Raw genomic sequence first — 208845 nt, forward strand, 5'->3', positions numbered from 1 at the left:
CATGTTTCTCCATTTTGTCCTCGTAATACAGACAGGAGTCTTTTTGAACTGCCTCATATGATAGAATATCTTTTATTTATATTAATTCTTGGTTCATGGGTGTCGCTGGCAAAGATGGCATTGATTGCCCATCCCTGGTTGGCTTCAAGAAGGTGGTGATGAGCCGCCTTCTTGAATCGCTGCAATCCATATGGCTTGGGTATTCCCACAACGATGTTTGGGAGTTCCTAGATTTTGACCTAGTGACAACTAAGGAATGATATATGTCCAAGTCGAGATTGTGTGCGGCGAAGGGGAATTTGGAGGTGACAGTGTTCCCATGCACCTGTTGCCCTTGTCTTCAATGGTGGAGGTCACAGGTTTGATAGGTGCTGTCAAAGAAGCTTGGTAATAGTACACGGTGGACGTGTAATGTTGTAGATGGGTTGCCAATCAAGCAAAGTGCTTTGTCCTGGATGGTGTTGAGTTTCTTGAGTGTTGTTGCAGCTGCGCCCATTCCAGGCAAATGGAGAATATTCCATCACGCTCCTGACTTGTGTCTTGTAGATGTGGAGAGGCTTTGGAAGGCAGATGAGTCACTTGCCGTAGAATATCCAACCTCAGATTTGGTCTGGTAATTAAGGCGTTTATGTGACTGCTCCAGTTGAACTTGCTGCCGCTAGTGACCACCATGATGTTGATGGGTGGGGGATTTGGCAAATGGAATCTCAAAGGGAGTTTTTTTTTAATTCTTTCATGGGATGTGGGTGTCACTCGCAAGGCCAGCATTTGTTTTTTTTAATTTCCAAAATATACTTCATTCATAAAATTCTGTAAAAAATACATTACAAAACAGCTCCAAAAAGCACCAAGTCAAACAATACAAAGAGTGCAAAGGAGATTAGTGTCCTTTAATACAGGAGTGAGTTGCCTCACAACTCTTCCATTTCATTTTACATGCCATGTACATTTTACAGCAAACAATTGTTGCCAATCCCTAATTGCCATTTACAACTGAGTGGCTTGCTGGGCCATTTAAGAGTCAGCCACATTGCTGTGGGTCTGGAGTCACATGTAGGTAAGGACGACAGATTTCCTTCCTTAAAGGACATTAGTGAACCAGATGGGTTTTTACAACAATTGATGATAGTTTCATGGCACCATTACTGAGACTAACTTTCAACTTGATTTTTAAAAATTAATTGAATTGATTAATTGTATTTAAATTCCACCAGCTGCCATGGTGGGATTTGAACCTGTGTCCCCAGGGGATTAGCCTGGGCCTCTGGATTACTAGTTCAGTGATATTACCACTACACCACCTTCTCTCTCATGTTGGAGATGGCCATTGTCTGGCACATGTGTGGTGCAAATGTTACTTGCCACTTATCAGCCCAAGGCTGGATGTTGTCCAGGTTTTGGTGCATGCGGGCATGGACTGCTTCGGTATCTGTGAAATTGCGAATGGAGCTGAACATTGTGCAATCCATCAGTAAAAAGCTCCACTTCTGATCTTTTGATGGAAGTAAGGTGTTATTGATGAAGCAGCTGAATATAGTTGGTCATAGAAGGCTGCACTGAGGAACTCTTGCAATGATGTCCTTGGGTTCTACTAACTGGCTTCCAACAACCACAGCCATGCTCCAAATTGCTGACTTTTCTTGTTGACCTGTTTGAAAGGCTCCTCATTGCCACACTTGGTCAAATGCTACCCTGATGTTAAGGGAAGTCACTCTCACTTCACCTCTGGAATTCAGTCTTGTGTCCATGTTTGAACCAAGGCTGTAATTAATTCTGGAGCCAAATAGTCCAAACTGTGCATCAGTGAGCTGGTTACTGGTGAGCAAGTGCTCCTTGATAGCACTATTGATAAATCCATCCATCTCTTTGCTACTGATTGAGACTACACTGGGCAGGATGAATTTTTCCTTATTGTGAACTGTACATACTTGGACAATGTTCCCCATTGTTGGGTAGATGTCAGTGTTGTAGCTGTACTCGAACGGCTTGGTTTAGAGGTGTGACTAGATTTGGAGCAAAGATCATCAGTATTGTAGCTGGGATGTCGGTAGGGCTCACAGCCTAAGCTGTGACCAGTGCTCTCAGCTGTTTCCTGATATCATGTGGAGTGAATGAACAATTAAAAGTGGACACAGTAATTAACAGTGTAGTCTGACTATCTGTAGTGATTGTATATGTTGAGCGCTTAGTTATTTCAACATCACTGATGATGCAAGTTGCTCTTCTCTCATGTGCACTGTCCTTATTAAATTTCATCTACCTTTGTTCCACTCATTTGAATATTTTGTCCAACTCATCTTGTAATCCTGTGTTGCCTCTCAGAATTAGCTATTACTCCTGGTTTGCTATCATCTGCAAATTTGATCAATTTGCATTTAGTTTCTGAGTCTAAGTCAATAGAAATCAATAATGTTCTCAGTACTGATCTCTGGGGCTCACCACTCAGCACTTCTCCCCAGTGTAACTCCTCCAACAAGTACCCACTGTTTTTATCCCTCGAACCAATTTCTTATCCATTCCTTGAACCTCCAGAGCTTTGAGCTAATTTAATAGCCTCTCACAATTTTAATGCTTTTTACAAATCTTTGTCCATTTCACTTGATACATCATTTCCTCAAAAAAAGTCAAGTGGGTTAATCAGGTAGCATCTTTTGCTTTGGAGACTGAAATAAGATTAATGGGCCAGTCGTTGACAACATCTGTTTGTCATCCCTATTGAAAATAGCCACTATATTAGCCTGTTTCCAGTGAATTGGTATCTCCCCACCGTTCACCAACCTCATAAATCTCTCCAGTGTCTCTTAGAATGTTGGGCTAAATACTATTTATCTCTTTTAGACAGTCTACCACTTCCAGCTTACTGATATCAATCACTAATTTGATTTGGGCCATCGCTACTTAGATTGGGCATGCTGTTCATGTCCTCTCTTGTAAATACTTGAAGTTATCATTCAGAACCCTAATTACCATGTATTCATCCTTTTTCAGCCTCCCTGACTGTCCTCTGAAATCTTATACTCAGCAGACAAGACAACAAAAAAGCTGCATTTTACCATACCATACAATAGAATAGCTATGTCATGTGCATTGCAGACAAAAACAAAATTGAGACTTGGTAACAACTTAATTACAGGACGTGGGCAGGAATCTGCTCATATAACACTTGCATTTGTATTTTAGTGACTCTATGGATTTTGAGAATAAACTGGGGAACATTAAAATCTCTCTAGATGGATAACGTAAGACGGGCAAAATATCCTTTCTTACCTGTAATGGTCTTGTGATCCTTGTGAAAACTTTCATCTAGTTTTCTGTTTTTTATAACAAACTCAATGGGGTACTTATACAAATTGCCTACAGTGGCTTTATTTACCAAATTAATAATGTTTTTACTGTTGATTATAAATACTATGAAACAATTGCTAACTTTCTGACTATGCTTAATCTATACTTGTTTGTCTCCATAAAACAATTGTTGCAATTTAAAGTCTGATATTTGTTTAGTATCAGCTTGTAACAGATTTACGTTACAGTACGCAATGAAAAAGGCTTTGTTTTATTCCTCATGTTTGCCAGTACAAACAGCAACATACAGCAGTCCTTCAATTTAAATTTGCTGACTCAAATCTTGCCTTGCAATCTTTTTGTGGCATCCTTGGCGGTGGTCACCTGAGTCAGAAGTCGATTTCAAGTTCCACTTCAGAAACATGAGCACAAAATCTAGCTGACACTATTGAACTATTAAACTGATGCCCCGTCATACCCTCTCAGATAGGCATAAAAGATCTCATGGCACTATTCCAAAAGCAACAAGGAGCTTCCCCCTGCTGTCCTGAGCAGTATCTATCCCTCAACCAACATCATGCAAACAGATTATGTGGTCACTATCTCATTGCTGTTTGAGAAACCTTGCTAAACAAAAATTGTCTGCCACTTTTCCTACAATAGTATATTTCAAAAGGAAGTCATTGGTTGTAAAGCTCTTCTTTCTTTCTGCAGTTTCTACACTGTGACATAGACAATTACGAAAAAAATGTTACAATTAGCAATCTGGAAAATATAATATATAAAATAAAAACAAGAAATGCTGGAACCACTCAGCAGGTCTGGCAGCATCTGTGGAAAGAGAAGCAGAGTTAACGTTAACTCTGCTTCTCTTTTCACAGATGCTGCCAGACCTGCTGAGTGGTTCCAGCATTTCTTGTTTTTATTTCAGATTTCCAGCATCCGCAGTATTTTGCTTTTATTTTAGTGGGAAATATAATTACTGAATGTTAGACTACCACCCTTTTTTAAGCCAGATAAAATTAACACGGCCGTAGTTTTGGTTTAGAAACCAAAGTAGAATACTTAATTGTCAAATGATTCATAAGTAACAAATAAATAACATTTAACAATCTCATTCACAATATGTTACCATAATTATGTTTCTTTCATTTAATGGTTAAGCAAATAACATGAAGAGATCTACTTTGAGACAATTTCTCCAGTTTTTGGCTATTTTCGGATTTTGATGGAAAAAATGTGGGATACTGCAACTGTAAAGATCAGCTGGTTTCACTGTTGGTCACTGAGTTGCTGGAAGAATAGAATGTATGATGTTAAAATTACATCAGTGCGTCCTGGCCCAACTAACTTCTGGGTTCTAACCCTGCTTCACCAAAGACTACACTTGGTCATGACTCCCAGTATACATGGCCTAAGAAAAGAATGTTGGGATTGCACACATGGTAGGTCAGCACTGCAGGTAGAACCCTTGTATTTCCTCAACTCTTTTTGTCATTGCTGAATTCCCCCACAATCAACATCATGGGGGTCATCATTGGCTAGAAAATTAACTGGACCAGCCACATAAACACCCTGACTGTGGAGACAAGAGAAGGTCTGAGGCTGAGTATTCTGCAGCGAGTAATTTGCCTCCTGAATCCCCAAAGCCTTTCCACCATCTACAATGTGCAAGCCAGAGGTGTGTTGGAATACTCCCCAGTTGCCTGGATGACTGAAGCTCGAACAGCACCCGCGGTGTGTCTGTTTGCACCCTGCAGGCACAGTAAGGCAATTCAGTGGAGTCTGCATCGCGAAGGCGAAATCAGGCAGTTCAGCGGTGAGTCTGTTTGTGCCGCGCAGACGCAGTGAGGCAGTTCAGCAGCGAGTCTGCACCATGCAGGCGCAGTGAGGCAATTCACCACTGAGTCTGCACCGCGCAGGCGCAGTGAGACAATTCAGCACTGAGTCTGCACCGCGCAGGCGCAGTGAGGCAGTTCAGCAGCGAGTCTGCACCGTGCAGGCGCAGTGAGGCAATTCGCCACTGAGTCTGCACCGCGCAGGCGCAGTGAGACAGTTCAGCACTGAGTCTGCACCGCGCAGGCGCAGTAAGGCAGATCAGCACTGAGCCTGCACCGCGCAGGCGTAGTGAGGCAGATCAGCACTGAGTCTGCACCGCGCAGGCGCAGTGAGGCAGATCAGCACTGAGTCTGCACCGCGCAGGCGCAGTGAGGCAGTTCAGCACTGAGTCTGCACCGCGCAGGCGCAGTGAGGCAGTTCAGCACTGAGTCTGCACCGCGCAGGCGCAGTGTGACAATTCACCACTGAGTCTGCACCGCGCAGGCGCGGTGAGGCAGTTCAGCGGCGAGTCTGCACCGCGCAGGTGCAGTGAGACAATTCAGCGACGGGTCTGCACCATGCAGGCGCAGTGAGGCAGTTCAGCACTGAGTCTGCACCGCGCAGGCGCAGTGAGACAATTCAGCGACGGGTCTGCACCGCGCAGGCGCAGTGAGGCAGTTCAGCACTGAGTCTGCACCGCGCAGGCGCAGTGAGGCAGTTCAGCACTGAGTCTGCACCACGCAGGTGCAGTGAGACATTTCAGCACTGAGTCTGCACCACGCAGGTGCAGTGAGACAGTTCAGCGACGGGTCTGCACCGCGCAGGCGCAGTGAGGCAGTTCAGCACTGAGTCTGCACCGCGCAGGCGCAGTGAGGCAGTTCAGCGACGGGTCTGCACCGCGCAGGCGCAGTGAGACAATTCAGCACTGAGTCTGCACCTTGCAGGCGCAGTGAGGCAGTTCAGCACTGAGTCTGCACCGCGCAGGCGCAGTGAGGCAATTCAGTGATGGGTCTGCACCGCGCAGGCGCAGTGAGGAAGAATTCTGCTCCCCTCACTCACTCTGATCTGAACTTGCTGTACTCCATTGTCTCAAGTCTAATCCTGACATTGTGATTAAACCAGCTGACAAGGGTGGTGCTGTTGTCTGGCGTACCAACCTCTACCTTGTAGAGGCTGAGCATCAACTCACAGACACTTCTTCCTACCTTACCCTGGACAATGACCCCCACCACTGAACATCAAGCCACTGTCTCCAGGGCTGTCATTGACCTCATTTCCTCTGGAACTCTTCCCTCTACAGCTTTTCACCTCATAGTCCCGCAACTCTGAACAGCCCGCTTCTACCTCCTTCCCAAAATCCACAAACAGGACTGTCCTGGTAGACTCATCGTTTTAGCCCATTCCTGTCCTGCTGAACTTATTTCTTCCTATCTTGACACTATTTTTTCTCCCTTTGTCCAGTCTCTTCCCACCTACATCTGTGACTCTTCAGATGCCCTGCGTAATTTTGACAATTTCCAGTTTCCTGGCCCTAACCGCCTCCTCTTCACTATGGACGTCCAATCTCTCGACACCTCCATCCCCCACCTGGACAGTTTGAGGACTCTCCACTTCTTCCTTGAACAGAGGCCCAACCAGTCTCCATCCACCACCACCCTCCTCTGCCTGGCTGAACTTGTTCTCACATTGAACAACTTCTCCTTCAACCCCACTCACTTCCTCTAAATAAAAGGTGTTGCTATGGGTAACTACATAGGTCCTAGTTATGCCTGTCTTTTTGTGTGGTGTGTCAAACATTCCTACTCAGGCCCCCTCCCCCAACTAATTTTCCAGTACCGTTTCCTGCTCTCACTCAGAACTGAAGAAACTTCATCAACTTTGCTTCCAATTTCCACCTTTCTCTCACCTTCACATGGTCCATCTCTGACATTTCCCTTCCCTTCCTCGACTTCTCTGTCTCCATTTCAGGGGATAGGCTGTCTACTAATATTCATTATAAGCCCACCGACTCCCACAGCCACCTTGATTACACTTCCTCACACCCTGCCTCCTGTAAAGACTCCATTCCATTCTCCCAGTTTCTCCATCTCCATTGCATCTGTTCTGATGATGCAATCTTCCACAACAGTGCTTCTGATATGTCTTCCTTTTTCCTCAACCAAGGATTTCCCCCCCACTGTGGTTGACAGGATGCTTGACAGTGTCTGATCCATTTCCCACACTCTGTTCTCACCCCTTCCCCTCCCTCCCAGAACCCAACTGGGTTCCCATTGTTCTCACTTTCCACCCCACCAGGCTTCAAATCCAAAGGATCATCCTCCGGCATATCTACCACCTCCAGCATGATGCCACCACCAAACATTTTTTTTATTCTTTCATGGAATGTGGGTGTCGCTGGCAAGGCCAGCATTTGTTGCCCATCCCTAATTGCCCTTGACAACTGAGTGGCTTGCTAGGCCATTTCAGAAGCCAGTTAAGAGTCAACCACATTGCTGTGGGTCTGGAGTTGCATGGAGGCTGTAGCGAGACCAGGTAAGGATGGCAGATTTCCTTCCCTAAAGGATAGATGGGCTTTTACGACAATCAATGATAGTTTCGTGGTACCAATACTGAGCCGAGCTTTCAATTCCAGATTTTTTGATTCATTAATTGAATTTATTTTAATTTGTTGAATTTAAATTCCACCAGCTGCCATGGTGGGATGTGAACATCTGTCCCAGGGCATTAGTCTGGGCCTCTGGATTACTAGTCCAGCGACATTACTCTCCCACCTCTCCATTTCATGCCACCTCTCCCCTCCCCTCTCAGCATTCTGAAGAGACTGTTCCCTCTGCGACACCCTGGTCCACTTCTCCATCACCCCCAACACCTCTTCCCCTTCCCAAAGCATCTTCCCATGCAATCACAGGAGGTATAACACCTGCCCTTCTACCTCCTCTGCTCACCATCCAAGGCCCCAAACACTCCTTCCAGGTGAAGCTGCGATTTACTTGCGCTTCTTTCAATTTAGTATACTGTGTTCAGTGTTCACTGCTCACTATGCGGTCGCCTCTACATTGGGAGACCAACTGTAGATTGGAGGACTGCTTTGCAGAACATCTCTGCTCAGCCTGCAGGCATGACTCTGAGCTTCCGGTTGATTGCCATTTTAATTCACCACCTTGCTCTCACGCTCGCATTTCTGTCCTTGACTTATTGCAGTGTTCCAGTGAAGCTCATTGAAAGCTCGAGAAACTGCATCTCATCTTCCGATTAGGCACTTTATAGCCTTCTGGACTCAACATTGAGTTCAACAATTTCAGACCATGACTGTCATTTTTTTAATCATGTTACAGTCTTAAAATTAGAACCATAGAATGGTTATAGCACAGAAGGCGGCCATTAAGCCCGTCATACCTGTGCCAACTCTCTGCAAGAGCAACTTACTTGGTCCCACGTGTTATTCATGTTTTTGCTTTCGGACAGAGCTGTTCATTATTCTGTCACAAACACTCTCTCTGGACTAATGCTTTGTCATTTACTACAAATATTACCGCTCCCTTTGCCTTTTTTTCCATGACATCTTTGTCATTTAATCTCTCCTACCCTCCACCCCGTGACAGACCTAGTCCTTTTGTTCTTCTTCCCCCTTTCACTTGTTCAAAACCTATTGCATTTCCAACCTTTGCCAGTTCTGATGAAAGGTCATCAACCTGAAATGTTAATTCTGTTTCTCTCGCCACAGATGCTGCCTGACCTGCTGACCATTCCAGCACTTTCTATCTTTATTTCAGATTTCCAGCATCCGCAGTATTTTATTTTTAGCTCAGGGGCGAGTATTGTTGCAGTGCGCAGGCGCGGTGAGGCAGTTCAGGGGCGGCTGTTTGCGGTGCGCAGGCGCAGTGAGGCAGCACAGCGGCGGGTCTGTTTGCGGCGCGCAGGCGCAGTTCGGAGCTCCACAGTTCACATACCCCCCCAGCGCCTGCGCACTGAGCACCTGGTGTTCGCGTCACGCAACGGCCCCTTTGGTGGGGGTGGAAAAAAACAGCGAGCGGTTTTGGAGAGGGAATGGGGCCGAAAACCGGCCTCTGCTACCGGTACAGAAAATCTCCCGCTCCCCTGGATCATTTAACACCGCGCGGCAAATAACAGAAGCTGGGTGCGGGCCAGGCGGTGAAGTGAGGGCTTTGCTGGGACCGCTGAGGTAAGAGGCGGCGGTGCTAGTCCGGAGAGTCCGGGGATCCCGGCCAGGCGGAGTGACCCTGCCCGCCGGGATCAGCTTCCCCCGGGATTATAAATCAATCCACCCCTCCAACTGGATGCACTGTTCACTCCCATCACAGACTGGGGGGGGGGGGAGGGGGGGAGACCGGCTGCTTCTGTTGGTGGAAGGAGCTGCTGATTGACTCTGAGCACTGGCAACTGATTCAGAGGGAAAGGGAGGCTGTGCCCGTCTGTCTGAGCCTCTGTGCCCGTCTGTCTGTTTGACGCGCTGTGCCCATCTCTGAGACTGTTCTGATGACGGGTCACTGATCTGAAACGTTAACTCTGCTTCTCTCTCCGCAGATGGTGCCAGACCTGCTGAGTATTTCCAGCATTTCTTGTTTGTGTTTCAGATTTCCAGCATCTGCAGTATTTTGCTTTTATTATCTGAGGCTGTGCCCGTCTGTCTCTGTCTGAGGCTGTGCCTGTCTGTCTCTGTCTGAGGTTGTGCCCGTCTGTCTCTGAGGCTGTGCCCGTCTGTCTCTGAGGCTGTGCCCGTCTGTCTCTGAGGCTGTGCCCATCTGTCTCTGAGGCTGTGCCCATCTGTCTCTGAGGCTGTGCCCATCTGTCTCTGAGGCTGTGCCTGTCTGACTGAGACTCTGTCTGCCTGTCTGTCTGTCTGAGGCTGTGTCCGTCTGAGGCTCTGCCCGTCTGTCTGTCCGTCTGAGGCTCTGCCCGTCTGACTGTCCGCCTGAGACTCTGCCTGCCCGTCTTTCCGTCTGAGGCTCTGCCCATCTTTCTGTCAGAGGCTGTGCCCGTCTGTCTTTCTGTCAGGCTGTGCCCGTCTGTCTTTCTGTCGGAGGCTGTGCCCGTCTGTCTTTCCATCTGAGGCGTTGTGCCCGCCTGTCTATCTGACGCTGTGTGCCCATCAGTCTGCCTGTATGAGGCTCTCTGCCCGTCTGTCTAAGGCTGTGCCCGTCTGTCTCTGTCTGAGGCTGTGCCCGTCTGTTTAGTTTAGAGATACAGCACTGAAACAGGCCCTTCGGCCCACCGAGTCTGTGCCGACCATCAACCACCCATTTATACTAATCCTACACTAATTCCATATTCCTACCACATCCCCACCTGTCCCTATATTTCCCTACCACCTACCTATACTAGGGGCAATTTATAATGGCCAATTAACCTATCAACCTGCAAGTCTTTGGCATGTGGGAGGAAACCGGAGCACCCGGAGGAAACCCACGCAGACACAGGGAGAACTTGCAAACTCCACACAGGCAGTACCCAGAATTGAACCCGGGTCGCTGGAGCTGTGAGGCTGCAGTGCTAACCACTGCGCTGCTGTGTCTGTCTCTGTCTGAGGCTGTGCCCGTCTGTCTGAGACTCTGCCCGTCTGTCTGAGACTCTGCCCGTCTGTCTGAGACTCTGCCTGTCTGTCTGTCTGAGGCTCTGCCCGCCTGACTCTGTTTGAGGCTCTGCCCGCCTGTCTTTCCATCTGAGGCTCTGCCCGCCTGTATTTCCGTCTGAGGCACTGTGCCCGTCTGTCCGTCTGAGGCTCTGCCCGTCTGTCTTTCCGTCTGAGGCTGTGCCCGTCTGTCTTTCCGTCTGAGGTGTTGTGCCTGTCTGTCTGAGGCTCTGTGCCCATCTGTCTGTATGAGGCTCTCTGCCCGTCTGTCTGTCTGAGGCTGTGCCCGTCTGTCTTTCTATCTGAGGCACTGTCTGAGGAGATAGGTCAACTAAGCTTAGAGAAATTAATGCATGGCTCAAAGACTTGTGTGGTAGAAGTGGGTTCTGGTTCGTGGGGTACTGGCAGCAGCATTGGGGAAAGTGGTGGCTGTACCGTTGGGACGGTCTACGCCTGTACTGTGCTGGGGCCGGTGTTCTAATGAGCCGCATAACTAGGGAAGTAGAGAGGGTTTTAAACTGAATAGTGGGAACAAGGGATCAAATTTGGGAAGATGTGGTAAATCAAGGAGTAGAGACAAGGGAAATGATAGACTGTGACAGGAAGGGACAGAGCATACAAATCTAAGAGTAAATCAATGGGTAAGGCTAGAAGTTACAAAAATAATAAAAGGACAAAACTTAAGGCTCTGTATCCGAATGCACGTAGCATTGGAAACAAAATTGATGAATTAAGAGCGCAAATAGAAATAAATAAGTACAATCTGACAGCCATTACAGAGGCATGGCTACAGGATGACATAGATTGGGGCTTGAATATTGAAGGGTACATGGCATTTAGGAAGGACTGGAAGCTAGGAAAAGGTGGAGGGGTAGCTCTGTTAATTAATGATGGTATGAGCGCAATAGAGAGGGATGACCTAAGTTCAGGAGACCAGGATGTAGAAGCAGTTTGGGTAGAGATGAGAAATCATAAAGGCAAGAAGTCACTTGTAGGAGTGGCGTACCCGCCACATAACATTAACCACACTATAGAATGGGATATAAAGGAAGAAATAATGGCAGCTTGTCAGAAAGGTACCAGCGATAATTATGGGGGATTTTAACCTACATATAGACTGGAAAAATCAGTTGGGCAGAGGTAGCCTAGATAAGGAGTACATAGAATATTTTCGGGATAATTTCTTGGAACAATACGTTCTGAAGCCAACCAGAGAGTAGGCTATACCAGACCTGGTATTGTGCAAGCAGATAGGATTAACTAATGATCTCATAGTTAAGGCACCCCTAGGTAGCAGCGATCATAATCTGAATTTTACATTCAGTTTGAGGGAGAGAAGAGTGGATCGAAGACTAGTATTTTAAACTTAAATAAGGGCAATTATGAGGGCATGAAAGCAGAGCTAGCTAAAGTGAACTGGCAAATTAGGTTAAGGGATAGATCAATAGAGATACAGTGGCAGACATTTAAGGGGATATTTCAGAGTAGATACATTTCAACGAGAAAGAAAAATTCCAAGGGTGGGACCTGCCATCCGTGGTTAACTGAAGCAGTTGAAGATAGTATCATACTTAAAGAAAAAGCCTATAATTGCGCAAAGATGGGAGCCAGGTCAGAAGATTGGACAGAATATAAAAAACAGCATAGAATGACTAAAAGATTGATATGGAGGGTAAAATTAGAGTACAAGAGAAAGCTAGCTAGAAATATAAAGACAGATAGTAAGAGTTTCTATAAATATTTAAAAAAGAAAAGAGTTAACAAAGTGAGTGTTGGTCTTATAGAAAGTAAGTCTGGGGAATTAATAATGGATATTAAGGAGATGGCAGATGAATTGAACAGATATTTTGCATCAGTCTTCTCTATTGAGGATACAAGTAACATCCCAGTATTAGTTGTAAGTCAGGAAATGGAAGGGAGGGAGGAATTTAAGAAAGTTACAATCACCGGGGAAGTGGTACTGAACAAATTGTTGGAGCTGAGAGCTGACAAGTCCCTGAGTCCTGATGGACTTCATCCTAGGGTGTTAAAAGAAGTGGCTAGTGAGATAGTTGATGCATTAGTTTTAATTTTCCAAAATTCCCTAGATTTGGGGAAGGTTATGTTAGATTGGAAAATAGCAAATGTAACTCCTTTATTCAAAAATGGAGGGAGACAGAAAGAAGGAAACTACAGGCCAATTAACTTAACATCGGTCTTAGGGAAAATGTTAGAAGCTGTTATTAAAGACGTTATAGCAGAGCATTTAGAAAAATTCAAGGTAATAAGGCAGAGTCAACATGGTTTTGTGAAAGAGAAATCATGTTGAACCAATTTATTGGAGTTCTTTGAGGGAGTTACATGTGCTGTGGATAAAGGGGGACTGGTGGATGTACTGTACTTAGATTTCCAGAAGGCATTTGATAAGGTGTCACATCAAAGTTTATTGTAGAAAATAAAAACTCATGATGTTGGGGGTAACATTGGCATGGATAGAAGATTGGTTAACTATCAGGAAACAGAGAGTAGGCATAAATGGGTCATCCTCTGGTTGGCAAGATGTAACGAGTGGTGTGCCACAAGGATCTATGCTGGAGCCTCAACTTTTTACAATTTATATATAAATGACTTAGATGAAGGGACCGAAGGTATGTTTGTTAAATTTGCTGATAATGCAAAGATAGGTAGGGAAGTAACTTGTGAAGAGGACATAAGGAGGCTACAAAGTGGTATAGATAGGTTAAGTGAGTGGGCAAAGACCTGTTCTTCTTTGGCCTCCTTGTCTTGAGAGACAATGGGTAAACGCCTAGAGGTGGTCAGTGGTTTGTGAAGCAGCGCCTGGAGTGGCTACAGTTGGCAAATGGAGTATAATGTGGGAAAGTGGGAAATTGTCCACTTTGGCAGAAAGAATAAAAAAGAAGCATATTATCTAAATGGTGAGAGATTGCAGTACTCTGAGATGCAGAGGGATCTGGGTGTCCTAATGCATGAATCGCAAAAGGTTAGTATGCATGTACAGCACTTAATTAGGAAAACTAATAGAATGTTATCATTTATCTTGAGGGGAATTGAATACACAAGTAGGGAGGTTATGCTTCAGCTATACAGGGCATTGGTGAGACCACATCTGGAGTACTGTGTACAGTAATGGTCTTATTTAAGGAAGGATGTAAATGCAATGGAGGCAGTACAGAGAAGGCATACTAGACTAATACCTGGAAAGGGCGGACTGTCTTACGAGGAAAGATTGGACAGGCTAGGCTTGTATTTGCTGGAATTTAGAAGAGTAAGAGGCGACTTGATTGAAACATACAAGATCCTGTGGGGTCTTGACAGGGTGGATGTGGAAAGGATGTTTCCCCTTGTGGGAGAATCTAGAACTAGGGGTCATTGTTTAAAAACAAGGGGTCTCCCATTTAAGACAGAGATAAGGAGAAATATTTTTCCCCCAGAGGGTCGTGAGTCTTTGGAATTCTCTTCCTCAAAAGGCAGTGGAAGCAGAATCTTTGAATATTTTTAAGGCAGGGATAGATAGATTCTTGATAAACAAGTGGGTGGAAGGTTATTGGGGGTAGGTAGACATGTGGAGTAATCAGTTCAGCCATGAGCTTATTAAATGGCGGTGCAGGGCAGAGTGGCCTACTCCTGCTCCTAATTCATATGTGCTGGTCTGTGTGGTGTTGTGCCCCTCTGTCTGTCTGTCTGAGGCGCTGTGCACATCTGTTTCTCTGTGGTTCTGTACCCATCTGTCCGTCTGAGACTGTACGCCCGTCAGTCTTTCTGAGGTTGTGTGCCCGTCTGTCTGTGTGACTGAGGATTTGCACCTGTCTGTCTGAATGTGTGTGTATGTGACTGTACAGGTGTAGCAACGTGTTCCTTGGCTGGATGTACCTGCGGGCTGTGAAACAGTGTCCCTCTCTCTGCTGTACACTCGTATGGAAGTAGAAGTCTATCTGTGAGTGAAAGGCTGCCTGCTTGAAATCTTGTTTGTGTGTGATATAAAACAGATTGCGCAGTAGTCCACATGTGAGTTTGAGGCTCCACTTGTATGTGAGGCTATGGGCTGAATTTTAGGTCCAGGGTCCCATTTCCATAGCTAGGCTGAATTCCCGGTCAGGCACTGGAACGTGGCCAAGTGGGACCCTGGAGGAGATTTCGAGGAGTGGCCAATTAACAGGTTGCCTCAGGGAGTCCCGGCCAGTTATGAATGGTGGGCAGGCTCTGCAGCTGGGAGGGCCGCTGGGAACCCCGAGGCTTTGGGTTGCCAGGTGACCCACTGTGAGAGGTAGACGCTGCTGCCAGAGGTGGGGCACCGAGAGGGCGCCTCAAGATATAAGTGCCCTCAAGACTTGCAAATGTTTCAAAATATACTGTGGCCACAGCTGTCCGAACATCATAGCAGAGAGGGAACTGCTCCACACGATGGCCTGGGGCTGCACCTGTGGACCTCTCAGCCCAGCAGATCCATGTTAGGATGCATTGCAGAATGCACCTCTGGCCCACACTCTGCCTGCCACTGGATTGCCACCACTGTGTTGTCTACGGGCTCCAGCCACATCAGGGTCCAGTCTGTCATCTGTAAAGAGTGCCCACAATTGGTGCTTTAATTGGCCTATTTGGCTGTCTCCTGCTAGCAGGTGGGTAGGCCTTATCCAACAGAAGCTGCCTCCTTGAAAATATGGCGAAGGCAGCAATATGCCAGCCGGCATCACGAAATTGCTGGTACACCTGCCTCCGCTATGGAATGAAAATCTAGCCCTATCTGTCTGTCCGGTGATTTGTCTGTGTGTGTGATGTTGTGCATCTGCTTGTGTGTGAGAGAGACTATGTGTGTGCAAGAGAGGCTTCGCACTGATCTGCACACTTAGCTGCATGAAAGAGATTATGTACCTGTCAGTCTCTAAATGAGACTATATACCTGATTGTGTGCATGCACTTGCTTGTTTCCACATGAAAAGTGTGAAACTATGTACCTGTCTGTGCCCACCTGACACTATGCAGGAGTGAGACAATGTTCCTGTCTTTGTTTACATGCCCATTTGTGAGAATGATACTGTGGATGAAAGAGAAAATTTGCATGTCTGTCTGAAACTCTGTGCACCTTTGCGTTTCCTTGCTTTTGTTTACAAAGGTAAAATTGCATCTGCCTGAGAGGGAGTATGTATATGAAGCTGCTCACCTTTGCAAGAAAATGATATTGTATTCTTGGCTGCATGTGAGAGAGTGAGGTAGGGAACCTGTTTTGCTGCCTTTTTATGAATGCAAATGAGATTATAAGCATGGATTTTGTGTGTGTGCAAGTGCCTATGCACTTTGCAAGAGACGTTATGAGTAAATGTGATTTGCTGGCCTGACCTCATTTTGATTATTGTGTTGTTTTGCAAGCTTCACGTTAAGGCTGGTATTTGGGCTATAAAGGTTTATGTCCTGCACAATCCACCGGATGACACTTGAGATGAGGGACTGTGTAAACAATATATTCTGTGGTGCTGAAAGATTGAGGGCTGATTTAGTTGAGGTGTTCCAAGTAGTAAAAGGAATTGAGTAAGTAGGGAATGGCTCTCTAATTGGGGAACAGGGGAGGGTGTATATAATATTTCAACTAAACCAGTTAGAAGCATATCGGGGGGAAAGTTCTTCATGCTAAGGGTTGTAGGAATGTGAAATGCACTGTTGTAGAAGATTGTGGATGCAGAATCTATCAACACTTTTAAAAAAGAGGAAGCTACTTGGGATTGAGGCGATTAAAGGATATGGAAGAAATGTGGAGCCGAACAAAATGACAGAGCTGGCTAAACAGGCTATTTCTGTACTTATGTTCTTCATCTTTCTTGAAAGAACAAATTCCTCTTTTCTTTGATTTCCCTTGGTTTTCTCAGGTTCTAAACTGATTACAACAGGAGGTAATGCTGCCTTGGCTTCACTATTATGGTGCAAAGGCTCAGTTTGTGGAAAGAATGAGCAAAGTGCTACTATCCCTCTCTTTACCTGCACCCCCCCCCCCCCCCCCTACTCATTTGGGAGGAGACATGACATCTTGGCTTGGGCCTTCCATATGTTAGAGTTTGGAGGGAGAGGCCACATTTTCATTTCATTGCTCCTGGGTGTTCAAGTCCACTGTGCCACCAGACCACCTGGATTCCTGAGATTCATTTGATCTCTTAGTAATTCTGGCCGAGAAGAATAGAAAATTCTGAAACAGAATAGAATCCTGGTGTATTTTACAACTTTTGTCGCAGGCTAAATTCTCCTTTGTATCTACCCATAACCTAATGTTCATATATATTCTACTTTGGAACATCCTTATTATCCAGATATTCAGTATCACCATGTAAATTTGGATAAACCAATTTTGTATAGAAATTTTATATTTAAGGCTTTTTCAGTGTAAGGGATAAAGTATTTGTGAAATGACACTATTGAAGCACATTAGTTGTTATCATATGCCTGAGTTTAATGAAGGTTTTGTGCAAACACACTGGTTAACATTCCACCCACAGCCTGTGTGAGGCTGTTGCAGCACTATACAGAGGCTCTCGCTCTGGTCTGCTCTTGTGTGTGGATTTGAATTTTTTAAATGTAATGTGATACTTTTGTGCTTTATGGATGAATTCTATAACAGATATTGATATCTATTGTAAAACTTCATTCTAAAATGCGCAATGTTTTGAATACATTTTAGCTTCTTGCATAAATAATCATAGAATATGACAAGACAGAAACAGGCCATTTGGTTCATCATGCCTTTGCTGGTGATTTCTCCATGAGCCACTGAGTTGAAATCTGCCTTCTCCTTGTTCCCTAAAAACTTTAATATTTCTCTTTGAATGCAAATTGGATTGTTGCTTGACAAAGTGTTTATGAACATTGCTTCTACAACTTGGTGGAGAACTCCACATTCTCAGCACGATCTGTGTAAAGCCATTAAAAAAAAAATCTTAGATTTTTTTGTGACCATAAATTTGTACCCTCTCGTTGTCAATCACTCAAAATAATCTATTGTCACTAGTCATAACTCACCCGAATCTTGAAGACCTCTATCAGATCATCTCTTAACCTTCACAATATTTGTGAAAAAAGTTCTAACTTCTCAATTCTCTTCATAATTGCAACCCATCACCCTTGGTAACAGTGGCAGTCGTGGCTCAGTGGGGTAGCATTCTCACCTCTGAGACAGAAGGTTGTGGATTTAAGTACCACTCCAGGGACTTGAGCACAAAATCTATGCTGACACTCTAGTGCAGTACCAAGAGAGTGTTGCACTGTCGGAGTTGCTATCTTTTAGATGAGTTGTTAAATCATGGCCCCGTCTGCCCTCTCAGGTGGACAGAAAAGATCCCATGGCACAATTTCAGAGAAGAGCCCTGGGTGCCCTGGCCAAAATATAACCCTCAACCAACCACCATTCTCGCATTGTTGTTTATGGGACCTTGCTGTGCACAAATAGAGTGCCACCTTTCCTACATTACAACGGTGACGACGCTTCAAAAGTACTTAATTGACTGTAAAGCTCTTTGGAATGCCCTGAGGTCATGAAAGGCACTATAAAAATGCAAGTCTTTCTTTCATATAAGTGAATCCACTCAGCATCTTTTATATCCTTTCTATGACGTGGCATTCCAAACACTGTACAATATTCTAGTTATGTTACATGATACTTCAAATACTATAGCTGAATAAACCTCCACATGTTCAAATTACAAGTTTGGACTAATGCTTGTGTTAGCTGTCCAGCTCATATGCTGTAGACAGGAAATGCATTGAAAGTATTTTGAGACCTGTATCCCAAAACGAGCAGTATTTCTACAATGTGTACACAGCAAGTGTCAGTTGGGCTCCATTAGTAGCAGTTTCACTCTGAATTAGAAGTATGTGTGTTTTAGCTCATGATTTAGGCTGACATTTTAGTGCAGCACTGAGGGAATGCTGCATTGATGAAGTTCCCTTTCTTTAGTTGATACAGTAAACTGAGATCCCTGTGTGCATGTTTCAGTTAGATTAACTGGTCATTAATCTCACTGACTAGAATTTTGCTAATGTAGAATGGCTACTTCATTTGTACACATAACAGTTGCTGCACTTCAAACAGTTTCATTGTGTGAAGCTTTGAGAAATATTTCAATTTGATAAATGCAAGTATGATTACAGTAGTATAGCAAAGGTGTTGTCCTTGGTTGAATAGCCTGCACATACAGCTGTCAAGGCTCATCTCTAACTAAGCAGTTTGATGGGGTACCAGAGAGTAAATAGCTCCCATGAAAACAAATTTCATCAAGGAATCAATTCCTTCAGAAGAGTAGAGGGGATAAATTAGTGGAGAAAAATAAATGATTTGCAAACCTGATTAGAGGAAGCAACCAGCAGTTTAATTGCAACAGGGCTCTCAAGTTTGGGAGCAGAACATCTACTAAGAAATGTCTGCTATGATTCGGGACCTATTCATCGACGTTGCCTTTACTGGCAATTAGAAATTGGATTGTGTGGTGAAATTTAGAGCCCTCTATATATGCCAGTGTGAATTGGGAATTATTGGTCAGACAGGAATATTTCAAATACTTCCTTGAAAAGGATCCTTTTCTTCAGCCGGTATCTCTTATTAGTGCCCATTTCTAAAAGATTTGCATTTGTTCAATTGAAATCAACAGGCTTGTTTTGTTATACATTTTTTGATCTGTTGAAACCTGCAGTGCATGATGCAGTCTTTGGAATTCAAAGGTTTGAAGTTTAGAAGTGATTTCTGAAATATTTGACAAAATTCAGAATCATTTTATTAGAATTATAGTGATTAATTTTTGATTCTGGAAGTCATGGGCTTGATTTTACACCTATTGTCTTGAACTCTAAACTGTGCTGCTATTGCTGGTGGTGTGACAAAGTAACCTCGTGAAAGCGAAAAGTAATTTTCTAGTTATGTTTTGGAATGTAATGATGTGATGGGGAACTTCTGCACAACCAAATCCAATGGGGCTTGGACAATTTATTTTGTATGGCAACAGTTGTGTCAAATCCAGTTTAGCAGAATTTAATTAAATACAAGTTGACCACATTAAAGGATCATGATGTATTTGGAGCATTTCCGATTGAATTCAAATTGTGCTTCATTCTTGTTATAATGCAGTCCGTGAGAATCAAGAATTCTGAACATTATGACCAGGTGTGGTATGGTGAAGCTCACATATGACTAGTTTACGAACCTGAAAAAGATGGAACTCCAAGTGTAGATGCTGTTAAAACAGATTGGTATACACATGCATTGTAAACAATCTTGCAAGTTACTGGACAACGATCGTAAAATTTCAGTCTTTGTATGAACCCATTACATTTTCTGCTTCAGAGTGTAGTTGCTGTACTTGAGAAGGAAAACGTTGCAGGACTGTTGGGTAAAGAGCAGGAGAGTGGGACTAACTGGATAGCATTTTCAAAATAACGGCAGAAGCAAGATGGGCCAAATGGCTTCCTGTGCTGTACAATTCTGTGATTTAATTCAAAATACCTGATTGACCTTTCATGGTGCTGTATGTGGACAATTAAAAAATCTTTCCTGTCTCTCACTGCTTCTCTCCTCCTGCGTGATTTTTTTCTGTCATTCTGTTTTTCTCTTCGTATCTCCTTTCTTTATTCTTTATCTCTTGTACACTTGCTTTGAATCCAGAATTACCCATAGTATCATTCCACTTTTTTTTGAGAACTTTTAAAACTGAAGAGCAACAATGAGTTGTCTGCCCCAATTAAGCAGGACTGCAGACATTTGAAGAAGTGGCTAGCTGAAACTCAGGTCAATCAATGTCCACTACTTTTATTGTACAAAGAACTTTCTGTTGGCTGTGAGGCACAGTTTGAGGGTTGCAGAAATTTTTTCCCTCCATTATGAGATAGTTCATTTTGTGGCTTGGGTGAAAAACAGTACAGATCTCCCTTTCCTCCCCTGCTGTACCCTCAAGAATAATCACGTTCAACTGCTATTCCAGATCCTTGGAGTGGGAAGCCAACACTTTACTTACTGGGTTTCTCAAATTGCTTCATTTTAATATCAAAAGTTGTAACGTATTTAACAGTGAAACTGACTTTCAAACTGAAACATAAGGAACACAGTTCACTTTATCACCTTTCCTCACTTAATTTCCTGTGAACTTTTATAATTTCTCTTCAGTGACAACATTAATTACTTTATGGAACTGTATCAATTGAAGTAACCAGTGACAAGGAAGTCAGTTTGTTAGATGTAAATAGTACTATTACCATACATTGCCAAAAACTAGCAAGAGTTCTAATTTTAATACATATATTTATAACGAGTTAATAGCTTGCGTTAAAGAATGGTTCTTGGAGTTATACTTACCTCATTACCTTCTTGATGTATCTTTTTTCATATCTGGGTAACCTGTTTTTGGTAAGTAGTTTCGGCCTTTGATATCCAATTGTGGCTTTTTCCCTTTTTTGGACCTAAACAGTTCAGTTTGATTAAATATGATAGGATGTTTATACGTAAATTTTATTGGGCATCTGTCATTAAGAAGTAGCAAACATGTATCAATTTGTTCCCATGGGGCGGCACAGAGGCGCAGTGGTTAGCACCGCAGCCTCACAGCTCCAGTAACCCGGATTCAGTTCTGGGTACTGCCTGTGCGGAGTTTGCAAGTTCTCCCTGTGGCTGCGTGGGTTTTTGCCGGGTGCTCCTGTTTCCTCCCACAGCCAAAGACTTGCAGGTTGATAGGTAAATTGGCCATTGTAAATTGCCCCTAGTGTAGGTCGGTGGTAGGAGAATTGAGGGAAGGTGGGGATGTGGTAGGGAATTTGGGAATTATGTAGGATTAGTATAAATGGGTGGCTGATGGCCGGCACAGACTCAGTGGGCCGAAGGGCCTGTTTCAGTGCTGTATCTCTCTATGAATAAGATGGTGTTTTTAATTGTACGTGAATTATCTGTGGTAGTTGTGTTGCTCAAGGAGTTGTAATTCTATTTTTATGCTACACCTTTTAGAGTTTGAACACAAATAACTTGGTTAGAAGCAATTAATGTGCAATGCAACTGAAGTTTGTGTGACATCAAATCAATAGATTGTCTACTGTTCTCGTATATCTTACAGGAAACATTGATGTTTTAAGATAACCTTTTTATCTTATCAATTAGTCCTCTATAGGCACAAAGCATTCAAAATTGTTTGTAGATCATGAGTTGACAGAGTTGTTTGTGAATGTTTTACCCTTTGGAACAATATTGATGCTTTGCATGAGCACAGTACAAATGAAATTTGTGTTCAGTAAAGTGTTTAGCAACTTAATGTATTTTGAAAAGGGTGCAAGAATCCTCAATAGAGAGATTGTGATTTTTAAGGAAAGTTAAAGTAAGTTTAAAAAATGAGAATATTTCTGATGATGCAAACTCTGGTTGTGTCCATTTCTTTCTTTGACTATTTCTGGTGTAAAATAGCAGGTGAATATCATAACAAATATGTCTCTGATATTTCAGTATCATTAAGGCATTTAATATTTCTAACTATATTACAACATTGGCTGAACTGGTACTATGTTTTGGCTGCAATGGGATTGCAATGTTTTTTATTCTGCTCCCCCAACCCCCACCTCACAAAGTCCCTCAGTAAAAAGTAAAAGTTCCTGGACTACCAGAGAGCAATCCCTCCAGAATCTGCAAATAAATGTGTAACTTTGGACAGTTTGGTTGGAAGAAGAGCATATTTGTAAAAAGCAAAGTACTGTTATCTTTGTTGATTATTTAGAAAAGCAATAAAATATAATGTTAGAAATGATCATGTTAGCCAAATGGCCTAACCTTTTTAATATATACATAAAGCATTGACTTCAAATTCTGAAAGATTCAATAAAATTCCAACCCACACATTAAAAAAAACTAAATAGAAACAGACTAATAAAGGGGGAACGAAGAAAATTAAATAAAACAAACTGACATAAATAGTTTTTTCTTGGTTTTGTTCAGTCTACCCTTTCCTTTTCTGCAGCTGCTCTAACAAATAGACACAATTTTTTGTATTTTTCTCGATCAATATCTCTCCATCTCTTTAAATATGAACACATTTCTCCACTTTTTACATGAATAGTTATGCCAAATTAAATTTTTGCACATTTTTTCCCATTGTGAAGCATATGCCATTAATTTAGCTTTCCACGCCAATTTGATGAGTCGCTTTGCTTTTATCCACTAGAACTTAGTTTTCTCCACAACTTGCTCATTTGTGCTGGTTACAATTCCACACTTGCTGGCAACCCTCTCGTAGTTGGCCAAGTGGTCATTCTTCATTTGTGAGGTCAGCAGGCAAGTCAGTCACGCAGTGCATCACAGCCAAGTTGAATTTTGTTCTTGCCAAAGTCCACATATGTGCACTTTCCAGCAGAAATCAATAGTAATTGAATGCAGAAATCATGGTGTTTTTTTTCTCTCTGTCTGCCCTCAGAGCACTGTGACTAAATGTAGCATCCCGTGCACAAAGGCTCATTGTCGCACCCATACTGTTACCCAGGCTGAGATTGGTTAACTCAGCATAGACAGAGGGTTAAACCTTATGGTCTATATGGCTTATTGTATTGCACCATGTGTGGAGTTGGAAATAACATTCCCCAATCACATGCTAGTGCCATAACATTATACATGTGGCAAAGATGATGTAAATCCATATCTATCCTTACTTGGTTACCCTGTGAAATTATCTATACCACTGCTGTACAAAGGGAAAAAAATCCCCCGAGAGTGCCAAAATACTACATCACCCGCATCACATCTCCAGTTTTCAGAAGCCTAATTTTGCTGGAGTACATGGGGCACAATGATACAGGTGCATTAATTGTTCTCTCACTACTGGATGCTAAATTTAAAAAAAGTCCTCCTGTAATTCTAATGTCAAATCTTTACACATTTGCTGAGCTACTCCCAACACATAATAGTCGCTGTACTTAAAGGTAACTAATTTGCAGTTAACGTGCTTTGGATGTTCTGACAGGCATGATGATGTGCAATATAAATGCAAGTCTTTAACATGTCATCTTTATCCTTTTGTTATAGAATGTGATTTGCCTGCCTTATGAAATGTTCCAATGCTCTGAAATCCAAGAGCTACCTGCCTGCTTCAAGTCATTTGGCAGATTGTGGTGAAATTGTAACATCATTTGAAACCTTTCAAGTGTTGCCATTCTTCATGTTAAGCGTGCTCTGTTGCTGGCACATATAGAGGCATTCAGGTGCATTTCTGGGGCAATTTCTGCCCTGCTCCGGTAGTTTTATAAGTGCTCTTGAAAGTTTGTGTTTTTCAGTTGCAGACCATTTCTTTTCGATAGTGGGCCATACCTTCAGTGGCCTATTCCCTACTTCATCTGCCATTGTGATTGATACATGAAGCGAGTGGGGGGAGAGAAAGGTGGAAAAGCAAAAGGAAAAAACAGAGAAAGGGCAAAACATACAGACTGGAAATGGGATAAAGAAGAAAGCAGAATGAGGGGAAAGAGAGAGGTTTATTTGCTACCATCAATTCAAGATCGATATGGTAAATTAAGTGTTTAGAGAACTTGGAATGAAGATAGGGTTTGTTTCGAATTACTACATTGATCCAGTGGCAAGTGGGAGCAAAATCATTGTGCGCTCCCTCCCCCCTATCAGCCACTCCCATTTACTCTTAGAAATGAAGGATGAATAGACTAAATACTATTCAAGAAGTTGTATACACATTGAACTTCAACAATCTTATAAACTGAAATTGACACAAATCTCTTGATAAAAGGCTCAAATAATGGTTACAATGACACAACATCCATTGTATAAGTTTTGTTGTCGAAATTGCAGCCTTATATTATTGCTTCTGTTTCAGTTTAAAAAAAAAACTAACCAAGTATGACTTAGCTATGTAGGACTCAGTGCTCTGTATTAACTTTCCTAAGCAAGATCATGAGAATCTCATATTGACAGTAATTTCAGTTTGCAATTAGCCAATTCAAAACTTTTAACATTGAGAACTTATCAAATTAGTAAACGTTGATTTAATTTCAGTGTTCCCAAACTAACAGGGGTTCTATACTTTCCAGAAACAAACAGTGCTTAAATTTCACATTTAAAAGAAAAACAAAAAATTGTCAAATTCTTGTTTGGCGTCATCATTAAACGTCCTAGGATCACAATCGAATACCATGAGGGATCGATAATGTGTTTTGGATATGATTAATATATTGCATCTATTTGACATTAGCAAGCTATGAGCAGTTTCATTTTTTAAATGCATTTTACTGTTTCACATGTGAATGTGTGCAGGAAAATGATGAAGTACTTGTTTGATGGGGGCCAGATAGGAAACTACAGAATAAATGGGAACATTCTGATTGTGTTTGGGAGAACTTGCATAAGATTTAGAGACAAAAACAAGAAATACTGGAACCACTCAGCAGGTCTGGCAGCATCTGTGAAAAGAGAAGCAGAGTTAACGTTTCGGGTCAGTGACCCTTCTTCGGAACGTTAACTCTGTTTCTCTTTTCACAGATGCTGCCAAACCTGCTGAGTGGTTCCAGCATTTCTTGTTTTTATTTCAGATTTCCAGCATCCGCAATATTTTGCTTTTATATAAGATTTAGAGATGCAGTTTGTTGAATTTGTATAGTACAGGTTAAGCATAGCTGGAATGTGTTAGATTGTTAACACAATGAATAACTGGCCAGGCAATTTATGGTTTGGATGAGTTGATCTCAGCCAGAGCAATGGTAGGGGTTTTAGAATTTGTCTCAATATCCCTGGTTAAAGATGGGAAAGTAAGTGAGTTCTGCTTCTGCTTGTCATTCAGTAGGACCACTGTGTCTGGCTGTTGGATGAAGACAGGATCGTGCGCTATTGTGAAGGCATCTACAGTTGAGTAGCTTGCTGACGTGTACACATTAGGAATGGCTACTTAAGTGAAGTAGCAGGGAGGGACTTCCATGTGTGGAACCATACCTGATTTGCCAACTTGTGTTCAGTGAAACATGAGGTTCTTCTAAAATTGGCATGCTGAACCTATTTTGCATTATATTTCTTTGTGTGTAAATGCTGTTATACTTAAAGGACTTGCATTTATATAGTTTTTTCATCTTCAGATATCCTGAAGTGCTTCAGAGCCAATGAAGTACTTTTGAAGCAAGTTACTGTTGGAATGTAAGGAAATGCTGCTGGATCTTCTTTAGCTGTATTGGTTGAATCATAAATTTGACCAGGACATTGGGAGAATTCCCCCCCAGCCCCGCCCCCCCCCCCCCGCCTCAATTTTGAACAGGGCCATGGGATCTTTTACATGCATCTGAGAGGGCACTCGGGGCCTTGGATTAATATCTCATCTGAAAGACAGTACCTGTTACAGTAGGGCACTCCATAAGTACTGCATTGAAGTGTCAGCCCAGATTATGTGCTCAAATCGGTGGAGTGGGCCTTGAACGCACAACCTTCTGATTCAGGCGAGAGTGCTACCATTGAATCAAGACTGACAAGTTTAGATTCTCTGCATGTACAGAAAAATTGTTTTCCATTGCTACTGGAGTACTGTTATTTTACATGGATCTTAAACCTCAATGGTTGAGCTATTTTACAAATAACTAATCTGCCAAAAATCAGTATTTTAAGTTGAAAATGAAATACCACTGCTTTACAGGTTAGTTCTCTATGAGTTCAGGCATGTTTCAAGTTGTAGGAGTATTGTTATTGTGTTTAATGAATATTCTACAATTTAAAACTGCATTATGACCAGGAGTTATCAGCCATTAAACCCACTGACAACATGACGCCTTCCTTTCTTAATAAATAACAAGAAATCAGAGCACAATTATAAAACACGAGTTTGGCTGTATTTTGAAAGTTGCGTAAGTAATTCCTGAACTATTGTTGATACTATAGAATTATTACAGCACAGAAAGAGGCCATTCGGCCCGCTGTGTGCACGCCGACTTTCTGCAAGTACATCTCAGCTATTTCTGAACCCCTGCTATTTTACTGTAGCCTGCAAATTTTTTCTGTTCAGATAATTATCCAATTCACTTATGAAAGCCATGATTGAATCTGTCTGCACCACATTCACAGGCATTGTGTTCCAGCTGCTAAACTATTCGCTGCGTAAAATAAGTTTTTTTCTCATGTTGATTTTGGTTCTTTTGCTATTCACCTTAAATCAGGGTCCTCTGGTTCTCCTTCCACCAATGGGAACAGCTTCTCTTTATCTACTCTGTCTAGACCCCTCATGATTTTGAACAGCTTTATCAAATCTTCTCAACCTTCCCTTTAAGGAGAACAGTCCCAGCTTCTCCAACCTATTTATGTAATCAGTCCTTCATCTCTGGAACCATTCTTAAAAACCTTTTCTGCACCCTCTCTAGGCATTCACATCCTTCCAAAAGTGTGGTGTCCAGAATTAATACTCCAATTGAGGCCGAATTAATGTTTTATAAAGGTTCACGATGATCTGCTTGCTTTTGTACTCTGTGCCTCTATTTATAAATCCCAAGTTCCCATATGCCTTATTAACCGCTTTCTCAAGCTGCCTTGCCACCTTCAATGATTTGTGCACATATACCCCCAGGTTTCTCTGCTCCTGTACCCCTTTAGAATAGTATCCTTTATTTTATATTGCCGCTCCTCTTTTGTCCTACCAAAATGTATCACTTCACACTTCTCTGCATTAAATTTCATCTGTTACGTGTCTGCCCATTCCACCAACCTGTCTATGTTCTCTTGAAGTCTATCACTATCCTCCTCAGAGTTCACGATATTTCCAAGTTTTGTGTCATCCGCAAATTTTGAAATTGTGCCCTGCTCAACCATGTCTCGGTTATCAATATAGATCAAGAAAAGCAATGGTCCTAATACCGAACCTTGGGGAACCCCACTATGTACCATCATCCAGTCCGGAAAATAACCATTCATCACTGCTGTGTTTCCTGTCGCTCAGCCAACCTCGTATCCATGCCACCACTGTGCCTTTTATTCTGTGGGCTTTAACTTAGCTGACAAGCTTGTTATGTGGCACATTATCAGATGTCTTTCGGAAGTCTATGTATACCACATCAACCGCATTATTCTCATCAACTCTCTGTTAACTCATCAGAAAACGTAAATTGGGTAAATATGGCTTTCCCACCACCGAGGTTAAACTGACTGCCTTGTAGTTGCCTGGATATTCTTAAACCCTTTTTTGAACAAGGGTGTAAAATTTACAATTCTCCAGTCCTCTGGCACCACCCTGATATCTAAGAAGGATAGGAAGATTACTGCCAGTGCCTCCACAATATCCACCCTTACTTCCCTCTGTATCTTCGGATGCGTCTGATTCGCTCCTGGTTACTTATCAACTTTAAGTGCAGCCAGCCTTTCTAGTATCTCCTCCTTTATCAATTCTTAGACCACCCAGTGCCTCAACTACCCCCTCTTTCACTGTGATGTTGGCAGCATCATTTTGGTAAAGACAGATGCAAAGTTGCAAAGTACTCATTTAGTACCTCAGCCATGCCCTCTGCCTCCATGTGTAAATCCCCTTTTTGGTCCCTAATTGGCCCCATTCCTCCTCTTACTACCCTTTTATTATTTAAATGCCCATAGAAGAATTTTGGATTCCCTTTTATGGTAGCTGCCAGTCTCTTCTCATGCTATCTCTGTGCCTCTCATTTCTTTTTTCACTTCCCCTCTAAACTTTCTGTATTCAGCCTGGTTCTCACTTGCGTTATCAACCTGACATCTATCATATGCACCCTTTTTCTGCTTCATTGTACTCTCTATCTATTTTGACATTCAGTGAGCTCTGGCTTTGTTTGTCCTACTTTTCCCCTTTTTCAATATACCTTGAATGTACCTGAACTATCTCCTCTTTAAAAGCAACTCATTATTCCGTTACAGTATTGGCTGCCAATCTTTGATTCCAATTTTCCTGGGACAGATCTGTTCTCGCCCCGTTGAAATTGGCTCTCCCACAATTAATTATTTTTGCTCTGGATTGTTCCTTGTTCTTTTCCGTAGCTAACCTGACCTTTTATGATCCTATGATCACTGTCCCCTAAATGTTCCCCCACTATCACTTGGTTCACTTGACCCACCTCATTCCCCAGAACTAACAATATCTCTTTCCTTGTTGGGCTGGAAACATGCTGATCTAGAAAATTCTCCTGAACACATTTCAGAAACACTTGCCCCCTTTCTGCCCTTTGCACTATTATAATCCCAGTGTATATCAGGATAATTAAATTCTCCCATTGTAAGTACTGTATAGTTTTTGCACCTCATATTTTTCTCCTCTCCCCCTCCCAAACTGATTTCTTGGGTAAGATCACACAAATGTTGTAGCAATTCAGTGACTAATAGCAGATAGAATTACAATGCTACTTGTCTCCAAATGAAGGAGAAGGATTCAGGCCTGCCGAGAGCTTCTCCTGTCTGGAGAAGAATGTATTTTTCACTTTTTTTTGACATCTATAGCTTCCAATTTCTTTGAGAGTATGAGATAACTCAAGAATGTGATTTTTCTCAACACGAGCACAGGTTTTTAAATGGTTAGCACAATCTTTACAGTCTTGGTGAATTATTTTTGTGACTGTAATCCTTTGGTTTGTGACATAAACCACTATACAATAGAGGTTATTAAACAATCATAAGCTGGAAATGTTTAGGGCTTGTTGCAATAACCCATTTTAAAAAAAAGTGAAGAATATTTAACTAAAATTACCACTAACTGGCCACATATTACCCTGGCAACAACTTGCTGTTCTTCACTCTGTATTGTTGCACCAGCTCTGATCAATATGGCTAACAGGTTCTTAAACTGGTTGTTTACATTTCCAGCAACTAATGTAAGGTGATCTTGCAGAATTTACATTTGAAATCATTTGTGTGTGGAGTTTAACAAGCATGCCTCTCATTACAACCAGATCATACTGTAAGTGGAGAATTCTTTTGTACTGATATTAATTTATAATACTGCTCGGAAAGGTACTCTGGAATGTTTTTAGCTGATGAACCCAAAAATTACTTCTGTTTATTGCAGTAACACTAATCACAGCACTGTATTTGCCTTGCCTATAGTTGAACTTGTGTAGATTTGAAGAAGGATACTGTATTTACATGAGTGATTGGGGAGGTCAGAGTAAGGGCTATGGATAGAATGTGATTGAAACCTTCCCACAAAGGAGGAAGGATTCTGATTGTAAATGGTTTTCATTTTGGGAAAAAGTTTTATTTTTCCACCCTGCTGTTTAATATTTCAACCTAACCAAGTTGATGTACTACATTTTCAAATGAAGAACTCTACTGTTTCACTTTTGAGCTGGGTTTTGCAAAATGTCACAATTTTCTACAAAATGGGATACTAGGGAATTCATTTTTTAATAGGTTCTTTAAAAAGCTGTGTTAGAAGTTGATTAAAATGATCAAAACTGTAGCGAAGTGAGAAAGTTTTTCATTATTGTGAACTAGGTTGGGTCAGATGCCCCTTTGCAGCTGAGAATAGTACTGAACTAATTGCAGAAAGCTGCAGGGATCCATCTTTTGTCTTTGGTTAAAGACTCGATGCATATTGCAAATGGACAAATTATGCAATGGAAATGAATGCCAAATTGTCCACTCAAGTGTACTGAGTGGGTTTAACTGTTGGAACTGAAACATAGGTACTATACAGTACACTAACAAAACATCGATTGTCTTAAAAATATATTAAAGGGCTCAATCCAGCCCTTTCTGATGCTGTCAGACAAGCCAAGTCATTGATCCAGATGCTTAGCAGTAAGCAACATTGCTTTTCAGGTTTGGCATTATTCATTTTGAACCAGGAGATATTAATGGAACTTTTTTTTTAAATACTTGGATTACCAGATTGCTTTTTTGTGTTTCAGTCTGTGACAATAGAAGCTGAAACATGATTATTATGCCTTTGGCACCTGCTAAAGTTATAACACCAGGTATCACTTGATTTATGTCATACTCTATGACATCACATTTTGTAACAAATACACCTGAATTTTGTGTTTTCATCTGCCTTCAGGCTCTTAGACCGTAGTCTCCTGAGAAGTACATTACAAAGAGTTTCTTCAATAAAACACAATTGATGTGCTATATTACAATATTCAGCATGATTTTTTCAGCAGTTCCTTACCCTTGTTACAGTTTAATAATAGAGAACGATATTCTTATAAAATGATTCCATAATCTTTAATGTTATAAGGGGGTATACCTTATTTACGCCTCGTCCAAACCTGGAATCCACAATAAAGATTGATGTAAAGTCTCTTTCCCCTTCCTTACCTTTTACAGTGAAGCCACTCTGGGATGCATGGGACAGTTTCCCTGTTATTGAAAGAAAGACTTGCATTTATATAGTGCCTTTCAGGACCTCAAGACATCCCAAAGTACCTTTATAGCCAAATTCAAGGCAGTCTGAAAATGTAGTCATGGTTGTACTGTAGGAAATGCAGCAGCCAATTTGTAGACAAGAAGGTCCCACAAAAAGCAATGAAATAAATGATCAGATAGTCTGTTTCAGGTTACGGGATAAATGACCAGAACTGCTCCTCTTCGAATAGTGCCATGGGATATTTTGCATCCACCTGCGATTGCAGGCACAGTCTTGGTTTAATACGCATCCAAAAGATGCATCACCGACAATGCAGTACTCCACTAAAGTGGCAGCCTAGATTATGTGCTGGAGTGGGGCTTTTGACTCGAGGGCGTGAGTGCTACTTGGCAATTGGAAGGAACCAGTTATAGCTATCTTAAACAGAAGCCTGTAATAGCTGTCTTAAACGACTGTCTGTTATAGCTGCCTTAAGCTCATGTGAAGCTTGCAGATCTGTGTTATACTGTGTTTTTTATTTCAGTTTGGGAAAATGTCCTGTGTAACCCAGAAAGATGGGGGAAATTGGAGGACCAGTCATCTCAACCATCTTTCTGTTCCTGCTAACTGGGTACAAAGCAGAATGGATAGATTCCTGAGATCAGATTACCTGGGTTCTGAAATGATATATAGGTAGAGAGCTCAACAGAGAAAAATGGAAGTAAATAAAATTTGATATAGCTGTAGTTGTGAGATGCGGGAGACTTGCAAATATACTTAACATGTAGAAAATGTCATAGTGACTTGGAGATAGTTTTCAGTTAAAGAAGTACCGAATTGTTTACGTATTTACAGCCTAAGCTCCAAGCTGAGAAAGTCAAGCCAATTTTAAGGACACCATGCATTATCTTGGACATGATATATGAAGAGTATTGGTCCATACCTTGTTTAGGACCTCTATACCTCAGAATTGCTAAATGTGGGTAATGTATTACTGGCCCTTAAATGATGAATTAGCAGCTTAAACAGTGTGGTCTGTTTTCTCATATACAGCCTCAGTTGGTGGTCTCATGAGGAAAGACAGTTTCCATTTTAAAGCTATTTCAAAATCATTTGCATTTTCATGTTCCATTGCACTCACTGCCAACAAATCTAATTGGACTCAGAATGAAGACAGCCTGGTTTGATATCAGGTTGGGAATTTTGCAACATTGTTTTGATCTAATTAAATATGGAGCGTTTGAATTACTAACCAATAAAAATGGAAAAAACATTTTTGGCAGTAGTCCCAGTGCAGTCCCTCATCATGGGAAGTGTACATGGTGTGATTACAGTTAAGATGATGTGTTTTTTTGTAAAGCATGTCACTCTGAGGGTATGTTATTCCTGATTTTGGGTTCAGTAAACTTTTGCCAATATAAATTTCAGGAATTTATAATCGCTACATTTATACATCGCTTCATTACGTCTCAACGTCTCAAAGCCCACACAACAAATTATATTTTAGGGGCAGTAATTTGGAATTGCATCCTTTAGTATTTGACTGTCCTTACAAACTACTTCCATCTTCAACATCCCATTCTACTCCAAATTCATTGACACAAATTAGTGCCTGTCTTTTCACAGCTCCATGTTTGGACCTGTTGAATCAGGTTTCGCCCCATGCCTCAGCACTGAAAGACCCTAACTAGAGTCACAATGGACATTTTCTGTGATGTGCTCATAGTGCACTATACCTCCACATATTTCTCAACCTTTCTGGAGGTTCAACCACTTCCTCCAAGACCTCGCTTCCATTGTCCAGCTGAGTGGATTGCCCACTGTTACCAATCCAGTTGTTGCCAGTGAATCACCTGCAATGGCTGCTGTTCCCACTCCTGCATACTTATCTCTGGTGTTCCCAAGGATCTATCCTTGCACCCTCGTAGTTCTCATCTACATGCTGCTCCTTGGCGACATCACCTGAAGACATGACGTCAAGTTCTGCATGTACACTGATGGCACCCAGCTCTACCTGACCACCACCTTCCATTGCCTTTGTGCTGTCAGACTACATGTCTGACATCCAGTCCTGGATGAACTGCAATTTATTCCAATTAAACTTTGGTAACCCTGAAGCCATTGTCTTTGGCCCCTGCCACAAACTCTGTTCCCTTACCACCACTTCCATCCCTTTTCCCGGCCACTGTCTCAGGCTGAAATGCTGGTTCACAACCTCAGCATCCCATTTGACTTTGAGCTGAGCTTCCGGTCCCATATTCTCTTCATCACAAAGACTGTCTAATTCCACTTTCGGAACAATGCCTGTCTCCTTGCGTCAGCCTATATAGTGCTGCAACTGTCATCCATGCCTCAAGACTCAATAATTCCAAATCCTTCTGGCCAGCCTCCCATCTTCCTTCCTCCATAAAACTGAACTCGTGCAAAACTCTTGTATCCTAATCTGCACCAACTTTGCTCGTCCTTCAATTGCATGTTCACCTATTACCCTCATGCTCACGGACCTATATTGGCTCCTGGTTTGCTAATTCCTCAAATTCAAAAGTACTTCATTGGCTGTTAGGCAGCATGGACTGTCACGAGGTCATGAAAGGCGCCAAATAAATACAAGGTCTTCTATGGCCGCTTTGGCTGGCTATCGGATTTTGTTTGGTTATGCTCGTTATGAAGTGCGGAGGGATATTTCCTATGTTAAAGATGCTAAAGCCCTTTTCAGCTTTCTAAAAAAATCTTCTAGATTGGTTAATGGAGGTAAAAGAACTAATTGGTCAGAAAAAAAGGATCCTGCAATAGATGGAACTGTAGGGTCCTGCTGGATGGAGGAGCAATGATGGGCCTAATTAATTTCCTCCTTGATTTTTGTAACTTGTAAACTGATAGTCAAAAGAGCACAAGGTGCGATCATTTTGAAATGGGAATTAATTTTCCTGGCAGTGATCAACTATGGTTTGAACCTTGTAACCAATTTTTTTTTGTTGTACCAGTTTGTTTTCCTTTTTTTCTGTCTGTTCTACACCATAATCAGTTCCCTTCATGTTTTTAATAAAAGCAAAATACTGCAGATACTGGAAATCCAAAATAAAAACAAAAAATGCTGGAAATAGCAGGTCTGGCAGCATCTATGGAGAGAGAAGCAGAGTTAACGTTTCAGGTCAGTGACCTTTCATCAGAACTTTAATGTGTTTGTAAGGATTTTTCATACTAGTGTTTAGCTATAGTCTCGAACAAAAAATGGCTAAAGTCTTCAAGAAATTTAGGCATGTACAGTTTGTGCTGTGTAATTCTCACCTGCCAGTGTGTTTACCTTGTACAGTAACTTCATTTTATTCTATTTTTTGACAAATTGCTGTATCATTGCCATGTTTGTGATGGATGTGTACTAGACACTTTTCTGTGTGCTAGTGAATATTCCACAATGCTGCTTGTGGTAAGTGAGAGGATGTGTTGTATAAAACAGGAGCAATAGAATGTAATTGTGTGGTTCTTTAAACCTGAAAGGTGTGATTACTTAGTTCTGGGTTGTTGAAATGATTGGTGGCTTCACCTATGAATCAAGTTGCAGATGAAGAACTCTGTTTGTTCAGTTAACATGTCAGTTAAGTTGAAGACGGTGGAACCTGCATGTTTTTGGAGAGAAGCTTTGTTTTTCATCTATGAGAAAGATAGCTTAGTGCATGTATCAAATCTTAATATTCTAATTGTAAGACTCATTGTTTAAAAAGTTTAAACTGTCCTACCTAGCTTGGAGCTACTCTTTCTGTTTGCTTATTTGTACTTCTGCCTGTAGCCAACTGCAATTCTTCAGAAGGTGGAAGCCAAGTTTGGGCGTCATTCATGTAGGAAGAATAATGCAATCAGTTCTGGTAGAATTTTTTTTGCCTAGATTGGAATAAATTTGTCATGATAGAAAAGCACTACATTGAAAAATGACACGTAAGACTTTTAATATAATGGTATTGCTAGTGATGAGTCAGGGATATGCTGCTTTATCCAATCTAACACTGAATATATTATTGGGGGCCACTGATCTATAATGTTTGACTACGTGAAATTGTATTTTATTTCCAAGTATTTGGGAGTATTTGTATTTTAAGGATCAGACTAATTAAGTCCACATTTTTATGGGAATTATTAATCAGTAGCCTGATTATTCTGTGTTTACTTACAGAGTAAAGAAAGAAAGACTTGCATTTATATAGTGCCTTTCATGACCACCGGACATCTCAAATTGCTTTACACCCAGTGAACTACTTTTCAAGTGTAGTCACTGTTGTAGGACGTGTGACAGCCTGTATGCACACAGTAGGTTTCAACAAACAGCAACATGATAAAGACTAGATAATCTGTTTTTGTGATGCTGATTGAGGGATAAATATTGGCCAGAACTCTGGGGATAACTCCCCTGCTCTTCTTTGAAATAGTGCCTTGGGGTCCTTTACATCCAACTGAGCAAGTAGATGAGGTCTCAGTTTAACGCCTCATCTGAAGGATGGCACCTCCGACAGTGCAGTGCTCCCTCAGAACTGCACTGGAGAGTTGGCCTTGATTTTTTTGTGCTCAAGCTCTGGAGTGGGACTTAAACCCAGCATCTTGTGACTCGGAGGCGAAAGTGCCAGCAACTGAGCCACAGCTGGCACAATACAGAATTTTAAATATTTTTTTCGAGGACAATATAGACAAAGGTGATGGAGTAGATGTTCCATGTTGGGGGATGCGGGAGGAGGCAGCGGTGGAGTATGGAAGCAAGTTTTGCAAAATGGCTTCCCTATCAGTGAGCTGTGAATGTCTTTCATTCAAAGTACATGCAGGGTCCTTACTTTAATTGCTGACTGTGGCCTAGAATTTCCTATGTATTTGCACCCAGTTACCCATACAAATCAAATAAATGGGCTAAAAGATCACAGTAATTTGGGTGCAAGTGAGTTCTGCATGTAAGTACAATGTGCCCAGATCTTCTCAATCTTTTACGATCATCTGTAGATCCTTCTGCCCAAAATATATACATTTTAAGTAACAGAGGCTTCCCCAATTCAGTATTGTGGTTCCACTTTTGGGAGCTCTGCCCCTGTAAAGAAATCATAAAAGCCACTTTCCCAATAAAGGAATACATCATTAATGAGCGAATACTGAGAGGTTTAGAGGAAGTGAGGGACCTTGGAGTGAATGCCCACAGATCCCTGAAGGTAGCAGGACAGGTCGATAAGGTCGTTAAGAAGGCATATGAATCCTTTCCTTTATTAGCCAAGGTGTAGAATACAAGAGCCAGGGAGTTTATGCTGGAACTGTATAAATCATTGGATGGGCCATAACTTGAGTGCTGTTTGCAATTCTGGTCACCTCATTACAGAAAGGATATAATTGCACTAGAGAGGGTACAGAGGACATTTACGAGGATGTTGCCGGGACTGGAAAAATGCAGCTATGAGGAAAGATTGGATAGGCTGGGGTTGTTCTGCTTGGAACAGATAAGGCTGAGGGGAGATTTGATTGAAATGTACAAAATTGTGAGGGGTCTGGATAGAGTGGATGTGAAGGGCCTGTTTACCTTAGCAGAGAGCTCAGTGACTAGATTTCAAGTGATTGGTAGAAAGATTAGAGGGGAGATGAGGAAAAAAAATTTCACCCAGAGGATGATAGAAGTCTGGAACTCACTACCCAAAGGGGTAGTAGAGGCAGAAACCCTCAACTCATTTAAAAGGTGTCTGGATATGCATCTCAAATGTCGTAACCTGCAGGGCAATGGACCAAATGCTGGAAGGTAGGATTAGGCTGGGTGGCCCATTTTTTGGCCAGCACAGACACAATGAGCTAAGTGGCCTCTTTCAGTGCTGTAAACTTTCTATGATTCTACCTGTGACTAGTAACTGCCTTGAAGTTGTTAAGTACTTATTTCCACAATGCAGAGTTAAGTGTTTGGAAGGGGGATGACTTTTATAGACTTCAAATTAGATTGGAGCAGCACAACCCTGCCTTTGGAGGTTTTGCTGGGAGTCAGTTCTGAGGGGCCTTTTTTTTTAATCAAGGGAGAAGTTTAAGTGCAACAGATAAATGAAATACTGGTTGTAAGTGTGATACTTGCAGGAAAGACATAGATAGATAAGAGATGCATATATAATGTACATCATCCCAGTTCTGTTTAGTTTAGTTTAGAGATACAGCACTGAAACAGGCCCTTCGGCTCACCGAGTCTGTGCCGACCAACAACCACCTATTTATACTAATCCTACATTAATCGCATATTCCCTAGTACATCCCCACCATTCTCCTACCACCTACACTAGGGACAATTTACAATGGCTAATTTACCTATCAACCTGCAAGTCTTTGGCTGTGGGAGGAAACCGGAGGACCCGGCGGAAACCCACGCGGTCACAGGGAGAACTTGCAAACTCCGCACAGGCAGTACCCAGAACTGAACCCGGGTCGCTGGAGCTGTGAGGCTGCAGTGCTAACCACTGTGCCGCTCTGATGAAAAGTCATCAACTTGAAGGATTAAATTTGTCTCTTTCTTCATAGATGCTGTCTGACTTGTGAATATTTCCAGCATTTTCTGTTTTTATTTAATATACAAAATAGATGTAATTCCAAATTGAACTAAGTCGCATTCTTATCTTTTTAATCTAACAAATCTTTAATGTGCCTCTTCCTTTACTCTAAAGGCACATACAGTTCCCAAGCCTTAGCGATATTGCAGAGAGGTTCATTGAGACTGATGCCTTATTATGATGGGGTGGAGCTATGAAGAATGATAAACCAGAGCTTTGCCGTCTTGAAAACATATCTTGAAGTAGACTGCCTAGATCTGTAGAATATTTAACGGGACAGGGAAAGTAATTGTGAAAAATATTTATGGATGCATCCAGGCAGCAGGTTAAGTAGTGAAGGACAAAAATAAGACGGGCATCAGGAGAAATTCTTTATATGAAGGGTGACAAACAGCTGAATGAATTTTGTGGGTTGGTGATGAGGTGAGTGCATTGAATTTATTAAAGCGACATTTTGAGGTTTCAAATATTTCATCCTTCATTAAAAATGCATTTGCTTTTTGTCTGTTCTGAGTTTTGTAAAATTGATTATAGTTTATCAAACATAACTGTCTATATTGAGCTTTGTTAGAATTGTTATACTTTGTCATGGAAGTGTTTTTTTTATGTTTAAAAACTAAGGAGGGTCTGTGTGCCTTTAAGACTGAGAGAAATTTTCTGCGGCAGTGGCCCAGTGGTTAGCACCGCAGCCTCACAGCTCCAGCGACCCGGGTTTGGTTCTAGGTACTGCCTGTACAGAGTTTGCAAGTTCTCCCTGTGATGGTGTGGGTTTCCTCCGGGTGCTCCGGTTTCCTCCCACATGCCAAAGACTTGCAGGTTGATAGGTGAATTGGCCATTGTAAAAATTGCCCCTAGTGTAGGTAGGTGGTAGGAGAATTGAGGGAAGGTGCAGATGTGAGAGGGAAAATTGGATTAATGTAGGATTAGTATAAATGGGTGGTTGATGGTCGTCGCAGACTCAGTGGGCCGAAGGGCCTATTTCGGTGCTGTATCTCTCTATGACTCTGTTTTTCTCTGGGAACAGTGTGTGCGAGCTGCAAGCCTGTTTCCTAGGCAACAGCAAGAGAGATGCAGTCACATGCTGTATTATATCAGTTTGACTGTGTGTAAGACTGACTAGAACCAGTTTGATCTGGCAGACCAGCGAAGCATGCTCTCTCCTGAAGGGATTTGTGTCTCAGCAGAAAATCTACATTGGCCTACAGGCTGTGCTTCGCCTAAAGAGGAAAAGACCCCTGAAAAGGAATCTGCATTGTTGGAGGTAGCAAATTCCTTTTTACTCCTGCCTCTAAGAAGTCTCTGCCTCAGGAGTGATTTTCTATTGCTTATCGTGTTTCTGGGAGTTCTGGAATCCTCAGTAAAGTTTCTATGGTTAGAGTGCGAATTCAAAATCTAAATAGACCTGTTGTTATAGTCCTTGTTGAAAGACCTGTGTGACTTCAAGAGGCATCTGACTATTCGACTCTGGGACACCTCACCAAACCGGGAACGTAACCCACCAAGACTTAGAACCCAATTGTTTTATTATTCCTAAGAAACACCCCTAATTTAAAGCATCATTTTAGAACCGGTTAACTGTTGGTTTTTGAATGTATGTGTGTGTGCATGAGGGTTAGGAGGAATATGAAGTTGTGAAGTCTTTTCAGACATAGATTTATCTCAGTATTGTTTAAGATTTAGTTTATTAGTAAATAGTTAATTTGTTGTTTAAAGATACCTGGTTTGGTGCGTTTTATTCTGGGGGTGAATGAAGTGTTTAATTTGGCTACGTTCTGGTAGGTGGGAAACTTTTTAATAATATGCTGTGATCTGTGGAGTAATGGGATTGAATTGACAGTGCATTGCCCCCCCCCCCCCCCCCCCCCCCCCCTCGGTCAGAACAACTTGCAATTTAGTTGCAAATCATTTATGATGTTTAGTATAAATAGGCAAGATGCTAAGTTGCGAAACTGGAATTTTAATGCGGAGATGAAGTAGGATAACACCCCCCCCCCCCCCACCCCCAATACCTGCTGTGAAGGACCAAAAGCAGTAGACTTAATTTACATGTTCATCATCTTTCTTATCTTGGGCTGGGAATAGACAAACGAAACTACTCTTTAAAGGCTAGATACTAATTTAAATACTAAATTAATGAAATGTTGATATAAAAATCTTTTCATGTTTATTAAATTATTGATATGCAATTTTTATGAGAAGTATATGCCTTACAGGAGTTATATATAGGTTTAATATATAGAGAATCTGTCATTTAGTAAATCATTTTTATTTTAAAAGTTTTAAAGTAGAGTGTATTTTTTCATGTATAAACAGCCAGCTGAGTGCCAGAGATTGATAGGATTCATATTCCCATCAGGTTTAATGTCTGCCCATAGGTTTTGCTACTAGTATATAACAGCATGCCGATTTATTTCCAGTGTTTCTATTCCCAAAGATTGAAAGTTTAAATTTCAGCAACTTTCAGCTCTTGCACAAAGTTTCAGCTGTGGAGATGAGGGATTGAAACTATTATCAACCCCAGACAGTTTAAAATACAGATTCCTCCAGCCTCACTTAAAAGGAGCCTAGCGTCAGCAGTGTTTATTTGTAGGGGGAAAGTGATTGGTTTGTGATTTTTTTTCAGCAAAAAGTTCTGTGTAGGTGGTCGCACTGAACTATGATAAAATATATAAAATGTGAGCTTAGCTATATGCGAAACAGTTCAGGCTCCACACGCCCCATCAGAACGTTGTAATTCTACACCAGTTTGTTAATTGCTAGCTAAGGTCGTAGTGAGTGTCTGTTGCTTCACAGGATTGCTCTATAGTAGTGGGCTAACTGGTTCCACCACTGGAGAAATGGAAGGGCTGGCCAGGAACAACAGACCTTTGTTTAAACTTGGCTGTCCGAAGTGCACTCGGGGGTTGAGTGGACTGTTGACAAATTACCCAGGGCCCGAAAATTGGAAAGTGCATCATTAAATGGTTAATGGGGAGAAAAAATTGGGAAATATGCCATTTTAGGTTTTCTTATGTTAACTGATTGTAAAATTGAGTGACCATATTTATAGTTGTTAATGGTGCTATAGATATAGGAATTCTGGTATTCTGATCATTTACTGAAAGTATCCTTAATTTCTGTGTTTTCCATGTCTGGTAATGTGATAACTATTTATCGTATACTTGGAATACAAATTTTATTCCATGTTGGTGAGATAATAACTTGACTGACATTGCACTGCTGTGAGTCACGGGAAGAAGTGGGAGAAGAAATCAAACCTTTGTGCACTTGCTCACTACACCATCCAGTGGCAGCAATAACCATGGTAACTCAAGCCTAATTACTCTGTGTGATTTCTGTGGTGCTAGTACTGCAATAAAAACGTGTTCAGTGCAGCTGACATATCAATTGAGTACCCTCATGGTTGCTTCACATCCCACCTGTCACCATGGCAACTGACTGTACAACATATTGCTATACAATCCAAAGTACAATATTAACACTTAAAATACATGTGTACAAAAATATAGTGAAAACTGCCCAGAATGGATATTGACACAAAAATAACAGTTAAGAATGGTCTTTTTTTTTAAGTACTTGTGGTTATTCAAATCTGGTACCATTGCTGGAGTACAGAAATGTTTTTGATTTGGGCAGCTAGAGTCAGCATCAAGCACCTCCAGACCAGATGTAACATGGCCCAGTACAGAATATAACACCACCCACTCTGGCTTAACAGTAATCTTAAAATTACGCTTTGTGAATATTAGCATCCAGAAGCTTTGCTCATTTTCTTAATGGAGACAAGAGCCTTTCATATGACATAAATCAATGCCTCGGTTCCAGTAGTGAGCAAAGGCATTTTATATGAGTTTATAAAGTTTGTGCACTGATATTGTCCTTAAAATTAAGCTGAGAATATACCGTAAAGAACAGGGAAAGACTGGAGAAATACTTTTTGTAGCTTTGCTTCTGGTCACCTTAACCTTGCAACAAACTTTAAAACTTTAGTACTAGCAACATAGGATGAAAACATGAATTGTAAGCAGTCATGCCCTTGAGCAATTTTAGTAACTGCTGGGATACTCCATCCTTGATTTTTTTCCCCCTCAGATGTAGAATCTCTTTAATAGTGTATTTTTCACCTCCTTTTCTCCAAATCTCATTATAAGGTAGTGATTCTTGCTGGAGTGCAGTTCCACTGGCACCTGTAACTTGTCCAAATGGCCCTTCTTAAACAACAACAATTTGCACTTCTGTTGCATTTGTTTTGGGGTGAAGGAACATCTCATCTTCCTTTGTGCTCGGTATGACTCCAGACAGTGGAAAGTTTTCCCCTGATCCCTGCTGACTTCAATTTTACTGGGTTCCTTGATGCCACACTCGGTCAAATACTGCCTTTATATGCAGGGCAGTCACTTTCACCTCACCTCTGGAATTCAGTTCTTTTGTCTTTGTTTGGACCAAGGCTATAATGAGATTTAGACTGGAGCAGTCCTGACGGAACTCAAACTGAGCTTTGGTGAGCAGGTTATTGGTGAGTAAGTGCTACTTGATAGCACTGTCGGTGACACCTTCCATCACTTTGCTGATGATTGAGAGTAGGCTGATTGGGTGATAATTGGCCAGGATTTGTCCTGCTTTTTTGCAGACGGGACCTACCTGGGCAGTTTTACACGTCATCAGGTGTTGCAGCTACAGTGGAACAGCTTGGCTAGAAAGGCAGCTAATTCGAGAGCACAGATCTTCAAATGAGATGTTGTTTGGTCCCCCAGCCTTTGCGCTCAACCATGTCTTGATATCATGTGGAGTGAATTGAATTGGTTGAAGACTGGCATTTGTGATGGTGGGGACCTGAAGAGGAGACTGAAATGCATCATCCACTTGGCACATCTGGCTGAAAGTGATTGTAAGCACTTCAGCCTTTACTTTTGGATCATGTGGTGGATTCTGCCATCATTGAGGATGGGCATGTTCATGGAGCCGCCTCCTCCTTCCATTAGTTGCTTATTTGGTCTGCCACCTTTCACGACTGGATGTGATAGGTCTGCAGAGCTTTGGATATGATCTATTGGTTGTGGGATCAACTAGCCCTGTCTATAGCATGCAGCTTCCACTATTTAGCATGCATGTAGTCCTGTGTGATAGCTTCACCAGGGTGGCGTCGTATTTTCAGGTATGCCTGGTGCTGCTCTTCTACACACCACATAGGGTATCATCTCCAATTCTGGGCACCACACATTCGGAAGGACGTCAAGCCCTTGAAGAGGGAGCAGAGGAGATTTACTAGAATGGTATCAAGAATGACAAACTTCACTTATGTGGAGAACTGTAAGCAGCTGGACGTATTCTTGCAGTGGAGAGGTTAAGGGGAGATTTAATATAGGTGTTGAAAATTGTGAGATTTGATTAAAGTAAATAGGAAGAAATTGTTGCCACTCGCAGGAGGGGAGGGTTGGTAACCAGAGGGCCCAGATTTAAGATAATTGGCAAAAAAGGACCAAGGGGAGATGAGGAAAAATATTTTTATGCAGCGAGTTACAATGATCTGGAATACACTGCCTGAAAGGATGACTGAATGTTGGAAGCAGAGTCAATAGTAACTTTGAAGAGGGACTTGGATTTTTGCTGGAAATTGAGAAATTTGAGGGGCTGTGGGGAAAGAGCTGGGTGGTGGGACTAATTGGATAGCTCGTTAAAGAGCTGGCGCAGACCCAGTAGGCCAAATGGTCTCCTCCTGTGCTTTATGATTCTGTGATTTCTTCTCAGCTGTCACATTCTGAAGTAGTTCCAAAGTGTAAAGTGTGTTTTAATGATATGCTATATTCACTTGTCCTACTTCAGTCCTAACATTTCTGCTTCTATCAGAATCCATATTGTGAAGTGTTTGATTTAATCAGTAGATTTTGGTTTAGTGTAGTTTTGTGAAGATATTAAGACTCCCTTTTGCAAAAATTCACATGTTCACTTGAACACTTGTCTTTTTTTAAATTTAAATTTTATTTTTATTTAGAGATACAGCACTGAAACAGGCCCTTCGGCCCACCGAGTCTGTGCCGACCAACAACCACCCATTTATACAAATCCTACATTAATCTCATATTCCCTACTACATCCCCACCATTCTCCTACCACCTACCTACACTAGGGGCAATTTACAATGGCCAATTTTCCTACCAACCTGCAAGTCTTTGGCTTTGGGAGGAAACCGGAGCACCCGGCGGAAACCCACGCGGTCACAGGGAGAACTTGCAAACTCCGCACAGGCAGTACCCAGAACTGAACCCAGGTCGCTGGAGCTGTGAGGCTGCGGTGCTAACCACTGCGCCACTGTGCCGCCCAAAGTTTGTGTCTTACAAACTTATCTTGATTAAGGTATGGAAAAACTAATGGTTAGTCATAGTAGAGTGAGCTAATTAAGTTGCTGTCGCACATTTAGTTTTTTAGTGTGCTATTGGTCCTCCTATCAACTGGCTGCATTGTGGTGCCCAATGTTTTGCAAACGCACAGGCCAGCCTCAATATTTTGAGCAATGTGCATGCACAGAGTAGTCGTGCCATTACGTTGCATTACGCAATCAAAAAAAATGATCAATGCAGCACAAAAAAGCTCCTTCCAGTAGAAGCAATTCAATTACAATCTTGGCAAATAAGATTGTTCAGAGGCAAGTTCATGAATAAAATGAGGAAAGAAATAAGGTAGAAAAATGTTCTTGTTGCCAAAATTAAAATATACTGGAATGGCTGAAAATGCAGCCAAAACAAGAGATTAAAAATATAGTTATGTTCCTTGATTATTCCACCTGGCAATATGATGGATTCTGGTCAATATGGTCTTTAGACAACAAGGGGAAATAATTTATCTGCAATTAAATGATGTCAAATAATGAAAACTGAAAAGGTATGAAGGTCAATAAATAGAGTCCAAGGTACACACTGAAAACCAAACAGTGGAAGCCATTCACTCTTGGCAACCAACAGCTGGGAGCACAAACCAAACTGAATACTTACTTAATGTAGTTGCTGCTTTTCTTTGTCTGATGCACCTTTGTAGATTAATAATTTTGTGGGGGCACAGGTTGTTTATCTTTTGTTGCAATTATTTTAGAAATCCACAAAGTACATTAAAATACATAAACAAGGTGGTTTTAGCTAGCTGTTTTACAAGGAACTGGAGTTTTTGTCATTGTATTGTGGTCTCCTTGTGTGTACCTAATAACCCTCTTCCTGTAAGAATGGACTGTGGTGAACTATGTCTTCCACCCACATAACCTTCCTGTGGTTAACACTAGTGCTTCTGATAGAAGTTGTGGGCAGATTGAGTCAGATTTAATACTTTTAAAGATATTTTGCTTGAGTTGAGATGGGAAGAACTGGCAGAAAGATAAAACATTTTTGTCATTTGCAGGAAGTTTACAGTATTGCACTTTGAATAGAACTTCTTTCCACATGTGACAAACTGCACATTAAAAAAAAAGTATTTGCTCCCAGGCATTTGTCTATAAATTTATGTAATCTCGTAGAGGTATTCAGATTAAATGCAAGAGTGGAAATTGAGCCACTTCTATTTGTCATCTTTATCTGAGCTGAGATTTCAGTTTGCAATCATTGCTGTGTTTTGTTATTTTGTGTATATTATATATGCATACACTGTAGTAGTTTTGAGGTTCTTTTTGTAACAATGGGTATTATGGCAGACATATGACAAATGTATACTAGGTTTCAGATTGGTCATAAACTTTTCATGTTCATCTCTAATTGGTGGAACTAGTATCAACACTTGCTGCTGAGAAGACGATTGATGTGTTCTCAGTCTACGTTGCTGTCAGCTAGGCCTTTAAAGACTACCAAAAGCAGGCTTGATCAGTGACTGCAGCACTGGGTATGATTGTATTGAACTTGAACTGTTAGAAGCATTATTTTTCTGTGTTCATAGATAAATAATTGTAAAAAGAATGAATGTTTTTCTATTTCTTTTGTTATGCTTTGAGTTGGGGGTGTAAGGACTGATAGAGTTTTGCACTTGTATAATCCACATCAGAACTTGCATGTCATGCGACTTCAAATGTTGCATTTGGAACTTGCAGCCTACTTGAATGATGTAGATCATTGTGAAATAAAACCCTTGTTTATTCACTGTTAGCATTTAAACAAATTGTGTGGATAAATTTAAGTTTTACATGCTTTTATTTGCCTAAGTTATTCAGGTGTTGGGACTCAAATTACTTTCCTACCGGCTGTAAGTTTGATAATTTATCAATTAGGTGCTTTAAAGTAAGCATTTGGTTCAATGGCTCATGGAGCCATTAATATCAGAGGATTTGCAAGTGTTCATTTTTTCTCTTCCACTTACATTAAGGTGTTCTCCAATTTGCCACAGTCCTGGGTAACAAAAAAAATTATAGAAGCTATTTTTTATTTTCTCCTCAAGTCTTCCTATGAAGAAGTTGGCTAGGTGTCCTAGCCCCAGTCCTCTTCTAGAGGTGCTGTCTTACAATTCACAAGGACGTATGTAGTAATTGCTCAGGATGATTGTAACAGGAGCCCTTGATTTCATCCTCTTGTTTGGAAAAAGTATTACAATTAATCAAATTATTTCAACCAATTTATTAAATATTTCTATGATATCTCCTAATCAGATTGTTAATTGTTGCACTTCTGGTATGACCACCCAAACCCTATAATACCCAATACTGTAACTTCAGGAAATGTTGTAAAAACTGTTACTTCTTCTTACATTCGCACAACCATGTGATGAGTCCCATTACAATATATTTTAAACTGGTAATTTGGCTCCTTAAATGTCCCAATTTGTTGTAAATCACTTTTTAATAAATAAGTAGATTTTCTGTAATCTAGTAATGAAGTAGTTTCATTTTATTTGCTTTCACTATATATTTGTAGGCAGTTTTTAACGTAACAACATTGTATTTGATTCTGTTACAGGAAGAAGCATGAATGACACAACTGTTATACTAAGAAATTGGAAAGTTGCAACCTGAATCTCCCCAGACCAAAGCAGAATGTGGTAAAAGCAGCATGGCTGAGGATTGCGTTGGTGAGTGCTGTTTCTTGTTCATGCTTTGATTGTTGTTAAGTTCAGCTGCAATAGGCTTAAAACAGCATAGATAACTTATCGCAAGGCTATGTTTAAATGATGCAATTCATACTGTAAATATTAATTGACATGTCTGTCTGCTGATATGTTGAAATATTTAAATAAATATTATTTCAGTTTTAAAGGTTACAATCCAAATTCAATGCTGGAAATTCTTTTATTTGTTCCCAGAAAGGGGGTAATACTGGCAAGGCTGTTGGCAGCACCTCAGTTTTAAAATTCACACCATTTTCAAATTCCTCCATGACCATGCCCCTCCTTATCTCTGTAATCTCCTTCAGCCCCACAACCCTCCAAGATATCTGCACTTCTCTAATTTTGGCCTGTTGAGCATCCCTGATTTTAATCGCTCCTGCATTGGTGGCCATGCCTTCAGCTGCTTGGGCACTAAGCTCTGGAATTCCTCCCCCTTCCCCAAACTTCTCCGCGTCTCTATCTCACTTTCTGCTTTTAAGACTCCTTAAAACCTACCTCTTTGACCAAACTTTTGGTCTTGTGCTCTAATATCTCCTTCTATGGCTTGGTGTCATATGTTATTTTATAATGCTCCTGTGAATGGTGCTATATAAATACAAGTTTTGTTGTTTATTGTACAACTGTGTGGCTTGCTCGGCTGCAAGTACATTTAGAAGCAAGTGATGCAAGCACATTTGGAACTAAATCTGTATGTAGTGCAGAAGGCTCACTTCCCTGAGGAAGATTAATGAACCAACTGGGATTTTATGACCATTCTGAAGCTTGTATTGTCATTTTTTCTGGTTTAGCCCATGAATGATCAAATTTTATTGAATTCAGTTTCACAGCTTTCCTTGGTGAACTCATGATCCTTAGGTTATTAACACTATGCACTGTGCTCCCCTTGATATGCTGAGCAAATAAAACTATTTTGTTCCCTTAAGCACCCACCTCTTGTTCAGGATATAGTTCAAATAGAAAATTTGAAAGTTTTGGTCCTTCTCTAACTGGAAAAAATGGTTAGCATAGTTTGTGTTGAAAACATAACAGTGAAGTTAATTATGCGGATAAATAAGATTAATAATTTGGTGAATACTGATAGATCACCTTTATGTGTTTGTCCATTTTATACACAATTACAGTGTTAGTCATTTATTAACAGAGTTAGGAAGCAGTGGGCAAGCCTGATTGTATACAATGAAATGCAATGTTCTAACTTGGTTCGTTTGTCTGAATGAAGTGCAGCTTATTCTATGGAGTCATGTTTCGACGATTTCTAGTTTGCTAATTAGTCAGGAGATTTTTTTTTCCAAAATATACTTTATTCATAAAAATCTGTTAAAAAAAAATACATTACCAAACAGCTTCAAACAGCACCAAGTCAAAAATTACAAACAGTGCAAAGGAGGTCCGTTTACTTCAATACAATCATGAGTTGCCTCACAACCCTTCCATTTCACATTTGTCGTGCCAGATACATTTTTACATTTTACAGCAGACAAAATTTTCCTGATACAGTTGGAGGGGTTTCCCATGGATCCAGCCCCTCAGTTCAGCTTGGTGGGGGGACCTTACACAGTGGTCTTTCCCCATTGAGCCTTTGCTGCGGCTGCTCCAAGCTTCAGTGCGTCCCTCAGCACGTAGTCCTGGACCTTGGAATGTGCCAATTAGTCAAGAGATCTATGGGTAAATATACTGCACGCAGTGGTGCCTTCATGGTCTGCTAGAAGGAACAAGGACTTGCATTTATATAGTGCTGTTTACATCCTCAGGATATTCCAAAGCACTTCGCAGTCAATGTATTATTATTGAAGTTAGGGACATGTGACAGCCAATTTGTACACAGCCAAGTCCCACAAACAGAAATGTGATAAATGAACAGATGATCTTTTTAGTGGTATTGGTCAAGGAATAAATATTGGCTAGGACACTGAGAGAACCCTGATGCTTTATTTCAAATAGTGTCATGGGATCTTTTATGTTTACCTGTGAGGGTGGGTAAGGCCTCAGTTGCACCTGAAAGGCGGTACCTGCAGCACTCCCTCAATACTGCACTGAAGTGTCAGCCTAAATTATGCACTCAACTCTCTGGAGTGAGGTTTGAACATACGATCTTCTAATGGAGTGCAGAGAATGCAACCACTGTGCCAAAACAGGTAATGGAAAGGACTGCCCTAATACAGATAATAGTGGCCACATAAGCAAATATTTCTAGATTTTGGCCTTACTTCTGGGTATCAAATTATCCAGGCACAGAAATTGAGAGCAATACAATCCAAATAACACATACATTGTAATTCATCTTGCTGGGTCTGTGCAGTCAATTTTTTTTCCAGATTGAGGATAAGTTATTAGTAATTATTCATTGTAAGTACTGGATCTACAGTAACCGAATGCTAATGTTGGTTGAAGCCCTGGCTTAAACTCTGCTACACGCATGCACAGAGTTTAACTACTCTCCCAAGTAGTTAAAATTGAGACATTTAGAGAGCTAAAATGACAACATCTACATGATTTAAGCATTTACATTTCATGTACAAAGTATCCAGCACCTTCAAGGGACTCATTAGGTACTTATTAACCCTGTTTTGACCCAATGCTCAAGTTACGCTCCATACAGTGTCAAACTTAAGAGTCTATGACACTAGTTGTCACAGGGAGACTCTTGAGTCAATTAGACCCTGATTCCAGATTGAGACCACACCTTTAGTGATGTTGCAAAATGGAAGCTGTTGTAATCAACACTGAATTTGTAGTGTAAACATATCCAAAGTTACAACATAAGCTAACCTTTATGTTTGCATGATATTTGAACACAACTGCACGTTGCTAATGACACCAGGCCGTGTGATTAGATGCGCAGTTTAGAAATAGAAAATAAATGATCCAGAGAAATTGTAAAGCTGGCTCGGCAAATGGGAAATAGTATTTAATGTGGGGAACTGTAAGATAATTAATATTGTTACAGGGGACCAGGACTCTGTGTATATAGAGGATGAGTTTCCATTGATCAAAATGGAAAGGAGAAAGATTTGTGAATTGGGTAAATCAGGTCAAGGGGTGCATCTCTAGTGCATTTAATGATAAATCAAAGGAATTTATTTTAAATCTCTCGAATTATTGCTGAGGTTGCATTTGGGACACTGTCCCTTATCTTCAAAAAGCCATGGATTAATTGGAGACATTACAGTAAAGAATTATTAGGATGATTTTAAAACTCCTAATTATAAGAACAGTTTGAAAAATTAAGCTGGTATTTACTGAAGATGATGAATAGATGTGATTCAAAATCGTGAGAGGAATGTATGATGTAGATGAAGGTAGTTTAAAAAAAATTTCAGTTGTGTTTGTGAGACTGAAAGCCATAGATCAAGATGGTCAAAACTTGTGTGAGGTTTTGCTCACAGTGATTGTTCTGTGAAATAGATTTTTGACAAGAGTTAGTTATGGAGGCCTCTTGGGTAATGTCAGTACATCCATCCATCAAAGACTCTGAAATCCCAAATTACAGGATCCAATTGATTCTTGAATTATTCCAGGGCTTTCACTTTCACTACTATATCTGACAGCTCATTCTTTTTATGTAAAGACAAACTTCTTGCCATCGCCCCAAATTTGCATTTTGCTGTTTTAAATCTGTTGCTCCAGGTTTTATTCAAAAATAATTTGCCAAATTTATTGGTTCCATACTGTAGACAATCTTAAATACCTCTAGGATCACCCCTCATGGCTGAAGGGCTCAGGTTTCTCCAGTGTTTCCTTAAAATGGAGACCTCTAACATTAGGGATCAGCTTTGTGGCTCTTCAGTATGCTGTCTCGAGTGCTTTAATGTCTCCATTATGTCTTGGACACAGAGAAAAAAAAGACTTGCATTTAAATAGTGCCTTTCACGACCATCAGATGTCTCAAAACACTATACAGCCTGTGAAGTACTTCTGCAGTGTAGTCACCGTTGTAATGTAGGAAACACCACAGCCAATTTGCACACAGCAAGCTTCCACAAACAGCAATGTGATAATGACTAGATAATTTGCTTTTGTGATGTTGATTGAGGGATAAATATTGGCCAAGACAGCAGGGGATAACTGTCCAGATCTTCAAAATAGTGCTGTGGGATCTTTTACGTCCACCTGAAAGGGCAGATGTGGCCTCGGTTTAACATCTCATCCACAAGACATCACTTCTGACAGTGCAGCACTCCCTCAGTAATACACTCGAGTGGGACTTGAACACACAACCTTCTGACTCAGGGGTGAGAGTACCACAGACTGAGCCATGGCTGACATGCAAACATGCCCCAGTTGATAGTGCTCAAGGTGTGGTCTGCACAGGGCACTGTACATTTTGATCATGACTTCTAATCTACTGTTTTAGCTTTGCATAGGTTGGACATCTTTAATGCTGAGTTTCCTAAGATTCCGAGATCTTTTTCAGCTCGATTCCTAGCTATTTCAGCACCATTCATGGAATATATGTTTTAACTTTTTTTTTCCCCAACATATGTAGTGCTTTACATTTGTCGCTATTGATTCATCTACCTTTGTTCTGGCCACTTACATATTTTGTCCAGCTTATTCCGTATTTTCTGCGTTGTCCTTAAGCTGCACTTATCTGCACTCCCTGCCCCAACCTCCAGTCTTCCACCTAGTTTGGTATCATTTGCAAATTTGACCAGTTTACATTGGTTTTTGTCAGTTCAAATTATTGAATAAATTTGAAACAGGTGTGGTCCCATCTCTATTCCCCACGGCACCCCACCCAGCACGCTCAACTGCTTTCCCTTCACAATGTAACACCTGGAACAAATACTGTGTTTTTTAACTCCGCAGCCAATTTCTTATTCATATCCAAGATTTGCTATGAATCCCCTCAGCTTTGCACCTACGTAACCTTTCATGTGAAACTGTCACAAGCCTCTGGAAACCTGGCTGCGACATGTCATAAGGGTTACCACAGTTCACTTGAGTGTTATTTACTCAAGTCAAGGAAGTTTGTCAGGCAGAATCTTCCTCTGCTGAATCCAATTAAGTTATTTTATTGCGGATAATCTGCAAGGTTACACCTTATCAGTTCCATTTCATACTGCACTGAAGTAAGACTAATGGGTTTTCAGTTGCTTGCAGCTGATTTGTTGCTCTTTTTGAATATTATCCATGGTGTTGACCATTTTTCACTTTGCTGGCACCTCAATGTCCGGTAACTCGCTGGTAATATCTATGCCTCACAAATCTCTTGCTCTTCCTCGTTTCCTCCATTAATCTGGGCTGGATAGAGTCTATCCTGGTAATTTGTTATTTTCAAATCTTTTTACCTTGTCGACATCTTTGATCTAATTGCATTGAAGTCATTCATTTTTCCTGTGGTGACTTTTAGTAGCGCACGTTACTTGTGTCTTTACTCAGAATGTTTGCTATTTTGCACTCATTCTCTGTATTGAACCTGTCTACACCTTTTATCTTATCATTTTTCTGACTGACTACCTTCTTGCCTCCTGAAAACTGAAAGAATTTCTCATTGTTAACACTTTGCATCTGTGCTTTTTGTTCTCTGTCTCTATGCTCTTCTGATCATCTTATTAACATGTGCTGCTATTCATCCTCATGAACCCCATCCCTTGTTTTCCTTTTGGGAGCTGTAGAGGTCTTTTTTTTCTCATTATTTTGCTTTTGATATGTTTGTTAATTCATTTACACTCCTGTTTTATCGGGGCTTGCTGATTCCAGGTATTTATGTATTCTGCATTCCTAACATTGGGTCTGAAAAGGTATTTTATTTATCCTCTACTGAAGTGTTACTGAACAACCTCCACAACTACTTTGCTTAAATTATCCACTCATTTCTTTGAAATTCATGAACTTATGATAGTTCACTACTGGAGGTGTAGAGGTAAAAGTAAGGGCTTTCTGAAGGTACTTAGTTGTGGAGTGAAGGAGCCTGCAATTAGTTGGTCTTGCTTCTGGTGATCCAAATGCAAAGCATTCCATTCCCAAACACTTAACGCTCCTCATCTTGATGAATATGAATTTCACAACAAAAGTTTAACATAATATTGAAGATTTTTAACTTAGATTATAGAAATGCAACGTTAAATAATCTGTGAAACACTGTGGACTCAGATCTTTTGGGCCACCAGAATACAATTGGTCAGGGCTAAACAATGAATTCTTGTCTTGTAGATTCATGCCTTTGATTGAAATCCGAGAATTACCTTGCATCATATTGGAAGTTATAGTTATTCACTTTTAAAGATTTTTAGTTGTCAGAAGTCATACAGTCATGATTATGAAGGCAAACGTGGTAATCAATTTCCACTTAGGAAATGTAGGGAGTAGTGTTCTTCACATGAAGATTGATCATCTTATGCAGCGAGTTGTTGTGATCTAGAATGCATTGCCTGAAAGGATGGTGGAAGCAGATTCAATAGTAACAATCAAAAGAGAATTAGATAAATACTTGAAAGGGAAAGAGGAGGGGAATGGGATTAATTGGATAGCTCTACCAAAGAGATGGCACCATGGGCTGAATGGTCTCCTTCTATGCTGTATCATTCTATGATTCTAAATAATACATGATGTATTGGAAAGAATGGGGTTAATGCACTGAATATGTTTTTCTCATTGTGTGCTTTGTTTACATGAAATTATGGTCACTTAATTTTGGCTTTTTCTATTAAATAGAATAAAAAGGAAATAAAAAAATGCAACTTTTGGGGGGAGGTGGAAGGGCTGGAAATAAAATTAAAATCTAAGACTAAAACAACACACTTCAAATTAAATAAAGTGGGATTTTGTATTGATAAAGATGCAAGACTAGCAATATAGTGTTATATTTGCAGCAGATCATCGAATAATTCATTTGGATGAAATACTTTCTTGCTAGCTCGTGACAGTTTTCTGACCTTGTAGCCATGTTACTCCAGTTTTTGATGCCAAGCAATGTTCCTGCTACATACACTAATGGATCAGTGCATATAAAGGATAGCTTTTGGCTAATGCCGTTTTATTTAGATCAGGGCTGAATAATAGCATGAAGCATAGTCACTGAGTTTGAATAAGCTTATGTGTCTACTTCCTGTCTGTCTGATTCTTTGGTGTACCAACCTAAAGTATATCAAGAATGTGATAGTAATAGGGTACTCTATAATTAGGGAGATAGATAACGTCCTCTACAACCAAGGACGAGACTAAGGTGTGTTGCCTGCCTGGTGCCAAGGTAAGGGATAGCTCTCAGTGGCTGGAGAGGAACTTGGAAAGGGAAGGGGTAAATCCAGTTGCTGTGGCTCATGTTGGATCAAACAACATAGGTAGGAACAGAGAGGAGGTCCTGCTGAAAGTGTATCAGGAGATAGGCTGTAAATTAAAAAAGCAGGCCCTCGATGGTAATGATCTCTGGATTATTGCCCCAAGCCATGTGCAAATTGGCATAGGAGCAGACAGATCAGGCGAATTAACACATGGCTAAAGGGCTGGTATGGGAAAGAGGGGCTCTTTTTCATGTGGCACTAGCCACCAGTTCCTGAACAGGAAGGACCTGCACTGATCCCATTATGATTTTCTAAGTATCCTGCTATAACCACCATAATAATGGATTCTTGAAATTTCCCTATGACAGATGTTAAGGTAACTGGCCACAGTTTCCTGCTTTCTATCTCCCTCCTTTCCTGAATAAAGGTGTTACATTTGTATTTTGCAATCTGCTGGGACTCTTAAAGAAGCTAAGCAATTTTGGAAGATTATAATCAATGCCTCTACTATCTCTGCAGCCACTTCTTTTAAGACCCTAGGATCCACCCAGTCTAATCCCACCTTCCAGCATTTGGTCCGTAGCCCTGCAGATTACGACACTTGAGGTGCATCTCGGGACTCCTTTTGAATGAGTTGAGGGTTTCTACCTCTACTGCCCTTTCAGGCAGTGAGTTACAGATCCCCACCACCCTCTGGGTAAAAAACGTTTTCTCATCTACCCTCTAAATCTATTCCCCCTAGTCACTGACCTCTCTGCTAAGGTGAACATGCCCTTCATCTCCACTCTATCCAGGCCTCTCAAAATTTTGTATATTTCAATCAGATCTCCCCTCAGCCTTTTCCAAGGAGAACGACCCCAGCCTATCCAATCTTTCCTCATAGCTGCATTTTTCTAGTCCTGGCAACATCCTCGTAAATCTCCTCTGTACCCTCTCTAGTGCAATTACATCTTTTCTGTAATGAGGGGACCAGAACTGCGCACAATACTCAAGGTGTGGTCCAACAATAATTTATACAGTTCCAGCATAGCATCCCTGCCCTTATATTCTATACCTCCACTAATAAAGGAAAGGATTCCATGTCCCTTCTTAACCACCTTACTGACCTGTTCTACCTTCAGGGATCTGTGGACATTCACTCCAAGGTCCCTCACTTCCCCTACACTAAGTATTTTCCTATTAATCTTGTATTCCTTTGCCTTGTTTGACCTCCCCAAATGCATCGCCTCACACTTCTCCGGGTTGAATGCCATTTGCCACTTTTCTGCCCATCTGACCAGTCCATTGATATCTTTCTGCAGCCTACAGCTATCCTCCTCGCTATCTACCACATGACCAATCTTTTTGTCACCTGCAAACTTCTTGATCATGCCCCCCACATTTACATCCAAATCATTAATATATACCACTAAAAGCAAGGGACCCGGTACTGAGCCCTGCGGTACGCTGCTGGAAACAGTCCTCCAGTCACAAAAACACCCATCAGCCATTACCCTTTGTTTCCTGCCACTGAGCCAATTTCGTATCCACCTTGGTACATTTCCCTGGATCCCATGGGCTTTTTTTTTTAACCAGTCTGCCATGTGGGACCTTGTCGAAAGCCTTGCTAAAATCCATGTAGACCACACCAACTGTACCACCCTCATCTATCCTCGATAGTACTTCAAAGTCTCTCAGAATAGATTCCAATAATTTGCCCACGACTGTGGTTAGACTGACTGGCCTATAATTATTCAGTCTATTTGTCACTGCCTTTTAAGCAGAGGTACCTGTTGGCAGTTCTCCAATCCTCTGGCACCACACCTATATCCATTGAGGACTGGAAAATGATGGTCAGACCTTCCACTAGTTCTTGCTTTTAACAGCCTGGGGTACATTTTATCCGGCCCTGTTGATTTATCAACTTTCAAGGATGCTAATCCCATTAATACTTCATCTCTCCCTATGTTTGGGCAGAAAAATGGCAGATGGAGTTCAATCAGGGCAAATGCGAGGTGATGCATTTTGGAAGATCCAATTCAAGAGTGAACTATACAGTAAATGGAAAAGTCCTGGGGAAAATTAATGTACAGAGAGATTTGGGTGTTCAGGTCCATTGTTCCCTGAAGGTGGCAACACAGGTCAATAGGGTGGTCAAGAAGGCATACGGCATGCTTTCCTTCATCGGACGGGGTATTGAGTACAAGAGTTGGCAGGTCATGTTACAGTTGTATAAGACTTTGGTTCGGCCACATTTGGAATACTGCGTGCAGTTCTGGTCGCCACATTACCAAAAGGATGTAGATGCTTTGGAGAGGGTGCAGAGGAGGTTCACCAGGATGTTGCCTGGTATGGAGGGCGCTAGCTATGAAGAGAGGTTGAGCAGATTAGGATTATTTTCATTAGAAAGACGGAGGTTGAGGGGGGACCTGATTGAGGTGTACAAAATCATGAGAGGTATAGACAGGGTGGATAGCAAGAAGCTTTTTCCCAGAGTGGGGGATTCAATTACTAGGGGTCACGAGTTCAAAGTGCGAGGGGAAAAGTTTAGGGGGGATATGCGTGGAAAGTTCTTTACGCAGAGGGTGGTGGGTGCATGGAACGCGTTGCCAGCGGAGGTGGTAGATGCGGGCACGATAGCGTCTTTTAAGATGTATCTGGACAGATACATGAATGGGCAGGAAGCAAAGAGATACAGACCCTAAGAAAATAGGCGACATGTTTAGATAGAGGGTCTGGATCGGCGCAGGCTTGGAGGGCCAAAGGGGCTGTTCCTGTGCTGTAATTTTCTTTGTTCTTTGTTCAATGGGACAGGCTCCACCTGAACTGATGTGGGAAGGGTAAATAGGGAGGTGGAGGGAGGAATCTACAAGAAATGTAAGCAGCTTAAATGTAAAGAAAGCAGGGAAAGAAAGTAAGGGAGGACATTGATGACAAGGGAATAAATAATTATAGACAGGAGTCTAAAAAGATGGTTAAACATAATGTGAGAGGAAATCCTATTAAAAATAAGTTTAAAATTTCTGTACAGCAATGCACAGTGTCCATAATAAAACAGGGGAACTGGAGGCAATCATGCATTAGGAGGAACCAGACGTAGTAGGGATTACTGAAACATGGCGACAGAAAAATCAGGACTGGGAATTAAACATTGCAGGGTATAACATATTTAGAAAAGATAGAAAGGGAAAAAGGGGAGGTGGAGGAGCTGTACTTATTAGGGATAACATAATGGCAGTAGAAAAAAGGGACTCAGTTGTCAGCAAGACAAAAATAGAATGCATATGGATAGAGGTAAAAGATCATAAAGGATCAATCACACTAGGTGTAGTCTACAGGCGGCCGAAAAGGGGAAGGGAGATGGAGGAAGAAATATGCAGACAAATTAGGGAATTGAGTAAAAAACAAAGGATAATAATCATGGGGTATTTCAACTCCCCTGATATTAATTGAACTGAAGCGGTAGGTAAAGGGGATAAGGCAGTGGAGTTCTTACTATGTGTACAAGACTTCTTTCAAAACCAATATGTAAAAATCCCAACAAGGGAAGATTCGCTATTGAATCTATTAATAGGGAATAAACTGGAGCAGATAAGAGAAGTAAAGTAGAGGAACATCTAAGCAATAATGACCAGAATATACAGTTTAAGATGATAATAGTGAAGGACATAGGTATAATGAAAACCAGGTGAATAGATTGGAGAAAAGCTGGTTTTGAGGGGCTGAGAATAAAACTTAGGAATGTAAAATGGGCTACAATATGGGCAAACAATGATGTGGAACAACAATGGGAAACATTTAAAATGGTGTTCAACAGAGTGCAGGAAAATATATTTGCTAAAAGGAGGGAACAAACTCAACACTGGTGAGACTTCATGGATGAATAAAGATATAAAGGAACAATTGAGGGTTAGGAAAGAGGCATGCATTAAGTACATAGATAGCAGAGGAGTGCATGATAGGAGAGAATACAAAGAGATTAGGAGAGAAGTCAAAAAAACAATTAGGAAGGCAAAAATGAACTGTAAAATGAAATCAAGCAACATAAAACATAATAGTAAAATATTTTACAGGCATATCAATAAAAAAGGAAGGTTGGGATGGGAACAGTACCATTAAGGGATTGACAGGATAATACCACAGGTAACAATAGAGATGGCAGAAATATTAAATGTTTACTAGGGAGATGGAAGAGGTAGACATGACATTAAATAATGAGATGAGTAGTGAGATAAGTGCATTTAAAATAAAAAGAGGGGATGTATTAAATAAACTAATCAGGCTCAAAAGAGAATAAAGCCCCTGATCAGATGGATTGCATTTACACATTTTAGAAGAACCTAGGGAAAAGCAGAGACATTACTACACATACTTGATAATTTGTTAGAAAAAGGTGTGGTGCCAGAGCACTGGCAGATAGCTAACCTAATTCTGATATTTAAGGGAATAGAACATGCTCAGGGAATTATGGACCAGTCAGCTTAACGTAGGTGGTAGGAAAAATAATGGAATGCCTACTAAAGGAGACAATAGAAGAACATCTAGAAAATTAAAATATAATAATTAACAGTCAGCATGGATTTCAAAAGGGAAAATCTTGCTTTACCAACCTTACTGAATTTTTTGAGGCGGTAACAGAGAGAGTAGACAATGGTAATGCAGTAGATGTCATTTATCTGGATTTTCAAAAAGCATTTGATAAGGTGCCCCATAATAGACGAATGAATGAGGTCCAAGAATGCGGTGTCAGGGGACAAGTGGCAGAATGGATTGTGAGCTGGCTTCAAGACAGAAAGCAGAGAGTAGGTGTAATTGGTAGTTATTCAGAGTGGCAGAAGGTAGAAAGTGGTGTTCCACAAGAATCAGTGCTAGGACTACTGCTGTTCACAATTTCCAGTAACGATTTGGGCTTTGGAATCAAAAACACAATTTTTAAATTGGAGGATGATACCAAATTGGAGGGATGGTCAATACTGAAGAAATCTGCAACAAATTACAGGAGAACATAAATAAACTTGCAGAATGGGCAAATAATTGGCAAATGAAGTTCAACACAAATAAGTGAGGTAGTACATTTTGTTAGGAAGAATAAGGAGGTCACTTATTACTTGGAAGGTGGGAGTCCAGGTGGCGTAGAGGAACAAGGGGATCTCTGAGTACAAAATGCACCAATTAGTAAAAGTTGAGCCTTTGGTTTGCTTTTTTAAATGACCTTGCTAACCTATCACCTAGGCTTTATTTATGGAGGGATAGAATTGAAAAATAGGGAAGTTATGTTAAACCTGTATCAAACCTTGGTGACATCACATTTAGAGTACTGCGTGCAGTTCCGGTCACAATATTATGAAAAGGATATAGAGACACTGGTGAGGATGCAGAGAAGATATAAAAGGATGATACCAGAAATGCATGGGTATGCATATCAAGAAAAGATGAACAGGTTGGGTCTCTTTTCTCTTAAAAAAGAAGGCTGAGGGGTGACTTAATTGAGGTCTTTATAATTATGAAAGGTTTTGGTAGAATGGGTACAAAGAGAATGTTTCCACTTCTGGGGAAGAATATAACTAGATGCCATCAATATGAGTCACCAAAAAATCCAATAGGGAATTCAGAAGAAACTCTTTTACCCAAAGAGTGGTAAGAATGTGGAACTGGCTACCAGAGGGAATGGTTGAAGTGAGTAGTATAGATGCATTTAAAAGAAAGCTAGACAAGCATATGAAGGAGAAGGGAGTGGAGGGTTACGATGATCATTTTAAATGAGAAAAATGGGAGGAGGCTTGAATGGAGCATGAACACCAACATGGACTAGTTGGGCCGAATGGCCTGTTTTTGCGCTGTATATCCTATGTAATCCTTTGTAATGGTCTCCAACAGCCAGATGAATGTGAAACATTTGAATTTTGTTGGACAGGTAACCAGAAAGAGCCATTTTTCCCCATGTAATTTTAGTATTTTGCAGCATATAGGGCTGCTACTCGCCTATTTTTTCTCTGTCGGTCTTTGCTAGGGCAATCAAAAACCAATTCTGTTAGCCTGCTCACTCCTCATAGTCATTTATCTTCCTATGCTTCAAATATTTATCCACTTTCCCTCAAAAGTTGCAATGGTCTTTGCCTCATCTACTCTCTTTGGCAAAGTATTCAATGCTTTAATAATCATGGTCTTTCTGCCAATTGTTGGTCTCACAGTTATTCAGTAAAAGTGCTGAACTGGACTGGTGTGATCTTTGTGCATTTTAACCGTGCTTCCCCATATCATTATAGTGCAACAGCCTGTACCTACCTGTCTTTTAACGATGTCAAGATGTAACTGGCTGATGATATAATATGTTACTTTGCACATACAGAATGGACAGTTGATTATGCTTGCTCTGAATGCTTGCATCTCCTGGAACACACTTTGCAGTCAGTTTACAAGAGACTGGCAACGTGACTTGCATTTAGATGAGCAGTGCTGTTCAGCCACTCGCACATGATGAAACCTGTCGTATAAATAGCCCTTCTAAATACCTACATTTTTGTTTCTCCACTGCTTGCAAAATTCTTATCCTTAGCAGGTTCCTCTCTGGGGAACTGGGTGTATTCTGCGTAGGTGGGAGATTGGACAAGTCAAATCCTGAATTAAAAAGTGTCAATAACTGCATATCATGGGCCGGAATTTCACGTTGGGCTGGAGGCCCTGCGCACTGGCCTGGAAGCCATGCTATGATTTTATGTAGCCCAAACCCTTAATTGGCCTCAGGTGGGACTTCAGCCCCTCTGAGACAGTAGGTCTCTCCTCCGAGCTGCCGGCCAATCAGCCGGCCAGCAGCTCTCAGTCCGAGCAGTGGCACCGGGAGCTGAGGCCACTGCTGGGACTGCACCCAGCTAGAAGAGCAAGAAGGACACCGGTCCCCGAATGAAGGTAAATGTGCGGGGCATTGCTGGGGACAATTGGCCAGGCCCTGGTAAGGCAAGGGGGGTGGGGGTTGAGGGTCGGTTGCCGGGGGTTGGGGTTGCGAATATAGTGCATTGGGGCAGCTTGTGTTTTTCTTTGGGGGGGTCCCTCCATGGGGCACAGGGTGCCCGATCAGGAGGGTGCCCCCCCCCCCAGCCCCCAAGGAGGCTGCCAGGTTTTAGTGGGCGGCCTCCTAAGATGCTGAGCAACAGTAGGAGGAGACCCTTAAGTGACAGTTAATTGGCCATTTAAGGGCCTTAGTTGGCCTGGGGTGGGCAGGCCACTTATCGGTGCCACCACCACTTGTAAAATTGCAGCAGGGGCGGGAAGGCGACGGGAATGGCAACCCCTGCCTCCCACTCAGTTTTATGCACTCCCACCCTCTCCCGCCTCCAGCTCGCTCCTGTGGGGAGCGTAAACATCCGGTCATGTAGTGTACTGTAAGCAAGTTCTGCATGAACTGGAAGCACTTGACCAAATACAAGTTTTTACTTCTGCAGACTTCCTGTTTGCATCTGTGTTAAAATCAGATAGTGATTCCTGTGTTAATTGTTTATATAGTTTATTCTTGAAATCATGTAAGGTTATTTCACTGATTGGATCACCCTTCAAGCATGTTTATGTGAATTCAATTATTTCTATAGTTATTTATAGTGGTATGACCTCATTGGTTCCTTGCTCCTGTAAATCTGATGTACTGTCAAAGCTTGATTTTTTAAAATATCTTTTTACAATTAAAATTTGTTGATGCTTCTATGACCAACTATCCTATTGTTGAATAATGCAAAAATCTTGATGTAAGATTGCTTTGACTGTCTAGTTCAGGGGTCTTTAGATTTGGAATTTCTGCCTTGGAGTTAAATTCCTTTGTAAATCAGACAATGCAGGAATATCTGCAACAATGGTGGCCATGATTCCGCTGCATTTTCACAGCCATATGTACACTTAAAAGTTGCTATAAACCTACACTTAGCATCTTTTAAATTCAGACTACCTGCAGTTCACCTTCAGAGTTTTACTGATTCCAAAACGTTTCCATGCCTTTTTATCTTTGAATCATGGTTTACTTTAAGAGTGAAGCATATACTGACCTTTCAGTTTTGTTACAGCAAGACTTTGTTTTCTGCATAGAAATCAAAGTGACAAAAATCTGTTAGAGGGTAGCAGTCAGAAAGGCATAAACATTGTGTTTTTCAGATTTGAATGTCCACTGTGCAAAAATGTAGAAACTCATAGTTTATGTGGAATTGTGGAAAGCCCTACAATGTGCTGAATCCAGGCTTCTAAAAAGCATTTGACTACAACAACAGCAAAATACATTTATATGGCACCTTTAACTTAGTAAAATGCCCCAAGTTGCTTCACTGGAGCATTATCAAATAAAATTTGACACTGAGCCCCATTAGGAGATAGCAGGAGGGGTGAGCAAAAGCTTGCTCAAGGAGGTCGATTTTAAGTTCCAATTCTAAGGTTACTAGCTAAATTTAAATCACTGGAGATTGTGTAAAACCTGGGAATAAATAAAACATGGGCTGAATACTCCAACACCGATGATCCCAAACACTAGGAGAGTACGTTATGGCCACTGGGGCCATGGCTGATGTTCCTGCTCTCTGATGTCCTCTTCCTTTTCCAAATCCATCACTATGTTTAGCAATGTGGTTACTGCAAAGGAAGCAGCTGCTGCCAGTGACTGTCCTGTCAAAGTTTCTGCAAATAGAACCTGCCAGTGAAAAAATTGCAGCAGCAGAAATTAATGATCCAAAGAAGATGCAGAAACTGCAGCATGAAAGGTCTAAATTTATAAATTGTAATGACATGTACCTTTCACTAGCATCTTTAAGAATCCAAGTGCTGAAAACCAGAATCGGGAAGCCCTGGATTGCTGATTTATTTAGTTGGTTGCTAAAGATGCCAGAGTGAGTGGGGGAAGACAATATACTTAAAATTGACTAGAAGTCAAAGGTTCAAAGAGGTCCATTCATGCTTTTCACACATCTTCCAAATTCAGTGAGTCATGCTTTTGAATTCTGGGTGCGCTGTGTGAGAGCACCATTTCAAAATCGGCTATATATATTTATTTTGTGCCATTTGTAGTTTATACCCTCATAGCTGTCAAAGTCTTTGATGTTTTGTAAAATGCTGGACAGTGGGGTTTCTGAAGTACATTAAAAGTTGTTAACACAGAATTTGAGTTCTGTTCCTCTCGCCTGCATGCCATAGATGTCTTGGATATGCATGTGTGGTTCGTGCCAGAAATTCTACAGTCAAAACTAAGATGGCAAAGGAAATTAGGACAGCCTTATGATCTAGTGCCTTGTTGGAGAGGTGTATGTCAACGAACAAGGCAGTTGATGGTAATTAATGCTGAAATATACATTTCTAAGCAAAAATCTATTCTGTTGACTGCAGCTGTGGACTGTAGCCTTGAGGGGGTTAGATGATTTGATTTAAAGTTACAGTCTTTACAGCACCAGAACTTGTAAATTACAATCTTGACTATATCCTTTCAAAAGGCTGTCGGCTTAAGTCCCACTCCAAAACTTGAGCACAAAAATCAAAGCTGACACTCCAGAGTAGTACAGAGGGAGTGCTGTGCTGTTGGAGGTGCCATGTTTCGGATGAGATGTTAAACCGTGATCCCGTCTGCCCTCTCAGGTGGACGAGAAAGATCCCATGGCAGTATTTTGAGGAAGAGCAGGGGAGTTATCCCTGGTTTCCTGGCCAATATTTATCCCTCAATCAACATCACAAAAAATAGATATCTGGTTAGTATGGTATCACTGTGGGAGCTTGTTATGCGTAAATTGGCTGCTGCGTTTCCTACATTAAAATAGTGACTACACTTCAAATGTAATTCATTGGCAGAAACGCACTTTGGTATGTCCTGTGATCATGAAAAGTGCTATATAAATGCAAGTCTGTCTTTTTCCCCCACCGGTGGTGTTTCCTCAGCGAGTCCAATCTTCCATGTCTGTCTCCTTGTATAATATACCCAAAACTGCAAATAGTTCTCCAGCTATGGCCTAACCATTGTCTTGTACAGATTCATTATCACTTTCTTGCATTTGTGTTCTGTCTTCCATATTTAAAACCCAGAATCTCAATTGCCCCTCCTTTGTCTTTGCTTATGGGGCACGTTTGCAAATAGTAGCATAAATGTTTGGTGGACATGCATATTGTTTCGGTTTCGACCAGACAAGGAATGTGGCGGTGATCTGAAATCTTGATCACGTTAACAAACAAGTAGCAAAAAGAATATTTTTGCATTGAAGTGTTTTTTAATTTCCCACTCTTGGACGTGAATCATCAATTTAATGGATAATATGGCTAACGTTAATTCTGACCCCCATGGTGACATAGTTGTGACAATGTCTTCCCTCCTTCCCTCCCTCCTTCCATCCATCCCTCCTTCCATCCATCCCTCCATCCTTCCAACCATCCCTTCCTCCCTCCATCCATCCCTCCCTCTATACCTCCCTCCCTCCCTCCCTCCATCCATCCATCCATCCTCCCTCCCTCCTTCCTTCCATCCATCCTCCCTCCCTCCTTCCATCCATCCTCCCTCCCTCCTTCCATCCATCCTCCCTCCCTCCTTCCATCCATCCTCCCTCCCTCCTTCCATCCATCCTCCCTCCCTCCTTCCATCCATCCTCCCTCCTTCCATCCATCCTCCCTCCCTCCTTCCATCCTCCTTCCCTCCTTCCATCCTCCCTCCTTCCTTCCCTCCTTCCTTCCCTCCTTCCTTCCCTCCTTCCATCCCTCCTTCCATCCATCCCTCCATCCATCCTCCCTCCCTCCTTCCATCCATCCTCCCTCCCTCCTTCCATCCTCCTTCCCTCCTTCCATCCTCCCTCCTTCCTTCCCTCCTTCCTTCCCTCCTTCCTTCCCTCCTTCCATCCCTCCTTCCATCCCTCCTTCCATCCCTCCTTCCATCCCTCCTTCCATCCCTCCTTCCATCCCTCCTTCCATCCCTCCATCCATCCCTCCTTCCATCCATCCCTCCTTCCATCCATCCCTCCTTCCCTCCTTCCTTCCATCCTCCCTCCCTCCTTCCGTCCATCCTCCCTCCCTCCTTCCGTCCATCCTCCCTCCCTCCTTCCGTCCATCCTCCCTCCCTCCTTCCGTCCATCCTCCCTCCCTCCCTCCGTCCATCCTCCCTCCCTCCCTCCGTCCTCCTTCCCTCCCTCCTTCCATCCGTCCTCCCTCCCTCCCTCCTTCCATCCGTCCTCCCTCCCTCCCTCCCTCCCTCCATCCTCCCTCCCTCCCTCCATCCATCCACCCTCCCTCCCTCCCTCCCTCCATCCATCCATCCTTCCATCCTCCCTCCCTCCTTCCTTCCATCCTCCCTCCCTCCTTCCGTCCATCCTCCCTCCCTCCTTCCGTCCATCCTCCCTCCCTCCTTCCGTCCATCCTCCCTCCCTCCTTCCGTCCATCCTCCCTCCCTCCTTCCGTCCATCCTCCCTCCCTCCTTCCGTCCATCCTCCCTCCCTCCCTCCCTCCTCCCTCCCTCCGTCCTCCTTCCCTCCCTCCCTCCTCCTTCCCTCCCTCCCTCCCTCCATCCGTCCTCCCTCCCTCCTTCCATCCACCCTCCCTCCCTCCATCCATCCTCCCTCCCTCCTTCCTTCCATCCTCCCTCCCTCCTTCCTTCCATCCTCCCTCCCTCCCTCCTTCCATCCATCCTCCCTCCCTCCTTCCATCCATCCTCCCTCCCTCCTTCCATCCATCCATCCTCCCTCCCTCCTTCCATCCATCCTCCCTCCCTCCTTCCATCCATCCTCCCTCCCTCCTTCCATCCATCCTCCCTCCCTCCTTCCATCCATCCTCCCTCCCTCCTTCCATCCATCCTCCCTCCCTCCTTCCATCCATCCTCCCTCCCTCCTTCCATCCATCCTCACTCCCTCCTTCCATCCATCCTCCCTCCCTCCTTCCATCCATCCATCCTCCCTCCCTCCTTCCATCCATCCTCCCTCCCTCCTTCCATCCATCCTCCCTCCCTCCTTCCATCCATCCTCCCTCCCTCCTTCCATCCATCCTCCCTCCCTCCTTCCATCCATCCATCCTCCCTCCCTCCTTCCATCCATCCATCCTCCCTCCCTCCTTCCATCCATCCATCCTCCCTCCCTCCTTCCATCCATCCATCCTCCCTCCCTCCTTCCATCCATCCATCCTCCCTCCCTCCTTCCATCCATCCATCCTCCCTCCCTCCTTCCATCCTCCCTCCCTCCTTCCATCCTCCCTCCCTCCTTCCATCCTCCCTCCCTCCTTCCATCCATCCTCCCTCCTTCCATCCATCCATCTCTCCTTCCATCCATCCATCCCTCCTTCTATCCCTCCCTCCTTCCAACCCTTTCCACTGCTCTAGGGGAAGACATTGGTGAGTAACCGGTAAGTTACTGTGCTTCCCATTGTAATAAAAAGTTGTTAAAGTTACAATAAGGCAGGTCAGCCCGGCCACGTGGAATGTACGTCCTGCAGTTTTGGGAAATCATGGACACACCATGTGTCCTAGACGACCACATCTGCAGGAAGTGTCACCGGCTGCAGAAGCTTGAGCTCCAGGTTTCGGAACTCGAGTGGCGGCTGGAGTCATTGTTCTGCATCTACGAGGCACAGGACTATGTGGATAGCACATTTAGAGAGGTGGTCACACCACAGGTTAGGCGCATGCAGGCAGAGAGGAAATGGGCGACTGCCAGGCAGTGCAGGAGTCCCCTGAGTCTATCTTGCTTGCTAATCAGTTTTCCGTTTTGGATACTGGTGAGAGCAATGGTTCCTCGGGGCAGTGCAGCTAGAGCAAAGTCCGTGGCACCACAGCTATACAGGAGGGGAGGAAGAAGAGTGGAAGAGCAATAGTGATAGGGGATTTGATAGTCAGGGGATTAGACAGGCATTTCTGCAGCAGTAAACGTGACTCCAGGATGATGTGTTGCCTCCCTGGTGCCAAGGTCAAGGATGTCATGGAATGGCTTCAGGACATCCTTCTGGGGGAGGGCGAACAGCCAGAGGTCGTGTCCACATTGGTACCAATGATATAGGTAGGAAGAGGGATGAGGTCCTGAAAGCAGATTTTAGGGAGTTAGGAAGGAAATTAAAAAGCAGGACCTCCAAAGCAGTAATCTCAGGATTACTCCCAGTGCCACATGCTAGTGAGCATAAGAATAGGAGGATTGATCGATCACGTGGCTGGAGAATTGGTGTAGAAGGGAGGGCATCAGATTATTGTGGCACTGGGACCGGTTCTGGGGCAGGTGGGACCTGTACAAGATGGACGGGCTACACCTTAACAGGACCGAAATTAATATCCTCGCAGGGAGATTTGCTCATGCTGTTGGGGATGGTTTAAACTAGCTTGTCAGGGGATGGGAACCTGAGGGGTGGCTCAAATTGGAAAGAAGTGAAGCTGGTAACAGGAGGTAGAAAAGTAGCAAGTGACATTAGAAGGCAGGCAAAACAAAGGCTTAGAATGCAGAATGTCAAGAAGACAAGGTTAAGGGCACTCTATCTGAATGCATGCAGCATTCGCAACAAGGTAGATGACTTAAAGGCCCAAATAGAGGTAAATGGGTATGATCTAATTGCCATAACAGAATGACTAGGTGATTAGATGACTAAGACTGGGAAATGGATATTCAACATTTCGGAAGGACTCGCAAAAAGGAAAAGGAGGTGGTGTTGCGCTGATAATAAGGGTTGGGATCAGTACATTAGTAAGGGATGATCTCAATTCGGAAGAACAAAATGTGGAATCTGTTTGGGTGGAACTAAGAAACAGCAAGGGGCAGCAAACATTGGTAGTTGTTGTTTATAGGCCACCAAACAGTAGTGGAAGTGTGGGGCATGGTATTAATCAGGAGATTAGAGAAACATGTAACATGGGTAATACAGTAATCATGGGTGACTTCAATCTGCATATAGACTGGATAAACCTAATGAGCACTAATGCTATGGAGGCCAAGTTTCTGGAGTGTGTTAGGGATGGTTTTCTAGAGTGTGAGGGATGGTTTTCTAGAGCAGCATGTTGAAGAAGGGCTAATTACTAATCTTGATGTAAAAGAACCTTTAGGGATGAGTGACCATAACATGATAGAATTGTGCATTATATTTGAAAGTGAGGTAGTTCAATCTGAAGCCAGGGCGTTAAATTTGAACAAATTGGCTGAGGTGGATTGGGCGGCACAGTGGCGCAGTGGTTAGCACTGCAGCCTCACAGCTCCAGCGACCCGGGTTCAATTCTGGGTCCTGCCTGTGTGGAGTTTGCAAGTTCTCCCTGTGTCTGCGTGGGTTTCCTCCGGGTGCTCCGGTTTCCTCCCACAGCCAAAAGACTTGCAGGTTGATAGGTGAATTGGCCATTATAAATTGCCACTAGTATAGGTAGGTGGTAGGGGAATATAGGGACAGGTGAGGATGTGGTAGAAATATGGGATTAGTGTAGGATTAGTATAAATGGGTGGTTAATGGTCGGCACAGACTCGGTGGGCCGAAGGGCCTGTTTTCAGTGCTGTATTTCTAAATCTAAATCATTAAAAGGTATGTCAGTACATCGGCAATGGATAGTCTTTAAAGAAATATTACATAGTTTACAGCAACTATACATTCCTTCAAGGCACAAAAACCCCAAAAGTAAAGGCAGTGGATAAGAAAGGAAGTTAAGGATTGTATAAGATTAAAAGAAAAGGCCTATAAAGTTGCCAGAAATAGTAGTAAACCTGAGGATTGAGAGGATTTTAGAATGCAGCAAAGGAGGACGAAGAAACTGATAAAGGGGAAATAGAATATGAATGTAAGCTAGCAAAAAATATAAAAGCGGACTGTAAAAGCTTCTCTAGGTACATAAAATGGCAAAGTTTGGCTAAGTCAAATGTAGGTCTATTACAGGCAGAGTCAGGAAAATTTATATGGGGAACAGAGAAATGACTGAGAAGCTAAATGATTACTTTTGTGTCTGTCTTCATTGAGGAAGATACAAGAAATCTCCCAGAATTAGAGATCCAAGGGATTAGGGGGAATGAGGAATTGAAGGAAATTACTATTAGTAAGAAGGTTGTATTGGAGAAATTAATGGGGTTGAAGGTTGATAAGTCCCCAGGACCTGATATACTACATCCCAAAGTGTTGAAAGAGGTAGCAATGGCGATATTGGATGCATTGGTGATCATCTTCCAAAATTCTATAGATTCTGGAGCGGTTCCTGCAGATTGGAAGGTCGCAAATGTCACTCCACTATTTAAGAAGGGAGGGAAAGAGAAAACAGGGAATTACAGACCTATTAGCCTTATATCAGTCATTAGGAAACTGCTAGAATCTATTCTAAAGGATGTGATAAATGGACACTTGGATAATAATGATCTGATTGGGCATATTCAACATGGATTTATGAATGGGAAATCATGTTTAACGAATCTGTTGGAGTATTTTGAGATGTTACTAACAGAATTGATAAAGGGGAGTCGGTGGATGTGGTATACTTGGATTTTCAGAAGGCCTCTGATAAAGTCCCCCATAGGAGGTTGGTTAGCAAAATTAAAGCCCTTGGGATCGGAGGTCATATACTGGCATGGATTAAGGATTGGTTAACAGGTGGATAACAGAGAGTAGGAATAAATGGGTCATTCTCATGTTGGCAGACTGTGACTAGTGGGGTACCGCAGGGATCAGTGCTTGGGCTCCAGCTGTTCACAATATATATCAAAGATTTGGATGTGGGGACCAAATGTAGTATTTCCAAGTTCACGGATGACACAAAACTAGGTGGGAATGTGTGTAGTGAGGAAGATGCAAAGCGGCTTCAAGGGGATTTGGAAAGACTTAGTGAGTGGGCAAGAACATGGCGGATGGAATATAATGTGGAAAAATGTGAGGTTATCCACTTTGGCAGGAGGAACAGATGTGCAGAGTATTTCTTAAATGGTAAGAGATTAGAAAGTGTAGATGTACAAAGGGACTTGACTGTGCTTGTCAGTAAGTCACTGAAAGCTAACATCCAGGTGCAGCAAGCAATTAAGAAGGCTAATGGCATGTTAGCCTTTATCGCCAGAGGATTTGAGTACAGGAGTAGTGAAGTTTTGCTTCATTGTATACCTGCACCTGGAGTACTGTGTGCAGTTTTGGTCCCCTTACCTTAGGAAGGATATTATTGCCATAGAGGGAGTGCAACGAAGGTTCACCAGACTTGTTCCTGGGATGGCGGGACTGTCCTATGAAGAGTGATTGGGGAAACGGTGCCTGAATTCGCTAGAGTTTTGAAGAATGAGAGGTGATCTCATTGAAACCTACAAAAATACTTAATGGGATAGACAGGGTAGATGCAGGTAAGATGTTTCCCCTGGTTGGGGAGTCTAGAACCAGGGGACACAATTTCAAAATAAGGGGGAAGCCACTTAGGACAGAGATGAGGAGAAATTTCTTTACTCAGAGGGTTGTAAATCTTTGGAATTCTTTACCCCAGAGGGCTGTAGAAGCTCAGTAATTTAGTATGTTTACAGCAGAGATTGGCAGATTTCTAAATACAAATGACATAAGGGGATATGAGGATAGTGTGGGAAAAAAGCATTGAAGTGGATGATCAGCCATGATTATATTGAATGGCGTGAAACAGGCTCGATGGGCTGAATGGCCTACTCCTGCTGCTATGTTACTATTTGAACGACGATAAAACTACTGGTTTACTGCTTATTATATAGTTTCCATTGCAGTTGAAAACTCCAGAACTGTTGCTAAGTGTGGGCAATATATGTTGATTTTTTAAAAATCAAATCAGTATTATTTTTATGCTATGACTGGAAAAATAATTGATTTAACTGAACTAACACGCAGCCTGATAGTTCCCTTGAGTCATGCATTTCGATAATATGTGGAGTTTTTCTAGTTACCATTATAATTGCAGTCCTGAGTACACAATGCTAAGCCACTGAATACTCCAGAAGTTCTAGAGCTTTAGCTTACTGTTCCTACAGCATGAACATAAGCTTACTGTAAAATATGTTTGAATTTTTAAACCACTTTTCAGAGCCTTTAAGCACTATTAATTAGAGAGGTGTTCCCCAAAGTATTGTTGGATGCTATGTTTATCTGAGAACCAGACATCGATTCCCAATGCATTTGGATATTGAGGGTTGTTCATTACTAGGCTGGTGTTGTGCATGAATAACTGCATATACAATGGGACACTGGCTGTCTATATTTAAATTTGAAATTATGTAAGTGAATGGAATTTGTGCCAAGATTCAACTGTTCTTGTACTTTTGTTGTTTATGCTGTACTTTTTTGTTTATACATCTTCCTTACTTTGAACTATTAAGGCTCTTAAAGCGTCACGTTAACTGGAGAAATACTGACCATTGCATTTCCAGTTAGATATTGGGAAAGACATCAAAGATAGGCATAAAAAGTATTGGCGTCAGAGTAATTATAAAATCAACTTTAATTTCTTGTGCTGTCTGCCATCACAACTGTTATCAAAATTACCCACAGACTGTTTAGCAGACAAAAATCATCAGCCGTCTTAAGCCAAGTTTCTCTTTGAATGAATAATGCAGATGAAATCCATTTGATATTAGTACATTTGTTAATATGTTGCTAGAATTAGTCTGAATCTTTTAACGCAAACTTCAAATAACGTGGGATATATGTTTGCAGCCCTTGGGCGGTGTGTGTTTTGGGGGAAATAACAGCTCTGCTTAAGTGCCTGCACCATTTGCTAAAATGAATCTGATATTGGAAAACAAAATAGATCTTGATGGACATGTCTTACAGTTATGTATGTATGTTTAGACATACTTCATCTGATTTGAATGCTTTTGCTGTAGTTTGGCCATTATTAGTCTTATTCCAGCATTTTTACATAGTTCAGAAGGGCTAACCAGTTCCACATTTTCTGCTTTTTAAAAGGTTTATTTACCCACGGTTCAAAAATAAATTTCCTGTGTATGCCTTCAGTATAAATGTTATGTTCAGCATTGAGGCTGGAGAAATTTCTTAGATCATGATGGAAAGCAGGATTGGATTCAGTCAGGTGCTTAATGCACCAGAGTTTCAAATTAACTGAACTTCTAACAGATGTAGTTAGTGTATAGTTGCGTGTGAAACTTTTGGATATTAATGGTATTCAGTTCTTCAAGTTTATTTACTTTTGCTTCCTGCACACATTACACTAGCCACAATATGTATTCCTTTTAAATTATATTTATTTAATATTCCTTTGAAACATTAATATGTAATCCTCCTGAAGGCTCTGGATGTATACATTGCCTGGTGTTGTGTTGAACTATTTTATTGAACAGCTCATTTGTTTACTTTCAGTGTGTTAGTTAAATTACTTTAAAGCTGTGTGGCTACTGATGACTAAAATTGAATGTGTGTAAATCAGTAGGAAGCATAGAGCATCTATTGTTGACAAGTTAGAGCACAAGGCATAAGAATGAACTCAGCACTGTGATGTGTTTTAATGATTTGGTGCAATTTGAAAGGTTGTCTCCAGTTTGTTCTTGTGATGAACTTGTTTCTCAGAGAACAGTTATTTCAGTTCCAAGTGTTTTGTTTTGATATTGGATGGAAAAGGTTTAGTGATCTGGTAAGGTAGTGAAAGAGTAAAGGGTGTGTTTAAAGCTTTCTTGCAGGACTGGTTCCAAGTGAGAACAAAAATAGCTTTTAGTGCAAGGCCATCACAAAAGTCTTCGTATGTCCCAAGCTGAGGTATGCACGACCATAGTGTTGATTGCATTGCTGATCCCTTGTAGTGCTATTAATTGCTTTTAACTTGTGCAGCTCAATGTGGGAATGATGTGTAGCAGAATCAATAATATGTGTTAGCTTTATTACAAGATTTGGATACCCAAGCATACTGATATTTCTGACCTATTGATCCTAAACGAGACACGGATAAGGAAAGGGAATAAGCAGACAAAGAGCCTTTTTTCTGTCTGCTTTGCTGGCCAAAAATGGACTGAGGGAGGTACCCACATCTTTGGGCCACCTTCAACAGTAATGCACTTTCCAGCTGTCATTAGTGAAATACAGGTAAAAAGAATTTGCTGAGATTAAGTTAGTCAAACAACTAAAATTAATGGATGTGTTTGAGAGTTTTAATTGGAATTCTAACTTCGCTGAGGAGTGCTCACACTGCACATATTAATGCTTTAGCTCTGCTAAATTAAACTACTTGTGTTCTGTTACCTCTGTTTTCAGTGATCAAAAGCCAGTCAGAATTTTAATTCAGAAGTGCAAAATTGTTTGGAGATGGTATAGAAGTAGCAATGCTTGTGTGTAATGGAGTATAATCCAAGCAATAACTCAGTGATGTAAGTACGTGGAAATGTGAGAGGTAGCTGGAAATTTAAAAAAAAACTGCCTGCAAATTAGAAAAGAACATACACAGACAGTTCACTGAAGGTATACCACACAAGAAAAACTTGTACCTGTGGAAGAAAACTGTAAGAGATTGTATGCAACTTAAGTTATAGTCATAAACTAGCAATTAGAGCTGCTAAAATAAAAGCAAAATACTGCGGATACAGTAATATCTAATTCTGAGGATTATAATAGGTGCTTGGCAAAGATAGCCTTCTGTAGGTTAGACAGTAATGTGGCAGGTAGTAGTTCTAAGTGAAATAAAAACAAAGTGCTGGAAATTTGCAGCAGGTCTGGCAGCAGCTGTGGAGAGAGAAACCGAGTTAACGTTTTCGGATGATGACTTTTCATCGGATGAAACGTTAACTCTGTTTCTCTCTCCACAGATGCTGCCAGACTTGCTGTGTATTTCCAGCACTTTGTTTTTATTTCACTTAGAACTGCCACCTGCCACATTACTGTCTAACCTACAGAAGGCTAACTTTGCCAAGCACCTATTATAATACTTGGAATTAGATATTACTGTTCACAGAAATTGAATTCAGTAACACTGCATTACTGTTATTGAGTTGTAATTTACAAAACTGTACATGGAAGGCTATGATACTGTAATGCTAGAACAGAGTTCATGTTGCATTGAATATGCTGTTGTATTTCTGAAACCAAATTATTCACCATTATTACAATTGTATTCTCCTTGATTATGTGACAGTATGAAATCAAATTGCTTTTAATAATATATCAAATTATTTTCAATCTCTTCCTTACTGACCTTGAGGTAAGCTAACGTTCTGCATTCTTGCAGCTGGCCAAATTGGATCTTTTAAATTTGACTAGATTACAGGACGATATAGATGGGCTGGTAAGATGGGTGGAGCAGTGGCAAATGGAATTTAATTCTGAGAAGTGTGAGGTGATGCATTTTGGGAGGACTAACAAGGCAAGGGAATATACAATGGATGGTAGGACCCGAGGAAGTACAGAGGGTCAGAGGGACCTTGGTGTACTTTCCATAGATCACTGAAGGCAGCAGCACAGGTAGATAAGGTGGTTTGAAAGGCATATGGGATACTTGCCTTTATTAGCTGAGGCATAGAATATAAGAGCAAGGAAGTTATGATGGAGCAGTATAAAATGCTAGTTAGCCACAGCTGGAGTACTGTGTACAGTTCTGGTCACCACACTATAGGAAGGATGTGATTGCAGTGGAGAGGGTGCAGAGGAGATTCACCAGAATGTTGCCTGAGCTGGAGCATTTCAGCTATGAAGAGAGACTGGATAGGCTAGGGTTGTTTTTCTTAGAGCAGAGAAGGCTGAGAGGGGACCTGATTGAGGTATACAAAAATATGAGGGGCATTGATGGGATAGATAGGAAGAAACTTTTTCCTTTAGCGGAGGGGACAATAACCAGGGGGCATAGATTTAAGGTAAGGGGCAGGAGGTTTAGAGGGGATTTGAGGAAAAAAGTATTTCACCCAGAGGATGGTTGGAATCTGGAACACACTGCCTGAAGGGGTGGTAGAGGCAGGAACCATCACAACATTTAAGAAGCATTTAGATGAGCGCTTGAAACGCCATAGCATAGAAGGCTACGGGCCAAGTGCTGGAAAATGGGATTAGAATAGATAGGTGCTTGATGGCCTGCACAGACACAATGGGTTGAAGGGCCTGTTTCTGTGCTGTATGACTCTATGATGACTCCGTTTGTGAAAGACAACTTGAGCTGGATTAGGTATCATAGTAAAATCATAAACAGAAATGCCAGTCTGATTTTCCTACACGGATATTGGTAACTAGCAAAGCTTAATATCTCTGCAATGACAGACTTTTCAAATTTCATAATGATGGGAGGAGTACCTTAAAGCCTCCATTTTTGATGGTATTGACTGGGTAATGGCTAAGAAATCTTTTGTCTTCAGTGGAGCCTTCAAAGTTAAATGATCAATTGTCATTAAATCTTTCTTGGCATCATTTGTCCAGATAGTAAAAATAATGAGAGGCTCTGTATTGTAAGCATCGTAACTTGTCTGAGTTTGTTCAACAGCACTCAGGTTTAGACATGTACTCTGGATCTTGATGTCCTCTACACCAAATCACTGATGTGAAATAAAGCAGGATAATACAGTGCCTCTGATATTTCAGATATGTATTCAAGATGAAATATGTGATCCTTCACAACAGAGGGAGTGGGACTGACTGGATAGCTCCATGGAGAGCTGGCATGGACTTGATGGGCCGAATGGCCACCTCCTATGCCATAAATAACTTTATGACTCATTGATTTTGAGTTCCAAGGTATAACCAAAGTTGCAGGTTAATCTGTTTCGAACCATTCACAATCAAAATTAAGATTGATGAAGAGAACTTTGTGTAAATTAATGATCTGAAGTTCACTAATACAGCAGTGAGATTGACAGAAAGCCGTGACTTTTTATGTTGGGCACTGAGTCTAATGTAGATCTAGTAATCATTGTGTATGTCAGTGTGATGATTGAGGGTCAAGGTATGTAGTGGCATCATGAATAATGAAGCACCTGATTGATAATTTAAAAAAAGTCCTTGATCTTTGAATATAAATATTTGTTTTATGAATAGTTCAATTTTGGGTAAATGTAGCTGATAAAGAACTCAGCAAATTTTAGCTTGAGAACATTGCGGAGCCAGTAGGCAGCAAGTTTGAAGCCAAACCATGATTCATGTTCTGCTTTGCCTGCTCTTGATAAATTTAAAGGTTCTCACTAGGACTACTGCACGGCACAACAATCCTTGCTAATGATATTCGTTCTTAAAGGACCTAAAAATAAAGCTATCTCTGCACCCATGCATTACATTTTTTGTGTATTCCAGTTTGTAATATTGAAACGCAAAGTTGATTTTTAAATTGGTTAAAACACCAGCACTGTACTTTCTGCAGAATCATGTACAGTTTGGTGTATGCAATGCTGAATAGTAAACTGAACAATGAAGGAAATCTTTGTTAATGATCTACATTTTATAGTTAGAACTTAGAGTACATGTGATTAATTTGCCTGTTTTTCCACTATTAATAAAGGTATCTGGAACATTGAGAATACCAACATTATAGTACTGATGGGGACTAAAGCCCCTGCAGATCCTTGTTCCACTTCACTTCCCTCTGACCTCATCCCTTTTAATCTGACCCCTTGCTGTATATTCACAGTACCCTCTGACCTTCTCCTCTCTGATGCTGAACAATCTGTACTCAACAAAGGACTCAGTTTTATCCCCTTACGCCCCCACCTCAATGAATTTCACGCTTGGCATGACGTTGAGCTCCTCTTCTGGCGCCTTCACCTCCGGGTTCACTTCTTGGACCAGGAGTCCTTCCCCCCGACCAGCAGACCCATTCACCCATTTCCAGCATTCTCCCTCCACCTGGACCCCTCCCTCTGGCCTCTTACCCGCTCATGATCATTTCATTGAGAACTGTCGGCGGCACATTGGCTGTCTCAATTTCTTTGCACCCCTTACTCACTCTAACCTGTCTCCTTTTGAACTTGCTGCACTCTGTTCTCTCAGGTCTAACCCCGACATTGTGATCAAACCTGCTGACAAGGTAGTGCTGTTGTTGGTTGGCATACCGACCTCTACTTTGCAGAGGCTGGGTGCCAACTCTCAGACACTTCTTCCTACCTTCCCCTGGACTATGACCCCACCACCGAACATCAAGCTACTGTCTACAGGACTGTCACTGGCCTCATCTCCTCTGGAGATCTTTCCGCCTCATAGTCCCGCAACCCCGGACAGCCCGTTTCTACCTCTATCCCAAAATCCACTAACAGGACTGTCCTGGGAGATCCATTGTTGTAGCCTGTTCCTGCCCCACTGAACTTATTTCTTCCTATGTTGACTCTAGCCTTTCTTCCCTGGTCCAATCTCTTCCCACCTACATCCGTGACTCTTCGGAAGCCCTGCGTTATTTTGATAATTTCCAGTTTCCTGGCCCTAATGGCCTTCTCTTCGCTATGGACATCCAATCTCTCGACACCTCCATCCCCCACCAGGAGGTTAGATTAGATTAGAGATACAGCACTGAAACAGGCCCTTCGGCCCACCGAGTCTGTGCCGACCATCAACCACCCATTTATACTAATCCTACACTAATCTCATATTCCTACCAAACATCCCCACCTGTCCCTATCACCTACCTATACTAGTGACAATTTATAATGGCCAATTTACCTACCAACCTGCAAGTCTTTTGGCTTGTGGGAGGAAACCGGAGCACCCGGAGAAAACCCACGCAGACACAGGGAGAACTTGCAAACTCCACACAGGCAGTACCCAGAATTGAACCCGGGGTCCCTGCAGCTGTGAGGCTGCAGTGCTAACCACTGCGCCACTGTGCTGCCCCACTGCGGACTCTCAGTTTCTTCCTTGAACAGAGGCCCAACCAGTCTCCATCCACCACCACCCTCCTCCTCCTGGCTGAACTTGTTCTCACATTGAACAACTTCTCCTTCAACTCCACTCACTTCCTTCAAATAAAAGGTGTTGCTAGGACCTGTATGGGTCCTAGTTATGCCTGTCTTTTTGTGGGGTATGTCGAACATTCCTTGTTCCAGTCCTACTCAGCCCCCTCTGCCAACTCTTTTTCCGGTACATTGATGACTGTATTGGTGCCGTTTCCTGCTCTTGCCCTGAACTGGAAAACTTCTTCAACTTTGCTTCCAATTTCCACCCTTCTGTCACCTTTACATGGTCCATCTCCGATACTTCCTTTCCCTTCCTTGATTTCTCTGATCTCCATCTCTGGGGATAGACTGTCCACTAATATTCATTATAAGCCCACCGACTCCCACAGCTACCTTGAATACATTTGCTCACTCTCTGCTTCCTGTAAGGATTCCATTCCATTCATCTAATTTCTCCTGTCTCGGATGCAAATGGTCTAATGATGCAAACTTCGACAACAGCACTTCTGATATGTCTTCCTTTTTCCTCAACTGAGGATTCCCCCCCCCCCACTGCGGTCGACAGGGCCCTCAACTGGGTCTGCCTCATTTCCCACACTTCTGCCGTCACCCCTTCCCGTCCCTCCCAGAACCGTGACAGGGTTTTGCTTTGTCCTCACATTCCACTCCCCCAGCTTCCACATCCAAAGGATCATTCTTTGCCATTTCTGCTTCCTCCAGTGTGATGCCACCACCAAACACATCTTCCTCTCCCCTCTTCTGTCAGCATTCTGAAGGGATCGATCCCTCCGCAACACCCTGGTCCACTCCTCCATTACTCCGACACCGCGTCCCCTTCCCATGCAATCGCAGGAAGTGTAATACCTGCCTTTTTACCTCCTCTCTTCTCAGCATCCAAGGCCCCAAGCGCTCTTTCCACGTGAAACAGCGATTTACTTGTATTTCTTTCAATTTAGTACTGTATTCGCTGCTCACAATGCGGTCTCCTTTACTTTGAGGAGACCAATCGCAAATTGGGTGACCGCTTTGCAGAACACCTCCGCTCAGTCCGAAAACATTACCCCGAGCTTCCTCTTCCTTGCCATTTCAACACATCCCCCCTACTCTTATGCCCATATTTCTGACTTTGGTCTGCTGCAGTGTTCCAGTGAACATCGACACCAGCTTGAGGAACAGCACCTCATTTTCCGATTAGGCACTCTACAGCCTGCCACACTGAACATTGAGTTCAATAATTTCAGAGCATGACTGGCCCTTCTTTATTCTTGTTTTATTTTGTTTCATGTTTTTTAAAACTATGTGCCTGCCTTAAACTGGGTTTTTCATGTTTATGCTTTTGGCTAGGGCTGATCACTCTCTCTGCACTAATGCTTTGTCTTTCACCACACCATGAGCACACTTTCTTTGCTGTTGTCCCACGACCTACTTGTCAGTTAATCTCTCCGGCCCTCTGTCCTATCACACACCTTCCCTTTTGTTCTCTTTCCCCCCAGCCCTACTTTACTTGCTTCAAACCTATTACATTTCTAACCTTTGTCAGTTCTGGTGAAAGGTCACAGACCTGAAAGCTGCTTCTCTCTCCACAGATGCTGCCAGACCTGCTGCGTATTTCCAACACTCTGTTTTTATTGCAGTAGTGGCCTTTTGTGTCCTAATTAAATTTGTGTCTTACATTGGTCCACATTCAAAATGCTTCACTTGGTGCAGGTGTGATAATATGCACTGATTAATTGGCCTGTGCTGTCCCCAGCTTATTCAAAACTGAGATGTTTTAGAGCTGACTGATTTTGTTGTTGTTTTCCACATAGGAAAGGAACCAATCAGTGTCACTTAATAGAAATGTGTGCATATGATGCCAGGATCACTCCACTTTCAACTCGCTGAAAATATATTTTTAGCTTTGCCTTCTCATTTCTTGTTAACATTTATCAAATTGTTTTTGCACTGGAGGTTTCTGTGCTTTTCAGACTAACCAATTTCCATCCAGAACAAACTTTCTATTGCCAGCTGTTTTTCTTATGTGTAATTATGCATTTAAATAAGTGAATTCAAATCCTGGTAATGTTTATAACTCCAGGTTACTGTTAAAAAGGCTATGAAAGGTAACACTGTAATGAAACCAAAATGCTGGAGAAGTACAGGCCAGTCAGGATCTGAACAAGACAGATTCAAGTTTCAGAAGCATAATTTTATGAGAACTTTCAACTTTCTACATATATTTTTTCCACGCAGTAATTTGGGCTAATATTTATATTACATTAAAAGCCTTGCAAATAGAATGCGCTCTCTATAAGTCTCAGTTCCCTTAAATTGTGCCCTTTCAAAGAAAGACCTAAACTTATATTGCGTCTTTCATGACCTCAGGATGTCCCAAAGTGCATTACAGCCAATGAAGTACTTTTGAAGTATAATCGCTATTGTAATGTAGGAAACATGGCAGACAATTTGTGCACAGTAAGATCCCATCAGTGTAATAATGACCAGATAATCTGTTCAGAAATGTTGGTTGCGGAATACATATTGGCCAAGACATTGGAGTAAACTCTCCTCTTCTTGGATCTTTCATGTCACCTCTGACTTTGCAGAACTCCCTCTGTGTTGGACTAGAGTGTCAGCCTAAATTTTGTGCTCAAGTTTCTGGAACCCACAGCCTCCTTACTCAGAGGTGAAAGTATTGCCACTGAGCCATGGCTAACATTGTATGAAGGAGTTTTTGGGCTTCTGGAAAGTAGTGTGGGAGGAGATGAGTGGACGCGTGTTGCATCTCTTGCACTTTGCATGCTTTGTGTGAAACTACCTTTTTTTCATCTAGGCTCTTGGGCCACTGGAGCCCACTCCACTTACCTAGTCCTTCTTTCTTCCCGCCTCCACTTTCATCTATCTCACCCCCTCCCCATGCCCCTGCTATGCACATGTTCTCGGTGTCTTGGAAAACTCTCCAATTTCTCTCGTTATTATGCCTGTTAACTCGTGTTAATATCACTCTGGCCAATCAATTATCTCTTCCCCTTCATCCAAATAGTTGACTGGTCAATCCACTTCATTGTGTGCATGCGCATGGATGTGCATTGTGTTTTTTTTCCCTCTACCTTGCTGTCTATACGTAACTAATTCCAGTTCTAACAAAGGGTCCACACTGAAATTCCAACTAGTCTGTTCTGTCCATCGACGCTGAGCTACCTGCTGGATATTTCCACTTTTCACCTTTGTTTCAGATTCCCAACAGCACAGTTCTTTGCTTAGATAGGAGGTTCTGTGGGAACGAGAGAGACTCACGGTTGGTGTGTTGCCTCCCAGGTGCCAGGGTACGTGATGTCTCCGATCGTGTTTTTGGGATCCTTAAGGGGGAGGGGGAGCACCCCCAAGTCGTGGTCCACATAGGCACCAACGACATAGGTAGGAAGAGAGATGGGGATTTAAGGCAGAAATTCAGGGAGCTAGGGTGGAAGCTTAGAGCGAGAACAACCAGAGTTGTTATCTCTGGGTTGTTGCCTGTGCCACGTGCTAGCGAAGAGAGGAATAGGGAGAGAGAGGAGTTGAACACGTGGCTGCAGGGATGGTGTAGGAGGGAGGGTTTTGGTTTCCTGGATAATTGGGGCTCTTTCTGGGGTAGGTGGGACCTCTACAAACAGGATGGTCTTCACCTGAACCAGAGGGGTACCAATATCCTGGGGGGGAGATTTGTTAGTGCTCTTCGGGGGGGTTTAAACTAAATCAGCAGGGGAATGGGAACCTAAATTGCAGTGCCAGTGTACAGGCTGTTGAGAGTAGTGAGGTAGGGGATAAGGTTACAGGGACGCAAGAGGGCACTGGCAAGCAAGAACTTGGTTTAAAGTGTGTCTACTTCAACGCCAGGAGCATCCGGAATAAGGTGGGTGAGCTTGCAGCATGGGTTGGTACCTGGGATCCTGATGTTGTGGCCATTTCGGAGACATGGGTAGAGCAGGGGCAGGAATGGATGTTGCAGGTTCCGGGATTTAGATGTTTCAGAAAGAACAGAGAAGAGGGTAAAAGAGGGGGGGGGGGTGGCATTGTTAATCAAGGAAAGTATTACAGTGGCAGAAAGGACGTTTGAGGACTCGTCTACTGAGGTAGTCTGGGCCGAGGTTAGAAACAGGAGAGGAGAGGTCACCCTGTTGGGAGTTTTCTATAGACCTCCGAATAGTTCCAGAGATGTAGAGGAAAGGATAGCGAAGATGATTCTCGACAGGAGCGAGAGTAACAGGGTAGTGGTTATGGGGGACTTTAACTTTCCAAATATTGACTGGAAATACTATAGTTCGAGTACTTTAGATGGGTCTGTTTTTGTCCAGTGTGTGCAGGAGGGTTTTCTGACACAGTATGTGGACAGGCCAACCAGGGGCGATGCCACATTGGATTTGGTACTGGGTAATGAACCCGGCCAGGTGTTTGATTTAGATGTAGGTGAGCACTTTGGCGATAGTGATCACAATTCGGTTAGGTTTACCTTAGCGATGGGCAGGGACAGGTATATACCGCAGGGCAAGAATTATAGCTGGGGGAAAGGAAATTATGACGCGATTAGGCAAGATTTAGGATGTGTAGGATGGGGAAGGAAACTGCAGGGGATGGGCACAAACGAAATGTGGAGCTTATTCAAGGAGCAGCTAATGCGTGTCCTTGATAAGTATGTACCTGTCAGGCAGGGAGGAAGTTGTCGAGCAAGGGAGCCGTGGTTTACTCAAGAAGTTGAAGCGCTTGTCAAGAGGAAGAGGGCGGCTTATGTTAGGATGAGACGTGAAGGCTCAGTTAGGGCGCTTGAGAGTTACAAGCTAGCCAGGAAGGATCTAAAGGGAGGGCTAAGAAGAGCAAGGAGAGGACACGAGAAGTCATTGGCGGATAGGATCAAAGAAAACCCTAAGGCTTTCTATAGGTATATCAGGAATAAACGAATGATAAGAGTTAGAACAGGGCCAATCAAGGATAGTAGTGGGAAGTTGTGTGCGGAATCAGAGGAGATAGGGGAAGCGTTAAATGAATATTTTTCGTCAGTATTTACAGTAGAGAAAGAAAATGTTGCCGAGGAGATTACTGAGATACAGCCTACTAGGCTAGATGGGATTGAGATTCACAAGGAGGAGGTGTTAGCAATTTTGGAAAGAGTGAAAATAGATAAGTCCCCTGGGCCAGATGGGATTTATCCTAGGATTCTCTGGGAAGCCAGGGAGGAGATTGCAGAGCCGTTGTTGTTGATCTTTAAGTCGTCATTGTCGACAGGAGTAGTGCCGGAGGACTGGAGGATAGCAAATGTTGTCCCCTTGTTCAAGAAGGGGAGTAGAGACAGCCCTGGTAATTATAGACCTGTGAGCCTTACTTCGGTTGTGGGTAAAATGTTGGAAAAGGTTATAAGAGACAGGATTTATAATCATCTTGAAAAGAATAAGTTCATTTGCGATAGTCAGCACGGTTTTGTGAAAGGTAGGTCGTGCCTCACAAACCTTATTGAGTTTTTCGAGAAGGTGACCAAACAGGTGGATGAGGGTAAAGCCGTGGATGTGGTGTATATGGATTTCAGTAAGGCGTTTGATAAGGTTCCCCACGGTAGGCTATTGCAGAAAATACGCAAGTATGGGGTTGAAGGTGATTTAGAGCTTTGGATCAGAAATTGGCTAGCTGAAAGAAGACAGAGGGTGGTGGTTGATGGCAAATGTTCATCCTGGAGTTTAGTTACTAGTGGTGTACCGCAAGGTTCTGTTTTGGGGCCACTGCTGTTTGTCATTTTTATAAACGACCTGGAAGAGGGTGTAGAAGGGTGGGTTAGTAAATTTGCGGATGACACGAAGGTCGGTGGAGTTGTGGATAGTGTCGAAGGGTGTTGTAGGGTACAGAGGGACATAGATAGGCTGCAGAGCTGGGCTGAGAGATGGCAAATGGAGTTTAATGCGGAGAAGTGTGAGGTGATTCACTTTGGAAGGAGTAACAGCAATGCAGAGTACTGGGCTAATGGGAAGATTCTTGGTAGTGTAGATGAGCAGAGAGATCTTGGTATCCAGGTACATAAATCCCTGAAAGTTGCTACCCAGGTTAATAGGGCTGTTAAGAAGGCATATGGTGTGTTAGCCTTTATTAGTAGGGGGATCGAGTTTCAGAGCCACGGGGTCATGATGCAGCTGTACAAAACTCTGGTGAGGCCGCACCTGGAGTATTGCGTGCAGTTCTGGACACCGCATTATAGGAAGGATGTCGAAGCTTTGGAAAGGGTGCAGAGGAGATTTACTAGGATGTTGCCTGGTATGGAAGGAAGGTCTTACGAGGAAAGGCTGAGGGACTTGGGGTTGTTTTCGTTAGAGAGAAGGAGGAGGAGAGGTGACTTAATAGAGACATACAAGATAATCAGAGGGTTAGATAGGGTGGATAGTGAGAGTCTTTTTCCTCGGATGAGGATGGCAAACACGAGGGGACATAGCTTTAAGTTGAGGGGTGAAAGATATAGGACAGATGTCAGAGGTAGTTTCTTTACGCAGAGAGTAGTAGGGGCGTGGAACGCCCTGCCTGCAACAGTAGTTGACTCGCCAACTTTAAGGGCATTTAAGTGGTCATTGGATAGACATATGGATGTAAATGGAATAGTGTAGGTCAGATGATCGGCGCAACATCGAGGGCCGAAGGGCCTGTACTGCGCTGTAATATTCTAATTCTAATTCATTTTTCCATTACTTTTAGCTTGATTTCCAGTCATTTGTGCATTTGTAATATCTGTAACAATTAATTAATCATGCCCCAATTGTTTGTAAATCCTCTGACTCATTGTGAGCAAAGTCATGAGAGGTCTGCTAGTACAGAGCATAACACAAGAAATAGGAGTAGGCGTAGACCATTCAGCGCGCCGAACCTGCTCCTCAACTACACTTTCCTGCCCACTCCGCATGTGCTTTGATCCCCTGAGAGATTAAAAATCTATCGATCTCAGTCTTAAATTTACTCCACGCTGGAGCATCCACTATCCTCTGAATGAAGAAATTTCTCCTCATCTCAGTCCTAAATGATGGACCCCTTACCCTGGGGCTATGTCGTCGTGTTCTAGATTCCCCAGCCAGGGGAAACAACCTCTCAGTGTCTACCCTGTCAAGCCCCTTCAGAATCTTGTATGGTTCAATGAAATCACCTCTCATTTTGGAGAATATAGGTGCAATTTGCTCAGCCTCTCATCATAGGAAACCCTCTCATCCCAGGAACCAATCAAGTGAACCTTCGCTGTACCTCCTCCAAGGCAAGTATATCCTTCCTTAAATATGGAGACCAAAACAGCACACAGTACTCCAGGTGTGGTCTCACCAAAGACCTATACAATTGTAGCCAGATTTCCTTATTCTTGTACTCCAATCCACTGGCAATGATGGCCAGTGTGCCATTTGCCTTCCTAATTGCTTGCTGTACCGGCATGCTAACTTTCTGTGTACACCCAAGTATCTCTGAACATCAACATTTACAATTTTCACACCGATTTAAAAAAAATTCTGCTTTGCTATTCTTACTGCCAAAGTGAATAACCTCACACTTCCCCACATTATAATTCCATCTGCCACCTTGTTGCCCACTGACTTAACCTGTCTAGATCTCTGTGCAGAGTCTGTGTCCTCCTCACACCTTGCATTCCCACCTAACATTATATCATCAGAAATCTTAGCTACATTACTCAGTCTCTTTGTCTAATTCATTAATATAGATTGTAAATAGCTGAGACCCCAGCACTAATCCTTGTGGCACTCCACTAGTTACAGCCTACCATCTTGAAAATGCCATGTTTATCCCGACTCCCTCTCCATTAACCAATCCTCCATCCATGCGAATATATTATCCTCAAATCCATGAGCCCTTATCTTGGTATTAACTTTTTGTGTGGCACCTTATCGAATGCCTTTTGGAAATCCAAGTATCCTACATCCTACATCAACTGTTTCCTCTTTATGTAGTCAACTTGTTAGATTGTCAAAAAACTTTAATAAATTTGTCAGACAGTAAAAGACTAGTGATCTAGACAGAAATTAGGACCAAGTTATAACTGGTTTTACATTATTAGTATTCGGACTAATTTCTATTTGTTTTTTCAACATTACTATTAAGATATTGGTTTAAACTAATAAACTTGGATACCACCCTACAATCCTTGAGTGCCCGCCCAACCCACCTTCCCTTTGAGCCAATAAAAATTCTCAATGTCTACAAGGAAAAGTTTACTTCGTTACCATCATTGGGTATATTCAAGGCTGAGATATAGATTTTTGGACTTCAGGGGAATCGAGGGATATGGGGATTGGACGGGAAAGCGGAATTGAGGTCCAAAATTGCCCATGATCCCATTGAATGGCGGAGCAGACCTGAGGGGCCATATGGCCTACTCCTATTTCTTATGTTACAGCTGAGCTATTGATTGGAGTCAGCATCTTAACATAGCTTCAGTGGCTGGGTGCTGAAGCATGTTGACTTGGTTCTCAATCTTGCCATTCACTTCTGTCCCTCCATGGTTCACTTCAAAACACAAGTAGTAGTGAGGAAGAGAGATCATAGAATCATAGAAAGTTTACAGCACAGAAAGAGGCCACTTGGCCCATTGTGTCTGCGCTGGCTGGAAATAAAAGAGCCACCCAGCCTAATCCCACTTTCCAGCATTTGGTCCTTAGCCCTGCAGGTTATGGCATTTCAGGTGCTCCCCCAGGCACCTTTTAAATGAGATGAGGTTTTCTGCCTCTACCACCCTTTCAGGCAGTGAGTCCCAGACCACCACTAGCCTCTGGGTGAAAACATTTTCCTCATCGCCCCTCTAATCTTTCTATCAATCACTTGAAATCTATGCCCCCTAGTCACTGACTTCCCTGTAAAGGTATATAGGCCCTTCCCATCCAATCTTTCCAGGCCCCTCACAATTTTGTGCACCTCAATCAAATCTCCCCTCAGCCTCCGCTGTTCCAAGGAGAACAGCCCCAGCCTATCCAATCTTTCCTCATAGCTCATATTGGGGAGCCAACCTCAAAATGCCATTTCATTGAGTATCCTTCATACACTGGAGTAAAACCTAGCTTGATCAATTCTGATAAAAAGATGTACTTTGCATAAATGTGAAAACATTTGTTACAGTGTTACAAATAGGCAGTGGCATATGTGATCTTGCACTCATGCTTCCCTGCGGACTCCAGGACCTGGGCCAGCTCATTTACCCCAGCAAAGATTGTATTCACTGCTTCTCATGTTTCTCATCACTAAAAATGGACAGCATCATGAGTCTTTCTGCAAAGGTAGGTTAGATTAGACAGACATCAGAGTCTCACTGAATGTGTTACTCAAGGGCCAGTTTTCTTTTTTCATGTTCCCTGGAATTATAGGACATAAATGACAGCCAACCCCAAATGTACCAGAATCTCCAATGCAATAACATACAGAGCAAGTACACGAGACAAAGTTAAACCGCTAGCACGGCTTTCAAATACAGAAAATATTGCTTAACCAATCATCTTGACTTTTTAAAAGTGATGTACCATGAGGACTATGGAAAGCCATATGATGTGTTGTACTAAGGTTTAAGAAAGTCCTTGACCAAGTTCCCCATAAAAGGCTGCAACATGAGCTTGAAACAATGGAAGTTCAAGGTGAAACCTGGAAATGAAATTGGCAGAAAGGAAATACAATCGTGGATATTTGTTAAGGGAATTATATTGGGGAAGGGATGTGAAAAATGCGAAGTGAAGTACCCACACATCTTCCAATGCACATTGTGATGGAATCTGCGGTTGCAAAGCTTTCTTTAAGACCGTAACTGAGAAAGAAACTAGAATTAAAACAGAAATGGAAACCAAAACTGAAACTGAAGCTTGAAAAACAACTTCAGGTTTCCCAGGAAACTGACACTGGTTAGAACCAGATAAAAGGAGACTGAGTCCTCCCAGACCAGGCAGGCGAGGCAGATCAGGCAGTAGTGGAGCGCCGTCAAGCAGAAGAAAGTGAAGACTGAATCCAGGAGCTGTTTCTGTTACTTTAAAGTAGCTGACTACATAGTGCATAAAGTGATATATATATATATATATATATATAGACCATACAGTGCACAGGTTGTCACTGAAGGACTTGGCTAAAGGGAAGACTGTTAAATCAACACCTGACTGTCGTGAGCAAAGCTGAGGAGGTTCTGGAGAAGTGTGCCTTGTGAAGACTGCACCCTTGGAGTTCATATTGAGAAGAAACTGCTGTCAGAAGAACAACAGCAGCTAAATCCTTGAACAAAGGAGCTGAAAATCTCCCTGATGAACCTGAGTTGTGAAGAATTGTGTGACAATAATTGTTGCCATATATGCTGGGTGGACTGCTCAGTGAAACCGAGAGACCCATCTCTGTTGTATCTGTTGTAAAAAGTGTAATTTGTGGTATACCGTTATCTGTCTGTTGCTTCATATTTAATTCATATTGGTTTTTGTTTGAGTGTTAAAGTAAAATTTATAAAAATGAAATCTTGTTTGCTTTGGTTTCCTAAATTGTGGTCAGTCGGTAGATTCGATTCTTTTCGTTTGTTGGTGGTCTCCACAGGGATAATAACAATATAAACAAGTTGGACATAAAAACACAAGGCAAATTGTATCAGTTGTGAACAAAAGGCTAACCTGCGGGATATATTCATGGGGATATGGGGAGGGAATGTTTTTTACACCTTTATACCGGAACTGTTTTAGTTTAGCTTGTGAGGGGCTGGCACCTGTGAACTGGCTGCCTCATCTCGACACTCACCTGTAGACCTAGTTTGTTGCTGAATTTAGATGTTTAAATGCAAGGAGCCGGTTCACGGACCCTGGTCATTCAGAATCTGAACTAGAGCAGCATGAGTATGGAAGTGACTTTAGATATCACTGGTCAGTAAGTTTAGCTTCAGGTCCAGTGAGCATATGACTGATGAATCTGCTTCAATACTAACCCAACTTGAACCTGTGCAGTCAGACAGGACCTTGACTTAAGCTCATCTAAAAGATGGCACCACCAACAGGACAACATTCTATAGTACTGTACTGAAGTGATGAGTTTGAGCTTATGGAAACAGCCTTGCTGTGTATTGTAAAGTAGGATCACTGACAGGTTATATCTAAAGTGAATGATGTTCAAGACCAGGTAGGGATAATGCATATTTTCTAAACCTCCGGGCAACCATTTATTTTTGATAATCACACAGCAACGATTTGTTTGACCTGAAGCTTAACTGAAACTGATTGACCATTGATATCAGAGCAGTCAGTTTACATTTGCTGCATTTTAATAACAAGCATCAGAATTAACCTTACAACACATCTTTTTTAATTATTTCACGTTGGACTTCCATCCAGTTAAAGTTGGAGTTACTGAATGGAGGGATGGGGGAACCAATATACCACTGATCTAATTTTGCAAGCATAGGGTAGAAAGAGCGATGTAATTGTTTCAGAGTTCATAACACAGTGAATGAACACAGTCACAGCCATTGAGAACCAATGAAGATGCAATTGTGCATCCTTAACACACAAATTTCTTCTTGCACATGTGAGCACATGCAGCCCAGCTGAAGTAAGTGTCCTTTCATATGCGCAGGTACAATGGATCAAATGACATCCTTGTGTGATGTATCATTTACGGGTCTCTACAGGCGTTTTTTTTTGCTCTTTGGTGTTTCTATCTGACTTCATTTAACATCTAAAATTTAACTCTTTTTAAAGCATCAGATGTCTGCATGATTATTTCAAGCAAGACCTAGTTTGTGGCAATCAGTTGATGGGAAATTTGCATGCCCATGAGATTTTACTGTCTGTTTCCTTCAATTAAGATGTTCCCTTCTTAACGAGGAGCAAAGGCATAATTGTAATCACTGTGAATTTAGTGACAGATTCTCAAGTTATTCATAGGGAAATGGTGTAAGCGTGAAGCCTGCAAGGAGAAATTGGTGTCTAAATACTTTGTTGAGTTTCTATGCATGGTGCTGTAAAAGTATTGCTGCGATAGATTGCTGCTCCTTCAAGTGTTCCTTTTTGTAAGCTTTAACCTTCTTTGTATTTATACTGTTCAATCATGTGACTTACTGAAGAAGTAATTGTTTTATTGTGTACTCTGCCCTCTCTGACAGTTCCTGGCAACAGAGACCCATACAGAATAACCACTGAGGTTCAGTGTGGCAAATTCATCTGATTCCTCAGTGTTCAGGCACATTGTTTTCAATGATGAAATGTACAAGGGCTTTGTAAGCTGGTTCTCTTCCAATTTCAATCTAGCGTTCTGGTACCCCACAGCAAGCTGGACTGCTGCCAGCTCATCTGATTCAGTGTGTAGATAGCCACATACAGTAAACTGAAGTGTTTGTCTGCCCCTAAAGTTTTAAGCGCCAGGCCTCAGCAGCTGACCTATGTGACAAATGAGAAGCTGAGAGCTGTTACCTATGGAAGAGCAGGAATATATTGTATTTCAAAGTGACCAACAGAATTCTTCACAATGACTGTTTAAAAAGCCGTGTTTTAAGAATGTCTACCTTTTGAATTAATTCTCTCAAAAACTGATACTATATTTTTGTAGTGGAATATACCACTAGAATGAAATTCAGGAGTAACAAAAACTGTTATTATCAACTTACAATATGGATATTGTTTGGTGCTGTACACCTCTTGGTTAAACTATTGCAATCATTTTTTTGGGAAGACTACTGATATGCAGTGGATGCATTAACATGTCTGTATTGTGATTAAATATTGATGTAAGCATTGCATGTTGACTTCAGCAGAATTATTTAATAGGTCAAATGTTGCTGGGGTGAGGAATCTTTTGCCTGTGCCGTTAGACATTTTTCTGCACCTTTCAGCTCAAATGTTTTTGCGTCATAACTTGCTGGAAGTGCAAACTGATAACGGTGAGATGAGGGCAGTGGGGCATCTGGGACCTTAGAGAATGGTGGGACCAGCAATCTATCTGCTTAATGCGATTTAAGCATTGAGACAGAAACAGAGGAACAATGGAGAAGGATGGTGAATTAGAGTCAAATCAGGTACAGAAATAAAAAATTAAGAGAGGGAAAGAAAGATTGCATTGAGAGAGAGAGGAAAAAAAGACAGTAAAGGAAAGTAAGTAAAAATTGCATGCAGGAATGATGTTGAACACCTTAAATTGTTCCCATTCCAGGCCAGAGAAGTTGACTGACATTAGATTAACAATTATCGCTATTATTAAGCTTCTTGTGCCCTTGGTTAGTAACTTTCTATGGTGAGTTTGTAGAGCAGTTAATGTGGAAATCCAACAAGTTCTTAAAAATAATGGTTAGCTAAGGGCAAGATGCATTTTTGTGAAGCAAACAATAGAATAGTGTAACTCGACCATCATGTCCTCACGTCATATCTCGTAATCCCCTGAACTTGCTGTCCGCTTTGCACATTAATAACGGTGCACATCGTTAACACACCATTATTTTTCTGGATGAGACAGAGTAAAAATTATTCCCTTCCTCGACTTCTCTGTCTCCATCTCTGGGGTTAGGCTGTCTATGAATATTAATTATAAGCCCACTGACTCCCACAAATAGCTCGCCGACATTTCTTCACACCCTGCCTCCTGTAAGGACTCCATTCCATTCTCCCAGTTTCTCTGTCTCCAACGCATCTGCTCTGATGATGCTACCTTCCACGACAGTGCTTTCGATATGCTTTCCTTTTTCCTCAACCGAGAATTCCCCCCCACTGTGGTTGACAGGGCCCTCAACCGTGTCCGGCCCATTTCCTGCACCTCTGCCCTCACCCCTTCCCCTCCCTCCCAGAACCGCGACAGGGTTCCCCTTGTCCTCACTTTCCACCCCATCAGCCTCCAGATCCAAAGGATCATCCTCCGCCACATCCAGCGTGATGCCACTAGCAAACGCATCTTGCCCTCCCTTCCCCTGTCGGCATTCCGAAGGGATCGTTCCCTCCACGACACCCTTGTCCACTCCTCCATTACCCCCACCACCTTGTCCCCTTCCCACGGCACCTTCCCCTGCAATTGCAGGAGGTGTAATACCTGCCCATTTACCTCTTCTCTCCTCACTATCCAAGGCCCCAAATGCTCCTTTCAGGTGAAGCAGCGATTTACTTGTACTTCTTTCAATTTAGTATACTGTATATTCGCTGCTCACAATGTGGTCTCCTCTACATTGAGGAGACCAAATACAGATTGGGTGACCGCTTTGCGGAACACCTCCGCTCAGTCCATAAGTATGACCCCGAGCTTCTGGTTGTTGGCCATTTCAACATCCCCCCCCCCCCCCCACCCCCTGCTCTCATGCTCACATCTCTGTCCTGGGATTGCTGCAGTGTTCCAATGAACATCAATTCAAGCTCGGGGAACAGCATCTCATTTACCGATTAGGCACACTACAGCCTGCTGGACTGAACATTGATTTCAATAATTTCAGAGCATGACGGATCCCCCTTTTTATGCTTAGTTATTTTTTCATTTTTCTTTTCCCTTTTTATTTGGTTATTTTATTTTAGGTTTTTCAGTTTGTTTCCACTGTGCTTAGCCACTGTTCTGTTTTTTAAAATTTTTTTTATGTTTGTGCTTGGAGTGCTGTGTGCTTTACAGTCATTCACACCCTCTCTGTTCTAACGCTTTGTCTTTCAGCACACCATTAACATACTGTTCACCTTTGTTCCATGACCTTCTGGTCAGTTATTCTCTGTGACCCAGTCCTATCAACACCTTTACCTTTGTTATCTCTTGCCCCACCCCCGCTTTACTTGCTTAAAATCTTTTACATTTCTAATATTTGTCAGTTCTGAAGAAGGGTCTCTGACCTGAAATGTTAACTCTGCTTCTCTCTGCACAGATGCTGCCAGACCTGCTGACTATTTCCAGCATTTCTTGTTTTTATATTAAAAATTATGCTGTGTGTTTAACACATGCATTTTATTGCACCAGCAAATTATGTGGAGGTGTACAGCAAGTTAAAGTGGACCACTTGAAGCAGACTTGCTGTGCTGTTACTGCTATTCCTGGGAAAACTGGCAGATTTCTCGAAGCATGTCACCATGTGGCTGCCAGCAGTGTTTAGGAGGAGGATGCCAACCTTTAGTAGACAGCCCTACTGTCTAAAAGAACAAGGAAGACTCATCTGATATTGGTATTAATTACTGAATATCTGCGTCCCCTGTTTTATGAAGATGAATTGTGCAAGTTCAGAGAAATTAAACATTTAAAGCTCTGGCTATTCAGTATTTTATCAAAACAATTTCAAATATGTAGTATCTCTAGAGTTGTTCAAAATTATGAAGGGTCTGGACATAGTAGATAGGGAGAAACGGTTCCCAAGTTTCGAGAATCAGAGAACGGAGGAAGGTTCGAGAACCCGAGGACAGTGATTTAGGGTGAATGGCAAAAGAACCAGAGGCAACATGAGGGAAAAACCTTTTTACGCAGTGAGTAGTTAGGATCTGGAATGCGCTGCCTAAGATTGTGATGGTGGCAGATTCAATTGTGGCTTTCAAAAGGGAATTGGATGATTACCTGAAGAGAAAAAATATGCAGCACTATGGGGAAAAGGCAGGGGATTGGGACTAGCTGAGTAACTCTTAGAGAGCCGCCATGGACTTGACAGGCCGAATAGCCTCCTTCTGTGCTGCAACTATTCTATGATTCCATGATTCTAACTCTGTGGTCAATAAGACAAATTCATTAGAGACAACATTGCTCGCAAATAAGCGAAAATTCTCATAGATGGCAAAAAAAGCTTGACAGTTAAAACTGTTGGATTCTTGAAAGCCTTTGGTGATAGTTTGAAGGAAATTGAAAGATGAGTGAGCAGAGAAGGTGTATGCAGATTTAAGTACTCGATGGAAGCTCAGACATATAAAATGGAAACCGAGTTAAAATTTTAAAAACATCCTGAAGCTCTCTGCAGTAAGGTGTATTGAAGGTTAGTGTTGAGAAAAAGATAGAGATGTTTGAAATTTGGTGCTACCCTTTTCCCCCTTATGGGATCTTGGACAGTTAGATACATTTTTTTTTTAGAAATTGTATGTGAAAATAGAGTTAATGGGCACATTTATTTGTTCAAAGGTGCCCCATTTGAGCTGTACAATATGTGTCAGGAATGAAGAGCGTACACGCATAATTTGTATAAAAACCTCACTTAAAGGGAAGGGGACACCCTTGGGGCGGCACAGTGGCGCAGTGGTTAGCACCGCAGCCTCACAGCTCCAGCGACCCGGGTTCAATTCTGGGTACTGCCTGTGTGGAGTTTGCAAGTTCTCCCTGTGTCTGCGTGGGTTTTCTCCGGGTGCTCCGGTTTCCTCCCACAAGCCAAAAGGCTTGCAGGTTGATAGGTAAATTGGCCATTATAAATTGCCCCTACTATAGGTAGGTGGTAGGGAAATATAGGGGCCAGGTGGGGATGTGGTAGGAATATGGAATTAGTGTAGGATTAGTATAAATGGGTGGTTGATGGTCGGCATAGACTCGGTGGGCCGAAGGGCCTGTTTCAGTGCTGTATCTTTAAACTAAACTAAACTTGGATCATTAAACCATTGTCTGATGAAACTAATTTGAATTGTAGACCCACAACTGATGAGATTAGCATTACTTTGGTCTGTTATAATTCAAACCTTCAACTTTCTTGTTGAGGTTGGATTAACCCAAAGCAAGTCACACAATTATTGTATTAACAGAGCATTGGATTTGTAAATTAATAACAGTAACTTTAAGGACGATGCAACATCATATATGTTCCTTCAAACTGGTAACAGTTTTTTTTTATTTGGGAAAGAGACTATTGCAATGATTACCAAAAGAAGAAATGTGTTTCTTGTCTTCCTTTGCACGCTTTTTCTTTTTTTTTATATTTCCAAAATATACTTTATTCATAAAAATCTGTAAAAAAAAAAATACATTACCAAACAGTTTCAAACAGCACCAAGCCAAAAAATACAAACAGTACAAGGGTGATCAGTTTCCTTCAATACAATCATGAGTTGCCTCACAACCCTTTCATTTCATTTGTCGTGCCAGATACATTTTTACATTTTACAGCATACAAAATTTTCCCAGTACAGTTCGAGGGGTTTCCCATGGATCCAGCCCCTCAGTTCAGCTTGGTGGGGGGGACCTTACACAGTGGTCTTTCCCCATTGAGCCTTTGCTGCGGCTGCCCCAAGCTTTAGTGCGTCCCTCAGCACGTAGTCCTGGACCTTGGAATGTGCCAGTCTGCAACATTCAGTCGTGAACTACTCTTTGCGCTGGAAGACCAGCAAGTTTTGGGCAGACCAAAGGGCATCTTTCACCGAATTGATAGTCCTCCAGCAGCTGTTTGTCTCGGTGTGCGTCCCTGGGAACAGCCTGTAGAGCACAGACTCCTGTGTTACCGAGCTGTTTGGGATGAACCTCGACATTGCACACTTTTTCATTTTCGTTGTGCTTTAACTCAAGATCAGGAAATTACGCCCTTTGCTCAGTCAACTTGTCCCACTCTCTTTCAGTGAATATACTTTTCACTCAGGTCTGCTGTTGATATTGCTAACTAATGGCTTTCCAAAGTACAACAGGTTACGTTTATGTTTCTTCGTCATCAGAACAATAAGATAAGAGGAGCTGAATTCTGTTTCCCCTAAGCATCATTACAGTGTAATAGCATTAATGTTGAGCCCTGAATTTTGCATTCTATTTCAGAGTGACCCAACACTGCTTTTTATTGTAATTGTTCAGCAGTAGTTCCTGTTCTTAGAACCTGAATTAAAGAATAACTGAAGGAAACCTTGCTTCATAAATTAAAAGATGGATTATCTTAAGATAAAGGAAATAAGGATTAGCTGAGAAAAGGGGTCCATGCCTGTAATGCAGTGTTACATGGTATTATTGAATGTGTTTGTTAGTTCATGGTATTTGATCTACGTGCTGTAAATACACACCAGGCTATTGAAGATGGATGTTGTTTAAAGTCTTTAGAAATCAAGAAATGAATAATGTTACATATTCAGTGAAGGAAAATCTGTACACCTGTTCAAAATATAAATGTGCTTCATTTTCTTTCAGGTGGCACATTGATGCAGTGAAAGGTTTGCATATTGTCTTGGACAGTTTGTTGATGCATTCAAAGTTGTAATGACTACACTTTGCTCATTGTATAAGTTACAGTTCATTGTTAAGCTATATTGGTATGTGTTACAGAGGAAGTTATGTTAGCTTTAATGTGCAATCTTCCATTTTTTTTTGAGGCAAAGACAATACCATATCTTATAACCTGTGGCTATGCACAACTGTGCCCTGCCCTCAGTCCTCAAACATGTAATAGCACATTGCTGCTTTAAGCAGCATTTGTTTAGTTATTCCATGATGATCTACAACTCAGTGATTTCATGAACACAACCTGCCTCATACTTGTGGAAATAGATTGCTTGAATAATAATGTTGTGTGATTCAACAGATTTGTAATAGAGCTAAATGATCACTCTTCTGGATTAGTATAAGCATGTTGAAGGATAGTGCAGTAGTGTGATAAGTGTTTTCTTCAATTAGAATGTTAAGTGGTCTTTCTGTCACCAGTGATATTCATATGGGGTGGGGTGAGGAAGAAAAGAGAAAGGAGAGTAGGGATTAAACTGTGTTGCTTTGTTAGTCTGAACACAGTAATTTAATGAAGACCTGTCTTGGTGCATTCTTCACTTCTTCCTGATCTGGTTCTTGTAGCTACTGTCTCTGTTTCATATTGACAAAAAAAAAATGATATAAAACAACATTAAAGGTTCGTACTCATCCCAAATTTCATCAGAATACAGATTGGAAAAGTTAGAGAGAGCTTTTTGCCTCAGACAAGAAGAGTAAAATTGCATTTTCTGTTTGGTTAGAATACATTAAATTCATAAAATTCAATACATATGACAAGTTAATTAGTAAAGTTATCGTGGATGATCTGGTAGACTGATTCTGTGGAGTGACAGCAGTTCTACTATGTGCTGCTGTGCTTGGTCATTGTCCCAATGTTTGGTAGGTTTCAGGGATGCCACCAGAGCTTTGGCAATGTTCTTTCGATGGGTTACAGGAGGCTCCAGATGTTTGGTGTCAAAATTTACATGAGGATTTTTGTTGATGTGTGGATTTGCCACTAGCAGTGGATCTGGAATGAGGAACAAAGCTGCTTCTGATTCAGCCCCAAGCAGTTTGTGATTCTCTCAAATTGACTGGCTTTGAGTCCTTTTGTCACCACCTCAGAGGGACGCACTGAAAGATTTTGGCTGGGAAATAATTTAGGAGTTTGCTTATGTTAGATGGGGATCATTACCATGAAAGCAAGGAGGTAATGTCTGATTCATTTTGATTCTTGATGATGATCTATATGCCACAGAACACTTTTTATCCCTATTGTAGATCATTGGGTATGAGTAAATGATAACATGGAATGTGCCCCCTCATTGAAACCTTATCATTGCGTATCCTGTAAATATTATAAATCCACTTGGATTATTGATAGAGGTGGTCATGTACACTTGGCAAGGTTAGCTCAGAGTCATCGTCTGATGTCATTCAAGATTTCCAGCTGTGCAGACAGATAGGAATATGGTAAATTTAGTTAATTTATTCTGCCATTTTAATTTTTTATTAACGGTATGCATTGCTTCACAAATGGGATCCCCATTGTCATTGGATTAAGTTCTCTCAAGATGTATTTCTGTGGCTGCTCTTGGTGCATTTGTTTATGTGGCATGTGGAAGTAATATTCCATACTCCTCCGAAATTAATTGTATCTCTGGTTGGGAGAAATTTTCCACAGTCTGATTGGTTACATGATCCAGATGATCTGGTGTGATTGGCTACATGATCCAGATGATCTGGTGTACCATTCTGACTTGCACGAACAGTTCAACATCTTTAATGGATTAATCTTTCCTGACATTGACTACTTCATCTAGGTAACTGTATTTCCTTTGCGTTTTCACATCTCTTCCACCGAAGAGTCAGCACACGAAATGGAACAGGCCATGCATTTAACCTATGAGATCTTGAGTTGATTTTGCCACCTGTACACATCTGCCTCCTGCAGAGGCTGTAGGATACTTGATGCCAACCTGCTGAATCAGTATTCAACCTCACAAATAACTTGAGTGCTGTGAGATATAATGCAAAGGTCCTGTTTGAGAGGGAGACATTCCATAATCAACACTTTGCCATTGAATGTTCAGTTTATGATTTTGCTACAAATAGAACTGGAAACTATACTGTAAATATCAATTTTGCTTAGGACTTGGTTATTTTAAGTATGGAAGGTACTTGAAAGCTTATCATATCTTTAAGTGTCTTTAAATTTTCTCCAGAAAATTTCCTTTACTTGCTTTCAAAACCTGTTGGCAGGAATTAAAGGGCAGGTGCAGTTTGAGCCATTATTTATTTCAAAAGCTGGTTGAAATTAAATCTTTATTGGTTTATGGTTTCTACTGCTGCAATATACACAGACAGTTCCCATAAAATATCTACGTCCCTACTTATTAAAATATGGCAATAACAAAAATACATAACTTTAAAAATACAACTTACTATGGAGCTAAATTTCACTTTATAGCTCTAATTTTAGCCATTCTAATCGTGTGCAAGAACGTACTGATACGTGGCTGTGCTGTTAAACACTGGTAACAGAAATGCACTTCTGCTTACTGCAATTTTTTGAGAACTGACAGCTTTAAAATATCTATATACAGTGCCCAGGAGTAGCTCTTGGGATTATTGAGCTGTTGGGTATGGTGTTAAAATGTATGTGGAGTGACTAATTTTGCTCAACTTGGCGTGTTAATGTGTACAGCTGCTAATGATACTACTTTGAGACTCAGGGTGCTGGTTTTGAGCCCCACTCCAGAGTCTTGAGCGTGTAATGGCGACTGACACTTCGGTGCAGTTCTGAAGGTGTGTAACACTGTTAGATGAGATGTTAAACCAAAGACCATATCTTCCCTCCTCAGGTAGATGAAAAAGATCCCGTGACACTATTGGAAGAAGAGCAAGGGAGCTCTTCCCATCTTCCGGCCAACATTTATCCCTGAACACACACCATTAAAAGAGATTATCTAGTCATTTGATATTGTTTGCAAGACCTTGATGGATGCTAGTTTGCTGCCACATGTCCTTATATAATAATAGCACCTACACATCAAAAGTACTTCATTGTGGAGACAGAATTTCTAGTATAAAGTTGTAATCTTCTTTTCCAGGATCTACCTACAGTGTGCTGTCAACAATGCCTTCGGACTCAGAAAGTAGCAGCTCTCTCAGCAGTATTGGTGAGTTCTCACCCTTTTGCTGTGATACAGTCCAGGCCCTACTCCTTTACTCAGTCACTATGTTTTTGACAAATGCGAACCAAATATGAACATATGAAATGAAGTGTGTGAAAGACCCATCCAGCCCTGTGTACTGTAATCCTACTCCTAATGATGCAGCTCCTCAGACAAACAAAAGCAATCTCGGCCAATTCAGGACAAGCTCTGGGAAATTCCTCTTCAACTGATAAATGTTCTCTTCTCTCAAGAACGTGTCCGGTTTCCTTTTAAAGGACTGTTGCGATCCCACTACATGTAGTGGAAGTTCGTTTCAGAAGGCTGTAACTCTGCAAAAATAAGTAGTTCCTGGCATCTAACATAACTCTATGCTTTTGGATTATTGTAGGTATCACCTTTGGTCTTTTAATCCCTATCCATTTAAAATAACCAATCAAACCTAACACTTTGGATGGAAGTACTTGAAGGTTTTGGAGAGGGTACAGAAGAGATTTACTAGGATGGTTCCAGGAATGAGGGACTACAGTTTCATGGATAGACAGGAGAAGCTGGGGTTATTCTCTTTAGAGTAGGGAAGGCTAAGAACAGATGTGAGAGAGGTATTTAAAATCGTGCTGAGCTTAGATAAAGTAAATAAGGAGAAACTTTTTCCAGTGGCTGAAGGGTCAATAATATAGCACAGATTTAAGGTGGCAAAAGAACCAGAGGTGACATGAGGAAAAACTTTTTTTTTAAATGCCAAGAGTGGTTAGGACTTGGAATGCGCTGCTTGATAAGGTAGTGAATACAGATTGAATACACTATTTGGCCATTTCAGTTAAAACTGAAGTCAATTTCTTAGATAAAAATATATGAAAAAGTGAGTAACTTGTTAGTTTTTATTTTCATAGTTGCTTCCTGTCTATGTTAAAAAGCATTAATTATTAATGACTGAGCATAAAATGTTCACCAAAAAAGTGCCCTCTAGACTGGATGACTGTATTTTCCTTTTACCTGATAAGAGACTGGATATGTTATTCACCTCATCGAAGTTTAGGATTTAAAGTTCCTCTTGGCATTTGACTTAATAGTCATGAACTGCAACAATTGTGCATTTATTTATATATTTGCTCACCAGCATACTAAAGCAAAATATTTAACCTTAAGATACATTGTGATGTATCCAACAGAATTACGATTTTTCACAGCTCCCTAAGCAGTTATCCTTGTTATCAAATGCGTAACATAGCAGCTTGGGCACAGATGATTGTGAAAAAATCAAAGCCCGATTTTAGCTCTGGTTAAGAATTGGGGGCCTAGGGGGCATGAGACCTGGGAGACTTTAACATCCAGGGCTCAGCTACATGTCCCTGATCATTTTCCTGTCTGAAACAGGTGTTGTCGGGGAGCTGAGGCCACTGCTGGGGACTGTAGGAGCTGCCACTAGCACTCCGGTAAGATTTGGGAGTGCCTCACAATTGGGGTTGAGAGTGGGGGAAGTGAATATCTGGGACAGGAGAGGCCTAAACCTTTCTTGTGGGGCACAGAGAACTGCTCCATTAAATCAAAAGAAGTAAAAAAATTTGCTTTATTAGGCTTCTGGTTCCGATTCTACTTCCTGCAAGGTAGTGTTGGTGGGAACGCCACAACTCCCTGTTTAAGCCCATTTTCCAAAAAATCCTGTTGATATAATCAGATCCAATTTGCATATTTAAACAAGGACCTTCCAGTTTCCGATGGGTGGCCTTCTTACCTGCTCAGAAGAGCAGGTTAAAATCGTAACCTGCAGGAACAGTGCAGAGCGTTGGTAGGTGAGCCCCACAGGTAATTTTTAACTGGCTGCACAGTTTCTGCCAGGGCAGGGTTAAAAATGCTCCTGAAATGTTATTTCAGCAAATAGTTTGCCTTTATTTTCAGTTAATTTTTGGTTCTTAAAATAGTAAACACAAGTCTGTTACCACTGTTTTCTTTAAATAGGTACAGGCACATCTGGGAAAGCTGCTTCTCCTCCACCAATGCTCATGGATACCAGGCAGATGAGTGAGAAGTTGGAAGCCATAGTGTTCCAACTTCGACAGGTCACTCGTGAACGGGATGAATTACGCAAACAGTTAGCACTATCTTCTCCTGGGTCTACATTCGATGATTGCAGGTATGAATCTTGGACTTGCACGTAAATCTTGGACTTGCACAATCAGCGTACTCAATGTAAGTGCTTTACAAGAGTTACTTTGATAATGCTACATTTAGTTACCTACGTTTTTAACTTTACACTTCGTAATACATAAAGGAGACATTTCTTTCAAATGCCCTTTCCTTACTATTTCAGACTTGGTATAGAGAATTGCAAATTCTGGTTTGTTAATGATTGCACTTTCAACCTTGTGACAGGTGTTGACCAGTGTATTTTCTTGTGTGAAGAGAAGATCCGCAGAAACTCTAGAGAAACACAGTAAAGAATGTTCGTTCAGCTTAGACATATTCACAGCCACCCCCTCAATCTTTCCATCTCGCATGGTTTCTCTACTCCCATTGTCTTGCTCACAGCCAAAACCATGTCTGACCATTTCGTTGTATCCCTTAGCTGCTCCCTTCCACCACCAGTTTCTTCTGCACCTAATCCTGGGGAAATAAAGTTCCTGCGCCATCACTTACAACAGCTCTTTCAAACTCCCAACTTCCGAACAACTTTTGATCTGCTCAACCACTGTCACCTCCAACTTTGATGCTGCTGTTCCCTGTACAGCCCTTACTGTCTTTAAGCTGATTGTGCCCCCTTATATGACTCCCACCTTTGCTCCCTTAGCTCAAAGGGTGGCAGAGTTAAGTGTTTCTGATGCACAACTGATTTCACCATGCATCACCAGATCTGGCTGGACCATTCCATGCACAATCAGGCCTTGTTCTCCTCTGCTAACGACTACAGGATCATCTGGAAAACAAGGGAATCAAAGGATATGGGAATAAGGTGGGAAAGTGTTAAGGTGGAAGATCAAGCATTATCTTATCGAATGGCGGAGCAGACTCAAAGGTCATATGGTTTATTCCTGCTCCCATTTCTTATGTTCTTATGAAAGCACTTTGCTGCACCACAAAATGTCTCCTTGAATCCATCTGCTCTACCCCCTCCACCCTCATGTCCAACAAGAGTGAAGACTTATGGAATAACCGTAGCTAGACCATCTCCAGCAATGGCTTCTTTTCCTGCCCTACATCATTACCTCTGGAGTCCAGCAAGGATCTATCCTAGGCTCCTTTCTCTTTGTCATCTGCATGCTGCCCCTTGGTGACATCACCTGAAGACATAGGCTCAATTTCTGCTATAAGCTGCATCACCTCTCTCAGCCCTTCTACTGCCTTCCCTGGACAATTTCTCTAGATCCATATCTTTCACAATCCTGGGATATCCAAATTAAGTACTTCAGAACTGTAGCCAAAGTTATGGCAACCAGTTTTTGCATAGCACGGTCCTACAAACAACAAGGTAAATGATCAGGCAAATTAGGTCTGAATCCACCAACAGCTATCCTTATTACTAGGGTTTAACCTAGTTTACTTATTTCTACACTCCCCAGATGGAGTATTGGATAATGCATTTATCTCCTGCATCACCTCAAAACACAGAAATGAGCATTGCAACAGGAAATCCAGCAAAAAGCACATGAGGTGGGGTGACTAAAAGCTTGGTCCGAGATTTTAAGGAGTGTCTTAAAGAGGGAGAGGCAAGTGAAAAGGCAAATGGGGGTTGAGAGGGGAAATTCCAGAGCGTACGGCTGAGGACATAGCTGCCAATAGTGAGGCAAAAGGATTTTGGAATGTTCAGAAGTGAAGGATGCACATTTTTAGGGGGCTTTAAGGCAGTATATAAATGGAAGTAGTTGTTGTAGCAGTAATGGAGCTGGAAAAGGTTACAGAGATAGGGAATGGCAAGGCCATAAAGGGATTGACAGAGGATGAACATTTTAAAATTTGAGGCATTGGGATCCAAGAGCTGATGTAGATCAGGTTGCATGGAGGTAATGAGTAAGGGTCTTGGTGCAAGATAGAATGTGGACAGCAGAATTTTGAATGAACTCTAGTTTATGAAGAATGACAAGCCAACCAGAAGAAGTCTGGAGGTGAAAAAGGCATGCATGAAGGATTCAGCAGCAGCTAGGCGAAGGCCCTTATGATGCAGAGGATATGTAGTTGAATACTCAGCTCCTGGTCAAATAGCACACCAAGGTTGCAAATAGCCTGGTTTAACTTCAGACAGTGGCCGCAGAGGTGGATGGAATCTGTAGCAAGGATATGGATTCTTTGGCGGAGGCTGAAGATGATGGCTTCGGGTTTTCACAATGTTCAAGCAGTTTGACAACAGAGGCAGTAGCCACATGTGATTATTTGGGAATCCAGCTGTAGCTAATTATAATTTTGGTTAGTAAATAGCAAATGAGTTCTAGAAACTGTTGTTTAACATGTGACTCAGTCATTCATGTGGTGTATCCATGTGCACTTTGTCACGGAACTGTAATTATTTTTCTCCTCTGATTAAAACAGTGTGCCTTTAAGACTCTTAAAATCAGTTTGCCTTTAAGAAAGGGAGAGAAGTTTTGGATTTTCTGAGACAAAGTGCCATCTGCACTTGTTACCCTAGGCCACAGCAGGAGAGAGAGAGAGAGGTCACATGGTATAATGTTTCGATTTGACTGTGTAAAACTGGCAAGAACCAGCTTGTTTCAAGAGACTTTCCAGCGAGGTGTGCTACTGAAGAGCTGTCCATTTTTTCTCAGCAAAATTTCTACAGGGAGCTACAGGCCGAGTTGATTGCCTGTTGAGGACAAAAGCTCTTTCTTTTAAGAGACCGTTTGTACTGCTGAAGGTAGTAAAACTTATTTTCTTTACTTCCAAGCCAGGAAGTATTTACTTCAAGATTGAATCTCTCTTGACAGTGTATTTTTCTGGAATTTGGTGTTTGATGCCTGCTGCAGCAGAAGTGTTTTGAATGCCTATTAAGAACAATTTCATCAAATCCACGTGGAAACTTCGAGTAACATTTGATTATATTCACATTAGAATACCTCATCCATCAGGAATGTAACCCACAAAGACTTATTTATTTATTCTTAAACAGCATTTTTAAAAAAACACTACTTTTAAAACCAGTTAACTACTGTTATTTTTGAGTGTATGTGTGTGAATGGGGAAGTTGGATTAAAATAAGAATTTATGAGGTTTTTAGACATAGGTTTATCTTAATAGTGTTTAAGATTTAATTTTTTAATAAATGGTTAATTTGTTGTCTAAAGATACCTGGTTTGGTCTGTTTTATTCCAGGGGTTACAAGAGTGTTTAATTTGGCTTTTTTCTGGTTGGCTGGGGAAAATTTCAATAATATGCTGTGACCTGTGGAGTGACGGGATTGAATTGACAGTGCATTGCTCCCGCCACGGTCGTTAACAACTTCAACTTTTCTTCACCTTCAACATTGTGCATTTATTCATAAATGACAGATGAAAAGCTGAGCTTGAGAATTGATTCTGATTGTTTTGTTTCCTTGGTTACTTGTTTTGTTTCCTTGGTTACTGCTTATTGGTTACCTGCTAAAATAGTATATAATATGGGTGAAAACGCCAGACTTAATTACTCATCGTGCTAAGATCAGTAACATTGTACATAGAGGAGAGCTGCTGTCGTGGTCAGCTTGACCAATTGGAATAAGTGCTGCAGGCCAGCTGAAGAATGCAAGCCCAACCAATAACGAGCAGTTCCAACAGGCCACATTGTTACAAAGGGTAAGCAGCACCCAACTGTGTTCAGGCGGAGTGCTAGGGTGGGTCTGGCATGTCTCGTGCGAGTCAATCTTTTGAGCAATTACTGAAGTCAAAGCACCACTCGCAATTACTGAACAAAAACTAGAAGCTGCATTAAGGTGTGCTTTGGTCTCATGCCAGAATTTCAAACCGTCGTGAAAGAGAATGACTGCATCATGGTAGATGTTTGTTAAGTAAATATACACATGAAGTGCAATTGCCTGTCGTATATGTAAGAGCGTTTTCAGCTAAAATTAGTGTATGTGGCTAAAACTGTGTCGTCCATAGCTGAGCAGCAATTTCTGTTGGACAACATTGATCTAGAGCACATTTTTAACAATTATTTTGAACCCGAGCAGCCTCCAGACAAGAGTAAGACTTTCCAGTGCAATATTTGTGCGTCATCCCAGAACAATTGCTTTAATTAACTAAATTGTGGAGAAGTATTATTGTTAATGTTGCTGATAGATATTGTTTGTAATACTTATTGGAATGCTATTCTGTGTCAGTTTTTTTTGGAAAGTAGAAAGGTGATGTACACGCAAAGTCCTTGATGAATATAATGGAGTGGAAAAGGTTTTTCAGCATTTGGATCAGTGTTTCGGAGGATGCAATCAGTACTAACTCCATTTGCGATGTTTAAAATGTTAAAATGATTTGATAGGGTAGATATGGAGAAACTCTTTCATCTGATGGGCGAATCGTGAACAAGGGGACATAAAATCAGAACTGGACCATGCAGGAGTGAAAGCAGGAAGCACTTTTTCACACACAGGCTGGTAGAAATTTGAAACCTCTGCCCGAAAGGCTGTGAATACTGGGGGTCAATAGGAGCTTTCAAGACCGAGATCAATCAATTTTTGTTAGGTAAGGGTATCCAGGGATATAGAGCTAGGGCAGGAGAATGGAGTTGAGGTGCAGATCAGCCATGGTCTAATTGCTCGAGGAGCTGAATGACCTACTCTTGTTCCTTAATCTAGTATAGAGTGACTCCCTGATTTTGCTGTTACTAATGTTTCATATCTTTGGCTCAACAGACCCAGTCCAAAGCCGAGCCATGACTATGAGAGACTAAAGATGCAGTGCATGAAAGCCATGTCAGACCTACAGTCTCTGCAGAACCAGCACACAAAAACACTGAAGAAATGTGAGGAAGCAGTCAAAGAAGCAGATTTTTATCAGTAAGTACAACAACAACTTGTATTTATATAGTGCCTTTATGCAATAAAATACCCCAAGGAGCTTCACAGGAGTATTATAAAACAAAATATGACACCGGGCCACATACAGAGATATTAGGGCAGGTGACCAAAAGGGTCTTCAAGGAGGAAAGTGAGGCAGAGAGGTGTAGGGAGGGCCTAGACCTCAGTGAATGAAGGCACGGCCACCAGTAGTGGGAGTGATTAAAATCTGGGATATTCAAGAGGCCTGAATTAGAGGAGCGCAGATATCTCGGTGAGTTTTTGGTATTGGAGGAGATTACCGAGATAGGGAGGGTGAGGTCACGGAAGGATTTGAGAATGAGGATTGTATAGTCAAGGCATGGTTTGACCAGAAGTCAGTGTAGGTCAGCAAGCACAGGAGTGATGAGCAAATGGAACTTGGAGTGAGTTGGGAGATGGGCAGCAGAGTTTTGGATGACAAGTTTGTGGAGGGTAGAACATGGGAGGCTGGCCAGGTGTGCGTTGGAATAGTCAAGTCTAGAGGTAACAAAGGCATGGATGAGGGTTTCAGCAGCAGTTGAGCTGAGGCAAGGCTGGAATTGGGCAATGTTATGGAGGTGGAAATAAGCAATCTTCGTGGAAACATGTGGTCGAAGCTCATCTCGGGGTCAAATATGGTACTGAGGCTGCAGATAGTCTGGTGGCTATTCTAATAGCATCCACATGCTGAGATTTGCCACAACAAGGCTTTGCTTCAACTTCCTGCTGATGTCTCATTTAAGGAAGCTTGCAATTCCTGTTTAAAACTATGCAGTAATTTGTGTGTCTCACCATTCCATTGGAACAAGTGTAGATGAAAAAAATGATTGGGGCAGGGGCAGGTGTTTGAGGTGGGGGCCTGGAGATGGGGCCTGAGAGGGAGCAATGAGGCCAGTCTTAATTAAAATCATTTTAACATTAGTATATTTCCAACCATGTGAGAGAATCTTCAGTGCGCCTGCAGTAACCACCTTGGAAAACCTCTGAATTACTGAGAAATAAATATCTTTCAGTGGAAAAGTGCTGCAATGTATGAAGAAATAAGTAAATAAATAGTAAAATATATCAACGAATCGGTTGTGTGGAACATAAGGAATTAAATAGCTACATCTTGGAAAAGTTTTATGCAGTATGGAGCAATAAAATATGAACAGAAAGGCTCTTGGGAGAGTGCAGCATTACATAAATAACAGTGGAAAGCCACAGGGGAGTACGAGGTAATATGCATTAGAGAGGAGGGACCACGAAGGGGGAGACAGTCTGAGGCCGGTGAAGCAGATCCTTGAGTTTGGATTTACGTGCACATATTTCCAGTTTTTTTTTTTGGGACAGTCTTCCAGTGGATGAGAAAGTGACGGCAATCTGGTGTGCCGCATCTCGGCCCACTTTACTGCTTGCTCAATTTTGTGCTTTCATTTCTGTCAGGCGGTGGAACCTATCACTGTAAAACAGGTGGGCATATTTAAATAAGGTGGTAATGTCTTTCGAACTTCATACATCCCATTTTCTGTCATTCTGGCCTCATTGACGCTCAGCAGAAATCATATCCAGGGTTGCTAGGTGATGAGCAAATGAAGGAAATACATTTCAAGAGGCGGGCATGTTCTATTTGAATTTGTTCTTGGGGTATGGATGATGCTGACAAGGCAGTATTTATTGTCCATTCTAAGTTGCCTGGAGGGCATTAAGAGTCAACTACATAGTGTAAAATGTGTAAGCCAGACTGGGTAGGTCCCTTTTCACAACTGTACAAAAGCTTTCATGGTAATGTTTTATAGTGCCAGCCAACAAATTACCAGATTTATCAAATTCTGTTTCACAACTTGCCATAGTGAGATTTGAACTCTTGATCTCTGGACTTTCAATCCAACAACATTATTCATGTAGAGGAAAGTTATAAGAATTTCCCTAGCTACAAATGGAGTTCCACAGGATTAATAGGAAGCAAACTTAGTATTTAAAAAAAGGAAACAAAGGTAGCTCCATTAGCGTAAAATAAGTGGAAACCATTTTAAGTAAAAGGCTGGAGAAGAACCTTTGTTGTAATAGTTTAAAGAAACAGTGAGGATCGCTTTACAAGGGAAAGAGCATGTTTCACAAACCTCCTTGTTTTCTTTAAGGATATTATCAATAAAATGGACCATTGAATTCCCTATATATAATTTATATGTATTTTCAAAGAATCTGATAAGTTTACTTGAAAAGCATATTCCTGCAAGTTTAAAGTAGGACACATGACTAAATAAGAGGTTGGATTAAAAATAAACAGTGAACCATTGTGGGAGGTGTAGCGCAGAGTGTGGGGTTAGAACCTACTGTTTATTAAGTTTACAGAAGTGACCTGACTGCAGAAACCAAGTCTGTATTAAATTTGCGAACCCTAAAAAGGGGAATCAGGAATGTAGTTAATGATGTGAAGGAGAATTTAGATTGGCTAAATAACTGAGCAAACATATTAAATGTAATAATAAATTTGAAGTCCAGCAAACATACAGAAAATTAAATGTAGGAATTAATTTAAAGTCTAGAAAGATGGACATGTCCTTAGTGTATGCAAACTATTAAATGGTATGAAGTGAGTCCATAATTTTACTTCAAGGTTCATCTGGCCAATGGACCCAGATTAAAGGCATAGGCATCAATTTAAAATAATGCAAAATACATTTAAAACCAACGCCAGAAAAAATTCTCTGCTTAGAGTAATCAGTGTTTGACATAGTTTGCCAAGTAAGGTAACAGAATCAACCATTAGGGATATTGAAAATAAAGTTTAATAGCCTTTTTGTGAATTAATCAGAATAAGTATTGATAGGCTGAATGGCTTTTTTTGGTCCTTCACTTTTTCTTGTATTCTTCTAATGTTCCAGCACGTTTCTGGAGTTCTCGAAACCTGTGTCAGAAGTGTGGAAGAATACATAATTTAAACATATCCTACAGAGAACAGATCAAGTGACATCCTAAGTAAATCCATAAAAAGCTATTCTGAAATGCAGCCAATAGTTTATGCAAATTGAAGTGAGGGACTGCTCTCAGAATTCACCAGGGCCAAAGGCCAGCAAACTCCATTTTTTGCTAGGATTGCCAAATTATGGTTAAACCTTCATAAAGTAGTTAATGTGCATATTTTAATTTTGCATTGTCATAGTCGTAGCACCCCAGATGGAAGTTGTTGAAGTACTAATGTTGTACAGCTTCATTGCCAACAGAATCTTGATAGGTTATAGATCATTTTTGATAAACAGAAATAGATGGGAAAGGAACAGGTTTACTTTGTGAAAAGTGATTAAATCAGAGAGAGAGATTACAAATGTGTGTGAGGCTGCTCTTTGCTTCTGGATTTGTATGTGTGGAGTGTCTGTTTTCTTGTCCAGGTAATGGTCAAAATCCATTTGAGATCCTATTCACCTTTGTAATGTAGCCCAATTATCCATTATTCCCTGTAATTATTGTGCTTTTTTCACTTTGGAAGACCAAGTTAATATATTGTTACGACCAGGTGAGAACGGGTCCAGGGGTTCCCTCTCAGCCTTTGCCTGGTTTAATCCTAACAGGGTTTAATTTTAAAACACCGTGTTTGTAGCTCCCCCCTAGTGAATCCTTGTTCACTGCTCCAAATGTAAGGCAAAGAAATCAATCAGGTTTCCTTAGATTTAAACAAGAAAGGTAGAAGTTTATTAATCATAAACTCTAATCCAGTTAACAACTACGAATATGCAACGTGATCAAGCTAGCATGCATACCCGATAACACACTCGCAGACAGAGGCAGAAAATGTAGAAGGAATAGAGGGCAAAAGTTTGAGGCAATATCTAGTAGTTACAGTCCTTTAAGTTCAATGTGGAGTCTTTGGTTGCCGGTAAGTCTTGCAATTCGTTGGGGCCCCGTGCACGCTTCAACTTGTTTCGATGTCAGAGTCTTTTCTCTCTTGAGGTTCACATGTCTTCCGCGGGCCCGGTGGCTAGGGAGATAGTGAGAGAGAGAGAGAGTGGCTTCCTTGTTCCAGCTTCAGTTGCGAACTGCCTTCTGTTCCTTTCTGTGTGGTACAATTCAAAAAAAAACCCAGGTTGCCCAGCAGTTTAGTCATGTGACTATCTCCTTATTTGGAACAGTCTCTCCTACGAGGTTTGTAGATTGTATTACCTTAGTAGTCTCTAGAATGCGCTTCCTTACACCTTCAATGTCTGGTGATCAAAATCCATTTGGGTTAATTGGAGCAGGGGATGGTCCTTTGACTCCACAAACAGCATCTCCTAGTATGCAAGTGTCCTTCCAGCCCAGTGTCTGGTCATCTTCAAAGAAGTTATTTCTTCACTCCAGCCACAGTTTAAAATCAATGCTCATATGACAAAATTATTCTTGGCAGGTGGGGGTCTACATGACAATATTAATTTGCTCATGCAGGTTCTCAAAGTGTCAAAACATTAAGCCATCTGGTTGTCAGGCCATTTTAGCACAAAGTACAATTGCAAAATAGTGCTCTCAAGGTAATTGTTAATCAATATGACATACAAAAGCCACAATTAAAGGTTGGCTACATGTAGTGCTGTATATAAACGGAGAATTTAGATTGTTCATTAGCAGGTGTGAATCCAGTCTCATTCTCTTATGTTAGCTACAAAATAAGAGAAATCTATACCAGACTACTTTTTCTTCAGTAATCTCTGATGTAGTACCTTGTAATTATGTTTTCAACTCTCTGTAGTTACCTATTGTAATGTACAGAAAATTCTCATTGTGAACTATAATAATGAACCTTGGCATTTTCTTAACCCATTGATAACTCGAGTAGTTTAGTTTAGTTTAGAGATACAGCACTGAAACAGGCCCTTCAGCCCACCGAGTCTGTGCCGAACATCAACCACCCATTTATTCTAATCCTACACTAATCCCATATTCCTACCAAACATCCCCACCTGTCCCATTATTTCCCTACCACCTAGTGACAATTTATAATGGCCAATTTACCTATCAACCTGCAAGTCTTTTGGCTTGTGGGAGGAAACCGGAGCACCCGGAGAAAACCCACGCAGACACAGGGAGAACTTGCAAACTCCACACAGGCAGTACCCGGAATCGAACCCGGGTCCCTGGAGCTGTGAGGCTGCGGTGCTAACCACTGCGCCACTGTGCCGCCCAATTATTACAGTGTCATTCAGCCCATCGTGCCTGAACTGGCTTGTTGACAAAGGTATCCAATTAATGCCACATCCTGCTGTTTCTCCACAGCCCTGCAAATTTTTCCTTTACAAGTGTATATATAAAAGATACAAACTGAATTGGGATTAAGTAGTCTTCTCCGATTTTGCCAAGTTTTATTTTGTTGAGTGACAGAAATTGACTATTGTTTGCATACTGGGCTGGATTCAGTTATCTGGAACTGCTGTGGGGCTGAGAGAACATTAACAATATATGAGTGTCTGTATTCAGCTTTCCTTTTTCAATTTTCTTCATCTTTTCCTTTCCCTTCTGGGGTACAGTTCCACTGGGTCCATGGTGCCTTGCCCGTGCAACAATTATGCACATTTGAGCATTGACGATGAATGCTGCAGGCATGGAGCATTTCAGATAATGCTGATCCTGTCAGCCCAGCGCCTGCAGTACAATTTCAAAAATAGTCATTGAATAGAGAGCAGGACTGGGAGCACTGACCATTTTATTTTGATAACAATTGTAGCTTTTCTTCTTCCTGTTTTCTTGATAGCATTGTCCCCTTATCGGGGTATGGGGTGCTGATTTTTCTCCAGTATTGACTGTTAATTATGTGTGACCCTCAGAGTGAGTATTGTAAGGCTATTCAATCACGGGCATCTCAGTTGAACCTGATCCTGTGCTTACTCATCATCCACATATTCACATTTCAAACAAAGTCCTTAGATAGTGATCAGGAATGGAAACCATAGATGACTTTCCATTACCAATGCCAAATGTATTGTGGTTGGTGTCGATCAGCTAATTCTGGGAGATCAAACCTTGACCTTCTTGGTCTGTGTGGCTCAGCTACCAACTGAATAATTCAAGTGTTTAATTGGGAAAGCTGTTTCCACATGGAGCCAAGAAAAGTTTAAAATCTCCAACAATAATTAAAATCTGAAGGAATGAAACTCCACTTTTATTAAAGTTACCTTTTAGTGCCAGAGAGTAATTAAGACTTAACATGCTATTAAAAGAGTTTTTAGACTGGAAATTATTTGAATTAACTTTCTGTGGTGCGTTTAGGCTGTATCTATGATGTAATTACAAGAATTTCAAGCCATTCAATACATTTGAATAAGGAGGAGGCAAGATGCTGTTTCCATGCAGTTTATGGAAAAGCGGCACATCTCAGGTGCCATCTTCAGGGTTTAGCTGCATGTATGTGGCCACCAGTAGCTGCTGTTGGGTCTCCACATAAGTAATGATGAGCACTGTTAGCTTCACTCTTAGCAAAATCCAGCCCAATATCTATGTCCAGTAGCCAGTCCAGGATATTGTGATGAAATAAATGTTATATGTAACCTATTTTATTCAAGCTGTCTCACTTTCTGTAAGTGAGGTACAAATGAATGTAGTGTGCTCTCAGCAACAATTGACATGTCAGTATTCAAGATCTTCAATGCTGTTTAATGCTCCTCTTCCTTTCCACCACTGGATTTGTATTTGGGTTGTTACTTGGAGATCACTGAAAACGTTTGCAAAAAGCGCAGCTTTAATTGATCTCTAGATCAACTAGAAAATTGTTATTAATTTTATTTAAGTTTTCATTCTCAATGGGCAATACTGAGGAGGCTGTCATGATTCCTTTTTCCTAGTTGATCTGCTTCCAAAACAACAACTAACATTTATACAATGCTTTTAACGTAGTAAAATGTCCCAAGGCGCTTCAGAGGGCATGAAGAGTCAACCATGAAGATTGTGACAAGAGGCACATCTAAGCAGAGGGTCATAGGTTTCTGGTAACTGCTGTGGCCATTTTCAAAATAATCAAGGACATCATGTTGTTTATTTTTATAATTTCTTGGTATTAGTTTTGTTTTAGTGGTATATAATCTGAGCTGTAATTTACCATTTGTCTTTGAGGGTTGTTCACATTTCGGGCTGGATAAAATTGACTTTAATCCAATTAGACAGTGGGTAGCTGGTGTGTGTAACACACATACAGGAGTAACCATCTATGTAAAGGGACTAAAGTAAATTTTATTACTTTATTTGTCCTACACAACCACTTCAACTTGACAGTTTGTTTTTGACGATAATACTGTTCCCAATTGCTGGTGAGCAAAAAAAAAATGCACTGCCAGCATGTACAGACAGCCAAAAACTGTCTACCTCTGCCTTTGTTTATATTGCTGCTATGAAACCACCTCTTTAACTGTGTCTCACAGCTTTCAGTGCTGCAGGCATTAACAACAGCAGTGAAGGGTAAATGCATCACACCATTTTCCTGTGGTTTACTGCATAATTACATTGTCCACGAGTATAACAAAAAAAAGCTACTTTATGCACATGGAACAGTTTTACTAATTTAAATAGAAGAAAATGCACAGTTTAAAGCCCCTTTATTTTCTTTCCCATTCATTATCAGCATGAAGCCCCTTTTTTATTTCTGAAATTTTTACTTTGGGCCTTAGAATCACCATGACGTACTCTGTTTGGAAGTCTGATATTTTTTATATCACTTAAACATGATTTTGAATGTGCAATGTGCTCATTAGAATCACAAACGCCTTCAAAAAAGTTACTGAAAGGATTTACTTAGAAGCCGTCGTCCTGCTGTCTTTAATTATTTTAAATCCCTTAACTGTGATACATAATTACATAAGCTAAAGAAATTTGTGTGCTTTGTTTAAAATTAAATGTAAAGTTTACATGACTGTTTGGCATTTGTTTTAATTTTTCTATTTTGAAAATATTGCTGTAAGTTTTACTGTGGTGTTGATTCGGACATTATTATTCCGATGCAGAGATGGGGTGTAATGCACATCTTGAGTAAAAGAATTTGGTAAAAGGCTTGTAAGAATTCTGCCCAGAGAATGTGAAGGAAGTGTCTTGATAGATGCCTAAAATTCATAATTAATACTTTTGCATTCACTGCAGTATGATAAAGAACTAGCTCACACAGCTGTATAATTACATAATCATTATTTAAAAATTCTTAATATTGAAATAAATCACAAGTCCCGTAAATATGTTCTCTACTCCAGCATGCAAACATTCCTTAAATCCCTTTGAAGTTTTAAAAAAAAGTAAGTACTTGGTAATAGGTTTGCTGCAAAAGTTTACTCAAAAAGCCTTTACAATTCATTTCCAGCTTGTTTTCAAATAATGTATAAATACAAATCAACTTAAATACTTGTATAATATCCGGCTAAATACAGATATAGATTGTTGACCTATTGCTAACTAGAGAGCATAAATTTAAGATCATCAAAAGAATAAAGGGAGAACTTAGGAGTATTGTTTTATGCAGAGTATGGTGAGGATGTGGAATGCCCTACCAGAAACAATGATGGATGTTAGAATCCATGATCACTAGTAAAAGGGAAGTGGATAAATATTTGAAAAAGAAATTAAAGAATGTGGAGGAAGGACATGAGAAATGGGGTTAATTGCATAGCTCTATCAGAGTAATAAAAGCAAAATACTGGGGATGCTGGAAATGTGAAATAAAACAGAAAGTGCTGGAAATACTCAGCAGGTCTGGCAGCATCTGTGGCGAGAGAAGTGGAGTTAACATTTCAGGTCTGATGAAAGGTCATAGACCTGAAACATTAACTCTGCTTCTCTCTTCACAGATGTTGCCAGATCTGCTGAGTATTTCCAGCAATTTTTGTTTTTATTTATTATAGCACTTTCAGAGAGCTGATGCAGACACAGTGCACTCAATGGTCATGCTCTGTGCTATAAAATTGATTCTAGAAGAGTACGAATCAATAGGTTCGATTGCATTAGATGGAGGGAAATTTAAGTAAGGATGAGCTAAACTAGCATCAAGAATACCAAGACAGAAAAAGATAGAGTGAGCAAGATCCAAGTGTTTAACTTTGACTTTTAAATATTTTTTTACATTGTACATTTTTTATAGCATAGGATTAATATTCTGCGAATAAAGAGATCCCTGACAGTTTGGCAGCTTTACTTCTATGAAGGTGTTTCTTTCAACATGACAATGCCCGAACTGAAACTGAAGGAACCATCTGGCCCAATGAGATTGTCATTTTCTTAGATTTCCTGGTTGTCTAAAGGATAAGACCTCAGTCATTGATGATGCTTAAATGTGATATTTGTGAAAATTCAACACGCACAGTACTTAAAACACAAAGTCGGTCATCTTGTAACCCAGCAATTTGTTCTTATCAGTTTTCCAGTAGAGTTCGTTCTTTACACTGAGGTATGAGGAGAACAGAGGTCAATTTTTCTGAAATTAGCAATACATGTTTAGCTTGAAAAGTGGAGGCTGTACTGTTAATTAATTGTAAATTATTTACAGTGATTGTATTCTAAATTTGTTAACCATTAAACAATAGGTTAGACTGGTGGTACAAGAAGAAAATCCTACTTCCCAAAACACTTCTCTTTTACCCCTTTAGCACATTGCACAGTCGCCTGCGAAATGATCAGTCTCAACTCAAGGAGGAAATGGAGGTCATCAAGAGGGAGAACACCCAGTTGCTACGGGAACACAATCACGTCCAGCAGACCTGTGAGGAGTTGAAGAGGCTGCATGAGGACGATCAGAAGGAGATCACTGACCTACGTAGTCAGCAGCAACAAGTAGGTGTTGAGCACATGGTCTGTTAGTTTAAAGGTGAAGCATATTCTTCTGAATTGTATGAATAAAGTTACCTCTCAGTTATCATCTGTTATAATGAGTTATATTTCAGAATTGTTGGGACCATCCATTTTGTTTGGAATTAAACATAGGAAATAGGAGCAGAAGTAGGCCATTTGGCCCTTTGAGCCTGCTCCGCCATTCATTATGATCATGGCTGATCATCCAACTCAGTAACCTGTTCCCACTTTCCCCCCCTCCCTTCTGGCATGTGGTGACAGTGAATAGGAACAATGGGTAGAGGGCAGCACAATGCCACAGAAGGGGTGGGGTGGGGTTTTGTATGGAATTGTTGCTCGTAGACTGCCTAATAATAAGGCACAGTCAAAAGACCATAGTAAGTCTTCAGATACTTCCTTTTGGAACACTGAAGGATTATTGATAATTCGGTCTTGGCTACAGAGTATCATTATGATATCTATTGTGTTTCTATTCTGAGCCAGCAAGGTAGAGCACAGTAAGGCTGGAAAATAGAATGCAGTGGGAAGGCTGAGGGAGTGGAGCACTGAAGGGCCAAGGAGTAGGGTACGGAATTTTAAAATGAAATCCAGTGCACCTCAAGGTTTGTCATTTTTTTCCTTTTGATTGCTTATTAACTGTTAAAACAAACTCAGATAATGCATCAAAGCAGGAAAAAAATCTTATCCACAATTTCCATTATGACTGCCACCCAAAGTACTTTAAAAAGCCCACCAGTTAGGATGTCAAACATAACTTGCTAATTAATTTTTCTACAAGGTTTGCCTGTTGAATAGTACTGAGTGCATGGCATACTGTGATATTTTGAGACTTTATTTTCCTGAATCTGACTTCCAATCTGAGGTTGCGTCTGGGAGAGTTTTTGTTTGTATAGTATTATGAAAATGATTGTTAAACTATAAATTCCTTTAAAAAAAATTTAACGGAATAAATGTTGGACCAGTTTTTTTAAACAAGGAGAGACATTAAGTGGACACTGAGGAAGCCGGATTGGCAACAGTGTTGCTGGTTGTCACATGGCTCGCGTTAGGGATAGAACAGAAACCCTGGTAACAGGAGCAGAGAAGACTAGCGTTCCTTTGATTGGACAAGCCCATAGTAGCAGAGCACCTGGAAGGGCAGAAAACTGACAAGCTTTCTGGTTGTGTGTTACTGTGTGTGTGTTTTACCTTCTGGAAGGAGATAAAGTCAAGTCTTCTGAAGTGTCAAGGAAGGAGAAAAGACTACCACCCAGCTCACTTTCCCGCCATTCCCGAAATGACTCTCAGAAGTTCACGGTGTCAATTCATCTTGTTTCCTGCATTTGAAGAAAGCCTACTAAAAATAATTCTCAACGCCACCTGAAGAGAACTCTTCTAGGGGGATCTCATTGGCCTGTCTGCATGCGCTCGGAGGTTGGACTGTGTGCCAGTTTTGGTTCAGTGTGACTCATCTACTATTTTCATTGGGAGTGGGCAAGTGATCTGCCCGGGGTTTTTTTTTGTCTGTAACAGCTCTGAACCAAAAATCCCTCTATATTTTTTCGGTTAACTGGTGTATATATATGTGTGAATGTGAGATGCTAAGGTAAATAAGGGGACTTTTAAAAATTAATGTTGGGACTTTAAAAGTTTAATCTGTGTTTATGTTTTACTTCGTTAGTAATTAAGCCTTGTTCTATAATAAACTGATAATTTTGTTGTTCAGTAAAGAACTCTGGTTAGTGTGTTCTGTTCTGGGGAAAAATAATGTATATGATTGCCTATATTAGTAATTGGAAAAATTTAAATTTGTGTTGTGACCTGTGGAGAAGTGAGACTGAATTAACAGTGCACTCCTCCCGCCTCAGTCATAACAATAGTTAGAACACGGGATATTTTCATTAAGCGAGTTTCATTGTTTGCAGTTTGTAAACACCAATCCCAGTTAGAGCCCAAGGAAATGGGCTTAAGCTGCATTTTGGGAGTGGAGGTCAACCAGAGTGACACCGGTCCATTCTTGGAGTTATTTGTAGGATAACAGTGATTAACAGTGATGCAATCTGGATGTTGTGGTCCACTATCTGGTTGAGCCGCCACAGATGATGCAAACTCTTGGAATCTAACTCAGGTTTGCCAGATCTAGAGCAGGATTGAGGTGGGAACAATTCCAGAAATTTCAAAGATAGGAATGGTAACCCTGTAGGTGAAACACAAGACAGTTAATTAACTTCATTTTCTGCTAAAACCTTGTAGGAATGCACCTTACTGCTTTTTTTTTAAAGCCATCTTTTCCAATGGGCACATCAGTAATTGGAACTATAACAGCTTTAAGAAAAACTGTAGGTAGGAGAGAAAAGGTAATGGGCAACTTCTACTCTGTTGAATTGTCGGTATAGGAACAGGCAGGTAAAAGGCTTGGAGCTGCTGGAACATATGCGACTGAAATCAAAAATGGAAGACCTGGGAAGGCAGGGGCTGTTGGTAATGATGCCACCACCAAAAACTGCTCAACCCCTGCCCCTTGCTTTTAGCATTGTGAAGGGACTATTCCCTGCGCAACATCCTGGTCTATTCCTCAATCACAACAACATCCCATCCCCTTCCCATGGCACCTTTATATGCGAACGCAGGAGATGCAACACCTGCCCTTTAACTTCCTCCCTCTTCACCATTTTATCTGCCAGTATTTTCCTTGCTGTACTTGAGCAACAATGCTTCCTTTACCAACAGCACCAAAGATGGACCTTGCTTTGTGCAAATTGACCAACATGTTTTCTCATTACATAAAGTACTTTGCTGGTCGTGAAGTAAGTTGTGACAATTTGAAAGCACAGTAAAGCTCTTTATAAATACATCTTCTTTCTCTGCTTAACAAGTGCAATAAATCCACCATGAGAGGTTAGGCAAAACATATATGTGGTATATAATATTGATAACTGTGAATAAGGTGTTAACTGTTAATTGTCGCAAGCAAGTTTTGTAAAGTAATAAGTAAATAGTAATGTCTGTAAAGTTCTGCCTCTTTGAGTATCTGTAAGTTCATATAATCATAGAGTTATACAGCACAGAAACAGGCCCTTCAGCCCATCATGTCTGTACTGGCCATCAACCACCTATCTATTCTAATCCCATTTTCCAGCACTTGGCCCGTAGCCTTGTATGCTCTGGCGTTTCAAGTGCTCATCTAAATACTTCTTAAATGTTGTGATGGTTCCTGCCTCTACCACCCCTTCAGGTAGTGTATTGCAGATTCCAACCACCCTCTGGGTGAACATTTTTTTCCTCAAATCCCCTCTAAACCTCCAGCCCCTTGTCTTAAATTTATGCCCCTTGGTTGTTGATCCTCTGCTAAGGGAAAACGTTTCTTCCTATCTATCCTATTAATGCCCCTCATAATTTTGTATACCTCAATCATGTCCTCCCTCAGCCTTCTCTGCTCTAAGGAAAACAACCATAGTCTATCCAGTCTCTCTTCATAGCTGAAATGCTCCAGCCCAGGCAACATTCTGGTGAATCTCCTCTGCACCCTCTCCACTGCAATCACATCCTTCCTATAGTGCAGTGACCAGAACTGTACAGAGTACTCCAGCTGTGGCCTAACTAGCATTTTATACAGCTCCATCATAACCTCCCTGCTCTTATATTCTATGCCTCGGCTAATAAAGGCAAGTAAGTATGCCATATGTCTGTCTAACCACCTTATCTACCTGTGCTGCTGCCTTCAGTGATCTATGGACAAGTACACCAAGGTCCCTCTGACCCTCTGTACTTCCTAGAGTCCTACCATCAATTGAATATTCCCTTGCCTTGTTAGTCCTCCCAAAATGCATCACTTCACACTTCTCAGAATTAAATTCCATTTGCCACTGCTCCGCCCATCTTACCAGCCCATCTATATCGTCCTGTAATCTAAGGCTTTCCTCCTCACTATTTACAACACCACCAATTTTCGTCAGCTGAGAACTTATTGATCATATTTCCTATATTCACGTCTAAATCATTAATGTACACTACAAACAGTAAGGGTCCCAGCCCTGATCCCTGTGGTACACCACTGGTCACAGGCTTCCACTCGTAAAATCAACCCTGTACCATCAACCTCGCCTCTTGCCACTGAGCCAATTTTGGATCCAATTTGCCAAATTGCCATGGACTCCATGGGCTCTTATCTTCTTAACCAATCTCCTATGCAGAACCTTATCAAAAGCTTTACTGAAGTCCATGTAGACTGCATCAACTGCCTTACCCTCATCTACACATCTAGTCACCTCCTCGAAAAATTCAATCGAGTTTGTTAGACACAATCTCCCCCTAACAAAGCCATGCTGACTATCCCTGATTAATTCCTGCTTCTCCAAGTGGAGATTAATCCTGTCCCTCAGAATTTTTTCCAAGTTTCCCTACCCCTGATGTTAGACTCACTGGCCTGCAATTACCTGGTTTATCCCTGCTACCCTTCTTGAATAATGGTACCGCATTCGCTGTGCTCCAATCCTCTGGTACCTCTCCTGTGGCCAGAGAGAATTTGAAAATTTGTGTCAGAGCCCGTGTTATCTCCTCCCTTGCCTCACATAACAGCCTGGGATACATATCATCTGGGCTTGGGGATATATCCACTTTTAAGCCCGCTAAAACAGCTAATACTTCTTCCCTTTCAATGCTGATATGTTCAAGTATATAACAATCCCCCTCCCTGATCTCTACACCTACATCGTCTTTCTCCCTAGTGAACACAGATGAAAAGTAATCATTTACAACCTCACCTATGTCCTCTGGCTCCACACACAGATTGCCACTTTGGTCCCTAATGGGCCCTACTCTTTCCCTGGTTATCCTCTTGCCCGCCAGTGTTTTTTCATGTCCCCTCTTCGCTCTCCTCATTACTTTTTTAAGTACCCCCCCCGCACTTTCTATACTCCTCTAGGGCCTTCGTTGTTTTCAGCTCTTTGAATCAGCCATAAGCCTCCTTTTTTTTTCCTTATCCAATCCTCTATATCCTTTGACATCCAGGGTTCTCTGGATTTGTTGGTCCTACCCATGTTGGCCCTGAACTCTCACTATTTCCTTTTTGAATGACTCCCACTGGTCTGATGTAGACTTTCCTACAAGTAGCTGCTCCCAGTCCACTTTGGCCAGATCCTGTTTTATCATATTGAAATTGGCCTTCGCCCAATTCAGTACTTTTATTTCCGGTCTCTCTTTGTCCTTTTCCATAACTACCTTAAATCTTACAGAGTTTTGATCACTATCCCTGAAATGCTCTCCCACTGACACATCTACCACTTGTCCGGCTTCATTCCCTAGGATTAGGTCCAGTACTGCCCCTTCTCTTGTAGGACTTCCTACGTGCTGGCTCAAAAAGCTCTCCTGTATGCATTTTAAGAATTGCACCCCCTTTAAACCTTTTGCACTAATGCTATGTCAGTTGATATTGGGGAAGTTGAAATCCCCTACCATTATTACCCTATTATTTTTACACCTCTCTGAGATTTGCCTCCATATCTGATCCTCTATCTCTCCCTGACTGTTTGGAGGCCTGTACTACACTCCCAGCCAAGTGATTGCCCCCTTTTTGTTTTTAAATTCTACCCATATGGCCTCATTTGAGGAACCTCTAAGATATCATCCCTCCTTACTGCAGTAATTGACTCCTTGATCAACAGTGCAATGCCACCTCCTCTTTTACACCCTCCCCTGTCACACCTGAAGATTCTATACCCTGGAATATTGAGCTGCCAGTCCTGCCCTTCCCTCAACCATATCTCTGTGATAGCAATAATATCATATTCCCATGTGTTAATCAATGCCTTCAATTCATCTGCCTTACTCGTAAGACTCCTTGCATTAAAATAGATGCAATCCACCCTTGCATTGTTCGCTTGTGCCTTAACAGGTCTATATTTGCTCTGCCTTTCAGACTGACTCAGTTTCTCTTCTATATATTTGGCTGTGCAACACCCCTTACTGTACCTCCACTCTGTATCCCATCCCCCTGCCAAATTAGTTTAAACCACCCCCCCCCAACAGCACTAGCAAACCTTCCAGCAAGGATGTTGGTCCCGTTCCGGTTCAGGTGCAACCCGTCCAACTTGTACAGGTCCCACCTTTGCCAGAAACCGTCCCAATGATCCAGGAAACTAAAGCCCTCCCTCCTGCACCATCTCTTCAGCCACGCATTCATCTGCTCTATCCTCCTATTCCTATACTCACTAGAACGTGGCACCGGGAGTGATCCAGAGATGCAATATTTTCACCTTGTATTACTTTGCTATGTTTACTGTATTGCAATGATGGATGGATCATTGGTGCTTTTAAATTGAGCATTGACTGTGATGACAATAAGAAACCACATTCCAGTTCATATAGCATTGCCGTGGGAGAACTCCTTGTATTCTTATATATTACTACAGCCTATGTGTACTTTTCAAGTGCTAAATGTTGTGATCTGTCTATCCAGCATCATGAAAAAGCCTTTATTTTTCTAATTGTGTAACCTCATAAATTTGAATTTATCTACCAGAGACTGCAAAGTATAGCCACTTTAGGACATGGTAGACTTTGTGAAAGAGGTTGAATAATTCAATTTTTGTAATGGGAGAAAGAATAAGTTTGCTTTCTGATCTGTACACAATGGGCAATGCATTGATTTTAAATCATTCTATTATATAGTCTGATTTACCAAATTGTAGGTATCTTTTAAATAATTAAAAAATGGAGCTTATTCTTTAGTAATATTCTACCTGAAGTTATTTTAATAAAATCTAGAATTTTTATGCAATCTCTACAAATTTGTTTTTGACTTTTTTAATGGCTTCTAATTTTTTTTTAATGTTTTCCTTTTTATGGTATCCTTGTGCCCAACATTATTCTTCAGTTCAAAGGTTGGGTTTGGAAACCCGAATACAGTTTTCCAACTGGTTACTAGGAGAGTAATGAGAATGAGTCTGTGATTTGCTCAGTTTTCTGCCCTCCCCACCTTTACTGCTCTTTTGCTCTCTCTCATATCCAGGCACCACATCAGGGGAATGTGTACACTGTATGCAAACATGGACATTTTTACCCCCTGGAATTGCAAATCAGGAATTCTCACTGCGACAAGTGATTTTCTGCCTGAAATTATTTGCCTGAAATCTCACTTTTTCCCATTTCTTGATGCTGTTCTGCTTGCTCAATTTTGATACTGTTCTGCAGCTCATACCTGGCACTATTGCTTGACTCCAGTAGAAGATCATTGCTTGGAGCAACTATAAATTCTTAGTCTTGCAATAGATAAGGAAGGGAGAGTGTCACTGCACACTGGCAATTAGAGGGGGAGAATTTGTCTAAACTAGGCAGGCTGTAGTGTTGGAGAGTGCATCTGTGAGTTGTGGAAATGCGAGGGGCAAAAGCTCACCTGTGATGGGATGAGAGGACTTGTATGAAGAACAGGGAAGTGGTAATCTGGTTGGTATGCTGAATGTGGATAAAACTTGCATGTCTCATGTTTCTGTTTCTTAGTGGTGAAATAAATAAATGTTTTACAATTAGCCAAAATGCACCTTTTAAAGTAATAATTAAAATGTTTTCAGTGATAGCATGACTCCATGGGAAATGCACAGGTTAATGGGCACTTGAGGTTGGTGGGACAATATTGGGAAGAAATGTATGTAATTCTTCATATACTACCTATGTTCCTAGTCCATCTCAAATATGTGCTGCCTAAATTCAGGATTTTGCTGAATGGCAACAACAGATATGAACCTGAGTTCAATCAACATGCTATCCTCCTAGTTATTCCATGAGCAGTGTGTTAAAATGCTAGTATCAGCTCCACATGGAGATTGCAGGTGTTCACAACCACATTGTGGAATATCCAGGTGGAAAACCAAAAAAAATCATTCCAAAAACATTTTTTTCCTTGAGGATTTATTCATGATTTTACCTGGGAGAGGTTGAAATTTGCATGCAATTCTGTCACTGCATTTTGCATAATGTGCCTTGTATTTAGTGTTGTTTTGCAAATTGAGTGCAAACTTCTCCATGCTAGTCCGCTCCATGACAGCTGTGCAACCTTGAGTGACTCCATTGAAAGCAATGGGGGTTACTACTTCAGACTAGTCCAGAAGCCAATCTGGACCGATATAACCCTGGAAATTGTACTGCCAGCTGGGGATGCAGAGTACCCATCAGCGATACCTAGCAGGGAGGGAAACATGACTATGCAGATCTCTCTGCAGTTGCCAAAATTGAAAGATATCAAATCAGATTCTTGCTAAGTGTATTATTTTTCTCTCTCAAATGGTGAAGGATCAAAAGACAAGGATCTCGGCTTTCCTTCTCTTTGTGTGTTACATATGAAACTCTGCATTTGAACAAATGGGTATTTTTTCAATCCCAATTGCTGATTATTCTGAAAATGCAATTTTTGGAAAGTATACATTCTAATAAATATGTTCCTTGAATTCTTAATTTAGTTAAAGAGGAAGAAAATGTAAGGGTTTTTCTCTACCTTATATTTTTATTAGTGTAGTCATCTTTGCAAACCATCAGGTGATTAAAGTATTTTGTCATTGTCATGAATGCTAATACTGTAGTGTATGAGCTGAAGTAGAAAGCTTTACTTGGCTTGATGTGTGTATGAGCTGAAGTAAATAGAAAGCTTTACTTGGCTTGATGTTTTGAAACTTATATATGCATATAAAATTAAATAGGGGGAAAACTGCTGCTTTTAAGGTTGACTGATAGCGAAGGGTGGTGTTTTTATTCCTGATAGTGATGCATCAGCTTTGTTTGTTTTTTAGAGGAGCTGCAGATAGATGACTTTTCCCTTCAGGCCCGAGACACTTAAAGGCCAAGGGAATGATTGAATAAAGCCTGCTTATTCAGGTTCACAGCTTCTATTCATGTAGGACAATGCTACTTGTTTGATGAATGCTTTTTAAGTTCAGATTAGAAAAAGAAAGCCTTTGCAAATTGAATGAAGTGAACATTTTGGAACTATATATAAACATTTGGCTGACACATCTCCAAGGGGGAGATTTTATAGAAAAGTTCATGGTTTGGAAAGAAAGAACTGAAGCAGTGATGTGGCAAAGGTTCTTGGAAATGTTAAGTCCATGGTTCATTTGATGCAAGAAAAGCTTAGTTTGTAAAATCAACCACTGTGCGTCAAAATAAGCAAATATGTGAGTGGAGCTGACTTTATTTGACTGAAAAAACAATTCCTGAACTTCAAGTTAAAACTAAACTTTCAGAATCAAAATCAAAGTTTGTGCAGAGTAACCACTTGACAGGCGTGAAAGTCAAAGGTTACTGTGAACTACACAAGTGAAGTTTTGTCCTTCTAGCATTCGCTTTTCACATTTGGAAAGTTTCTTAAGTTACAGGACCAGTTATGTTTTTCAATGCTTAATATGTGCATAAATTTGATTTTTTTTTACAAGTGCAAATTCTTAATATGAATTAAATCTTACCAAATTTGAATATATACTGTAACTTCTGTGCAGTGCTCATTTCCTACAAGTGTAAACAAAACACTTGTACCACATGTGATTGGAAGTCAAATCTTAACATACAGACTTATTGATTCCTTTGCACTGTTTTCTACTAGGTAAAATTATTTTATCTTGGCCAAAATGTTACTAAGTTTACCTTTTGTAATGAAACAGGTCATGTTGATTTATTTATACCACTTCATAGCTAGTATATTTCCATATTAAACACATAGACTAGCTAGCAGATTGCTATATCTCCATGACTTTCAATTACTTGTTGAAAAATGAGCATCCATTGTTCTATCAAAGTATTGCGCCTCAGCACTGTTCAGGGAAGTTATAAAGCCAAAAAGTTTAATTGAAGAGGTTGCATGACTTAATAAGTGTATCCAATTTTCTGAACCTCAGAACCAGTTATGGAATCAGTGTATCTGCTGTCCTATATGTAAGATCAGTGCTAATATTTGGCTCCATCCAACTTCAAGTTGATGGTGTGGCTATTTAATGAAACATATCGGTCTCTCATGATGAAAATACCAGTTCTCGTTCTCTGTCATAGTTTCTCCTAAGCCTACTGTGCAGAAATTGTATAGCTTTTAAGTGTTGATCAGATCTTGTACTTATTGTCAGGCAACATCAGGACAAACCAAGCAAAAATACTCATTTTAAAATTGATAATTTCCAAGTATATTTCCTCCAAAGCTATAGAACTAGTAGTTTTGATTTCTACAGCATAGGATCCATTTTCATTATCAAATATATCTGAAACATTCTCACTGTTGCAATTTATTAAGCTATTTAAGGCAGAGTTGCCTGCATATTATTACGTAATGCACAGCACTCTGCAAACCAGATTTCCTGATTAAAATGTGAGTTTCTCTTCTCAATCCCTCGAGACTACAATTGTATTTGATTTTAATCTCCCACTTTCTGGTTCCTCTAGGATTTGCCAAGCAGACCTGACTGCTACTTGATTTATGGTTCAGCATCTTCTATTTCCTTCTTCTTCTTTTACTGTTGGGGCAGGGACTCCATATTCCCAATAGATCTTAGGTACCTTTACCAAGCAGGAATATGGCAGGTGCATCTTGAGATTTAAGTAAATGCTGCTTACTAAAGAATAAATGAACTTGCATTTATATAATATTTCATTGCATCTGAAATGTTTCATAGCGCTTCATGTAAATTGCTTTGAACTATTATTTTATCGTTCGAAGTGGTAGCCATTTTGCACATAACAAGGCCTCAAACAGCAAATGAATGAATGACTAGTTAATCTGCTTTTGGTGTTATTGATTGAGGGAAGAATGCTGTTTAGGGCACTAGGTAAACATTCTTCTTTTCCTACAATAATGCTGTAGAATTTTTAACATAATATATATTAAATGATAACTATCTCCATGTGTTCACTGGAGAAGACATGAACAACATGCTTTCCCTAAACAGCGATAATCTAAGTAGAATTAATAAATACTCTGTAACTGGGATTAAACTGCTAGTTGAACTAAATAGCTGAAAACAAATAAATTCCCAGCAATAAATGATATATGTCCCTAATTTCTGAGAGATAAGAAATCAGGTCTGTGAGGTGTAATAGTAATTAGGATGAAGTTGATTAACAGTAGGAAGGCCGAGTTGATTAGAACTAGACTCATTTTCAAAACAGGGAATAATACAGGCTCAGGAAACAACAAATTATCAATCTTACATAAATACTGGATAAAATAATGGAATGGATTTTCAGGAATAACCTTTTGAATTACCTGAATGAAATATAGAGTAAACAACAGCCAACATTGATTCAGGTTCAAATTCTGTCTGGCAAAACTCTGTTGTCGTGCTTATTATTGCTTCTCTGTGTGGAACTCCAGCTAGCGCTTGACATACCGGCAGGTTCTGAATTGCATCCTTAATTTAAGTGGGCGGTGCAAGGAGGAAGGCAAGGCAGACAAGGAAAACCACTCCAGCAAAGAGACGCGAGGGAAATTTAAGTCACGGGTAACAGAAAGTCGGGACTGAGAAAAATATAAAGAGAGGAAAAACAAAATTAGAGGAACCAAACAGAGGACTAGGCCACCATCCAGTTCCCACATTTGTAATTTATTTCTGGATAATTACTTGTAGGTTGGCCATTTCCCTCGGCTTGACTGTCTTTGAGGGGCTGGCGAAGATTTTTGCGAGAGGGCTCCCTAATTTGCTACAGGTCTTTTTCCCTCTCCAAGGAGATGGGGGAAAGGGGCGGTTGTTAAATGGGATGAAATTGCCAGGGCAAGCACATATGGGCCTAAAGGAGCCTTTTCTTTTCCTATATATGTAAACGTGAAGATTTTCTTTCATTAGAATGTAGCTGAGATGGCTTGGGATGAAGGTCTAAACTGTCTTCTTGCCATAAAGTTATCATTTATTTGTTCGTTCTCAATCCACTTGCCACTTGACTTGGGTTGACAGCATAGAGTCCACATGATTTACTACAAGGTGCTGTGGAATTGAAAATCTGATTCACATTTCTTATACACGTCTTTAGTGGGAATTAAACATGTTCACACTGGTGGTGTTATTGATTCTGTGCTGGGTTAAAGGACATTATTGAAATGCAGTTGTGGGAACTTTAATTTGAAATTAGTTGTTTCTGACACTCGGGGCCCGATTTTAACACTCTGCAAGTGGGTGGGTTTTGAATTGGTTAAAATCAGACCCTAAGTGTTGAAGAAAAAGCAAGTATTCTATTTCCCAGCACTGACATCCCTCCTGGAAGACAACAGAAAAAACATATAAGCACTTCTTATGCAAACCATAGCTTAATTTTCTTGTGATATAGACATCTTAACAACTTAATTATTTGCCTGTTCTGATTTGCATATGTATACAGAAGAAGCACAAGGGAAAACTATAGGAAAATTTGATTGTGATCTGGAAGCTGCACTTCCTGCTTTTCAGGCATTTAGTCTGCGAGTTTGCCCTCCAGCTGATTGTGATAGTTAAGTTAATGTGAAAGTAGAGCTTTTCCATCATCCTCGGCATAAGCGAAACCTTTCAAGAGTCTCTCAAAGTTTGGAGGCAGACGCCTTTGGAGTGGGAAGCAGAGTGAGATATATGTTTATGGGAAATTAAGAACATAAATAAACTTTTATGTCATAATGCTGTAGTCCTGTTAATGCATGGCACTTCATTGCAGCTGACCAAATAAGAGCATTTTGTCTACTGTCAAACAACTATATCTACTACATGTCCAATGCAAACAGAAATTAATACAAGATTTGTAAAGTGCTGAGATTTTTAAAATCAAATATAATTCATCATTTACAACATGCTTTATGCAGTGAAACTGGGAAAGGGCTCATATTGAATAAATTTTCCTTTGGTTTCGGCAGATGATACAGATAAATCAAGATGTTGGAAAATATGTTCTCATTATGTTTTTTATAGTCTTTGGTGGTTAACTAGTTTAATTTTGAGGTGTGCCCAGTACTGAGCACCCAGACGATACAATCACATTTTTAAAGGCCACATTTGATCTGGCACCAAACTTTAACCCATGGTTGAAACTGCTGGTTAAAGAAATATTTATCTTGGCTCAGGTAAGTTGACATTTGGAGGATCCTGTTCTATTTCTTTTCTGATACGTATTGCATGTTGGTTTCTAATGCTTGGAAGTTGGTTACTCCACTGATTTGAGTGTGGCACCATCTGATGCCTATTTAGAGAACTGCAATTTTCATTGTGGTTTTGGAGATAATTTCTTGCCCAAATTGAATTTTTCTTCAACACAATCCATTTCGATACTAGGGTACTTTTACATGAGTGCACTACTGTCAGTTCCTGATGCAGAGATCTTTTGGAGTGAGTGACACTAGCAATTCTCCCCGGCGCCCTGGCAAATATTTTTCCCTCAGCCAACATCACTATAAAAAACAGATTATCTGATCATTTTTACATTGTTGTTTGCACAAATTGGCTGCTGTGTTTCCTACAGTACAACACTTGAAAAATATATCATTGGCTGTAAAATGCTTTGGAACATCCTGAAGTTGTGAAAGATGCTATATAAATGCAAGTCATTATTTCATCCTTCTTTCTTTCTTCAGTTCACTGCAACAGAGACCTGTTTTTTCCTTTTTATCACACTGGGACCCACCTTCCCTTGTTGGTCTTCTAAACTTGCTGAGTCAGACTTTTATTACATTGGACCAGCTTAGCATCTTTTCACAGCAACATTTTTTTAATTGATCTTTTAAAAATCAAATAATTATTTTTACTGGCCTATGCCTCCTGTAAGCCTGTTGTAGGCTGGTTTGGGAAATGGACAGCAGGTCTTCTGTGAATGCAGAAAAGACTTTCCAAGACTGCTTTCAATGGTTTTGCAGATGAATGGAAGTACAGGACAACCTGTGAGAGAGCAACACACAGAGGTCAGTTTGGTGCTTCTGTCCCAAGATTCAGGTAAAAAGTAGTGTAAATGTTAGAGTGTCTTTAGACAGTTTAACATTGAGGTTTTCTTTGAGTGACTTTCATAATTCATCTGGTTCTAGACTATGTATAATTAATGATGTTGCTTTTATCAAATACCAACCCAAACAGTAAACACCTGATCTGTCTATTAAAAAAAATAAACTCATTGGTGACTAAGTTTCTGTTTGGGATTGTTACCATTGTTATCAGGTACTGAAACATGACACTTGATTCTTCAGTTATTCTCCTTCGCGCGGAACACTTTTTGATCAAGGCTAAGAGATAAGACTGATTGAAAAAGCAACCTGTTTCAGTGATTATCATTCGAAATGCTGCCAAAATACCAGAGTTGGCATTTTTCAAGCAGTGTGGAAATATCTGCTTTGGGGGGGGCTGATACTTCATTGTAAGACCATTGTGAAGCCATATTCCTTTAGCCTTAACAGGAGAACCCAGCTGTACTGCTCACATTTTCAAAGGTTTTAAGTGAGAAGAAATACAGGGTTATAGAATGTTGATATTGGATCAAAATCCAACTGGACAAAATACTGCAACCAGTTAGCAATGACCCACAGAATGAGCATTCGCTTATAAGAATATTAATGTGGAGGAATATTTCTTATAAGAATAGCTTCAAAAGGAGTTTGTTTTGCTCCATTTTCCTGCCAGTCCTTTTGCTTCTGGTGTGGGTTCCTTACCAGGGTACCATACCATAACAGTCATTTTCTGGACCTTTGATCAAGTGGCTGTTGCTGATTTGTGAATCTCGGCAGTGAGTGTCGGCAGGCATTTCAGCTATGGAAGACATCAAAGTTGTCCCTGATCCTGTTCTAATCCAGTTCTTACACAGTGCAATGCTAGCGACAACTTATGCTGGAAATCAGCATTAGTCGCTTTTCGTTTGTCCTAACCAGGGCTTTGCAGTTGGTTGTAGTATCCCTACGTCTACATTGGTTAAGATCAGACAACTCAACAACCAAGGAGCAAATTTGACCTCTTTCTGCTGCATAAAGATCAGAGCTGTTGTCTTTACTCTTCAGCCATCATTGAAGCCCCGAAGGAATAATTCTAGCTAAACCATGTAAGGTGAGGACATTGGGTTAGTTTTGCATGATATATTAACTTTTGGTAGCATTGATATATTTGGAAATTTAAGTTTTGTTTCTCACTGATTTATTTTCAAAGCTGTGGACCCATTATCTTTTAGTTGTTCATATTTTGTTGAGCGTTGTTTCTTAAAGGAGCAGGTAAGTTGGTGGCAGAGGAGGAATGAGTATTTTTGGTGCATATTCCTCTCCAACCCTCTGGAAAATAATGTTTATGATGGACAGCAGAGCCACATAAGACTGTCAGATTTTCCCATTATAGACTCTCGATAAACAACAAAAGGCGAACACATTAACGGCTGCTTTTAAAATGCATAAACTCTGCTTTTTGTAACATGTTTAGAAAATAAATGGGAAACAGAAACTTGTTGAGATGCAGTGAATCAGTGGCAGAATAAACGCCATTAACACCTTGCGAAGTGCTGTTCAGGGTATTTTGGACTGTGATGATAGCCACCAGCACAGTCAAAGCTTTTAAAATAATAACACCAAGATAGTAGCTCTTCAAGTTTGGGCAGAATAAATGGATTAAATTTTCTTTGGTTGTTTGCAGGTTATGAGGGAAAATGGCTCATCTGAGATTCTAAATAAACTATATGATACTGCCATGGACAAATTAGAAGGCTTAAAGAAAGATTATGATGCACTAAGAAAACGGTACAATGAGAAGATTGCCAACCATAACACTGACCTCAGCCGTCTGGAGCGGGTGGAAGAGGAGAATCGACGTTTTCAGAAACAGAATGAGATGCTGATGAAGCAGAGAGATGCTGCTGTTGTGGAGAAAACATCAATTCAGCAACAATATTTATCTACATTGAAGAGGTGAAGGACTAACCTGACATGTAATAGTTGTGTTAAACTGGTATAAATCCAAAAAGATTGTGGCATGAGAAAGGTGGCATATTAATTCAATATAAATGGCATAAAGAGGAATCTTTTGACAGTCTAGCTTTTTTTTAAAGACATACTGTATTTTTGGAATGCTGAACTCTAAGAAGGGGGGTTGATATCAAAGATTACATTGTGTAATGTAAAAGGAAACAATCTTCAGCTAGAAGTGCCGAGTTGACGATCCATCTCGGCCTCCTCCTGAAGTTCCCAGCATCACAGATGCCAGACTTCAGCCAATTCGATTCACTCCGCGTGATATCAAGAAACGACTGAAGGCACTGGATGCTGCAAAGGTTATGGGCCCTGACAATATTCCAGCAATAGTACTGAAGACCTGTGCACCAGAACTTGCCGCGCCCCTACAGCTACAACACTGGCATCGACCCGACAATGTGCAAAACTGCCTAAGTATGTCCTGTACACAAGAAGCAGGACAAGTCCAACCCGGCCAATTACCGCCCCATCAGCCTGCTCTCAATCATCAGCAAAGTGATGGAAGGTGTCATCAACAGTGACATCAAGCGGCACTTGCTTAGCCATAACCTGCTCAGTGGCGCTCAGTTTGGGTTCCGCCAGGCCCACTCAGCTCCTGACCTCATTGCAACCTTGGTTCAAATGTGGACAAAAGACTGGACTCAAGAGGTGAGGTGAGAATGACTGCCCTTGACATCAAGGCAGCATTTGACCGAGTATGGCATCAAGGAACCCTAGCACAACTGAAATTGATGGGAATCAGGGGAAAACTCTCCGCTGGTTGGAGTCATACCTAGCGCAAAGAACGATGGTGTGATTGTTGGAGGTCAATCATCTGAGCTTCAGAACTTCACAGCAGGAGTTCCTCAGGGTATTGTCCTAGGCCGAACCATCTTCAGCTGTTTCATCAATGACCTTCCTTCAATCATAAGGTCAGAAGTGGGGATGTTCGCTGATGGTTGCACAATGTTCAGCACCGTTCGCAACTCCTCAGATACTGAAGCAGTCCATGTAGAAATGCAGCAAGACCTGGACAATATCCAGGCTTGAGCTGATAAGTGGCAAGTAACATTCGCGCCACACAAGTGCCAGGCAATGACCATCTCCAACTAGAGAGAATCTGACCATCTCCCCTTGACATTACCATCGCTGAATCCCCACTATCAACATCCTAGGGGCTACCATTGACCAGAAACTGAACTGGAGTAACCATATAAACACCGTGGCTACAAGAGCAGATCAGAGGCTAGGAATCCTGTGGTGAGTAACTCACCTCCTGACTGCCCAAAGCCTGTCCACCATCTACAAGGCACAAGTCAGGAGTGTGATGGAATACTCTCCACCTGCCTGGTTGGGTGCAGCTCCAACAACACTCAAGAAGCTCGACACCATCCAGGACAAAGCAGCCTGCTTGATCGGCACCCCATCCACAAACATTCACTTCCTCCACCACCGGCGCACAGTGGCAGCAGTGCGTACCATCTACAAGATGCACTGCAGCAGCGCACCAAGGCTCCTTAGACAGCACCTTCCAAACCCACAACCTCTACCAACTAGAAGGACAAGGGCAGCAAATGCACGGGAACACCACCACCTGCAAGTTCCCCTCCAAGTCACACATCATCCTGACTTGGAACTATATCGCCGTTCCTTCACTGTCGCTGGGTCAAAATCCCGGAACTCCCTTCCTAACAGCACTGTGGGTGTACCTACCCCACATGGACTGCAGCGGTTCAAGAAGGCAGCTCACCATCGCCTTCTCAAGGGCAATTAGGGATGAGCAATAAATGCTGGCCTGGCCAGTGACGCCCTCATCCCATGAATGAATAAAGAAAAGGTGAACATTGATGGCCTGATGATCTTTAGTCATTTTTATCCATCTGTTCAGATGTCTGTCAGCCCTAACAAGAGTGTTAGGCCAGTGGAGAAAAGCGTGTGATTTACACTCTTAGCATATCATTTTATTAAATTGTGGTCTTTCAAGCTTCCAAGTATATCTGTCTCTTCATCTCATTTTTTATTAAACTTATGAATATTTTCTCCAGTATCTCCATATTCCACATACAACTGACCTAGCAGTTTTTCACTTCAGTCGCATCTCTTCAATTTGATGACAAAATACAATTCTTCAAAAGTGTAAATTAGATACAAATTGACTCACAAAAATGTAACGATATAGATTTGGTGCATATAGTAAAGCCCAAATTAAAGTTTTAATTTAGAGGTGTGGTCAGTGGTGCACATGCTATCAAGGAGTGGTGAAATGCACATTCTCAGTGCTCTACCCAGCTGAGTTCTCAGTTTTTGTATGTTGCACCAGTGAGGAGTAGAACAGAAGTTCACACTATTACCTAGAGTGAAGGAGAGAAAACTCTAGAGTAAGTTTGAAACTTCTATGCTATTAGTGTGTGGGTGAGGGAGATCAGATTTCAAGGTTTTTCTTCCCCAATTTGTGTCTGATTCTATTTCTTTGAAAGAGAATCACAAGCAAATGGTGAAAACCAACTTAAAAATCACTCATCTGCACAGTGGCGCAGTGGTTAGCACCGCAGCCTCTCAGCTCCAGCGACCCGGGTTCAATTCTGGCTACTGCCTGTGTGGAGTTTGCAAGTTCTCCCTGTGTCTGCGTGGGTTTCGTCCGGGTGCTCCGGTTTCCTCCCACATGCCAAAGACTTGCAGGTTGATAGGTAAATTGGCCATTATAAATTACCCCTAGTATAGGTAGGTGGTAGGGAAATATAGGGACAGGTGGGATGTGGTAGGAATATGGAATTAGTGTAGGATTAGTATAAATGGGTGGTTGATGGTCGGCACAGACTCGGTGGGCTGAAGGGCCTGTTTCAGTGCTGTATCTCTAAACTAAACTAAACATAACTATCTGGTGTACCAAATATATGATTGTGATAAGAATCCTGTTTGTGAGAGTGTTCATCTTTAAGGGCTAACATAAATTCATTCCAAGGTTGTCCATTGTATACCTTCCTCACAATAAGTATGGTTTCAGAAAATATTGTGTTTGGAGTGTAGGTGATGAAAGAGGTAGAGGTGAAGATAAATTTCAAAGATGAAATACCCAAATGATAATTCATTCTGAAATTTTGTATTTCCACTGCACCTACTAAAAACATTGATATTGTTTGAAATGCTTATTTTTTTTTTTAAAAAGTGAAGAATAAATACATTTCTGTTAGTAAAATGATCTTTGTGATTGTTTTAATTAGGGAAAAATGAGCTTTGTCTACTTCTGCATTGTTTCTAAAGGTATGATTCAATACAGCACGAGTTAAGTAAAGCAACGGTACAGAACAAAGAGATCCAGAGGGAAATGGAACGGTTACAAACTGAGGTGACTCGATACAAGACTTTACAGCTGAAAGCAGTAAAGGATGCAGAGAAGTACAAGGAAGAGAGGGACACGGTGCTCAATGAATACCGCCTGGTAATGAGCGAAAGAGACCAGGTGCACAAAGAGATTGACAAGCTGCAAACTGAACTGGAGTTGGCACAGGGTCATCTAAAGAACACCTCATCAGAGAGAAAAGTGGCTGGTGAAGAACTTGAAGCTCTTCGACAGGTAAGATTGAACAGGATATCCTTTTAATGCTCTTCCAGCTTTCTTTCCAATACTTCTAACCTGTGGAATTCTTTACCTTAATGTTGCATTTTTTCTACTATCCTCAAGCTAGCTTTCTCTATCTAAAAAATATTGATATCTTACTGTTTTACTCCTCTCGTCCATGTGACATATTAAGAGGTTTGAATTTAAGCACAAATACAGTGTTGTAATTCTTGGTTTGATTAAGCTTAGAAAACCTGTTGCTATCAACATGAATATGTGGTCACTTACTCAGATTTTTAGATAGCCAAGAGTATCCAGTTTCTCTTTTCATCACTCCTCATGGTGGGCAACTGTGGTACAAAGTTTCTTTTTTTTAAATTAAAGAGACTCTTCATGTATTCTCAAGAAAGAAAATGAGGCAAAGCAGCTTCTTGGAGACAACTTTGAAGAAAATTGGTGTCCTTGTATCCATAATCCTTGACTAAGCTATTCTTGACAGCAGCTTTGCATTCCCAAGGATATTGACCTTTCAGCCTCTCCACAATTATCATTTGGGTGGAGTAGAGTCTTTTTAAAATAGATAGTAATGTCATAAAAGAGTACTCCATTCAGTATTGTTGAGAACTGTCTGATAGAACAGGTGAAACCAACAATTACTGTATCGTTTAAAAATGGTGTCAAGTGCTAACTAATGACTAGGAAACAATGTACTCTTTCTTATTCTGGAGCTCATTACAGTTGGTGTATAACATACAGCAGACACAATAAAATCATCTGGTTAGAGCTATTGAGAATTTGAAATTATTTTAATCACTTTCAATACCCAGTTCCCAAATTCTCAGGACAAATTTTAGCCTCTTGATATTGGGGAACAGACTAGGGGAAAACAAATGAAGTATTTCAGGAATGCTACTTTCACCCTCGAAAAGGCTTTTATTAAAATGCGACTCAAATATGTTATGACTCATTCTGTTGGCTATGATTACTTTGGTTTTGCAAGAAAGTTATTTAGTTGGCGTTTTGGAAAGTATATACCAATATTTGCTGCTAAATTGAATCAAAAATTTCTAATAACAATATTGCATGCATTCCATCCCTCTTCACCTTCCAAAAATAACATATCCTTGGAGCCCACACGTTGGGAGTAATTTTGAACAGCACCGCCTGGGCAGTAACCTGGTGGAGTAAATCAACAGCCCATTATTCCCATTCAAGTTAAGGGGATGCAAATTAAGGTTCTGTCTGCTCCCAGAAATTAAGTTGAAAATTATTCCATTTTATTTGCATCTGCACCCATCCGCCCCACCTCCCAACCCAAACATTTGTTGGCTTTTGGCATGTATATTTTGGAGATATTGCAAGGTGCTTTCAGGGAGTTTTTGTTTGTGTTGTAATTTGGAGGAATGTTTGAGTGCTGGTCTGAGATATAGGATCTGCTCTTATTTGGTCTGAGCCAGTGGGAATTTCATGCCGGAACACTGATGAGAAAATAAATTCAGTTATTTTGCTGCAGTTGTTCAAGGTTCCATCCGTTACCCACGCCATCCAAACTCATTGATATATGTTTAGGCTGTAAGACACAGTGGGATTTGCATTAATCTCTTGACCTTACATTGGACCAGATCTTGCAGGAGTGGGTATCTCGCAGCATAGTCCGTTAAGTTTAACTTTTTTCTGCGTCCTTCAGTTCGAATTCTTTTTGATTTCATGGAAATGTGAGCTGATAACAGCGTGGCAAGGGCACTGTGGCTTCTGGGAACTTAAATGCAGGGTCAACAATTTAAGAATTGAGGAAGAAACAGAGGAATGTCAGAGAAGAATGGTGAATTAGAGTCAAATCAGGTACAGAAAGAGAGGGAAAGAAAAATTGGATTGAGAGAGAGAAAAGAAACAAAGGAAACGTAAGGAAACATTTTTAAATTTGACATTTCAAAAATCTCAGCATGAATTGACTACATGCAGGAATGAGATTGAACGCTTTAAATTGTTCCCTTTCTGGGCCAGAGAGGTTGTATTAACAATTAACAGGTCAATAAAGGTACTTAATGCTGTTTAAATTCCATCCTTAACTTTCTGTGGCAGGTTTAATGGGTCATTAATGTGCAAACCCAGCAAGTTCTTCAAATAATGGGGAGGCAAGGGCGAGATACTGTTCGTGCAAAGCAAACAGTGGAGCAGTGTAAATCATCAGCAAGTTCCGAAGATTCACATGTCGTGGTGTATTCCTTAATCCCTTGAACTTTGTGGCTGATTTGCGCATTAATAACGGCATGCAGCATTAACACATCATTATTTTTGCAGCAAGATCTGGAGCTGGAGTTATGTACTAGGTTCCATTCCAGTTCTATCTTATTTTTGGTGGCAGTAAACATTTTGGCAAACCAGAATGGATGGCAGCCGTACATGACTAAATTTCATGATGTGGGCTGCAGCAATGAGCTTTACTTCAAGGGAGGTTGCAAAACAGTATGTTATTATTTTGTATCTCTGTCAGGCTACAATGGCTGAGCAGGTTTGCAGTGTGTTTCTCTTCAGTATAATGCCATCAAGTGGCTTGAATAAACACTGCATCAATATAGTGGAACTAACTATTATATTGATATATTTCAATATTCAAGCCACTTAATGACATTATACTGAATATTGAAATATAGTACTGCTTGGTCAGAAAATTGGGCAGTGAAAAATTTTGCTGGAATACAATTGCATGTTGATCAAAGGATTAAGATTGTATGTTTTTAAAGTAAAGCAAGATACAGCACCATTGTGAAGTCCTCTGAACACTGTGGCAAACAGCAGTAAAAAGTGGCAACATGCTCACAATCTTCCATATTTCTGGTGTTGGTGCTGGTGTTGACAGAAGGATTAGAGGCAAGGGGTCAGAAATACCTCACAATGACCGTGGAAAGGGCCAATCATTGTGCACTTATCGACAGTTTAACTAACAGAGCATAAGCTGGCAGCACATTGTTCACCTCGCCTCTCAACCAGAATTAGTACACACGAGGAAGATGGGAAGTTGAAGATGACTATTTATTGGCAAAATGGAAAGAGTAAAAGAAATCCAAAAATAAAGCAAGGTCATTAGGATCAAAGGAGAGAAACAGAAGAAAAACAAGTCAGTGTTTCACATAAGCACAAGAGTAATTGGACATTTCAGTGACTAGTGTCTTTCGATGTTTGCTGGCGCTGAACGACTAACTGTTCCAGTGATACATTTTGATCCATGTTTTCCTGAGAAAGTCGAGAAGATTTAATACAAAGTATTTCCCTATTTATGTAAACAACTAAGTCTAACTAAAACAATTGTCACAGACTTGTTGCCGTGTGCATCTTCTGAAAATAAAATTGTATTTGGGTTTGAAGTGGGAGCAGCATGCAAGACAGTGTTTTTACTGTGTCGGATGAAAATAGTGATGTGACTTGTGTGTTGCGACTAAATTTCAGGAGCTTCATTCTGCGTTGGTAGAACGAGATCATGCTATCTGTGAAAGGAATGAACTGCTGGAGAAATACTGCCATGAAGTGAAGGACAAAGCAGAAGCTCAAAAGGAGCTTGATCAGGCTTGTAAGGATATTGAGACTGTGAAAGAAGAGAGAGATGTTGCTAGGAAGGAAAGAACAGAAGCTATCATCCAGAGAGATCAGTTGCTGCGGGAGTACTACCAGGCCCGACAGGTGAATTTTGCCCTTGTATGGAGTTGTTTCATTCACTGCTATCTATTATACATTTCCTTTCATACTGTGAGTACCCCATTACATTTTTGTATGCTATATGAAAACCAGATTGTTTCAAATGTTCACTCCTTTAAAGGAAAGTTTCAACTCTGACAAATCACTAGACACTTCATGTATTTCTGGTTGCTTAGAATTGGAATTTTCCTTTTTAAAAAAAAAATGAAAATTCTGAAGTAGAACGAGAATATTGGCTACCACCACTGTCTTTGTCACTGTCCTCCAATCTGGCAAGAGCAACAGGGAACTGCTTACTGTCAAGTGCTTGAGGAAAGGAGCCAACTAATAGTACTGCAGACATGCTGCTCGGTTTAGTCACTACCATTGGACATAAAATCAGCAAAAAAATGTTGTCCTCCCTGGGCAGAATCCGAACTGATGGCTGTCTGGAAGTTTGTCCCCAATGAGACTGGAAATGACAAAAATGCAAATAACAGTGAAAAAATATAGCAAACTTTCTCTTCTCCTTAGTTGAATTACTGCCCACTCAGTGAGTATTGATATAATAGTTCAACTTAATAATGATGCTTATGAATGAAAAAATTATATTTTTGGGCAATGCAAGTACTAACACCAGCATCACTAATGCCTAACTGCTGAAAACCAGATTCCACAAGCCACAGCAATTCATATATTTCCTATATGATTGGAAACACTCAATCTCTTGCAGTGGTTTAAATTGTTTTTCTAACACTGGATAAACATAGCAACTAAACTGAAGCAACAATCATTATCCACTGGTAAGTACTATTTCAATTTTGGAATTTCTTTTTTCAGCGGTGGGTAGTATCAGCTGTAGCTTATGGTAGCACTGTCACCTTTGAGTCAGAAGGTTGTGGATTCAGATCCCACTGCAGAAAATCTAGATTGATACCCTAATGTTGTACTGTGGGAGTGCTGCTCCCAAAAACGGATTATTTGGTCATTATCACATTGCTGTGTGAAAATTGGCTGCTGTGTTTGCTACATTGCAACAGTAACTATACTTCAAAAATACTTCATTAACTGTGAAGCGCTTTAGGATGTACAGAGGTTGCGAAAGGCGCTATATAAATGTAAGTCTTTCCTTGTGTTCAAGAAGTCAGTTACAGTAGGAACCCATAACAGGCACCTCAGAAACAAAGGGTCTCCAAAACTTTGAAGTAGGCTTAGTTTGGAGGTGTTTGCTTTTGAAATTTTCGTGCAGATGAGAAACTCAGCTAATATTTACAATATTTCACTGTAAAATATACACTACAAGGGGGAAAATTTCAAATCTTCTAATACTTCTGTAACAATTTACAATGGAAACTTGCAGTACTGGAACTTATGCACAGAAGAAAGCTCTCAACTTCAGTACTGGGATGCATTGGCACAGCTTGAGCATGATGTTTGTGGTGTGGGTTCATTTTGCTGTTGCACGTATTGCAATGTAATATTCCTTCACTGTGGAACATCATCTCTTCCTCAGGTCTCCTTCCCTGGGACTTTTGCATCACTGTTAGCTTCATCCTGTATTCCAGCAGCACTATCTTCATTAGCTGGTGTCCCAGGTCATTTCTGGACGGTAGCCACTTGCTGAGGATACCTTCTTCAACCTTGTGGATTTCTTACGATTTTTTCGTTAGGTGGACAATAGCGACTGTGTAGTTTGATACTGTGTTCACTTGTCTGTGCTAGACAAGACCTGAAAGTTTCAAATTCCCTTGTAATGATGCCAGCTTGTATATTGGCCCTTGACTTTTTCCAGGATTTACTCAAACTACAGCAGTTGTGTCCTTCATATGATAACATTGTTTTACCAGAAGATTGGTGTCCTGTGCAACCACTGAAGAATGATGATTGCAGCTGATACTTCTGTCTCCTCTTGACCCTCTCCAGTGCATCCTACAGGAATGATGTTACATTAAGGGAGAAAGGAGATACTTCTGATGTCCCTGGAATTGTCAGCATTGTGTGCTGGAAAAGTACCCAATATGAAAATGGTCTTGGCTGGAACTCACTGCTGCATTAAATAATACCTCATGTGGTAGATGTTCAGGATTCAGCTATTCTGTGAACATCCAGCCATTCATGCAATCATTATACTGGGTTTTGCAAGATGCCTAGAATTCTTTGAAGCCCAGTGCTGAGCAATTCATTAGCATTAGCTTATATAGTAGCTTACATTATCTTCATTAACAGTAGCTTAAATGTCCTGCTTGCCTTGCGACGTGGAAGGATTATAAGATGCCAGTTGTTGTGCTTACATCCAGATGTGACTGATTCTGCACATGCAGCAATTGTTTGGACTTTCTAGAATAAACTCATATCATTGCAGTCAAAGACTCCATTGGTGATGGGCTTTCTTTTTATATACTTCTGTAAAGACATCCTTGATGCCAGTTCTCCTGGAGGACAGGCAACTTGCACCACAGCATTTTTTCCATTTATCCAGAGCTGCTTCCAATGAATGTACCACTTGCATTCAATGCTGTTTTAAGGTTCTGTGTTTTTCTTCTGAAAGATGGGCAACCAAGGAGCCTTTGCTTTCCCTCTGTTGTGTGCACTACGGGAAGGGTGCCATATTTAGCTTTGCCGTTTGAACAATTGTTCTCAACTTTGTCATAAACAATACATCGTTCAAGACAATTTCACTGCCGCATTCCTCTATTTTGCTACCATCCCATTCCTAGCCTGGCATGCTGGTCACTCAAACCAAAATAAGCTCTGCTGCCTTCTGCCATTCGTCATACTTAAGCTTATTAGTCTGTCTAAAAGAGCATTGCTTTTATTTTTCTATTGTTCTTTCCACTTGTGAGAGGAATAGACAAGGACGATGAAGGGGTGGAAACTGAAGATTGTGAGACTGGCAACCCATTGTCCTGGTTTTACAACATCTCTGTTTTTATTCCAGATTTCAGCATTGACAGGCTTTTCCTTTTATTGTACTGCTTGTAGTTTTCCACACTTCAAGTGCTAATAGTATGAAAATTTCCTTTAACTTAAAGATAAAATTAATATCCAACTAAATACTTACAGAATTATATATTGCATTGTTTTAAGTTGCATTGTTCTATTATAAGAAATGAGCAACTTTTATGAGTGTTCAATAAGCAAGTGCTGTTTGCATTCACTGACCGCAATGTTTAATAGTGGTTTCGGTCAATCAGAAATCTCTTCCACTGGTTAAAGAACAATAAACACTTCAAGTGATCACTAGTTATGTGAACTCAATTATAAAATTAGGTACATAAGGTGGCCATCTTGGTGTAAAGGTTGTGGATGTGGTTATTTTGCATGGCCGGTGTTACAGTCCTTCCTAAAATAAACCAAACCCAATTGAGATTTTTCCCTTTTATTTTTATTGCGTTTGGTACTTGTGGGATCTTGCTCTGTACAAATTGGTTACTGTGTTTGTGCATATAACAGTGGTTTCTCACCAAAAATAATTCATTGGGTATAAAGTACTTGGGGAGGTCCTGAAGATATGAAAGGCACTATATAAATGCCAGCCTTTTTTCTGTTTCTTGATTTAATGTCAAATAGGTTTATACAATGCTAACTTTTGGAAAGTTTTTTCATTGTATTTTTGGAAATGATGTAAATTAACAATCACTTTCATAACAGTGGCAGTGGTAGCAGCCATTAAAATTAGCAGTAGTGAGCAAAGAGTGACTTGCGTAAAAATTCTTGTCCTTATCAAAACTGACATTTTTTCACAACAGGTTTCTTTTGAATTTTTAAAAATAAAATGTGAACATCTGACATGTATCCTCTGATTTGGCACCAAATAACTGTTATGTGTTTTTTGACCCATTGTCCTGTACAAATGTGTTCTATTTATAAGTTCTTTTTTCTATATTGGTTCACAGTAATAGAATTTTAAATCACTGTTAAAATTTTCAAAGCAGCACAAATTGTTTAGTGTTTGAATTTACAGAAACAAGATTCGGCCACATTGGACATGGAAAGGGCCAATAAGGAAATCGAGATGCTTCGGAAGCAGTGTGAGGCAATGTCCCAGGAACTGAAGGAAGGCATACAGGAGGCAGAAGTGGCTAAACGTAGGCGAGACTGGGCATTCCAAGAACGAGATAAGATAGTTGCAGAAAGAGAAAGTATAAGGTAAGTGCACCTGTGAGCCATTTGCATCTACAAATCTGCATTTAATTGCCAGTTGAGCCCCACTCCTTACAATTCGCAATTTCTTTTATTCCGCTGAGAAGCAGTAACACATCTTGGATATATGTAGCTCCAGTGGTGGCAGCTAAAAGTCATCATTATAGTTGAGCTTTGGTAATGATTACTGGCAGGCATTTCAGCATTGGGTGGGGACGAGTGAGTCCAGTTCTCACCTAGGGTTGCCCCCAAGCCAGTCTTTTCACCAGCTCAGTTGAGCTGCTGAAACTGTTGGGTGTTTTAGCCATAGAGTGAATTTTTCAAAAAAGAAATTGAAGTTTTCAATATGAAGTCTTCAAAAGAGGCCATTCTTCTGCCAATTGAAACTATCAGTTGCCTGCAATTTCAGAATCCTATCTTTATCTAAAATTCATGCACATGTACTGGGGTAATGCGCTGAAGACTGATGTGATTTTCCTTTCCCTGGCCCTGCACTATTGAGATCATTTGTACGGTCCTGACCCTAGCTGCTACTGGCTATTAGCACAGATTAGGAATTCGTCCTGTAAGGCTAAACTGTTCATGGACTTGACCATTTGAGTCATTGCTGGGCGGGGGTGGGGTGGAGAATGTTCCTTAATTGTATTATTTAAGGAATGCTTCCTAGTTAAGTATATACCTTGAAAGAAATTCATTTGGTGAGATCTGATAGCCATTACAGAGACATGGCTGCAGGATGACGTAGATTGGGACCTGAATATTGAAGGGTATATGACATTTAGGAAGGACTGGAAGCTTGGAAAAGGTGGAGGGATGGCTCTGTTAATTAATGATGGTATTAGCACATTAGAGAGAGATGACCTAAGTTCCGGAAAGCAGGATGTAGAAGCGGTTTGGGGAGAGATGAGAAATAATAAAGGCAAAATGTCACTCGTGGGTGTGGTGTACAGGCCCCCTAACTAACCACACGGTAGGACAGAGTATAAAGGAAGAAATAATGGGAGCTTGTCAGAAAGGTAAGGCGATAATCATGGGGATTTTAATCTACATATAGACTGGAAGAATCAGATGGGCAAAGGTAGCCTAGATGAGGAGTTCATAGAATGTTTTCAGGATAGTTTCTTAGAATGGCACATTGTGGAGCCAGCCAGCGAGCAGGCTGTACTAGACCTGGTATTGTGCAAAGAGATAGGATTAATTGATGATCTCATAGTGAAGGCGCCCCGAGATAACAGCGATCATGATATGATTGAATTTCACATTCAGTTTGAGGGAGAGAAGAATGGGTTCAAGACTAGTATTTTAAACTTAAATAAGGGCAATTATGAGGGCATGAAAGCAGAGTTAGCTAAAGTGAACTGGCAAATTAGGTTAAGGGATAGGTCAGTAGAGATGCAGTGGCAGACATTTAAGGGGATATTTCAGAATGCACAGAATAGGTACATTACGAGAAAGAAAAGTTCCAAGAGGAGGACCCGCTATCTGTGGTTAACTAAAAAAGTTAAAGATAGTATCAAGCTTCAAGAAAAAGCATATAATTACGCAAAGATGGGTAGCAGCTCAGGAGATTGGACAGAATATAAAAAACAGCAAAGAATGACTAAAAGATTGCTAAGGAGGGAAAAAATAGAGTACAAGAGAAAGCTAGTTAAAAATAGAAAAACAGATAGTAAGAGTGTCTATAGATATTTAAAAAAGAAAAGTTAACAAAATAAGCGTTGGTCCTATAGAAAGTGAGTCTGGAGAATTACTAAGAGAAAATGAGATGGCAGATGAATTTAACAGGTATTTTGCATCTGTCTTCACCATAGAGGATACAAGTAACATCGAAGAAATAGCTGTAAATCAGGAAATGGAAGGGAGGGAGGAACGGAAGAAAATGACAATCACCAGGGAAGTGGTACTGAGCAAATTGTTGGAGCTGCAGGCTTCATCCTAGGGACCTAAAAGAAGTGGCTCGTGAGATTGTTGATGCGTTGGTTTTAATTTTCCAAAATTTTCTAGATTCGGGGAAGGTTCCATTAGATTGGAAAATAGCAAATGTAACTCCTTCATTCACAAAGGGAAGGAAACAGAAAACAGTTAGCTTAACACCTGTCATAGGGAAAATGTTAGAAGCTAGTATTAAAGATGTTGTAGCAGGGCAGTTAGAAAAGTTCAAGGTAATCAGGCCGAGTCAACATGGTTTTGTGAAAGGGAAATCATGTTTAACCAATTTATTGGAGTTCTTTGAGGGAGTGACATGTATTGTGGATAAAGGGGAACCGGTGGATGTATTGTACTTAGATTTCCAGAAGGCATTAGATAAGGTGCCATATTCAAAGGTTGTTGTGGAAAATAAAAGCTCATGGTGTAGGGGGTAACATATTGGCATGGATGGAAGATTGGCTAGCTAGCAGGAAACAGAGTAGGCATAAATGGGTCATTTTCTGGTTGGCAAGATATAACGAGTGGTGTGCCGCAGGGATCAGTGCTGGGGCTTCAACTTTTTACAATTTATATAAATGACTTGGATGAAAGGACCGAAGGTATGGTTGCTAAATTTGCTGATGACACAACGATAGGTAGGAGATTAAGTTGTGAAGAGGACATAACGAGGCTCCAAAGGGATATAGGTACGTTAGGTGAGTGGGCAAAGATCTGGCAAATGGAGTATAATGTGGGAAAATGTGAAATTGTCCATTTTGGAAGGATGAATAAAAAAGAAGCATATTATCTAAATGGTGAGCGATTGCAGAGCTCTAAGATTCAGAGGGATCTGGGTGTCCTAGTGCATGAATCGCAAAAGGTTAGTATGCAGATTCAGCAAGTAATTAGGAAAGCTAATAGAATATTATCGTTTATTGCGAGGGGAATTGAATACAAAAGTAGGGAGGTTATGCTTCAGTTATACAGGGCATTGGTGAGATCACATCTGGAATACTGTGTACAGTATTGGTCTCCTTATTTAAGGAAGGATGTAAATGCGTTGGAGGCAGTTCACAGAAGGTTTACTAGACTAATACCTGGAATGGGCGGGTTGTCTTATGAGGAAAGGTTGGACAGACTAGGCTTATATCTGCTGGAGTTTAGAAGAGTAAGAGGCTACTTGATTGAAACATATAAGAGCCTGAGGACTCTTGTCAGGGTGGATGTGGAAAGGATGTTTCCCCTTGTGGGAAAATCTGGAACTAGGGGTCACTATTTAAAAATAAGGAGTTGCCCATTTAAGACAGAGATGAGGAGAAAGTTTTTCTCTCAGAGGGTCGTGAGTCTTTGGAACTCTTGTTCCTCAAAAGGCAATGGAATTAGAGTCTTTAAATATTTTTAAGGCAGAGGTAGATATATTGTTGATAAGCAAGGGGGTGAAAGGTTATCGGGGGTAAGCGGGAATGTGGAGTCGAGGTTGCAATCAGATCAGCCATGTTCTTGAATGGCAGAGCAGGCTCGAGGGGCCAAGTGGCCTACTCCTCTTAATTCGTATATTCATATGTAATCTTGCTGCAGAACATTTTTGTTTAGCCCCTAAAGCACTGACATAATGATATAATGAACTAAATAACTGATTTGTATCTTGCTCTGTACTATGAAAGTATTTTGGCCTTTTGGTCATGATTTCACACTACATTGTAGCCATTACTTTTTAATGTTTCTCTCGCTCTTTCTCTCCTTTCTCACTCTTTTGATACTCTCTTCTCACTCTCCCTCCCTTCCAATGTTCTCCCTCCTCACACTCTGTTTCCTCCCTCTCTTTCCTCTTTCTGCCTACCTCCTTTTTCTTTTTCTGTTATATTGCTGATTGTCATGCACATTCATCCGACCTCTGCCATCTTCAAATGAATTGTCATGGTGAAGGTGCTTTACAACAACGTCCACAGTCCTACTAAACTTGAACTGCATCATTGCCACTTAAAGTGTTAAACTAAAATTTTCCCCGTTATATGAAGGAAGGGTTACATTAATGAGTTACAGGCTGAAACATCGTCTTGGGCTTCAGATTGTTTAAAAAAAGGATATTGTTATGATTTGTCATGTCAGCTAGATCCTAACTTTCAATCCTGCTCTAGCCTAAGTGTTGTCTGTAACCTATGTAATGGAAAAGTTTATATTCTTTAAATTTTTCTTCAGCTCATCCAGAATGTTTAACATTTTTTGTGTAGAACTTTATGTGATAACTTACGGCGGGAAAGGGACAGAGCCGTGAGTGACCTGGCTGAAGCTCTTCGGGATCTAGATGACATGATGAAACAAAAGAATGATGCCATACGTGAACTGAAGGAACTGAAGTAAGTAGTGATGTGTTCAACTTTAAATCTGGTTTGATTGATGCCAATCTATTCTATTGATGCAGAATAGGGGAGCACATTTCCTCAAGTTTCACTTTTTGAATGAAGAGAAAGGAAAAAGGTGGAGGAACCAGTATTCAGAACCTCACCTAATAACGTTATATTCAGTTTTTAAATAACTTTTTTTGTCTAATGCTAGAAAAGAAATCTGCTGAAAAGTGTTCCAATTTTTCAGTTGCTTAAGAAGTCTATAATTGGCACTTAAGACTGGGAAGTATGCAGATCTGTGTTTCTACAATAATAATAAACTTGCTGATGGACCGACTACCTAAGTTAACGTGAGTTCTCTAGCTGTAAGGCTTGACAGGATAGCTCTCTAGCTGGCTGCAAGTGATTGACAGACTGTACCTCTTCTTTTAAGTGTTAACACAAAACAATGCATAGATTTAGCTTAAAATAAATCATGGAACCATGCTATGCACTACAAGTACACAACAGCCCTCAAAAAGGGAAATATTGCCTTTTAAATTATTGATTTAAAGAATAGATGCAGGATATATTCAGGCAAAGGTAACACACTAAAACCTCTGCTGTATTATTATGAAAACATCTATATTCTGCATGCTGTATTTTTGGCAATAGCAACATTTTATATGAACCAATCATTCTGTACCAAAATAAAACACTGTGTGGTAAAGCACAATTCAGGTTTTACTGTTCCATCAGTGTGTAACTATTAGGATTAAGTAGGGATTTATTTGAAATAAAGCTTTTTAACTTGGTAGTCCAAAGCTAAAGTAGCCGCTACATCCTGCTGGATATAAAAGATCAGTATTTTAAGCTTTTACATTGTTTCTCTGTAATTCTGTGTAACCCAAAGGAGGATTAAGACTTCAGTTATGCTCATTGTCATTTACTTGCATGCTTGGTATTTTATAATATTGCTGGTTTAGTGTTCAATATATGTTTCTTGATGGTGACCTTAAAATAAATTGACTTTAAATTAAGAGTGCTGTTGTATTTACAAGCCCGGAAGCATTACTTTCAAATGTACAAGTATAATTTATATCCACAGGCTTTTTGTTTCACGTCCTCCTTGTCTACACACCTTGTAATTTCCTTTTTAAGAGGAGTGCACCTTGAAATGGATTCAGTATCTGCTGTGGTAACCCAGCAGCAGTCGGTGGAGCAGTCAAAAGCCTGTATCAGTCAATTTGCACATCTGTCCCTTTCCAGTTAACTTCCAGGAAGAATATGGTGGATTACAAACAAACAAAAATGTGCAGCTATAGCTTGGTTCCTTAATGCAGTTGCAAGAAGTGGAAGGACTGGCAAAGTAGAAAGTTGCTTTTGAATATAATGGGTTTTAAACAAGCCAATAAAATTGGGAAGCTAATCATAGGTGTTATCCCTTCTGAGTGGAAAAATCCAAATAAGAATTAGGCTCAGGAAATTAAATGACCACTCCAGGCAATATTTAAAATTTAGCAATGGTTCATACAGACCCAGTAAATTCCATTGTTTACCTTGCATGCTAAAAGGTGACACTGCAACTCTATTCTCTATGAGCTTATGAATTTCTTAATTTCAGTACTTCAGCTTATTCATTGTTACATTTGTTACGACTGAGGTGGGAGGAGTGCACTGTCTTTTCTAGTCCCACTTCTCCACAGGTCACAACATACATTTTTAAAATATTTACACAGTGGGTCAATCATATACTGTACTCTTTATCCCAGAATAAAATGCACCAACCAGGTTTCTTTAATAAACAACAGAATTATTAATTTATTATAAAAACAAGACTTATTTATTTTTTAAATTTTATTTAGAGATACAGCACTGAAACGGGCCCTTTGGCCCACCGAGTTTGTGCCAACCAAGAACCACCCATTTCTACTAACCCTACAGTAATCCCATATTCCCTACCGCCTATCTACACTAGGGCAATTTACAATGGCTAATTTACCTATCACCTGCAAGTCTTTGGTGGTGGGAGGAAACCGGAGCACCCGGCAAAAACCCACGCGGTCACAGGGAGAACTTGCAAACTCTGCACAAGCAGTACCCAGAATTGAACCCAGGTCCCTGGAGCTGTGAGGCTGCGATGCTAACCACTGTGGCGCCCAGTTACTTATCCAGTAACGAAGCAAAGCATTAACAGATTGAAATATGAAAGTTCCTCTTTTAAATCCCTCACACACAAGCTCATACACGCACACAAAAGAATAAAGAAATGCTCTCTGCTGAGCTCTGTTACAAAAAAAAGACCAAAAAAAAATACTTTGGCCAAATACTTGCGAATTCTTGAAGAGATAAAAAGAAGACATGGAAAGATGTCAGTTGTCCCTTTTGGCCTGGTGTTCAAGTACACATAGACGGGTCATTGGGATCTTTTCTGGAGCAGTTCTTTTCAGAAGGTGTCGAGAATTAATCTGGCAGACTTTTTCCTGCTTTTCAGGAGCAATGTGGCATCAAGGGTTTTGGTTATCACACTGAATACACAGGGTTTTTTCAGCGACAGGAGGAAAGAGATGAATTGGGTGTTTTGTTCTTGACAGGCTGATCTTCAACTGTCTTCAAAACAGTTCACGCCACAAGTGCACTGAAAACAATATCCAAACCCTAAACAGGAAGTCAACCTCCTGACCTCCATAAACTTTGACATGCGACTTCTCTATAAACATCCCCCCCTTAGTCCAAAGTTCCTGCTTTTAATTTATCTTAAGGCAGGTGATCTCCAGTAAATGTTGTTTTTGCACTCCTTGATTCTTCCAGTAATTGTTTTCACAGTCAAGCGTCCTTTCAGTGACCCCAGTGAAAAAACAAAGTCCAGCATTTCCTCAGACTTCCAAAGGAATTTTCCACAATTTAACTGAGTCCTTAAAAACATAAAAAAAAATAGAAGCACACTCATAACACACCTTGCAAGCTTACATCAAATTTGACACTTTACTTTCTCACTAGGGGCTCAGTCACTTGCATGTGAATTTAGTGTTACTATAATCTGACTATCCTGTTGGATAATTTTCTGCAATTATTCTGCAATATTGGTGGGTTGTTGGATACATTTATAAGAGAAAGGTTACCGGCTGATTTTTTTTTTGTATTCATTCATGGGGTGTGGGCATCACTGGCAAGGCCAGCATTTATTGCTCATCCCTAATTGCATTTGAGAAGGTGATGGTGAATCACCTTCTTAAACTGCTGGAATCTGTGTGCTGAAGGTATTCCCACAGTGCTGTTAGGTAGGGAATTCCAGGATTTTGACCCAGCAACAATGAAGCAATGGTGATGTATTTCCAAGTCAGGATGGTGGGTGACTTAGAGGACAACTTGCAGGTGGTAGTGTTCCCAGGTGCCTGCTGCCCTTGTTTTTCTAGGTGGTAGAGGTTACACGTTTAGAAGGTGCTGTCGAAATTGGCTTTGCGAGTGGCTGCAGTGCATCTAGTAGATGGTACACACTGAAGCCATGGTGTGCTGGTGGTGGAGAGAGTACATGTTTAAGGGGTGATTGGGTTGCCAATCAAGCAGGCTGCTTCATCCTGGATGGTGTTGAGCTTCTTTGGTATTAACATAGAAAAATAGGAGCAGGAGTAGGCCATTCGGCCCTTCGAGCCTGCTCCGCCATTCATTATCATCATGGCTGATCATCCAACTCAGTAACCTGTTCCCGCTTTCGCCCCATACTCTTTGATCCCTTTAGATCCAAGAGCTATATCTAACTCCTTATTGAAAACATACAATGTTTTGGCCTCAACTGCTTTCTGTGGTAACTAATTCCACAGGCTCACCACTCTCTGGGTGAAGAAATTTCTCCTCATCTCAGTCCTGAAAGGTTTACCCCCTATCCTTAAACTATGACCCCTGGTTCTGGACTCCCCCACCATCGGGAACATCCTTCCTGCATCTACCCTGTCAAGTCCTGTTAGAATTTTATAGGTTTCTATGAGATCACCCTCACTCTTCTGAACTCCAGCGAATATAAGCCCAACCCACTCAATCTCTCCTCATACGTCAGCCCTGCCGTCCCAGGAATCAATCTGGTAAACCTTCGCTGCACTCCCTCTATAGCAAGAACATCCTTCCTCAGATTAGGAGACCAGAACTGCACACAATTTTCCAGGTGTGGTCTCACCAAGGCCCTGTATAATTGCAGCAGAATATCCCTGCTCCTGTACTCAAATCCTCTTGCTATGAAGGCCAACATACCATTTGCCTTTTTTACCACCTGTTGCACCTGCATGCTTACCTTCAGAGACTGGTGTACGAGAACACCCAGGTCTTGATGCATATTCCCCTCTCTTAGTTTATAACCATTCAGATAATAGTCTGCCTTCCTGTTTTTGCTACCAAATTGTATAACCTTACATTTATCCACATTATACTGCATCTGCCATGCATTTGCCCACTCATTCAACTTGTCCAAATCACCCTGAAGCCTCTGTGCATCCTCCTCACAACTCACCCTCCCACCCAGTTTTGTGTTATCTGCAAATTTGGAAATATTACATTTGTTTCCCTCATCTAAATCATGAATATATATTGTGAATAGCTGGGGTCCTAGCACCGATCGCTGCCGTACCCCACTAGTCACTGCCTGCCATTCGGAAAAAGACCCATTTATCCCTACCCTTTGTTTCCTGTCTGCCAACCAATTTTCTATCCATTGCAATACACTACCCCCAATCCCATGCGCTTTAATTTTATATGCTAATCTCTTATATGGGACTTTGTCGAAAGCCTTCTGAAAGTCCAAATAAGCCACATCCACTCAATCGCCCTCATCAACTCTGCTAGTTACATCCTCGAAGAATTCTAGTAGATTTGTCAAGCATGATTTCCCTTTCGTAAATCCATGCTGACTCTGCCCGATTCTACCACTGTTCACTAAGTGCTCTGCTATAAAATCTTTGATAATGGACTCTAGAATTTTCCCCACTACCGACGTCAGGCTGACTGGTCTATAATTCCCTGCTTTCTCTCTACCTCCCTTTTTAAATAGTGGGGTTACATTAGCTACCCTCCAATCTGTAGGAACAGTTTCAGAGTCTATAGTATTGTTGGAGCTGTATTTATCCAGAGAAGTGAGGGTATTCCATCACACTCTTGACTTGTGCCTTGTAGATGGTGGAAAGACCTTGGAGTGTCAGGAGGTGAGTACTCTGCAAAATATCCAGCCTCTCACCTTTTCTTGTAGACGCAGTATTTATATGTCTGGTCCAATTACATTTCTAGTTGATTTCTGCTGCTGCCGAGTGGTTCTGAGCACATGTATTCAGATACATGTTTGGAGTTGTGCTGACTGACATCTGATTGGGTGGTGAGATTTTCAGCAATTAAAGCTGGTAAAATTTCAGTAATGATACATGAAAAGGTAATTACCAGAGTTTTTTTGAAAATTTTTAATTTTAAAGTGAATACTGATCACCAGCTGGATTATGCTGCAGGTTTTGTGTTGGTCTGTTATGATCCTTTGCATCAATCCAACCAAAGACCTCACTAGATAAGGGACTCTATTTTAGATTTGGATTCTGATTTGCATGGATAAAAAAGTTCTGAATTCAGTACAGAATTCTTACATCACTGTTTACTCCAGGGTCAGCATGCAGGACTGAGAGAGATACTGACCCATGTTCCTGTGAATCTCATTATCTAACGATGGTCGATGCCGTTAAGTGACTGTTTTCCATCTTAGAAATGTATCAGGTAGTTTTAACCTAACCCACCTGGTGGGTTCAAGTCAGACACCTGTTTTGCACTCCATCTAATGAGTTTAATGGAGAGTGAAATCGAAAGGGGTGTAAAACAGGCGTCAAACCAAATCTACTCCTGTTCCCACCTGGCGAGTTAGGTTAAAGTCATTCCCTTAGTCTTTCGGTTCTTATTTAGGCTACTCAAAGAAGATTCACTGCTTTATGGCTGCAATGTGTACCATCTACTAGATGCACTGCAGCAACTTGCCAAGCCACCTTCGACAGCACCTTCTAAACACGTGACCTCTACCACACAGAAGAACAAGGGCAGCAGGCACATTGGAACACTACCACCTGCAAGTTGTCGCCTAAGTCACACACCATCCTGGAATGTGATAGAAATATATCACCATTGCGTCATTTGAGGGGAGTTCTTGATATTGCAGGACTTGACCCTTCTCCCTCTATAATTTCCACATTTCCAGGTTAATTTTCTGTACTGTTATGGCAAGCTCCAAATGAGGTAAATTTTATTTGACAGCAGAAATTGTAGTTGCTTTATGTACTTTATATATTTCAAATGAAGAAATCTGCAAATCAGGCAGACACACAAACCTGAAACCAGTTAAATATTTTAGACAATTGTGGGAGCCAGGATGACGGGCAGTGAGCTAAGTTGCTGTTTTTAATTCCTGGTTAATATTTTGAATCTGTTATTCTGCATTTTCTAATTTTTAAGGGAGAAGATGGAAAACCAGCTGGAAAAGGAGGCCCGGATTCGGCAGCTTATGGCTCATAATTCCCATGATTCAGCTATTGACACAGACTCCCTTGAATGGGAGACTGAAGTAGTTGAATTTGCAAAGGACAGGGTATGTTTGTAAATTTCGGCAGCCAGTGCTGTGGCGGTTTTGTTTTTTGTTGTGGCCAGCAATGGGAGCAATCAGTGCAAAGAACGGAATAGTAGCGCTATGTACAGAGTGAAACTGGCTCCACACTATTTCAACAACGTACTTGAGAGATGTACCCTTACGGTATTGATGTAATTTATTTTCTAAATCAGCTTTCAATGTAGCCTCTGGTGAGATTATTAATTTGTGCTAAATTGTAATTAATTATGTGCTGTGAATTGGCATGCTTTTTAGGAGCAGAGTTTGAATTTTTCAGTCTCCTTTCAACAAATGTAGGGCATAACTCTCATCCTTTCATTTTGGGCTGGATATAAATGTCGTTCTGAGAAATGAAAGTATAATTTGTCACAACAGTGCTACATGATAAATTAGCAGAATTGATTGTTATTTCTGTATTTTGAATATCTTTACATGTAACTACAGAATTCTTCTTGGGCCTCCTTATCTCGAGAGACAATGGAGGTGGTCAGTGGTGCGTGGAGCAGCGCCTGGAGTGGCTATAAAGGCCAATTCTAGAGTGACAGGCTCTTCCACAGGTGCTGCAGAAAAATTTGTTTGTCGGGGCTGTTACACAGTTGGCTCTCCCCTTGCGCCTCTGTCTTTTTTCCTGCCAACTGCTAAGTCTCTTCGACTTGCCATGCTTTGGCCCCGCCTTTATGGCTGCCCGTCAGCTCTGGCGAACGCTGGCAACTGACTCCCACGACTTGTGATCAATGTCACAGGACTTCATGTCGCGTTTGCAGATGTCTTTAAAGCGGAGACATGGACGGTCGGTGGGTCTGATACCAGTGGCGAGCTCGCTGTACAATGTGTCTTTGGAGATCCTGCCATCTTCCATGCGGCTCACATGGCCAAGCCATCTCAAGCGCCGCTGACTCAGTAGTGTGTATAAGCTGGGGATGTTGACCGCCTCGAGGACTCCTGTGTTGGAGATACGGTCTCCAACAGAATATACAGAGTATATCTGTGTATAAAAGCCTCTCATCACTTCCTCATCTCTGTTGTCATTGATACTTGCCCATATACCTCCTACAAACTAACCTGAATCCCAAGTCTTGTGGGGTAGAACTCTGCATCTCCACAACTATATCAACAATGTTCTAGCTCTCAACACTCTCTGTTCTGGCCCTTCAACTGCCATGGCTCCACTGCCTCTGTTGATGCATCCAACAGCTCCCTTAATTTTGCCTTTGATGCCTTATCCAACTTCCTGCCCCCACCCCCCACCCCCCAAAACACTCACCATCTCCCACCCCTGCTGTTCTTAGCCAACATGCTGTGTAGTGTTATTAAGGTGCAAAGTCACCTAAAACGCACTTAACCAACATGTGCATTTCATTGCAGTACATCAAAGCCACGTCCTCTGAACTGCTTTGGAACTTTAAAAAAAATTCTTTTTAACATCTTACTGTTAGCAGAGCATTACTTCTCCTGTTTGTTCTCTGGTAGCATTTAACTTGTAACCAGCATTTGGACGCCCATGAACAGAGCATCACTGCAAACAAGCATGTGCAGAGCTCCATGGCCCCATGCTATGGGAGCTGGCAGTGTCACTTGGGTTTGCCATCACTTTCATTTGGGTCACTTTCTGTAGACATACACACTATATAATAAATTTCTGGAGGAAATATTCTGTCTGCCTCGATGAATCTTTTTGTATTGAGGAATCTGTTATTGCTTATCTTACAATTATAAACACAAGAACCTGTAGAATAAACTGCAGTTTTTTTTTCTGTTGTAGGATGACATGGATTTGAAGGCATTAGGTTTCGATGTAGCAGGAGGGGCTGATGAACCTTATCTACCTGGAGACTCTGGAATATTTGTTATTAAGGTAGATAAAGGAAGTATTGCAGATGGAAGGTTAAGGTACGACCAGCTGATTTCTCATTTTTTGTGACTAAGATTTCATCTTCAATGATTTTTTTTCCCCCTAAAAGTAAAGTTCTTCCAAATGGTGCAAAAATTGTCTTTCATGGCTTTGTTTGCATATTTTTATTTCTATTTTAGGGTGAATGATTGCTTGCTCAGGATAAATGACGTAGATCTGACCAACAAGGACAGAAAGCATGTAATTAAAGCTGTACTGAATGGCGGAGGGGTCATTAATATGGTAGTTCGAAGGAGAAAATCCCTGGGAGGTAGAGCTATAACTCCAGTTCATATCAACCTTGTGGGTCACAAAGGTAATTTGAATTTTGGTATCTGTGTCCAAAGCAATTTCTATCTCTAAAAAACTCCCATTCACATCAGTTGCTAATTAACTGCTGATCCTGATGACTGAGCATTATGCATCTTTTAAAAATGTATTTGAAATAAATGAAAATGAAATTTATGACCAGTTGCTTTACTTGAAATGAATGTGCTTTGCTTGTCTGCATAATGTAACCCACTGCTGTACAATGCCCAGTGAGTTATACATGTTGTTTACATTGGTAATGTAGCTACACATTTGCATCCTTGACCTTGGGACATGTTGAACAGGCAGGATTTAGTCATGAGGAAGACCGTGAAACGGTATTTTAATTTACAGCTGCAGAGCTGTTGGAAGAGAAATGAGCATAGTTAATCTAAGGAGGATAACTTTTGCATTGAGAATGCATCTTATAAGTTGGGGTCTAAGGTTTTCAATCTACGAGTTAATTGTGCAGGGGCGTATTTAACCTGCATGTATACAGGCGCTGTCCTTTGAAGGAATCAGCTGCACTGAAATTTAATTCTGTTCCCATATAGAAAAGTGAGTCATTTTTAAACATATAGTAAGTTCTTAGTTGTTGCTACGACCAGGTGAGAAAGAGGTCTAGGGTTGCCTTTCAGCCTTCACCTGGTCTTACTATAACGAGATTTAATTTTAAATACACTGTGTTTTTAGCTCCCCCTTGGTGAATCCTTGTTCACTGCTTTCCAATTATAAGGCAAAGGAACCAGTACAAACAGACTTTCTCAGGTTTAAAGAAGAAAAGTTCAAATTTATTAAACTTAAACTCTAATTCGGTTAACACCTACGGATACATGACTAGCCCATGCTAGCATGCATATAAGATACACACAAATAGAGACAGAAAAAAGCAGAAGAAAAATAAAGTGGAAAAGTTTGAGGCAATATCTGAAGAGTTGTTATGGTTCTCCAAGCTCATTGTAGAGTCCTTGATTGTAGGTAGATCTTGCTTTTTGTTGGGGCCCAGTATTCTTCTTAAACCTTATTTGCTGTAGGAGACTTTTCTCTCTTGGGGTTCATGTATCTTCAGTGGATTTAGAGGCATGTGAGAAAGAGATGGGAGCAGGCAGACAGGAGAGGCTGTGGCGAGCCAGCCAGGAGAGACCTCAGTCCAGGAGCATTCTGCTTTTTCCCCTAACTGTTTGTACAAATTCAAAAAACTCAGGTTGCCCAGCAGGTTAGTCACGTGACTAGCTGGTTTGACCATGTCCGTTAGTGTATTCGGCCATCTTAGCAGTCAACCTGGAATGCGAGCTCCCCCACCTTCAATGTCTGGTGATCAAAAGCCCATTGTGGGTTGTATGTATCTGGGAGTGGCTGCTTTATCCTTCCAAACACTGACTGTTAATATGCAAATGTGTTTTCCAGCCACGGCTGATCTGTTTAACAAGTCCTTTCTTCCCTCCAGTAACAGTTTAAAATCAATGTTCATGACAAAATTAATGTGCCTCATTCTTGGCAGACATTCAGGCATTCCTGCCTAGCAGGACATTGGATACTGTTCATGTTCCAAGTACATTGGCAAAACCTTGTAAATGAAACTGCTTTGACATTGATCTGCAACAGAAGTGTCAAAATTATAGACTCTGCACCTTTTCCGCACCATGTGCCCTGACAATCTGATCCTAGAACCTTTGTTAACTGTTCTATTTGCACTTCTATTTCTTAAGTGCAGCTTTGTCCTGTTTGAAGTTTTTGGGCCTGGAAAGTTGGAAAGGCTGTTGTCTCATTGGTGGAGAAGTACAAAATTAATACACCTAGATATTTAGAGCTATAACTTGAGATCTTTGAAAATTAATGGGAACATTGAGTTACATTTTATGAGGCCTGTGAGGCATCATAGTATCTGCCTAATGGCCTATGAAGACAAAGAAAGCTTGGAGATCTCTGGTATATAGGAGAAATTAATTTTCTTGTTAACTGTATTTGGTAGTATTTAAAGCACCAAAGTTTATTTTGATGTTTGAATGTCGGGTGAATAGTTAATACTGTGCTAATTGTGCATTTCTGTTTTGCAGATATTGGAATCAGCTTGGAGACTGGAGTATATGTAGCATCTGTTGCTCCTGGCAGCTCTGCTGCCAGAGAAGGATCCTTAACAGTGGGAGACAGACTCATTACAGTTAGTAATCTGAATTTATGGCTGTGCCTAAAGTATATGCAGTTTTCCCCTCTGGTGAAACAGCTTGTTGGAGTTGCAACATGCTGTGCCATGGGAGCAATAGGACACCGATTCAGTTCCCTCGTGTCACTGAGTTTCTCAGGTATGCTGCTGCGGGAGGTAGCAAATGAAGGTCAGTCATTCCTCTAAATTAGGGTAAAGCATAACATGAAAGGTCTGCATTGGAAGAAGCTGAAAAGGATGAGTGATTATTTCTCATACTCTGAAAGCATTTGGTCACTGTGGGGTACTTATTAATAAGCTGAATGTTATATTGACAAAGTACAGATCAGTGGTAGGGCCACACAGTAGTGAGACCAGTTTTGGAGTACATTGTACAAGGATATAGATGTTTTAGAAAGGGCATTAGCTAAAGGTGGCCAGGATAATTCAGTGCCTTAGAGGATTGAACTATGAAGAAAGGTCAAGCAACCTAAATGAATTTTCACTGGAGAAAAAGATAAGGGGAGACATAATACAGGTATGGATGATGTGGAAGTAAGCAAGTTAATTATAGACCCCATAATGCATATACTTAATTCTCATTATTCATCAGATAGTGTAATCACTAAGATTTTGAAAACTGCAGATGGACTCTTGCAGTAAGTATTTATGTACCCTGTGCTTGATTATTAATTAGTTTTCCTCTTTCATAGATAAATGGTATTGCACTAGAAAACAAGTCGCTGGCAGAATGTGAAGCTTTGTTGCGAAATTGCAGGGATTCTGTCAGTCTTTCACTAATGAAGGTATAGTTCACATGAAATGTTTTTATTAAGTGATGAGTAAGACAAGCTGGTCCAAAATGTACTTTCTGAAGTACCTGCTGTCTTTAAAAGTTACATCTTTAAATTACCTTGCCATGCTCTGCTCATGTATTCTGTTCAGTTATATTTGTATAGCTTGCCTCTGCAGAACAAACATCAAACCAGTTTGGATATAGCTAAAAGAACTATGTATTAGTTCTGTAAATCTCAAATAATGTAAGAATGTCACAGAGATGGCAATTTGTAAAGCATAGGATGATTCACTTAATTTACTTGTTTTATTTTGACAACATAAACATCTATCACTGAATCCAGTTTACATAATCAAAAGTCTTGCAGCTAGCTCACATTTGTGATCCCCTGAAGCGACACTCTTTCCCAATGCATAAGGATGCAGCAGACCTTGGCCTGGCCCTCACGTGGTAGTTACACGTGGACAGTGTACAACCTTTGACAGCCATAAAGGGTATGTCTCTTACAGAACACATCTACAGAGTCAGTTCGAGAAGTGCCCATTCTGTACATCAGTTATTTATAAGTTGGTGCAGAAAGACTAGATGTGGAACACCTAGTTCCATAACACAATACACTGCAGTAGCTTGCTCTACTAACTATTGTGGGGGTGGACACTCATCCCTGCTTCCTTTTTGGGATGAGATCGTAGTATGCTGTTGGCTAGGTCACAAGATTATACTTTTAACTTAACATTTTTCCAGGATAAACAACAGATCAACCAACTCTCTTAGTCAGTTATTAAATCACCTTTGCGACTAGACCATCCACTCAGAGATCGTTTAGTACATTTTCAGTAGTTAGAGACATCCAGAGATAGACTTGTTTGCATTTCTGGACAATCAACGGCTCTTAGATTTCTGCTGAAAATTAGGCACAATTGGACATTTGACTGTCTTGATTATTCATCCACTATACCGTTCTACTAGAGGGAAGATATCCAAGTATAGATTTAGGAGGGGAGGGGCTCCTGTATAGGAGCTATAACACCAATAAAGAACCATGGGTATGTTAAAGGTTATTCCAAACTTACTAGGCATTAGGTTCCAGTTTATAGGACATGCAGGCTGCTACATGGTGCAGTTCTCAAACATTGATTAAACATTACTGCCTTGACTTAACTATAGAACATGACTACACCTTTGACAGATGGATCCTGACAGGTAGTATTACAGATGCTCAACAGGAGTCTCCCCTTCCCAAATCTCATACTTGAAATATGCTCCCATGGTGTATGGAAAATGTAGAGAACTATAAAATATATATTGCCTGCCTTGAAAGGTTGCAGTAGTTCTTTGAATGTGTCCTGCACAAATCATAATCCCACCCTGTAAAGGTATAGCATTAGAGCAGTAGTTTTTTTCAGTTTTGCTTTAGGTCAGAGTAAATAGGTGCAGTAATATTGGTCCTGCTGCTTCATACAATATAAGAGGAGGCAACACCACCTGCTCATTGCATGGTTTCCCCAGAAATTATCAAGCTAAGCTGTACTTTTGTGTTGTGTGGAGAACTTATTTGAAAAATGAGTCAGACCATCCTTGGTAGATAATCCATCTTTTATTGAAAGCACAGTTGCACACCATCGTAATATATTGGATGAGCATACAGACTTTGCACCCATCCACATATACAGACCGATTGCATTAAAATTACGTTAAATTGTCCATAGTAAAGATGAGTTTTTCATCAAAGCCAAATATTTCAAGTAACTAATTGTAATTCTGCTAACTGCCATACTGTAGCTTAGTTGAAATTTGAATTTTGTACTTGAATAGCATTGTTTAAAAGTACCATCTCACCACTTAATCCGCCCACTCTATGGCAGGATACCAGACAATTAACGATAAACATTTTGAATCATCATAGAAATCAATTACAAAGGCTCTGCTTACAATGTATTAAGTACATGCCTATTTTAGGCAGACTTCGCTATTCAATAAACACTTTGCAGCTTGCTAGTGTGTGATTACCTTAATCCTCTGCAATTAAAGTTTTAATACTTTGTTGTTCTGGTTTAGAGTATTTGTATACATGATGTATTTGTATTTAAATATGAGCTTTCAAACTGCTTTGGAGAGGTATTGCAAACCTAAAAATAGATATTTGTTGTCTTAAATGTGGAGCTCTTATAATTTCCTTTAGATGCCGTTTCCTTCAAAGTAAACTTTTTTTGTTGCATTTCACCACTGTTCATAGAAACCTGTTTAAAAAAAATTACTGCTCAGTTATTTTTTCTAGCATATGGATATCCTTTATTTACATTTGGAAATACTAGTGATATTGTCCATCACTTATAATGGGCAAATGGCATTACGACTAACAGCCCCACCTGAAGCAGTGGGAGCTGTACCAAAAATTAAGTAGTAGTAAACATTTCAATCCTGATTAAACTGTATTACCATTTGGTAGATCTTATGTCCATAGCAATGTTTTGTAAGTTTGCTGAAGATAAGAATCTCTTCTGTTTTGAAATTTAAATATTTAATTGCATTTAGATTCCTTAACTGTTGAGGCAATATTTTGGTACATAGCTATTAAAAGCAGGTCCGAGTTGAGTAGCATTGTGGATTACTGAAACTGTGTACTTATTTATTTTCATCTTTGAAGGTGGTTCCTCAGAGTTCCTCTTGGAGTGGACAGAATATACTTGAAACACTAAAAGAGTCTGAGAAATCTGGTAACTGTAGGGTTCAGGAGTCGGAAGTGCAGGTTCCTAATACTCGAAACTTGAAACACAACAGTTCAACACAGACTGACATTTTCAGTACAGACTCAAACATACTTGACAACAAAAATGATAGAGCCGATCACAAAGATGGCACTTATTGTGAACATAAACAATTTTCAAGCTGTTCTTTGCAGCCTAATACACATAGGACAGCTGAACATACTTGCCACAATTATTCAGACCACAAAGCTGGTCCTTTCACCCCAGAGATATTTTCTGATCGAGGTTATGGGATTGCAGAACATGATAAAAGACGCTTCACCTTTGACCCAACAGTTGCGGATTGTTTGGTGGTAGAGACTGATGTTGAAAAAGGGCATAGTTCTAAACACAGTGGTGGCACCTGGCCAAAAATGATGGTGGATGTTTCATCTTCTGAACCTGGGAAACTCTCCATATTCAAACTGCCAAAACAGAGAAAGCCCATCTTTGATCCAGATACCTTTAAAAGGCCACAGACTCCTCCAAAGATGGATTATCTCTCCCCAACACAAAAACAGGCGCATTCTTCACAGTCCTCAAAGGGTGAGTCTGGTTCAACACCTCCCACACCTCCGAAGAGGAGTGATTCATTCAAATTTAAACACAAACAACAAACTAGCTCTGCTTCAGACTCTACGATAACCACTGGTTCACCTCCGACTAGCCCCACCGGGCCTCAATCCCCTGTTACCCTTGGAGTAAAACAGGAAATGACACATGAAGCTCATGATAAAAAGGCTGGCCACTATCAGCCTACTCAGTACTTAGAAGGGAGTGCTTTAATGCCTTCAAGGACTTCCAAGGAGGAGGAAGGTAACCAGAGAGTTGAGGAGATAGAGCCTGTGAACAGACGTCGACCAAAATCTGCTCCTGCTTTAAGACCGAGCAAACTTGCTCCCTTGACCATCTCTGGACTGTCCCCTCAGGTATGTAAAGGCATTCAATCTGTAAGTGACAAATTTCTGTCTTTCTCTAAGACATATGTGAATGATAGTAATTTTGTAGACATGGAGAAGGTTAAAAAGTGATTTCACGATCATCAATTTAAGGTTGCTGCTCAGGTAATTCCTGTGGCAAGATAATTGATATAGATATGTCCTGAGGTCAGTTAGAGACTAATGTCTGTGACTGGGGTAGGGTTGGCAGTGGCATGGAGTGACATTTCTGTAGGTTGGCAGCTGCTTGTAGTACTCAAGCTCCAGCCCTTTGAGGGAAGCCTGTTTATCAAGATCAGAAAAAACAGCAGGAAATGACTGACCGGCAAGATGGATGTGGGTGGGTGCAAAGTCTGTATGTTTATCCAATATATTTTTAGTGGGCATGTGCTGGACACAAGACTTTTTATGTATATTATTGACATTCAACAGGTGAGTTAACGGTGAGACTCCCCTAAATTGTTTACCATCTTCACTATAGTTAAAACAGTGACTCTTCCATGATCAGGTGAAAACATGTCAAGCCTACCACTGAAAGACCATGTTCAATTTCCTTTTTAGTGGTTAGAAGGGTAGAATCTTCATGTGTGTGAAGAACTTACCAATAATGAAAGGTCGTTGCCCTTAATCCTTCAAACTGGGTTCCATACAGTTGATGTACTATATTATTATTAGGGGGAGGAGAATTAACAAGAAGATTGGGTAAGTAATCTTAACCAGTTAATAAATGTGGCAAATAACAGTTTACATGAGAAATTAAAATCTAAAATCAATGGAAAAAGACAAAAGAATAGGGGTCCCGGTCTAGGTCTTTTTGGCCTACTGATTCCAGAATATAGTGTTGGACAAACCTATTAATGGAAGGCCATGTGGCTGTCCTACAGATTCTGTCAGGTGGAAATTTGAGAGCATTTGAAATCTATTGAATGATGGAACAGGTTCAAGGGGCTGAATGGCTTACTTCTGTCCCTATGTTCCTTTTAGGTTAAAGCATTAGTGATGATCAGTGATGAGGGATAATATATTCTATTATTTATTTGGCAACTCTTGAATTGACTTCCCAAAGAGGGCCATTTGCTCTCTTTGGCTTCGTTGGGTCAGTGTCGATGCACAAACATCTGGAGGACATGGAGACAGAAATTTGCATTTCTGTTCAGACTTCTGAAGTCATCAAAAGGACTGTAGAGCATCCCAAACTGATGGTGTGTGACAAACACAAGAAAAGGCCTCAGCAACAATACACTGTTAGGTGGTGTTGGAACTAAGGTCGCCAGTCGGAGTGGAACCATTCAGGGGATAGAACCTTACATCTTTCAAATCACTATAAATACAGTATTACCTAGACAGTTTTGAAGTTTTTAAGCGCTGTTATAAGAGAACATTAGAAGATAGGAACGCATACAAATGTGCCAATCTATTTGACCAGGTTGCAAAATAATTTGTCCTTTTTTGCCAAATTTCTCCTCTACTTCCTTTCCGCAGTTCCGCAGGTACAATTTATCCTTAGTATTTCATCATGTGGCCATTATTTATGTGTGAGTCTGGGTAATGAGTTTCGGCATGTTACTTGATCATGGGAACCATCACAGCAAAACCTCATCCTGAGCAACGTGAAAACTATACACCTGGAACTTCCGTAGCGGTTCTGTGGTGGGAAATCAGCAAACTGAAGAAATGGAGTGAACAATTAAAAATCAATCTCCTGCTGATATTGTGGCAGGAGTTTGGGAGAACCCCACAGGACTTCAGGGCCGTAGACTTTTTTCCAGCTGAACACACAGTTTTTGCTGTCTATGCAGAGTATTAAATGAACCCTCAACATTTCAAGCAATGATGTTTGGGTTGCAGGATTAAATCAGTTGAAGTGAACTTGATCTGTTCACAAAGTTAGTCTCGTGATCTGACATCAGGGATATGAACACCATATGGTGTTATGAAGTATTCAAAGATTTACCATTTGCAATAAAAGAAAATGATGTGCCCAGAATTTAGTAACTATATTTGTGCACAAGTGAGCATCTCGAGCTGAAAATACGCCAAATGCAATCCATTCATGTCCAGTCATCCGTGAAGCAAATTCTGCACTCAGAATTGTGTGCTACAAGCAGGTATTGTGATAAACCAGGCATTGCAGTAAATGCAATGCCCTTCTTTGTAGGAGGTTAACAAATACAATGCCCAACTGGAATAGCAACCCCATGTCGTTGGAAAAAGCAGCTCCAACTCGTGTGTTTGTCTACCTTTTGAGACCATATCTGCTTTAACGTATACAAGCAGTGATTTAAAGCAGATCTTGTTGCTACGTAATTAATTGTTAAAGCATGGTGTTGACTTTTTGAACGCGATCTCAGGAAGGGGTGTCTTTAGTCAGAAGTAGACTTCTGGGAAAATTAAGTACAGCTAGAAGAGCTGAGTTGAGCACATCTTCAGAGTCATCATTACATGCAGCTCAAGTGCTTGAACAAAAGTTAACATCTGCTTTATGTTTGAAGTTCATTCCTGCGCATTGTTGGATTCCGTACATTGGTGCAGCTCGTTTGCCCAATGATATCAGCAGTTTTTGATATAAAGATTGTTCAAAATTGAACAGAAATAGAGAAGCGGTAACCGGTGGATTTTTAAGCTAGTCATTCATTACCCCTTTTTCAACCATTACCAATGAGCAACAGAAAGTACTGCTACAGGTAGGAAGGTTTGTATTAAAATAAAGTTATATTATTGTTGGTCATAGCTGGTTGCATTGACTTGGAAAAGTGCAGCATGGGATGCAGCTAAAGTTGCAGGTGGAAAACGTCTGGAGAAGCAGACAGGCAAGGATTCTCTGAAAAAAGCATTTAAAATCTAAGAGAAGGATGCTTGTAGTAAAGCTGGAATGAAAATGATGATGAGGGAGATGGAGGGTTGTTTTAAATTTCCAGTAAACTAAGCTCTAGATTGGCAGGATGCCTAGGAAGGTTTCAGAGACTTCCAAATGTAGAAAGAGTGAAATTCTGAGCAAATTCAACCTCGACCATGCTCGCAAACTTGCTGGTTGTAGAGAGGCAATGACATAGGGCGCGAGTGGGTTCCCTTTTTAGCAGGGTAAAAATGTTGTGGTGGCGAGAGATAAACGGATAAAGTCACGAAGATGCCTTACAGAAAAAGTAACAAGGTGCTGGAAAAATATGAAAAAGCAAGTTCAGAAAAGAATCTGGAAACCATTTTGTCTTTTGATGAATTGTACTACAGATGATTTGAGTGCCACTATTTATATTCACAGGAAAATGTTGACTCTCACTCGCACTATGACAGTCATGCAACTTGCTCACCAATTCTCAAATACAATACAAGTGAAGAACGCCTGTGTTTGGAACTACATGAATGGCACCGGTACACTCCAAAACGCTCACATAGGCACAGTGCTGGCTATGTATCAACTATGTATAATGGTCCAGCATCAGCAGGTTGGTTCATGGAAAGAAATCCTTGGGGTATGTGGTGCTAAATATTAAGAAGCATACCCCCTTTTATTTATTTTATTTTAGCATTTTGAATCACATTCCTGATCATTTCTTTCTTGAAATGTTAATACAATAAATATATGAGTTGTTCTTGTACAAAATATGTCATCAAAACTATTGGATATAGAATTAAAGATAGTTATTTTAACTGTTACTTAAAATATTTACACTGTCAAATCTAAATATTGTTGGACAATCAAAGCTCCAACTAAGTTAGTGAATGTCCCATTTGTGCGTAATTATATACAAATGAAAAATATTGAAGCTTTCAGTTAAGGAATGTGCATACCAAAATAAATATCATTAGATAGAATAGATTTCTAGTCTTTGATGCAGACATGCATGTTGCAGCTATAGTAGTTTATATGCCGTCGGTGAAACTGAATTTCAGTGCAGAGACTAAACAAAGGATTTTCAAATGTTAATGCCTGATGGTACAGATTTATTACAGATACATTTTGGAAGGAAGAATGAGGAGAGGCAATGTAAACTGAAGGTACAATTTGAAAGAAGGTGGCAGGAACAGAGAGACCTGGTGGTTCACATACACAAATTTTTGAAGGTGACAGGACAAGTTGATAAGGCTGTTAAAAATGCATATTGAATCCTCAGCTTTATTAATAGTGGCATAGAGTACAAAAGCCTTTATAAAACACTGGTTAGGCCTCAGTTGAAGTATTGTGTCCAAGTCCACACTTTAGGGAGGATGTGAAAGCCTTCGATAGGGTGCAAATGAGTTTTACCAGAATCGTGCCAGGGATGAGGACTTTCTGTTACATGGAGAGATTAGGAAATCAGAGATTGTACTCCTAGAGCAGAGAAGGTTAAAATCATGAAGGGGTTTTTATGGAGTAAATAAGGAGAAACTGCTTCCACTGGCTGGAGGATCAAGTATTAAGTTTTCACTAGGTGCTTCTCTCTGTACAGTAGTTACATTTTTCAAATTAACAAGTGACTAACAGGATGCTTGATCCGAACTGTTGGCTTTCTGTGAGCTTTTTCTACTTAATTTTGATCATCTACTTTTCATTGAAGAATATATAATTGAAAGTGCTTGTTTAGTTGGTGTGACCGTTTAAATTTAATTTCTACCATTCATACGCAGGCAGTGTACAGAGAAGCTTTGTGCCTTGTCCAGCGGTGACAGCGGTCCTGCGGAATCCGAATGTTCCTTTCTTCACGGTTCGCAGTCGCATGGTCCACAGTGCCAACTATCCTTCCATGGCTAGTCAGATGTGCTATCCCCATCCACAGCATAGGTATTAATCATCCAGTAAATTTGGTTAGAAATCCAGATTCCCTATCCCTGCTGAGCCGTCATGCACTTAGACAATTTTTTAAAATAAAGTTGAACAAAGATGAACTTTCAACATCTACTGTGCATATACCCTACAAGCACACTTCTACACAGATTTTAAAAAACACTGTTAATCTGTCTATGCAGCAATACAAATAGCAGAACTATAGTAAAGCTATGTGTATTTAATACTGATTATAGTACTAGGTCTTGGGTTTGTTTCAACGTAAGTGGTTTAAAACAGGCATTTTAAAACCATTATTATGTTCAGATAAGATACAATTGAGAAGTTTATTGTAGAAACAATATTTGTGACAATAAAAACATGTTGGAACCAAATTAGAGTTTTCTATCCTCAGTAAAGAAATCCTCACTCAGGTATTATACATCAGGTCAGAAAACCTTTTTAAATCACTTACAGGTTGTTTTCTTTCTGTTTAAAGTAGAACAAGGAACCATTCACCAACTGAAAGCATTAATGGTTCTCCACGGACCCGGCATAGGCCTCAGAGTGCAATTTGCTTTCCAGAATCTGTGCATCCCTTTGACAGTTTTAGGTGAGAATAATTAAAACATTTATTTTAGCTGTAATCTGGCTGAACCAGACTTATCAAAAATTTTAAATTTCCTTAGTGTGTACTGTGAAGCAGCTTAAAAATAGGACTGTAAAATAACAAGGCATTGAATGTACTGCTAGTATGACAGCAACAACTTAGATTTACACGCCACCTTTAATCTTGAAAACATCCCATGCTACTTCACAGACGTAATATAGAAAAATTAATGCTGTAAAAGATATTAGAGAAGGTAACCCAAAGCTTTGTCGAAGAGGCAGTTTGTAAGGAGGACCTTAATGGGGTAAAGGGAAGTGATGGTTACCATCTTAACTAGACTAGCCATATATATATTGTGGTTACAAGAGCAAGTCAGAGGCTGGGAATTCTGCGGTGAGTAACTCGTCTCCTGTCTCCCCAAAGCCTTCCCACCATCTACAAGGCACAAGTCAGGTGTGTGATGGAATAATGTCCACTTGCCTGGATGGGTGCAGCTCCAACAACACTCAAGAAGCTCGACACCATCCAGGGCAAAGCAGCCTGCTTGATGAGCATCCCATCCACCTTAAACATTCATTCCCTGCATTACTGACATCCAGTGGCAGCAGTGGGTACCATCTACAAGATGCACTGCAGCAACGCACCAAATCTACTCAGGCAGCGCCTTCCAAACCCGCGACCTCTACCACCTAAGAGGACAAGGGCAGCAGACGCATGGGAACACCATCACCTGCAAGTTCCCTTCCAAGCCCCCACCATCCTGACTTGGAAATATATTGCTGCTCAATGATGCTGGGTCAAAAACCTGGAACTCCCTTCGTAACAGCACTGTGAGTGAATCTACACCAGATGAACTGCAACAGTTCAAGAAGGCAGCTCACTACCACCTTCTCAAGGGCATTTAGGGATAGACAACAAATGCGGGCCTTCTCAGCGATACTCACATCCCATGAATGAATAATTTTTAAAAAAGTAAGTGGAGAGACAGAGGGATTTAGGGAGGGGAATTTCTGAGCCTGGGGAATAGGAGGCTGTAGGCATGGCTAGTCAAGAGAACATTGGAATAGTTGAGTCTGGGAAAAGGGATGGGTAAGAGTTTTAGCAGCAGATCAGCTGAGGCAGGCAGTGTACAGAGATGAATGTAGGCAATCTTTCTGATGGAGAGCACAGGGTCAGATACTTAGCTCGGGGTTGAATAATTGAAAGATCAGCACAATTTGGGTGGTGGCAAAATGTTCTCTGATTTTGAAGATGAAAGGGAAATTGGAGATAGGAGGGAGTTGAACGTAGATTTTTTTGAGGAGGAGGATGATAGTTTTGCAAGGGAAAGGGACATAGCTGTGGCAGGGCAGTCATTTACATGTCAACTAGCGTTGGGGGCCAGGGAGGAAAGGTGGGTGGTCAGCAGTTTAGTCAGAAGGGATTCAAGGGAAGTGGATCTTATGGACAAGATGTGCTCATCCCTGTGACTCAAAAGCAACAGAATTGGTTGTAAAAGTTAGGAAATAAGACCTTTGGAGCTGCTTGGCAGAGAAATAGAATGATGATTTTGGCCACAATGTAAGAAGAGAGTTAATTTGATTTAATATTACTTCTCATTTCTAAATTAATGCTTTAAATTTGCACTTTTGTTGTATAATTTTACCTGCTGGTACAATGTAACATGTAACTAGATTGGAATAAAACGTAATTGTTTTACTGTCTAGTCCACATCATCACACACATCACAGCTTGGATCTGACTGGCCCAGACCACAAACATTCGAGTGATTTGTCTGAGTCCTCCAGAAGCACAACACCACACGGAACACAGTCTCTGCCTGCCAGTGCACGTATTGGTAACTTTTCACTTGTTCGATTATTAATTTTTCTGAATGCTGCCTGATTTCTTCGCAGTCGAGTGACCACTGAATCCTTTTGATATTTCAGCAGGTTCATCAAGCAGCCTGGCTTTCGCTCCCAGTAAAAGTGGACGGATTCGAATCCCTTCAAACCCCCGATACTCCCGATTGACAACAGGTTCTGACAGAGGTAATCTTCCACAATGCATGATTTAAATGGTAGAAGCATTCTGTTCATTTTGCTCCCCACATTTTCTCCTCTGGGGTGCAGGAAGAAGGGGGTTAGTAAGATAGCAGATGGATGCGTGGTGTCTGGTCATTAGATGGATTTGATTGTGGCTGTGTCAAAATTTTCTCCAACCACAGCAAGTGAGCATCTAGAATGGTTTCTAAAACTTCAACGAGTTTTTAGTGGGAAACTGCCGCCTTGGAGGCCTGTAAAGATCCACTTCTAGTTTCATAGCAAGGAAGTTTGCTGTTTGAATTATGTTCAGGTTATAAATCAGCTATTACTAAAAATGTTTAAGTCCTTGGTAACTGTTTTGTTGTTGGTTCAGTTACGATATTGCTGGCAGCTTGCTCGTATCTCTGCAACACCCCAGGGGATGGTTTCCAGCTTAGAGTCTGTCAACTAAATTCCGGTCAATTGATCTTATTTGTACATATTCCAGAAATACGAGATGGGGTTTGCCAGACAGATAAAGCTATAGTGCCTGGACTATACTAGGTGTTGATAATCTTCCTATTGTGCTATTGTTGACAACTGTAACAAGTTAAATCAAGTATTCTTGTGAATCCCTTTCTATCCAGTCGTTTGTTCAATCATCTTTGTTACTTGCTTGACCCAGTCCAGCATGGGTTGGATGTGATGAACAAGCCAAGGCATTGCTAATGGCCTTCAGCCTTGTCGGGCAATTCTATTAAGAATGATTAAATTTGCCCCTCTTGTGAATAAGTATTTTATGTGAATAGATTGGGAAAGCATTTTCATTTCCTTAAATTAAATCAATTTAACTCTTCATTTTTCTACATCAAAAGCAAATTCTAAAATCGTGCACGTGCCAGTGTATGGAAGGAGTGGAACGACTTTGCTACTCCTTGGCCATCATTTTATTTTCTCATTTGGTGCAGTATGGCACTTGCCCTTTCTTTTGTGTACATCTAGTCTTATGTAGTCTTCTAAGCTATTACTGCAACTCAAACATCGCCTCTTGTCTAACCAAAGTAATGAGTCAACTACTTCCGATGTATGTTTATCTCACATTCACAGGCATTCCAAGAAGTTAAGGAATCTGCACAAGAGCAGCATCTGCCTAGGATACTATTGCATAGATCCGCTTTGTTGTAATACATTTGGATTGCCAAACACTTCATAAATCTGGTATATAATGGGGAGTCTGTTGTGCTCTGCCAGATGTTGACTCATTTGTTTATTAGTTGTTTAGTAGATTCTGACTTGCAGTATGAGACAATATTTTGAAGAACGTGCAAGGTGGAAGTTGCCAATATTACTGTCACTAAGAATTACAATACTTAATATCTTAAAGCAATCCTGCAGATGACTCTTTGTGGAAAGCCAAGAATTAAGATTTTGGTGGCCTTTTTATTTCACAAAAAAGTCTGTTCACCCATACAGCAAAGCTGACAGGAAAAAAGGGTTGGTGCTTTTAAAATATTGATCAGAATGGAACTGTTGAAGACAGTGAGTAAATGTTCTATCGCAGATGTTTAACTGAGTTGGTACTTGTGATGCACTTGGGGCTAAATTGAACATCCCGTAGGGAATTACTGCAAAGAACATACAGGGCCTTTTCTTGTTTTAAATAGAGGATTTCTAAAGAGCCCATGTTGATAATGTGTTTACAATCAGGTTCAGAGCGCAGCAGTCCCAGTTTGATTACACCCCCGCAGTCACCAATGAATCTGGAGACATCTTCATTTGGCAGCAGCCAATCACAGAGTTCAATTTCTTCTCTAACTAAGATCTCCATCAGTCCTGTATCAACAGGAGAACACAGGAAAGACAGGTATGAATGGCATGTCCTAATTGTACATTTTATTTTTAGAATTGTATGATTTCTTTTTTTTCTTCCTATTGTACTTGTAGTTATATTAAACAGTATTCATTGAAACACACAAAGCATTGTCAGCACAAGATTGTGTGTGACATGAATGCACTTTTACTAGAGATTATGGCCTTGTCTTTCGATAGCAATCCATTAAAATGAATTAAGTTACTGTTAGTTTGAATATTGGAAAGTCAGTCCATTCAATATGAAGGATAAGTCAGATAAAACAAAGAAATTTCTGACACAATCATCATATGGTAGGACTATAGTTAAATTGTTTCCTAACATTGACATTTACAAGTGGAAACTTAACTAATTTGCATTAAAGCAATTATATTTTTTTATTTTGTACCACGCACTGCCCAGCCTGCCATCATGACACAGGATCAGACTGCATACCGATATCAAAAAATCAAACTGAGTATGGTCACAAGTAGATTACTGTGGCTAACTACATTAGGTGACAATGTGAGACTTCAGAGAAAAGCATCATGTTTTTGCAAAGCACATATTTCCTTAATTTCAAAGTGCCTTTCCTTTCCTTGTTTTAATAGTGATTCTAGCTAAGCTGTGGGAACTTGCTGGTTTTCAGTGTATATATTTGAACCAAATGTTGTAAGCATTGAGAAGAGTTACAAAAACTCATAGCGTGTCTCACAATCTGTACATCGTTAAACAATTTTTCAGTTGAAATCTTCAAATACTTTGCCCAATGCTTTAAGGTAATCTCTGTGGTGGACTTTGTTTTAAATGCCTGGTTCAGACGTCTGATTCCAGCCCTGTTTTCAGGTTCCTTCGTGCAAGTAGCATGAATGGTTTGTGTTTTCAGTCAATCATTTTTTAAAAACACTGTCCAGAGCCAGCAGAAGTGATTTGTTGACTTTAATTATGACATTGATACAAATTGCATTGCAGCAAACACCTGCAGTTGGTCTTTGAAAAGCATCGTTTGGTTTCTTAACTATAGTCATTTTGTAGTGGTAGGCCGCAATATTTTCTTTCTATGCACTCAGCACCCTACATGGAAAAATAGCCATTACTTTCTTGAATTACCAAAAAAAAAAAGCCAAATTGTGCTATTGGGTTTGTTGCTTAGTATGGAAATATTTTAGTGTATGCTCTTTAAATAGCAGTAACCCTATCAACATTCCTAGATTGCAAGAATTTTGTTATTGATCTCTAACTATTCATGAAGCTTTTTGTAGAATTGGTACAGTGTACAGAGTAATGGTTGTACTACGCAGAATTTCAAAATGTTCTTATTTGGTTTTTAATGCTAATGATCATGAATCCAGCTTACTAACAAAAGTTCTACCAGCAAAGGTAGTGATATTTGGTATTTTAAGGTGTTTCAGTAAATTAATTTTGGTAATGCTGCAACAATTCTGTGGGCACATTTTCAACATGAATTGTGATTCTGAGAAGCAGAATTATTATGGATAGCAATTTGTGTTTTTTTTCCAATCTCAACTTTCTTTACTTGGAAAATAGCATCAAATAGTGGGTCCCAAAGCTTAACTACATAATGATCTTAATTATTGAACAAGTTTGTAATTTAAAAATAACTTTGGGATTATCACTGTTTCATACATTTCTTTTGTTTCTTACTCAATTTTCTGAAGCACAACATTTTTAGGCTTTTTCAATACTTCTTTCTCTACGACTTTTTTTTAATTCTGACCCTTCTTTTTAGATACCTATTCCGTAATAGGTCCTTTCTGAGAATTCCTCTCACTCCTAGGCCTCGATTCTCATCACTACGGAGTCTGAGGTTGGCCTGTTACAAATTAGCTTGCTTTCTGCTTCCTGTTTGTGATTCTTAAGATCTGCTTTTTTTGTGTGTCGTTTCCTATTTCTCAATTACTGTATATTATATCTGGGAGCTCTTGCATGGCAACTTTAATCCTTTACAAGGTTGGTGTTTGCTTGAGGCTCTCTTGTCTGCCTGACAGCAGCTAATTGAACATTCAAATGTCTGAAAAGTGAATAAAAATGACTTCTGTCAGATTATATCAAATGGTGCAAGGACACTAGGAACAAAAACATAGGAATTTCACTATGACATGGAGGTAGACTTGAGTTTGACCTCATTATTCATATAGTGGATAGAAACAGCCTGCACTGAAGCCGAGTGATAGCCAAATGAATGGGCACCTATGCTGTGTGAATAAAATAATATTCCTTAATGGTTGCATTTTCTGACCGTTTGTTCTAGCGTTTAACATTAGCTGTGCATATAGAATCGATCAAAATTTAATTTACATTCAAACATGAAGGAATTGGAAATACTCAGCAGGCTAGCATCTATAGAGAGAGGAAACAGAGTTAATACTTCAGATCAATGTTGGGTAAAATGTTGGAAAAGGTTATAAGAGACAGGATTTATAATCATCTTGAAAAGAATAAGTTCATTAGTGATAGTCAGCACGGTTTTGTGACGGGTAGGTCGTGCCTCACAAACCTTATTGAGTTTTTCGAGAAGGTGACCAAACAGGTGGATGAGGGTAAAGCAGTGGATGTGGTGTATCTGGATTTCAGTTTGATAAGGTTCCCCATGGTAGGCTATTGCAGAAAATACGGAAGTATGGGGTTAAAGGTGATTTAGAGCTTTGGATCAGAAATTGGCTAGCTGAAAGAAGACAGAGGGTGGTGGTTGATGGCAAATGTTCATCCTGGAGTTTAGTTACTAGTGGTGTACCGCAAGGATCTGTTTTGGGGCCACTGCTGTTTGTCATTTTTATAAATGACCTGGAAGAGGGTGTAGAAGGGTGGGTTAGTAAATTTGCGAATGACACTAGGGTCGTTGGAGATGTGGATAGTGCCGAAGGATGTTGTAGGGTACAGAGGGACATAGATAGGCTGCAGAGCTGGGCTGAGAGATGGCAAATGGAGTTTAATGCGGAAAAGTGCGAGGTGATTCACTTTGGAAGGAGTAACAGGAATGCAGAGTACTGGGCTAATGGGAAGATTCTTGGTAGTGTAGATGAACAGAGAGATCTTGGTGTCCAGGTGCATAAATCCCTGAAGGTTGCTACCCAGGTTAATAGGGCTGTTAAGAAGGCATATGGTGTGTTAGCTTTTATTAGTAGGAGGATCGAGTTTCGGAGCCACGAGGTCATGCTGCAGCTGTAAAAGACTCTGGTGAGACCGCACCTTGAGTATTGCGTGCAGTTCTGGTCACCGCATTATAGGAAGATGTGGAAGCTATGGAAAGGGTGCAGAGGAGATTTACTAGGATGTTGCCTGGTATGGAGGGAAGGTCTTACGAGGAAAGACTGAGGGACTTGAGGTTGTTTTCATTGGAGAGAAGGAGGAGGAGAGGTGACTTAATAGAGACATATAAGATAATCAGAGGGTTAGATAGGGTGGATAGTGAGAGTCTTTTTCCTCGGATGGTGATGGCAAACACGAGGGGACATAGCTTTAAGTTGAGGGGTGATAGATATAGGACAGATGTCAGAGGTAGTTTCTTTACTCAGAGAGTAGTAGGGGCGTGGAACGCCCTGCCTGCAGCAGTAGTAGACTCGCCAACTTTAAGGGCATTTAAGTGGTCATTGGATAGACATATGGATGAAAATGGAATAGTGTAGGTCAGATGGTTTCACAGGTCGGCGCAACATCGAGGGCCGAAGGGCCTGTACAGCGCTGTAATGTTCTAATTCTAATGACCTTTTGTCAGTGCGTGCCATTTAAAAAGCCTTGGCTTATTGACACCAATATTTTGTAGTAATTTAACTTGTTATTCGATGTGTAAAAAATTTTATTATCTGATTGGATTATTTAGATTTGCATATCAAATAAAATACTGAATACAGAACCTCATATTAAATAAGCTGGTTACACAGCTTGTCCCTCAGACATAGAATCATAGAATGGTTACAACACAGAAGGAGGCCATTTGGCCCATATTGTCTGTGCCAGCTCACTACAAGTGCAACACAGCTAGTCCCACTTCCCCGTCCTTTCCACATAGCCCGTGCTAAAATCTTTTAGGACTTTACTGCTGGAAATAACATGACATCGTACGCATCGACTACCAGCTGTCCTTCTCATTCTGTTACATATTTTGATACTTTTTGGTGTGGGATATAGAAATAACCTAAATACTGCAACTTTGATTTACATGTAAAGTACCACAAACGTAATTGGTTCTGCAAGAATCTGGTAGAAGACCAATCTTCCAGTAGATCTTTGCCCTGTTGGCTGCTGTCAGGATAGGCACTAATACCCCAATGGCATTCGTTGCTTGCGTGACTTACTTCAACCGTGACTGTCACCGTGCTATGCAGTACATATTCTGTTCAACTTATCTTGTGCTCAAATCATAAAGAGAGCTAACCAAGCACAAAATATATTGAGAGGCTATGCAAAACTGCCTTTTTAAGGGTTTTTTTGTACATGTCTGCTTGTTAAAATTAAGGATGATATTGGAAAAGTTGGGGGAGAAATTTGTTAAAGTAGCATGGCTAAGCAAACTTAGGTCACTTCATCAAAGCAGGCAGAGCCACGGGCCGCTACCTTTGTGGCATTCTTCAATGATATCAATGAAGAATGCTGCATGAGCAGTGGCCTGCGGTGCTGCTTGCTCGACTGCAGGGGATTGATGTAAGTCTGCATAATGCCATGCTACATGAACAAATTTGCCACCCCTCCCCTCCGCTGCCCCCGCCCCCCCCGCCATACAATTTTCCTCAATGTTCTCACCAACAAAGAGACAATAGGTCAAATAACCTCCTTCTGTGTTACCATTTGCAATGCACTCATGTCTGTCTGAGACAGATTAAAACCCTATTTTGAGTACCAGTTTAGTTTATCATCTTGTCTTGCTCAGTTTAAAAATAAAACTGAAATACAAGTGTTCTGTTACCTTATTTGATTTACTATAAAAGCCTTAGATATCAACAAGTGTTATATTTATGATATTAAAATGATTTTATTTTAAAGGCCCTATCTACAAGAACCCCGTCATGTGACAGTACAGAAAGGAACTGAACCCCTTGGAATTTCGATTGTAAGTGGAGAAAATGGAGGGATATTTGTTTCAAAAGTAATTGGTGGAAGCATTGCTCATCAAGCAGGACTTGAATATGGTGACCAATTACTTGAGGTAAATGCGAATGACTGATTAATTCTGATTGCAAGGTTAACTGATGATGAGGAAAATCTTACACATCTGAAATTTTTGTTTTGCGCAAATTTTGCAGGTGTGGGGAAGGGGATAATCACAGAATACTTTAACATCCAACTATAATTCGGTTCAGTCAGTTTGCATTACATTCACAGAGTATTGATAATACTCTTTGTTTTTCAATTGTCTTCTGCTTTATTAGGGTTGTTGGGATGTTCCTTGAGAGTAGGGACTCTAAGAAGAAGGCCTAAATTGTGCAAATGCTTTCTAATTCCAGTTAGGAGCTGCACATCATCCATTCAAATTGGCATTTCCCACAAGTGCTTTATCCATGCCTGTTTCAGGTTTGGCTTCACCGTAGCGTGGGACTGCCGCTTTGTGCTTTTCCTTTGTTTTCCTAAGTTGCTCCCCAGAAAATTCCTGGGCCTGACCAGAGGTTTTGCAGAAATGAGTCCTTTCTGATCACAGTCCCGTTCCCCATACTTAATTGCCTTTTCAGGGCAGGTTTATACTTCAAACACACTGCGCCATTCCTATTAATATTGTGCTAGCTTGGCTTAGTGGTAGCACTGTCACCTGTGAGTCAGAGGATCGAGAGTTCAAGCCCACTCCAGGGCTTCATGAAATAATCTAGATCCAACACTTTGAGCTTCAATGACCAGGTGTTGCATTGTTTTAAAGAGACAGATTGAGGTGATGTCTGTCTGTTAAGATGAGTGGAATGATCCCATAGTATTGTGCAGGGAGGCTGTTCATTTTCTGGCTAACCAACACCACCAAAATAGATTCCTGGGTCATTTATCTCATTACCGTTTGTGGTATTTTATTGTGTGCAAATGGGCTGCTGTGTTCTCCTACTTCATAGAAATAGTAATTTATTGGCTGTGAAGTGCTTTGTGATGCCTTGAAGACATGAAAGATGCAGCAAAAATGCAAGATTTTCCTTCCTCTGTTTCTCTCTTTATCTCTCTCTCTCTCTTCCTTTCTCTTTTGTTCTAGACTGTTTGATCTTAAGGCATTTTTTGTTGTATGTAGGAGTAAAGGTGATATTTTAATATCTTTTGGCAGTATAATGGCATTAATCTGAGGAATGCCACTGAGCAGCAGGCTCGTTTAATTATTGGACAGACAGAACCATGCGAGACTATCACCATCTTGGCACAATATAACCCACATATGTACCAACTGGGTAACCACTCGCGTTCCAGGTGAGACTTCCATGTGTAGAACTTAGACTTGTACACAGATTTCTTTGAACTCATGCGGTAGGTTACGCCCAATGGTTGCACTAGATCTGGACATGTTGAGCGTTTCTTTTCCTGAAAATGTAATTCCGTCTTTGTATCGGGTTCAGCTATTACCAGGGCCAAAAAAGCATAGCAAGTTTTTCCTTTTAAATAGATCTTTAAACTGTTTATATGGCTTTAGTGCCTTTTAATCTGTGCAAGTTTCAAATGAAATTGGCTAGTATATAAATTAGCAATAAAATTTAGTTTTTAAAAGTTTAATATTCATCAGTTTTGTGTATGTTTCCATAGAATATTAAGAAAGCTTAAATGATCTTTTGAAATTTGCATAATAAAATAAATTGAATGTCAATATTGATTTTTTCAGTAACACTTAAAAAAAAAATACTGCTTATGGATTAATTGTGCTACTGGCCACCGTTGGACATTGCTCGTTATATTGTTTCCAGCTTGTTACCACACTTTATTTTAGTTTTAAGTGTACAAGGCTGAAGTTATCTTTTCCCCATTCACCCTGTAGCATTTTCAGTGGGTTTTTGAGAGAAAGAAATTTGCTGTAGAGTAGTGTCAGCACATTAAGATGAGGGATCTGCAGTTCATTGCAGCCAAGGTGTTGATAAGTACCTATGAATATATTGGACTTGTGAAGTTTTTCCCAAGTCTGATGGCAATGTGTATGATAACAGTTGTTGTTTTCTAAGTTTGCTGTTCTGAAAGCAATTCTAGGTATTATAATAATTGATAGTTAATGCCTGTACGATCTGTGTTGCTAGTTCTCGACTGGAACCAATAAGCAATCATTCGACTCCCCAAGGCAGTGAAGCAACAACACCTGACAATCACTCCATAATCGATGCTGTGAGTGAACAGGATGAAGGGACAATAACCCCACCATCAAAGCAAACCACCCCAACTACTAGTCCACGTAACTCTATCAGGTTAGTTGTGAACAGAGCTGTTCTGCATCACCATGACTAAAGTCTCTTCACTATGAGGCAGCAATAAAACTTTGTCCTTTTCATTCCATTTGGATAACATAGAAGCTTTTGATTTGGTTCAAAGTGAAGATTCTGTGAGTTTGGACATACCTATTTCTGTCTGTTGCCTGGTCAGTTGAACCAACCACATTGTTTTCCCAAGAATAATTGTGCTAATTTGAAGAGAATAATTGGATTTAACATTATGCAGGCAAAAAAAAACAAGAATATATTTAAAACAGGGCACTAATTCTAGTTCATAACTGAATCAATTTTCAAAATATTGCACAGAATGTGCCATACTTTTCATTCAGCATTAATTAAGTAGCAAATTAAATATTTTCTGCAGCCTTATATACTCGTGAATAATGTTGCATTCACTGTTTTAAACCTCAGGTTGTTTTTATAGCTTAGAATTTATCTAGGTTAAGCTATGTACTTTGTCGTAGCTTTTTCTCCTGTCATTAGAGGCCTCTAGATTCAATCTTGGACATCTCCAAATTTGTGGTCCCATTAAAATGAACAAAGCTGTTACAAGATGCAGGAAGCGTCTGGTTAGTAACGTTACTCTGGAGGGAGAGACCATGTTCAAAGAAATTTTAATATTTGGATGTTGGGTGATGACTGGTCTGGGCCTGGCTGTGATGCCTCCATGATTGAAACTCACTGTCCAGGCACTCACTAAAAACTGCCACTTGATCAAGGTACTGGAGGGATACTGGTGCCAGTAACTGTACCCTACCATGGAACATAGTCTTCAGGGTAAAGGGGAAATAATTGAGGGAGAAAAAATCCTGCTCAACGTGTTGATGAATTTGATGTTCCGTGAATGTTATGGGAAGGTGCTTGGGAAATTTTTCCAGCAAATAACTGATCCACACAGACCAGGGAAGTCCCAGGTTTGATGTCAGATCTGTGCTGAATTTGTTCATTTCAGCTGGAGCAGTGGTGAGGAAGTACACTTAGGTTCAATGCATCTGTTCAAAGGATGGAGGAATTGACCAGAGTGACCACTATTTATCTATTGCACCAATCCTTGCTGCATTGTGTGTATTTATCAGTTGAGGAAAGAATATGGGCTGAACCGTGTTGCTGCCCTTGCTGTTGGCACATGAAAAATTGATGACACATGCTGCCAATCAATGGAGAAGCCATTGGGCTGGATTTACGTCGGGTGGATGGGAGCTGGCCACCAACGTAAAAGTCGGTGGCGACCCTGCTTCCGCCTAGCCTGGGGATCTGTCCTGCATTTTACTGGTCCCCAGGCATTAATTATTCCGAGGCGGGACTTCCACCCACTTGAGGGTGGAAGTCTCATTGAGCTGCCAGTTACTCACCGGGCCGGCAGCTCTTAGTCCCAGCAACGCCACCAGGAGTGGTGGCCATTGCTGGGACTGCAGCCCAGTCGAGGACATGGAGCCAGGAGTGGAGGTAAGTTTGGGTTGCCTCGCTGGGGGTAATCGGTCGGGCCTCGACGAGGTAAGGGTGGTCGTTTGGGTTTGGGGGGAAGGGTCCTGGGGGTGATTGGGGAAGCAGAGGCAGCCCTCAATCGGGCACCCTGTGCCCGTTTTATCAGGGCCCACCCCTGGGGGTGCTGAGAGGCTGCCAGCTTTGACTGGGTGGCCTTTCCCGGCTCCAGGATGCCCGCTTCCCATGCGTAAAATCCGCATGGAGGCGGGCAAGGGCCCTTAAGTGGCTGTTAATTGGCAACTTAAGGGCCTTGATTAGCCTGGGGCGGCCGTCCCGTTTTTCGTCTCTTCCCCTGCCCCCCCCCCCCACCATGTAAAATGGGGCAGAGGCGGGAGGGGGTTGGGAAGGCCTCCCGGAGCCTTTTGCTCCATTTTACGCCACCACCCACCCCACCCCCCCACCATCCGGCTCGCTGGAATGGCATAACATTCCAGCCATTGTCTTTATTACAGAAGAAGAGAAAGAAAATTTACAAGGGCTGAAGAATTTTTGTAAGAGTAACAGCTACCTTGTGATGATGCTGCTGGCTTTTGGGGCAACAATCTTTTCTTTTAAAAAAAAAAATGCTTAAATTTGCAGTGATTTAATAATAAATTTAAAGTGGAAAATGGACATAAGGATTTTTCAAAAAAGCTCGTTGTCCTGATTCATATGTTTCTTGATAAGTTGGTTGTATGCTTATCAGCATTCACCGACAGATAAATATGTTTATTTCTTTTTCATATTTTTAATTCAACAGGAAGTCTATTGATTCACCCAATCAAATTGCTGAGCCAAGATTTCTTTTCCTAAAGAAGACCCAGATGGAATTAGGGATCCAAATTTCTGGTGGAAACTTGTACGGAGTATTTGTGGCAAAGGTGGAAGATGACAGTCCAGCAAACATCCCTGATGGGCTGGTACCTGGGGATAAGTTACTGGAGGTAAGAAGATTGACAGATTTGCAGCTTTACTGAGTGCCAACGATTCACTTAGAAGTCCTGTGATTTTCAGAATTTTAAAAAATGCCCATGACTCTTCAAACATTGAAAGTTACATTTAAATTAAATCAAATAACACAAGCAGTTTAAAATAAAATTAGCAAATTGCAGGCTATTTCACCAGGGATTGGGAAGAAGGAAATTCAGGCCAAGAGTGATGTTGTCCTCAGACATGCAGTTTCCAGTGACTCATCCCAGGATGCAGAGGCTAACTATAGAAAACTAATTTCTACCCCAACTGATGTCAGCTAACTCTGCACAGACTGAAAATGGGACTTTCTGGTCTTTGTGGGTTATTTATACATTCACTTAACCAATTGATCCATCAGGAGAACTCAGAATACAAACCTTTACCCTAAAAATTTACACTCGTTCAGTAGCCAAGTGACATGTTGCCCTTTGCCTCTCACTCTGGGTTCCTTTTGTAAGTGATCACATTTAAGCTCTGCAGGTTTGCAGTACTTGTTCCCATGAAGTGAAGTGACTTCACTAATCTATAGATTACCTCTTCTCATCAGAGTTATCATTAACGCACAGTGTGTCAAACTGTATTTATAAAGATTATGGACTCGGGCACTATCTTGCCTCCTGAGTAGAATAGCAGACTTTTAAAGGATTTCTCCAAAACTTGACAAATGACTGAACATTTTGAGTGCTCTTATTCTTGTGTTTAATCTTCAATGTTATATAACTCTCCTCTTGAAGAGTTGATTCTAGCTTGCTTTGCAGGACAGTGCACCTGCCTCCTTACCTTACAAACATCTCATTGTGTGAAAAGTAAATTACCTGAGGTTTCTAAACCATATACCAAAAAGTGGATAACACAGTGAGTTTACACTATTTATCAGAATTTTGGTTGTACTGTCATGGAGAAATCTGGTGCAAAACTTATTTATTTCTTTGCAAGACAAAAGAAATTCAGGAAACAGTCATCTCAGACTGCATCCGGGGCAGTTTGCAAACTGATGTAGGCAGAGAGCTATCATTTACCTCTCAATCAGTATCACCATTGCTTTTCGAAAGTTTTGCATCTTACTAACAATTCAGTTATTCAGTTTAATACTAAATAGAATCTCATTGCTAATTTACTAATATATATGTATACCAGAAGTGTGGATGATTGTTCAGAAATTTAGATATTGCCCTTGAGATATGGGTAGGCTGGGAGCTCTGCACCCATTCAGGCCAGAGGAGATGATTAAAAGAAAAATGTAATATTTAATCAGTTATATATGCCGGGGGCAATAACATAACTGAAACATGAAATTTGGTATCAAGTAACAATTGCAATCTCTCTCCCATTCCAAATGTTCTGTTTAACAGCAATATCTCTTGAGGAGATGTCATTTGAAGTTTTATTATCCAGAAGAATATAATTGACTTGCTTCTTTGTTATTCATTCAACTGTCACATACAAATAGAAAGTGCTGTCATGGCAAAGGGGAGTCAGTTTGTGAAACTTCCCCATTAAGAAGTTAACACTGATGAGTCAGTTGATAATCTCGCAGTCTGTTGCATCTAAGGCTTTGTTCTGGAATGTGCAGTTTCTTTGTGCATTTTATTTTGAATTCCTTGCATTTTCAACTTTTATTCCATGAGTTAATTTCCTGCTTTTAGGAGCAAGACTTTCAAGAAACACATCACTGAACAGAGATGAGTAAATTGGGAAGCAAGGTTCATCCTCTCTGCTGCAGGGTATCACCCACCATAACATTTTTGGAGCTTACTGTGTAGTCTCCACCTCTTGGGCTAATGTGTAGAGGACTCCTGTATCAGATATCTGCAAGGCAGGGACCTGACACAGTTTGTGCTTTTACTAAGAGTTATTGTCCTGACAGCTCGGGACAAGTACTGCAGTGCTATTGTGCTCTAGGCTGGCATGGAGCTCCAGGGCATCAGAATGCTCCATTAGTTTTTATTCTGCTGAATATTTCCTATTTGTAAGTGAGACTGGATGAATAAGAAAGATGTAAAATTTGCAACCATCGATATTCTCTTTCTTATTCTTTTAAAGGAAGTTTAACCTCCAATAGCAAAACATCTTCAGGATTGTCTTGTTTCTTTTGCAGACCTGAGGCTGCTTGGACATGGTTATTGTTTACTGTTGTGCTTCAGTGTTCTTACTTGGGGTCTCCTTGCTACCTCAAACTGGCAAGGACTTTTTGTCTTAAAGATTGGGGATGATTACCTGAGTTCCCAAGCAACAGTTTTTTAAGGGGTTATTATATCAAGTGGAATGACAGCAATTCCCATATAAGGTGGCGACAGTATAGCTACCAAATCTGTCTACATAACTGAAATCACTGCATTCCCAATGTAACTCATTGTGTAAACCACATAAATATAAATCTTCTAAAGTAATAAGTAGACTTCACAGGCTATCACAGCACCTCCTACCCCCGCATTCACCAAAAAAGGGTGAAAGTCTTCTCAAGATTTTTAATGAAAATAAATAGATATTTGAATTTTAAGAATGGACACTGAATTTATGCATTAAAATATCTTCCACATAATCAGGCGACAGACAGTACAGTCCACAGGAGGGCACTAGGACCTCACTCTCCCTAAAATAAAACAAATCAACTGTGTAGCTGTGTTTCTGAATACTGATTGGACAATTATTTCCATTCACTTCACAAGCAGACACTAGACCTGTCTTTGTATGTGCGCTTTAAGCGCCTGGTAGGGAAGCCAGATGGTTCTTCGATATTGCATTGTGACAGCACTTTTGAATAATTTTTGCATTGCTGACTTTCACACAACCCTCCCTCAGCTGATGAGTCAGTACTCCTCCATGTTGAACACCATTTGGAGGAGGGACTGAGGGTGGCAAGGGCACAAAATGTACTCTGGGTGGGGGACTTCAATGTCCATCACCAAGAGTGGTTCGGTAGCACCACTACTGACCGAGCTGGCCGAGTACTGAAGGACATAGCTGCTAGACTGGGTCTGCGGCAGGTGGTGGGGGAACCAACACGAGGGACAAACATACTTGACCTTGTCCTCACCAATCTGCCTGCCGCAGATGCTTCTGTCCATGACTGTATTAGTAGGAATGACCACCGCACAGCAGTCCTTGTGGAGACAAAGTCCCACCTTCACATTGAGGATACCGTCCATCGTGTTGTGTGGCACGATCAACGTGCTAAATGGGATAGATTTCGAACAGATCTAGCAATGCAAAACTGGGCATCCATGAGGCACTGTGGGCCATCAGCAGCAGCAGAATTGTACTCAACCACAATCTGTAACCTCATGGCCTGGCATATTCCCCACTCTACCATTACCATCAAGCCAGGAGAGCAACCCTGGTTCAATGAAGAGTGCAGGAGGGGATGCCAGGGAGCAGCACCAGGCATACCTCAAAATGAGGTGTCAACCTGGTGAAGCTACAACCCAGGACAACTTGCATGCCAAACTGCAAAAGCAGCATGCAATAGACAGAGCTAAGCAATCCCATAACCAACGGATCAGATCTAAGCTCTGCAGTCCTGCCACATCCTGTCGTGAATGGTGGTGGACAATTAAACAACTAACTGGAGGAGGTAGCTGCACAAATATCCCCATCCTCAATGATGGGGGAGCCCAACACATCAGTGCGAAAGATAAGGCAGAAGCATTTGCAACAATCTTCAGCCAGAAGTGCCAAGTTGATTATCCATCTCGGCCCCTTCCTGAAGTCCCCAGCATTACAGATGCCAGACTTCAGCCAATTCAATTCACTCCGCGTGATATCAAGAAACAACTGAAGGCACTGGATACTGCAAAGGTTATGGGTCTGACAATATTCTGGCAATAGTACTGAAGACCTGTGCTCCAGAATTTGCCGTGCCCCTAGCCAAGCTGTTCCAGTATAGCTACAACACTGGCATCTACCCGGCAATGTGGAAAATTGCCCAGATATGTCCTGTACACAAAACACAGGACAAGTCCAACCCGGCCAATTACCGCCCCATCAGTCTACTCTCAATCACCAGTAAAGTGATGGAAAGTGTCATCAACAGTGCCATCAAGCAGCACTTGCTTAGCAATAACGTGCTCAGTGATGCTCAGTTTAGGTTCCACCAGGGCCACTCAGCTCCTGACCACATTGTAGCCTTGGTTCAAACATGAACAAAAGAGCTGAACTCGAGAGGTGAGGTGAGAGTGACTGGCCTTGACATTAAGGCAACATTTGACCGAGTATGGCATCAAGGAGCACTAGCAAAACTGGAGTCAATGGGAATCAGGAGGAAAACTCTCTGCTGGCTGGAGTCATACCTAGCACAAAGGAAGATGGCTGTGGTTGTTGGAGGTCAATCATCTGAGCTCCAGGGCATCACTGCAGGAGTTCCTCAGGGTATTGTCCTAGGCCCAACCATCTTCAGCTGCTTCATCAATGACCTTCCTTCAATCATAAGGCCAGAAGTGTGGATGTTCGCTGATGACTGAACAATGTTCCGCATCGTTCGCAACTCCTCAAATACTGAAGCAGTCCGTGTAGAACTGCAGCAAGACCTGGACAATATCCAGGCTTGAGCTGATGAGTGGCAAGTAACATTTGCGCCACATAAGTGCCAGGCAATGACCATCTCCAACAAGAGAGAATCTAGCCATCTCCCCTTGACATTCAATGGCATTACCATTGCTGAATCCGCCACTATCAACATCCTAGGGGCTACCATTGACCAGAAACTGAACTGGAATAGTCATATAAATACCGTGGCTACATGAGCAGGTCAGAGGCTAGGAATCTTGCAGCGGGTAACTCGCCTCCTGACTCCCCAAAGTCGGTCCACCATCTACAAGGCACAAGTCAGGAGTGTGATGGAATACTCTCCACTTGCCTGGATGGGTGCAACTCTTTGAAGATGTGACAAAACACATTGATGAAGGAAGAGCAGTGGATATGGCGTATATGGATTTTAGCAAGGCGTTTGATAAGGTTCCCCATGGTAGGCTCATTCAGAAAGTAAGGAGGCATGGGATACAGGGAAAGTTGGCTGTCTGGATACAAAATTGGCTGGCCCATAGAAGACAGAGGGTGGTAGTAGATGGAAAGTATTCAGCCCGGAGCTCGGTGACCAGTGGTGTTCCGCAGGGATCTGTTCTGGGACCTCTGCTCTTTGTGATTGTTATAAATGACTTGGATGAGGAAGTGGAAGGCTGGGTTAGCAAGTTTGCCGATGACACTAAGATTGCTGGAGTTGTGGATAGTGTGGAAGGCTGTTGTAGGTTGCAACGGGACAATGACAGGATGCAGAGCTGGGCTGAGAAGTGGCAGATGGAGTTCAACCTGGAAAAGTGTGAAGTGATTCATTTTGGAAGGTCGAATTTGAATGCAAAATACAGGCTTAAAGACAGGATTCTTGGTAGTGTGGAGAAACAGAGGGATCTTGGGATCCATGTCCATAGATCGCTCAAAGTTGCCACCCAAGTTGATAGGGTTGTTAAGAAGGCGTAAGGTGTGTTGGCTTTCATTAACAGGGGGATTGAGTTTAAGAGCCGCGAGGTTATGCTGCAGCTCTATAAAGCCCTGGTTAGACCACACTTGGAATATTGAGTTCAGTTCTGGTCGCCTCATTATAGGAAGGATGTGGAAGCTTTAGAGAGGGTGCAGAGGAGATTTACCAGGATGCTGCCTGGACTGGAGGGCATGTCTTACGAAGAAAGGTTGAGGGAGCTAGGGCTTTTCTCATTGGAGCGAAGAAGGATGAGAGGTGACTTGATAGAGGTGTACAAGATGATGAGAGGCATAGATAGAGTGGATAGCCAGAGACTTTTTCTCAGGGCGGAAAGGGCTATCACCAGGGGGCATAATTTTAAGGTGATTGGAGGAAGGTTTTGGGGAGATGTCAGAGGTAGGTTCCTTACACAGAGAATGGTGGGTGCGTGGAATGCACTGCCAGCGGTGGTAGTAGAAGCAGATACATTAGGGACATTTAAGCGACTCTTGGATAGGTACATGGATGATAGTAGAATGAAGGGTATGTAGGTAGTTTGATCTTAGAGTAGGTGAAAGGTTCGGCACAACATCGTGGGCCGAAGGGCCTGTACTGTGCTGTACTGTTCTATGTTCTATGTTCTGATGCACCAAGGCTCCTTCGACAGCACCTTCCAAACCCGCGACCTCTACCACCTCAAAGGACAAGAGCAGCAGATGCATGGGAACATCACCACCTGCAAGTTCCCATCCAAGTCACACACCATCCTGACTTGGAACTGTATCGCCGTTCCTTCACTGTCGCTGGGTCAAAATCCTGGAACTCCCTTCCTAACAGCACTGTCGGTGTTCCTACCTCACGTGGACTGCAGCGGTTCAAGAAGGCAGCTCACCACCACCTTCTCAAGGGCAATTGGGGATGGGCAATAAATGCTGGCATAGCTAATGACGCCCACATCCCATGAATGAATTTTTAAAAATTTGCAGCTTTTAGTATAAGTGACTTATTAAATTGTCATCTTCGATAGTTAATTTCTAGACAGTCATAAAACTAAAGTATCTAATGTAAATGAAATTATCAGAAGTTGTTCTGTGATTGTTTAACTGCATGAAAAACTTGTAAAGTTATGCAGATGGAATGGCTCAATATTAGTGCATTTATAAACTTTTTTATAGCACTATTCATACCTTCCTTCTGTTTATGGTTGTCATTGTTTATAGTGTGATCAACATAAAGGCTTTAGAGAAGGTATGGCAAATATATTGATTTTGGTCACTGCAGTAATTGTGGCAAAGTCCTGTGAAAGAATAGTTGGCCTGTGTTTACCAAACAGATGGCAAACATCATCTGCTCCAGATTTCAAAAGCTTTTATTGAGAAAAATCAAATCTCATTTGCTGACATCACTCCGCATACCAATTTACAAAGTGCAGTTGTCTTTTCCTAGCTCAAATCCTGTGCAGCTAAGGGAGTTACTCGCTCGTCATTTTTTTTGTTTTTTTCAGTAGGAATGAATAGTGCATTGAAACAGGACAGGAACAATATTCCTGTAGCATAAATTTCCATTTGCTTGGGTTTGAAATCTATATTTGAGCCAGCATTATACCATAGAACTAGAAATTGCAGTGAAATGTGGGTTTTTTTGCATTTATGAAAATATACTTCTTGTGACTTTTTAGACGCTTTGGAGAATTAATATAGGCTTTCGAGCTGGTTGGCAGCTCGCACTCCCCATCACATTCCTTTAGCAAGGGAACAATATGCAAACCAGGGAAACAAAAGAGATGGCGAGGGAAGAAAAACTTCAACTTCAGAGAAGTTTTAAGGAACCATGGAAGTTGGCATTATGCAGCTTTTTAAAAATTGCACAGGAATTTTTATTACAACCCTGTTTTTGGAATGTAGTTGAAGTAAATATTAATTCTTGATGATTATTTTACATTTTCATTACAGTACAATGGCACTGATATGCGAAATGTGACAGCTGAACAGGCCTACGTCGAAATGCTAAAACCCACAGAGGCAATCTCTGTGAAGGCTCAGTACAGGATAGAGGAATTCAACAAGATCAGACATGAAGCCGGAGATGGATTCTATATCAGGTATTGTTTGAGATCATCAAATGAAAGTTTCACACAATCATCACATGGGAAAAATCTCATGACTTTAGGGACAAATGTAGGGACAAGCAGAAAAAAAAGAGTAATTGGATACGTATAAATTATTAGGGTTGAGCTACAGTAATATGTATGATAGTCTAATAGCACCCAGAAATAGCATTGATAAGTATGATTTTATCACGAAAGTCACTGTTTTCTTTTTCTTTGTTGTTAATTCTGTATGCGTGCAATAATTTTGCACAGGGGACAGTGTTCATTTCAGCTTTTTTATGTTGAAAAACTTGAGTATTATTTTTCAGATGCTTTGCCTCGTACAAATGTATGGTCATATCAGGTAGCTTCTTTCCAGGAGCCATCTGTGGTGGTTTTACTTGGCACAGGTCTTGCCTTTAGCTGTCTGACGCTTTCAGATTATTGTTTTATTTTGCTTTGAAAACTTGATGTTCACCTTTGATTTTTGCTTATCAATAAGCCCTATTATGTTTGAGTAATATAAATTGGCAGCAATCATTGGAATTTTATGGGATTTTCCTCTGCTTGTTCTTACAGAGCACTTTACGATCGAGTTGCAGAAGTAGAACATGATTTAAGTTTTAAGAAGGATGATATTCTTTATGTCGATGATACTTTGCCACAAGGAAACTTTGGTTACTGGATGGCTTGGCAATTGGATGAAAATGCTCAGAAGCTGGAAAGAGGACAAATCCCCAGCAAATACATGTAAGCACGGAAGGCAATGGAAGGGTTGCGTGAATAAATAAGTGCATTTTAAAAAAAACTCAGTGTTAAGAGAGTGAGAAATCCACTGCATTTTGCTGCTGTGATTTTTAAAAAATACATATACCAACTTGTCCCAGTGGCAGCACTCCTGCTTTCCAGTCAGAAGGTGTGGGTTCAAGTCCCACTCCAGGTGTCAGCAGATAGTTGTTGGCTGACAGTTAGGCTGATGGAGTGCTGCACTGTTGGCAATTGCTGAGTTTTGAATGAGCCATTAAACCGAGGTGCTCTCTGCCTGTTCCTATGGATGTAAAGGTTCTTATTGCTGTTTTTTTTAAAAAAAGAAACATGGGGAGACCTGGTGCCCTCACCAACATTTATCAATACATCAAAAATGGATTACGTGAACATTTATCTCATTGTTGTCTGTGTATAAATTGGCTGCAGCATTTGCCAAGAAGATAATAGTGCCTACACTTTTTTAATAAAGCGTTTCATTGGCAGTAAAGTGCTTTGGGACATCCTGAGGATGTGATAGGCACTATATAAATGCCATTTTTTGTCTTCCAGTTCAGGTTCAATTCCAAGGGCCAAAGCTTTTAGTACAAGTTACAATCTTTTGACTTCTCCTTAGCACCCGGTGTCTGCGGCCACAGGTGCTTAAGGATGCAGCAGTTCAGCTGTGCAGCAGATAATCGTCATAGTTCAAGAATTGGACATTATAGTAAATAAAGCTTCAACTACAGTCCATGGAATTCCTCATGTTTTCAGGGCTGTTACTTGGAGTCACCCAACAAAAATATAGTTTTCCAACTGGGTATGGTGGATCCTAGGACCCAGCCAGTTTCAATTCATAGGAAATTCTGCGTTTTGTCATTTCTATATGACTTTGTTACAGGGCAAGTCGGGTAACAGATTGAAACCTAGGCTTCTGAAAATAATTCTCATCTTTTTTGTAGAATGATAAAAATACACAAGCTATCATGACTTTTAGATTCCTGTTGAAAGAAATGACACTGTTATTTACATGGTTTGCTTGAACAATGTTAGTTTTTAGCCTGAGTTTACATGGTCTGTCAGTATGGTGGTTTCTGCAAATTCAGAAAGATTGTGAGGATATGGTGGGAAGTCTGTAATTTTTCTGCTGCTTACACCTATAGAAAGATGAATTGTTCGGTCTGTGGCCATGCTGTACCAAATATTTCCCAGTTTGCCATTTTCAGTTTAGTATCAGGTCAAAAAATGACAAACAACAAAAGCTTAATAAGACACAGGAGTAGGAGACCACGTGTAGAATCACATACCTACAACATTATGGTGACATTTCATATGCACATCCTAAGCACGTTGTTTGCCCAGAGGCAGTCCAGCTAGGCTTATCTCCAGTAGAATATTCTGATGAATGGCTTATGAAGAAAATGTTGCATTGCCTTTAACGGTACATAATTTGGAACTGCTTCCTTCATGTAATACTGAGTATAGGTTCTTTCTTTTGGGCCTCCTTATCTCGAGAGACAATGGATACGCGCCTGGAGGTGGTCAGTGGTTTGTGAAGCTATGGAGTGACCTCTCCATGGCGCATGCCTGGGCAAATTTATGGAGGTTGAGAGTTGCCCAGTCGTCAAAACCCCCCTCTCGGCCTTTCTGGTGGGGTCCAAAGGAGTGCAGGACACGACGTTTGGCACCAGTATGGCTGCAGGAACTGCCGGAAACATGCCAAAGGTGACACATGACCGCCTACGGGGTTCCGCTCCGGATTTTCTGTTAGGGTTTACTCCCTTAGCCTTGGTCTCTCCCGAGACGCCCACAAGGCAGTGGGGTTGTTGGGGCCCCTACACAGGTGTAGGATGGTGCCGGTGGGAGGAGGGGATGCAAGGGGGAGGGGTAGAGGGAGGGGGTGGGGGTGGGGTGCAGGGGAAGGGGGTGCGGGGTGAAGATGGTGCGAGGGGGGGGCGGGCTGGGACGGGGTTGTGAGGGGGTGAGCTGAGAGGGTGGAGCAGGGAAGGGGACGGGGGTGGGGGGGGTGGAAGGGGGGTAAAGGGGGGGGTGGAATCTGGTGCAGGTAATAAGCCATTTCCTCAGTGCCCACCATCGACGTCCGGAAAGCTCATCCACGTCCTTCGGGAGGTGAAGCATCATTTGGCAGACTTAGAGGTGATTACATTTGCTAAGGGTTTTTTTTTTGCAGTGGTTTAAATAAAGGCATGCAGCATTGCCGACAGTGCGCTGCAGATGCTCTCCGAGCCATCTCCCGCGGGCGCTTTGAAGTTGCGGCCGGGGGGGCCGTTCGTGGATGTTTTGGGTGTTCGGGGCACCTTTTCACAGGACTTCTCTCGGGTCCCGCAGCTCCTTCTTCACCTCAATGGACTTACCGCATGCCGTGGCTGCAGTATAGGTTACATTGTGGCAAAGCACTGTATCCAGAGTCTAAAGATGTCTATTGTTATAGCAAGAGTCTTGTGCTGTAAAAATTCTTGAGTGTGAAAGATAGTGAGAGGGATTATTTCACTATTGTTAAAGACTTTAGTAATGATGACCTGTAATGCCAGAATTGCTGCTGTTTTGTGTGTCATCAAAACAGTCCACTGAGGATTTTTACACCTTGTTCAATATTGATTTTATGGTGATGTACTTTATTATCAAGAGGGAAATAGACTGTGACCTTTGTACATTCTGCAAAATTAAGCATCAGCTTGCATCATGTCATAACACATTTGCCTCTGAGTCACTTGGTCTTGTGTTCAAGCCCTAGTCCACATTGCTCTAGACTGACACTTCATTGCAGTACTGAGGTAATGTTGCACTGTCAGAGGTGTCATCTCTCAGATAAGATGTTAAACTGAGGCCCTGTCTCTCAGCACAGCTGGAGGAGAAAGATTTCATGACACTTTTAAAAGAAAATAAATAGATATGTTCTCATAGTATCATGACCTACACTTATCTCTCACTAACAATATGAAGATAAATTAACTCATCATTGCCTCATTGTGATTTGTGACACCTTGCTGTGCTCAAATTGGCTGCTTCATTTGTCTACACAACAGTGGTGATTATATGTCAGAATTAATTAGTATATTTGTGTGCCATTGCGTACTCACTTCTTTGCTGTAGAGAGTTCTCATTTTATTTTTAAATATGGCATGCTGCTAATTGTAGTATTTCTGGCAGGATGGATCAGGAATTTTGCAGAAGACATAGTATGTCTGAGGTCAAGGATGAAAATGGCTCTGTCAAGACTCTGTCAGCAGCAGCTCGCAGATCATTCTTCCGGCGAAAGCAAAAACACAAAAGGAATAATTCAAAAGATGGGAAGGAGATGTTGGCCCTTGATGCCATAAGCACTGATTCTATCCCCTTATTGGAAGGTATTTGTTTTGTTAAATTTTTATCAAAAGATGATTCTACTTGAGCAACCAACTCTAGGAGCATATAATGGCTTATGCCTAAAGAAGATTAGGAAAACCCAGTTTCTGAGGAAATGTTAGTTGCCTTGCTGCCCAAATGTATTAAATGGAGGGCAGTGGGATCAGCTTTAATTCACTGGTGTGGACACTGACCAGCAAGTTCAAAGATGTAAGGTTATCACAGTAGTTACCAAGGATTCTTACTTACTAAATAAAGTTCTGATTTGTCAGTCATCATTGGTATTTTAAGTTTGAATGCTGAGTGTATGTTGTAATTCATTTTCTTTGTTAGATTGTGGAAGTTTGGCTTATCAAAGAGTACAAAAGATAGAGTGCACCTCGCCGAGGCCCGTGCTTATCTTGGGACCGTTAGTGGATGCTGTGAAGGACATGTTAGTTAAAGATTCCTCTGGAAAGTTCTGCAGATGCCCATTAGGTAAGTGTAAATCAACAGATTTGCTTTAATAAAATATGTACTTGTGGTTTCTTTAGAGATTTATCTGAATATCAGTGATTCTTCATAATTACTTCCTGTGTTTCTACCGTATGAGCTTGTAGGAGAAAATTGATAATTTAAATACTTTATCTGCCATTAAAATGCCTCTGTTTGTAGTTCTTGATCATACTTCAAAGAATGGCTACATTAATCGAAAATTTGCTCTTTTTCTGCGACAATTGGAAAAAAGACTTATGTTACTGGAAGTTGAGTCCCTTTCAGCTAGTTTATCTTGTGTCAATCTGGATTGGGTCATTTTTAAAAACTCTAAAGAATCCCTTTAAAGGCCACTTGTTCATTATTTGCCTGAGTGAAGAATACTGATTCCCTGGAGGCTTTACTGTACAAGTAAGATTGCTGGTTAGGCCAGCCAGGTAAAAATATTGTCACAAAGGAATTATATAGAGGGAATGAGTGACCACTTGGGATTCATTACAGGATGTTAATCTAATCAAAAGGAGATTCAAATGATGCCATAAACAGCAAGGGTGCGGATGAAATGCTATCACCTAATCATGAGATTAGATTACACACTTGGATTCACTCTTTGCTGTCAGTTACTGTTCATAATGAATCTTGCTTCAATTTGATGTGTTTTTTTTACTGTATTTTTGTACTATGCGCACCAATGCTCTGCAAATGAAAGGCAGTTAATACATCGTTTTTAATTCATTTATGGGATGTGGGCATCGCTGTATTGACCATCCCTATTTGCCCTTGAGAAGGTGGTGGTGAAACACTTTCTTGAACTGCTATAGTTCATCTGGTGAATGCACTGCCACTGTACTTTTAGGGAGGGATTATCAGGATTTTGACCCAAGGATATATTTCCAAGTCAGGATGGTGTGTGACTTGGAGGGGAACTCAGAGATGGTGGTATTCCCATGCACCTGCTGCCCTAGTCCTTCTAGGTGGTATAGATTGCAGGTTTGGAAGGTGCTGTCAAAGAAGCCTTGGTGAGTTGCTACAGTTTTCAGTCTGGTTTTGTCTAGTTGGTAGCATCTAAATCATTTCAATTTTTTAAAGTTGGTTGTTTAGTCTGCTGTTGACAAAAGTCTTGTTCATATAATAGCGCTTATTATGTATCATCATTTGGCTGCAGTTTCATTACCACATGAAACCAGTACAGCCCGTCTGTAGCTTAGAGTTCATATTCCCTTAGACTGAAAACAGGAAATGCACAGAAGGCTGCAGCATTTGAAAGAGAAAGTTATGTTTGTATTTCAGGTGTAACCCTTCATGAGAATGAGCTGGTATCATAGTACAGTGGTTATGCTATTGGACTAGCAACCCCAAGGCTGAGAGTTTAAATTCCACTGTGACAAGTTGTGCTGGGAATTTATGGGCTGTCACCAGTAAAAAAAAAAAAATTGTTGTAAAAATCTAACTGATTCAATAATGTCCTTCAGGGAAGGACCTGACACCCCTATCAATGACTTAAGTCAACATAACATAGTTAACTCTTAATGCTCTTTGAAGTGGCATTGTAGGGCACTCACTGGTAAAAACAGAAGGACAACCAGAGGTAGACAACTTTGACGGCATCTTTCACATTCTGACAGGAAATATTTTTTAAGAAGCTCGGTCATGCTGGAAAGGCCCATCTGTAGGATGATGAGGACAAGTGTTGCACCAGAAAGATTAGATCACCTTCCAGATATTGATTGACTTTTTGTACACTTTGTCTTTTATTTCAGCTTTTCAGCACTCAGTTTTCTGATTGTTGTTTGGATTGGAGTATTTATAATTTTCACTTCTGACTGTGCTTGCTTGCTTTTGAGTTCCATTAGAGGCTAGCATTCAGATATTATTGAAGCCCTGTTGTTAGCTGAAGGCTATATTACATTATTGGTATCAGACATGCAGATAATCTTGTTTGAAGACAGTGCTGCTCCACAAACTAATTTGTGTTCCCCTTTTTCTATTCAGAGGTTATGAAAGCTTCTCAACAGGCCATTGAACGAGGAGTGGCAGACTATCTCTTCATTGATTACAAGAGGAGGAGTGGCCATTTTGATGTCACAACTGTTGCCTCCATTAAAGAAATAACTGAGAAGGTGCTTCTCTCCTCTCTATCAATTTCTATATTTAATAAAATTTGATCATTTATACTTCAGGTTGACGTGCAATGTAACACTATAAGTTCAATGTAGATCTCAAGTTGCTTGATAACATTTCAAAAAAGGTAAACACCATGGCACTTTAGCTTGATTCCAATTCCAATATCAAGATTCATTGTTTTTGTATCATGGATTATAATGTAGATAGCACTATTCTTGCTCCATGTCCTCAAGGACTAAAAAGCCCTCTGTTTACTTAAGTGTACAGGAAATCCACCTGTAGTATGCCTTGAGATATTCATGAGCACAAAGGCTAACGTATGAGCATATTATTTATGTTTCTTTATACACATAACATTTTATACAATTATGCTGGTGTTTTTGAAAGTTATGGTCATTGGTCCCTGGATACCTATCAGTATTTGCAGGGTGTCCTCACGAAGGCACCATTATTTGCAAGGCGTCCCCAGGAGTGCATCATTGTTTACAGGTGGACCCCCACACGCAAGAGGTTGAAAACACTATCCTAGCAGAACATGAGCCAGTGATGAAGCTTAGCTGCTTGTTGGGAGTACACCTGTGTTATAAATGAAAAGCAGATTGTTCCTAAAGGGATGGCACATTGAGGTACAAAGTGCAGCTTTGGATCACATTGCTGCACCAGAATCATATGATCCCAAAGGTGGTTGTGTGTAGTCGGCTATATTATCTCTTTTCATTTTGTAAATATTTCCTTTTCATCAACTTTATTTTACCAAACAACTTCTTAACTTTGGGTTCCCCTTTCTCTTCCACCTATTGTGACTTAACTTTGTGCTTCAATATCCTGAGCAATTCCTTTTCAAGATAAAAGTGTAAATCAACAGTTGGCTGGGAGGAGAATGCATCCTTTTCTGCTTTGTAATCAACAATAACATTCAGTTTTTTAATGCTGTTCCACCTAAGATTTAGTAAGGAAAGACTAATGGCAGCATTGATTCGTATGTGCAGGCCACTTTCTGGAAGACACTTTGTGTAAAAGCATATAGGTGTGCACATCTTATCTTTGAGCCTTCCCTGCATTGCATTTATTTAAAGAAAGAATTCAGATTGCTGGAGAGAGGATTACTTACTTTTCACAGTCCATATATTCTGTGTGTAATATAATGCAACCAAAAAAATTGTTGTTATGAATTTGCACCTAGCACAAGTGACTTTTCCCTTACTACTGCTGACATGGCCAGCCATCATTCATTCTCTTTCCTGCCAGTCAATATCAGTAATTAGCTCTACAAAAATCCTATCACTACAGAGTGACCTCATGCTTCAGATTTTGGACAGCTGATTGTTTTTTCTCCCCCCTTCAGCTTCTGCTTTTGGGCTTTTGTGGGAAATTAAAGATGTTCAAAATTAGGGTTGGTTTTGAGAGGATAAATAGTGAAAACATCTTTCCACTCATTGATAAATAATTAACAAAAGGGCACAAACTCTATTATTACTAGAAGAGAGTTAGAAAATTATTTTTGTCAGGGTTATTAGAACATGGTATACCTTGTCAAAAGTGGCTGCTGAGGCAGAGCACATAATATCATTTAAAAAGGCATTGGATGAGTATTTGAAAATAATATAAACAGATTTGGAGAAGGAGGAGGGACATGAGAAAAGAATAGGGAATTTCAGTTAAGGACCTAGCTTGAATGGTAGAATGGCTTTCTATCTGTGCTGCAATTTCTAATTCGTTGCACCTTCCTCTATCTCACCCCATGATTTTGAGGACTGTGAATTCTGTATGCATTTTCACCAAATGACGAAATAATATAAAAATGACCAGCCTGTGCTGAAATCACAAGGAACAAGTCAACACCCAAGTCCTCCTTTTCAGATGTTTATTTGCATATGTACTGAGGCAAACCTATTTGAGGAAAGCATTATATTTGGGTTTTGGGTTCAGATATTTCTCATGCATGGCATAAAGCAATAAACACACAATACTTTCATTTATTGCTGAAAAAAAGAGACATGCTGTCAGAGCTTTTTATCTTGCACTCATCAGGACAGATGCAAGAATGCAAAATTTCACAGGGAGCAACAATTCATACTGCATGAGAAAAGGGTGCTGATTGGTGGGGAAGTTAACTATGGTCGAGGCGGTGCCATGGAGAATACACCCGGGAACTGTCGTCTCCCACGCTTTTGTTTAATTCAAAAAAGGCGCAACGCCTTGACATGTTTCTCTTGCCTCCAGAGGACTGGTCCCTGTGTATGAATATATGTAGCTTCTAGCAAGCGTAAGTGAGCCCCATTGCAAGCCTGACAATCTTAAATTGGTCATTAGTGTAATTCTTAGCACACACGGGATTGTTCAGTAAGTGTTCTCCAATGCAGAATCACATCTAACATTAGACATTGTGTTCAGAGTTTTACAAGTACGGGCTGGTTGAGTACAGGCTGCCCAAGGCACAAAAAACTGATGTCCCATTACACCCTATCTTATCAGTGACTGGTTCTGCACAACATGAATTGGCCAAATGGTCGAGCGAGTTGCTACGACCAGTTTTGAGTGAATTTTCTATATACACCTTTGTGAAGACTATACACAACCTTCTTATCGATGGCAATGCTGTGTCTACGTGCTCGTTTGACATTGTGAGCCTTTTGACTAACCTGCTGCTCAAGGAAGCTATAGATGTTTGCGCCGCGTCACTATATCATGGCAATCTAGACATGCTGCCATTTTCTGAATCTGTATTAATTGAACTTATGAACTTAGCATTTCATGCAGTTGAGTTCAGCTTTAATGACAGTATGTATGCCCAAATAGATGGTGTTGCAATGGGATCCCCTCCAGGCCCAGCTCTTGCTAACATTTTTGTTGGTTCCCACAAGAAACGCGTTTTCTATGGAATGACCCCTAACTTCCTACCCCTTGCATATTTGTGATACGTAAATGATACGTATGCTATATTTGAATCCGCAGCTGCGTGTAAGAATTTACACCCACACTCAAATTCACCTTTGAAATGGAGCAGTCTAATGAGCTCCCTTTCTTCGACTTACTAGTTGAGAAATCCACTAATGGGCTCTTTACTCTTATCTACCACATGCCTATCTTCACTAATCAAACAGTGATGAAGGAATAAAGCAAACTGTTTAAGATTATATTGTATCTTTAAATTGTTATCTGATAAGATTGTGAATGAGGCCTTTGAAAACACACAAGATTTGACTGCCAGTTGATAACTCTGATAATGCTTTGGACCTGACATTCCATTCTGCAGCAACCTTACACACAATAGTTACAACATGGTAGATAGGGGGCATTTGTGTTACAAGACCATTACAATATGTATATGGTGGCTCCTTGTAATATGTAGTGCAGTTTTGTTGCTGCTGCTACTTATATCATGTGGTCTGCAGTATCACTTCTTTTAACCGATCATTGTTAACTTTTCACCATAATATTTTTGACTGTAATACAGAACAAAGCAGAGCTACCTCTGCATCTTAACGCATTATTAAATTTGACATATGCTCCAAATTCTGCATTATCCTCTGCGCAACATCTGTTTCTAATGAATAGGTTTTTCTGAGATTTAAGAAAAATAAAATTGCAATGATTTAACTTGCCCGAACACATGAAGAAAAGTAAGAACTTGTATATTTCACATCCTCAGGATGTCCCAAAGCTCTTCACAACCGTTGTAGGTAAATGTGGCAGCCCACACGCACACAGCAATGTCCTGCAAACAGCAGTGAGGTCGTTGACCAGATAAGCTGCTTTAGTGGTGTCAGTTGAGGTGCAAATGTTGGTCAGGACACCAGAATGCCCTGCTTTTTTTTTCAAGAATTGCGTTGGAATTCTTTACATCTACCTGAGAGGACAGATGGGACCTTGGTTTAACAAATCATTTGACAGATGACTGTGTAGCACTCCCTCAGTATTACACTGAAATGTCAGCCTAGATTGTGTGTTCAGGTCTCTGGAGTGGGCCTTGAACCTGCGACTTTCTGACTGAGCCAAGACTGACAACTGTGCAGATTGTAGTTCTAATTATAAAATGTGACCGGCTGCCGTTATGTTTGCCTTTTTTAACTTGTTTTTGACTTTATTTATAGGACTGCCACTGCTTGCTTGATATTGCACCACATGCCATTGAACGTCTGCACCGAATTCACATCTACCCAATTGTCATATTCATACGGTACAAAAATCTAAAGCAAATCAAGTGAGTAGAGTCAATTATTTAGAGTATAATGAATAGCTAGCTTTTCTTTGTCGACATCTAATAAGATGTAGAGTGTCAGTAATTAGTTGCTGTCGAAGAAAGTGTAAATTCAAAAACAAACTGAAGCAACAAAAAGCACAGTACAGATCCAACTAGAGGTGCATTTCCCCATTTCTAAAGCTGAGTAATGTGCATTCTTCATGTACAAAGTATGTACTAATGTAGCATGTCAATTCCAGTTTGATTTGGTTTGTTCTTAAGGGTCAGTGCAGACTTGTGCCAAAAATATAATGTAATAGTGGTAATTGACAGTGAATTTCAATGCAGTGAATTTTGAATTTGTCAATAAAAAAAATGTTGCGTAGTTTAAAGAGTATTAATTATGAAACTAATAAAAGTGCGACAGAATGGTAGAATCTGAGATCATATTTTTCCCCAAACGGTATGCTCCCTATCTCAACTGTGTGATCTAGGAGTCAAACTACTTCTCCCAAGGAAATAAACAGAGATTGTCAGGTCAGCCAGCTATGTTATGTTTACTTACCTGCTATTCTTAGAAAAAGGGAGGAGTAAAAATAGAAAGTCACTTGAGACAATTTCATGGGGTCCAAAGGCAGAAAATATCTTGTGATTCTATTCCAACACCAGCATTAAGCAAGTTTATACCTTGCACATGGCCAAGCCATCAATAAGTAGTTCTGGGATAATAGTTTCCTTCAGACAAAGAAATTGAACCAGCTTCAGTATTTTCTAGCTTCTACACTATTTAATTTTCTTTTAATGCTGTTTTGTGCCTAAATGTTGTATTTGTGGATGGTGCAAAACTGGAGAACAGTGAAATACTCAGCTGGTCAGGCAGCATCAGTTCTGATGAAAGTTCATCTTCCTGCAACAGTAACTCTGTTTCTCTCATCACAAATGCTGCCTGACCTGCTGAGTATTTTCTGTTTATTTTATAGCATATCGTGCTGTTCATTATTGGCCGGCATGGACTCGGTGGGCCGAAGGCCCTGTTTCGGTGCTGTATCTCTCTATGACTCTATTATCAATTCCTTGGAACAAAGAGTATCATGGAAAATTACAAAGGGCATGTCAAAATAATTTAATGCAAGACACCAATAACTTAAATACTGATTATAAGAACATGCATATGTGCTAGTCCTTTTTAAGTGTTCCATTGCAGTGGGTTTCATCAAACTCCAATGGTTGCATTGTATTAACAGAGAGCAAAAGGACCCAACCTTTCTGCGGGATAAAGGTACACAAAAAAAACATTCCAAGGAACAGTTTGAGGCTGCTCAAAAGATTGAACAGGAGTACAGCAAGTTTTTCACAGGTAGGTACCTGCTGTGTTGGACTGCAACTGCTGAAATGTAGATTTACAAGTCGCATTCCAACCTTGTATTCAAGGGGAGGGATTTATTGAAATACAAGACTACTGGTTTGTTAATTTTTATGTGACAGTCACAAGCACTGATTTAGCTAATCCAGTATTCATGCATGGAGACTTTTTGTCAATATGCTGTTCAACAAAACTCAAAATGCTTTTGGGACATATACTCATTGAATCTCATTTAATTCCATGAATGTTGACATCAGTGAAATTAAAATTCACTAATACAAAATATATTGCTAGGATGACTTCAACTCTATAATACAATGTCCTAAATCTCTTTAGAAGTCCAATACCAAATTCAAGAACTCCAAGTGGAGATTAATTGTTGGATGGTTTGTAACAATGGCCTGATCCGTATTTATGAAATGGCCTACAACACTTGATCTCAATCCCGCCTACTGGTTACTTTTGTTGTTCATTCAGATGTGACTTTTTGAATCCTTTTCTAGCATTCAGTTAAAATGTGAAATGTCAGCCGCCTTATACTTGACAAGATGTAACATTCAGGTTCGTCCTTAAAGTGGATAGAAAATCCATATTACATCATTGTCACAGAGTGAACCATTGTTCAAGGAAAGATTTAATATAATGGAGTTACAGTTTCACTAGAAATGAGTGGATTGCAAGAATGGATCAAATTATCTAGACTTTAAAATCTGCATTAATCTTGTTTCAGTATTCTAACATTGTCGAAATAAGGACATTAGTTTCTTCCAATACAGTGAGTTCATATAGTTGCTGTAAGTAAAATTTAAAAAAACAAGAGAACCATCCTATCCTCACATGAAGAATCATTGCAAAATATAGTGCCCGAGTCTGTCAATTTCATGCTGCATTTAGTAAGAGTCTTTTTTTAAGCAATGACTCAGCACACTCAACAACAGATCTGCACACCAGCTTAACTGTTGCTTGTGGCCTAGTCCATTCCAAGGGTTGAAATTGTTATATATTCGGTTCTTTATGCTTCTTCCGTGTAGAGTCTAGCTAGAGAGGTTCTTAGACTGTATTATTTAAACATTAATCTTTATTGTACAATAGCTATATACACTCCACACTAGCCTGTGTGTTTCCTTCAAAAGCCATGCTGTAACTGTTCTTGTGTCTCTCCCACATGATCTCTTACCTCATCATGGTGGGCAGTCATCTTTACGTTCTATCAAGATTTACCCTTTAATACCCTTATACTACATCTCCCCCCAAGTCTTTATCCCAATATATATTTACATACATTCACTTTTTTTATTTACATGCTACCCTCTCTTTCCCCCCACCCCGTCCCCCAAGTCTCTGACTTCATAGATTTAATCTATCAGGGGGCTTCACAACTGTTCCTGATCTTGTTGTCAGATGTGAAAGATTGGTAGTCTTTCTCTGATCCCTTGTTTCTTGACTTGGACGGCCTTCGTTGAGGTTTGTAGCATTCGTTGCTTTTTGAATATTCGGTTCGTCATCTGAGTCATCTGAATCTATGACCGATTGATGTCTTTGATGTAAAAGAATAAGATTCCTTCTATTTCTCTGTATAGAACCTTCTTGAATTCATACTAGGTAAGATCGCTGTTGATTCTCATCTTTCTGGAGAATTACCCCTTCTCTATTTTAGTCTCGTACCCATACCTTTTGCCTTTCTGACAACTTTGGTAGGTTTCTTGTACGGTATCTTCTGTTATAATTATGGGTCTGTTTATTTCGGTACAACTTTTCTTTATCTTGTACTTTCTGATAATCTTTGCTTTGCAATCCTGGAAGTAATTTCTTGGGTAGAATTGGAAGTTGTGTTTGAAATTTTCTTTCCATTGAGTTCTGATGGTGCTAAGCTGCACAATAATGAATAATTCTGTATGTCAGTACATTGGAAATCTTGATTTTTCAGCAACATAGTTTTAATAGTTCTGACCGCTCGCTCAGCTGCTCCATTTGATTGTGGATACTTCGGAGATCTTGTTCTACAAAGTGCCGGAAGTAATCGTTTGCAAATTGTGGTCTATTATCAGATACTATTTGATCAGGTATACCATGTGTTGCGTAAACTTGTAAAACTCTGATGACTGCTTCAGTTGTTGTTGTGTACATCCGCTTAACTTCGATCCATCTTGAGAAGTAATCAACAATAATTAGATAGAATCTTCCCTCAAAGAAGAATAAATCCATCGCCAACCGTTCCAACGGTCACATTGGGAATTTGGTCGAAATTAGAGGTTCTCTTTGATCTTGTCTGTGTCCTTGATAAATTTGTTAGAGTTGCTTCTTCCCAAGTTCTCTGTCCATGTAGCACTCCTGTAGGAACTTGCTTCATTTATCTTTCTCGCTCTGGGAGTGTTTGAGTGTTATGGCAGGCTGTGCTATGTTGTGCGGGTTCTCTCCGCATTGTGTGGCTTCTCTGGCAGAATCCAGACTCTCTGCAGCACTCAGGTCAGGTTGGGCAGCTCTCCCTGTGAAGCCATGAAAAGAGACTGGATAGGCTAGGGTTGTTTTCCTTAGAGCAGAGAAGGCTGAGGGGGGACCTGATTGAGATACAAAATTATGAGGGTAGATAGGAAGAAATTTTTTCCCTTAGTAGAGGGGGGTCAATAACCAGGGGGCATAGATTTAAGGTAAGGGGCAGGAGGTCTAGAGGGGATTTGAGGAAAAATAATTTCACCCAGAGGGTGGTTGGAATCCGGAACACACTACCTGAAGGGGTGGTAGAGACAGGAACCCTCACAACATTTAAGAAGTATTTAGATGAGCACTTGAAATGTCATAGCATACAAAGGCTATGGGCCAAGTGCTGGAAATTGGGATTAGAATGGATAGGTGCTTGATGGCTGGCGTGGACAGGATGGGCCAAAGGGCCTGTTTCGGTGATTTATAACTCTGTGACTCCCTCTGTCCTAGCTCCTGGATTCTTCTTGTTTATCTTCTTCAATTTTCTTTACAAAATGCAAGTCAATACAAGCTCTTCTGCTTAAGAGTAAGAACTCCTGATTGTTTAGGACATAAAGTGTTTCTAATATCTGCTTTCCCTTATATTGAAGCGTTGCTTGTAACTTCCCCTTTACTTCAAGTACAACACCTCCTGGGCCATGTAACTGAGTTTCTGTTGGTTGCAGAATGCGTGTGGATAGCCATGGCTCTTTATCTGACAGGACCGTCACACTTGCTCCAGTGTCAAATTTGAAATTAGTAATATGTCCGTTGACGTATACGTCTGCTGACCAAATTGCTTGTTTCGGATCATTGATTCCGCACAGAAAATATTTTGATTGGTCTGCTGCAGGAGGTTATGTAACTTCATTTACCTCTCTATTCTTAACTACTTTTCCATTAGAGGTTGAGGTAGTCGAGATTTTATTTTGGCACATCTTACTGAAATGCCCTATTTTTCTGCAATAAAAGCATTCTGCTGTATTGGCGGGACATTGGTCATGCCTGTTGGAAGTTTTTGCACCACAGCGCTGGCGGGGTTTAAAGGCGTCATTCGCTCTCCCCTGCCCTCTTCCCCCTCCCCCCTCCCACACCCCCAGTGTACCTTTTATCCTAGTGCTTCTTGTTCAGCCCTCTGCTGAAGGAGCTGAACAGTTACAGGTTTCCTGAACCAAGGTCTTCTCTCACCTCGCAAGATTGTTCTGTTATTGCTATACAAATTGAAGTAGGAATCACAAGCTTTTAAGACTTCATCAAATTTGTCTGATGTTTCATCAATACGTTCTCTTGCTATTATATCACCAGCTACAGCACCAATTAAATATAATAATGTATTCACTTACTTTGTTTCAGACTTGCTGTCCAGTTTTGATGCAATTCTGTATCTGAGGAACCTTTTCCTCCTTAGTATCCAGTTTTGAGTCTGATTGGATCCCTTGTAATTTTGAAACTCTCTGGCATTCTCAGATTTTGATCTATGTTTTAAATTTTATAAACTTTTTGGAGTGTTTCCCTTTAAGAAACTTTTTTCAGGCTAGCCTGCTTTGATGGAGTAGAGCAGATACTTGACAGTGTTCCCTGTTTGTTTTTTTTTTATAGACTTCTGGTAGGGACATTCCCTTTCAGCAGTTCACTGAAATGTTTACACAGCTGCCTATTGGACTTGACAGAGCAGTTCCATAGTTAGTTCCAGTTGCTTTATTTTTTAGCCAGAGTTTATTTATTTTGTTCAAGCTTGACTGCTTTATTTATTTAATTTTCTCTTCAGTTTAGCTGCGTTAATTGAGACTCTGCTGTGTTCAGGGATTTCCTTGCCTTTTTCTTCACTATCGGACTTTGTTTTTCAGTTTGCACACTTTTCAGGGTTTTCCTGCTCTCCGCCCTCACGTTCAGCCCGAGTGAGGGATTGGTTTTTCCCCTTTTTTTCTCGCTGACATGGAGCCTTTAGAAAATTAATTTTTAAAGCTTTTCAAAGGCTTTTTTTACCAGGATTTCTCAAACTTCACAATGACTTACCCTATCACTTGCTTATCAGCCACGCTTCCATTCTATGGAGCTTTTCTCTGCCTTCTCCGGTATGTAGTTTGTTTTTTTCTCTTCAGCTGCTTGTTTTAAATTTTCTTCTCTTCTTGCTGATGGATGATTGTTGCTTCAAATTTTCTCTTCTTCGATCCCAGAGCTGTTCACATTATGTATTTGGTTCTTTATGCTGCCACTGTATAGAGTCTAGCCAGAGAGGTTCTTAGACTGTATTGTTTAAACATTAATCTTTATTATATAGTAACTATATACACACCACACCAGCCTGAGTGCCTCCTTCAAAAGTCTCACTGTAACTGTTCTCGAGTCTCTCCCACGTGACCCCTTACCTCATCATGGTGGGCGGTACATTCTCTCAAGATTAACCTTTTGATATTCTTATACTACAGAAATGAAGTTCTAAAAAATTAAATGCCGTCATTCTTCTTTCTCCTTTAATTTTAGCCACTGTCCCGCGATCATCTTTTGACATTTGGCTGTTTTTACTGTGCACTAATAGTATGATAACACTAGATGGCAGTGTCCAATAGCATTTTGTTGTGAATCCCCAACTACAGTAAACAGCTGTAGAATATACATTTTGAATCTAAAAATGCCTTTGAAATTTATATTGACTGCAGGTGTAAGACATTGTCTTAAAATTGAATGAGGGCAAAATAAAATATTTAATCAATAATGGTTCATATTGGCTTTGTGGTAAGGGATAAAAGTGGACAGAGGGTACAGTAGTAATTCAAGGATGTGTAGCCTTAAGTTGTGTATTAGTTTCTCGGCATTAAAACGCAGATATGTAACACTTTGTGTAGTAGTATTGAAAGTATTTTCACATTGGACACACTTGATGTGATTTACTATGCTAACTATGATGAGCAGTTTAATATAATTGAGAAGAGGGAGAGAATTAAATGGATGTTCCCAAGCAATGTAGCACAGCGTGTTGATACTACAGCACCACACTACTTCACTATGCTTTCACTTTCTAGTCTTCATGTGTAATATATTTTAGTGCAGCAATGAACTTCTGTTACAATATGTTTGCTCCATATCAAAATGTTTGTTTTAATGGCTTCTACCTACTTTTCTGCAAGGAGAGAAAAAGATCTATGAAGATTCTGTAAATATGCTGGCAATAGTACAAGCACCGTATTGTGAAGGCCTTGTAGTTACAGGAAATCCCTTGATTTTCTAACACATCCGCTGAACTAAAATGGGTGCTCATGGGGCTTCGTATGGGATGCCTGAAATGGTGGATATATTTTTTTAAAAAGAAAAACAAATCAGCGTAAGAATTGTGTGGAGTAAATGCATATTATTTTCAGTTGTAAGATTTTTTTCTTTGCCTTTTGCTTCTTCTGGGAAAAGAACTAATGTTCACAACTGCTTAAGTACTATTCACAGGATGTATGATGAAACTGAGGCTATGACTAATATTCTATGAGTAGGGTAATTAAATAGTTGGTGCTACAAGCGGGGTTTGCAAGATATTACCTGGTGGTGGTTCTTGCATTCTCTTTACATCATGCAGTAAGTAGTTAAAATATTTAAAGTCAGACTTCCTTACAGCACTGTGAGAAAATGCACTGCATTGTGAAGCATTGAACCATTTAGACTGGGACAGCCCTGGTCTCTTCTTAGTTAACTAGTTATACTAGCTGGGCATGACAATTGGCATTGACGATCCTGGGCTAGTGAGAAGGAACTCAGCTTCTTCTGCTTCCATTGATCCCTGCTGGAAAGCATCTATGTGAAGTTCGAATGAAGACAGAATCAGGCTCAGCAGTCAGACCTCCCATTGTAAAATTCCCTGAAAATACCAGCTGATTCCTGCATAGCAAAAGGGTCTGTGTGTGGATAAGGTAACATCGTTTTCCTGGTGCCCACGGGTCTGTACCCACCTGTGCCAGATAAATCGCCTTCAGAAGGAGAGGGCAAAAATAAGAAAACATTGGAGCTTAAAAAAGTTGGATAACTATTTTGCTTTTAAATATAGGCTATGTTCATGTACTTATGATATTCTTGTGAAATGTTATTTTTTCTTTGCATCATTTATTTTCTATTGACATATCCCCTTGAAATATAAATAGTGAATGGAGAAGATGTGGCAAGGAAGGTGAGTAATAGGCAGGTTTATAACACTCCAGCAGAAAGTAAAGGTCTTGTGATTACCCCTGTAGAAATTCTAACCTTGTATCATTGATAAGACAACTCTTCTGAATGGGGTGAAGTTTGTGCCTTCTGAGATCAAAGAAAACCCTACAAAAGTGGACAATCTCTTTCTAACTATTAACCATCCCCTCTCTTTTTGCAGGTATTGTCCAGGGAGGCAGCCTGCCCTTCATTTGCACTCAGATCATGACAATTGTTGATCAAGAACAAAACAAAGTCCTTTGGATTCCAGCTGGAACTCTCTAGGACCCCACCTGGACTGCTCAAATTCAAATTGATGTAAAGGTGTTAAAGCTGATAATTGCTGTATGGAGAACGCATTAAAACAGTCTGAAGATTGCAGATTACGTGGAACGGGCAATGTGCTGAATAGACTTATAGCGAACAGAAAAACAACTTCAGCCTGAGGGTGTTGCGTAAACACTGTTAAATAGGCTACCACACATTGTCCTGGCATCACTCAGCAGGTCTGGCAGCATCTGTGGAAAGAGAAGCAAAGTTAACGTTTCGGGTCAGTGACCCCTCTTCGCAACTGTTCCGAAGAAGGGTCACTGACCTGAAACGTTAACTCTGCTTCTCCTTCCACAGATGCTACCAGACCTGCTGAGTGGTTCCAGCATTTCTTGTTTTTATTTCAGATTTCCAGCATCCGCAGTATTTTGCTTTTATATTATTGTCCTGGCATCTATTGTACTTCTGCAATGTTTTAAAAAACCTTCAAATTGGATATATACAAGATTATTTTAAATATATATATATTTTATTTTGCCTTCTCTTTTCCCCCCCCCCCCAAAAAAAATAAAAGTTGGAAAAAGTGATGCTGCAACAAACTTAGAAACACACGTTTACAAGTAATATTTCCTGAGTATTTGTTTAAATGTTTACTTGAATGTTTATTTCCTTACTTATTCTTCTTATTTTGGATAAGACAACTCTTCTGAATGGGGTGAAG

The 208845-nt window shown here is 40.8% G+C and overlaps 1 protein-coding gene across 13 annotated transcripts; it reads left to right on the plus strand.

Moving 5' to 3' along the window:
* Window positions 1-9094: 9094 nt before the first annotated feature.
* dlg5a (discs, large homolog 5a (Drosophila)) lies at window positions 9095-208383 on the plus strand. Of its 13 annotated transcripts, none has more exons than XM_068020571.1 (35): window positions 9095-9286; window positions 46427-46538; window positions 98670-98738; window positions 100692-100866; window positions 105544-105687; window positions 115275-115458; window positions 131037-131308; window positions 134612-134924; window positions 138357-138587; window positions 142531-142730; window positions 146864-146989; window positions 153425-153557; window positions 155338-155465; window positions 155607-155782; window positions 157833-157936; window positions 158632-158724; window positions 161362-162390; window positions 165659-165842; window positions 167005-167158; window positions 167640-167753; window positions 169457-169587; window positions 169679-169780; window positions 171461-171617; window positions 176604-176766; window positions 177856-177995; window positions 178808-178972; window positions 181221-181404; window positions 188837-188985; window positions 189553-189723; window positions 192889-193085; window positions 193417-193560; window positions 195550-195677; window positions 199776-199885; window positions 201109-201221; window positions 208036-208383. In XM_068020571.1, the coding sequence occupies exons 2-35, from the start codon at window positions 46520-46522 to the stop codon at window positions 208137-208139; spliced, it is 6006 nt and encodes a 2001-aa protein (XP_067876672.1). In that variant the 5' UTR covers window positions 9095-9286; window positions 46427-46519; the 3' UTR covers window positions 208140-208383. The 13 variants fall into 13 exon arrangements, with proteins under 13 accessions (XP_067876672.1, XP_067876680.1, XP_067876676.1 ...); XM_068020579.1 differs by having other exon boundaries at window positions 176604-176670; XM_068020575.1 differs by having other exon boundaries at window positions 169682-169780.
* Window positions 208384-208845: the final 462 nt, after the last annotated feature.

Source organism: Heterodontus francisci, chromosome 42 (assembly GCF_036365525.1).
Source record: "Heterodontus francisci isolate sHetFra1 chromosome 42, sHetFra1.hap1, whole genome shotgun sequence".
Lineage (NCBI taxonomy): Eukaryota > Metazoa > Chordata > Chondrichthyes > Heterodontiformes > Heterodontidae > Heterodontus > Heterodontus francisci.

Bases quoted from the DNA above. Each gene is read 5' to 3' on its own strand.
- dlg5a (XM_068020571.1), top strand. The intron at 115,459-131,036 runs GTAGGTGTTGAG...GGTTGTTTGCAG, and splicing joins TACGTAGTCAGCAGCAACAA to GTTATGAGGGAAAATGGCTC. The intron at 134,925-138,356 runs GTAAGATTGAAC...ACTAAATTTCAG, and splicing joins AACTTGAAGCTCTTCGACAG to GAGCTTCATTCTGCGTTGGT.